Source organism: Phaenicophaeus curvirostris, chromosome 1, assembly GCF_032191515.1.
Source record: "Phaenicophaeus curvirostris isolate KB17595 chromosome 1, BPBGC_Pcur_1.0, whole genome shotgun sequence".
Classification (NCBI taxonomy): domain Eukaryota; kingdom Metazoa; phylum Chordata; class Aves; order Cuculiformes; family Cuculidae; genus Phaenicophaeus; species Phaenicophaeus curvirostris.
Genome location: NC_091392.1, coordinates 62,199,212 through 62,458,687, shown reverse-complemented (window position 1 = coordinate 62,458,687; position 259,476 = coordinate 62,199,212). Strand labels below are relative to the sequence as shown.

Genomic DNA, 259,476 nt, shown 5'->3' with positions numbered 1-259,476 from the left:
TTTACCAATCGTGAGCTGATTATTTTACATGTCTACTCAACGCATTTGCCCTTAAACTGGAGGATTAAAGCAGGGCTTCCCAAACTGTGACCTTTTACAGGCTCTAAGTCTTGTTCAGAGACCACAAAGAGCTCTGTTAATGGCAGCTGCTCCCCAGCGAGGCAGCTGTTTGCTCAAGCCCAGGCAGCTAAAAGAAATTAAGGAATGGTCCTGAATTCACCTTACAGTGTCTTGGAACACAGTGGGGCAGACCAGGCTACGCTGCCTGACTCCAAGATGTGTGTTGCCCTGCAAAATGGCTTTGGTTATGCTCGATGCTCCCTTTGCTACCCACAGGCCAAGCTGGATGGTGTAGCTATCTAACTTTGCTAAAACACTCAGTAAGCACCCAACACCACAGCTTCAGTAAGCACCTAAAACCACAGCTTTTTTAGCTTCAACACACACGCAGCACAGAGAAAAAGCCTCTCGTGAGCTCCAGCTTCTCAGGCAGAAGTCTAGCAACAGAAGCCAAGGCAGAGGATGGGTTTCCTCATCAGTAAGTGCTATAATAAGTAGTATTTAACGTCACAAATAAAAGCGAGGCCTGAATGTTTTAATTACCAAAAAATACACATATGCAAATACTCTGCATGAAGCGAGCCACCTTCTTAAATGCCAAGCCGTGCTTTGCTGAGCTGGCTGAGCAGACAAGAAGGATGCTGAAGCATCTGGCAGGGCAGCAGCTTGCTGCCATGAAGAAGGGAGAGAAGCTGGGTGTGGTATCCCAGGACATTCTTCCCTGGAGAGGCTGATAACTTGGACCAAACTCATTAAAATCCCCAACCACTTGGAAACCAAAGCCATGTGAACTGTAACTATTTCAGAAAACTGTAACTTTGTGTAATACCTAAACTACCTGCAAAGGATCACTTCTTTCCCTTCTCACCCCCGCAAAAAAAGGCTTATATTATAAAAGGACTAATTGGCCAGTTAGTCAAGACACAAGGGAGGCTACATTTATCCATTTACCCTCACCTGCCAGTGCACCTTCTACCACTTCTTTTCTGATTTTTTGCTTCTTTCTTTCATCTGGCTACTTCCCTTACACCAACCATTTAATTTTCCTTCTTCTCTCTCTAGCGTTTAGGTAAAAACCTTCCTTACTTCCACCCATTCACCAAGTTTCCCTAAAATCTCTGCTCTGGTGTGTGCAGCAGTCACGCTGCGGTCTGACTGCAACATTAATGATGTTGGCTGGGACAAGCCATTCCTCAGCGCAGTGCTCTGTTACTATCCACCACCAGGTAAAGATGACTTTGCCCAAAAGTATTCCTAGCTTGGATGGGGTAAAAGGTACTTGAGAAACACACACAACCCAAGTAATTAAAAACCTTGCAATGATCACACGGTCTGAAGTTCTAGAAATCCAAACAGACCTGAAAAAATTCCTCCCTCTCTGTAACTGCTGACTATAAATTGCTCTTTAAGCAATTATTTATGTGCTTACCAGCAACTCCGAGTCAGAATAATCACAGTTAACGATTGTCTTCTTGTGCTAGGTGTAATTAGCGGCGATAAGAAAATCAGAGAAAACGATAATTTACCTGGCATTAGGTGCACAAGGTTCCACTAACCACAAGTTCTCAGACGTGATCCAGCACACTGGCTGCACTTCAGCATTTTGCACCTTTCACAAGTTTCAGATTGTGAAATTTGCACTAAGACCTACTGCAAGCAAGCAAAGCAACACCATCCTGAAGAGTGATGGTCCTCCTTTTTTTGCACCTTTTCAGTTTCCTTTTCTGCATCTTCCATCTTTCTGTCCTGAAGATTTTGTAAAAACTATTTAAATCAACTCTATTTGCATTTTTCACTCTAGGATTGAATTAATTTTCTACGTGCAACACAATTCAAATTCAGGAGCTTAGATCCCTTGAAATCAACATTAAAATTATCTCTTTTTGTCTGCTAAGAATATCTCTGTACTTTTCGGATCAATGCAAATTTTCCCGCTATCCAGAAATTTTCATCACCTTTGAAATTTTGAATTTCATCATCTTTGCAATTTTGAATTTCAGGGGTGGGGGGTGGAATAGCACTCAAGTTCAAAGCGGAGGTAACGGTTAAAGCGTAAGAATTTTGTTTGCTTGGTCTTTTAAGGGAGGAAATTCTTGCTCAAATAACGCTTTTCTATTAAGAAAAAAAGGAGCAAAAGCAAGAGAGGAGGTTCTTTTTCTCTCCAGCTTCTTTGAATCTTTCCTGTGACATTAGGAAAAAGTTTGTCACAGAAAGGGTCATTGGGCACTGGAACAGGCTGCCCAGGGAGGTGGTTGAGTCACCTTCCCTGGAGGTGTTTAAGGGACGGGTGGACAAGGCACTGAGGGGCATGGTTTAGTGATTGATAGGAACGGTTGGACTCGATGATCCAGTGGGTCTTTTCTAACCTGGTTATTCTGTGATAACAAAGTAGAACAACCTGGCTGTGCTGGTGCACGATGGACTCAGGATGGGCAGAGAGAGACTTACCTGAGGCTGCTTAGCAGGTCCATGAGAGAGCCGAGACAAGAACCTAGATCTCAAGGGGCTCTAGATGACTGAGACAGCCTAGGAAACGTCACTTTTTAAACAATCTCATGTACTTTGCAGGAGGAAAACCCCGATTTAGAATCAAATAGCAGCCCATGGCGCCCCCTGCGGGTGCCTGCAGGACATTTTAGTTTGCTACAAATTTTAAAGTGTAATTTTAAAGTGCAATTTTGAAATAACAAAGCTCTCAGCTTAATAAGTAGGGAACAAGCCCTGCCAGACTGAAGCCAGGCTTCAAGGCTTCCCTTTCCTGACAAGATGGGGAGGCGGTAAACGCATGTATCCCAGCTCCCTGGCACTCCAGGCTCCTGCCCAGTACACAGGATTACTAAGTTACATGAAGGTTCATGTAAATGTCTCTTTTCTTCAACAGAAATCATGCAGCCATGGTGTTAAGGCTCACTTCTAACTGACAGGTCCTTCTCATTCTGCAGGTCCGCTATCAATTTAACTCCTTTCATTCCCCTCCTTTCAGAAATCCCTGTAAGCAGATAGCACCAGTGTGACAGACCACCCACATTTCCTACCGAAACACCGAGTTCCTGAAGGCTTACAGCCCCCTGAAAATTATTTTTTCATCACAGATATCAGCTACAGTTGTTCCTGCAAACTTTCAGAGTTCTTTTTTCCTGAGGTTTGGTTTCCAAAACTCATCAGTATGCAATACTCCCATCCCCATTTCCTACCAGCTTGCACAAAGGTCAGCTAAATCCCTCAGGAACAGAGCTTTCTTGAGGAATACTTTCAGCTCCCTTTCAGGAGAAGAGGCCTAAGAAGAATCAATATCCTGGCCTTTATCCACACAGGGTTTATAATCATGCCCAACTCCTCATTAAAAATCACAAGGGGAAGAGGAGACAGGACATCCCACATTACAATAGTTTTGGTCAATTTTTCTGCGCAGCCGAAGCCTCAGCCACTGGGAAGGCAACTTCTCCCCTCTCCCACACTAAACTACTTAAAGACTGGTTCTTGCACTGCAGTCCCAACACCAGAACACACTCACAGCAGCACATGAGTGAAATGACACCTTCACCACAGATCTTCCTTTGCAAATCTAAGGACTTGGCTGCACCAAGAGGAACAACCCTCTTTTTAGTATTTAAGGAGGAGGGAATTAACTTGCCAGAGTAGTTAACTTAGAATCATAGAATAGTTTGGGTTGGAAGGGACCTTAAATGTCATCCTGTTCCAACCTCCCTGCCATGGGCAGGGACACCTCAGTAGATGAGGGTGCCCAAGGCCCCATCCAACCTGGCCTCAAACATCTCCAGGGATGGGGCAGCCACAGCTTTCCTGGGTGACCTGTGCCAGTGCCTCACCACCCTCACGGTGAAGAAATTCTTCCTAATGTCTAGTCTACATCTGCCCCTCTCCAGGGCATCCCGTCCTTCTGGGGTGGCAACTACACCCCTCAGCTTGCTGTCATCTGCAAACTTGCTGAGGGTGCACTCAATCTCACTGTCAATATCATTGATAGATGTTAAACTGCACTGGTCCCAGTACAGACCCCTAAGGAACATCACTTGACACAGATCTCCATCTGGACTTTGAGCCACTGACCACTCTGACCAGTTTCTTATCCACCATGTCATCCAGCCATCAAATCCATCTCTCTCCAATCCAGAGAGGAGGACGTTGTGGGGGACCATGTCAAAGGCTTTACAGAAGTCCAGAGAGATCACATCCCTTGGTTTACCTGTGCCCACTGGTGCAGTTACCCCATCACAGAAAGCCCCTAAGTTAGTCATACAGAATTTGCCTCTGGTGAAACCATGCTGGCCGCCACTAATCACCTCCATGTCCTCTATATGCTTTAGGAGGATCTGCTCCACTGTCTTCCCAGGCACAGAGGTGAGGCTGACAGATGGGTAGTTCTCAGGGTTGTCTTTTCTACCCTTTTTAAACGTCTTAGGAAATTTCTTCTTTCACCTATTAAACTCTCAGACTGGTTGGGGGAGAGGTAACATTTAAGCATACATTCTTTCTTTGATGAAGTTTCACTGTGGGAGTTTCATAGCCCATTCATTCAGAATTCCTAGGTGAAATATTTCATTCATAAATTTTTAACGCGAGTCAGAAAAAAAAAAAATCCAACATAATATTATCTCAACAGAATAAAACATTCCAAAGACAGCTTAGGCCTACAGTATTTTTTTTTCTTTTTTCCAGACTAGTTAAATAGAACTGCTTATTCCACTGATTATGTATGTCTCTAAGAGACCTCACTATTCTACATGGACTGATCTGTGGAAAATATTTAGCATCTGCTTCTTCATCCTCACTGCTGAGATTTTTTTCTTCTTCAATATCAATCAAAGCTTCTCTACCTCAAGACAGTAAGCATGTCTTGTATTTTCTTAGTAGTACTTTTGATTTTGCTGTTGTATTCATGTCAGCTTGCAGAGATTTTTACATTCATGATTATCATCTAAAATCTAGGAACAGGCAGAACGAGGGCAGTTTATTCTGCAGCAAGTGCCCTGCTGCATATATTGTCAATTCATACAACTGGTCTCAATTTTAACCCAACACCCTGAAGCACCCCATGACATTAAGTCATTTATGTGATACCAAGAACAAGATAATTAACTTCTCCCACAGGAGAATTAATTAATGCACCCACTCAAGCTAGTTATTAACCTAGTTATATATAAATATGCAGTAATGCAGACTGCTTCTTCAGACAACTTAATGGTGTGAGAAAACATTTAAATACAACTTCTCTAAAGATTTGAGACAGCATTGACTGAGCAGTCAGCAAACCCAATGTGTTTTTAGAAATTAACACCCTCAAAAGCAGCAAATTAGCTACAGTGCAGGAAAGACTGCCAGGCTATCGAGCAAACTGCAGTTTCAGAAAAAAAAAAAAAAACACAACTTGAAGTGAAAGGTAATACAGTTCACTGTTCACGGCTTCCAGAGTAAGTCTAAAGACTACACTTCCCTTCTTTTTTCCTGAAACAGTTTTGTTTGAAACACATACTGGAGCAATAGTGTACACATACATCAGAAAAAAAAAAGTCAATATATCTATATTATCTATGTATACAATTTTCTTTTATTAACAAGATATGTCATTACTGAACAAGGCAACTGGGAAACACAAGGACTGGACATGAAAATTTTACAACTTGACAAAAATTTGCGTATGACATATATACAGATGCGATTAGTGAAGGTTACAGCTTTACTGTATTTGATTAAACACAGCCCTAAGCACTTCCATTATGAAAATATGAAGCTGATAATACACAGGTCAAGATCTGGAATCTAAAAATAACAATTTAAAACTTCAGAACCTTCTATGTCCATCCACTTTACATAACGTGACTACAGATTTCCCTACTACCATATACATGAAAATTTATCAAAAATATATTGATGGGTCTATCACTAATCATGAATGTCTGTATTTACATTAAGTTAGCAAATTCTTCACCAAATACTTTATATACAAAACTCAATTTGCCCTTTGTGAAAGTCATTAAAAAGTTAAAAACCATAGAAATGCCAGTTAGAAATAATGCATTCCAAAAATTGGACTTGTTTACAACAACTGAGAACAATTGAGAATAATTTATGAAAAAGTATGTCATTTCAGTACAAGTACTCTCACAACACACTAGTTCCAATACAGAGTAGCAGGAATTTTGTCCTGTGTGTTCTTTGAGTAGTATCTCCTCTTTCAATAATGCTGCAAGAAAACAGAAGAAAGTTATTCTTAAGCAGTTTATAGTGAGTCTTTGAAAAATAATTCAAGGGACCAATATTTCCCCCCTTCTCAGTGCAGGAAGTGCTGTCCCATTTGTACTGGCCCAAATACTCCAAATTCTTATTTCTTACTCCTCAGAGGCCAAAAGGGGAAGGAAAAAAAAAAAGGAACCCAACATCCTCTGTATTTTAACGCTATTCAGTAAGTGCACATCCTTTTGCCAGCAGTTTTTGAGTATGATCTTGGCTGAATCAGTCTTCTCTGCCAAACTAGAAACCCCTCCAACCTGTCTCTCAATTGAAAAAGAGCTTAGACAGGAACCAGATGTTCGCTCTGCAGGCACTTCTTCTACACAGACACGAGCACCTAAGGAATGCTGCAATACAAAACACGGATGCTGAATGAATCTACACATACTAAGGATTAGACAACTATTGAAACATGAACTCTCTTGGAATTACGTTCCACTCAGGCCCATCTGAATACCAGAACTTAGTTTGAGTACACAAAAGTATGTGAGAAAACAGCAGACAGATCAACAGCTAAGGTCTCAGCTCACTTCAAGTAACAGACATTATGGAAACAATGCTGTGATTCTTCCAACAAATCAGATCAGTACAACACAATTGTTCATAATGAACTGCAATAACTTTGTCAAAGTGCTGACACCACACAACAAGCAAAATTAGATCTTACTGTCAAATCCAAATGAAGTGAATTGGATTTCCCTTTTTTAAATCTAGACATGCTGAATGCATCTTCTGTACTTCCTATATGGAATCCCTAGTTTCCAATTCCATCAAATTTTCTCCGTGTGCTATTACTTTGCTTGTGTGCTATTATTTGTCAAATTCCATCACGACCAACTCCTAACTTTTTTCTTATTTAAAAGGTAAGGATGGAATGACACATCAACCACCTTCAATCTATGCAGCCACACTCCTAGTCTTGAAAATGTGTCCCCTCTTCTGCCAGACAGCCCTCCATTCTTTGGCTTTCCTCCTAAGTAATTACTCTTTAACTTGCCTTTCAGGTCATCTTCCTTATTCCCCTGAAATCAAGCTCCCTGGGAGAAGGGGTATAACATCTTCGGAGTTTTCTCTTTCCTGTTTCTAAGTAACTTTACCAAAACCACAAAATCCAATTATCTTCTCTATGCTGATAATTTCACAGAAATCAAACTTTCTCCAATTCACCATTTTCACATCTGTTCATGTACCTCTATATCTAGTAATGCCTCCTTCTCCAAATTCAATACTTCCCACCACAGCTTTTCTTGACAGACTTTGGCAACCTGAGCATCCTGCGTAGGATACAGATCAATGACAATTGCTGAAGTCTTCAAATCTTTCTTGTCCCCACATCTTGCACGCAATAACTACATAGGCATTTTGCAGGTTTCCTGCAGACTCTATAAAACACGCTCTGCATAGTCCGTTTGTATGTATAAAACTAATTCAGGCCCTGAGAGCCTTTTCTTTTAAGTTTTATTAGTCTTCTGATTCAGGTCACTATGCATTCACAAACTGCTGCTGGCACAACTTAAGGCAAGATGCAGGAGCAAAGAGTAACTGAAGCCACACAAACAGCTCTGCTAATATATATCAAACCACAGTTTATCCATCTCCTTTTCATCAACACCTCAGTCTGTGTCTGATAATCTTCGATCTAGTCCTACACTTTTAACTACTTCCTGTCTCACACCTTCAACTCTCTAGAGAGAGGATTTTTTATTGTTTGACTGTATGGTACCTGGAACCAAAATATTTACAACAATAATTCAGGATCTTTAACATTTATACCACTGCAATGCAATCACAGACACAATCTGTACAGGAATTTACTCATTAACAGGATAACTTCACCATGTCTTACCAGTTTAATTTGTGCTCTGTCGCTGGACTTTTGGTCCAACGCTCTGAGTTTCTTCTGGATTTGGGCGCTTCCCTGCACTAATGCCAGTACCAAGGGCCGTTCTTCCTGATAATTTAAAACCAGTATTTACATTAAGACTCTATTGCACTTTTATATATTCAGGAAAAGCGTTTCGGGTTTTTTTTGTTATTGTTGTTCTTTAAATTACCTGCTTGCAATACGTGTGATTGCTGATTGTCGCCATGAGCATAGTGCAAGATACTACTTGCTTGACAGTAACCTGTTCAGATACAGTAGGTATTTATTATCACAAATAAAACGCAGAACTGCAAGCAAGTGCACAATTACATTCTTTACAACAAAAAGGAGCCAACTGATTTATTTCCCACCATCAAGAAAAATCCTGCCAGAAACCATCCTGAATGCAGGAGAGTTCTGATGCCAAAAAAAAGCCTCATGGCAGTCTACAGCACTTACATATATATGCATACTTATGCAATATATTTGCAACAAGCTGAACATTTATATATCACTTTAATTCTAAGTTGTTAAAAAAATTTAACATTTGTCCTGCCAAACAAATTTGTTTTGCATCCTTTTTATTATTATGTTATAGCAATAGTAGAAAATCCTTAGCATAACTAGCCTGTGGGAAAAAATGCAAATAATAAAGAAAGACATAAATTTATTTGCTGGTTCACGTAAACTGTCCACTGGCAACCTTGACACTGAGCATTCTGCATAAGTAGTGCAAATTAGCAAAAGCAGTTGCAAGGTTTCATTTTCTGAACAGTTGTGGTGTTCCGGGTATGTTCTGCATACTTAAACAAAGCATAGATTAGTCTTTCGTGATCAGTAAACACACAACTTCTGTTAATACTGCAAAGAAAAACAGTTGCACCAAATTCGATTGCAATTTGGATCTATCACAAGCCATAGATTAAGTTTATGTATGAAGTAAGCAACAATAATTTGCCTCCACAATATGAGAATTTCCACACAAAATTGGAAACTCAGTAAACTAAGATGATGTTTATTAGTTTTTGTTTAGGCCCACTTGTGACCCCTCCCACTGAAAACATACAAATATCATTCTAGATGAGCATTTTAGAGATAAGAGTGACAAGACAAGAAATAATTTTTATGCTTCGAGAACAGAAACAAGGTCAGTTCAAGTCATAGATTGCAACTGTCACCAAAAAGCTACCCACATTATTTTAATGTTTTGTTTGTTTTTCCATAGTTATAGGGATCTGGAGACCCACTACAGACAGTCATTGCCATAATACCTTGCTGCTGAATTCCACTTCCTCCTGTATGAGAGTCTCCCAGGGCACAGGGCTGAACAACTGTGTGACCATCACCAGTTCCCATCTGAGCTCCTGGAGAGGCAGGAAAAAGACTTAAACACAACAGAAGATACAATTCCAGTTCTGGGATTTTAAATGCTGGGGTTTTTTTCCTACTTCAAGAGGTAGACTTTGATCGTGGCGTTTTTTTTTTTAAAAAAAAAACACCTCAGAATAGGTGAGCTTCAATGCTCTCATCTTTCCAAATTCACGCTTGCATATTCAGATGAATACACAGTAACCTCCTACAAAATGGGTAAATTTCTGATGTGACAAGCGTAAATACATGCATACATTTAAGTATAGATTTATACACTTCAACGTGAAAAGAGTGGACATAATGTCTATTTCTTAAACTATGCCCTTCTTTATTAAATCTCTGAACTTAAAAGAAATAAAAACTCAAGCAACCAGCTTCAACTAGTTTAGACTAATTCTTTGACAGGAATTGTACTAGCTGAGAACAATAAGATCTATGTTCCTCTGCAATCTGCTTCTACCCTTGACTAAAGCCTAAGGAGAATGTAAAGCCAGTAAGTTTCCAGCTATGCTGTATCCATTCGCAATGAGGAGTCCAAGGCATAAATAGTATTCAAGATGTTGGTGTATCATGGATTTATACAATTTCTTATTTTCTAATTATGTTTTATTTTCTGATTTATATTTACAATATTCCTATTTTGTTTTCTTAGTAACAAGTTAATGCTAGTCTTTGTACATTACAATGAGAACATTACTAGTCTAAAGTAATTTTCATCAAAACCATATGATAAATTCCATATTAAGCTCTTTCAGAGACTGCCCATTATGCAGTTGTTGACATTATGGTAGAATTAAATTCCAATAAGCAATCTAATGCTAGCATTAGAAAACTTCACAAATTAACAGTTCTGACTGGAAAATTCAAAAATTGCTCCTTATTACAAATACCAGGATGCTTGTAGACTTCTTCTAGAAGAAAATCACATTTAAATGGTTTTGAAATCAAACTATTTGATATACATTAATATATAATTTTCAGGCAGAAAAAACAGGTTTAAAAATTCTTACATATCTGCAATTAAAGAAAAATTCTAAAGATGTCATACAAATACTACCAAACAGTGAATAAATTTGATAATGTTTGATTTCCACTGAAAACTGTCTTGTGAAAACAGTTCCTTCTTATAATACATAATGCCAAAGGCATTATAAAATAAGTTTGTGTGGTTCACTTCAAATAATTCTATGTATTGAAAGCACTTGACTGACCTCCTGTGCTACCACAACCAGAAATGCTTTCTCCTGGTGAATAGCCCATTAGGCCACCATTTCCATTTCCATTTGGATTAGAAGGCACTGTTGCAAGAAGACCTAAGCAATGAAAAAAAATATATAGCCATTAAGACAGACAGCAAAAAAAGATTAAGCATAGCATGCTATTTTTTTCTTATGCCAGCCAATTCTCCACCCTCACCCCAAGCGTTTTGCCTTTATAACAGAAGAACATCTCTCTATCTCATCTGCTTCTGGGATCTTGCCAAGTGATTTTAGTTCACAATTACTTAATGGGCATATTCAGCATATTCCAGTATTCATTAATTAAACACAATACAGCAAATACATGTAAAAGCAATACATTCTGATTCAATATTTGAACATACTGATTGTTTACACCTTTCTGAGTGGTGTAAGCGCATGTGGTTTACCTCTCAAAACAAAAGGGACAGTGTTTCCTACCTAGGAAGGACACTACCAGTGGCTACACTGGTCTGCCTGAGGAACAGCATTTGCAAACACAAACACTGCATGGTTGAAGTTATATACCCCGTGAATTTTCTAATAGCTGCTATTGAAACCTATCTGTGCAGAAACATCAGAACACACAGAAGACTCAGCTTAAGCAAAAACAACTCAAAAAACCCACAGAAAAAAATTCCAGGTAAGATTAGGAAAGAGGAACTCTACACAAGCTCTTTCTCCCTGCTCTTGGTTACATCCAATATTTTCATTTATTTGGATACACAACCCTGGTCACTATACGGAACTCAAACTGGATTACCACTGCTATGGGAGAAAATTGTTAATTGCTAGAAGGTCAGAGAAGTTTTCAAAAAAATAAAGCAAATAGCCTATAATCATACCCAGTCCTCTGTATCGAGAAAGCTGCTGGTAGATTTGTTTCATCCTCTCAATATTCAGACGGCTTGCCTCTGCATGATTTACCATTGGTTTGGGATAATTAACTCCTATAATACATTTTGCAGCCTTCTGGACGCTCTCTGGGGCATTCCAAGGATCATAGATGTATTTTGCAGGGAAGCCTCTAAGTACTGGCAAATAACGTCTTAAAAGAAAATAAATAAAAAGGTGCTTTTAAGTATAAAGCCACTTGACAGTTTAAGCAACATCCATTCATCACTGCACTGTCGGGATTGTGTGTTACCTGATATAATCCCCATTTGGGTCAGTTCTTCTGCCAAAACCCACTGGACAGTAGCAGTGAAAAAACTGCTGGAAGAAGGAACTACAGGATAGCCACATCCAGCTTCCAGCATTCACACTCCAATCTGCATCAAGTAAGAGCTCTTCAAAGACCTTAAGAAATTAGAGCAACAAGTTAGCCTCAGCACATCTTCGAGACACCTGCTTTTTCAGGAATTGTTCCAAGTTTCTAATTTCAGTAGAGGAAACCCAGCTCTTCAATACAGCAACACTTTCTCACACAGCAACATTCTCAGAATGCTCAGTACGCACTTGCAAATACTTACCTAAATGTCTAACTCATGAACAAAGGTTTGATAGCCTATTTGGCTTTTACCCTGTAAAAGAAACTTGTAGACATCTCGGAAAGCTATGACCAAAAAGTTACACATTCTCACATAAACACATCTTTAAAAAATAAATCCTCAGAGGATAGCTGCAGCCTGACTGCTTGCAAGTGGCATTTCTTGATTTCAGAAGAGTTGCTTCACCACATTACAACTGAGTAAGCTTTGCAAGCTTCCAGAAAGCAAGGAACATACAAAGCACATTTCAAACTCCAACTGTCAGCCTCCTATGCAAGGAGTCCCAAGAGTAGAATTCAAAAGTTTCAGGGCAGGACATTCAGTTGTATTCCTGAAGGCCAACAGTCAATCTATTAAGTCACAGTCTTGAGTATACACACTTAAATTCCTGGAGGTATATGAGCCACCAGGCATGCTGAAGAACAATGGGACAGATAATGAACTCTGGTCTGAAGACAAAAATGAAGTCCCTGGTAATTCCCATCCTTACTGCATTCAAAATAACTCATGAAGAAGCTGAAAATTTGTGAGGGGTTTACTTCAAATCTAGAGCTCAACAGTTGTAAAACATCCAAGTATCCAGGACTGATTGGGTTTTTAATTATTGACACAAACAATACTCATCGTTTTAAAAAAATAAGTTTTTCTGCTCAGTCAGATCAATAGCAATACAGGCTAACAAAAAATAAACAGAAGCCCTATTCTTTGAAGGAGAAAAGGAGACCATTCAAGTACCTTTTAAAAAGAGTGCACTGGCAAGTAGTTTTCAAAACAGATACTTTTAATATCTATTTTTGCAAGTTCTGATTTTTTCCTGAACTTGCATCATTTCCAAGAGTTCCAAATAAACCATCACCTTTCTTCACACTGGGACACTAAAACTCAAGTTCTTACAACTACCACCCAACTTCAACTCCAATGTAAAGCCTAAATAAGGTAATACCATTAAACAAGGCTACCTCTCTCCGTGTATTCAATAAGACATTAATTCTACAGTATATACTGAATAAGTGTTACAAAAGTATCTTTGTCTCAATACCTGCAACTACCTGGGAAAAGATGTTTGAAAAAATAAGATTTGTCTTAAAACCTTTTAAAAACCATTTTGAATAGAAAGTGACTAATAACAAGATCTTTAGATAAATATTAGGTGTTAGCACACAACTGTTCCACTAGGTGCTGCCATGTAGTAAGATTTTGGAAATAACATCGCCACAGAAGTCCAGATGAACTTTCCTAGCTATAGAAGTATGAATTCAACATCATTCCACTGCACAAGTCCAGGCCTTCCATATACCCGTACTATTTCAAAAGTAAGAATAAGTCAGCGTTTATCTGTAATGCAGAGCTTTGTCATTTGGCTGAGTCACCTCTATACGTGCATCTTCTATGCCTACAAACTGCAAAAAGAAAAATTCTTAAACGAGTTCACGTTGTTGTGTAACCAAGACTTTTTTTTTTTTTTAAATGAAAGATGTTTGCTTACAACTGATTCAAGAAGGGTGGAATTTCATAAGATAAAAATTAGGTCACAACCCTGCAAGTAAACAATTTTTTCAATTTCAAAAACAAAAAACTATTTATCATTGCTCAGTAGAAGATGTGTTATCCTTCTGAAAATGTAAAATTGATTCAAAGGCTGAGACTAAATTATTTTCTTTTCTTCAAAAGACTGACATTTGTAATCTGAACTTCAATGTCTCTTTGGTGCGTAGAAATTAACTGCATTGAAACTCAGCCAAATTCTGTTGCCCATACTCACACTTCTAACACTGGGTGAAGGTACAGAAATTGCTAAAAGGATGTTCACAGCTTTTAGTTTTCTCCTTTTAATTCCCATGCTGCTTTCCTTTCGCAGGGAAGCAGATGCGAGATGTGAACAGAAATTGTTCACACAGTATGACTGAAAAGACATTTCAATTGCCTAAATAATCCAAGTTTATTTGCCAAGATTTAGGAAGAAACCTCAAATTTGAAAGAACTGCAGACCTATTCTGATTGCAAGAAACACTAATATTGCAATAAAGGGGTGTTCAACAGCAAAACTTCAATGCCACTGCTTTACCAGAACTGATATAATTCTGGGCATAGTTTATGGTTTAAAATTCAACTCGCACCACACCATAACAGCAGTTCTAGAATGACTACCTGAAACTTTAACAAGTAGTAAGAAATTCAAGAATAAGAAACAATACCTTCATTCCTTCTTCCCAGCTAATCCAGAGGTCACCTCGAGTCAAAAAACATGCGACAGCATGCCGGGCCAAATGGTGAATCCAACCTTCTTGACGAAGCTGTGTCATAATTGCATCAATCCAAGGAAAACCTGTCCTGCCTTCTGCCCACTTTGCCAAAGCCTCAGGATTCTTATCCCATGGAATTTGAACACAGATAGGATTCCCCTCCATTTTATCAAACCGTGGATTGTTAGTTGCCGCTGTGTAGAAAAATTCACGCCATAACAGCTGGCCATAGAGGGAGAGGGGAGGGGAGCTGTTCTTTTTTACCTGAAGATGATCATTAAAGAAAAACATTTTATTAGGAGAAGTACAGAAAAAAATCACAGCATCTAAGAATGTGTAGCTGACTATGCAGAAATCATATACCTTTTTGTACAGATCCGTTAACTTGAAATAAAAGAGACGACAGGACAAACAGCCAAAGCGGAGGTAAGGACTGAGTCCTGTAGGGCTTGCCAGAAGAGAATTTGCATTCATTCGTGGTCTTTCAAAGTTTGCTACCCAAGCCTTAAAAAACCAAACCAAAACAAGCAATATGAGACTACAGACTAGGCATCAACATGTAAACGTAAAGGGAGAAATCATGCACTGCATATAACTGAATCCAGACTCTGGACAGACAATCACGTTGCCTACAATATCTAGAGGTTCCTCTTGAACTAGTATAATCGCTATAATATAATTCACCTCAATACAGAAGGCATGTGCTGTATTTCAGAACAACCTATCCCTTCCTTTTAAATACAGACAAAACCTAGACAACTAGCAATACAGCAGCTTTCAGAAGAATCCCCTTCAAAAGTTATAAAAAGTATGTTCCAAGTAGAATTACCTCCAAAGAAAAAACAATTATTTTTTTAGTGGAAAATAATATAAGACTTCCTCTAAGATTCAGATTAGAAGACAACCTATCATCATCTTTTAAAACTAAGAAACAGCAATTTGATTTATGTCATTTTATCAAGGTGTTGAGTTCAAGTTTGTGGTTTTGATTTTTTTAAAACAACATACCTAATTCCTTTTATATTCCATTGCAAAGAGTATCTATGCTTACCAGATGTGTCATACGTACAATGATTTGAAACATACCTTTCGTTCTAGATGTCTTTCCAGTCGTGTGAGGGCTTCTGTTTCTCCCCCTGGCCATACTGCAGAAGGCAGACCATCTGTGTCAAAACCTGAAAAACAAATTGAAACAAGGAAATTCCTTGTTTGCTTATACTGTAGGGCAACAAAATTCTAACACACTGATACCTGAGTATATTTTATTGTATCTTGAGAATAACTCCAGATTTGACAGATGGCAAAGTACAAGTTCTAAACAAGTACGCAACCAAGTCTTATCAAAGCACAGTCAATACCTCCAGCTTGCAATAACATAAAATTTTTACTTTTACATTAATACACAAGTTTTACATGACCTTTCTATAATTTTTCATGTTATTTTCAAATTCTTATCTCCACAATGTGTGGGCTACCCTAAACCACATTTTCCCCCCCCAGTTGCCACTAAGAAAATACAATTCCTATTGTAATTTACAGGATGTCTAAAAACTTCTTCCATCAAGTTAAAAGCCTGAGTGCTATCTTCAGAGCATTCCTGGATTTCATCGACCTCGACTTAAATAACCAATGAGGATTATTGTCAATTTGACGATAAACCCATACATTAACTGCAAAAGAAAGATGAAAGGACGGTAACAAGATTTCTTCCACACCCTCACATCTCCCCCAAGACTGTTCACCAGGTGCATGAGATAACATCTGCCAATAGTTTAATCAATGTATAGTCAGATCTCTTCTTGAAAAGGCTTTAAAAGCAAGGTCTGTTCTACCCAAGTTCAAATGAACTACACAGAGCAGCCAGAACTTAGCTAAAGTCTGTCCACACCCTTTAGTCAACATTTTGGAGGTCATACCACACTTGCTTCTATTCTGAGATGGGGCAAGGAGGAGACAGGACAGGGCTGGATAGGACAGAATGATAGAAAAAAGAGGGGGAAGATTCACATGACGATAGCTTGACACTTCCTAAAATTAAATTTACAGAAACATAAGTTGTTTTTTTTTTTTAAAGAAGCTTCTAAAATAATTATTGGGTTTTTTTTTGGTCTTTTTTTTTTCCTTTTGGCATTGCAAGACTGGAAGGGGTTTTTTAAAACTAGCTTGTAAAAAGAAAGATTAATGAGCTGAAGCACAAAGATACCAAATGCATTTAATACAACATGAAGTATCAAAGACAATTAGCAGGTTAATGATTATTTGGTACCATGGGAAAATGGCTATGCCTTATTACAAGAAGCCAGACAGTAGTTCGCACAGTTTGATCTATCTGACATACCATTTAGAAGAAACAACTAAAATTTACAGAGTTGATTATCCTTTTTTGCTCCTTTTGTATGTTCTAATTGGCACTGGTTTAACAATTAACCATAAGTAGAACCTCTCATGGTTATTTTAAGTATTATGCTTTTAGCAGTAGATCTTATCATGCTTGTTTCACAAGCATCAAAGCAATCTCAGAACATACCCAGCTCTTCAAGTGAAGGGACACCGTATTTCTCATCATGGTCATCAGAAACCGGAGTAGCACACTTTTCCATTACTTCTGGCGTTATAGTCTCCACTGGCATCTCGAGTGGCTCCATTCTACTAATTAGGGTCTGGAATCGCTTGTAAGTAAGAGGAGGCTGGCCTCCATTTAATTCAATTATTCTGGATTGGAAAAAAAAAATAAAGAAAAGAAATATGTTGGACAATAGTATACAAAAATATTTTTTAAAGTAAATAGAGACATCAATGCACACAGAAGTATCTTCTTACCTGCTTCTAGCATGTTACAAAAAAAAAAAAATCACAGATATACCTGGTAATTCAGACAGTTTGAACTTTAATTTTACCATCCTTTTTCCCTACTAGGGAGACATACAAATTAACTGTTAATAACCAAGTCAATTATTCTTCACCCCTGGGTTCAGGAAAGTCCCTCAAGAACAAATAATGAATATGGAGAGCCCAAGGCAAAGGAAAAAAAAAAAAAAAGTACAGATCAGCAAAGCAGATGAGAGACCATAGCTACCTAAAGATACACTCAAGTCACCTACAAGATAACACTATTTGCATAAAACCCTTTTTGTATTCTTGTACAGAGGACAGTAGTCAATACTACAACTGTCTCAATATGGGGAAAATCTAAGCTCTAAGTTTATACACAATGGTTGCTTTAAAAACACAGTTTCCATGCTTTGCATTGTCATCCTATCCATATCTACAACCTCTGAAACAGGAAAACTTCAAAGAAATAATTTAAAAAGTGGTAGCTAGAACCAACTGTTCATTTGGCAGGGGACGGAATGAAAGGAATTTTCAATCTAGGATTAAAAAAATAATCAGGCATTGGTATAAAATAAAAAAAAATATTGATATAAAAAATATATTGGCATAAAAAAATATCAGGTATATACATACAGACACGAATAAAAGAGTCCTTTGCAAGGATACAGCAAATAAGTCCCCTTCCCTCCCCTCCACGTCCAGCTGTCCCCCATACACTGGTTGTAACAGAATGAAACAGGCATCTACCACAATAAATTACTCGCCCTTAAGAGAAACCAAGTCATACTTTTGACTAGTTTGCAGATTGTTTCTATAATAGGGAGCTAATACTAATCAATTTAAATAGATCTGTGTTAAAAAAAAAACAAAAAAAAAAAAAACAAAAAGGGGGCATTAAATAAGGCACCTCATGAATATCAAATAATCCCCCAATTACTTATTGGTTACATAAGTGATGTGAAACAGCTCTTGAAAAACAAAGGACTTTCTGCTAACTTGTATACAGTAAGTGAAATGAAGACAAAACATTCTAATGAAATAACTAAACAACAATAGGTCTTATTTGGAAGAAGTTACAGTCCTGTTTGAGTAGACAGATAATTAACATGACCATTATTTTCCAAAGAACCATAAATCAAAACTGTACCTCAGATACAGCTGTAAATAATTTTTAGAGTTGCAAAGTTCTACTCAGTATGTAATAAAATTCGGATGGTTGATAGATAAAAGAGAAACATAAGAAATTCGTAGTCTTCCTAACTATGAAATGCTCTGTGTAGAAAGCAGCACAAAATAGCTAAGCAAATACTATAAAATTCATACTTCTTTTTAAAAATAGAGGCAACGGTAACTTACTTGTCTAGGTCATATAACGTATGGGAAATACGAACAATGACCTCCACTCCAGCTTCACTAGCCAGCTTCTTAATCGCTGCGTCTCTTTCCTTCCCAAATGGTTCAGAATCATATTCGATAGAAAGTTTTGCAATATTCCACTCCTGCAACACGAAACAAAAGTGTGGTCCTTCAGCAAGTCAGCTACTTGATGGAGAGTGAGGGAAAGGAAAACAGGAAGGTCAGGGGCAAACTATCACCTGCTGACAGTTGTCAGACATACACAAAGGCCCAAAATACACTTAAGACACCTAACACACAAAAATCAAGTACAACATTTTGGTATCTAAGTGGGAATCAGGAATAAAAAGGCCTCTGTTATCTGGCCCAGTACTGTGGGTGCACATAGTAATGGGACAATTTCTGCACAGATTTTGAAAACTCAGCTCTAACTTTAGGATCCTTATACTTCAAGAGAAACAACAGAAGGGAGAGATGACAGAGGCTGTCTTCTGGACATTGATCATCATCAGCACCTTGTTCTGTAGAAAATATTTTCATACACGCCTGTCAGCTTTAACAGCAAAACTCAACTTTTGGGGCAGGGAGTACAATAACCCTCACTCCCTCAAACCCAACACCACACACCTTCCTTTCCCTTTCCAAATCTCTACCCGTCATCCACCAGAACAGATAATCTTCAAATTCTCAAATAAAGATGAATAAATAAATAAAATTTTTTTTAAAAAAATATTTCTCCTAAGAAGAGGACATCTTCAAGTCTAATATCCTTCATGTCACAAATTACTAGCAAACCATTAGAAATTGGTTCTATTTTTTGAAAGAAAGAACCCAAAACCTGTAGTCTAAGAGCAATTCAGTTCAGTTGGTGATACACGTGAGACGGGAAAAACCCAAATCTAAAAACACCTTAAACAGAAACTGCAGGAATATTTAAGTATTTGCATGAGTAACAACTTGCACTGAAGCATATTATAGGAAATATTCCCAGCTGAAATTAGTTTGTCAGTCATTTATGCAAAGAAACAACAAGTGCAAGGTGGTGTTACCTTAAAAAGTCTGGGGAAAACATCTGCTGGCTGTCCACGAATAACAAACAAACGTGAATTCAGTTTCCGTAGATTGGCATCAAGATCCTCAAGACACTGAAGCAGGAATCTGCAAGAAATTGTAAAGAAACATATACTTTGAGGAAAATTGCACAATTTTACAATAGTAAAAACGAACTATGAGGAACAATCCAGCTAAGATTGTCAGACCTTCAGTATTTGGTGCGTGTTTGGGTGAAGCACGCATGTTCACATCCTAATTACACTAGGTTACCACAGTTCAATACCATGTAATACATTCAATGATACATAATTCAGAACAAACAAACAGCACTGTCATTTAAGTTTGCACCTTAACACCACTCAGCTCTGGAATGGACTAGAATATACTTAAGTCTTAACCAAAACCAGAAGAATCTTGTCATTCTAAAGAAAAAAAGCACATAAAAACAACAACAACAAATAGTTGTTGGCACACTGCTACTAAACTTAATCCAAGTCCTTCTTACAACACAGCAGCCTGAACTGTTACTAAAAACAGCATGCCAGAGGACAACATGGTCATAACTATCCCTTTGGCCTTCATTTATAAAAATAGCCCTCTGTATAACAGAGTTTCTTGCATCTTGGCTGTAACCTCATCTGAATTATTTTAATGAGTAAATCAGCAAACAAGGACAAAAAAGGTGCGGGAAGGAATGGGATGTTGCAAACCTGCAAGTCTTCAAGAGGAACAGGTAGTCGTACAAAGGATGTTGAGACAGGTTCATGTAAGCAAATATTTATTAGTGGGCTCAGTAACTAAAAATAAGCCCAATGGCGAGAGTTGTTTAGGCGAAGAAAAAATAACAAAAGGACAGAAAGGAAAAAATGGAAAAACTCTCCCTCACAGCCAGTCAGATAGAGAGAGGTCGAGGGTCCCCAGATGAGCACCCTTGCCCAGGACTCCTCTCCAGATAGCAAGTGGCTCCCCCACAATATTCTTCCTTGTAGAAACAATATTTTCACCTGGAGCTGCTCAAACTCCATCAGCTGTTCTTACAATGCTGCCAGCACTTGAACAAGTGCATGTTGACCAGAGCAGCTGCTGAGTCAGAGCCTGCCGGTCATTGACCTCTGTGCGTGCACATTACTGGATCCCCTGTCATAAACCAAAAACTACATCCAAAGAGAGGGGAAAAACAGAGTTTCCTACACTAGGGACCATTTTTCCTGAGAGCCTGCAGTAACAGCACTATGTGCAGGTGCAAGACTATGAGAACAGGAGCAAGCACCCCACAGAAATGCAAGGAAAGCAGTACCACGGAGCCCTGAAGACACTGTGCCAGCAGCCCAGGTGACAGGGTGTGGAGCTAGCAGGGAAGGGCAAGCTGCCCAGATCATTACGGAAACAAAGGCACCTAGCAACCAGGTTTGCTGAAATTAGGAGTTCATAAAAGACCTTGGTTTTTAAGACTGAATCCTAAACAAATAACCAGTTAAAATGAAGATTCTACACCTTCTAGGAAGGACGTATGACTCTTGTAAACTTACCAACATTTTTACATTTTCTAGAGATTTAGTAATATAAAAGTGATGCCTACCTAAATATACATTGCCTCCAACTTTATATGCAAAAATATTCATAACATTTTATATAGAAGACCGGCAGGGAAACCCCCTGAGCTGCTATTATATGCCAAAATAGCATGGCTCACTATCTCAAAGGATGGAAGTCTGAGAAGAAGCCCGTGAACAAAGACACAACTCCTTCCTGGCTAGCAATTAGAATTATACGTTTAAAGACTGGAACGAGCAAAAAAAATCTAATTCTTTTACTTTGCTAAATTTTATTTTGAAAAAATATTCTGAGCTAGTAAGACCAAAGTAGGATAAACTCCATCTAAAAAGAAACTTCTGTATACTCACTTACTTAAAAACACATAGGCATAATTTTAAGAATCGGATGAGAATAAAAGAACATGAGCCCTACATTCCCAGACTAAAGTCACTTTCAGTTGGGCTCTGAAACGTAGAGCCTCGTTTTATCTTTTTTCCCTTTTAAAACCTGGAAAAACACACCTTATTATTAATCTTATCCACTTCAATCTTGCTTTCAAAGAGCATGTGCCTTCACTTCTACTTCACAAATTGCTGTGAAGACAAATTGCAATAGTGTCCTGGATGCCTTTGGAACAGTCCAGGAAAGGTTGGCTTGGGTTTTTTTTTGGTGGGGTTTTGTTGGGGTGGTGTTTTTTTGATCTGGTTTTTTTTTGTTTGTTTTGGTTGGTTTTTTAACTTTATACCACAGTACATAGGGAAAGGGTATGAAGAGAAACTGGTGACAAAATGCTTGTATCTATTCAAAGTAAAACATCTGTCTTACAGGAAATTGTTAGGGGTTTTTCCTATTTGCACCTCCCTTTACTTTCTCAATCTCTTTTCTTCCTACCTGACTGATAATAACGTAACTTCTAGTCTGGACTTGGCACAAAATCCTACTCAAGAAGATTACGTGCACTGACCCAGTCTCCTATTCACATCCAAGATCCCTAAACTTGCCCTTAATACTGTTTAATCTTTATTTTGCTTGTTCTCCAAATACCCTCTATCATTTCTTTCCACTACCTCTTAACATACTCCAGCTCTTCAATCTCCATAAAACTCTTCCCTGTATTATACAAAAATAACGGTGTAGACCCAAATTGTTAAATCTATGTAGGAACTGAGCAGGAGAGTGGCTGGGGAAAACACGCATTTCCCCTATCTGAACAAAAATGGAACAAATGCAAAGCAGCCAAACCACAGTCTGAGTTGCAAGGCTCGCTGAAAGCACATTGTTCAAAGTAATAGACTAAATTAAATCCTAGTGACGCTACAACAGGTATAGTAACATCAATGCAAAGCAATACCACTTTTGAATTTCAAAGCACAGATTCAGTTTACGAGTGGTTACTCGGAATAAGTAAGCAGTTTCTTCGGCCTATTTGAACCTTTCAGATGTACCAAATGTGTTAGCAAAATGTGATGCTAATAACTAATCAGCTATTTTGTTTTCACCAACTATATTTATGAAATACCACATTGAAAAGCTTTTGCTCGCTAGAGTGTTAATAAAATTTGTCTAACATAACAGCCTTTACACAGACTTATTGAATCATAGAATAATTTGGGTTGGAAGGAACCTTTAAAGGTCACCTAGTCCAACCCCCGATGCAATAAGCTTTGCCCAATTAAAAATGAACCTTCTTAAATCATTGCTTTTAGGTACAACCCCTTCCAAGAAACTCAATAGTTGAATCAACTACCTGTCATAACCAAAGTTCTCATATCCTCTTTTTCTCATGAGTACCCTTAAAACTTGCAGAAGCAGCACAGCATTTTTACTGTGGTTAAATGCATACTAATTAACATCCGGCTTTGGTATACCAAGATACAAATAACTCTGGATTTAAGGAACAAAAATTCTACCTTCCAGAACTTCTGCATTCATCTAACATATTAGCAGATGCCTATGTGAACTGACCAATGCGAAAGGAAATGTTTTAATTATACCAGCTCCATGGGACAACTTCCAATTCCTGCACTTTCTCCAATTTTAGCATGGCATTGTAAGGCATCACATTTATCTCCTGTCCTAGCAAATTAATATTTCAACTAAAACAAACATACATGTCAGGGAGGAATAATAACATTTCAATAACATGCACATCCACACATATGAAACATACTAACAGAAATATGATAAAACGGTCCTGAGCGGTCAACACACTGTTCACAGTGAATTATTACAGGATCTGGAAGATAAGAGTTTTCAGTTTTCTAAGGTTCACTTTGACTGGTAACACTTGTTTGCAAGTGCAAACAGTCCTGACATACTCTTAACACCACAGATGGGCACTTGCCACAGCACAGGAAGATGCAGGTGTTTTGCTCAGTGCAGACATTTAAACATAAAATTAAGAGCATCATCTCAGAACAGACAAGGCAAACTTACTTGAGCTTTCTCTCTGAAGAAATACACCCAAATGCTCACAAATATGTTCCTTTCCCAGTAAAATACATGAAAATGAATGGTATATTAGTCTGTGAACAGAAACCAAATATGAAACCTCCATCTCATAAAAAGTAATTTATTTCCAGTATATGAACTCTTGAGGCAAAGTTCCTTCAGAACAACTATGGAGTAAGAGCTACTAGGCTTATACTCTACACCAGTGTGACAATTAGGGGTATTTAAACCTCTCCCTACAGTAACAGGTCATGCTTCCGAGTCTGCAATCTAAAACAACTTTTCCCTCTTAACCTAACAGTTAATGGAAAAGCACTTTTTTGTCCATTGAATAAATATATACACTCCATCACATGACTTCATCAAAAACACACCAAAAAGGATGCACGGATATTTTTTATCAGATTAGAGCATCAGCCCATGTTTCTGCATCTGGTCTTCAACTTCCCTTGGACAAACCAGAGGAAGGAAAAATTTAACATCAATTTCACAACAGCAGCTGTGTGAGGTATATGCACAACTGAGGTGACAGAGCAATACAGGAAAGACTTACTTATTGTGCTAGGGGGAAGGTGCTGATGCAAAGCATACCAGTCTTCAAACAACATTCCTAGAGGGCATTATGCACATTTTCCTTAGGGTCCTCTAATTATGATACTCAGAATTTTCATTCCAAAACCCACATTATCTTAAAGACACGAACATAAAACCTTAGCTGTTCTACTCCAAGAAATCCCACAACCTATCCCACTGCCAATGATGCAAAGTCTGCTTGGGGTCTGACATCCAAACTAAATGTTCTGCCCCCCCCAGATCTCAAGAGTGACTACCAGAAACTAGTTCAGACCATACAGACCATAACTTTAGCCACAATGCAACTGAAATAAACCAGTACCATCAAGGCAGAAATTAAAAAAGTTGAATAACTAATTGTTAACACAGTTAACTATTAACAAAATGAACAAAACCAAGCAGTACATCACATAGCACTCCTGGTTCTGCAGTTAACGTGACCAAAGACTTTTTCCAGGAGGAAGTCAGAAGCAGTCTGTTAAAAAGATGTTTCTATTTAGAAGGAGACTTGCAAGAAGGCTACTTAGCAGACACACTGTTTAAGGCTACTGTTAAGTCTTGTTTGGGGTTATATTTAGGAGTAGTAAACACCCAGAAACCATAATCATAGAACCATCCTTGCCAGTATGAAAGGAGGACAGTTGCTGGGAATTTAGAAGACTTTAAATGTGAATGACACCTGAAAGAGAAGCCATTGCATCTGAAAAATGGTGGTGCTAAGACATTAAGAATCAAGAAATTTCAGTTACAGTTTTTTTCTGAACTGATCCAGATTCTGAAATTAACCGTTAGGCAAGGCAGGAGTGTCAGACGTCACAGCCAGCACCACGGAAAAGAAAGGAATCTTGTCAGGCTTCCTCATTCTGAGGAAGAAGTTTAAGGAGTGAAAAAAAAAAACAAACTTGTTCCATTCCTAAGTTTAGTTAACATTTTTACCTATGACTGGTCAGCTTCCAGTAATCCATCCAAGCTTCTGTTTAACCAATCTTTTCAAATACCTTCTCTCTACCTCTACTACTTGCCTCCAAATACTATTCTCCAGTCCTCATGCCAAGCCATTTATTGCCATCTCTTCAGTGTAAGAAAAGCATTGTCAAACAAGAGACTATGTTGTTATGGATATTTAATCACCACACAGACTTAGTTTATCAGAATTATCTTAAGCAGCCTAACATTTGCTAGTTTTATTTTTCTATTCCATTAGATACTCCTCCTTCATGTTTCAGAGTTTAGTATAGCTGGATTTAATAAAAAGAAAGAATATTACGTACCATATAACATCAACCAAATGTTTTTATTTGAATGAGCACAGTTTACAGCATTAGACCCTGATTGTATTGATAAATTATACAACATTTATTTCTCTTCGTGGGAAGACGGGGGGAGAGAGAGCGCGCCCTTCTTTCATACATAACATACCTGCTATTTTGCCACATGTTCAGTTAGGTCACTATGAAAGTCCAGTATCATTTAGGTAAACACAGATTCTTATATGAGATTCTACAGGAATCGTAAGGCAGATTTCATCCAATACTGAAACAGAGTTAGAGCCACTGAGAAGTATCTCAAATTTGATATAGCTATATTCAAATATTTAACATTTTATCAGTATATTTTCCTGTTCGATTGCCAACTGATATGTCTCAGTGTGAGCAGTAAACTCTTATGGAACTATAAGAAGATTAAGCTCAGACAGGATTTAAGTGTTATGTACACTCCACAGCATCTTTTGGCAGCAATCCACGGTAATATTTTCCTGTTACCAAATCAAGGTCACAGAGGCATGCCTTATTATATTACATTGTTTCAGCAAATGCCACCTACAGCTTCCACATCCTAAAAATGTATACAATAATAAATGTCACAGAGGTATTATCCTTTAAGCTTACGTAGAAGAGCAGGAAAAAGTTCACATTATTCAACTCCAGATACTTAAGTGAAGCAGCTGTGGGAGCTAACTAATCTCCTGCAGGGTTGCTCTACAGTCAGTGTAGAAAAAAACAACTCCAGAATGCAATTCAGGACTTCAGCATCTTTCATAACTTAATAAGAGCTGATCCACATGCAAACCCAAAACCAAACAGAGGCCATGAAATGCAGCACTTAGCTTTTTTTCATCTGGTATTTACTACTGTCATCATGTTCAAGCCAAAGCAGAGCTGTGATGGAGGAAGAAGGCAGGATAGACTCAAGCCAGTGTACAGCTGAAACATGTGTAACCACTGTAAAAGAGGTTCTTAAACAACTTCAACTCCTTGAAAAATCACCAAATAAAGGCCTTTGAACAATAATTGACAGAAAGCAACATTTAAAATTCAGTCTCTCCAGGCTGACTCCGCATTGACTGCATCTCCTTTGAAGCTAAGTAGTAAAGACCACCTCACATACAGAATGGGGCTAGAATATCAACTACAGCAACCACTACTGCTCTATGGAGAACAAAAAAACCACTTAAATCTAACCTAGCTTACGCTGGACACAAAGCCAGCATTTCCTTACACATCATTCACTAATTTCTTTCCAACTGAACTACATTTTCAAGGTTAGCATTCCCCCAAAGAAGGAAACAAAATTTTTGTCCTATTCAAAAGGCATTAATAGTCTCTCCAATAGCAATCTGTACTTGGCTCCTAACATATCAACCATATGTCACAGCAAATACTGTACTTAGCTTCTGTAAAGATATGGATCTTAACTTCACATTCAGTGGGCATATATTATTCATCTAAGCTATTCACATATAACTCACAACAAACAAATTGCTTGTAACATAGGTCAACCTTCTGATGATGAGAGACTAATAGGCTCACAGCTTCTTAAATCTCTATCCCAATATCTTCCATGCCTTAATGTATATACTGTAATTCCAATCTGATAAATCAGAGTCCTTACTATTTGAATTTAATTCCTTATGCCTACTCTACCCAGATAAACTAGTTCGATCTATAAAGGAAAACCGAAAACAAAGGTATTTGCACCAAGGACAGCTGGAGAAATAGTAATTTGCTTCTAGGTCCTAAGTTACTTGAAAGTACAGATATGCTCATATTTAAAACTCCTTATTTTCATACACCCAAGTTCTCTTATTTAAATGAGCTGCTAATGAGGTTTAATGTAATTAAACGAGCACTGGCCTGCTTTTTCTTCCTGCCACTGAACGAAATAGTTCAGCCATCTTATTTTCAGCAATCTAAGTTGTCCATGAGAAAGGAAGAGCTCTGGCCTGTTTCAAAAGAGCAAGACTGATAAGGGCACTATGATACAGTCTTGCAATCTGATTCTGAAGGACAAATTTTATACTGCCCCTCATTTACTTTAATAAACTCCTTTTACTTCCCTTACTATAAAGTGACCTTTTCAAGGTTATAATTACTGCTAATATGACTTTGCACTGTTTTAAGTTCCCCAGAAATGAAGCACTACGTAAAATTAATGTATTTCTCAACTACACCATATTAATCACAAGTCCTTAAGGTACGATTCCATGATCTTTGGCCTTCCATACTGAAAAATCTATCAAACTAATAGAGGACAATTAAGGATAGTGCTAAAATCTACTAGCAAGCACAGAAATTGGTAGAAAGTTTGGAAAATGAAAAATAAACCCCTGAAGCTATCCTTGAAACTCTTAATTAAAACTGACTGAGTTCATCTCCACGGTGCTTACCTTATGGTAGGCAGACATTCAGCATTATCCTAACTTCCCACTGCTAACTCTACAAACCAATGCAGCCCACATTTTCTGAACTGGTCTTTCAAAACTGGAATTAGTCATTTAAATCTGAATACAAGGTATAAATGAACAAACTTTATTCAGGTTTGAGTAATAATCAAGGATCAAATTGAAAAAACAACACACTACACCACCACTACCCCAAGAAAAACTCAAATAACTGAAATACAGCTTTGTTTATTAAGCTGCATAAGTCCAGAAAAAAAAAAAGAAGCCACTTTGTCCCAAGTTTTCTTAAGTCTACAAGGAGACTAATGGAGGCAATGGTCCACTTCATTTTGCATGTCTTCCATCTTGAAATCTGGAGCTGACAAGTAAGACACAAGGAGCTCAGTAGCTTAAGCCCTGGTAAGCAAAACTAAAATACAGGTGAAAAAAATCACGTAACCTCTAGATAAACATGCTATCTCCATACGCCACAACTGCAGCACCTCACTGCAATACTGGAGGTCAGGACCAACAGAAAGTACCTCATTTGAAGTAACCAAATTAATCTTGGAAAGTTACACAGTACAGTTAAGTGGAACATTCTGATAACTAAAAAGGGATCTTCAATCATCTCTGCAGAAGTGGTAATGGTTTAGATGAAGAATTACTCTATGAAATCTTTATGAGAATGACTGTATTTTCATATTTTTCTTGTGTTCTCCGTTGACCCATTCCTTTTGGAAGATGAGAATAAATTACCAAAATTCACCTCCTAAACGCAAATCACAGCTTTTTTTTATTACTTTGACTGCTGAAAGAATAGACAACTGGAAGATATCATCCTACATAGGGTCACTTTTTTTTTTCCCCCAGTCTGCATCTTCTGTGTTACTATGAATTCTATATTGGGGCATGCAGTCAGGACCACTGCCAAATTAAAGAAAAAAAAAAAAAGAGAGAAAAGGGAAAAAGGCTGGGAGGGGCGGCACCAAGTTCACCTTCTTGAAGGTGGATAAACTTCATTGGAGACAAAGTGGTTGAAATAAGAGCTGCCGACTATCAAGACAAACTGCTAGCATTCCAGAAAAAAAGATACTCCTAAGAAAGATGATTTTAAATTTTGTTTTAATTCCAGAATTACTTCTATAGACAAAAATGATAGGGAAGAATCTGTAGGCTCTGAACTCCAGAAACTTTATCACCATCGTAAGTACTATTGCTATGCAGAACCTTCAAGCAAGAAGAGATATTCCCCACTAGAGGTCAAACTAAAGAAAACCAAACCTTATCACTTTAATCCCCATATGTCCAACATAGAGGGGCAAGACCAAACAGGAAAAAAGGAAGGGGGAAGTCTACAAAGTCTGCAGCTTTCATTACTATGCGTCTTGTAACCCGATCATTTCCTTATATCATTTGAAGGAGGAACATTTCAGTATGAATCAACAGAAATAGTTTCCTAAAGTAGGTCGTTGCTGGAGCAACCGGGCGGCTGTTTGGACTACTCCCTGCCACAATGACCTACTTTTCCAATTATATGTAACCGCTGCAGCAGGAGCCCAATTTTTCCTCCTTTGGAGCCACATCCAGAGGATTCTTATATGGCAGCCCAACTTTATTCCTAAGCAGGACAGAGAAGGGCTTCAACCAGGTACAAGCAGTGGGACGGTTCTGCTCTTCTGTCATATTTAGAAGTGCTGGCTGCTAAAGGTTAAATGAAACCCAATATGTACCCAAGAGTTCAAAAAGTACAAAGCCAACGTTCAAAACCGGAGAAGCTGATTTAAAAAACAAAACAAAACAAAAAAAAACCCAAAAGCCAAAAAATCAAAATAGAAGGGGAAGGTGTGGAAATGAACAGCAGCTTGTGAACAAGGTGTCCCCTGTCAGAGTCAACAGCTGGCAGCCAGCGTCAGCACAAGCAGGCTGCAGTACCTCCCAGCACAATCTGACGGACACAATCCTTTGTTACAAGTCTAAACAACATTAAATCTGCACAAAAGAAATACCCTTGTGAAAGGCAGTCAAAGCCAACACGTCTTTAAACCCTGTTTAGCCCTGCATGTACAGTGGAGTGAGGATATACAGAGGTATCAGACAAACCCCGGAAGGAACGCTGCCAGTTACTTAAGTTCCTGTTTACTCCTGCTTTTAATGACCATTAACCTTATGGCAAAGGAAAAAAGATTACCAGTGCAACTTTTAATTGTACTATATCTTAACATCTTAGCTCTGTAGAAATAAGCCTACAGGGCTTCAAATATCAGTCACTGACTTGGGCACAGGCATTGTTTGACCAATTCATGCAAACCCTAAGTTCAAAAGTCTTCATTCACAGAATCATAGAATAGTTTAGGTTGGAAGGGACCTTAAAGATCATACAGTTCCACCCCCCTACTCCAGCAGGCAGGGACACCTTCCACTAGATTTGTTGTTCAAAGCCTCATCCAACCTGACCTTTAACACCTCCAAGGATGGTGGGCAACAACTTCTCTGGGCAACCTGTTCCAGTGCTTCACCACCCTCACAGAAAAAAAATTTCTTCTCAATACCTAATTTAAATCTACTCTCAGTTTTAAACTGTTACCTCTCATCCTATCAATTCAAGGTAAAATTTAGGAGGGCAGCACAAGAGACTAACACTTCCAAGCAAAAGACAACTCATTCCAACAAAAGGCAAGCTATGCATTAACATATAGTCCATCCTAATCAAAACTTCAGTCAAGAGAAACATTATGGCAGATAGAGCTTATACTACAAAAGCAGAAAAACAAAGCCCACACAGCAAGATCTCTCCAAAGCTTACTTCACCTTAAGTCTTCTTAAAACTTCCAAGTTCAGCAGGAAAAATATATAATCTATGACAATACAGTACTGCGAGTGGAAAAGTTTTTGAAATTTCCCCTGCGCTTTTATTTAGGAACAAACCACATATGAGACAATTACTCCTGCAAATCTCAAACTCTTCAAACATCACAGCAAAAAAATCCCCAAACCCTAAAAATTATTTTTACTTTACCATTGCACTTGACAAACCGCACAGCAGCAGCTGCAAAGGTAGAATTCTTGAAGAAAGATGGACCAGTAGAATTAAAAAAAAAAAAAAAAATTATGAAAAAATCTCAGAAAAGCTGCTGCTGCAAAAGCAACATCTGATCGCTAGTAACACTTTCCAGCTTCAAAGCACGAGGTCCAGTGCCAAAACCACAAGCTCTGTTGTACTGTCTCATATGGAAGTAGTAAAGAGCTGGGGGTAAAACTTTCAGTAAAGGCAGCATTGAAGAGCTCTTCTTTGGCAAACTAACACAATGTTTCAGAGTTGGCACTGAAAGAGAGGTTGGTGGAGCTACCTTACAAAGAAAGCAGAAAGGCAAAAATCTAAAAGGTAAAAACAGGAAGATCCATGTTATTTCCAGAAACCCATGATTTTCTTCACACTTTGGCAGAAAAGCTCACTAGTTCTGAAATAAAGTAAATTTATTGACAACTACCTTATAGGAAAGATATTTTAATCAAAAAAAACTAAAAAAAAAACCCCAAAAAACTTTGCTCACTAAAAACCACCAGGACCATGTGATCAATATTGATCTTTATGCAGTTCTCCTCTGATGATGAAAGCCTGGAAATAAATGGGGAAAAAAATACCACAACGCAAACTAAACTATTAATATCACAGCAATTTAAAACTTTTTCCTTTGTCATAAGCTGATGGAACTACACTTTAGGAGATTGTTCCAGGTCATATCAGTTAAAGAGTATGCTGGAGAAAAGAAAATGAAGAAGCCCCTCATAAAAACTAACTGAAAGAAGCATTTACAGGATTTGGGACATGCTACGAAATAGCAGTAAAAAGCAAACAGCTTTGTTGTCTAAAAGGAAACACTCTCAAAGCACAGTAAACTACGTCTTATTAATCATGCAAAGTCACAGGAATTAGCCCTAGGCAACCCAAATAAAACAAATAATTCAGATGACAACCTTTGCTTGATCACCCACACTTAGACTAGGTTAGTTTCAACCTCATGAGTTCACTGCCAGCAACACTCAAGAAAACAAAGAACAAAATCAAAATGCAACCTCCTCCCCAATCAAATACCCTGCCCAAACCTGGATGACAAAAATTACTCTGAAGAAAATGTTAGGTTAAATGCATATCTTAGTTTTATAGACATAGTCATGCCTCCCATGAGGGAGGGATAAGGAAAACAATAGTAGGCAATTTCTGCTAAAAGCTCTATTGTTCCCTTTTTCTGCTTTAAGACTCCTGGAAAAAAATGAATTTGCTTATTTCTCAAGAATGTGAAATATGAAGAATAGGAGGAAAAAATAAAAAACATTTGATACCATAGAATTTACAAGCAGAAAATTTCAACTCAGAGGGAGCTCACAAGAGAACACAGGAAAGAAAAATTGTACTCCACACTTCAAGTAGTACAATCTATTGCAAATCAAATCATTAACTATTTTTAATGCCCATTGCTCTATGAAATGAAGTTGCAATTCTCTGTACACTTCTCCAGCACTTCAGAAGGGCACAGATTTCAGAACTGAGATAAAGCTTGCCATTGTGTATTTTACCTTTAGTGCATAGCAAAATTGGAACCATGCAGACCACGATCACATTTTACGAACTATACAAGGCATGAAGTAACAAGTAACCAAAATGGAGTTATCTAGTTATTTACTCATCTTTCTGATGAAAGCTGTCCCCCGATTTCTATTCTTTCAATCATTATTTTGCCCCTCCCTCTAAACTGCAGCACAGTTTACCCTTTACCTACAACTTAAGCAGAATATTGGCACTGGCATTAAGAAAAAAAATATCTGAAAGCACTGAACTCCACAGGTTCCTTACTATAAAAAGTAATGCATTCCCTAGGTCATTGATTCCATACTTTGTATAGACAACATGGAAAAATCCAAGTCTCCTTATAGAAGTTATTCCCAAGTAGCCTGTGCGGTAGATACATCCATCACTGAAGAATCAATAATAACAGGTATTCACACTTAACCTCCCCATGTGAGCTTAAACAGATTTTTTTTTTCCCAACATTTCTGGTTTTCATTTCGAAAGGATAGGAGTTTGTGTTCTGAAAGGAATCAAACTCAGAGTGCAAGAATTTTGCGGCCTTTATTTTTGCAGCCTTTATTTTCACAGCTGTGCAAGGGTCACAAACAAAGATGTTAAAAAAGTAATGCATGTGACTGAAGAGGAAAGGAAACTCCTACAAGTCAAGAAACATTGAGCTAAAAAGTTTCAAAAGCAGGCCTAGAAAACTTATCAAGTTTAATTGCAGGAGGAAGCAGCACAACACAAAAGCTCAGGCCTGCACGACACCAGCATCTGTCACCTCAGAAATTAAGACTTGGAGTACACATCCTAACCAATGCTCAACTGGAAGAAATTCCTTCTGCTTCTGATATTCTGGACAGGTTCCATCCTGGAACTTGTTGCATTAGGACTTTTCAAAAAGATTATCATAGAATCATAGAATAACCAGGTTGGAAGAGACCCACTGGATCATCAAGTCCAACCGTTCCTATCAAACACTAAACCATGCCCCTCAGCACCTCATCCACCCATGCCTTAAACACCTCCAGGGAAGGTGACTCAACCACCTCCCTGGGCAGCCTGTTCCAGTGCCCAATGACCCTTTCTATGAAAAATTTTTTCCTAATGTCCAGCCTAAATCTCCCCTGGTGGAGCTTGAGGCCATTCCCTCTTGTCCTGTCCCCTGTCACTTGGGAGAAGAGGCCAGCACCCTCCTCTCTACAACCTCCTTTCAGGTAGTTGTAGAGAGCAATGAGGTCTCCCCTCAGCCTCCTCTTCTCCAGGCTAAACAACCCAAGCTCTCTCAGCCGCTCCTCACAAGACCTGTTCTCCAGCCCCTTCACCAGCTTTGTTGCTCTTCTCTGGACTCGCTCCAGAGCCTCAACATCCTTCTTGTGGTGAGGGGCCCAGAACTGAACACAGTATTCGACGAGCAGTCTCACCAATGCCGAGTACAGAGGGAGAATAACCTCCCTGGACCTGCTGGTCACACTGTTTCTGATACAAGCCAAGATGCCATTGGCCTTCTTGGCCACCTGGGCACACTGCTGGCTCATGTTCAGTCGGCTGTCAACCAACACCCCCAGGTCCTTCTCCTCCAGGCAGCTTTCTAGACAGACTTCTCCTAGTCTGTAGCTCTGCACAGGGTTGTTGTGCCCCAAGTGCAGCACCCAGCACTTGGCCTTGTTAAACCTCATGCCATTGGACTCAGCCCAGCGGTCCAGCCTGTTCAGATCCCTTTGCAGAGCCTCCCTGCCCTCCAGCAGATCGACATGTCCACCCAGCTTAGTGTCGTCGGCAAACTTGCTAAGGGTGCACTCGATGCCTTCATCCAGGTCATTGATAAAGACATTGAACAGGGCTGGACCCAGCACTGAGCCCTGGGGAACCCCACTTGTCACTGGCCTCCAGCTGGATTTCACACCATTTCCCACCACTCTCTGGGCCCGGCCAGCCAACCAGTTTTCCACCCAGGAGAGCGTGCGCCTGTCCAGGCCAGGGGCTGACAGTTTCCAAAGCAGAATGCTGTGAGAAACTGTGTCAAAGGCTTTACTGAAGTCCAGGAAGACCACATCCACAGCCTTTCCCTCATCCAGCAGCCGAGTCACTATGAGCAATAGTTTAACGTCTGAATTTACTCCTGCAACCCTAAGTATTATCAAGTTCTTATTTCATACCCAGGTTTACCAATATAGACTTTCAGACCTTTCAAATACTAACGCAATTAAAAAAATTAAAAAAAAAAATCAAAGTACAGAATTTAAGAAAAATGCATATTTTAGGAAGCTGTGTTCACTGCAGTTCAGCTACTATCTAAAGTAATGCTTACAAAGCTCATATGTTACATTTTTATGATGTCTCCATTAGTAACCGGTATGGTCTCAGATTCATAACTGTTCAAAAAATATAGATATACACATGGACTCTTGCTGCAGCTGTCTCCATTTACACACTTGAAACAGAACATCATCTACCCTTCACATCCACTAAGCCTTTATTTCTGCATAAAGAAACATCAACACACACAAAACAAAGCAGTGAAAGCAAATGCTTGATGGTGACCTGAAAAACACATGGAGGCTTCAGGGGTTATAAGAACATTGCAATTATAGTTCACCTGTTGACCTAGATTACACAGAACTTGAAAGCCAGAAGTACACAGAAGCACAAAAACTAACCTTGCTCCACATTTAAATTAGAGTTCTGAAAAATTTAGGCAAAATGTATTGCACCAAATTACTGTGAGGTTCTTACCCCATTAATCAAATCCAGTCCTTTCCTACAGGCAAACCAAAGGCACAGCTATTAAACCTGCTAAAATGTGGTATGAAAATTATTAAGCCCTTAAAACACAATGCCATGTACTCCCACACTGCTTACACAACGAATTCATGCTCAAAGCTGACTTTTGCCTTTTTAGGTCATTATGGGAAAGTCATAAAATTCCCTAAAGTAAATAGTTCCTTTCGATATATAAATTAATACATCACAGACTTTAGTGTAACTTTTACACTGAAAAAGTAGCTGACGTCACTGGCAGCTTGACCTTCCTCCTGTTGTGGGTTATATAACTAACCTGAAAACCAGCCAGACACAGAGAAGGCATGGAAGGCAATAATTTTCCATGTAAATAAAGGCTTCCATCCTGTAGATAAACTGTCAAACAAAAAAAAATCAGATGGTAGAATGATAAACAGTCTTTTTCTGCAATATTTGTATAACAAAATGTGTGTCAAGAATATCTGCCATTTGTAAGAAAAAAAGGTATTTCCACAAACTGGAGGGAAAAATATTTTATTACATGAAAATAGTCAAAAGTGAATGATAATACATAAAATTTGCTTTGAAGAACTGAAGCAGAAGTCATTGACACTGCCACATACTGTTCAGTTAAAAAAAAAAAATCTCTACCATTGGTTGCCTAAAAAAAGCTGATTTCTCATTCACCACATATAGTGTTTATTGGAGGATATCACCTTCTCTTATGAGCAGAGGAGACAATGCCACAACCTGCAGACAAATTACCTTCCCATGCTCAAATAAATAACATGATCTATTGATATTTAGTTAAGATAAAGCAAACAAATTTCTGATCCCAGGAGAAGGAAGAGTGAAAAAAAATCCTGTGGAGTTGTTTCAAGACCGCATTTGCCCCTTGACACACAAACTCAAAGTTCACACACTACTCTTGCATATTAAGAACACACTGCTCAGATCTTCTCCTGACATCCTCAAACCTGGAGATTAGTGATGTAAAACCAGGTCTCTAAAACCTCAAAACTTCTTAACCTGAGGAATTAGATTCCTCCAAGATCAATCTTGGAGTCAAAAAGCAAATTGTATAAACGCTCACTGGAATTCTTCTGGCTTATAATAGCTGCTACTTTGGAAAAAACAACTTAAACACTTCATATAAAATTGGATTTGCAGTACCACCTGCTCTTGCCAGACCAACCACTATAGATATCTTGTCCAATTTAGTAATAGTTACCTTACAGAATCTAGCAATACAAGATCATTCACCAAAATAAGCAAATTAGCATAGTGCAGTTTCTCAGCTGGCAGAGCTGTTCTGACAGTTTGACCAAAAATAAATTTGCCCTTTTTCCCTAAGGCAGTAAAAAGTCTGATACTCAGTTTCAACAATATAACTTCAAAGAGTGTCAGTAAATGGGAAGCCACAGAATAAACTAATAATCACCTTCCAAAAAAACACCCAGTGGTTATTACGCACGAGCAACGCAGGCTACAGTTATATGACCATTTTAATCTGGTACAAATCCATACTGCCACTGAATTAAATGGTCCTTGCCCTTCCCATTCTCACCTCTTCACTTTACTACTACTGCAATCTTTGTGCTGGTATAATCTCCCACAGAGTTAATCCCACCAAAACTGGTAATGAATCTCTTTCAGACAGAATGATGAGGGCTCTGTGCTATCGCAAAAGGGTGGAACCACCTCTTTCATCAACACTGTAGGATTAAAACCGTGAGGACACACGTCAGCGTTGTTAAGTGACATACTCTGTAAATCACAGGACTAGATCACGTAACATCATGAACTATAGAGGGAATCGCTCAACTGTGGGCACATTTGGGGTAGACAGGGCTTTGAAAGACAGCAGGTGGACAGCCTAGGTGAGTGGCGCTGGAAGGATTCTCCAACCTAACCACTGGTACCACGCACAGCTTCTGAAAATAAACAACTGCTCTTCAATAACAGTTTTTGAAATTTGCAGATTAATCGCTCTTGGTTTAGTGGCCTGGTTGTACAAAAGAGAAGAGAGCAAAAGAGAAAGAGAGAGAATTGGGCTTGTTTAGCCTAGAAAAGAGAAGGCTTCCAGGGGACATTATAGCAGCCTTCTAGTACTCAAAGGGGGCCTACAGGAAAGCTGAGGAAGGGCTCTTTACCAGAGTGCAGTGATGGAACAAGGGTTAATGGCTTTGAAGTGAAAGAGGGGAGATTTAGGTGAGATATTGGGAAGACATTATTTTACTATGAGGGTGGAGAGGCACTGGAACAGGTTGCCCAGAGAAGCTGTGGATGCCCCATTCCTAGAGATGGCCAAGGCTAGTTTGGATGAGGCTTTGAAGAACCTGATCTAGTGGAAGGTGTCCCTGTCCCTGGATCTTAATATGACGATCTTTAGGATTCACTTCCAATCCAAATATTTCTATGATTCTATGACAAGCACTGAACTAGATTTAAAGCCACTCATTAAAAGCTATGACGAGTATGTCTAGAACACAGTACAGGAATTCCTAAGTTCCCAGGCTACAGCAGCAGAGTTCAGCACAGGCTACCTACCCTTTAAAAGAAACCCTGAAGTACCTACAGAATACATACACAACTAACATTACTCCCAAACATGATGTATATCTAGCTTTGTATATGAAAAACCAAGAGCCTTGTCTCTATTTATATTTCAGATGATTGCCTTGATGTTAAATATTCCAGAAATCAAACAGATTTTCATCCTAAGTGCTACACCATGAAAACAAACTTAAAAGGATGATTTTAGCAGGGAAATAAATTATCTTGGCACACTCTGTTTTACACACCAAGCATGCCCCCAAAACTAACAAAGTATAATACAAAAATTTTGCCTGCATGAATTACAGATATGACATCATTTAATACTGAAATCACTCATAGAATAGTTCTATTGACTTTTTTCACCAATCACACATCCAACACACAGGTCTCTATAGGACAAATGATTTCCTCCATAATCTGAAACTGTATTTTCAAAACCAAACACACAGAAGAGCAAAATTTAACAGGTGCCACAGAAGGATGCCCAAGTATTATTTTTTTAAAACCAGCTGCCATTTCTATGAATTGCAGTGATTGTGCTGGAAATGAAATTCCTTCCCCTTCCCCCACCCCCCATTTTTAATTTTTGACACTTTGAGGTGTGAGTGTTAAAAAATAAATCACCTCTTTTCTTTCTCCTAAATCAATGGGATATCCTGACATAACAGCACGTTAACTTTCCAGGATGCTGAACACATCAATATTTTCACAAAATCTACTAGATATACAAAACAAATTTAATTACTCTTTTTTTTTTTTTAAAGCTAAGGTTGTTCTCCTCAGGAATGATAAAAAAATAAATGAAAGGATTGACAAGATTAGACTATCCATCTTTTTTAATCAATTCCTGCAAGCAAGCCTGAGCTAGTATATCAAGAACATACTCAAAAAGACAAACTAAAAAAGTAAATCATTAGCCAAAGTAAATTCTTCTGCAGCAAGTAACGGTATGTTTGCATTTCTTTTGAGGTATTGTGATCAACTGCCAGTGTGTACTAAAACCAGGGCTTAATGAAGCCCGACCCTAGGCAATATTGCTAAACAGGAGATCCCATTCTCCTCAGTATGGAAAAGTCTGCGAGCACATAGGAACACATTTTTTTGCAATTGGGTAATGGTTACTTGTTGGAGTACACAAGTTACATTCTTTGTCTATTCTGTTGACACAATTAGATGCACACCAGTTCTGGTGCCAAAAGTTTAAAGGCAATTGACAAAACTTTAAGAGACGGGTAGATTGATTTTCCATTTAGCACCTCCCTTCATCATTTCTCCATCAACTTTTACTGCACCAAATAATGCCTCTCTCACAAGCCTTGGTCTGCAAACGATGCTGGAAAACTCATTATATAGAAAAAGCACGTCTCAATGGAAGCACATCTTGATTTATTTGACAGCTTGAAAGAATGAACAATAATAAGAAACAGAACAGAACCAGAAAAAAAAAATGAAGTGCGTTGAAAAAGGCCCTGGCATTTGTTACGTAGCATTCATGATTTTACAACAGGTAGGCTGTATGCCAGGAAAAAGGAGGTCAGTAAGACCATGTGATTGCTTAGTAATTAGACTTGCTCAATATTGCAATTACACAAAAATATCAGTTCATGAGTGGTACCATGACTGTTTAAGGAGAAAATTTAATCAGAAAGCACCTATGTACTAAAGGCTGCTATCTGCCAGATTTAGCACGCTTTTTTAAAAATGAACTATAACTGGTGACCCTGCAGAGGGACAATATTACTTCTAAAAAGAAATTGAACCTCCTGGTGTCTTGTATTCTTGCATCATTTTTCCTCACATTTGTGGTGTTAGTCATAGTTTGAACTCTGATAGACAAGAGTTTTGCCTAAGGCATTAGGACCATAACTTCACCAGAACATAAACCGTCAGCCTCAATCATCTCAGACTAAGAAAGGGCCACTGTAAATTCACATCAGAAGGTTAACTTTGATTCACGTTCCAAATGCTGAAGGGGTTCTGCTCCTAATCTCATATAAAATATTTTTCACTAATTCAACACCCTACCCCACACACATGTTAATAAGGATCCTGCTTGCGGTTATCAAACAAGCAAGGAGATAAAACACTTGTTTATTAATTACAAGTGCTGAATGAGACTAACAAACGAAAACAGTGCATCATAAGTCTTGTGTATGCATCCTGTGAATGCGTATCTCACCACTGGTTAAAAATAGCTCATTAAAACCACTAGAACCTAAAATGGATTCATTCCAAACTAGTAACTGTTCATTTAAATAAAAAATTATTGTGACCACTCTAAAAAGCAGAAAGCACTAGCAGCTAGTTATTCTATGAAGTTACTGTACTCCTGAACTTGGAAAAAAACTGTAGATCTCACAAAATAAGGCTATGAAGGCAATAAGATATCCTGCTCAAATTCACATGCAGTAACGTGCCTTGCAGGTGTTTGACTCCCAGGAGACTGTTTAAATTGCTTTGGATAGGGGAGTTGTGATTCTTGAGGGAGATCTTCACTGGGGAGGAAGAAGCACACAAAAACAAAGGGCTAAAAGAAAAATGCTCCTCTTCATTAAATAAAAAATAAACAAACCCAAAACTAAGCCAACAAACCCACACCAGCAAAATCTTAGCCCCTCTAACCAGCAAGTAAAAAAAGACTTTTTTCCTCAAATGCAAAATGAAGTGTGGAAATTTGTTGTCTTTTAGAACACTGAGAACACTGTTAAAGTAAACAAACTACCAAATACATCACACACAAATGTACTCAAGGACTGTATGAGCTAACATTCATATTAGTCACTGAAGAACCAGGACAGTAGCACTGAAGACACAAACTCCCTTTTGCTAGGATCAAAGTTCACATTTGTATGTCATGCACCAGCTCAGTGACTATGACAGAAAAAAACGCTAGCACTTCAATTGCAAAACTCAGTACAAACCTATGAAGTATTCTTAAGACGTGCGATTTCCTTAACAGACTTGTGCCAGTTACCCACATTCTTTTAAAACTTAAGTAGTTGTTCATGCTTCATCCATAAAACTAAAACCTCTAAGCTTTCTTTATAAAGTCAGGATTTGTTATTCAAAAAAACTACCGCCTTCGAAACACACAAACGAAAATTATTAAGCCTCTATAAAAGAGATTTACATTGTGAACCCTGGATAAGGGAAGTACCTAACAATTATTATTCTTAAGTTGTACAAACATTACTTTTGTCAGCAAAAATGGAATACCCATCAAGTTAAAGTTCACATAAAGCATTTTAAATATTTTTATCTTCCGAAAAAAGAGGAATTGGACCATAAGGAAAACTTCTCAAAATCTGGGGGAAAAAAAGAAAAAAAAGAAAGAAAAAACCAAACCCTCAAAAGGTAGGTTACCTTGCTAGTAAAGTATTTAATGACCTGTGACAGGAGTTATTAAATCTGAAAGAAATGAAGAGACAAACTGGATTGAAACTCAAAATATCTCAACTTGGTCATTCTTTTCACACGTGGCATTAGGCCAAGTTTCATTGTGCTTGTTCCATAATTAGGCAACTTTTCTCAGCATCATAGTCCAGGCAGGCTAAGCTCCCAAGCATTTCAAGTTCCTGACACTGGATGGATGATATAAGAACTCTGCTGCATTATCAAGCCCTTTAAAAGGGTAACAGCTTTCAGATCCCTAAGGATGCTTTAAGTAATCTCACAAGATAAGCATGCACAGAAGTCCCATTAACCTCTGCCTTACTGTGGCACACACTGAGCATGGGAGCATCAGTCCAAACTCCACAGTAAAGTTCATTTGCCTGGTAGGTAGGTCCACACCTGGCTAGAAGGTGCAGGAATAGACCTGCATGCTCTGGAAAGGGACACCACCTACCCTTCCCTACAGGAAAGATACCCTGAGAAATTACTTTCGAATCAGTCTAAGCAGCTTAAACAGTTAGGGTTTTTCGATTTTGTTTGTTTGTTTGTTTTTCCACGGGGGAATCACCCTGTGCCGGCACCAGAGGTGCTGAGGTGAAGGAAGCCCAGCGGGCTGCTGCTCCGGGGATCCCGGGACCGAGGGGGACCCCTGGGGCTCCCAAGAACCGAGGTGGGGGGATACAGACCCCAGCACCAGGGGAATCCCCGAGAATGGGGAGGGGGGTACCCCAGGAACCAGGGGGTGGGGAAACGGACGGACCCCAGGAACCTGGGGGGGAACATAGTGAGGTGGAACAGAAGGACTCCAGGAACCTGGGGGGGGGGGGGGGGGGGGGGGGGCGGTTAAGAGGACGGACGCCAGGAGCCTGGGGGCGGAGGGGGGGAACGGACGGAGCCCCCAGGAACAAGACCGCCCCCCCTTCCCTGGGAAACCACGTTCCCTGCGCCCCGCCAGCGCCTTCCCCACTCCCTCCCGCCTCCCCGGGCCCCGCAGCGGCTGGATCGGTGCCGCCGGAGGCGCGGGCAGGGGAAGGAGGGAGGGAAGAGCAAGGGGAAGGGGCGGCGGAGCGGGCGGCGCGACCGCACACGTACCGCGGGGAGCGGGTCTCCCTCCCCCAGAACTCACCGCCACCTGTTGATGCCCACGTTGGAGGAGCCGGCGAACCAGGGGTCCAGGATGTAGACGCAGCGGACCGTGTCCGCGCCTTGGATGCATTCCCGCAGCGCCGGGTTGTCGTGGAGCCGCAGCCCCTTGCGGAACCAGTGCACGGCGTTCACCCCCATGCCGCCGGGGGACGCGCTCAGCGGGAACAGCCGCCGCCGCCGCCCCGCGCGGGGCCGCTCATGGCCCGGCGCCCCGGCCGAGCGACGCCCCGCGCGGAGACGGGGTCGGAGCCCTGCGGGCGGCTCTAGGACCCTGCGGAGACGTCGAGGGCGGCCGCGCGGCGCGGGGGGCGCATCACCCCGCGGAGCCCCCGGAGAGGGCGCCGAGCAGCGCGAGGCAGAGCAGGGAGGGAGAGGGAGGGAGATGGGGGGGGGGGCGCCCGGCCGCGCGCGCGCCTCGTGCCGCGCCGCTCGCCCTGTGACTCTGCGCCGCGCCCGGCCCCGCCCCCGCCGCGCGCCGATTGGCCGCGCGCCCCGCACCACGTGACCGCGGGCCCTCACGTTTCTGAAGTGTGTTCGCTACGGGACTTGTTGGGGCGGGGGGGAGCGGGGGGGGAAGTGGCGCGCGGCGCCGAGCGGGACCCGCTCCCCCTCGGTGAGGACGCACACCGGGGTGGGGGGGGTTGGGTGGCACCCCGGTAAAAAAACCCACCCGCTGAGGCGGCGGGACTGGGCGCCGAGAGGGCCGAGAACACGGGCTCCCCCTTCCTCTCCCTCCCCTCCCGTCCCCGCCTATGGGCTGCGGGACCCGGATGAGCACGGGGCGCCGAGGAGGCGCCGGTTCCTGCCCTGAAGGAAGGGGAAGGTGGGGGGGAAGCGCGCGAGTGGCGCGCGCCGACCTGTTACGTATGGAGGGAGCGCGCGCGCCCCCGGGGACGGAGCGGTCTGGGTTCGGTTCGGGTTGGTTCGAGTTCGGGTCCCGCCGCGCCCCCATCCCCGCGGGGCGGAGGCGGGTCGCTTATGTAACTGTCCGCGCAAGCAGCCCAGCCCCCACCCCGGGGCCACGGGGAGGGGGGAAAGGCGAGCGCCCTCCTGCCCGGTCAGTCCTCCCACCCCCACCCCCCGTTCAATCCTCGCACCGCCCACCCGGCCGGGCAAAGGACCGGAGGGGAGCAGGGATGGGGGGGGGCAGCTCCCTTCCCCTCCCCCGCCGGTGGTTACAAAACGGCCCGTGTTTGCGTCGCTGCCGTCCCGTGATTAAAAAAAAAAAAAAAAAAAAGCCGGGGAGGAACCGCTGAGCAAGAGGCAGGGCTGAAGCGGCCAGCGGGAGCCTGCCCGGCCAAAGCCGCTGGAGGAAAACGCGTTTTCGAGCGAGCGCTGAGCAGTAGAAGGAGTTAAAATGGCCTCTCTGGCACTGTTGGTAAAGCCACTGTTAGCAAACGCTGTCTAACGTCGTTTCTTTTAATCACAGAGCTCAACATCTGCGTGCTGCTGGCACAGTGGGTTTCCCGGTACCTTGTGTTCCACTAGGCTGCTGAATGAGGTGTGGTACTGACAGGACTCGGAGCGCAATTTCAAGTCCTCAGAGAGAAGATCTAGACGCAGATCTGAAAATAAACTTCCACCTGTGGATTGCAACTCAAATCTACAGCTTCCACAGCGTTCATAGGTGAGTGGGTTGCAACGGCAAGAGGGGCCTCATTAGAAATAATGCCGCTTAAGTGAAAGGCAGAGGACGCGCGTGACCAGGATTGATCTGTCTTGACTTCCAAAATTCCACAGCAGGACAGCACCTTAAGAAGTAAGAGCAAAGTTAACAGAGGCAGACACTTGTTGCCCTTCACTCTTTTCTTTCCTCACCTTGAATGACTTCATAAAATGCCACTAATGATCGAGGCATTCTAGCAGCAAATATCCCAGCTGTGATTAGTATCACTCTCTATTTGATTTTATTATAGAATCATATAATAGTTTGGATTGAAAGGGACCATAAAAGTCACCTAGTGCAACCCCCTTGCAGTAAGCAGGGACATCTTCAACCAGATTAGGTTGTTCAGAGCCCCATCCAACCTGACTTTGAATGTTTCCAGGAATGGGGCATCCATCACCTCTCTGCGCAACCTGTTCCAGTGCTTCACCATCCTCGGCAAAAGAATTTTCTTCCTTGTATCTATTCTAAACTTCTCTTCGTTTAGTTTAAAGCCATTATGTCTTGTTGCTTTTAGTTTAAAACCATTATGTCTTGTTGCTACAGGGCCTGCTAAAAACTTTTCCAACATCTTTCTTATAAGCCCCCTTTAAGTATCGGAAGGCTGCATAAGGTTTCCTCCAAGTCTTCTCCAAGCTGAACAACTCCAACTCTCTCAGCCTTTCTTCATGGGGAAGGTGTTCCAGGCCTTGGATCATTTTAGTGACCATCCTCTGGACCCGCTCCAACAGATCGATGTCATTCCTGTGCTGAGGGCTCCACAGGTGGATGCAGTATTCCAGGTGTCATCTCACCAAAAATGAAAATACAAAATTTCTTTCTAAAAAGCGTGTAGGCTGAACTGTTCTTAAGCTCTGACTTTAACGATAGCACAAATTATTATGAGTTTTTCAATTATTACTTTGTCATATGGAACCTCATCTTCCACAGGTCATCATTCTGGTTCAAGAAGAACATATAGGATCTGGTCATACACCCTTGTTGCAACTCAGACCTGAAGTAGTTGGCTCCTTGTTTTCTCAGTTAATACAAAGTACCTTGTTCCTTTCTTGGGGCTGTTTTTTGTGGGTTTTTTTCTCTTTCATTTTTATTCTTAAGAAATGCCAAATATTTGGTGAATAATTTTCAAGGAAACAAAATAGAAAAAGAAATCTCAGTCATTAATGAACACTTTCCATTAAACTGCTTTTAATTCTATCATTTTTGAGCACACTAAAGAAGATATGTCCCTTACTTTCAAGGAACGTCACCTCACAATACAGTTTTTATTCCAAACTTTTAAATAGCTTTTTCATATTCCTTATGTTCCCTGCTAGCTCCTTACAAGGCTGCGACACTGAAGATGTCCCAAATAAAGTCCAGCCTTCTTGGGAGTACTGAGTTGGAAGCAACCCTCCTTCAGTAGACCATATGGTTTCATTACCAAATTGCAACCATGGAACCCATTGGCCTATGAGCCATTTGTCGCTGCAGACTAAATAACAACTGTAGAATATGATTAGCATATCACTACGTCAAGAGAACATTCAGCTGTAGCCATACCTTCCATGCTAGACAGTTTGTTCTTGAATTGGAAGTGGAAGGAAGATGAATATATTAATTAAAATGTCAAATCTCAAGGGAAGAGTCTCTCCAAGTTAGTAGAAAAAGAATCACAGTTAATCAAGGAAATTGCATGAGTAAACCTCACTACTGTGTTCTCTTGTGGATAACTGTTTTAAAGAACATTGCTAATTTAGCTCATTTAGCCCAGGCTGTGATCACAAAAATCAAGAGAGTAGGAAGGGGTTAGAATGGGAAAAAGGGTATCATAGAGTCACTAAGGTTGGATAAAGACCTCTGAGATCACCAAGACCAACCGTCAGCCCAACACCACTGTGCCTACTAAACCATGTCCCTACATGCCACACCTACACATTGTTTTAACACCTACAGGGATGGCAACTCCATCACTTCCCTGGGCAGCCTGTTCCAAAAACCTCACCAGTCTTTCATAAAGAAATTTTTCCTAGTATCCAATCTAAACCACCCCTGGTGCAGCTTGAGTCTGTTTCTTCTCATCCTATCCCTGGTTACTTAGGAGAAGAGACCCACTCCAAAACCATTAAAAAGAGAGTATACAATCTATTACAAATTAGAAACATTTTTAGATACATGTTTTTAAGATCATTGTGTGCCATTTATACTTACAAACTTTGTTAACTTTTCTTGAAGCAGCAGTTATATAGGAGATTGCACCTGAACTGGGTTCATAGGGCATGATTTCTTTCTGCAGTGGTTCTCTTCTTCATTAGGTCTTTTTCACAGATCTAATACAGACTACTGAAAATATATCCAACAAAAGAGGTGTTCCCAGAGAGAACAGTACCAATTTCCACTCTCTGAAGGATGTGATTGTGCAGACCTGGAGTTAGTTTAAAAAATTCTAGCACGCCTAGGAAAATCTTTCTAGTCTAGAAATCATTTGTGTGTCCCTACTAGTTTGTTACTCTAAGTTTAAAAGAGAAATAAAGCACCTCATGGTTCATCAAACTTCTGAACCACCAGCAAAATATGACCTCGTGTGTGAATTTTATTCTTTTATTCTTGTGAGAAACACTTATTCACTGGTAAAATATTAAAAAGGACAAAGTCTTCGAAGCACAGATAATAATATTTTTATTTTACAATTCAGCACTGAATTGGATGCCCTTTAAAAAAGGCATCACCTCTTACAAAAGCAGTGGGTATATATATATAGTAGTTTTAGACAAAGAATCTATAAATCTTCAAAGAATACTCATTATTTTTTTGGATTATCCAACCATGTCTGGAGACTTCCTTCAGGTTATCTCTTAACCTAAATCAACTACATCTTGCTAGACAACTAAACATCACATCTGGAGATTGTCTGCATGTTATCTCTCGATACAAGGCAGATTTATATGACGAGATAATTAAACATACAAACCAGCTGCAGCAAAACTTATCAATTAATTCTCACATTCTGTAATAAATGCGGTGATCGTATGGAAGAAAATACACTGATGTAAGACAAGCCTCCCATCATCACACCAAGTGAGGCACACAACAGAGTGTTGCCTCTCACCCAAATTTGATAGTGAAGAGTTTTTTCAGGGTACAGCTTTTGAAAAGAGCAGAAGAGCTTTTGCAGAGGTTTACATGTGGTACGAGGAACCCCAGGGCTTTGGGTGGTGGTTACGGCCACTTCTGTGCCATGCATGGCATGAGGCCTCACTGGCACTGCTTCAGCTTTTGTCCTGGATAAGTACAAGAAACCATTTCTGTTACTGGATCAACAGGATCATCTGCTTCCCATCAGCTCACCAGCACTCAAGTAGCTTATTTTCAAAGGTTCGTTTCTTTGCTATCATAATACTTTGAAGTGATCGATTTTCAAATTATTTTGATTTTTATTTATTTACTGTTTATCCCTTGAAAGCTGTTTGAATCCAACCACCTGTAACTATTTTTAATCTTAGTAAAGTCTATTGTAAGGCTTGAGAAGTGGTCCTGTGTGAACCTCATGAAGCTCAGAAAGGCCAAGTGCGAGGTCCTGCACCTGGGTTGGAGCAATCCAAAGCACAGATACAGGCTGTGTGGAGCATGGGTTGAGAGCATCCCTGAAGAGAGGGGTTTAGAGGTGCTGGTGGATGAGAAGCTTAACATGAACCAGCAGTGTGTGCTTGTAGCCCAGAAAGACATCTTGGGGTGCATCCAAAGGAGTGTGAGCAGGTCAAGGGAGGTGATTCTGCCCCTCTGCTCCACTCTCACGAGACCTCACCTCGAGTCTTGTGTTCAGCTCTGGAGTCCTCAGCACAGGAAGGATGAGGATCTGTTAGGGCAAATCCAGAGAAGGGCTATGAAAATCATCCGAGGGCTGGAGCACGTCTGATATGTGGAGAGGCTGGGCACGGTCAGCCTAGAAAAGAGAAGGCTCCAGGGAGACCTTATAGCGGCCTTCCAGTACTTAAAGGGCCCTACAGGAGAGCTGGGGTGGGGGGAGTTCTTTAGCAGAGAGCGCGCGGATAGGACGAGGGGTAACGGTTTTAAGCTGAAAGAGGGGAGGTTTAGGTTAGATATTAGGAAGCAATTGTTCACTGTGCGGGTGGTGAGGCACTGGCACCGGTTTCCCGGGAAAGCTGTGGCTGCCCCATCCCTGCAGGAGTTCAGGGCCAGCCTGATCTTTGAGCAAGCTCAGCCTAAACCCCTCCCGACACGTGGTACGCTCCGCCCCGCCTCCCCCCTCCCCCCCCCCCGGGCCGCCCCGTTGGTATCGCCCAGCGCGGCGGCGGGCGGCGAGGTGAGCGCGGGGCTGGGGTGTGACGGGCTGCGGCCTCCTCGCCAGGGCCGGGGCGGCCATCTGCATCCTACAAGGAGAGGTCCTAGAGCTGCCGTGTCCAGGCTCTGCTCAGGAGGGACCGCCAGGGGCGCTTCTCTGGGCGCTCTCGAGGGTGTAAGGGCGAGCCGCGGCCCGGAGGGCACGGATGGGGTTTCCTTGGCCGGCTCCTCAGGCCACCCGAGCCTGGTTCTTAATGGGAAATAATAAGATATTGTGATTGCGTCGTTATTATGGGGGTGTTTACAGCTGTCGCAGCCTGGAGGGCAGGGACGGGACAGCCAGCTGTGATACGTGCAGCTACCAGAATCCTTTGGCTACGTCTAGATAATTAGTTATCCCCAGGTCAGATTTTAAGAACATTGAACTGAGACATGCATATTATTCTTTGCTAATAACAGGTATTATACTAAAACCAGGGCTTTTTGCACAGTCTTCAAAGGCTTCCACTTTCATTGCAGATTCTTTCGTGTTTGAGGTTTCTTTGAATCATCACCAGGTTGGAAAAGACCCATCGGATCATCGAGTCCAACCATTCCTATCAAACACTAAACCATGCCCGTCAGCACCTCGTCCGCCTGTCCCTTAAACACCTCCAGGGAAGGGGACTTAACCACCTCCCTGGGCAGCCTGTTCCAGTGCCCAATGACCCTTTCCGTGAAAAATTTTTTCCTCGTGTTCAGCTTAAACCTCCCCTGGCGGAGCTTGAGGCCATTGCCTTTCATCCTGTCCCCTGTCACTTGGGAGAAGAGGCCAGCACCCTCCTCTCCGCAACTTCCTTTCAGGTAGTTGTAGAGAGCAATGAGGTCTCCCCTCAGCCTCCTCTTCTCCAGGCTAAACAACCCCAGCTCTCTCAGCTGCTCCTCATAAGGCCTAGTTTTGAATTATTAATATAATCTGGTTAGAAAGCAACAAGGTCTGGGCTTTTACTTCCTTGCTCTTCATGAAATCACAAAGCTGTGTTCTGAGGAGAGATGGGTTGAGTGGGAATGGGAGCAGAAATGTTCCCAACGTGGAGAGGGAGAAAGACCATTGAAAGAGGTAACACTACCTAAACAGGCTGAAAGCCAATTAAAACTTACCCAAGCCATTTTTGGAAATGCTAGGCAGACCTTGGCCACAGAAGTGTTCAAGGCCAGGTTGGATGGGGACTTGGGCAACCTGATCTGGTGGGAGGTGACCCTGCCAATGCTAGGGAAGTTGGAACTGGATGAAAGGGTCATTGGGCACTGGAACGGGCTGCCCAGGGAGGTGGTTGAGTCACCTTCCCTGGAGGTGTTTAAGGCAGCAGTGGATGAGGTGATGAGGGGCATGGTTTAGTGTTTGATAGAGGAATGGTTGGACACGATGATCCGGTGTGTCTCTTCTAACCTGGTGATTCTATGATTCTATGATCTCTAAGGGCCCTTCCAAGCTAGCCTATTCTATGATTCTAAAAGCTCCACTTGATGACCTTTGGCTTAAATAGTGCTATGCTTCCTGAAGCTTTTTCTAAATGTCTTTTTTTTTCCTAGATAGAATGAAAGGCTTTTTTCCCCATGAGGACAGTGGAACAGGCAGCTCAGAGAGGCTGGGTGGGCTCCATCCATGGAAGTTTTCAAGACCTGACTGGACAAAGCAGCCTGATCTTATCTCATAGCAGACCCTGCTTAGAGCTCTTGAGGTCCCTTCCAACTTGGATTATCCTAGGATCCTCTATAGTTTTTTCTAGAAAGCTCTATGCTAGCGTGTTTTTGTGATCCTTCTTTACTTCACTTCCACTACTGATGCAAAGCAGGGATTTATTTTTTTTTTGCCTTTGAGTGCAGAAACGTGAATGCTTAGTCTGCTATGCATTCATCTACTAAACTGCTACCTGTTACCACTCCAGATTTCTTCACAAGCAATTCAAATTCTATCTACACAGCTTTCTTTTAGGTAGGCACCTACTCTTGCAGGTTAATCCAAAATTCAATTTGAGCATTTAGGAGTTTAATTTAATTCTCTACAGCCTGCTAAAAGCTGGCCACAGTTTGCTGTAATAAGAATGACAGTGACCAGCACGGAGTTGTGTTCATACTGTTGCTTTGTTTAGTGGAAGATTTTGTGAAAAAAATACAACATGAGCAAGAGGTTGGTTTGCTAATTTTTCAAAAGGTGATATTTGAGTCTCAAATTACACATTCAGAAATTCAAAAATTCAGAATGTAATGAGGGATGAATCAGCCAGTTCATCCTAGTATCTGTCTCATAGAAAATATACATAGGAGTCTCATTACATAATAAAACTTTTAACACGACTTTACTCTGAAATATGGGTCACTGCAAGTGTGCTAACAAGCAGGCTCACATATAACTTCCAGACAGACACGTGTTCACTTCCTCATTGCTGTTACGACACCTGGTGATGTGAGTGTGTGCTGGCAGTGAGAACAAATGCCTTATGCAAGGTGGCTGGTTTTTATGCTTCATCTCTCAGTTGATTTACAATCCCCACAACAACAGAAGTATGTAAAAAGTTGTAGTGGGATCCTGCATATTAGAACAATAGTCCAGCATGAGCTTTAAGGGACCTCTGAACTCTTGGAACAGGTTACATACCCTGGAGATGCAATACTATCATCTGTGGGTTCTGAAATACAGCAAATCGTAACACTTGTTTATCTTCTAGAACACCACAACATTAAAATCCATTAATCCTAATCTTGTTTTGCATGTTATATTTTTCTTGGTGCTTTACAGGGGCTTGGGCTTTACAGCTGAGTAAATAAAGTTTCCCTTCCTTTTATAGTATTCTGTTTCTGCATGCATGGTCCTCTCTAAAAAAAGGAAAAAAAAAATCACTGTGATGTTAAACATTTTCAAACAACCTAAAACTTCTTTAAGTGAGCATAACAATTGTTTCCTTGTCGGATCTTGGAAGAGCACGATTTACTATATCAGAATTTTTTAAAAGCTCTGTAATAGATAAAACGACTGTCTTCTAAGTGACTGCCTTACTCACATGGCATTTTTTTTTAAGAGCAGGATTACACATTGAAATAAAAGTCGTGGTTTTACTGGTTTATACTCTAGAAGTATCATCTGACATCCCAAACAATTTAAACAATACTTTATTTTGCTGGCAGTTTCCAGCTGAGCTGAAGGGTTAATGCAGAAGGCCTGATCTTTAGAGATTGGCTTACTCTGACTGGACCTGCTAGCTTCAATAGAACCACACACAGCACTCGGGCGTGGGCGGTTGAGTCACTCCTTGTAGAGGAGAGGCTTTAGTGTTCGGTCCCTGTGAAAAGGGTCACTTTTACAGAACATGGAAAGGTCAGCACGTGAAAAGTCTGTGACTTACAGTGCTTTCAAGGCTATTGGGAAAAATCTCCCGCTGGACGGCACTTCTCAAGTCACGAAGTTTGTGAAGATAAAATCATTAGCCTTGGGGTTATGACGTGAGCAGCTTCATTAGGCAATCAGATTTTGCCTCAGAGATCTGAAATAATACTAGAAAAACAAGATACTGATAAAGAGCTTCTGTTAATAACATAAACTTGCGTATAGGAAATTATTCTTATGTCTTTCTCTGTTAGTTTATGATGTAATAACATAACAAGAATCCAGCTTTTAAAAGCTGAAAAACATCTACCTAAAAGCAAAGGTACACTTTCTTGAGATGAAGTATTTCACCCCTGAAAAATATTTAACCTTATCTAAGAAATAGATAAGAGGTTCTATCACTTAAGTTCTCTAAACAAACCACATATTTTTTTAAAAGACAGGCTATAAAGAAGATTGTAGGGGTCTCGTATAGCTGTTCCTGGAGTAGGCTTCGTGGTCTGTTATGCAGGAAGTTTAACTGCATGATCCTATCAGTCTTTTCTCTCCTAAAAAAACCCCAAACAATTCAAAAATTAATTTCACTTAATGCTCATGTAGGTACTTTTTGAGGCATGCTGTTCTTTGGGATAGGTGAAAGCAACTGGGTAAGTAGAACTTTCAAATGCACAAATGGTGGATTTTTCCCCCCCTCATTTTCAATTTGAGCTGGTTTAAGCGTGTTACCAGCAACAGCGATTTGTGTAAGTATTATTTAACAGACCAGCAATTCTCCCTGGAAACAGAAATAAGGTGCCAGTGCAGAGGACAGCTGTAGCAGAGTAGGTACTGGCAGAGGCAAATGAAAGCCTGAAAATGTTACAGTATTGCTTGCTTCCTCCCCCAAAATACCAGCGCTTACTCAGAAGGCAATTAGCAGACTCAGCTAGTAAAATACACATACATAAGATGATTTTCCCCCTTAATTAAAATAAGAATGATTTCACAGTGCAGTTAGGCTATGAACTACTACTGAAGGAGCACCAGGGGGTCTCTGACACATGAAGGAACAAGTCACTCTCCAAACAATGCTTGAGAAGTTAAGCAAATACATTCAGAAGAGTCAAGAAAGATATTTAAACTGCTTTTTTAAAAAAGTAATTTAGTAGAATTACTGTCAAATTAAATTGCATGAAACATTCTTGTAATAAATTAAGAGTGAGCTGTAAGGCAATTAACAGTATTAACCGCAGAAAGCGGCTGACAGTTGGTTCTTGTATGACATTTATATGGACAGAACACTTCTCCCACATCAGGTCTATCGCATCCACGTGTTATTGTCCTAGTGAGGTATCCATCAAAGCAGTAACCTTTCAAATGTCTTTTTTTCTCCCCACTTTCACATGACTTTCATACAACTGAATTTTGTGCTAATAACAAAAAACACTGTTGGAAGTAATTTCTTATGCAAGCTCAATCTAAATATTAACCTCTTTGAGAACATTATGAGGTATAACTCATGCCTTAAGTGTGTTTTCTTACAGATCTTGTTCTTTCTCCATAGGGCTGAATTCCATGATGTTCAGAGGAGCTGCTCATGCTGTAAGAGATGCATTTCCTCTTCTGCTGACCAGATCTCAGTACTGTAACCCAGGATTGAATTTTTCATCAGTATGGACCGAAGTAGTAAACAGAAGCTTCGCAATGCATTCCACTTACACAACTGATGCAAAGTCAAGAGAGGAAAATAAAAAAACCATTGAGAGCCTCTACAGGTTGTCAGTTGACATTAAGAAAATCCGGAGGCTAAAGGAATGGGTCCTCCTCCAGGATGTGGCCTATGTTAAAGAAATTGCTGGTATCTTGCAAGAAATGGGAGCGGATGAGGCTGCTGTAGCTAACATTTTAGAACGCTGCCCAGAGGCAATTCTCCACACCCCTGCAGAGATAAATTCTCAAAAAGCTCTATGGCAATTAGTATGCCAGAATGAAAAGCAGTTGATTAAATTAATAGAGCAATTCCCAGAGTCTTTTTTCACTACTGAACATCATGAGAACCAGAAGGCAAATATATTGTTTTTTCAAGAGCTGGGACTTAAGAATAATATAATCACCAGGTTCTTGACAAGTGCACCCAATATATTCTACAATCCTGTTGAGAAAAACAAAAATGTGATAGAGACATTACAAAGAAACTATTTAAGTTTAGGTGGTTCTGATGCAAATATGAAGATCTGGATACTAAAGCTATTGAGCCAAAATCCATTTATTTTATTAAATAGTCCCAATGCAATCCAGGAAAACTTGGAATTTCTCCAGAAGAATGGTTTCACCGACCATGAAGTTCTACACCTGCTGTCTAAACTTAAAGGTTTTATTTTTCAGCTTACACCTGCTACTATGCAGAAGAGCATGTTTTTTTCCAAAAACGTCTTTAAGTGCAGTGACAAAGAACTTAAACAGCTCGTGCTGACATGCCCAGCCCTTCTCTACTATTCTGTTCCAGTTTTGGAAGAAAGACTTGAAGGACTCCTGAAGGAAGGAATTTCCGTAGCACAGATTAGAGAGACACCAATGGTGCTGGAGTTGACAACACAAATTGTTCAGTACCGAATTAAAAAGCTCTCTGCTTTGGGATATGACATAAAGAGCGGGACTCTAGAAAGCCTGAATGGTACTAAGAAAGATTTTGAAGTCAGTTATGGTAAGATACAATCAAAGAAGGAGAGACCAATTTTCAATCCTGTTGCTCCTATAAGCATTGAAGATTAATTTGAATGCTGTCCTTTAAAGTACACAAAAGAAAATTATCAAGGAGAAGAGACGTGTTGGTTCCTTGAGAAGAACTGAAAGAAAAATAACCTTAACCAGATTGTAGTTTTACATTGTACTTTGTCATGTAATGGGTCTTGGGCACAACTTCATTCCACAATTGTAGCCATCTCATCCTTTCAAATAATATCACAGAACTTAATGATAAAGGTTGCCTTTTTCCCAGGGAGTACCTTACATGGTTTTTGGTTCTGTTACATTTCCTTATCTAACAGGGCATGACCTGCTTTGGATTTTCAGCACTGTCACTGCACAGTCGCCCTGGTGGTAGTGATTAGTGCAATCTTTATCTGCGAAAGAGAAAAGGAGGGTTATTTTCCCAGCAACATTCATCAACCCAGTGGTCCTCTTACATTTGGAGACTCTTTTGAAAGAGTTCTGTACCTTATTGCTGACATAAGTAGCACTGGCTCCCAGATCCTGTCCCGCAGCAGACTTCACTGCTTGGGTAGGAGAGCCTAGCTAGAGTGCAGTCTGAACACATCTTTATTTAATGACTGCTACAGTGAGGCCCCAATATGTTTGTGTACGAATCATTATACAAAGAAGCTGCAAGAGAACCTCCTTTGCATTTCTGAGACTTCAAAATGTACTCCTTTGGAAATAGTTTGGGGCAAGAGGAATCTCTTGCTATTGTCTAGTCTTTCCTAGAAAAGGCCTGGGGAGAGAAAAAGGTTAGGGACAGACTTCACTCTCAAAATGATTGTGGAAGAAAGGAAAAAGTCATGCTTTTATGCTAGATGTAATAAAACTCTAGTCTGTAAAACCACTGGTAATTAAAAATGACTATTAGATTTATGAACAGCTGCCACAGTTGCTAAATATACGGGTGACGCTGCTTCTCGGATATCACCGTATGGTAATTGTTGACAAGTGCTGCCTTTCAAAATAGTAACTATGTGATAGAGCTTAAGTTGTCAGGGAATTTTACTTATTTTCATTTATGGGCTGTGAATGGTAATATAAAACAGCAGCATCATTGATATTATCTCGGTAGAATTAGGATCACCAGCAATTTTATTTCTCGGAAAGACTTTCCCAAGTAGCTATTCCATACGCATTCCCTCTTGATAGCAGGAGAAAATGGTTACACCCCCCTTCACTCTAGACCATTCTTCAAGGTCATTTTTAACAGACATTCTGGCAGCAGGTCCAGAGTTCCTTTTCTTAAAGGGATGCTTTAAATTGCTGAGGGAAGCTGGTATTGAATTACTTGTTCTGAGGGTGGGCTGCAAGATGATGATTTTATATAGCCTGACACATATCCACTGCGGTCTTGGAAAGGGCTAGAAACATCTGGTTAGAGCAGTGCCAAGATCTCAACAGCTGAAGATCTTAACCTCTCCGCCACGCAGGCAAATGCGGACGTGACAACAGCTTGTAGGTATAAACACCGCTCTCTTAAGAGCACAGTGCGACAGCAGGAATTCAAGAAGGGCTACGCATCACCAGCACAAAAAAAGTCAGGCTGTCTTACTAAGCCCTTTCTTTGATGATTCTTCAAAACGCATTATCGTTTTCTAAGAGGAAACTGGGAAGACAGCCCTATTAAAAATTCATAGGAACTTGCCTTTGTCCTTTTTTGACTGTTCTTCACTGCTCAACTATCAAGCACACCACAGTATTTAGAATTCAAAAGCAACCTTCCACTCAGACACAAGGGGGCATTTCAGCGCTCTGAAGGTATTCATAAAGCAATCTCGATACTGAACCGCTAAACTGATCAGTGGTTTAGGATGAAAAGGAAACGAAGACAAAACAATGTTTTCTCTGAAAATTCAGCATTTCTACGGGTATCTTTTTTACAGACCTTGAAATAGTTTATTCCCATCACTTACAGTACTTCCAGAAGCAACGATGAAACAGGAAAGTGAAATATTTCCTTAATAGAGTCACAGGCTGAGCTACCACCAACTCATTTCCCATTCTGAATCTTTTAATTCCTCCTCCTCTTTCAAAACAAAGACATAAGCAGAAAGACTCCTTTTCTTTACCAGAAGACCAAAATTCATTCAATCCTCTGTGCCTGGGACCTATTTCTCTCTACTTCACAGAACTCATTTATTATAAAACCTCAGGGAAGCTCCCAATTACGAAAATGCCGTATTGCTGAAATCCACCTCCTGGTCTCTTGCTGTCACTCACAGTGAACGTGAACCAGTCACTACTATTTAAGCCTGGCACATAAAAGCCCACAGACCGGCTTTTCATTGCATAGTCAGCGGTCAGGCATACAAGTCTTCTTCATAAACATTTCCCCTTTTGAAATGCAGGCTGGGAGAGTAAAATAAAACCATCCCAAAACACATGGACAACCCCACTCCCTATGAAAATTTTAGTCCCACATTCCATTCAGCTCCCTCCAATTGCAGAAGCAGGTTATTCCCAAGCCTCAGTTCCCAGGAAAAATTAGTGCAAGGGGTTTTGTGTTGTGTTTATGCACGGCGCACACACTGAAGTTACTGGTTCTGTTATGAGCTGGTTGGTGCTATTTAGATGGAAGGAAAAGACACTCTGGGGCATGATACTGTGGGAAAATTTATACCTACATAAGCCTTTCTTCACAAATGAACTGAGGAAGCTTTCAAATGTCTGAAACAGCAACAATTTAATGTTTCACAAGTGTCAGATAAGAATAAGAACAAGTTTTTAGGATAAAGCAAGTTTCATAAGTGAATGGAAAATACGCAGGATATAGCACAAAGCTCTTTTCAAAAACTAAAACCATATGCCATGTAAAGTGTTTTAGTTAACAACATTCAGAAGGAATAACTACAGGATATGTTAAGAACAAAACATAACAAAGTGTTGGCAGCTCTTTACAGATCGAACATTGCTTATCTCAGACCACATTTTTTTTTTCAGCAAGTTTCATAGTATAAAAATTAGAGAATGTCATAAAAAAAAAAAAAAGAGTATGACCAGTTCATGGTGTCCAGAGAATAATTAAGGAAGGGTTTGGTTGAGCGTCACAAATATCACTACACTTCAAACAGGTGACTCTCAATAGTTGAGTGGTAGCACTCTGCGGATATATCTATACTGGAAACCGCAGGGGAGCAGACCATACTAAATGATTTGCTGCAGCTAATTGCCTCCGATACCCAAGCTAGCTCATTTCTAGAGCTCACTGGCATCCTTGAACTACACTATACTCTACGCCATTAGCTTTTGACTATAAAAACCAGTTAGGAGTCTTCCATCTGTTGCATAAACTTAGCCCATCACACCCTCGCAGCAGACTGGTGCATCAAACCAAAGGAGTAGATAGCTGTGTTGGGTTTTTGGTCTCTCCCCCACCCCGAATCCCCATGGTGACAAATAGCATACTACTGACGTATACAACAATTACTCCTATCAAATAAAAGTTGTTCCAGACTGCATTTGAAGTACCCATGGCACAGAGAAACCAGGTGACTGATGTACCATAATTCACACACAGCATACTTTCAACAACCATGAGTGTAAGACTAAGTTACAGACAAGTGATATGTTTTGACTTTTAATTTCTAAAAAGCCTCCCTGTATTTCTTTCTTATACAGCCGCAGCCACTGAAAAAGTCAGCTTACGTGCTGAGTTCTTTGAAGGAACACAAGTTCTTAGAAAATACTGCACACACAACATTCACAGCGTTTTTAGGGGCTTCCAAAGAGGTTACTTGTTTGCAAAGTCAGTACACAAAAAAGAACCTCCAACAGCTTCTATTTTAAGGCAACCTCAAGCTGTGTCATTACAAGTGCATTTTGCTTCACACACTGCAGAGGACCAACAGTTGTTCCCATTCGAGGTGTGTTAACATCTAGAATCTGTCAGTATACAATTTACTCTTTTTTTTTCTTCTTCTTAAGGCCTCATCTACCTTTTTTGGTTTGTTTTAAATAGAAGTATTGCATTTCATTCAAAAATCAAAATGCAAAGTGTGAGAGAAAGATGTAGTGAAAAATTCCTTGCATTTGCTTAAACCTGGTGCATCACAGAGCCGAGACAACAGCTTTGCTAGTTCTTCAGTGGTTTCCAATTACACAAAGGAATTTCTTTCAAGTCAGTTGTGCTAGAAAACCACAAATATCAGCCATGCTTCCACGAAGCCATCATTTTTTCTAGTGTCTGTAAGAAGGTTATTAGAAGCAAGTTTTCACTTGCAGGAGACAGATGCATATCATTAAATACACCTGAGATGGAGCAATCTTGTTTTCAGTAAAAACTGACAAAACTTCAGGTTATCAGGACTCATAAAGAGAGGCTAAAGCTCATTCTGTGAGCTGCATTGAAATAACATGACAGCTCTTTACGCAGCTTCACCTAGTAAAAAAATGTATTTTTTTCTAAGAAGCCATTAACTTAATTTACTCTTTATGATCCCTTCTATGACATGAAGCTTTTTCACTTCTATCTCCCACTCTCATTTCCGATTTCTGCACACCTCCAAATCTATTTGCACCAATCCACACTGGCAGAAAGCAGTCACTGACAGTTTACAGTCATTGATAGTTTACAGGCTGCCTGCAAATAGCGTTTCATAACCGAAACTATTAAGGTACTTCCAGCAATGCCGTTAAACACAGCCGAAGGATCCTTAGCAGGAGGATGGGGAAACCACTGAGAACAGTAAATGGCATCTTGTCATACTGATGGTACGGCAGAGACTACCAAGGTTCTGTGTTCACATTTTAGTCCAAAACTGCAAAAGACTTTCAGTAAATGAATATTGAAATGTGTATTATCCCTTCAGATACACTTACTCACTTCTACAGTTACCAAGTGTAACATTTCACAAGATACAAAGTTTTAATCTAGGCTCTAATAAATCTTCCGACTGTGCTAACCAAGCTGCTTCTGTCCTTTTCAGATAAAACTGAGTTACTTGCACAGCTCTTTAGAAGATAAGGTGTCTAAGACACATGGCTTCTCATGGTCCAAATCTTAGCAGATTTTAATGCCACCGGTGTAATATTCTGGAGAATCAAATATTTCTCAGTTTTGGTTTTAGTCAGACTTATCCTTTTTCTTTCCTGTTAAAGGCACTTTACTTGCAACAGCAGATCCTACAGCTGTAACACCTCCAGCCACAGCAGAAACGCTTCCTTTGACTAGCCCCACTCCCATGGAAGGCACAGATGTGACCGCTGTTTTGGTAATTTCCAAGCTCTTCCCTCCAATCCAAGCAACACCCCCAATTGTGGCACCAACAGCTCCTTTTGTGACACTGAAGAGGCCACCAGTCACACGAGAAAGCATTCCAGGCTGCTGCTGTGGGTGGTCTTTTAATGAACCTAAGGGAGGAAAAAAACAATTAAGTCAATCACAGTGCTATGATTAAAGCATTTTCAAAAGAAAGTTGTTCGTAAGTATTTCCTTTTCCAGTCTAACAGCCACTGCACACAGGACACACTTATCTTGCAGGCTGTTTTTCTTGGATGCTCACACGATACCTTTGGTCCAAGTAAGAAAAGACACTTTGCCACGGTGAGCCATACCTCAATGCTGTTTTCTAAACCACGAGTTAATATCGAATCTACAAACATCAGGCATAAAGCTTCCACACGGTCTTACATGATAAACTTCTGTTTTCTGTGTGCATCAACACTTTCCCAGACTCTTGTGGCCAAGTCAGCCTCATTTCTGGACTTTATTAATGGCAGGGGTGAACCCTCCTGTTCCCCCATTAATAATATTCAGAGTTAATCCACAGGGAACACACATCCCAAAAGAGCAGCAGCACTACCTTGCTGTTCAGATCTCTAAAAAAGTTGAAAAAGTTTCCTGAAGAAGCAAAGACAAAGGTTTATTAAAAAGAGGGAGCTGTTCTTGGAAAAGCATTCACCTTGACAAAAAGTTGTTCCTCTCCTTAATAATTACTGTTCTGAAGACGTCTTTACACAGGTTGTGTGCAGGGGTCAGGAAAGAAGGAAAGGAGGTTACACATTACAGTAATCAGAGGAGTCAAAACAAGCAAGAGAAAGACAATACTGATGCCAACTCTTCACTGTATCACTTTCTTCGTTGCGTACACAAGTTTAATTTTCTTCCAAAAATGCTGTTCCTGTAATTTGGATTGAGAAGTGGTGGTGGCAGCAAAGCCCGATGGCCAAATAAGCCCATTAAATACCAAGAGTGGTCCTCAAAGGCATTAAAAATAGCAAGACTTATAGGCTCCCAACAGAAGTCCCAACATGACACACAAACCAAATCTCAAACGATAGGATTTCTGTTATTGACCATATAAATGTTTGGTTTTTTTTCCTTTTTAATGTTATGTTTATCCTGCACTTTGCAGTTCCTTGCTATATGCTGTATAAGTCAATTCCAATTCGATATTTATGGTACAATTACCTAGCCTCAAAATAATAGAGTATTTGAGTAATAGAAAGACTCCCAGAATTAGCAACTTAGCCTTCCAATAGTTTAGTATTACTTCATATTTCTAAATATAGGCTTCAAAATCCTAAAGAGAAACATGCACTTCGCCTTTAAATGCAATCAAGTCAACTCCATGACCCCCTACTGCACACGCATCATCTAATCTAATCAGGTTGAGAGCTGGTCTTTAGCCTAAAGAAGAGAAGGCCCCAGGAAGACCTTATAGCACCTTTCTAGTACTTTAAGGGGACACAGAGGAAAAAAACCTATACTCAGCACCTGACAGTGCATTCACCCTGCATTGCCACATGCCTTAAACAGGTCTCTGCCTCCAGTGCCCCTGACTGCTGACAACTCACAGAGGACAGTTTCCAAGAGTCACCTTCCCAGCACTCATCTGCTACAAGATGAAAAAAGGGTGAACAACTTCCCATGTGCCTCCTATGAGTTTGTGATACTGTCAGGCAAAATTCACTAAAAAAGTGCAAAGTTCAGAGTTTATATGTGGATGCTCAGAATAATTCAAACAAAAGTTGCCATCTAAATGACAGAATTTCTTGCATGAAGAGGAACAGTGCAGCTCAGGGGAGCAAATACTACTAAAAATGCTTCCGGCTTATACTAATCTCTCTCATTTAAGAAATTAACATGGACAACAGAAAGGGCTGTGGAATTTAGAAACATAATTGACAGCCTTTTACTTCAAGTGAAGTAATACCCTCAGCTGGTTCAATTCTAGGCCAGTGGCTTTCAACCTGGATATCTCCAGAAAAACACACTGCGAACACAAGTTCACAGAGATCAGAACTTCTAGTTACATATGGAAAGCCTCTAGAGAGCCACGCTCTGAAAGGAGTATATAGGGCCATCCACCATCTAGGTATTTTTTCACTAGAGGATTCTTGTGACAGACTTACACACCTTGTAAAAAACCTGGTCAGGAAGTATTTCACTTCCACATAACTGGATCACCATCATCAGGCTGAAAAGCAAAGTCTTATCACATTGAATTTTAAGAACCTATTTCAATAAATCAGACCTGATATTAGCAAGAAAGGAACCATCATAGCTAGCTTAAAAAAATAGTGGGAGAGAAACAAACAAAATTAATCATAAAACGCTTTTTCTCACATTACTTAAGGCAGCCAAGCCTTTGACAACACCTACTCTATTTCACAAGTGTAACTGCTGACTGTGACTTGGTGCATTAATAACTGCTGGCGATGGCTGCCACGCTCCCATCTCATTCCCATTTGCACTGTCCATTAGATCTAGTAAATGCTTGTGGCAGCAAAGAGTTTTTACTGTTAGTTGATTTCTATTCTAGGATACACATTCCTGGTCTCTTTGTTTCCAACCAGGATGAGAAAGAAGGTAAACCAAATCATTCCTAAATCTAGGGAGAAAATGACACAAGTTCCCTGTTCAGGGACTGGCTCCACCATGCTACGTTGCAGCCAGCTTCTTGCTGAAAAAGAATCCAAGAGCAAACAGGAGTCTGAGTGAGTGCAGGTTGCAAAGGTTGGCACCACTTGCAAAGCAGAAAGCGAAGCATTAGAAGAGCACTGCTCATGGAAAGCACGAGCACAAAAGCTTCTTCTACATATGTATTTCTTTAAAGCCTTTGGGCACCAAACTTGTTGAGAGTGGTTTGGACAAACTGGAACTATTTCTAACTTTATGAAAACCTGCAAATTGGTTTCAGAATTGATCCTTTCCTCCAGGGACTTTTTTTTGGCAGCATGTTCAGTGAGACTATGTTCTTGCCAGCAATGAACTGGTGGCTTTTCATCCACACTTGGCCACCTTTCCATGACGGTGTAAGCACATTGCATAGGAAGGCAATTAAAACATTAAAACAGGGACGTTCAAGGGTATTCCAACATTTTAACTAAAATCATAAGGGCTGAAGAGTGCAGGTGAAACAGAATCAAAAGGAAAAAGCTTCTTCAAGGATGGAGTTTCTACTGAGATGAGCTGGGTTTCATTCTTCCTCTGACTACACCAACTTTTCTCTATCCATTTAGACTTCATATTCAAACTCATTATTATCAGATTGAAAGAGGACATACTGCGCAAAAGAAAATAAGTTTCAATTGCTCACAAATTTTATTTAAAACCTTGCAATACCTAGTGATGATCAGACTCTGTTATGCTCCGAATCTAGACAATCTGTTGAATATTCCAGGAAGATAAAAAAATGCCTGCTTGTTTTTCACTGCCTCGCTCAAGAAATAATTGGTTTTAGTTTTCCGTCAGACCACTGTTCACATATAAAACACAATTCAACCTTCAAGGACAAAAAAAAAGGCACCTTAAAAATTAGACCTGAAGATAACACACATTAGGATATAGATTCCAATCTGGTATTCACTTTCAGAAATGCTTCTGGGATCCCGAAAACCCCATCAGGGCTTGAAAAGAAAGCTTTTTGTCCTCACACCATGACACTGTAACAAGTTCAAGTATAGCAGAGTTTAAGAACCACTGCACCACAAAGATCTACTTCTCCTTTTCCTCTCACCTTCTTGCATTATGTTTCCTGTCTAGTAGTCATTAAGAACAGAATGAGCTATTCCACTTTGACCCCTTCTGCTACAGTTAGTGGATAATACTGTTGTTCAAGTGAAGTAAATTGTTCAGTTATACACCATATAAAAGCTGAGGGGGGGAAAAACCCAATCCAGCCAACAAACAGAGCTGTAAAGAGCCACTATAAACTGAAGAGCAACAAAAGGAGAGGAATCAGGACTCACCGACCTCTATATCCAACACATTGAGTCTTAAAGCAAGAGAAGACAGAACACGGACAACTTCTGTGCCAAGAATGGCTTAGAATCATAGAATAACCAGGTTGGAAGAGATCCACCAGATCATTGAGTCCAACCATTCCAATCAAACACTAAACCATGCCCCTTAGCACCTCGACTACCCGTGCCTTAAACACCTCGAGGGAAGGTGAATCAACCACCTCCCTGGGCAGCCTCTGCCAGTGCCCAATGACCCCTTCTGTGAAAAAATTGATCTAATATGCCTCCAGTCACATTATGCAAACAAGACACTTCACAGTTCTGCTATTCCAGGGCCCAGAAGGTAACTCTGCTCATTTGCAACTGCATTTCCTCCGCAGTTCTAATAACCGATATAAGATTCATTTGATTCAGGAGACCAAGATGCCACTGCATTAATTAAGTCAAATGTTTGTTTGTTTTTATTAAACCACGAGATTAAGTCAACAGATAGAACCTTGATTAACTGCATGATGGAGAAGGGTCTCCAAAGGTAGTAATAAAGTTCCATACATCTTTTTAAACACATCTTGTTTAAAAGTCACAACCACTATGAACTCAGCAAGGTATCCAAAAGTGAAGCTGGGCTCTCTCCATCTCATAGAGCGAAAAGCAGAAATAAATACTTACGGGACTTATTCCCATCTCTGGAAACTAACCTGCAAATTATGTCCTGCAGTATTCGCCTATATTCTCTATAATTTACCAGTTGTTCACTGAGTTATATTCAGTGGCCTTATTGTTATCAGGACAATGCAGAAATGAACAATAATCCAGGCCCATCCCATCATCTCAGGGCTCACTTCCTTACTATTAATTAAATGAAAACGAGAAGTGTTTACCTTGCAGATCAATTTTTTTTTAAGCAAGAACTGAACTTTGGATTAGTTTCTATGAATTTACATCCTACTATGAAAACTGATACATACCTTCTGGTGGTTCATCATGAAGGTATGATGGGACTTCCTGTTGATTTTTGTCAGTTTGATTCATCATTGCCTAAAAAAATAAGATGAAGAAATTCACATATGCTATGAAATAAATGCCATGAAAACAAGATGGAAGAATTGCAATGAAAAAAACTCCATTTATTATGTAGCAGTAGTGCATACACAGTGTGGTGACAGCAGCAAAACTAGACTGTTTTAACTCAACACAAGCTTTCCAATCAAAACATTTCAGACAGATTTCTTTACATCAAAAGCTGTTTCCTACAGCAGTTCTAGAGCAGCAGTCCCTGACACTGAGGGGAGGCACAGCAGAAAGCTCAAATTAGCAGCTCTGCTTACTACATTTTCCCTTCAGAGAAGAAGAAAGCAATATTTAGTCCAGGCTTCCCTCCTGCTTTTCTCCCATACCAAAGACTGCTTTGGTGTTTAAGCTCTGCCTCCTCCCCTGAGTCCCCCTGCCAATCCTGCTTTCCCTCCTCAGCAGGCACTGAGGTGAAAGGAGAAAGAAAAACAAGCTGCACTATATCACATCCTTCTATCTTCTTGCCAGTGACCTCTTAGTTCCGTTCCCCCCTGCACAAATACACAAGCCTTTAAATAATTTAATTTCTTCCAAGAGTGACTAACCATCACAAAAATAATCCCAGCCTCTGTTGCTGTGCCCAGATGTCTCTGTGCCTCCTTTGGGTGAGAAAACAGCAGCTGGGATCTGAAGAAGGGATGATGAGGCAGAAGCAGAACTTGAAGGTGGGAAAACTCACCTAGAAAACAACAGTAAAACCCTCACGTTGCAATTATGAAGTCAAAACATCACAGTAAAAACTGGCACCCACACACTAGATGATAGATCTTTGGATGCAAAGCAAGGCTAAATTGAATATTAAAGAGCCCTCACATCCAGCACTAAGGGTATCAGTTCACAACTCTGAAACCTGGGTAGCTTTACACAAGAAGCTGAACGGGAAAGGAAGCAAAAAACAATGTACTACCAGGACAGATGATTTGATGGCAATGCTGAACAAGTACCTCTTAAAAGCCAGAAACACAACGTGGAAACTAAGAAATAAGAAAGTGAGTAGGAACACATCAAGATGGAAGACTAAACACATGAGGGCTAAGAGGCAATTTGAAAAAAGTTATGTAATTCCATATTATTTTATTTAATCACAGGTCAGCAAGTCAAGGGAAAAAAAAATAAAAAGAGCCTGATGATCACAGGCAGCAACTGAGGGCAATCAGGTTCTGAGAAAGGACTGGATTCAGATACCAGGTGATTACTTTGCATTCATGTAATGCAAGCTGGAAAAAATACAAAGATTTCATCCTCACTGTGTGAAGTTACACGCAAGTGTCCTTTTTTTTTTTCAACCTGAAACAAAAATATTAAGCACTAGAACAAAGAGAAGGCAGACACTAAGAAACCCACAGGCCTGACCTTATCTTACCAAAAATCTGTACAGAACTGAAATAACTGTTTCTACATAACATGTGACTACATTGTTCCTTAAGATGATTACTGTAACAGGAACCTGGGAGATTGTTGCATTAGGAAAGATCCTAAAAAAATAAATAAAAATCACAACCTAGCAAGCCTTACTTCAAACAAAGGAATTATAAAAGCGATCAAAAATAGTTTTAAAACAGACTCAAGGGAAACAGATTACTTAAGCAACAGATAAATTAGTTTTCATAAAGAACAATCTCTGCTAATACATTTATAGAATCACAGAATAGTTTGGGTTGGAAGGAACCTTAAAGATCCAGTTCCAACTCCTCTGCCATGGGCAGGGACACCTCCCACCAGACCAGGCTGCCAGCCTGCATGTAACTTGCAAAAGAAACACAGATGCAATAGCTTGTTTGAGCTTCCAAAAAGTTTCTGTCAACAATTCCTCATAAGAGGCTCAGTAAAGTTATTTAATCTTCCGAGGAAAGTCTAAATACTGCCCAGGATTATCAACAACTTCAGAGAGGAGTTGAAGTAAGTTACCAGTTTTGAACACAGCAGAACACTAGAAAGGGTCACAGGAGTCCACACAAATTTCAGTATTTTTCAGTGTTAAGAAGGTAGCGAACACCGCAGCACTGGCAGCGGATACAGCCCCAATGAGATACTGAGGCTCTCTTGCACTGGGCATCAAGCAAGTATTAAATTAAATTCCAACGGAAAGAATCTGAGTATGAATCACAAACAGATAGCTTGGGGAAAAGATGCCTTCGTAACTCTCCATAATCTAGGTTGGGCCGCTGTCAGATCTATTTGCGGTCCCTGCAACACCAAATGAGCAAAGCAAACGTATTGGCAGGGGAATTTCACAGCAGAATTTCTAGTTTGGTGATAAAATATTTTTTAAGAAGTGTAAATAATGTGTTGGGATTTAAAAAAAAAGCAACAACAAAACAGTGACAAAATGAGGTGTTCTCTCCACTGCTACATTCCCCAGAATCTCAAGGTTTTTGACCACAACTACTTTTTAACAGCTAGACAGGAATATTACACAATATATCGCTCACATGCAATGATTTAACAGACTCTCAGCTTCTCTTAAACCACAGAAATACTTGACTCTCTTACAACTACATAGATCGCAGCTGTCTATCTTCTACAGCTCAGGCACCAGTAAGTTGCTGCTACCAGACCCCAGAAGCCAACAGAGTATTACGTGTGCCCAAGAAGAGCAGCTAAGGGCAAAATAACTCTCTTGGTAAGACTGAATTCATTCTACGCAGAAGGGAGCCTTCATGGCTCTGCAGATCAGAAAGCTGAAGACTAATGTGTGATGTATAGTTCTACAGATGCCTGGAAAAACTCCAGGGATGCTCCAAAAGCCTAACCAGCTTGCACTAGTTTTTACTCCATACCGTTCTCCTACTGCATCATTGCAAGTGAAAACAGAATCATGTTGCTCTCAGAAAACGCTGAGAGCAGTTATTTGGTACGCAAGAGAGCTCACAAAGCACAATTCCAAGTCCTTTTGTTTTTCTGTAGAAGCTCTCTAGTGAATCACAGAACCAAGATTGAGATCCAACAAAGGACTTAAGCAGAAAATTTTAAGATATCTAGGTTACAGTCTGCATTATGCATCCTTGTAGCCAATTTAATGTATCAGGAGATGCAAGAGCCTCAGAAAAGTGGTCTAAAATTCTGTCTGCTAAACAGGGTGCAGCATCATTGCCAAACAGGAAATAGTATGCACAGGAGCACATCTTAAACCTGTCTTGCCTCCAGAGATTCAAGGTGAGTATTTCTATTGACTGGAGGTCAAAGGCCTGGAATAACTGCTTGGTGGCAGATTACTTCACGCAGTCTTCAAACAAAAAGTGCAGGAATATCTTTTTTTTCCCCTTCAAAATTTGTGAGTTAGAAAAGCAGAAGCCATTCACTATCCTTACATTATACCACCAAGGTGAAGGCACCCACTTAAGAGTTCAATACCTCCTTCACCCAATAAGATCCAAGCTTTTATGTTCCACGTTGCAGGGGTCCCCTGTCCACCAGACTGTAGTGTATCCTAAGGGAGGTTCTTCTTCACCCTCCTGCTGAAGGTGTGTCCCCCCAGAGAAGAAGAAAGCAAAGTTCATGAGACCTGATAGACTGCAGCTCAGCTAACACCCAAGACACCAATCTGGAGGTGCATGGATAAGACTCACATGGAGGGAATTCAGTCAAACAGGGTATTTATTAAGGAACCTTGAAAGCTTAAGTTGGAACCTGCAGACTCAAAGTCCCCTCTGCACTGAATCATTAGTCACAATTACTATCAGTACTGCAAGCGCATGCAACAAGCCAAACAGTTATCAGAAGCTCGAACTTTGGAACTTTTCTGATACACTTTTCAGAATCTTGTTCAAAGTATGACAAGACTGGCCCTCACCAAAAAAAAAAAAAAATCAAACAAAAAAATGGAAAAAAGCAAGCAAGCAAGTAGATCTTTCTTTGGCATTTTCATCCTGTGATGCCCCAATTCAGTGTCTCATGTCACTGGTTTTAAATGATCACATAGAATGAGGTGGGATCTCTGCGAGTCTTGGCAGAACTCATATGAACATTCACGAAGCAGACACCTAACGGATAAGCGGCACCCTCCAGCCTCCTCCTTCATCCGTGCAGCTGAATACATAAGCTTTTTATTTTCTTATGTTAAGAAGTGGAAGCAAACATGGAATGTAAAAGAGATTTCTAAAAGAGACACATATAAACTACTTCCTGTTATTTTGTTTTCCCCAGTGTGCTTATGAGGGTGCTTGTCAATCAAGAAATAAGGGATAATGTGTGGTTAAAAAAGATGAGAAGTTAAAATATGTCTTAACCTTCACACTAAAAAAACCCAATAATAAATGGAAGTCACACTTTCACTCTTCCACCTGTTTTGAAAGTAGTTTAGAAGAGAAATTTTAATTCAAGAGCTATTTATAACATGAACACTTTTACAGGACCCTGAATGAAAGCTCTAGGAAGCTTTGGAGGTAATGGTACAGCCACGTGTACGTTCACATCAAAGCTGATTAAAATAAAGCTTTCTCACCAAATAAATTCCTTCTTGAAGATGTCCAGATCGTTGTTTCCACCAAAGTATTCTGCAGACACCTGCAAGAAAAGTCGGTTAATGATGCCTTATGGAACAGCGCTACTGTCACATATATTTGCCACGGGAATATGGTGGGAATCATAAATACAAAGCCGTGTGGTAGGGCAGAAGCACACTTGGCATGGCCTTAAGATGCCAAAAATTTATGAGAGTTATCTCACCAAAACGCCGATTTCTCCTGTGTTCTTGGGCAATGGAGACAATTTTACTTGCTCCACATGCTGTCATGAGGATTGTGTTAAGCATGGTAACTGAATTTTAAGACACAACCTCTCCTTAACAAGTCTGCAATTCTTGGACAGCAAGAGGCATGGGCTGGAACCATTACAGACATGTGTGCAACGTCCTGAGCTTCAGATGATGCTCTTGATGGTCTTCCCAAACTTACAGACAAAAAGCCCTACTGTTTCAGCACAGCAAACCTAGCCCAAGCAGCAGCCAGTAAATACTGGCTTGTCTCGATGCCGCTACTAAGATATTTGCAGGCAGCAACAAATCTCCCTGAGGATGGGGCCAATTTCAGTTGGCAACACGCTGCTGCTCCAGAAGGCTGCAGCGCCAGCAGCAGGCAGTGCTGGAACTAATCACCTGACAGAACTGCAAACAAACCAATCACATCATCTTAGTCCACCACAAAAAATTTATCTTCCTTCTGCCCACCAGCCACACAGTCAGAAAGCTTGGGTACAGAGCTGATGGGAAACAAGACAACCCTCATCATGTGCACAGCCCTCCTTCCCCTCTTTCAGCAGCTGCAGCACATTACAAAGTGAACCCAATTGTCTTTCATGTACATGACAAAAAAGTGGCTTTAGGGAGGATATTTTAAGGAATACATATCGGGAAGAGTAACAGTGCTCTGCTCTCCAAATTAAACAAGGAAATAAGCATGAAGCCAAAAAGGTAATCCCACCCACAGCTGCTTTTCAGGGTATTGCTTCAAGCTGCGCAAATGACTCCTGACTATCAGCTTCCCTGCTTTACGCTTTGGATTAGGGCTCATGACATGTTAGAAGTAAGAGTGCTCACTGCTGCTCATTCTCTCAGCTATAACCCTCAGAGCACAGTCATTATGGAAATGAGGTTTTCAGGTAGGTGACTGAGCTTCTGTAAGAAAAAAAGGTTGACACAAACAGTGCTTAGGTAAAAAAAAAAAAAACAACAAATCCAGGCACGTAGAAAGCATGCAGCTAAAAATCAAGAGCATGGCTGACATTTCAACAAGCCCTCTGTTTAAAAGCCAAGCTTAAAAACTCAATTTATATACAAAGCAGGAGCAGCTTGGAAGCAAGAATGCCTGTTTCAGAGGATAGAAAGACAGTTTTCAGAGGAAGATTACAGCAGCTGGTCAGAAGTTTCCAAGTGTGAACTGTAGCTTACTTTTAAGCTCTAGCAGGATGGGCTGGGAATTTAATGCAACATATCTGTATCAAAAACCCAAACACGCAGATGCTACAAAAAAAGGCATACCTCCTGGAACCTCTCCCTCAAAACCTCCAGCTCTGTGCAGGACAGAGCATCTTATCTGCCCATTAGGGAATCCAGCATTTCTGCATCACTCTCAGCTGAAGAACAGATAAGGCTGCAGAAGAGGCCTTAAGGAACACCTGATGTAGGCAATGAATTTTTCTCCAAAGCAAGGAACCAAAACAAAAGCAGCAGGAACCCAAATTTCCTTTTTTCAGTCCTCCAAACCTAGTTTCTAGAAATCAAATGGTAAACTCCAGTAAGGCACAGGGCGCAGTTTCAGAAACACCAAGGCCTTGCTCCATTTTACCACGTCTGCTGGCTTCCTGCTGGTTCAGCTTTCCAAAGCAGAGCCTTCCTCACTTCTTCTAACACTTTCCCAATCGCCTGAGCTCCACTCTCACCTTAGCTCTCCTACTCCAGGAGGCCTGCAGAGACAAATCCTGACAGTGCCCAACAGCCAGAGCGATAAAGCAGCTGCTGAACTTCCTTGCCACCGTGCTAATGAAATAATTAACTTCTTCCCTGGTGTCCACTACCTGTTTGTTGGCTCCCATCTGACACCCGGACCTGCTCGCTTGCTGGACAAGGACCACCCTTCGGGTTGTTCTTCTGCAGCACAATCCATTTCTATACTGAGAAGGCCACACCAACCCTACAGAATGTTTAACCACAGCTTAACAGAAAGCTTTTTTAGGGGGAAAAAAAAAAAAAAAAAAGTCTGAATAGTATTTACTGGGCAATCTTAAAACTGGTGTGCGTGCAAACCAGTATTTGTGTGCTAAATTAAGCTGTCTTGTATGTGCCCTTCCAATTACAGAGAGACGTGCTGCCTAAAGCAATGCTCTGGGCACACCGAAGCACTCTACGTGCGCTTGGCATTTATCTTCCTTACGGAGTGACATCCTGATTCAGAGTTCTCATTTCCAGCCTGGTTAAACGAGCAGAAGGAAGCATTTAATTGCATCCGCAGAGGCTGCCTACAAGCTTCGCACAATGACCAGAACCAGCTGTATGGCTAAAATAACTTGGATTTATTTTCAGGCCACACCACACCAATGCCCAGGCCGGGTGAACACCAAAAGCTAAGCTGCTTCCTATCAGTTTGTAAAAAAACCTCTTCCAGATTCCACTCCATCAAGCTGGAATTGAGAGTAACGGATGAAATAAAGAGTAGGTTACTGCAGGAATCATCCGAGTAGAGAAAAGTTTAAGGAGAAAACCCCAAACAAAGCCTCTCCTGGCACAGAGAAGTTTACGGGGGAGAGCGGAAGGAGACCAGAGCCAGGAGCAGCGAGCGCGGCTGCTCCAGGGAGGCGACATCCCGCATCCAGGGGGCGACCCTGCCGGGCACCGCGGCCGCGGAGGGACCGCGCGGCCGGGGCTCCTGCATCCATCCATCCATCCATCCATCCATCCATCCATCCATCCATCCCTCCCTCCCTCCGCGGAGCCCAGCAGGGAGCACAAAGGCGGCTGGGATGCCAAGGGAAGACGGGGGGCCAGGGCAACGGGGGGTGGGGGGCGGGCAGGGCAATGGGGGGGGCAGGCAGGGCAATGGGGGGGGCAGGCAGGGCTATGGGGGGGGGCAGGCAGGGCTATGGGGGGGGGCAGGCAGGGCTATGGGGGGGGGCAGGCAGGGCTATGGGGGGGGGCAGGCAGGGCTACGGGGGGGGCAGGCAGGGCTACGGGGGGGGCAGGCAGGGCTACGGGGGGGGCAGGCAGGGCTACGGGGGGGGCAGGCAGGGCTACGGGGGGGGCAGGCAGGGTAAAGGGGGGGAAGGCAGGGTAAAGGGGGGGGCAGGCAGGGCAATGGGGGGGAAGGCAGGGCAATGGGGGGGAAGGCAGGGTAAAGGGGGGGAAGGCAGGGTAAAGAGGGGGGCAGGCAGGGTGGGGGGGGCAGGCAGGGCAGTGGGGGGGGGGGGCAGGCAGGGCAGTGGGGGGGGGGGGCAGGCAGGGCAGTGGGGGGGGGGGGCAGGCAGGGCAGTGGGGGGGAGGCTCGCACGCCCACCGGGTCCCGGGACACGCGTGGCCGCAGCCGAAGCCGCTCTCACCTCCCGCCGCCGCCCGCGCCTCCCCCGCTGCCGACGTGGCGCGCGCCCCGCCCCGCCCCGCCCCTCCCGGCCCGGGGGTCGCGCAGGCGCCGCTCGGCGGGCTCCGGGGGGCAGGGGGAGGCCGGAGGGGGCCGGGAGGAGGAGGGAGGGGAAGGGAGGGAGCGTCGCCGGGGGTGACGTTTGAGCTTGTGAGGGGGGCCGGTCCGGCTGTTCCCGAGTGCCACGGCGACAGGCGGCTGGAGCGCTGCCGGGGCGGCCCCTGCCAGCGCCTCTCCGCGCTTCCACTGAAGAACATTCTTCTCTAATATCCCGTCTGAACCTCCCCCGGCGCAGCTTCAGGCCGTTCTCTCTCATCACTCGTTACCTGGGCGGAGAGAGCAGCCCCCAGCTCCCCGCACTCTACTCTCAGGCAGTTGGAGGCGGTGACAAGGTCTCCCCTCAGCCTCCTCTTCTCCAGCCTGAACAACCCCAGCTCTCTCAGCCGCCCCTCGTAAGGCTGGTCCTCCAGCCGCTTCACCGGCTTTGTTGCTTTTCTCTGGACACGCTCCAGGACCTTGATATCTTTCTTGTGCTGAGAGGCCCAAAACTGAACATGGTATTCCAGGTGCAGCTTCACCAGCCTCACTGGCACGATGCTGCCAAGTGCTCACCAGATGCTGCTGGATGAGGGATTTTGGCTTCCCACAATTGGCTGGGCTGGAGAGCCCATCATCAAAGAGGTTGGGGTGCCTAGGCGTGCCCTTGGGGTGCCCTGGCTGTGCTGTTGGCAGAAAGGAGGGACTGCAGGAGCTGTGAGGAGACACTGCTCCATGAGGAATCATAGAATGACTAGGTTGGAAAGGACCTACTGGATCATCGAGTCCAGCCATTCTCATCAATCACTAAACCATGCTCCTCAGCATCTCATCCACCCATTTCCAGGGAACGTGACCCTGTGTGGTGCCAGAATGGTGGTTTGCAGCTGCTGCACTAATCTGAAGGATCTGGGTTTGGGTTAAGCAGTCTTTGTGTTGCACCCTTTATCCCAGCCATCATCTGAGTGAGTGGAGCTACTCACATGCAGCCTGTAGGGCATAGAATTATAGTCACAGTGGTTCAAGGGCATGGCTTTCTGGGTAACAACACTGTTGAGGATAGCTGGGGAAATTTCTGGCACTCATCCCTTTCTTTGGGACATCTCCATGTGCATCTCAAAGGATCTTTGGGGATGAACAGTGACTTGCACATTTATTAGACAAGAAAGTGCTGGATGGCCAGGGGAAAGAGGAAATTAAGTTGGAGTTGTTCAATCTGGAGAGGAGAAGGCTCTGGGGAGACCTTAATAGTGGCCTTCCAGTACTGGAAGGGGGCTAAAGAAAGTTGGGGAGGGACTTCTTAGAAGGGCATGTAGTGGTAGGTTGAGGGGAAATAGCTTTAAATTAGAAGAGGGAAGATTTAGACTAGACATTATGAAGAAATTCTTCATGATGAGGGTGGTGAGACACTGGAACAGGTTGACCAGGGAAGTTGTGGATGCCCCATCCCTGGAAGCATTCAAGGCCAGGTTAGAAGGGTCTTTGAGCAGCCTGATCCAGTGGAAGATGTCCCTGCTTATGGCAAGGGGGCTGGAACTGGATGACCTTTAAGGTCCTTTCCAACACAAACCATTCTCTGATTCAATGTGAGCATGGAAACAGAACTCCTCTGATCAGCACAGAAATACTGAATACCCCATGGAATGCTTCACAGGATTAAAGAATTTACTTAGGCAAAATACCACCCTATCTTCCTCTGCCTGGCTTCGTGCTTGTCTGTCCCTCTTCTGCTCCACCCTCCTCTCTATGAAGAGGTGTGTATGGACAATAATCTTTTCTGGATTCCTCCAAAATTATTAGTCCCTATCTGAAGTATGAACTCAACTCCTACATGGAAAGAATCACACTGTTTCCACAGAGATCTGTCAGAAGAGACCTTTTCCAGGCTTTTCAGCAGCCCGGGCTTTGGCAGTTTACGTCTGGATTAGTGGAGAGGGATGTAACATGGGTGTGAAATGAAGGTGAAAGTGATCTGTCCTCCTCAGAGTGTGCAGATCTAGTCAGATGTCACTGGACAGTTGCAGGAGCATCAATGTAACATTCAGGGCAATACTGTAGGGGTGTTGGAGGGTACTTCGTGTTTCTGACCTGCCGAATAAATAGCCGCCATATTCTTTAGTTTGGCATTGAATGAGTAAAAGGAAGAATGCGGGAGAATCCAAGTGAAAAACTCAGGGCAGTGTCTGGTTGGGAGCATGTCTTGGGATCTTTCAGGGCATGGGAGGCATACTGGGTCGATGAATTAGTTGTGTTCTTTGGAAATACGACACAGGCACATGGGACTCATACTTTGGGATCTTGATTTCCGCCTGGAAGGACAGATCAAGGACTCTAAACTTGTGGAATGTTTACCTCTCTGGTATTAACAGATGAAACCTGCCACTGCTACCATCATTTTGGTCTTCCAGTTAAGGAGGTTTTCGCAGCAGCTGCTATCCATCCCTTGCCCTGAGATCCAGGCATGCACAGTGCTTTCCTTACCCGCAGTGCTCTGCTTCAAGGCCTGTAGCTTCATCTTTTTGGTGGCAGCAGAAAGATCTGCTGCTTGAATATTTTCTCTGTAAAAGTTAATCACCCATAAAATATACAGCATGAAGCATCAAAGTATGTTTTTGCCTCCTAGTACCTGAAAATTAAAGGCATTGCAGAGATTAAAATCTCGTCTTTATCAGACTCTGAAAGACCTAGGATGGTGCAGAAGGGCTTGGGTTGGTGAAGTGTTTTGCTGAGCCAACGGAAGAAGCAAACTTCCTGATAAAACCACAGACATTGGTGGTGGAGTCTTAGTGGCAGGTGTCGTAACTGTAATAGCTTCAAGCCAACGTCTCTGCAGACAACAGAAGACAGGTGAGTGGTGTCCCTGTTACTTCGCTAAACTAGTTGAAGCAGAGGAAAAGGCGTTGCAGAGATGTTGTCACTGTTCCCATTTTTGGTCTCATTTCATTTTTCGTGCATATGAACATTTCCTTCATGAATACTGTCAAAGATGTTCCACTGTTGGCATATTCAGTTAAGATTCCGTAGTAACATTTAGTCTTTATAAGAAATAAATAATCTTCTTTCACTGGAAATAGCACATAAGCAGATTCTTAACAATCTTAAAATGGAAAAAATACAACATTCAGCATTCCCCTGTGGAGGAGTGGTTCCTTCATTTGGATTATAGGGTTTTGATCTGTCTGTGAATGCAGTGATTACAGATGCAGAAAATAATTGAGGGATGGTCAAAATGTATATATTTTGTTTCCATTATGATGATTGTGGTTACTTCTAGTGCTTCAGTAGCTGTGGGGAGCTGCATCCAGGGTTGGAATTTTGCTATATTGGACTCAATGCGGACCTAGGAAACAGCTCTGAAAGAGCTCCTTCTGTTTCAGTGCAGAGCTTGATTTAAAATGTGACGCATGTCTCCCAAACTCCTAGGCCTCACAGTGTCATCCTTCCTGTGGTAGGTATCCATTGTGAAAAGTCAAAGCTGCGGGGCGAGCATCAGCCTCTTAAGTCTGGCAAAGTCTATAGGCACGTGAGCGGGCTTCAAGCTCCATCTGGACTGTTTGCTCAATAGGAGACCTGAATGAGGAGCACAACAAGAAAGCACATGAGATACTACATGTGCTGTTTTATTTCAGTCATTTCTAGTGTAGTGTACCAGCCAAAGGTGAAGGCTGGAGCTGTTGCCATCTCCTGACTTGTATGCCATAGAGGTGAATACATCCCTATCACAGATCCATGCCTGTGGTGTAGGAATGAATGGCAAGAACTGTGCTTTCACAAATTAAAAATATAGTTCTTCCTTGGGGCTTCCTTGGATTCCCTGGGTAGATAACCTAGGTTTATAGGGTCTTGGAAGGAGGGATGGAGGGAGGGAGGAAGGGAAAGAGGAAAGCGGGGAGAGAGATTAATATCCAGCATTTGTTGGTAGTGAAGCCACTGGCTGATGTTATCTTACTGACAAAACCAGATCAGAATGAGAGAAGCAATGTACTCCATTCAAATGCATAAAATGTCTTCATTGCATATGAACAGACATGCTTAATCAAGTGTGATGTCTCACCTGCAGATGCATCTTGTCTCATAGAAAATGAAACTGTCTGCTAGGAGTACTGGGTGACTGTAGCATGCAAAGGAAGAAAGTCAGAGACCTACATAGGTCGTACAACATTTTCAGCTGGTGACTCAGAAAGTACCAGATAAAACATACTCTGAAGTACCACCACGGTGCCAGGTACCAACAGAAAGGCCAGAATATCCTCATTCCTTTTGATAACACAGCTGACTGCAGAGTTATAACCATACAAACTGGGAATAAGCAAGAACAGATTTTAAGTCTTAGACTGTTACCTGCTTGCAGGTATCTCTGTTTTTTTACAGGTGCACACATAAGTGCAAGCCATTATCACAATATATTATATATGTGAAAAAATATTATCAAGAACTGTGGTTTTGTGGATTGTACTGTCAGCTCATTATTGAGCCATTAAAAAATGGTTCCAGCAGCAGAACTGTTAATGAGCTTGTTCCAAGTAGTGTATGCTTTGTGATTACTTGGCACTCTGCCTCAGTTTAATTATGATTTTAAATTTACATACTGCTGTTCAACCATATGTTGCGCCAGAGTTTACACAGGTGAATAGATTCTATCATCCTCTTCTTATAGGTCAGGACACGGTGTCATTCTGGGGTCAGGTGGCAAGACTGAAGCCACCCAAGCCCTAAAGCAGTCTGAGTCTGTTGCTCAACCTGCAGGGTTGATCAGGTTGATCCAGGCAACTGAGAGAATGATTGGGTGGGTGTTGCCAAACCTGGAACAAAATAATCACAATAATGTAATTCAATAGAACTATAGTACGCAGTTTAATGTATTCATTAAGATTTGTTGCAAAGAGTACAGAAAAGCTTCCAGTCTGTGGAAGTGCACTGGCCAATTTAGAAATGTATCTTTGACAGGAAGATGATCAAAATAACTGAAGTGATTTCTCAGAGTGTTAAAGAAAAGAAGACAATCACAGTATTTGTCTTCCCATCACACTTTCCTTCTAGTATCAACTATAATTGATGTTCCAGTTCTGCAAGTCTTATGAATATGAGCAGTCAGGAGTACCATGAGCAAAGTTTGCTGAAACAAATAAGCCTCAAAAGTTCAGATCCTTGTTTGAATAAACAGGCATGGGTGATAATATTGCTGTTTATTCTCCTAGGTGTGGTGTGCTGCATGGAAGTGCAGCAACTGTTTTGTGATGGTTTGGTTTTGCATCCAGCTTTAAATAAGATGTCCTTGCTGTTTCCCAGCTGCACGCTCTACTTACTAGTGCATTTTTGTAAGGTTTTTACTCTGTTTTGTGCAGGTAGAAGGCTGACTGTTGAGTTGGGTGTGTGTTCGCCTACTTTCATAGAGTCTAACCTCTGAAGAACATTGTTGGCATGGGAACCTGCCCCAGGAGACTGACATGTAAAATAACAAGCTGTGCTAAGCATGAAGTCACTCCTCGTCTGTCTTTACCATGTCTCCATTTTCTTTATCAAATAAAATATTATCAGATTTACAGATCTACACAGCAAGAAGTCCTTCCACGTTTTTGAGGTTACAAACATAGCAAAGGTAAAACCCAGGCTTGTAAGGGCATTGAGCGCCTCTTTCCTTGCTTTTGTCCCCAAGGGGTCTCTGCAGAGCTGAGTACATACCTTCCATCAGCTTAATTAGAAGTTCAACTCCCTACTCTGCTTCCTTATTCTTCCCAGTGGACTGATGAGAAACCCAAGCAGTTGGAAAATCAGATAGGTACCTCCATACTTTGCTCCAGCTATTTAATCAGTGGGTTGTAGATAAGCAGGTGCTTTTCATTTAGTACCTTCCAGAGCTGGAGAGCATAACAATAAAACACTCCTCAATCTGTCTTAAGGTCTAGCAAATTGTCTGATCATTGCTAGCTGCGAGGCAGGAGAGAAAACAGATTGCCACTGGTCCTCAGGGTGTGCGTATCTCCATAGCGACATGCTAGACTCTTTTTGCTGTTATTGTATTTCTTCCTATAAATGAAAAGACAAATACGAAGCAGAGAGTTGTAAAACAAGTATGAGAATACTCTGAAAAAGTACCTTAATTTCAATTCTGAACTACAATTCGTTTACTTCAAATAAGGAGTAAGATAATATTGACATTGCTAAGGAGTGGACGCTTTATGACCCTATGGCTTTCTAGTGCTGTGCCTGATCTCTGACTGATCTCTCCATACCTATAGAAGGGATAAAAGGAACATTTAAAAGTAAAGGAAGCCATGTGGTTTCACAAACCATCAACCCAACCCTCTGAATGCTGTCAAATACAATCCCATGCACAATTAGACCTGAATTCTACACAATGGTTTTGGCCTCTTCTCTATGTGGAGTGCAGTTTCCTTCCTTCTCCCCATTTTTCTGTTTTCAAACCCTATACTTCTAATTCCTTTTTCTCGTCAAGAATAGAATAAAAATAACAACAATGGTGATAGTATAGTTCATTACGTGCATTTTGTAGCACTGACTCACTCCTGCAATGCTGTTAACAGTCTGTAGATGAGACCAAATTCCTCTTTTTTTTTTTTCTTGAAACAAGTGATGAGATTGCTGTCCTTGCTTAAGGGACGTCGCAGTCCAAGTCCTTGACATCCTGTGGAGCTGACAGAAGCTGGGTGTCAGAGGTGATGTATGTGGTCAGCTTGAACTCTTCTGGTGGGAGCTGCAGCTCTGCAAGGTCCTGCCACGGGTGATCTGGAAATTTTTGCTGTGCTACCAGGAAGGTGAGTGGGAGTGCAAAAGTGTAATTGTAGGCTTGGGATTACAAGGATTTACAGAATTTTTATGTGCTGAACAGTGCACTCAGTGACTTTTCAGTTCTGCAATCCTTTTCCCTTCATTAGTCATATCCCGTCATTGACCCATCATTAACCACTTCCCACCATTAACTACACTGTCAGTTCTGACCTTGCTTTAGAGTTCAGACACTAATAATGACAGCTTCCTCGGCTTGCTTGGCTGTTGGCTATTTCTGAACAACATGAAGTACCCAGAATAAATTTTTTTTTAAAAGAAGAAATTTTTCTGAATTGAACCATGGAATGCATAAAGCCTCAGAAGAATGGATAATGCTTAAAAAAATACACATTTTCACTGCGCTTTATGGAGAGTTATGAGGGAGACGGTGCCATTTGTTAATACCTAGATCCAAGAGAGTTAATGAAACATGTAGGACAGGAATGTTCTGACTACTCATTGATTATAAAATGACAATATGATAGTTTTGGTTATAAGCTGCAAAGGTACTATCTAAAACCACCTTTGTATTTCTAAGCAAAATCACCTAAATCAGTATCATCACTATACAGATGAAATCATGTACTCCAGTCAGTGCTGTTCTATTTGTGCTGATGTCTTACAGTCTCTGAAGCAATACTGTGGAGAGAGAATGAGTTGCCTCTAAATCTTAACAGATCAGGAGCCAGAAGGCAAGTAAGGACTAGTTAAACCCACTCTGTGTTTGGTGGTTTTTAAGTCCTGTGAATTTGGAGGTTTGTGTCAAATTTGGAAAGGTTGTGCCTTGCACTGCAGTAATAAAGAGCACTACCTCCAACTGTGGTCTGGTTGTTTCCTTAAAGAATGTCATGTGTGGGTTGGGAAGTTCCTAAGCAGTGTCTGCTTCTTTGGTTTAGTCTCACAAAAAAAAAAAAGAAATGAGAAGATAGGTTGAGTCTATCTCTTGCCAGCTTTTCTGCTAGATGCAAGCAGCTCAGGAAAGGCAGGACCCACACTCAGCTGGGCCTGCCTAATCCTGGAGGTGAGTCTAGCGAAGAACCATCTTCTGCTACACCTGGACTTCAAGTTCAGCCCAGGAGAGGAAGACAGGCCATGGGGAGGACCCATACTTAGCTTCTATTTCCTGATTATTTGGCCCATCACTATAAGGGTAGATAAGCTACTGGTCTCTGCCAGCCCTCATACAAGGCATGGGCTTGACTGCATTCAGGAAAAGATTGCCTTTTAGAGTCACGTTCCAGGCTGAATTACCAGTTTCTGTAGGAGTGTGCTGAGAACACAGACCCTGAAGTACTCATGAAATAATATTTTTAAAATTCATAATGGATTAACTTCTGCAAATGATTTTACTCTGCCCTATGGTTTAATTCAAAAATACATGGGTTTTGCTGTTGTTTGCACTTTGAACCCTAGAAAGGTGATCACAAAGGCTATAAGCTCCCACAGAGGTCTGGGTTCCTCTTTGCCTGGTTGCATTGCTCTGTGTTTCACCCCCAGGCAGCTCATTTTCTCCAGACTACTTTCTGGTGCAAGCTGCATTGTTGCCCTGAAAAGGAAAGCTGGTTACCAACCCAGAGAGATGAAATCACCTGAGCTAAAGCTGGCTTTGCTGTGCAGGAGCCTTTCTGTGCAGCATTGTGTTTAAAACAATAGAACTATAGTCTAATGGGTGTAAACTTACATGCGGATTAGTAGACCTAAGCATGATATTCAGTAAACTTGCAAGCACAGATGCCTTTCATACTTAATCTAACAAAGCGCTGATGACATAAAGCATTAGACAAATCTAAAACTCAAGTATACGTATCACGACAAGTTTGGTTTATATACTCTCAGTCGTCTTATATCGTTTAGATATGGAATAATGCAACTGTCTCTTGCCAATACGTGAAATGAGATCTGGGCTTCCACATCCATCCTCAAAGACAGCAGAAGTGGTTGCTGAAGGGTCATATGTCTTAATCAAACCAGCAGATGGCATTCGTACACTTCGGGCTTCCCTGCTCTGCACCTCCTTTTGCAGTAAAGCAGTACGGTTTCCCTGTTTTAGGGGAGCCCGAGTCCCTTGCACGAGAATATCTCCCAAAACGGTGAAGCACTTCGTTCTTATGAGGGTAGGAGTATTTTCTGGGCGTTGTCCAACCTTATAGATTACTGGACTGTGAGGATTAGATATGTTATCCTGGGATAAAAATTTAAACTAGATAACAGAAGTAAACTACCCTATACAATCTGTCGTTTCCAAAACCAGTTTGATGAAAGTTGGGAGGTTTCCAAGCAGCTGCTATCTCTTACTCTTTCATATGACTTTTTCAAAGCCGTTTCATTATTCTGAGTTCTTCAGACTGACCAGAGAATACATATTATTTAGAAACAAAAAAGTTTTACAAACTGAATAACTGCTTCATTTAGTGAGTATTTCTATGATCAGTTTGCTCAGAGGAAAACAGCACAAAGGTGCGTTAGAATAGTTTTTGAGGAGTCAATGTGAGACCAGAAAAGACGCTACTATATTCCCAGTATTTTAAGGTTCACAGAAAACAAGTAATAGGAAATTGCTGAGGTTTAACTGTCCAGCTGATTTCAGCTTGCATAGCAATGAATCACAACAGGAGGAATTAAGTATTAAAACAATTCTGACGTGACAAGGAATGCTGTTACATACTAAAAACCAAAATGACTGATGAGCTTCATGGAAACCTTCCAACCACATATCAAAGGCCAAACTGAGGATGTGAAATACTCATAAGTCAATATGAACATACATGTATTTCTGCCTTCTGTACATCTTCTAAAATACATGGTAATGGGAAACACTTAAGTTTTATAGTAATATCAGACTTAAATTATTCCTAATGTCTTTGGGAGTGAAGATTTTATGAACTTTAGTGAGTTTGAGATTAGACTTCATGTGAGCAGAGCTCAGAGAGTCACATGCCAGACTGGAGGAAAAGAAAAGCTCCTTCAGACTTCCAGAAGACGTATATTGGTAAACCCAGTATTATTGTAAAAGCTTTAAGTAGAAAACGTATGTTGGAAATGAAGCTGAGCAGTGCAGTACTTGTGTAAATAGCTAGATGGCTGCAATGACACACTATGAATGTTCAGATTTGATAATTCATTGTGGATTCTGCTTTTGGTTTATATTTTGCTTCAAATAAAACAATCTTTTCTGTCTTCATTTTCTTAACATTTTTACTTTGTACAAACTCTGGTTTTGTCATCTGATTCATCTAAATAAAGTTAATCAGCTTTAAGATTTGCATCAAATGATTTAGGGCAATGACACTTTTAAGCTGAGACTGTATTTAATTTTTAAGTAAATTGTTCAGTCTTTATTTCCTCTGCATTGATGCTTCTTCAATTACAGAAATACAGAGAAACATTAAAAAAAAGTAGACGTATTTAGAAAAATAACTTTTTAAGAAGAAATTTCCTGTCAGGCAGCTTGGTTTTACCAACATTTTCTAGTGAATAAACTACAGAATATTAACTCTTAGGAACTCTGGCATTACCATTAGGCAGTAAATTGGTACAAAAGAAAACATAACAAAAAGATGAGAGAAGTGTGGTGGATGTGGGAGAGAGAACACAGTAGCTTACACAGGAATTTCAGAACATTTTGGGTGGGGATTCTGTGAGTGTGTTAGTTTAAAAGATTAACGTTCGCAATCTGCGCCGAGAGGAGAGTTCTTGCTAAAGTCTGTATACTAAAGCTGACTGTGAATTGAAGAACTGCTGTAATTAGATTACTGTAAATACAATAAGAAACTCACTCCTGGTGGTCTGGGGAGGGGTGTCATAGGGCACTGGAGAATTGTGTTGGCAGGATTTGGGACAGTTTGGCTGAAAGCAGAGAACACAATCTCGAAATCCTTTTAATCTTTCCCCCCCTCCCAGTTCTTTGGGGATTTGTTTGTCATTAAGTAACAGTCAAAAGATTAAGGAAGTATAAAATGACATTAAAGCTCACAAGTACTTCTATAAAATTATCAGTGCTAGTGTAGTCTTCAGCGGAGATTGCTTCTGCCAAGAATTTCCAGTGTCAGGCAAAATTCAAAGAAGAGGCAAGCAGGCACAAAAGCAAACCCCGCGAACACGGGCTGGAATACCAGTTTTCTGCTAGCACTTTGAACGCACGGTCTTCCAAAGCGCGGTGGCTGTTGCTATGTGTCTGGGCTCAACAAGCTTAAACTTTGCATGGCCCATGCTAAACTAATTTGAGTCAATTTGTCTACATCGTTTCAACAATCGTCCTGTGCATTTTGAATCGTACATACAACACTGCATGATAAAGGCCCACCGAGCAGATGTCGACTGCTCATTCTGCCATGGTGTAGCCGTTGCTAGTTCTTCACCATGGTTTCTCCATATCCTAGTGACAATGTTAGTTTTTCGATGGTGAGGTTAAGTCTGTGCCTGGCTAGTTAAGACTTTTCTTTACAGAGGACAGCTCCTATAACAACTGCCAGCTCTAAGCATGACCTTTAAAAATGAAATGAGGGAGTGTTAACTGGAGTATTTTTTTTTTTTAAATCTCCCAAGGGAGTTCAAAGGAGCACAAGGAGATTTTGCAAGTAAAGTTTTAAGCCTGCACAAGAAAGAGACACTAATATCAGAAGCTCTTATCACAAGAAAGCTGATCTAACCTGCTTACAATTAAATAGTTTCAGTGTAATGGGGTTTGACTCCTTTGTAAACACGTACTTTGTAAGACAGTTTTATTCTGGAAACTGATATCAAACAAGAATAAAGAATTAAAGCAGCTCCACTCTGCACCTAGGTGATATAATGGGGCTGATCTGCAGCTGGTGCAAATCAGGATAACTGCAGAGGGAATTAGCTGCATTATCCCATTTTCTACCAGCTAAGGATTTAGTCCTTGAGACTGAAGCACCATGTTCAGAAAACTCTGGTATTTCATGAGTAAAAGAGCAAGAAGTAACAGTAAAAAATATATATACATACACACTTCATTTTCATGTGTGCTAAATCCCTGCAAGAGGCAAGTGTTCTGTAGGGAGAGAAAGCCTATAATTAACTTTTTTATTCCTGTTGGATTGGTTTGATAGTTTCTCTGCAAGCCTCTGCTGAAAAAGGATTACCTGGTAAGCCTTGCCAATTTGGAGCCCTGTGTAACTCCAGGGACAGACTGGCTCGTTTTCTCTCTCTGTGACAAACTACAGAGAATTTTTTGCTAGACCCTCTAAATGTAGCAGCTGTTTTCCCACAGCAAACTTTGAGATAACTTTCAGTTTTGACCACGTTTCCAAAACAACAAAACTCTCCCCAAGTTGCCAAAAATTGAGCTGTGGTTAAACCTTAATGTTTTAGTTAGTCCTCAGTTTTTCCTTTTTTCTCCCCTCCCACCTTTTTTATTTTCTAACTTAAGATAGTTAAATTAACCCCTCTGTGCTAACCAAAATTTTGTTTTGATGAAGAATGAACTGGGATGTATTGCCTAAGGAGTCACTTTTTCTCCTTTTACAGGAAAACATCATTGAAATGCTTTCACTGATGTCCAGGTTTTGGGAGATGTTTCAATGCAGAGGCTTTTTTTTCAGTGTTTGCTCTCCAGATGATAAAACCAGAGAGAGGAAACATACACAGCTCTGCTTACTGTTGCTTAGTGGCTCTTTTTTAAATTCACATCCACCAGGCGTGTGTTCATCAGGCTCTGATTTGAATTTTAAGGCTCAAAATAAAGTTCGGTACTTTATTCAAATTCAAATGAACTGTGCTACACTCTGGCAGCCTCTAAGAATGTGGCAGGCCTGCAGCGCCTTAGAAAGTGGACAGTGTGGCAGGAGCTTGCAGGCTAAATCCTGGCTGCCCCGGTGCAAAGTTATTCTAAAATCTCTTCTTTTAAGATGCACGTTGAACAGAGTGAAGCTGTGCATGAAGACCTGAGCTGGTCCTTCTTGCAGTGCTACAGCTGATAAAGGCGCACTCCGAGTTCACGTGGCAGAGGTCTGTGCATTAGAGAAAAGGTGGGTCTGAGTTTGAGTTTCCTGCTGAAGGCAGTGCTGTGGGGGTGGCTCAGCATTATGATTGTTTCTGATTTTTTCATAGAAACATAATAGAATGGTTTGGGTTGGAAGGGACCTTAAGGATCATCTAGTTCCAACCCCTTGCCATGGGGAGGGACACCTCCCACCAGACCAGGCTACCCAAGGTCCCATCCAACCTGGCCTTGAACATCTCCAGGGATGGGGCAACCACAGCTTCCCTGTGCAACCTCCTGGATGAACATGCTGGATATAGGTCAGAGAGCTGAACCCTCCTCTGAGATTCACGGGAAAAAAAAAATGTACTTTCCACCATGGACATCGTCATTCACTCAAATAAAAGCAAGCTGATTGCAGCAAGGTTTATCAAGTCTTTGAGAAGCAGTACCAGGAATAAATCTGAATTTGAACAACATGGGTTTGTAAGACAAATGTGGGAGATGGTTAGTGAGAAAAGGAGCTGTCTGCTGTGATTACAGTTGGACACCTCAACCCTAAGTGCCACCTGCAGCTCTGGCCTGAGCCTCAAGTCCCTCTGTAAAGCCTCCAAGGATACTGGTTGAAGAGCAGGAGTTACAAGGAAATGGGGATCTGCCTACATTTTTCCAGTGTGGTTACTGAAGAGAGGAAGCTGTGTTAAATCCTGCTTTCTCCTGGGCGCAGGTGCCACGATAAGTATAACTGATCTCACGGTAGAGTGGCATCACCTGGGGCCACTTCTAGGCCCATGAGTACAATGCAGTTCAGCAGTGCCAGAACAAGCCTCCTTCCAGCCAGGTATTCTCCTAAAACAGGTGCTTTTCTTTCAAAATACTACTTGATAAACAGAACACTTCTCTGTAAGCACTCTCTTTCAAACAACTGATACCCCTGGAGTGAGTGAAAACGTTCACATCAATGATTAGAGAAGTCATCTGGGCAGCCTTCCCCTCCAAAAACTACCTGGCCTTATTAATAATGGTCTTTCCCCCAGCTTGAATTCCCAGGAGGTAGATACGCAGACAGTAGAGCAAAAGTAGATTAATATGGCAAGAGTTTGTCACTAATTATCAACCCGCAAATGATGCAACATTCATAAAATGTAAAAAGGTGTCTGGTCTTCAGCACTCTGCTGGGAGCCTGCAGGACCCGACTTGTTCAGTCCCTGAGTTACCTCTTCTCACATGGGAACAGTCACAAATATCAGAATGGAAAAAGTAAAAATATGCCAGATTTTTCTCAGAAATGGAAGAGAACCCTGTAGGGAGCTATGGGCGCCAAAGCCACTCTCAAATGGTGCTTTGTTCAGGCGTCTCTGGCGGGAGCAGCCCTGTGAGAGTGCCAGGACAGGGCTGGCCTTGCTCTCTGCTCTGGGGATTGGCCTCATTGGCAGGCTGGGAATACAAAATATGACATAGCAAATCTATCTGTAGTAAAGAAGGTAAAAGTAAGCAGCTAATGCTGGACAAGGTTAAAGGTACAGAGTTTTGGTTCATAGCTTCCAAGTAGGGAAGCGTCTGATGAAGGCACCTAAAAGAGATTTTTCAAGCATTTTGTGTGGATGAGGTGAAGGGTTGGCTCATACATGAACATGAGGCTCCTCATGTTGGTAAGTGGCCTGAGGGGAGACACAAGATCCCCAGGCCCAAATGCTTTGGATTTAGAGGAGCCCACCATGGCCACTGGAGCAGGGAGATCAGACCTTGTGCAAGGCACTGAGATTTTTTGCCATGAGCAAAGATTACAGCAGTGCACCACCCCTGTAGCCCGATAAGGCTTGGCTTTATATTGTGAGCAAGTTCTTGAGGTGCTTTTCTGCCAGCATTGCAGAGAGCTTGCTGCAGGCCAGGCTGCCACTTAGGGGGCACAAGGAGATTGGGAGCTGGAATGAGGGGGAGGGCTGAGGACAGCCCTAAGTCTTCAAACCACCGCCACCTTGCCTCTGGGCTGATGTGTGAGTGCTGTTGTTGAGTTCCCTGGTGAGGTAGCTCTCTTTGCTGGGAGGTCACCTTTGCACTGGGCATCTTGGCTACCCATGGTGTGGAGCAGGGGCTGGAGCCTCCTGGCGTGGGTCCTCATGGGGTAGGTGGTCCAGCACCAAAAGAAAATGGGACATCAGTCCTTTGACCATGGTTCTTCAGAGGTGTTATGGTCACAGGGGTAAGTGGAGATGGTTTGGCTTTCTGCCAAAAAAAAAAAAAAGAAAGTGTAATGAGCACCTACGAAAAGTGAATTTGTTTTCACAGGCTAGTGGTCTTCTCAAGGAAAATGCTCACTCTAAAACTCTCAGAGAAAATTTTTTTTTCATCTTGTTTTTTCATCAAAGTTTTCTACCTTACCCAACCTCATACCTTCACTGTGACTCTCACCATGATGAATAGCAACTTGTTACGTGAGCAGTATTCCTGTCTCCACAGGCACAACCATGAGGAACAGATTGTGCTTTTTTGGATGAATCAAGTTACCGAAATCTGGTTTTATAAACCAACAATTTAACCAGTTGGTGCCATGCTCTTTATATCATACAATGAGCATAAACCCATACAGTTCTTGCTTAATAAGGTTAGAATGCTAAGATCTTTAGAATTTTTAGGATGTTTGGGCCTGGGTTAAATGTGATACTGCATCTTGTCTGGGGAGCAAAGCATATAACTCTTCTGAGGACTTGAAGAGCAAATCTTTTGCTTCAAAAATCCCCAAATAATCAAAGAATTGCTGTTGTAGTTAGTGACGACCAAAGCCAAGAAACCAAACAAGGCAAGAAACCAAACAAGGCAGGGTGCTCCAGCAAATGCTTCATGTGTACTGCTGAGGGGATGAGGGAGGATGGAGGAAGAATGATGATGCTTCAAGGGTGCTGGAAAGAAACAGTATTTTGCCCCCAAACAGTCAAAGCCAGGGGCTTCTGCTGGCCACTGCCTTGTCCTGTTCCCACAGTGTAAGTCACTTAGAAAAAATATATTTGTGCAATGGGAAATTCTGCTTGGCATTTCTTGCTCTCAGTGGTACATTTTGGCAGGGTGTGCTGCTATTCCCAAGTGCTGGCCAGAGCATGTCCAGCACACTACAGCAAATGTGGGGTTTGTGCTACATGCTGAGCACCAGTGCTAGTCTTGTTAATGCACAGAACCTCTCATATTTGAACTGTGTAAACTGCTTCTAACAGCTCCTTTCCTCTCTTTGTTCAAACAAACAATGGTCTTTGGAAATTTATTTTAACGCTGCCGAGACCAAATTGTTGTTTAATTTAACAAATGAATAATTTTCACTTCCAAATCCCCTTTAGCTCTGCGTGTATATTACCTAATAGCTTATCTGTATGCCTATCAAATTCTTGATCGTCTAAAAGAAAAAATGAGCAACTCTTTGCTTGTACAGCAGAATAGGAGAGGGAAAGAGGGATATGCCTTCTGTCTTCATTCCCATCTTGTCATACAGAGAAAGAATACATTCTGGTTTTCTAAGGACCTGTTTGCTCTTTTGGCCATAAGGTATCAAATTTGGAGCTGCCTCTGGGAAAGCGATTATAGTAAGGAATACAACACAGAAAACATTTGATTCAATAACCCCTGCAGACAGAATAAATACTATAAATATATTTTGTATGATTTGTCTTAAAAGTTACCCCATTCCTTTTTTTTAGCTTGTTCTGTGCATTTGGGATTCATGTTGATGGGCATTGACTAGCTATCTAAGGACCCCTGCATGGCAGCCTTTGTATTCCCGAGGAGCTACATAGGTGAGCTGTAGAAGACAGTTTGCTCAGGACCACTGGTTTTAGGAACTGGGAACTGACCTTATCTCCTTCCACCACAAGACACCTCACTGCCCTCAGCCAGAGCTTCAGGTTTGTCCAGGGACTCCTCCCTCTCTCGTGCAGGTAAAGAGCAGCCCTGGCAGCACATGGTGAGCGTGAAAGCTGAGTGCTTAGCTCCAACAGAGAGAAGAAAAGCCACGTGCTCACCCTGTAGCCCTCACAGGTTATTAGGGCCCCTTCCTCTGGGAGCCATCACGAAGAGCGTGCATAGACAGGCATCAAACGAGCAGAGGAGTGAAGGGGCGCAGAGCATCGCCACAGCCATTAGACCTCCGTGGCATGGATGGGAACACGTTGTCTCAGCCTCTTTGCAAACCTGGGCATCACAACATCCATTACCATGTGTCACTTTTCCAGAGCTTTTTTAAAGCCAACGATGGCACCCTCCCCTCAGATCACTGCATTTTGGAAGGCCCTTTACTTCCATGGTGTCTGCAAGAAATTTCTTGACAGCTTCCTTCGGGAGCAACCAGGGATAGCTTGTATATACACACATACATATAAATTTGAATATTGTATGTGTTATTATAGAGACCAGAATTGTCAAACCCAACATTTTCACTGCAAACCAGGAAGGTGCAGGCTCTCCATGGCAATGAGTGCTGGGAGCTGCTGGACCTCACTGTGTGCCTTCTTTTGCCATGGCACCATCACTGAATGCCACCAGTGCAAGGCACTTACTTTCCCAGCAGATCAATGCACTTCTTTGCCCTCTGCCATCACGGCTGAGGTGATTGCCCGGGCTACTCTGGGGTTAACCTACTCTCATCTAATGGGATCTGATCAGATGCCCAGCTTGGCCAGTGGGACTCCAGAGCCTTTCATTGGACTCCTGCAGATGAAGGTAGGCAGGAGGGGATGGCAGTGCTGATCCAGCTGAAAAACCTCTCTGTCTGCCTGGAGAGGGTGGGGAGTCGGGGGGAAGGGAGGTTATTAAGAAATTAATAAGGTAAATAGAAAGGATGGGCAACCAGCTCAATTTGGCGACACCTGGTTACCTTGAATATGGAAACTGCATGGCTTTCAGGTCTTCTCTTAGTTATGGGTCAGGAATCCTGCATCTTCCCTGGCTTTACAAATGTTATCTGTACGGCTAAGGGCAGTGGAAAGCAGCAGCTGCACTCTTGAATAGGTATTACAAGTGTTGTTAGCCTTGGGAGCTTGAAAAGGTGTGTTTGTGGGACTGGAGAGCGGGCAGCATTTGGGGAGCCTATTAGGTACAGACAGCACTTCAGTTGCTGAACTGCAGAGTTTTCCTTATCCTTTCTCTTTCACCTCTCCAACTTCTCTTCAGTCTCAGGCTGACTTCTGGATTCATTCAGCCTCATTCCCCAGGTTCTCAGATCTACAGAAAACATTTCCCAAGGCTTCTCCCCTTTTACTTTGTAATTTTAAAAAGGGACTTTCAAATAAATGAAACCATGAAATAATACTAGAGGGCGTACAGTAGGACCTACTATGTCAAATTACAAATAAATTGAAAACGTTTAACTTTGAGACATCCCCATCATACATCACCTCCCCTCCACCCTGCAAAAGGCAGCATTAGAAACATTCCTATATTTAGGTAAAAATGTGAGGCCCAAGCAGTTAAAAGGCAGTGTGCTCTAAAGCTTCCCTAATCTATTTTCCTCCAATTCTTTCCACCTCTAAGAAGCTTGTGGAGTTAGTTGCCGATTAACATTCAGGAAGATTGTACTCTGTCTCCAGTTCATTGCTCTCTTGTTGGGTTATTGTTATTCAGAGCCCATTTATTGTAGATGAGCCATTCATTTTCCTCTAATTGGATGGGATTGGATTTCACTTTCATTGTTGGATGCATTGAAAACCCAGGAGGGGCTGTGGGGATCAGCCCAGGGCTGGAGAGATTTAACTTGCCACAAAGTTTAGGTTGCAACTGAAAGAAGCTGCATTTTTGGGGGAGATTTTTTTTGTTTCTTCATGTAAATGCCTCACAGTGAGATTTGCAAGGTCTCCCTTGTGATCCCACACACCTTATAGTGTAACTTACACTTTGGCTATTTTTATATATTTCCTTACCAAAGCACTCATCACACGGGGATTGCTAGCAAAGTGTCTGAGCATCAGAAACCCAGTGAGGGCTTTGCACCAGGGTCCCTCCTGTCAGGATCTAACTGGCTTTCTGACTCTCTCAAATGTTTGGATTAAATCCTTTCACAGTGCCCAGATCCTACACTGTCATGTCCTCCCCGCTCAGATTCACTTGAGGTAATACAAGGGTCCACAAGCAGAAGGTAATTTGGAGGCTGCACTTTGCAGTTATTCGCACCGCAAATTGCTCCAGCAGCTGCTGCATCCCTACCTAAGGGCAAGGCAAAGGCTGAAGAGCCTGCCTGGAGCCGAAGGGCACCCTGGTTTTGTTGTAGAGACAAGCCTGGACCAAATCCACCTCTCCTGGCCATCTCATAACTCACTCTAAAGCATTGGCAGGAGAGTTAAACACATGGGCGCTCACTCATGGGTACGTGTGCTGCTCAGCAGATGAGTTGCTGTGTCATGTGGGAACCTCCTTCCCCATCAGAAATATGTGATGGCCACAGTCATGGTGTTGGCAAGGATGGCACAGTTACTCTGGGCTCCTTGGCTGTGGCATCTCACACCTCATCGTACAGGTCAGAGGCAGCAGAGAGGCAAAAGAGCCCTCCTTGTTCCCCAGAAAAACACATTTGCTGAGAGCAAGTATCAGGATTTAACTGTCTGAATTAAAGGCAGTATTAAAATTAAACTCAAGGATTTAATTGTTTGAAAAATAGGTGTCTGATCTGCTGCAAATTGCTCTGGAGTCAGTGGAGAGACGGGCACCCCTAGAGAGCAGGAAAAACCTTCCAAGATGGGTCTCATGGGTGGGATGAGCTGCTCTCTAGAGCAGAGAATCAAGGAGATGCCTACCTCATGCAGCCCTGCTCTCTGGAACACCCCCTAAACACCTGTTAAGCATCCTTAAAGTCACCTCTAAACATCAGCTGGCAAGATGAAGCCAGGAACCGTCTTTCTGAGAGACAGAGGGTGAAGAGAGAGGAAAAGGAGCAAGGAGGCAGTACCAGGCAGTACAGCAAAACTACTGCAGTGTGCTGGAAGGGTTAACATCTGGCCTTCTGCAGATGTGTATCTGAAGGGGATCTGGAGGCCTGGCTGAGCTGGGATATTTACATGGGAAGTTCTCCAGCAAACGGCAAACATGTACTGCAGCCTTTCCCTCTGTGGGGGCTCATTTTGCATCTCTCTTTTCTTCTAGGGCACGGATTTTCTTCGAGCGTGTAGGAAAGTCATATTTCTGACACCTTTACTGCACTGACAAATAGATCTGAAACTGTCCAGCAGGTTTAAAAGCTACCAGAGAGGGAAAGGAGGGAAACACAGTGGCAGTGTGATCAGAAAGCAGGTAATTAGAGGGATGAAACTGTTACCACAGCGATTATTGACAAAACCCTTCTGCTCACGCACACAAGAACCAGCAGACCCCATTTCCTACAGATCCACGGCCAGTTGCTGATTGCACTTAAGAAGGTGTCAGCTTAATCCAAACCCCTACCTGCAGTAAGGTATTTATTAATTTCTTTTTCTTGTGGATCATCTGCTATTTTATAAAGGTTAATCACACACTTGAACCCTTCCCTCTTCCCTCCCTGCCTCCTTTAGTTGAATTTTAGGTTGATACCTCTGAGAAATTCACCCATCGCCCACATTTCATAGAAGGACACCAGAGGAGACAACAAGAAGCTGGGCTGGAGGCAGAGGGACCCGTGCACCAGGTGGGTTGAAAATAAGAGAATTTACACAAGCCTCGAAGACCAGGCTCTGGCTAAGATACAAGATCTTAACAATTAAAACTGCTAGACCAAGCAATGAGAACAACATACAAAAGTGCCCGAAATTAAAAAAAAAAACACCAAACTTAAGACAAGAGGTAAATTTGACCTATTGCTTGCTGGGAATTTTTTGTTTAAAGGCCTAGGGGAGGCACTATAACTAAAAGGCTTTGACATGAAGTTCTGTGCTACAGGTAACTGGTACAAAACACAGATGTTTTGAAGGCATGAAATACCAATGGAAGCAGCAAGCCTGGCTGTCCAGCTTTGCAGATGACTTGACTAGCTGAAGAGTTTCAGGTGACAGCAAACCCACACTGTCACTTCAATGCCCAATTATGCGCATAAAATATGATTTTGGGTTTTATTTTAGCCCCATTAAATAAATCAAGGTTTTACATATCTTCTTCCTATGAAGATATTTGGTGGTTGTCAACCTCTGGTACCTAGTGGTTCCTGGGGTCTCTGTGCCGCTACTAAACAGTTGGTGAATGACAATTAAACAAAGCCTATGAGCTCAACAGCAGCTATCCTGGGTTTGCACCTCCCCTGGAAAGTTGTGGTGGCCTGCAAAGCAAAAATGACAAAATTATCTTCTCTGGCTCCCACACAGCCTCCCCTTGGCCTCCCCGTGAGTGTGCTAAGCAGCATGATCACGAATCATCTTGTTGGGTTTTTCCAGCCTCTGCAGATATGTGGGTTACGGGCACTGAGTCTGGCCACAGACTGGTCTCACCAGCACTGTATGGAGGGATAAACTCATTATGGCTAATGATGTTTTCCTGCATTCCCTGTGCAGGGGTTATGGGGCCTGTGTGTAACTCACTGGCATTGACCATTACACACCATCTCTGTGCTATCTGCAGCACTTGCAGTTTGTTTTCCAAATCATGGATACAGACATTGAATCCTCTAGGGCCACAGGTCATCCAGGAACCCATTGGACGTTTTACTTTGAATAATGTTCTCCAATAGCAGTTACACCTCAGAAACTGCTGAGCTACTTACAGTTATGCTCTATGCACTGTACCAACATTAGCATTTCTTGTTCTCTTAACGTTACCTCTTAAGCAGGCACCATGCATTTCCACCTTTAGCCCAGCTTCCCTCTTGGCACATCAGCTACACCAAAATCCACTCTTCTCTAAAGAAAAGAAGAGCTAAACTCCTCATCCCACAGACATGGAAACTGTAGGAGGTATTGACCTCTACTCGTGCAAGGACTTCACCAAGCAAATTCTAGCAGGAATAGTAAAAATTATGGCCTTTTCAAACTCTTCCAAACAATTACAGGAGGAAATGAGAACTTTCTGTGCCATTCTAATGTCCTGCTGTTTTAGTGAAAATTAGACATGACCATTTTAATTAATTTCAGGATTTTTTTCTGATTTCCTGATTTTGCCTTGTCTTTGTTTACTTATTTTTCCTTCCTCCCATTCTTAGAGACTTTGCAGAGCTTAAAAAGAACACGCACAAACAAAAATTTAAAAACTGGGAAAATAGATAACCCTTTTTTCCATCTGAATATCTCTTCCAGATGTTTTTGAATGGGAAAACCCATCAGACAAAGAAGACCTTGAATGCTAATTGAACAAAAAATCGGTGGAGGAGGGGGATGACAGTAGCAGGAGGGTGGAAAGAAGAGCAGGTGGTTCCTAAGAGCCGACATCCCAGTCATCCCGCCCTAGACTGCATTTCTTCACCTTCTGATTGTGGAAGCAGAGGTTATTCACAGGTTGACTGGCTCTCCTGGCCTCATCACCTACCAAATCTTTATTTCACAGAAAGCCTCTTTCCAGGCCCAAAACGGGTAGCAGGAGCATCCGGATCCAGGTTCTCACTGGATGGATGCAGCCTTACTCATACTCCTGGAGTGCCTCTGGGAAACACAAGAAAGGCATTTTGCTTTGGGCTGGGAAAATCTGTCCCCATCTTCTGTAGTTGTCCAAGAAATTATAACAGACCAGTGTCTCCCTGTCACTTGTTATTTTCTTACAGGTTTGCCTCCATGCGAACAAGCTGCATCATGACCTAGGGAATGGAACCCGCCTGATTCTTGCAGATTAGCACCCAACGTTGCAATTTCACTCACATTAAATCTCCTCATCCTTATGCCTTTTACAACCCTGTCACTGTTCTTGCCATGCCTCAGGAAGGGCCCCAAGCCTTTCCATGGTGTGCCCAGGTGCCCCATGACCACGTGGGCACGACTTGCCACAGCCGCTCATGGGGAAAACCCAGGGTGTTTCCATCTCCCAGCTGGCCATTTGAGGGATGATTTCTGCCTGAAGAACAGCGCAAAGTCCTAACATACATTGCTATGGATAAAAAGACAGGCCACTAGTTAACAAATAACAAAACCACCACAATCAAAACATCTGCTTGGGGTTTATCACCTCTGGAGAGGATGGGACTCACTGTGAACTCAGCAGCGGTGCTGCCAGGGTGGTGAGGACAGGCCAGCCATTTATAGAATCACAGAATCATTAAGGCTGGAAAGACTTCTAAGGACATCAAGTCCAACTATGGACATACCTCCACTGTGCCTACTAAACTGTGTCCCAAAATGCCACATCTACACATATTTTGAAGACCTCTAGTGATGGTGACTCCACCACTTCCCTTGGCAGCCTCTTGAGTGCTTGACCTTCCTATTTCAGTAAAGAATTGTTTTCTAATATCCAATCTAAACCTCCTCTGAGGCAACTTGAGGCCTCTTGTCCTATCACTTGTTACTTGGGAGAAGAGACCAACACCCGCCTCACTACAACCTCCTTTCAGGTAGCTGTAGAGAGTGATAAGGTCTCCCCTCTCTTCCCTTTCTCCAGGCTAAACAATGCCAGTTGCCTCAGCCGCTCCTCATAAGACTTGTGTTCCAGCCCCTTCACCAACTTCGCTGCCCTACTCTGGATGCACTTCAGCAGCTCAATATCTTTCTTCTACTGAGGAGACCAAAACTGAACATGCTGTTTGAGGTGCAGTCCCACCAGTGCCAAACACAGGGGCATTTTCCACCAGGCTTCCTGGCCGCAAGGACCTTTCTCCCTTTTCCATCCCCAGCCTGCTGGGCCATGTCTCCCACCACCTTTCCCTGCTGTTTCTTGCTTGTACAGGTGAGCCCATGAAGGGCTGTGCCTGTCACGTTGTGCTGGTTGCCAGCATCTGGCTCACTATGGTTGATGACGGGAAGTCTTTCAGGGCTGCCAGAACACAAAAATGGCCATGCCCACAGAGGAAAAAAACATCTTTTTTTTTTCCCCCAAACCCAGAGAGGCTCATACCAGTGTGACCCCAGGGACCAAACTCCTCAGAGTGGGGTGCGCCAAGAGCAAAGCCGAGGGCACTTCTCTCCCGGGGCAGGAGCCGCAGGGCCAGCCTGGCTCGGCTCCCCACAGAGCAACTTTCTCCGCCTGCTTTGTCCTGCTCTTATTTATTTGTTATGAATAATTACAGCTCCCCTTTCCCCTCCCCTCCTGCCTGGGCACAAAGCAGCCCGCTCCCCAAAAGGCAGCGGCATGTAAAAGTTTCTTGTCGCATCTCCATTAAACTGTACGCTCTCCGCCCGCTGGCGATAATGCACTTCAGATAATTCGTTGATGCAATATATTTTCCAGGATAGGCTTTTGTTTTCTTTTTTGGCCGCTCACCCTCTTTCTGTGGTCAGTTTTGCTCATTTCTCTTGTAAGCTGTCTAGAGGCAGAGAAAAGGCTTTCAGTTTTAAGCAGTTTCCTTTTCAGTCCCCCTTTATTGAATTCCAACCTCCATTTTTTTTTTTTTTAAGCATAGGGACATCATTTATCTTAGACTTTAAGTTGCAGGGGCCTTCAAGGGGCTTCTTTTTTTCTTTCCCAGCTGCATTTGTTGACACACAGTCAATCTGTTTTTTGCCTTCGTTCCCCCTTTCTCCCCCAGCAGGCCATAAAGTATCGACAGCTGTGCCCTTTATTAGCATAGCCATTTTAAGCACAACAAGGGGGGAGAGACTAAATATATTACAGCCATTACCTCTGTCAAAAAGTGACAATTTTAAAACATTTTAGCTTTTCACTGGGAAAGCCGGCAGCACAAAAGAAAGTGCTATAATTTTATTGTAAATGCTTTTTAAATATGGGTCACTTGGCCATAATCAATAGAAAGGATGGAAAAGTTCAAAGCTTGAGAACAGTTCAGGCAGATAGCAGAATTTTTTTTTTTTTTTTAAAAAAAGGCTTGTCTTTAAAATATGCTAATTGGGACAAAAATACAACAGTGAGGAGCATGCAAAATAAGATCTTGTTCCTGGCGGTTTTGTTTTCCGTACAGCTCTGTTCATGCTTTTCCCATCTACTTATAAGTGTGTTTTACAACTTGGATGGGAATTATTCCTCCCCAACAGGGTGTTATGAACATTTAGAGACTAAGAAAATGGGAGGGAATCCAGGCAGTCATTACTTTCTTCTCAAAAAGGAATAATAAAAAAAGAAATTACTGATTTTTCAAATGCCTTTGGAAGTGTGATGTGCTGCAGCACTGATTTTCCAGGCAAGATCACTTCTTGAGCATAAAATAATCCCAAAGCCTTAGAATCCTGGTAGTTTAGGTTCAGGATTGGATTCTTACACTTGCTGGGTTTTATATGGCTGAAACTTGTGTTTTAAGCTTCCAGAGCGAGGGACTGGCCTTTTTGATTAGGCGAGGACTAACGCCCACGGTCAGCATCTGTTACAAGCTCTAAAAGGTAAAAGAGGGTTTACAGATGCCCTGAAGCCTGTGGATCTTGGCTGCTTTTGTCTTAATTTGTAATGGGTTTATCAGGCAAAGAGGAAAGGACAATCACAGCAGGGCTTATTCTGAATGGCTTCACCTTCATTTAGAACATCTGGAGAGAACTTAAAACTCTTTTCTTTCTCCTGTCTGAACCTCCCTGACTACAATTTTTGCTTAGGGTTTCACTTCGCTTTTTGAATTTCAGAACATATGTAAAACTTGGCTTCTACAAGGCAACTTGTTAAACAGGCTCCCAAACGCGAGCTGCTCTAAAGAATCTGTTTAAGCAAAAGCCCATGAAATCCTACACACAACACACTGTATCTATGAACACTTGCGATGCAGCATTTGTCTTGTGGTGGTTCCTGGGGGCCGTATCTCACTGTGCTGAGCACCCTCTGAATTTGCAGGAGAGAGTGAGCGAACGTCCTGTTCTGGGAAGAGTGCCGTCCATGGCAAAGGGGAAATGGGAAGGAATTCTCACCACCCATCTTTTGGCAACCAATTTAGCAGTTAAATGTAACCAGCTGGTCTCCCCAGGCTCCCTCTGTAGTCAAGGGAGGGAAAGCAAAGCTCCTGCAGAGGTTCATTCAGTGCACCCAAATTAGCCTTACTCTGAATTGTCCTCTCTCTCATCCGTGACTGGAGAGGCAGTTTGAAGAGACTATCCGGGTAATTTAGCCAGCTAAGATGGGTGGTCTGAATAATTCTTTCCCCATCACCCCTAAAAGCCTGCCTAGGTACCCCACAGAGATTGGCACGCCAGCGGAGGGATCCATTTCCAAGCATGTCAACAGTTCAGTAATCTGCACTCACGCCTGCTCTAGAGAAAGCCGGGGTGCTTGAGGAGCTTACTTGATCCTGTTGGATGCCGTAGCTCCCAGCCAGGATGGAGCTGACTTGAGCCATGCACTCTCAGATGATGATGTTGGATTGACTGTGGCAAGGGTTAGATTTGGGGATTTTTTTTTCCCCCTGCCTGTCAGAGTGCATCTACTGTCTTAGGCCTCACTAGAGGCCACCGAGATGGGATTAGCTGTGGGATAGCCTGGCCCTTAGAGGTGTTGAGTGGTGGAACTCAATGACCTGGATGAAGGCAGTGAGTGCACCCTTAGCAAGTTTGCGGACGACACTAAGCTGGGTGGAAGTGTCGATCTGCTGGAGGGTAGGGAGGCTCTGCAAAGGGATCTGAACAGGCTGGACTGCTGGGCTGAGACCAATGGCATGAGGTTTAACAAGGCCAAATGCCGGGTCCTGCACTTGGGGCACAACAACCCTGTGCAGTGCTACAGACTAGGAGAAGTCTGTCTAGAAAGCTGCCTGGAGGAGAGGGACCTGGGGGTGTTGGTTGACAGCCGACTGAACATGAGCCAGCAGTGTGCCCAGGTGGCCAAGAAGGCCAATGGCATCTTGGCTTGTATCAGAAACGGCGTGACCAGCAGGTCCAAGGAGGTTATTCTCCCTCTGTACTCGGCACTGGTGAGACCGCTCCTCGAATACTGTGTTCAGTTCTGGGCCCCTCACCACAAGAAGGATGTTGAGGCTCTGGAGCGAGTCCAGAGAAGAGCAACAAAGCTGGTGAATGGGCTGGAGAACAGGCCTTACAAGGAGCAACTGAGAGAGCTGGGGTTGTTTAGCCTGGAGAAGAGGAGGCTGAGAGGAGACTTTATTGCTCTCTACAACTACCTGAAAGGAGGTTGTAGAGAGGAGGGTGCTGGCCTCTTCTCCCAAGTGACAGGGGACAGGACAAGAGGGAATGGCCTCAAGCTCTGCCAGGGGGGGTTCAGACTGGATATCAGGAAAAAAAATTTCACAGAAAGGGTCATTGGGCACTGGAACAGGCTTCCCAGGGAGGTGGTTGAATCACCATCCCTGAAGATATTTAAAAGATGGGTAGATGAGGTGCTCAGGGACACAGTTTAGTAGCAGATAGGAATGGTTGGACTTGATGATCCAAGAGGTCTTTTCCAACTTGGTAATTCTATGATTCTATGAACTCAAAGTGGCTCCCATGCTGAATAGACGGGAGAGATTGCTGCTCCTACCCGCTTCCCAACAAAGGAGTTTGATCCCTTCTTGTGGGACTCCCTCTTCCTCATACTTACTTGTACAAAATGATGAAAGGTGGCTTGATCTCAAGCAGGAAAGCAAGTCACAGAGGCACGCTGTGCCTCCAAAATGAGGGACAGCCACACAGCAACCAGAGACAGCACCCTAACTAAGGGCACAGCCCTCCACGGAGAAAGTAACAAGTAAAAGCAGAGGATTAACCAGACTCACCTGCAGATAATGGTGCTGGTAGTGAGAGCAGGAGCCCTGAAATATGCTCAGCTTTATGCAAGCAGGCAATTACCACCATTTGCAGTGCCAAGCAGCCACCTGCCCCCCTTGACCTGGCCACCCTGCAGCCTGTGCCTGCCCTGGTTACTCACAGGCAGTAGGAGATTGGCAGGGTTGCCTCCCAGGCCCTTCCTCTGCCAGGTAGGTCCTCCACCAGCCTTGGGTCACCCCCAGGCACCTTTCCAAGCTCTTCTGCCTGTCTTCAGCCAGCACTGAACTGCCTGTGCTTAGAGCAGCTTCTGCATTCCCAGGTGCGCCCAGCCGGAGGAGAGATGGCAAAGCTAAAAGAACATAACATTCCTCCAAAATTCCTCGTCTAAATATTGCATCACCGGAGTGAGAATGCAGATTTTGGAGAGAATCAACTTGAGGATGAGCAAAAGTTTCTGGACAAAGAAACTAGGAGATGTTCCCTATCACGTTCCATAAGAACTAGAGACATCAAGGGAACTAAGACGTTAACGCAACAAAGATTTTCATTTGCCACATTAAACTGTGCCCTCTCTTCCCCAACTGTGAAAGTAAGCGACATCTTTGTGCTTCCACTAAATCATCGTTTCTCCATGCTTGGCCAGAAAAGAATCTGACCTGGGCAGCTGTTTAACTTGCTGCTCATCAAAGACCAGCAAAGCCTGGCTCTCAACTGTTTGAACAGTGGAACAGCCTTTTTACAGCCAGCTTTATTAAAGCACAGGATTTTATTAGCTGTTTTGTGGTAATAAGATGAGGGACAATGTTGTGGAATGCTCCTTCAGGAGATTTGGGACTTTGTGTACTTCAGGGTTTACTTTCCTCTTTTGGACTGGGATGCTTGGCAACTAACCAATACGACAGCTTCATGGTAATATTCTCTTCCTTAAAGTCATCTTTGACAACCAACTTTTCACACAGATAGAGGAAAATTATTGCTTGAATAAGAAAAATATACTATCGACCGATTGTTATCTTTTTAAAATGGTTTTAATTATTTAATGATTTAATTTTTTTTTTAAGCCTTTGCAGATTTTCTGGTACTTGGAAAAGTCCAGATGCAGAGTGAAAAATCTATTTTGGCCACAGGAAATATACAGAGATGTTATATATTCAAAACATCGAAGCTAATCGGGTTTTTCTCTTTGGGATTTTCTTTCAAGCTTTGCTAATTTTCTCATAAAACCACTTTTAACAGATTGCAAGCATCCCATTTTCCTGAAAACCACTTTTAGGGCACATGAAGTTTCAATTAGAATTTGAGAATACCTGCCAGGAATTTTTCATGAACATTCAAACAAATACGTCCGAGGTATTTTGCAAAAGAACAAATTATTCTGACAAATTTCAGCAATTTTCCATCATCTTTTGTTTCATAACTAATGGGAAACAGAGAAAGGCAGAGCTTCCAAATCATTGATGAACTTTAATGAGAACTGTGTTACTTCAGACTGTGGATGACAAAATAAAGATTTTGCCTTTGGGACTGACCATAAAAGGTTTCTTTGGGAAATAAAAGGTAGACATCTCTGAAACCTGCTGGCTTTAGAGTCACCAGCAAAAAATCTATTGACATTTTACTTGGAAGCATTCCTTTTTCCAGTTACAGTATTTTCTATGTCAACTATACTGATCATAGAATCATAGAATCATTAGGATGGAAAAGACCCTAGAGATCATAAACTCCAACTGTACCTGTCCACTGCTAAATCATGTCTGCAAGCACCTAATCTACCCGCTTTTTGATACCTCCAGGAATGGTGACACAACCACCTCCCTGGGTAGCCCATTCCAATGCTTCACCACCCTTTCTACGAAGACTTTTTTCCCTAATTTCCAATCTAAACTTCCCTTGATGCAGCTTGAGGCCATTTCTCCTTCTCTTATTACCTGTCACTTGGGAGAAGAGGCCAGCACCCACCTTTCTACAACTTCCTTTCAGGTGGGTGTAGAGAGCAATAAGGTCTCCCCTCAGCCTCCTCTTCTCCAGGCTAAGCAACCCCAGTTTCCTCAGCCGCTCCTCACAAGGCCTGTTCTCCAGCCCCTTCACCAGCCTTGTCGCTCTTCTGTGGAAGAGCTCCAGGACCTCAATGTCTTTCTTATAGTGAGGGGTCCAATGTTTTGGAGGAAAAATGACAGCATTTATTTATGTAACCAAATAACCTTATTTCATGTAATGCAGAATAACTCATAACCTATGAAATCTAATGCATTAGTCAAATGTGTATATAAAGACTCTATTCAGAGCTGCTGCTAGCAGAGGCAGAAAATCTTCCACCCTCTCCAGGATTCAGGCCACCAGGTATTAAAATTTTGGCTGTTGCAGCAGATTCTCACTGTCACTTCTGAATAGGAACTTCGGATAAGTGTTCTAACGCAAGTGTGGCACCTCCATGCTCTGTTGGGGAGGAAAGAGATAGAATGCAACGGTTTGGGCTGGAGGGGATCTTGAAGATCACGCAGTTCCAACCTCCCTGCCATGGAAGGGACACCTTCCAATGGATCAAGTTGCTCAAAGTCGCGTCCAGCCTGGTTTTGAACACCTCCAGGGATGAGACATCCATGACAGCATTTCCCAAACTGGTCAGACTCACTGCCCAGTTTGCCAGCTTAAGTAAGCTTTAGCTACTCAAGCCTCCAATTTTAGAGGTTCAGCTTTGAAAATAGACACGGGAACAAATCTTAATTTCACAGTCAACAAAGAATTCCATGGAGCTTTTTCTTTAAAAAAAGAAAACTCCATAAACACCAGATACTCACTTTACTTTTCTCCAGACTCCAAATTCAAGAAATCTTAATACTTCCATGCTTCCTTTGAAAACAAACACCACGCAGCACACAAGGAAGCAGAAACACTGTTGTGTGGGAGGAACCTTGTCCCAAGACTTTCTCAAATCTCCAGCCAGTGCAGCTAAGGATGGACCTATGTTATGTTTCAAAGGTAAGCCAAAAATCTCACAGCACTCCTTGCATAAATGAGCATCTTGGAAGTTAGTTTACAGGCGACCCAGTTATGAAAAATCACTCTCCAGTAAGAGGATTAAGGAGAATTTTCTATGCTTGGTCATCATAATATATATATATTTTTTTATTATTATTCAAACAGCATCTAGTGTCTGTAAAACCTCCTATGAGCATTTTCTAAGACAAACTAAACAGTATTGCTTATGGCAAATGTTCCTGTTGCAGCTGGCAGGAACCAGGCCACAGAAGCCTTGTGCTGCACCATTTGTAACAAGGTCCCAGAGCCATTATTGGTTTATCACTCTCTTCAGCCAGCTAATTGTAGCAGCATATTCTACAACTTGTAAAGCAACGGAGATTTTACTCTTTTTCATAGAAACATGGAATGGTTTGGAAGGGACTTTAAATACCATCTAGTTCCATCCCCTGTGCCATGGGCAAGGACACCTCCTACTAGACCAAGCTGATCATAGCTTCATCCAATCTGGCCTTGAACACCTGCAGGGATGCAGCATTCACTGCTTCTCTGGGCAATCTGTTCCTGTACCTCACCACACTCGCAGGAAAACATTTCTTCCTAATGTATAATCTCAATCTCCCCTCTTTCAGCTTAAAACTCTTCCCCCTCATCCTAACACTGCACTCCCTGATAAAGAGCCGCTCCCCAGCTTTCCCGCAGCCCCCCTCAAGTACTGGAAGGTCACTGTAAAGTCTCCCCGAGCCTTCTCCTCTCCAGGCTGAACAACCCCAACTCTCTCAGCCTGTCCTCGTATGGGAGGTGCTCCAGCCCTCTGATCATCTTCATGGCTTCCTCTAGACTTATGCTCTGTACTCGTCCCTCTGTAGCAACCCACAGAGCCTTTTGTAGAAACAGCTGCTTCTCCAGCCCCAATAAACAGCCTCAGCTCATATCAACACAGGACGCAATTCCTCATTAACAGAGCTAGTTAAGCTTTGCTCCTCAGCAAGGGTTCATAAATTCTTTGCACTTCCAGTGCATTTAATGCTTGTGCTGGGCTCAGAGCAGTCAGTGGATGATGCTAAACATTGTATTACATTTTTGAGACTGAGCTTAGATGCACTGAGCATATTTTTTTTTGCTCCTGGACAACTCTTCCCACTCCCCTTTTGGATTAATACATAACAGGTGTGATTACAGTACTATCAATACATCGATGGGTGCTGCTGTAACTGTGGGAACAGCAGGTGGCTTCCTTTTCTCCCAGGCAAATCGTGATGCTCCATGTAGATGCAGCAGATGATGTAGCCCAAGTCAAGTCATAACCTAAAATAGCAATGATTTTAGCATTCAGAAAGCTCCCAGCATACAGAAACATTAATGACCTTAAGTTCCTTTGCTTTTTTAATTAATAAAAAAAAAGTATTGCTGTGGCTGGGCCATGTCCTTTGAGAAAACAAACTTAACTGCTTAGAGGACAGCAGTGCAGTATTTCTTTCCAGTCCTTTCAGAAGACTAAGGAGATCTGTGGAAGCTCCTTACATGAGAAATCGCAGCATCATTTCATAGCAAGACCCTTCCTTTACAATGTCTTTGAACATCAGCTTCCTTAGTTCCTGGAACCAGAGTCAAATCGTAGGAAACAAACTGGAGAACCTTCACCAACCTCTGAAAGGTTCAGCAGAATGGCACACGCACGCTCCTGAGCAGAGAAAAAAAGGAATTACAAACTACAACGTAGATAATTCTTCATGTAATTCATGCTGGGAGAAACTCACAGAGAAAGAAACCAAGCAGGCAAAGAGGCAACAACAGCAATGCAGCACGCCTAAAACTTTAATCTTCATTTTTAGAGTACAGAGTTGAAGGTGACACTTTCTTCTCCTTCACGCCTTCCCATTCTCTATCCCACTGCTTCCTAAGTTCTTCCTAAAATGGAAATATTTCTTTGTTGACTAGTTTGACTTCCCTTCAAGTGAGGCATGCCCATTAATCTCCAAACGTAGGCCCCAATTCAGCTGAACACTCGCACATGCACTTCACTCTGGTCACCCACATTCAGAGCAACATTTAAGAGTACATACGCGAACGCTGTTTTGAAAGGGATGTTTTTACTTAACCAAAGGTGGGAGCGGGGAGCTATATCTGTGTGGTCGAAATGGGGGAGGGAACGGAGGGAGGATGGACATACAACATACATCATCTTGTTTCAAATTTAAAGGTAATTTTAGCAGCAGTGACTGACATATTGGTAAAATCTTAAGCAGCAGCTTAACCACAGAATTGTGCAGCAGTAAGAAATCCAATGACATTTTAAAACGGGTAGCTCTGAAAGCACCGCCGAACGCCAGTTAAAGCAGCTTCATGAGGTCCGTCAGCCTTCAAAGTTTAAACACCCTCTGCTCCTAATGCCATTAAGCAAACATGCTTCTTCATTACATTTATATAAAGGCAGAGACTGGCAAGACAATACAAAAAATTAAAATATTAAGAATGGGAAAACCTACAGTTCAGAAAACAGGATTCTTGAAAATGAAATTGTATTTACTTTACATTCTAGGCTTTCACTTTTTATCCCTTTGCAATAAATTTAGTTTTAAATTAATAAAGATCATAAACTAATAAATTGATATGTTCTTTAAACAGACATAATAAAAAATCAGACATCACACCACAGGAGCCATCATTTAAATGTCCCAATAAGAGAAGAGTTAAAGTGAGGCTGGCTAACGTGAGGATAAAATGCCTGGATAAAAGATGTTGTGGCTCTACAGAAAAGCGTGGATTACAGGAGAATTGAGAGTAAAGCAGGTGATGCTTTAGTCTGAATCTGAACTGTCTTGCTTGTTGGTATGGTACTGGCTGACTGCTTCTTCCAAAGGAGCCATTGTACCATCCGGCCGCACTCCCATTGGTTTTATAAGCTCATCTCTGTAAGAGATTTTAAAAAAAGAACATATATTAGCATATGCACACATACCAATTCACACATGTATAATGCAGTCACATACAGTATATGCTTCAGTAAATAATGAGCCTTTAAAAGGAAGTTATTTTTGCTAAAGCCCCCTGTTTTGAAGAAAGGAACAAAACCCCTTCCAAAATAGGTGGGAGGGGAAGAGCAGGACAGATAAAGACTTCATTCATGTAGGCCAAACCTCCTTAGCCAATTAAAGACACCATGAAAAGTCACTGCCTAACAGGCTCAAGACAAGGAGCAGGTTTACTGTTTTAGATAAACAAACTAGATTTTCTTCTAGGAGTTCACTTGACAGCCATTTCTTCCTAAAATTTCACCTCCCATTCTGGTCAGTATACACTCAGGCAATTAAAACAATGCTTTGATACATATTCATCCTGTTGAGGGAAATAAATGAGTTACAAGAACAGATTCTGCCTGCCCACACCACTAGGATGTGTAAGTACTTGTTGATTCATCTGAAAAAAGCTGTCTGATTCTAATACTATTGCTTTTGTTTGTGGCAGTTTAATTACAGGATTGACAGCCATTTTAATCTCTTCAAAGCTCCAAAGGCCTCTCAGCAGCTAATCCAATTATATCTACTCCACAAGCTACAGCCTCATCTAAGAGATGATTAATTATTGATTAAGCCAATCAAAAAGTATTAGCAAAGATTTATTTAATCCTTACTTTTTATCACCTCATTTATATGTGGATTATGGCAAAAGCTGTAAGGGCCGAGATAACAGTTTTATTTTCTGCTGGAAAAAAAAAATGGAGAATACCTCTAAATATTCAGGAGTCACCTTAAATAAAGAAGCAGAGACTTGATGTCAATTTACCCCTCGTTTGAAAGGCAGCCCAGTAAAACTGCAGATTTAACACACATATACCACCCTCCTGAGCCACAGACAATACAGCTCCATCACTCAAAGGGGAAGCAAAGGCATTTCACCAGCTCTCTGCCTGATCTGAGCCACTGTCTCGGCTGAAAAACACCGCTTGTACGCAGGTGGCAACCTCACCTCAACACAACCACAGGAGCAGCAAAAAAGGCAACATCTGAATTACACGGCATGCATACGCTAGATATCGTACAGTGAAGCAGCAGTTAAATTAAGTCTCCAAGAGCCTTTTTTTTTTGCTCAGGAAGAGCAGAGACCAGCAAGAGAAATGCAGCTATTTTATGCAGATGTGGCAATGAGATATTACGGTGATATGCTCTTAAATCCCACAGCCTGTGGCATTTCAAAATATGAGAAAGTGGACCTGGATAGGGTGCTGTGCTCTGGTTAACGAGGTCTGGGTGGGAAGCTGTGGGCTGGAGAATGAGGTTTGTAATTACCGTACTTGAACAGCCCAGGCTGGACTCTGCCTCTATGTGCGTGTGTAAGAGTGGTATCTATCTTTAAATAGACCGAGATAACCTGCCACACTTGAGGACTCACAGCAATTCCTCTTTCTCCAGGCAACGTGATCTACAGTGTGGAGATTCTGCCCAAGTGAGAGCACTCTTGTGTCACTTAAACTTTCAGATATCTGATGGAAACGTGTGGGAGAAGAGATCAAAAGAATATTCAAAATCAGATTTGAAAGAGCTCAAAAAATGAAGACTGCAGATGTAGTGTCCAAACAGGACCAAAACCCTTCCTGCCTGCTGTAGGAGTCTCCCAGGGGCAAAGCTGGAGTGTTCTGGAGTTGCACCTAATAGCAAATACTTTTTTCCACAGGAAAAAAACATACACATCTAAGGTCTTCTCAGGTTTTTAACTTTAATCGCCATCATACGATAAAAAAGTGACCTTTGAAGTCTGTAATCAGTCTTGAAACATTTCTTCATTGCCACTTACTGAAGTTCAAGCCTCACTAGTGATCTAGTACAGTTATTTTTGGAGAACAACCTGAAAAGCAAGTCCCTGTCTGTACCTTTTAAGTCCTAAAAGTGAAAACACAGCCACAAAGAACAAAAACATCTGTGCTTGCCCTCTATGTTAACAAGATCTTAGATTTTTGTTTTAAAAAGCACGACACAGACTTCTAGGTCGCAACATTTAACACTGTATCCAGAATTCATAACATCACATAATTTACTAATAATTTACAATTTATTATTGGTAATAAATAAAGGATAATGGCTAGAAAAGGATAAAGAAACAGCTCAAGAAAAAGGAAAAAGAAATCCAGGAAAACAAGGTCCCATGGTCCCCTCTTCCTCACATAAGGATACTTGTAAGATATCTACATATATTGTCAAGAATTCCTATCTCATCATTTATCAATTATAGCGATAGCTCTTTCTCTGCAACTCCCCTTTAGTGCCTCACTTATATCCCGCTACACACACTCCAGAACTTGACAGAAACTTTTTCTCTCCCGGCAAGTCATCTGCATAGACACCGAACGCTAGATGCAACAGACACAACCATGTGCCCATCCTGGTCTGTGGTTTCTGTCGGGGTCTTTTGGGGATAAATGCACCGACTTTTGCATGACAATGTGATGCAGATGCCCAAGTCACTGATGTGCATTTGTTTCTTCTTTTGTGATGCTCAAAAGCCTATTCCTCAGCTCACTGTACTCATTTCGAAGCGCACCATCATTTACTGTGCTGTACCGCATGTGAGGTTCATCCCCAGTGTACTTCCTCCTCTCTGGGCTTGAACCATGAGTTAGGATGAGCTCACATTTCATAGAATAACAAGGACGTTTATCAATCACCTTTCTGTTCCTGCATGAGCTTTCTGCTCTGTGAGTCCTTGAGCAGGATGAATGACAGCTGTTATAAGTTTGCTATTCTTTCTCTGTATTGGAAACTGAACTCCGCACATGCTTCCTCAGACAAATGCCACCCAGTAAAACTCTGTTGCATGAAGACAGAAACATTCTAGGCCACCAAAAGAAGAGGTAGGAGAAGCAGAGATCAGCTTGGTCTTTTTCCTAACCATAATCTAGTCCTAAACTGGTATAAAACACGGCACTGTTTCACTGGTCGATACTTAACTGCAAGGTCTAATGCTATACAACCTTATTCCTGTTATTTTTAAAGAGGAAAAATACAGAGGTACACAAAGAGCTGAAAAGATCTGGGCTGTCTAAATAGCTCGCTTTAGATGTCTGGAACAATTATCTGCTAAGTAACAGAATTTTGGGCAGGACTGCAAGAAGCACCACTCAGCCAGCTTCAGTACCACACAAGAGCTCACAGAGTTGATGCTTACGTGGTATGAACAGTCCCACCCTCAGCAATTTGAGAGACCTCAACTGAGCTTCGGCAACTTGGGCTAGATGAGGATGTGCTTACTGTTTGAGACATGAGGTGGCAAGGGAAGCACCAGAAACTGTCCCATATAGCCACAGAAGACAGCTCACTATCCTAAAACCGGATGCTTATGGCTCCTCTATACAGCAGATGAGAGATCGCTTGAGCCCAGTAGGTGGCAGCGGGAATACTTCAGTATCCACAAAGATAGAGGTAACTACACAATGTGCATATTTATACAAATTTGGACTTCCTTCTGTGACCTCCCATATACTCAAATACACCTTCTTGCAACATTCACTTTTCTAATGCAAACAAAGCATTCTATTCAAGTGTACTTAATTAAACAGCTGGTAAAATGCATTCTCTTATTCCACTTCCAGATCTCCCAAGAGTCCCTTCAAATGTATCTATACAATTTCTAGCTTCCTGCTTGCCATTTAGCTTGATAACGACTCAAAAATCATTCTGTTGTTTTGAAGGGTAACTCTTTCTTGTCTGCACTATGTGCTGTAGGGCAGTATTGACACATGGAATTAACAATGGTGTCTGCAATGAAACAGCCATCATGTAAACACCAGTCTGCTCCTTTGATAAAATGGCATGTTAGGGACCTATTCACTTCCTTATAATTGAGTACTACATAATAGTTCTGATCCTTTCATGTAACAGTATTTTGTTCTATGATTAGAATGAGGAGGGAAAAAAAAAATGTATGTAACATTGCCTTTTTCTTTCATCCTATGATTAATTTTGTGTTTTTAATGAGTATGGTTGCTTATTTAGACAGGTTCTCTTACATACTTGCTTTGTTGACTTCTCTTCAATGTACAACAAAGCCCAAGCTGTGATAATTGGAGACCATTTCATCAGCAAAAGGATTCTTGCTATTAATACAAGGTTGGCTTGGAAAAAGCATCCTGACATTTTAAATTAGTCAATTAATATACAATTCTACCTACCATTTATAATAGAAAAAATGTCAACATTTTTTTTCCAGACATTTTAATTAACTCAGAGTATTTCCAATAATCTATGATATGACAGAACATCATACGACAATGACTTAAAGTGGCTAACCTGATATTTTGCAAAAAAAGAAAGGCTGTGGTAAATATTTTTACAGATTTGAGGAGTTTTTCAAAGCTCAAAGATGTGCATTGTATACACAGGGCAATGATTTAGAATCACCAAACAATTCTCAATGAACCAACAAAGTAGCATTGAACTTCACTGCAGACAAAGCCCACAGTGTTACCTCAGGGCCAAGTTCACGCAGCCTGCAGAATAACATAAGTAACACCTACATCTCCCAAGAGCTGCAGTAATCAAGGTTTTTCATCTTTATAAGTTTATACTTATAATTTATAGATACATAATAATTTTAAACAGTAATATCATCTAGCCAAATTTGAGCAAAATATTAATTTCTATAAAAGCTTTTGTAGAACCCAAGTCTATGTTAAAATACTGAGGCAGGGGAAATGGGTTCACAAACAATATCCAGCTTTCTTTCACATATTTTCATCAAATGAAACTAGGTGATTCGTTTTAATTTAGCTTTGATGATAGTCAATTACCCCATGAACAGGTGTGACCATGAACAACCTAACAGAATAGAAAAACTTCTGGAGTAAGACCTGAAACAACCAAAAGTATGGATCACTTCTACATCACCTCAAAGCAGTTTCAATTCTTCAGTACCAATGCTGAAAATAAAGAGAAACCTGGAGAGAAAATCCACCATCATCTTATGGAACCAGGGATAAAATGCCACTTTATTACTTGTTCAATAAAACTGTACAAAGGGTACTGTGTAAACAGTTAGCAGCCATTAATGAAGGCTATAACTTTTCATTAAAATAGCACTGTTCTGCAAATTTGTTTTCCGAGTTCAATCTGTCATCTTTATCAGGGAGAGTAGGGATAGGACGAGACATAATGGTTTTAAGGGGAAAGATGGGAGATTTAGGTTAGATATTAGGAAGGCATTTTTTACTGTGAGGGTGATGAGGCACTGGCACAGGTTGCCCAGAGAAGCTGTGGCTGCCCCATCCCTGGAGGTGTTCAAGGCCAGGTTAGATGGGGCCTTGGGCAGCCTGATCTAGTGGGAGATGTCCTTGCCCATGGCAGGAGGGGCTGGATCTGGACGATCTTTGAGGTCCCTTCCAACCCAAACTACTCAACGATTCTATCAGGTAATTTTGCAAAACCGATACAGAGCCAAAGCCAAATCCAGAACACCCAAGTGCCTGACTGGTGTGATCAGTCAGGAAGGGATGCCGTTTTGTCAGTCCTTTCACTCCTTTTTCCTCCCCTACCTTTCTCCAGTTAAAGAACGCTACCTTTTTACAGCTCAGCTTCCATTACCAGTACGGTACAAGTATACTAAGCAAACGGGTTTTGTACATCACAGAAGTTCACTCTAAGCGCTTGTTCAGGTTACATAAACTCATTCAATATTAAAAGGAACTGTTGGCTCCCTGTCCAACTTCCTTCCCTCTTATAAGCAAAGCACCGCACCAAACAAACTGCTCAGTTCATGGTACACGTCTCCTCCTACGGTGACAGCAACAAAGACCAGCACAAGTAGGAAACCTGCCACCAGCAATCTGCCTCAAAGCAAAATTCAAAAGCCAGTATCTACTGAAAACTCCTATCCACTTTAGATTCATAGGTTGCAAATCAAGGGGAAAAAAAAGTGCATTCCAATGGTAGCCTTAAGTATCTGAAAACTCCCAGCACTGAAGGGTTCAAGATTGAGGCAGAAGCATTCAATTCTGAAAACATGGAGGAACTCCGACTACTATCAACATGTTACTAACTCTTTCTTCTTGTATACACAGCTGGCAGCTTCCCATTTTATTTAACATCTGCAAAAGCCACAATTGCACTCAATTAGATTCATTAAAAACATCCTACAGCCTCCCAAAACCAAGTCTAACTTTCTTTATCATTCCTGCCAGCACTCCTCCCTCTCAACTTCCAGTAAAACAAAAACGGTGGGAAGAACAGTCAAATGATTTTACTCATGTTATCATAGCACCTAAAGGGGTCACAGCAATAATACTGTTCCAGAGAGAAAAACAAACAAAAAAACCTTACAACAAAAAGAGTCCCAGTCCCAAAGAGTTTGTGGCCTAAGAACTATGTAAGGAAGTGCAGGTGAATGTAACTAACACAGAAAGCCCAAGGTAGAAGTAACGCTCCTGGCCAAGAGGATAAGCAGTGATATAGACCACCAGCTGCTCAGTTATTGTCAGCGTGTGGCAGGCAACCCAGCAGGTGTCTCCGAGCCTCCACACTGAAAAGGCTCTTGTGCTACAGTAACGCCATTTGGATTCTTTGCGTAACTGCTATAGTGAGAGCAACTGACTTGTCTTCAGTCTCAGCTTATCTCCGGTCTCAATCTTCCTTTTAAAAAGGTTTTAGACCATTTAGTCATTTTATTGTGGTATCCCTAGCGCTCAGCATCTTAATTCTCTAGCTTGCATAGTAATTGTTCCATTTTACACAGTAGTTCAATTAAGATTACACGTGCATTGCATTTTCTTATCTTTATTAAGAAAACTGTAACATACGACACTTGTTTCCATGTAAATACTGTGAAAAGTATCCAATTACTTCACTGAGGGTCTCAGATCAGTTGTTCCAAGATCCTTCCCTGCTTTAGCTCCTGCTTATAATTCAGCTAATATAAAATCCAGATTCTCTCATATCTTTTGCTCTATTCCTATATTTGGTTTGCTGAATTTCTCTCAATAGTTCTTGTTATTTGAATATCTAGACTCTCACAAACCACAAATGCACTTCTATCTGCAGAGTCTTCCTATGTTTGAAGAATGATGCACTTTATATATTTACCTAAGTTCCTACAGCTCAGTTCAGTTGCAAATTAGTGCTACATTAAGTGTTCCTCAAGAATGTAAAACTTTTCTTATGCAGAAATCAAACTACAAGCAATCACTTCAACACGGCTACAAGTACGGGGAAGAAAAAACAGTAAATCCTAGGTATATTGAGTCAAAGAGAAAAAAAGCCATTGCTAACAGCGCAGGTCTGTTCCCTTTTTGTATGTAGAAAGTTATAAAATAAAAATAAACTTTCTGTCTCAATAACATACTCCTTTATGTCACTTTAAGTACCGTTTTCTTTTATGACATTACATCAGTCATTTAAAACAAATTAGGAAGGCTCATTTGTAATCCAATCCACGTTTCCTGTAATAAACGACGATAATTCTTAATTGTAAATTCCCCTTTAATTGCTCAATTATAGAATGTATTGCTTCTGGTGACAACTATTTTCACACTGTATTTGTTCTTCACAGAAGCAGCAGACATAAGCATGTCTTTTACCATGAAATGCTGCTCATTGACTTTGGGGAAAATGAGCACACTGGCCTTGGGCTTGGATTGTGTCCCATTCTTTAAAAGGGGAAATCCTTTCCATTATTATCAGCCTATCCATTTAGGAGGCAGGTCCCCTTGCCTACAGATCTTCCCGATTCTGTCCAATCCTCTCCAAAAGAGGTATCCTCTGAAGTCCTGTTACACATCCCTCTTTTCTTTGAAGTGCTAAACATCTTTCTCTGCAGTTAAAGTAGCCCTAATCCTGCAAAGAAGTTGATTATAGCACTATTTTGAAGCACCAGACCTTAGTAAAGAGCCGGGATACGAGCCGCCTCCCTCAAAAGCAGCTAATAATACAATACCTGGAAAGTTTATCAAACATGTTGACAAGCTTCATGGCTTCATATTCTTTTTGCTCTTCTGTCATTTCATCCATTGGATTGGGCATTGGTTCTTCTAAGTGACCAGTGATAAGGTTAATGCTGGAAGTGGGAAAACAATAGTTTACATTGTCATAGAAATAAGTATGTAAAATGTCTGTCTTCTTGGTAGGCGGAAAAACCAGAAACCACTAAGACTAAATCTGCCTGAACTGCATATGAAAGTTTTTACTATAAGTAGCCAGCTTTCATATTTATATCTTTTTTGTAACCTTTTCCCATGAATCATGATATTATCTTCTTGTTGATTCACTGCATTAATTTCTTGTTAGCTACACAGCCCACCAGTACTTGCTCTGTTATAATCCACGAGCACCTTGAAAGCATGGGAATAATGACAGTAATAATGACAACGTCACTAGCAATAATTAAATTGATGAGGAACAGAATGACAGATACTTGTTTGCAACTAATTCTGTACAAGCCTAATTTTAAAGATATAGACAGGTTCCAGTTACATTTTCCTACTAATGAAAAATCATTGAATTAGTTTACTATCCCCCTACCACAATGAGTTCTGCAGAAACCGAATTACTTTACTTTGAGAATTTACTATGCCAGTTTTATTTTCATTGTTAAAAGAAATGAACAGTGATACAGAAATGGTAAAAAAAGCAGAGAAGTAGTAATAGTTATAAGTAACACTTTCTGGGCAAATTATCTTTTCAAGCAGTTTAGTTACAAACATTTAACAGAAATACAGAAAATCAGATGTATAAAGCAAGTGACAACTGCCTTGAATGTTTAAGTGCCAGATTTTAACTATTATAAATACATGTTATAGTTATATGCATATAACTATATGTTAGGCTTTCGAAAGAGCAGCAGAGACAAAAGAGCAAGAAAAAAATGCTAAAGTGCAGAAACAAAAAGAAACCTTCTGTTTTGGAGTTCACTTTTTCACCTAGAAGCAATATCATTTCTGTATCTTCTCACACATTTAATCATATCTTTCATTCATATTCCTTAATAAGAATCTTTCAAATACGCCACATCCACCTCCATCATATAACTAATCATGTGAGGTTTATGGTTGATGATCTTAAAGGTCTTTTCCAACCTAAATGACTCTGCGATTCTGTGATTTTATGTCCATGTAATTCAGGGAAAAGAGTAAAGAGCAAAAATAACATGCTTCTGATGTCCACGATCAACAACTTCAGAACCTACTAAAACCAGCATCAAATCACAGATGTAACACGACAAACTGAAACCTATTAACGCCACTACAATTAATAAAAAACAACAGACAGAGCTTCTGTATACTGAATCCTTCAAACAAATATCTTGGATTACTGATGCATGACTTCTACAGAAAATAGTTTGCTCCTTCCATATTTATCTTTGTGATCTACTCAATTCCTTAGGAAAATTTTCGCTCCAGGCAATCTGACTGACTGAAACTAGATCTACTGGTTTGTTCCTTCTTTTACAGAGTCCAACTTAAAACCTTAAGCCACATTTGACACCTTTTTCTTCTGTTACAGAGTTATACCACACAACCAATAGCAGTACTTTGGCAACTTCATATAAGTTCCTGGAAAATCTGAGACAAAAGCCATGCCTGATAAGTTTTTTAACTACATTTTTTCTAAAATTTATCTAATTGATTAAAAAAAAAGCTCTTTTCACATTTGAATTTTAAATAGCTACTCAGACTCAGAGTTGGTAAGAAACAGTCCCACCTGAGAACTCCCTCAAACTTCTTCATATTTACAATGATGCAAAGAATTCTTTTAGCTTTTTTTGCTACAGACTTGCACCCTTTCTTTGCCTACATATAGCTCAACCATATAATGACCACATATGCACTCTGCAGAGTTTCCAGCCTTCCATGAACCTGTGAAGAACATTCTCTTTATTCTTAATGCCACGAGTAAGATGTTCTTCAAATCCTTTCTGGCCTACCTTCTTACTCTTTTACAGTATCAACTCTGATAGCCTCCTGCACTCTGATTTAACAGTTCCATCTTTTTAAGTATCCTTTTAAATGGACAATACACGCATACCCTGAACCTCTAATATGCAGCTTGAAACTGCTCCTGGGTGATCCACAAACATTTGGCATTTCTGTTCCTTATTTCTTTTTGACAAGCACTTCATTTTTACACAATCCCCTCTACTGAAGTTAAAGCATTCTCATAGTGGTTTGGATTTGGGGTTATTTTTGAGCCATCTGACTACACGATGGTCACTACTGGAGGCTGCTTTCTCAATAATTAGACCATGAAGTCAACAGGAGACGACAGTTAATATAAGCACATGTAATCCCAAAACTGTCCCCTCTGGAAGACGGGATTAAAAAAACTATATCAAAACATCTACAACAGGATACGCAGAACTGAAAACAATACTATACTTTGGCTTTGCAGATTTGTATTCTTCTGTATCTGTGTCTTCATCATCTGAGTACCAATGATCACCTCTTCCTCCTGCTAACAGGCCCCTTGCTGCCAGCAATCCTGCCGCATTACCATAGCCTGTATATTTTAACAAGCTGTCAACTGCAAAGAATAGATAGAGAAAATTATTCAGCTACAATAAGCTACAAACCAAAAATCTGCATAGTGTTAAAAGAATTGAAAGCTACAGCAAGAGGCAAATACACTAATTACAGCAAGACATATAATAAGGGAGGAGGGCCACGAACATGATCAGAGAGCTAGAGCACCTCTGCTATGAGGACAGGCAGAAAGAGCTGGGCTTGTTTAGCCTGGAAAAGGCTCAGGGAGAGGAGCCAACCAGTAGTTAAAGGGGGCCTACAGGAAAGCTGGGGAGGGGCTCTTGATCAGGGAGTGCAGTGATAGGACGAAGGGGAATGGTTTTAAGATGGAAGAGGAAAGATCTAGATTAGATATTAGGAAGAAATGTTTTACTGTGAGGGTACTGGCACAGGTTGCCCAGAGAAGTCATGGCTGCCCCATTCCTGGAGGTGTTCAAGGCTAGGTTGGATGGGCCTTTGAGCAACCTGATCCAGTGCGAGGTGTCCCTGCCCACGGCAGGGGGGTTAGAACTGGATGATCTTTAAGGTCCCTTCCAACCCAAACCATTCTATGATTCTAAAAGAAAAAGTAATTTTTACCTCTCTCTTTACAAAGAACAAAAAGAAATTCTGCTGCAATTTGCTTTACTCCAAGGTCAACATGTGTCATAAGGCGCACAAGCTTGTTTCTTACTGTTGTGCCAACTTCTGGACGATTGGATACATCCCTTAATGGAGGCAATACCTAGCAGCACAAAACCAAAGAAGAAACAGCACAGAATGCAGAACAATACCTATCCAATTCCCGCAGAAACACACAGAGTCAACAGAACAAGAAAATACTGTGAGCTCTTCTCCTTCAAAACCAGGAATAAAATAAACCCAACTATGCTTACATGCACTAGTAATGACTCTTGCTTCTTAATATACTCAGGCCTTCTGGTCCGCTATCCTAGGCAGAAAAGTACTCAGTCCCAAAGGCAGACTTTAAATAAAAAGACAACTATTAGAGTTTAACAGCACAAATAAATGTCCCAAAAGACTAAAGGCAGAAGTAACCTCATGCTCTTTGTTTCTTCTCTTTTGGTCAGATATGTGGTAAAAGCACTAAAAATAGCAGCTTGAGAAAACTTATAATATTAACATGATGTATAGTTTATACAGAACAATGAATTTACTCATAATGAAAAAGGAAAATAAATCACACTGCAAGTTCTACTACCATAAATCTCAAAAAATGGCTCTATGTATGCAGAGGAAATGTGTACTTCTTCTAGAAAATATTCTTTTAAAACCTTAAGCTAAATTTCAAAAAGATTTTGGAGAAAACACCACGTAACATCTCCTCAAACACACTATTTTCTCATTAAATGCCATTAATGTTGTGAACTTCAACCCTCAATAAGGCAGGAGGTGCCTCAAATAAGGCCAGTTTTGCAATCCAACTTTTGCCTCCTTGTGCATATGCCTTCAGACTCAAACCCTACATTAATTTTTTCACATTCACAGCATATGATATGATCAGCAAAGAAATCTCAGTTGCAATATGAAATAGTTAATGATCTGAAGGCTCCTATAAGAATTACGGATTTTCAGCATTTTATTAGGGAATGAAACCAAAGATGTCACTGTCATAAGAAACTGCAGGTGCTTTGTCTTCTACGTGTCTAATGTAAAATGTCACATTCTGTGCAAAATTACTGCACAATTACTACTGAAATCAGACTCACTGGGAACTGATACTTAAACAAATGAATGCTACAGTATTCGCTAGTGTGAAAAAAACCAGACTTCATCTTTTTCAAACGAAGTATCCAAACAATTAGCAAAAACGTTCCACTTTGTCCCTGCTTACTTTCCCCAGTGGGGATAGTACCATGACTGCCACTTCACAGAGTGTTGTAAGAATGAATTAATGTTTTTACAGTACTCTAACATAACACTGCGATGAGTGCCATAGGACAGTCCATGAGGAAATTAATCATTCTGTTTTCGGATCACAATTTGAATAGTGCATAATAAATAAAGCCTCCAGCCAACACTTAACAATGAGGGTAATTCAAAATATCAAACATCCGGTCATGCAGTTAGCAGTTTCCATCCATTCTGTGTGCAATATAAGACAGTAACCCAGTGGTAGGAGACAGCATGTAATTATACCCTGACATCTAGATGCTATGATGTCGTAAAAACATGCAGACAGCTTCATTTTCTTACTTCTGAACATTTGGCTCTGAACCTTTTTGGTTTTTTTTAACTTAACAGATCAGAAGAGTATCCTAGGAAAGAGCTGCTGCAAACAAGAACAGTAAGCAGCAAAAATGACTTTCTTAAATTCCTCAAACCCACTTCTCTGATACAGATGAAAGAGGCAGAAAATATATGCTCATTTCCATTATAAACTCCATTTATGAATTCAGGTGCAGCTTTGATCTTGGAGCAGCATCTACAATGCCACTCCAAAATCACTGCAGCTTAGGAAAAAGAACATTTCTCAGCTGGTTTCAGCTGTCTTTCCTCATCTTCTAACTTCTCCCTACTTGACCTTCAGCAAAAGCAGCAAAACACCCAACCACCAAGCCACAGAGATTCTTTAGATCTTTAACCACAGCATGGAAATCTTTTTCTCCTGTAAGAAGCCTGCCCACAGTCTGCACTGTATTAAACAGCTCTTTTAAGTGATGAAGTGTGCCTCTGTTCAGAGACAGAGTTTTACTCTTAACAGAAGAGCTGATACACACTGGTGAACTGCAAGATTAGGTTCCGACGACTCTGCTTGCTGAGGTCAAACTAAAGCTCATGCAGAACCCATCAAAATACCCAAAGCCTCACTAGCTAGCACATAGCATTGCAAAGTTCTAACAACTGCACCGAAATTTTTCTGATACGCTAAATAAAGGGACAGATCTCACTGAATTCTTTGCCACTGTATCACATCATCTGGTGACCCACATTAAACCCGCATTAACACAGCTTCATAATTCCATAATGTTATTATTTAAGAGCTCTACAAAATGTATTGTGGAACTGAGGCCATAGTATCTACTGATTTATGTGACTGAAAAAATAATTTCTATAGCTGGCGGTTGTCAAGAGAACTAACAGAGGAAAGTTTTGCAGGAAACTTTGTGGGTAATATAAGGCAAAACCATTCATATTTTTAAAGTATCAGCACTTAGCACTGATGTACAAACCACAGGAATTTTATAATTAGCTTCATAGTCAAACTTTGATGAATATTTTACTTACCTGAGCTTTGATAAACTTCCGGATATTCCTATGAGTTCGGCAGCATTCAGTTAATAAACTGAGAACTGGAGTAAGACCTTCTCTATAGCTGCTTCCCTAAAATAAAACCAAATACAAATAAAACAGTTTTAATAGCAAATCTTCCTTTTCAAATCTCTTGAACCCTTCAATAAATTCCTGCACGACAACCAAAACATGAACTTTAGATACGTATAAACAAAGAGCCAAATATTCATCCTCACACATACACAAGAACAAGTATATTTCAGATCTTCACAGGAATTTTTTCTCAATTTTGAGGTGTTTCACAATCTAGAAGCAAGGATATTCATGTGCTAAATACTGTCTGAAAGGTTTGTAAGAAGCTTTACATATGTGCTTTAATGAAAGCACATATGCTTTTTGCTTTAATGAAAGAGGCCCCTTTCATGAAAAATGCTTGCAGCCCATACCTTGTCTATTCTCTTCTCCATGAAATCCAGTAAAACTTGAATTGCTCCCATATTCATGCCATTGTATTTTATATCTGTTTCCTCTTGGGATAATGGACTAATAAGAACATCCAAGCAAGAAACGGGAACATTGCTTAAGAGGTTGATTGCATTGCTGAAACAGATTTTAAAAATCCATTATTCACATGGAAGAAAGAATTAAAAACAGAGTACAACTCACCATAAACTGTTTGTACAACTGCAATCAAAAAGAGGCCCGGCAACTCAAACAATCCTTTATTTTCGGCTCTCTGGGTTTTAAAGAAGGTGGCACGCATTATAGTCTAAGTGCAGGCTCTTGGAATAAACAAGTTAAAAAAAGGACAAAAGCTCAGAAAGCTATACAGCAGCAGTGCATTATTACTTCCAGCCCCCACAGTATCCTATCCCACAGACAAGGCACAGCTTCCAGCAGTGTGTTACAGCAGCTGGTCGTGCAGGACAGCAGGGGGAACTCTCACATTGATTTGCAGTGGTCAGAGTTTTTTTCCTCCTTGAAACTTAAAACATTTTACAACGTATCCGCATTACCATCATTGATGTGACAAAGCACACCACAGAAAACATTTCCTCCTCCTACAACAGTGGGGCATGGTGGCAATGTCTCAGGTCCCCTCAAAGACTTTCATTTTTACTTAGGTCGTTATGTATAGGAAATACAGAAGGCTTTTAACATATTAAAAAAAAAGAATCAGGTTTATTTACCAAGCACTACCTTTCAGTAACTGGCAGTCTCTGCATTCTACAAAGCACAAAGAGGAGTGCTCCCCAGATATCCACTAAGTGATTTAAATTGGACCACAGGGTCCTTCCCTCCTCGTTAATGCACTAAGATGGAACCTCTTTGCAAGGATCTCTTTTATGGTACACATCCCTTCAGTTTGGTATCTATCCTGTTCTCATTATACAGACTTGTGTTTGTACTCTTCCTGAATATGGGGCTGAATTACATAGATGCTGCAAAACTTAGAATTCTGTCATGATTTAGTTGCCGATGCCCAACTAAACTTACAAATGGGTATATTTAGAAACATACAGAATTATTTAGGCAGATCTCAAAGCTATGAACGAAACTGTGAGCACCAGTGTTTCAAGGATTGGCAAAGTGTTCCAAAAATACAGAAAACTTTTCAAACAACTTCATTTAACACTTTCAATAATTCCTACTTAGCAGATGCCCTCAGTTTTTGTATTATTAATAAAATTCTAATAAACAAGTAGTATAAGAGAAAGCAAATCACAGCAACCAAATATAACAGGATTTCTAACAAATGTGCTGCTTTTGGTCTGATCAGACTGGGTGGCTGTTCCACATTGTGCCATCTCCCTTTTGCTCTTTTAGCAATTGTAATTCAGACAACTTCTACTTTTTGGAAAGCTTGTTCTCTTTGTTTTCTTTCTAATTCCTGTTGAAGATATGTCTTTTATATCATGGAAATTATTCCTCTGCAATAAGTCAGGAATAGTTAGAAACAAGACAGACTGAAATTCAACAAGTATTTGGTGGCTTCAGGCCTTTCATCAGAAGTCCTCTTTTTACCAGTTTCTTATTAAACAACCAAGTTCCCAAACACCTACAAAATTAATTTTCTGGATCACTGTGTCTGAGCTATTCTTTTCAATAAATGAAGCCCAGCTTTCTGATCTTTGTCACTCCACTGACAGTTTTATTTGTGGTAGAGGAGTGTATGAAATTCTCCAGCTACCAGGAAGTCAGTGACTATGCACAGATCTGCACAATAGTGTTTGCATTCCTACTCCAGGGGGTAGAAATACTGCGTATATTACTCTCCCCTTTTCGGCTTCCTAGAGATCATTAATCACTGGGACATGACATCCACCCACTCATGCTCCCAGCCCCCTCCTGATATGCAAATTCAGAAGCAAAGGCCTATTTAGAGCTGCTGAATGCCTTGATTAAAACCTTGTTAGTGGGCAAAAATGGCACTCACTCTAATATGTGATGCTTTAAGCTGTTCATATTCAAACATTAAGTAACGACATGACAGAATCACAATAATGACAACAATACCAGGTACTAAATTAGTTAAGATATTTTTACAGGCAACTTCTGCTTCTTTATTAGAAGTAGAGTCACACTGACAATCAGTACATCACAGTCCAGGGCACGGATCCAACACCTGATGTTCACATAAAATAAACCCTCAGCTTACACATTAAAATCATAAGTGTTCATACAATGTGCTTTAACGGGCTGCCTGAACCCTTCATTTAAGCATTTATTTACGGTGGATTTACAAACTTGGATTTACAAACTTAGAGAAGTGCAAGTGATCAGCAATTCTAAGAAATACACTTATGCCTTCCCGATGCATCACAAAGGTTATTTTGCATTTAACACTGCTTGTATTTTAGTCAATTTGCAACATAATTTTCGTAATTGCCCTACTGATAAGCTCCAGGTGGAAAGCAGAGCGAGGAGTTGCACTCTGCTCTCTGACTCACACCTCATCTCTAGCAATAAAGACTGCGTGGTCAGAGTCCAGTATACAGAACAGCCCAAATGACGACACAGCCTCATTCTTTTAGCTATGCTATGTCCACTATAGGCTGCTAACACAAGTTTACTCATTCTTTATTGAAGCTCCTATCAGGAATGAAAGTTTTGCATGATCAAATACACCAGGGGACTGAAGTGGGACCCTCTGATGCCGGCCCCTGATCCCTCAGAGGATTTGTAGGGACATTACTGCTGACTATACCTCTTCTGCCTTGTGATGAATACTTCTGGTGGAAATGTGTATTAAATTATTCAGCTTTTATTGCATCCTCTAGCATTCAAAGACAAAATTCAGGTTCTGCAAATGGGCTGAAATATTTGAATCACTAAAGTAAAAATCCACACACTGCTCTTCTAGCATATTAAAAAAAACCCTTCTGAATATGACTTAAATCAAGATCAAATACTACATGCAACAATACTATACTTGCATTCTTTCTTCTATCAACTTGGGCTAAACCAACTACCAACAGCAAACAAAAGTAGTTTTCCCAGAATAACAGAAAGACTAATGCAGTGCTATACGGAGTCTAATGGAGAAGGCGAAACGACTGAACTGATGCAAGGCAGTGACAACAATCCTCATTTCTTTCCTGCTTCCACCTCTCAGAACTATGGAGAATCCTTGCCTTGCCTTGGTGTCTCCACAAGGTTCATGAGGGCAGCATCTCTACACAAAATAACCCTTCTGACTGAAAAAAGCAAGGATGGAAATTGTACCAATAACACATTTTCCACAGCTGCCCACTTCTGTATGTAAAGCCCTTTCTGGATTCATCTGCAAGGGTTTGTAAAAGCTAAAACCAAAATGGCCTGCATAACACGCATCCTTTTGCAACAGCATAAGATAATCAGATTTTACAGGTTGATATATTTTACAGACTACTCAGATTTCTGGACAAGAAAACAAGACATGGTTTCATGGGAACTACATCAGCTGTATAATAATTCACCAGACTATCAGGCAGTCTTGGTGACTATATGCAAGCTTAAATGCTAAAAGTTGAACTCAGTTTTCTTGTAGTTCCTGAATTTAACCAAATCTGTTGAATTTTTCCAGCAGTGAGGAACTTATTCCCATCAGCCCCTTGCTTAAAGGAGGATGAGAGTGCCAAACACCCACTGTAAGCAGCAGCAAAGAGAGCAAAGAGAAAACACTGGTTGCCTTTTAGGACACACTAAGCACTAACTTTAGCCACGTCAATTACTGCAGCAGTATTCTAAACTATTCCAAACTAGTCTGCACCAACTGAGAAGGGCTCTGATGTAGGATTTTATTGTTCACCTACTAAGACCGTTGATCTCCAAGAGCTTCCCAAGATTTTAATCAACTTCATTTAACACTTTCAAGACTGCTGGGTGTGAAAAGCTATATCCTTCTTCCTGGAGACTGCTGGTTCAGAGGATGATCTTCAAAAGATCCTGCACTTCTATATACGGACATCTCTGAAGAAGAAAATGGCAACACTAACTTTCACAGCTGAGAGATAAGACAGAACAGCGCTTGAAGCTACCGTCCTGTCAGACCCTGTGAACAGCTGACCTATTCTGACAAAAATAAGGGTGGCATGGAAAGACACAGTAACACTAGACAGAGAACAACCACCTCACTAAAAATGCTCTAAATTTTGATTGAATTATGGGCTGCAAATACATAACAAACAGTTGGGTGCAGGACTGAGGGTAAAAAAACAACACACCCAAAAGCCCAAGATGATTCAGTCACCTTTGAAAAAAACTAAAGATTATTACCAGGGAACTGACATTTGTACCTGTAATAAAGCAGCCATGAACTATTGGAGATAAAACATCAACTTGTAACTTCCATCACAATCCATCAGAATTGCAAGTCACACAGAAAAATCTCAGAACGCAGTTTTTCCATCAGCAAAACAACAGAAGTTGCATTTCACTTCAGTTTGCACTACCTCTAGAACTTCTAATGTATTTTCATCCTCAATTACACACACATATTTCAGAAAGGTCAGCTTCATTATTAGTGATCAAAAATGACCAACTTGCCAGCCACCTTCTCTCTGGAATAGTGGACATGCTTAAACAATATTTCAGGCAAACACCTTACATTAAAAAGACTAGTAGTTCTTTATTTAAAAGTAATAGTTTTCACTGTTTCTCAGATTTCTACTTTAGATTTTAAGCAAAGGTTTTTTTTCTATTTAAAAAACAAACAAACAAACAAAAAGTAAAATAGATTGGTTCTGCAATTCTACCAACCTGTGCAGCTCTTCAGTTTTGTCTTCAGTAGGGCCCGTGGTTAATAAGCAGTGTCGAAGGATGGCAGCCATGTAACGAAACTGATGAGATTCATTCTATATAAATACAAATGATGAAGATATTTTTTCATTTTGAAGATTGCAAGTGGGGGTTTCAGGTCACTAGAATAATAAAAATTAAAGATACCTATTAGATCATAACAACCATCCCTATCAATAACAGGTCTGTTCCTTAGAGTTCATTGAATACTTAATGCAACATAACTCTCAGAGGCTGGTCTTTTAATTACACCTTGTAAAAGCTGCCAGGGACATTTTTCCAGTTAAATGAGCCTTCGCTACCAGAAAACCCAGTTACAAGCATTTTCTCAATTCTATACTGCTATTCATAATCTACCACTGCTATGTTCCTTCCTGTATTTACACCCAGACGCTTCTTCACCCACTTAGATTACATATGTTCTCCATAAAATTGCCTCCTCCTCATTTAAACTTTTGGCTGCCAACCCTTTAATTCCCCGACCTAGTCTGTTCCTTTTTCTAATTCCCTTGATACCTTTTCTTCATTTTGTTAATAACTTTTCTACTCTCAGCAACCTTATTTGCCCTACTTTTGCTCTTTCCAACCTTCCCCTCCCTTCCCATCTCCCACCAGACAGCAGTCACACAAAAGTACACCAGTAACTGCAATCATCTAACTGCGTGTATCATTGTCCTCGTCCTTTTTCATTAGCTCTTCTTGGCATACCTCACATGTTCTGGTGTGTTTGACCTAGCACAAAGCGCCCCAAAGCATCTTTTGTAACGTCAGCATCCAAATCTGCCAACTGTACCACCTGCGGCTCTCGTCTGACTTCGCTACTTTGAAACCATCTCCAGTCATTAAATACTGGTGTTTCAAATGGTTCTTGCCCCCTCAAGATGGATCTCATTTAGTTTTCTACCCACACGCCTAACCTCTCTGCTCTCCTTTTATTTTCTCTCCTGTCTACTGTTTGTAATCTTTTCAAATTCTGCATCCTCAGCCTACTTAATTAACATGCTGTTTACTCTTCTTACAGATCGTTAGTATTCCCACAGGGACACTTGCTAAGCAGAATGTCACCTAACATAGCTGGCTAACGGTCTACAACTACTAAAATGCTCTTTAATTTAAAGGTTCCTTGCTTGTAGGAACCAGTAAGGAGTTATTATGTAAGCCTTACTTCAAAACACAAAACCAGCTTCTCCTGCCCTAGAATGTCTTAAACTCTCATACAAATAGAAAAAGATTAAAAATAAACAAGTAATTAAACAAATAAATAAAGGTTACTAACACTAGAATTTCCTCCTGATGAAAATTTTCCTGACAGCAGCATGCTTGAGCTCTTCAGGGAGGAAAATTTTTGTGGGATAAATGTTCCTCACTCCACAGACAGTGAACACGTGAAACCTCATCAAGTAATGCCACAACTGTGTACCACCTCCTGCCCGCCTTTCTGTGGTAAACTGGGCTTCTCAACTCTGAAGATATCCAGTATTTTCTGAGACTATGCCCACTTCAAGATCCAGATTTCGAGAGCTGACTTCTCAAGAGGCAACCAGGTAATACAGATTCTTTTTCCAACTTAACACCTGACATCATTTCCTCTGCAAAGAACAACTTAATCACAAAGACGATACTTCTCAAATTCTGAGCTAGTAAACGTTCATATAGGTGTGCCACATACTTGGATTTAGGTTGGTTTTCTCCACTCAAGTTTCTACTTTGAAAATAATCACTTGCCTATACAAAGAATCTTCTCTGAAAAAAATATTTTAATAAATGTCTAAGTCAGGAATACACAAACCAGAAAAGTCCCTCACTTTCCTTATGCTTCCTTGAAATCCAAAGTACTGGCTTCTCTGATTTTTTCCCTCCAGTCATTCTATTTCAAATTTCAGGATGTCTTATTCAGCATAACCATATTATTTACTTTAAAGTAAACAATGTGCTTCAGACTTTTCTGAAGTTTTTACATTCCTTAATGTTATGATTAATGTTTTATTTGCTGTTTAGTCCAATGGACTAAAGAGAACAATTATTTGTCCATCTTAACTACTGTAAACTTCTGCTTAGCTTTATATGCTGCATGTTTACAATGCCAGTGAAAAGTTAACAACAAAAGTTAAATGATTTAGAGAAAATGATGTGGACTAAAAAGAAAGATTCCTTATGTAATTCTACTACTTTAACATAGCCTTAGATTATTCAACAAAAAAAAGTTATCCATACAGTTCCTGTTTATAAATTTAGGGATGCAACACATGGGAAGCATATTCATCTAAGAAGAAAAAATTAGATCCAATGTTATAATGAAAAAAATAAGATAAAACTTCAAAGAAAGTGTGTTTGGTTCTTGTACTTGACCTCATCTTAGAAGATCACAATTAAATCCAAACCTTGTGTTGGAAGGATGGGAGAGACAAAGACATTAAAGCAGCATCACACTTTCTTAAGAGTTAGTTGTTAAAAATTAGAGTTGATGTGCTTATCATCATGCCCAGAAAAACAGACGGAAACTAGGGAGACTTCTCAGCTCTAATTATTACCCTATTGCTACCGTCCACGATCTCCAGAGATGCAGTCATCTGATACACTTACAATAAAATGTTTTTCCTAGCCGATTAATTATTAGTAAACAGCATTTGTCTTCTTCTGGAAACCTGAGACTTTCATTATATAGTCTTCTTTGCATTTTTTATTTGAAAATATACATGCCTAACTTGCATTATATAACCTAAGTTATTCTCCCATTACACAGAAAATGTATGGATTTGATTTTTTGCCTAAGTAGTAACAAGAACAAAAGTTATTTGGTATTCAAGGCAATGAGCACTGAAGACTCAAAACATCTTGAAAGCCCAAGATCATAAATACAAGACACAATCAGAATTCAGACAGAGAAATTTTCTCAGACTGATTTTGCATACAGGGAAATTATGATGCAAAATTTCAAGACTACCTTAGACGCTATTTTGAAAAATGCAGTCATATTCCATCAAAATTACAACAGCAAAAGTTAAGTATCAAAATCCTTGCTCTGGGGCATGGACAGTAACCACTTCTTGTGTCTCCACCTGCTGGTTCTGGCTCTTCCAGGCTAAAGAAGAACAATTTAAGATACCACTTCAGCTCAGCCTTACCTCGCTGTGGACATTCCAACTGTCAAGTGTTACATTAAAAAGAGCCTTTAGTGCCTCAATGGCACAATCTGTTTCTTGCAAAGATAAAGGAGGCCTGTCATGATCTTCTGCTGCTTTATATTGTTCTGTCCATCTTACGCTCAGGGAACTCTCCAAAGCCTGAGTCAAAACTTGCACCCCCTGTAGTTCCTGACGCAACTGTGATCTAATATCTGTGTGCAGAAGCGATAACAGGAAGAGAAGACGCAAATCAAAGCATTTAATGTCATCAACGAACTGCTGGTCCTTGCATTTTTCCAGAAGATTACAGAGCATAGCTGCAAGATTCAGTTCCGAACTCAGCTTCTGTGCAACAGCACTATTAAAAACTATGTTACAGAGGCATTTTAAAGCTTCTACTATAACGGGAAATTCAGACACTCTCTCCAAGGGATCTTCCACAGTATCCAGCTTTGCTAGCCTCATAAGGATCTGCATGTTCCTCTTTGTCATCACAGGCACTAAAACCTTCTTGTCCCTGGAGAGAATCCGCAGGGCTTCCAGGCAGGCAACTTGACATGAAGTTTGTGTGTCTTTTTCAAGGATGTTTAGAATTCCTTCACATAGCTTCTAAGCAAACACAAACAAACAAAAAAGGAACAGTTTTAGTATCAAAATACTGGTGGCAATAGGAAGTTACTTTTTCTAAGTCTCCCATACAACTTTTGAGTTTTCAGCTGACTTGACTTGAGAAACTGGGATTTTGTTTTAGCTCTTCAAAAAATGACCTATTGGAAAAGACCTCCAAATATCATCAAAAGTAGCTTTCCTCATGGATATAATCCAAGCACATAAACGCTGGCAAAAGCATTAAGTAAAAATGGCAGATGCTATCCAGCATCACCAGTTACCAAATTTTCTCAGTATCAGGAACAAAAAATTGAGTAGCCAGAGTAACAAGGTTAGAGGGAAGCGAGAGGTTTTAAAAACACATCAAAGTAGAACAGTCACACCCACAGTACCTGCAAAATTACAAGTTGAGGTTGTTTCAGTCAGGAGGGTGAGAGAAAAGAAACCAAACCAGAGCTAACTGCAGCTCAACATGCAAGTACCAGTACTCTATGTCTGGTAACAGCTGTAATTTGTGTTGCTGCTTCAGACTAATCTATGGATTTCTCCCATCTTAAGTAATATTTAGAAATGTTACCTCTGACATAGAAACATAGTGCAATTTTATTGGAAGACTCAGGCTGTGGCAGATTTACTAAACAAGCAAAACTGCCACTTTGTCAGCACAGATTGCTCTTGAAGTCACAAGGATTCACAAGGAAGCTGGGGAAGGGGCTGGAAAACAGGTCTTACAAGGAGCGGCTGAGAGAGCTGGGGTTGTTTAGCCTAGAGAAGAGAAGGCTGAGGGGAGACCTTATTGCTCTCTACAACTACCTGAAAGGAGGTTGTGGAGAGGAGGGTGCTGGCCTCTTCTCCCAAGTGACAGGGGACAGAACAAGAGGGAATGGCCTCAAGCTCTGCCAGGGGAGGTACAGGCTGGGCAACAGAAAAAAAAAAATTTCACAGAAAAGGTCATTGGGCACTGGAACAGGCTGCCCAGGGAGGTGGTTGAGTCACCTTCCCTGGAGGTGTTTAAAAGACAGGTGGATGAGGTGCTCAGGGGCATGGTTTAGTGGTTGATAGGAATGGTTGAACTTAATGATCCAGTGGGTCTTTTCCAACCTAGTGATTCTGTGATTCACTGCTGCTTTATACCAACACGACTGCAGGGGTAAATATTAATCATACAAATGCAGCATGAGAAAATACAATGCTCTAAGAATCTGCAAGTCAGAACAGTAACATCTGAATTGCAGAAGAATAACCTTTCATAACACATAAATGGACACTAAATTTATCAATCAAAAGGAAGAAAAGACAGGACTGCTTGACGGGGGAGGACTCCAGAGGGTTTTTACACCTTAACCTCAGGACAACACTACTACTCATGGGTACCGTAGCCAGAAATACGGTTACAAAGAAATTCCCAGATAAATGGCATACAAACTGTGCTGTGCCTCACAGGACACATTTCCTCCCCACTTCTCAACCCCAAGCTTTGTGTTTTGACCACTGACATGAATACATTACCAAAGATGACAGAGTAGCAACTGAATTGAATAGCCCTACTGCAGAATAGCCCTACTGCTTAGAACCTGAAATTCATAACACTGTGTCAGGCAATACATGTCAATAAGAAAGTGTTAATAAAAAGCGCACAGGGATACAACTAAAGTGAAAAACAGTTCTTGGGGAATGGTCTCTGGATTTGTGCTTTTCATCACCACCACCACAACGAAAAGGTGGGCAGCACAGCGGCCCATCACTCTGACTCAAAGCTCAGAACAGAAGTTCCACTTGGGACATCCAAGCAAGTTTTGTTACTGTGATCATTTATAATCAAAGCCAAATTTTTTTAGAAAAGAGCTTATGTATAAAGCAAATCTAGAACAGACGCTCCAGAAGAATAAGGGAGAAAACAACACAAGTCTTCAACAATGTTAGAAGACAATCTGTAAATAAAGTCAGACGTTAGGAATTTACAATATGATTTCCAGTATGCTTGTCCTGGGGTGAAGCCCACCCAAAAGCACCACCCAGACAACCAAGACCTTGACTGCATCTCCACAGTCCTGACTAGATTAATTCAGTAAGAGCTTGAAAACAAGGAATGAGCTCCACCTCTTCCTACCACACAGGCAATGTGAGAAATCTTCATCAGAATATTATAGGCACTTGTAACAGTATAAAAACCACATCTGAGTGCCTCTGCAGGAATATAGGTACTGATCATGGGAATTTCATAGACAAGTACCTGGAAAAAGATACTCAAGCACAGAGTCTTCAGATTTCTTCAATGTTATAAGGTTCTACACCTGGGTTGGAGCAATCTGCAGTTTCACTACAGGCTGTAGGATGATGTAATTGCGAGCAGCCCTGCAGAGAGGGACTTGGGGGGTGCTGTTTGATGAGAAGCTTGACATCAGCCAGCAATGTGTGCTCACCAACCAGAAGGCAAACCATATCCTGGTCTGGATCAAAAGCAGCGTGGCCAGCAGGGCGAGGGAAGTGATTCTCCTCCTCTACTCCGCTCTCGAGAGACCCCCACCTGCAGTACTGTGTCCAGTTTTGGAATCCCCAACATAAGAAGGATATGGAAGCGTTGGAAAGGGTGCAGAGCAGGGCCACAAAGATGGTCAGAGGGCTGGAGCACCTCTGCTATGAGGACAGGCTGAGAGAGTTGGGGTTGTTCAGCCTGGAAAAAAGGCTCCAGGAAGACCTTATAGCAACCTTCCAGCACCTGAAGGGGCTACAGGAAAGCTGGGGAAGGACTTTTTACAAGGGCATGTAGCAATAGGATGAGGGGAAATGGCTTTAAATTGGAAAGGGGAAGATTTAGATTAGACATTAGGAAGAAATTCTTCACAATGAGGGTGGTGAGACACTGCAACAAGTTGCTCAGGGAAGTCGTGGCTGCCCCATCCCTGGAGGTGTTGAAGGTTGGATGGAGCCTTGAGCAGCCTGGTCTGGTGGGAGGTGTCTGTGCCCATGGCAGGGGGGATGGAACTGGATGGTATTTAAGGTCACTTCCAATACAAACCATTCCATGATTCTATGATTAACCTAATGCCTCTCCCACAGAAGCGTTGAACACCAATTTGAGCATAGTATGCTAGACCTGCACTAAATGTTTCTGAAAGCGGTGGCACCTTTGAAGCATTTTTAGAAAAACGCCTAGGAACCACAAAATGACTAGTCTAGACCCAAATTACTTGTCACAGCTTAACTTCTTCAAGAATTTTGTATCTATTGGTAAGGGAGTTCTCCATACAATTAACTTCACTCTGAAAGCTGAAGCAACAGTTGTGAAGTCTGTTTGGTTCTGAGGAGTAACACAGAACTGAACAGACATTTCAGAGAACCCAGGAAAAGGGCAATTTATTCTGCTCTCTGATGAAGCACATTTCTGTTAGACTTAGCAGTCACAGCCTTCCTTATTGACATCAGCTGCTACAAGTTCTGTAACAATTTACTCAAATTCAACAGGTCTTCCACAACTGGACTCTCCCTCTCTTCAGAAACTGTGCAGCAGAAGAAGTTAACAGAAGAAGTTGTGTTACCAGCCTTCCCCAAAACAAGATGCTGAATGAACACTTTGAAGACATACTGGGTCAAACAAACTGCCTCATCAATAAATAAATACAGCACAAAAACATCTCTGATTTTTCATTAACAGTGCTGAAGGTTTCTTCCAGGACTTTAAATACCAAGTTATTTGATCCAATCAATACTCACTGAAATTAAGGGGAGTTTCCCCCCATTTTTGTTAGAAGCAGAACCCATACGTATCTTTTATCTGGTGTTCTGGTCTTTAATCTCAGTCAGATAAAACCTAAGCCCTCATTTGACTGCAAAGAGACCAATCCTCCCAAATTCAGACTGATTTTTCTCTCCATGAGTTGCACCCACCTGCTGCTATGGAAGTGTCACTGCAAAATGTCAAAAGCACTGGGGGGGAGATCCCAAAGGGCACCAAACTCCCACTGGCTTGCCACGGGAGGTGGAAGCCCAAGCCCTCCTCCATACATTGGGAGAGCAACCTTGCAAATTAATTAAAGATTACAAAAACCACCATCTTGTGGCTTCAAATCTTCGTGACATGCAGCAACAGAAGAACCTTTAAACACCTGTACTAAAGATGGATACTACTGAACACAAGCATTTAGCAACATACTTACAACTATAAAACCCAAACCACTGGTATGTTTGTAAAGCGCTTCATTTCCTACATGTTCCTGAAGCCTGAAGTTGTATAAAATACTTCACAATATAGGCAAGGATACAGTTTATTTTTAAAAGCATTAAATATACAGTCTTCTGCACACTGTGTTAAAAACTAAACGATCAGACACTTAAGAACAGGTTACTAAGTTTCCCAGCCATTCTAGCAAAATACATTTTTTTAAGATGTAAGACTTGTAAGTGAAAAACATGTAGGAACTGCTGACTAAGTTCTCCAGAGCCAAAGTTCTCCCTGTTGAGCCATCAAGAGTGATTTTTAAAGGAACCAGCATTCGGTTATAATGCCACCACTTGCAAAACTGCTGAAATCTGTGGCAATGAACCCTGCTGGCTGATCATAACTACCAACAGAAGCTTAGGGAAAAAAGAGAGCATCTGATTATGAAAACCTCATGAGGTTCAACAAGGCAAAGTGCAAGGTCGCAGCACTCCTCAGTATCGACACAGGCTGGGGAATGAAGAGATTGAGAGTAGCCCTGCAGAGAAGGACCTAGGGTCCTGGTGGACGAGAATCTGGATATGGGCTGGCAACATAAACTTGCAGCCCAGAAAGCCAACCATGTCCTGGGCTGCATCAAAAGAAGTGCAGCCAGCAGGCTGATGGAGGCGATTCTCTCCCTCTGCTCTCATGAGAGCCCTTGGCACAGGAAAGACATGGACCTGTTGGAGCAGTTCCAGAGCAGGGCCACTAAAACGACCTAAGGTCTGGAACATCTCTCGTAAGAGAAGCTGAGAGAGTTTGGGTTGTTCATCTTGAAGAAGACTCCAAGAAGACCTTATTGCAGCATTTCAGTACTTAATAAGGGCTTATAAGATACAGAAAAAATTTTAAGCAGGGCCTGTAGCCACAAGGGATGAAGGCCTTAAACTAAAACAGCAGAAGTTTAGAGTAGATACTAGGAAATTGGTTTTGCCAAGGGTGGTGAAGCACAGGAACAAGCTGCCCAGAGAGATGGTAGATGCCTCCTCCCTGGAAACATTCAAGGTCAGGTTGGAAGGGGCTCTGAGCAACCTGATCTAGTTGAAGACGCCCCTGCTTACTGAAGGGGGCTTGGACTAGATTTCCTTCATGTTCCCTTACAATCCAAACCATTCTACAATTATAATTGAAGAGTTATCCATGGAAAGTTTTGAAGGAAGGAAACAAAATCCTATTAGGAAATTGCCTTGGAGACAACTAAAATCAGTGCCATACAGTACATTCTCTGCTTTCTCCTTGATGGTGTGAGGGAAGTGATGCACAGAGAGAAAAGAAACAGGAAAAGACATGAACAGAAAAGCATTATTACCCTTTTCTTTAGGTGGTGCTTTTTCTACCTCCCTGTAGGCCATTACTACAGCATAAACTAAGGGGAACAGATGTTATTTACTTGGTTGGAAATGAATGCAAGCAAAAGAATTCAGACAGTAAGATACCTCCCCTATGACAAAATATACAATGACTATCCTAGTTTCAGGGTTTTATTGCTATCCCCTAAATTACTGTATGAATTTAACATTTCTCTCTGGAGTTCTAACCTTTTGACATTCAGAAGGTAGTTTAACTCTTATCAGTCATGCTACAGCAAGAAGTGTTTTTCAGATACCTTTCCACTGAACCAAGACAGTTTCCATTCTTTTTAAATTTATTTTTTAAATTGTAAAATACATTCACAACTCTAAAACTCAAGAATTCTCAGCTTTTGTGCTAATAATACAGTTAAGACAGAACAATACAGTGTTCCCTTGGTCTATGCTGTAGTGTGAGTAATGGTAAAACATTCAAGATTTTTATTGCATGTGAAAACAGGAAGTCCAGGAACACCCATTTATCACCTTGTCTTGAAGAGTAAAATACTAATCCATTTTGGTGGACGCCCCAGCCCTGGAAGTGTTGAAGGCCAGGCTGGATGGGGCTTTGAGCAGCCTGGTCTGGTGGGAGGTGTCCCTGCCCACTGCAGGGGGCTTGGAACTGGATCTTTAAGTTCCCTTCCAACCCAAACCATTCTGTAATGCTATGATACTGACAGCACAAATGCTTGATGCTAAGAAGCAACATGGTCCTGTAGAAAAAGCAATACTCTGAGAAACAAAAGACCTGCGTTTTCTTCCTTACTCAGTCACACTTATTGCAGGGCTTTGGGCAAAAAGGCATCATCCCTTTACCTCCATTTTATTTCATTGTCTTTGTTTACAGGCTAATTAGATGTAGAGGATGGAGAGGAGAGGGGAGCACTGTAAATGCTTTTTAGCAGGTGCTGACAATATGAGGCGCTTGTGAAAAATACAGTATTTCACGATCTTGTTCTTCGGTCCTGGTGTACCGGCATGTGAGGTCCTTTTCCAACTCCTCTCTTTGTGTTTGCAGATGTCTAGAAAGCACACTTGACCTATATTCAATTTTTTTCAATTCACAGACCAGTAAACTTTGGCTACATTATGTCAGCTGAATTTACTGTAGCTTCTCAACACCAGAGTAATAAATGTCTTGGTGAGAAAAGGAGACAACTTCCCTTTATTTGCTTCTTCCTCTTTCGCAAATCATTCTCTTTACTTCTACAGGCCTTCGGATTACATCAAGAACAAAAGAACATAGTCTCCATTCTGCAAGTATTCAAATCCAAGCAAACACCACTGCTTTACTGAATACAGCATTTAATTTAGACACAGGTTATTCAGTGCTAAAGAAGCTGCAATTCAAAGGTGAATAACAGAAGTTCTGCTAAACACTACGGAAAGAGTGCATACTTTAACTCTTCTTTTCTGCATCTTTATTTTTGAATTACGCCATAGATGGCTTTAAATGCCATTATGGCTATACATTGGAAAGGAGGAGATTTAGACTAGACATAAGGAGGAATTTCTTCACAATGATGGTGGTGAGGCACTGGCACAGGTTGCCCAGGGAAGCTGTGGCTGCCCCATCCCTGGAGGTGTTCAAGGCCAGGTTGGATGGGGCCTTGGGCAGCCTGATCTGGTGGGAAGTGTCCCTGCCCATGGCAGGGGGGTGGAACTAGATGATCTTTGAGGTTCCTTCCAACTCAAACCATTCTGTGAGTCTATAAGATGCTGTAAGTACCAGGTGAAGGACACTTCTTAGCAATCAAGTTAAATTAAAGCAAGGGGAAAAAAAAACAACCTATCGTAAAAATTACTAGGAAATTCATATTGCCTCCATTTTCCTCTTTTCTCAGTGACAGAGGTCATTAGTAAGAAAATTGCCAGAGAAGTCTACTAAGAACAGAAATTTTGTCACATCAGGAGACAGGTGATATGCTGGGGTTTGTGTCACCTTCACTTATTTCTTAAGGTTGATGTTCTTAAGACTTCTTTGTGTATTTCAAGGCATAAATACATCCACCTTGACAGAATAGCAAGTGATATTAGCATATGGGAAGCAATATGAGTATGTCAGACTTATGAAACTCCAGCTACATTTGTTAGGCTTAAACAAAATAACGAGCTTTTAAAGAACTGTCTACAAAAGTCAAATGAGTCCTCTCCACTCTCTCTTAACATCTAAGAAAGAAAATTCAGACCTAACAGTGAGCGCTTGCTTACTCTCTTAGCACAGGTGAACAAGAAGCTACTGTGTCTTTGGCATCATCAAGTATTATATGTGCCAGAGCACATCATTTATTTAGGAGAATGGGAACATCATTAAGTGGCACCAGGTCATGCTTTCCTTGCCCTGCACTGGCTTAAGCCCTTCTAATTCACTTTGTCATCCAACCCATGGTTTTCACCACTTCCAAATTTCAATTTTAACTAAATTGTCTCTAGTGGTTTGAGAGAAGTACATTCTTAATTTAATTCAGCCTAGTTCTGTAGCTGTTCAGCAATGAGGAGGGTTAATAAAATCAACCATAGCGTCAATCACAAAGTTCACAAGGAACTGCATTTCCCCAGCAGGTCTGACAGATCTGATATTGTTCACTCATACGTACTGCTTTCTATTTCTTGAGTTTACCTTGTACTTTACAACAAACAAAGATTCATAGCAGACTATACCAAATTTTCAGCTATATGAAAGTAATGTTAGTAGTAACCACCATTTTTACAACTCTTAAGTCTCTGCGGCTCTCAAAGTTATTCAGAAGCTTCTCTTAAAACTCAAGTCCCTCTCCATCCCATATAAGGCAAAATTAAGTATTTTACATGTTTCTTATATTTTCAGTACCCTATGCAAATACTGTTACAGAAAACAAAAGAGAATTTATGGTGTTGGCTAGTCAGAGATAAGAGATTTCAGAAGCAGAGGCATAGCTTGAAACAGCTAAATAAGAACATTGGCTGATCTTTTCTGCTCACAGAAGCAGGATTGAAAGAATAAAATAATTGTGTTATTCTGCTATTAGGTTTCAGAGTTATGCATCCAAGACAGCAAGAAAGGAAGCCCAAGAGTATTTGAAACATTAGATCAAGTTTTCATTTTCTTTGGATATCCAGACAACGTTTGTAAAACACTTATAATCAATGGCTCTGAATAATGGGACCAATTAGACAACCTCCACTGAAACAGCCATGCCCAGTTTTTGCCCAGTCTTTGTGGACAGATGTGAGTGGGGAGGGAAGATGAACACTTGTATTCCTTGAGGATTCAGTCTGCTTCACCTCAAAACTCCACTGTTATGCCTGTTATTGACACCAGGAGGTTGGCCGCTGATTTGTTTAGTTTACAGCCTAAAGCATCATGATTGGATAGCCATATTAGGACAGAACAAATTTTACTGTCTGATTTACCCAGATTCTACAGTCAAGCCATAGTTTTGTCTTTACTGTCTTTCATATTTTACAGCATCATGCTGTTGTATACAGGGAATCCTCTCCCTAGCAGTATCCAACCTAGAAAAGCATAGAACTCAGTTACACCTCTGACAAAATACAGTTACACTATAGACATGACCTTGCTGTAATTCTAACGTCATGTCTGAGGCTGTGTGGTGAGGCACTGCTATTGTTGATCTTTTATTCGCATGAATAAGCGACACCAAAGCCATTGAAGCTTGCTGAATCATAGGATCATTAAAATTGGAAAAAAGACCTCTAAGATCATCAAGTCCAATTGCCAGCCCAACACCACTGTGCCTACTAAATCATGCCCCCAAATGCCACATCTACACATCTTCTTGAATGCCTCCAGGGACAGTGACACCACCACTTCCCTGGGAAGCCTGTTCCAGTGCTTCACCACTCTTTCAGTAAGGAAATTTTTCCTAACATCCAATCTAAATCTCCCCTGGGGCAACTTGAGAGGCCATTTCCTAGAAGAAAACTTACTCCTAGGCTCACACAAACTCAATACACAGCAAGACACTGGTAAAAAGTATATATTGTGTTCACTAGGTTATATGGCAAACTTCCAACAGCACCAGAAACTGAAGACAAAATCCTCAAGTCCCTCTCTATTTGCCCCCATACCGGAACTTCAAGTCTACTACATGACTTCTTCATGGATTGTGACCCTATCTCCAAATGCTCTTTCACTGCAATCATTCTAAGCCAACAGAAACGTGCATACTGTCAACTCATTTTTTGGTAACAAGAAAGAAGAGTGTGGAACTTGTTTCTCCATTAGCACGTGGCTACATCATGGAGCCTTCAAGAAATCCCCATTAATTTTGGTGAAAACATCAATAGTTTGCTCTTAGTATGAGCATGGTGCTGTTTTACCTTTCAATTTAATGCATTTTTATCTTAACCGAAGGATAAAACAAGGAAGCTGAATGTTTTACAGACGCTAAGGATACTGAGCAAATATGTAGATTAAAAAGGACACACACAGTCCTGTCATCACATTACAGAACGTGAGCTTTGAGTAAAGCAACAGATAAAGCCAAACACTGAATAATCGTATGTAGGTCTTCTGAAGCTTTAGAACTGTAGAATCTTTCAGTGGCATCTGTTCAGAGGTATATTTTTCTTAACAATTTCCCAGAGGAGCATGAGGGCAGATTCAAGAACAAAAAAAACCAAAACAAACCCACAGCTTTTGATTATCAAGAGCATGCACACATAAGCTGCCTTGATAAAAGTGACTCTAATCATGTATTATTAATGTCTTTTCCAGTAAGTAATGCTATGAAAATGCAATTAAATAAAAACCAGGGTATTTTAGAATTTTATTGTTCAGTCTGCTTACTGTCCTAAACACTTCTTGATGAGCTTCGATTCAGCTTTAAGTTAATGTCACAGAAAGAACAATTTGTCCAGAAAATGTGTGAAAAACTTAACTAATTAAGTAATAATTCTATCAAGGATTTTCAGAACACACCTTAGCAAGACAGAAGCCACAACCAACTACAGCAACAGGCTTAAAACATTCAAAAAACCCCCATTATTCGACTCTATGTACACATTTAAAACCTGCAGCTTACAAAACTATGAAACACACTTGTGTTTGTCATACTGGCTATTGCTTAGCTATAGTTTTAAACACTGATTCAAATTTCCATATCCATATTAAAGCTATTTCCTATCAAAATCCCATTATAACTCTGCATTTCTAAATTCCAATCAAGAAAGCTACCTATGTCAGGGGGAGGCATCTCATGAAGTTTGTAACAGCTGTTCCATCAGATATAAAAAGCAAAGCAGGGAAAGACATTTTCAGAGAGCTCCCAGGACAAACCTATTCTACAGAATGACTGGGGAAGACTTCTAGGCCACGTTTTATTTCATTTTGATTGACAAGAGATAACAGCACACTTGCACTCCACAGTGAAGTTAAACTAAGAGGTCTTCAAGTGCAATAAACAACTGTTACTTAAGATTACTGTACAGATAACTGATGGGTTTGTAAATGCAAAGGGCAGAGAGACTTCTCTCCCCCCATCTCTAGCAGAAAAAGACTTAAGAACTGAAAATATTTAGATTTTCAACAAAATCATGGAATGAATTGAGGACTGTCCAATACAAGACAAGCTATCCCTGTAGGAACGCTGCAATTCTGATTACAAGCTTTCAGTGCATTTTAGAAACAGAGGAAACGGGCAGCCTCATTCACTAATGAACACTTGCTGAATAAATATGCAAATCAGCTCCAAAACTAATTAAAGAAAAGACAGGAAGGGTCTTGTCATTACATATTATGCCATAAAAATAACAGAAGAAAATATAAATGAAAGGTAGCCCAAGCTTTAAATGTGAGGCTGCGGACGGATCCTAAGGGACCAGTTAAGCCCTGACACAGCTGTACAGCTTCATACTATAACTCAGGCATTTGCTGTCTTGGGAACCCGATATGCACAGCACACATTCTGCAGGTTACAGCTACCTTTGCATTAACAGCCTTCTGTAGCTTTGTCCATACTTTTCTTCTGTAATTATCCCTTCATATTAATTTCTGATATTCTGTAAGTATCTAACATAGACAAGAAATTCATACCTGCTAAGCAGAGAGAAAATGAAAAAATGTATTGTGAAATGTTTATTTCAGATCCAGATGAAAAGACCATCTTTGCTCTTATTTCCCCAGAACTGTACCCAAAAAAATTACTTATAGACTCTTCTGTTACTACTTTTGTTCAAGACAGGGCTTTTTGTTAGGCAGATTATTTTTTCTTTTTTGTGAAAAGGGGGAACGGGCAATTGTCACGTCTCTTGCCCTATAGAAACAAAATTGAAAACTGAACTTTATAATCACTAATTGTACCCTTTCACAATCGCAGTGAAGTTGAGACTGATTTTCTTTCGTTATACTTTGAATCAGAACAGGTATGCAGCTCAATAGCCTATTTTACTTACTTTTCTTTTGTCTTCATCTGCTGGATCAAATCTGAAAATGCCCCGATTCTGTAAAAAAAAACCAAACAAACAAAAAAAAAACCAACAAAAAAAGAGTTTCTATTTGTTACATGAACATATGAACATCAGCTGCTAAGTATGTAATATCTGCAAAACTTTTATAAACTTCAGGATTCTGGTTAAAATCAGCCTCAGATACTGAGGCCATAACCACATGCATCATGTCCTTTCCCGTTCTACCCAACAGCAAGAGCAATTTCAGTAGGTGGCTCCAAATAACAATTTCACAATTACTACTGGCACAGAACAAGCCTTTATCTGTGGGCTGTTTCTAATGTGGGTTAACAACCTCACACATGACCCTTTATAGCATGAAAATCATTAGCTACAGCCTCATATTTTACAAACGCCTTATTCCTCAGACTCCTTCCCGAGCAGTTCTTACAAGCTTTTGACTGCACTTTTGAGCACCCCAAACCAGAACAACCAGTACAAACCAAATAAGCCTTACTAGAAAAACTACCAGCTTCCATATTGTGGTGATCTCCAAAACACATTATTGAGGTATTTGTTTCCTTGGTGCACTTAATGACAAGATAGATACGGTCTAACAATGACTACATATTTCCTGCAGTAATTCCACTTTAGGAATACTTCCAACAGTAATTTAGTCTAGTACAATGTTGATTTCCTGAAGTATGTTATTAGCAAAGTACTATTTGAATGACACAATGTTTATTCTGTCATTCAAAATTAAAATCTCTCCATTTCTATGAGTCCTAATACACAACTTGCTGCATTGCAGAAGTGACTGAAAAACAAAAGTGACCCTCTGTATCACATGAGCTGGGCCTCTTATCTTTCGTGTCACAATCTCAGAGTTATATAGAGAGGTCTTCAACACCTACCCTACCATCAAGGGTTACCAATATCAATTAGATCCTTGAGGAGTGTAGGAAAACAATTCTTTTCCTTTCCCTTGCAGGGCTCCCAATAACACTACTGAACCACATAAGTTCAGCAAAATGCCAGCCAAAAGCAGATAAACATTAAATGATGAAATAATAATGAAGAGATGGCCATCTTTTCTTTTGTAAGTGTCCAAAAATGCTCACATACAAATGCAATGTAGTGACAGTAAGGAGTCACTGGAGGAACAGGGACTTGGAATAATTGCAAATGAGACAGCACAGAGAAGCAAGAACAGACTTATTAAATTCTCTTATTATAGTTATCTATAGCCACTTGCACCTTAGAATGACACTTAATCCTTCCTTTTTCTTCAATTAAAGCATATTTAATTGGTTATTTGGAAAAAGCTAAGGAAATCTAAAGCCCAGATAAGACATGGGTAAAGATCTGGAACCTGGAGTATTCTGCCCAGCCTTTGCTGGCCCACAGGGAACAGATTTGAGTGAGCAATGCACTGCACAGAAAGACAGATGTAGGAAACATGGCAAACTCACCAAGAAACACAGTAAGAAAATGTCATACTGAGACAGTATTAAAAGATTCCCACTCCACTTCAATGTAAGTATTTTACTACACATACAGCTCCAAGATTTCATTCAAAGTTTTGAAATGCCAGAATAGAAGCCACATCAGCTCTCGCTCTGCCCTTGAGAATTCAGCTTAAGCCTAAATAATTAATCTGTGGAAGCTGCCAAGAAGGCATAAAATCCAGCATGGCAAAATTAATAAATGATGTTCGCATGCACTTCTTGACCGAATATATTTAACAAAGGGTCCTTTGCAAAAGCAAAGGCAGAAGACAAAAGGTTCTCTCAATCAGAATAATAATAATAAAAAAATTAGATGCATCTAATGGACTACGCAAGGACAGGAGTTGGACTCTATGATCCCTGTAAGTCCCTTCCAACTCAAGACATTCTACAGTTCCAAGGTCCTATGACTCTAGAGCTTTCAGTCCTTCAGAAAAACTGCCCTGCAGCTACACCAGTCTCTTCATTTGAGTTTCATGTGTAAAGGCAGCCAACATCAAGACTGTTGCTCAAGCTTCTTCTATAAGCTCAAGTTTGAACGAAGACATCAGTTACTGCCATTGTTAGACACAAAACATTGCATGTAAAACAGTAAACTTCAAGCCTTCTCCTAGAGGCTGAAGAATAACCATCCACCAAGCCACAATGATTTGGCTTTTCCCCCCGAGAACAGAGCTTAGAATCCTTAACTAAAAACCTGAACGTTTGCAAAAGATGCCAAACTTTCAGCAAATAGTTCAACACAACTGCATTTTAATTACATCCAAAGCCAAACTCTGGATCAGTACCAGCTTTAGAGACTTAGGTACAAGTCACAGAAGTGTCTAGGCAGAGAACAGACACCTACCTCATGGGTCCAGACACGATCTTTAGAAATGGTCTATACTACTCTACTAAGTAGAATCTAGGTGTCAAAATGTCCCTATCAGAGGAAGGGAGTTAAAAAAAAAGAAAAGCCACCTAACATCTAGCTTCAGCTCAATTTCTATTTCCCAATGTCACCAAGAAATCCTCTCACGACTCAGCATACATGAGACTGTAATAGCAGTAGACACTAGGTACTCTTTAAAACCCATCAGCATTAAAAGCTCAACCTGTGGTAGCTCTGCTTTTAGCAGTCTCCCATTCCAAGTTGAGAAGTGGGCCTGTGAGAACCTCATGAGGTTCAGCAAGGCCAAATGCAAGGTCCTACACCTGTGTCGGAGCACTCCTCATTTTCAGTACACTATGGGGGGTGATGTGATTGAAAGCTGCTCTGCAAAGAAGGACTTGGGGGTGCTAGTCAATGAGAAGCTCAACATGAGCCAGCAGTGTGCGCTCACAGCCCAGAAGGCCAACTGTGTCCTGGGCCACATCAAAAGAAGCGTGGCCAGCAGGTCAAGGGAAGTGATTCCGGCCCTCTATTCCTCTCTTGTGAGACCTCATCTGGAGTATTGTGTCCAGTTCTCGAATCCTCCATATAAGAAGGATACGGAGCTGTTGGAACGAGTCCAGAGGAGGGCTATAAGGATGATCCATGGGCTGGAAAACCTTCCCTATGAGGACAGGCTGAGAGAGTTGGGCTTATTCAGCCTGGAGAAGAAAAGGCTTCAAGGAGCCGTATAGCAACCTTCCAGTACCTGAAACGAGCCTACAAGAGAGCTGGAGAGGGACTATCATAAAGGCTTGTGGTGATAGGACAAGGGGGAATGGATATACCCTGGAGAGGGGCAGATTTAAACTAGACATTAGGAAGAATTTCTTCACCATGAGAGTGGTGAGGCACTGGAACAGGTTGCCTGGGGGAAGCTGTGGATGTCCCACCCCAGAGGTGTTTTAAGCCAGGTTGGATGGGGCCTTGGGTAATCTGATCTAGTGGATGTCCCTGCCCATGGCAGAGGGTTTGGAACTGGATGATCTTTAAGGTTCCTTCCAACCCTAACTATTCTATGATTTTATGATTTTTCCTTTGTTTGGCCAAAAACACTGAAAAAATCAGGTGAGGTTTGGCAGTCCATGTTAGCCACATCCACTCCCACTGCAGAGCTGCTTCTCCGCACATTGACACGGTTGCTGCTGGCAAATGCCTTTTCCCCACAGGGCAGCTGGACCAGGACACAAAGGACTGACCACCTGCAAAGGCCAGTGCCTCAGACAGGTGAGCAGGTACACCATGTTGTTATCCTGGAAACTTCAGCATTATCCTGTTCAGCTTCTTCCAAGAGCTACAGGTGGATTAAGAGACTTTTGAGGCGAATACACCCTGTGGAACAGCTATTTTCACAACTTGATCACCAGTCATAGAATGGTTTGGGTTGGAAGGGACATTCAAGATCATCCAGTTCCAACCCCCCTGCCATGGGCAGGGACACCTCTCACCAGACCAGGCTGCTCAAGGCCCCATCCAACCTGGCCTTGAACAATTCCAGGGAGGAGCCAGCCACAGCTTCCCTGGGCAACATGTTCCAGTGCCTCACCACCCTTATAATGAAGAATTTATCCATAGTGTCTAATCTAAACCTTCCCCTCTCCAATTTAAAGCTATTCCTTCTTGTGCTCTTGCTACGTGGCATTCTAAAAAGTCCTTCCCCAGCTTTTCTGTAGCCCCTTCAGGTACTAGAAGTTTGCTATAAGGTCTCTCAAGCCATCTCTTCTGCAGGCTGAACAACTCTCCTCATAACAGAGGTGCTCCAGCCCTCTGATCATCCTTGCAGCCCTCCTCTGGACCTGTTCCAACGGTTCCATATCCTTCTTACGCTGGGGATTCCAGAACTGGACACAGTACTCCAGGTGGGGTCTCACAAGAGTGGAGTAGAGGGGCAGAATCACCTCCCTTGCCCTGCTGGCCACACTTCTTTCGATTCAGCCCAGGATAAGGTAGCCTTTCTGACTGTAAGAGCACATCGCCAGTTCACGTCGATCTACTTCCCATCCACCACCGCTAACCTACTACGCTGCACACCAGGTGTGTAAAGCAGAGGCAAGACAGAAGGCATGGAGCGCCAAGCCTGGCAACGGGCTCGACCAGCTCACGATGCCGCTGGCTTTACGCTCCCTTCGGCGCTGCCCTCGCCAACTGCCCCCGCCAACTGCCCCGGCGTTGTGGTGGTCCCCACGGGCCGGGCTACACCGGGGCGGCAGCCACAGTGGTGTCCGGGGCTCCAGCAGTCGGAGGTGCGGGGCTGGGACTCCGCACCAGCCCCTAGGAAGCCGGGCCGGGGTTGAGGGACGGGAGCTGGGCCGGGGTTGAGGGACGGGGGTCGGGGGGGAGCCGGGACGGGGCTGAGGGACGGGGGTCGGGGGGGAGCCGGGACGGGGCTGAGGGACGGGGGCGGGGGGAGCCGGGATGGGGCCGAGGGACGGGGGCGGGGGGGGAGCCGGGACGGGGCTGAGGGACGGGGGGAGCCGGGACGGGGCTGAGGGACGGGGGGAGCCGGGATGGGGCTGAGGGACGGGGTGGTGGGGGGGAGCCGGGACGGGGCTGAGGGACGGGGGGAGCCGGGACGGGGCTGAGGGACGGGGTTGGGGGGGGGAGCCGGGATGGGGCTGAGGGACGGGGGGAGCCGGGACGGGGCTGAGGGACGGGGTTGGGGGGGGGGGGGGGAGGCGGGACGGGGGGTCGAGGGAGTTGGGGGAGCCGGGACGAAACTGGGAAAAAGCGAGAAAGCTGGAAAGATGAGGACGGAGAGGAGACCCGGGAAGGTTGCGGGGGACGCCGGGACGGGAGGGATTAGGGGGGAAAAAGCCGGAACAGGGGGAACCGGGACGAGAAGGGGCGGACAGGGAGACGGGGCGGACAGGGAGACGGGGCGGACAGGGAGACGGGGCGGACAGGCTGCCTTCCCTCCCGCCCCGCCGTCCCGTTACCTCCTCGTTGTACCGCGCCAGGACGCGCTCCACAGCCCCCTCGCCGCCGCTCCCCTCCACGGCCTCCAGCGCGGCGCCCACCTCCATGTCCGCGCCCGCCCCGGCCACCGCCCCGCCGCGCTCCCCACCACGTGACGCGGGCCGACGCTCCCGTTGGGCGGGCGGGAGGGCGGGCGCTGCCACAGGATTGGCTGGAGCGGGCGGCCGCGTGCACCCTCGAACTCTCCTATTGGCTGCGTTCCCGCCGCGGCAGAAAGACTACGACTCCCAGCGTGCCAAGCGAAGGGGCGCTCCGACGGGGTCCACGGGCCCCCGTGCCGCGGGGCACGATGGGTGATGTAGTCCGCGCTGGGCGACACCGATCCACGCGGGGCGGGATGAGAAGAGCGGGTTCGAGTCCCGCGCCGGCCGGTCGAGAGCCCTCGGCATGCTCGGTGTGCAAATGACACCGCGACACGTCCCCTCCTCGTCAGACATTGTCATAGCGTCTGCCAGCAGAACAAAACCCTTGTTCTCAAGTCTGGGCCACCAGAGTGGTGGTGGGACTCCGTTCCCATTTGGGCTGGTGGTTGGACTGGGTGATCCAGGAGGACTTACAGGCCTTATGAGAAGCGGCTGAGCGAGTTGGAATTGTTTGGCCTGGAGAAGTGGAGGCTGAGGGGAGACCTCTTTGCCGTCTACAAATACCTGAAAGGAGGTTGTGGAGAGGAGGGAGCTGGACTCTTCTCCCATGTGACAGGGGACAAGACAAGAGGAAATGGCCTCAAGCTCTGCCAGGGAAGGTTTAGGCTGGACATCAGGAAAAAATTTTTCACGGAAAGGGTCATTGGGCACTGGCAGAGGCTGCCCAGGGAGGTGGTTGAGTCACCTTCCCTGGAGGCGTTTAAAAGACAGGTGGATGAGGTGCTGAGGGGCATGGTTTAGTGTTTGATAGGAATGGTTGGACTCAATGATCCTGTGGGTCTTTTCCAACCTAGTGATTCTGTGACTTTTACAACCTTAATGATTCTGTGATTCTATGGAGACACCGTGGCTGCCTTCCCAAAACTGCCCTCTGGAGCCTTTCACAGGAGGGTTGATGTATTGTTTGGAGAGTGTTGACATGGGTGAGCAGCCAGGGTGGTGTGGAGGAGAGATGCCAGTTCCAAGCCCCTGCTGTGATTTGCTGGAGGGGTGGTGGGAGAGGAGGGTTGGGCTGCACCAACACAGCCAGGTGAGAGTCAGCGCTAGCAGAGCAAAGGTGAGCTGTGTTGCTGAAGTGCTCTGCAAGGCCTGATGTTTACACTACAGCTGAGAATATTCTGTGGTATTTCCATATTCAGAGTGCCCCATAATCAAAATTCGCTGTCAAGATAGAAAACAACATATTGAAGTTAACAGAAAAAGCACAATAATAAAACTTCAGAGGGGACTGCAGTCAGTATCTCCTTGAAGAATTTATTCCTTCAGCAGCAATTCAAGAGTTGCTTCGTGGTCATAAAGAGAAACTTTCAACAGAATCATAGAACCATTTGGTTGGAAAAGACCTTTGAGGTCATCAAGTCCAGCTGAAAATGTCCTCTGCTAAACCATATCCCTGAGCACCTCATCTACCTATCTTTCAAATACCTTCAGGGATGGTGATTGAACCACCTCCCTGTGCATCCTGTGCCAGTGCCTGATAACCCTTTCAGTGGGGAACATTTTGCTGATGTCTAATCTGAACCTCCCCTGGCACAAACTGAGGCCGTTTCCTCTCATCCTATCACCTATCACTTGGGAGAAGAGACCAACACCCACCTCTAATCTCCTTTTAGACAATGACGAGGTTTCCTCTCAGCCTACTTTTCTCTAGGCTAAACAACCCCTGTTCTGTCAGCCACTCCTCATAAGGTTTGTTCTCCAGCCCCTTCACCAGCTTTGTTGCTCTTCTCTGGACTTGCTCCAGGATCTCAGTGTCTTTCTTGTAGTGAGATACCCAAATCTGCACACGGTATTTGAGGTGTGGCCTCACCAGTGCTGAGTACAGGGGAAGGATGTCTTCCCCAGTCATGCTGGCCACACTGTTTCATCTCACAAAGGATCAGCTCCTTGGTGGAGAATATCAGAGACAGGAAGGTGCAGGTGGATCTGCAGGTGGACAGTGGTTCTAAAGAGTACTAAAGATACTAAGATGTGTTGGCGTATGCCTCCATGTGTCTAAGATGCAGATCCAAGCTAGGATCTGAATTTTCTGGCTAGGGGTTTCTTGCCACAATGGGAAACTGAGATATAAAACCAGAACAATACGGTTGTTGGACAGCAAGGAGTAACAAATCCAGCCTGAAGTGTGTAACTATTTTTTCTGAGTCAGATCCTTGCACAGACTAATGCAACTTTTGGGATAAACCCAGTAAAAATAAACCCTTTTTAATCTACAGTTGTTTGTTTCATATGCAATTCTATCATAAAGTATAAGCCTGCTTAGATGTAGCTCACAGCACAGCAAAACCACCCATTTTACTTGTACTTTGCCAATTACTTTTTTTTTTCCTAATTACAAAAACCTAAGAAATAAAGACTAGAAAACTGTTACTGCCCTTTAAAGGCACATTGTTATTCATCATCAGTGTGTGTTGGTTTCCACTTTCAGTAGCATATGAAGGATTAGGATTTCATTGAAAGACGGGGACAGAATAAATTGCATCCTCTACCAAAGAACTGCTGGACCTTTTCAGATGGGTGCATACCATGAGCCCTTCCCATGTTAGTCAGCTTTATCTAAACCTTCCAAAGCAATGTCTGCCCCTGAATTTCATGGGTTTCAGGGTCAGTCACAACAGAATTGTGAGCCTGGGGAGGTCAGAGGCCATTTTTGTCAAAGGGTAGTGACCTTAGCAGCAAGAGGTAGCCTGACAAAAACAGGATTCATGCTAGTGAATGGAGTTCTCACTGCTCTTCCCCCGCTGAGTCTTTTTTCTACCAGGTAATGAAAAATCTTGAAGAAGTGTAATGGATTTTTACATGCCTACATACATACATGTTTGTGTGTGGATAGACATCTATTTTAAAATATTATTTATGTTAAGTTAGTTATGCTATAATATATAATATTAACATATATCATATATATTACACTTATCTATCTTTTATGACATATTTTAGCCCATGAAAAAAAATCACACTTTTAATAAAATGTATATTTGTTGTGAGAAGGACAGAAAATGAGCAACAAAAAAAGGGAAAGGGAAAGGGAAAGGGAAAGGGGAAAAGAAAAATGAAAAATGAAAAAGAAAAGGAAAAAGAAGAGAAAGGGAAAGGAAAAGGGAAAGGATGGGAAGGGATGAGAGGGGAAGGGAAGAGGATGAGAGGGTGGGGAGGGAAGGGAAAAAGGAGATTGAATAGTTCGGCACATAGTATAAAAGTTCCTTTGGAAAGATTTGTGTGGTAATGTATTCACTATATATGCACGTAAATACCCGTCTGGGCAAGAAGCAGCAGTTTCAGTTACCATGGTCAAGGGAAGGACTTAATTACCAGCCTGCAAACTCTGCCAATTTGTACTAGCATGATTTAAGACATTCCTGTGCCTAACAGCCATTCTACCCAGAGGTTTCCATTCTCTTGTGACCCACTGCACTTCACAGTCTGGTATTTTCCCCTGTAACCTGAAAGCTATAGTGGATTGTATCAATATGGTAGGTTCTGGCTTGCAGTGGTTGAGGAGGTGGCCTGGTTTCCCTTGCAGTGCTTCCGATGGTGACCTCTATAGAACTGTATTCAGTAAGCTATACATTGCTGTCCATGACTGTTTAGTTTAAATTTCAAAGCCCTCGTCAGGAAGCTGTTCAAAGGTAGTTGGAAGTGCACATTCACAGTCCTGTGGCATCAACACATGTTTCTAAATGAATTTTACAAAGGAAAAGACAAACTGTGGGCATTCTTTTGGAGAAGGCTTTTGAAGCCCTGTCTGACTGGTGATGTTCTGTGGCTCTTTTTTTATGATGAGCTTTGTGATGCAGCTGTTGGTCAAAATTCCCTCTGCAAGGATTTTACACGTAGTGTTGTGGTTCTCCACTCTGGAAAGCCTTTGTTATTTCTGAGGCTGACGCTATGTCCAATATCCCTCCTCCCTCAGTCTCCCTGAGCTCTTGAAGTCAGAGTAACTGAGTTGTCCCCAGATATGTTGAAGGATACAGCACGTTTGTATACTAAACCAGTCTCATTTTTTCCCTCTCTTTCAGTCAACAGGGACTTAATTTGGTTTAACAAGTTATTGCAAAAGATGTAGGAACTGCTTCTGGCTTCCATCGAGTGCTGCTGGGATTCACCTCCATCCTGATCCTTCTGAAAGCCCAGCTTTGAGTTACGGGTTTGTTCTGACCACAAATGTCTCACCAATGCATCTGGTCCTTGGAGAGACTGTGGCACATCAGGGCTAATCATGTAACTGGAGATAATTCAGTATTCTTGTAAATGAGTGAACAAGGCCACAGTGGGCTCTTGGCAGATCCCACACAATGCAGAGATTTGGAATTTGTTGGGGAAGTGAAAGTGGGGGTTTGTGTTCTAGTGACACTACCTTTCCTATACTAATTTCTCACAGTTTTGGTGAGGCAGACACCTTTATGCTTGTTAATAATTAATAGGCCAGAATCGATGCTTTGATTTAAACATCTTCAATAACAAAATGCAAAGTAGAACTTCGGTCTCAAACACACCAAAACTCCAGCTGCTAAAGACTTGCCACTGCCGTGTTTTTGAAAATCCCACCAGGACCTTGGCTGAATGCTTAAGAGCCTGGACACTTGCCAGACCTGCCCTGGAACACCATTCCTCCCTCAATCCTTGCAGATTGCCAGCTCATTTCAGTAGTTTCTTCAGACTCTGAACTCCCACCAGTTTACCAAGTAGTTAAATATACAAGGTCTGAGAACGCTGCCACTTTATTTACTCACCTGAGGAAAATTGACTTTTCCATTTCCAGTGGCCACACATTTGTTACAAGAATTTGTAACAAATTTGTAAACAATTTGTAAAGAAGACAGCACATCTTACCTGCTTCAGTGAGTGCACTGGCTTGGGTGAGCAACACCAGCAGGACTGAAACCAGACAATGCGAAGTCATGAATCTGTTCATCGCCTTCAACCTTGAGCCCTTTCTGCTGAAAGCACAGGTGTAGGACTACTAATATGCTATCAGTTATCTATGTTCTCAAGCCTTTCATTGGATAAAAGCATACCTTTTTTAAGGTTTATTTCTGTATTTAAGTAAATTTAAATGGTTTCTATTTAATCTCAAGAACTTTATTTGAGCGTGAAAATCCCTCATATATCTTGCACAACAGCACAAATAACACTGTTGTCCACTTTAGGCATAGACATGGTTCTCATCACACTGGGTGCTATCAAAGATTTTATTTACAAAACAATTACTGAAATGTCTGATGTCATATTTCCATTTATTTATTTCTTACCCATAGGGTAATAGGTCCACCACAATTTCTTGGTGCATTTTATAATACAGAAGAAAAAGCTATGTTAATAAAATCTAACAAAACCTCACAAATAGCTACAAATCTGACAGAAAATGTCTAAGAAAAATTCTCCCCAAAATACAATACATTTTTCCACACATACACAGTACAGAATAAGTTCAAAGGCACAGCTTTGAATTTTGCTTTTGTAGAAGTATATAGAATTATCACCACGTGAAGGAATTGAGAGAACAGTTTCATACCTGTCAATAGGTAATTAAACGAATAATCATGTTTGCATTGTCATTCTCTTTACATAATTGCTTCATATCATCATATTTAACATATGTGGCTCTGAATCCAAAATCTTCCTAGTTCCCAAGTCCCTTCTTTAACCGCGTCATTACTGACCAGAGAAATTAGACTTTTCCAGATTGTGCAAACTTAACACAAATACATATATAATAAGAACAATAGTCAACTTAAGGCAGTGTATAATTAAATGCTACATGTCTTTTCTTCTCTTTTGTAAAAATCAAACTTAGTGGATCAACAGAAAGGTGCATCAATATACAAAGTTAGGTGTAAACTGAAACCTACAATACCACATGTCTTTTAAGGAGCCGGGTGGAGGAATTGACATGAACAAGTGATGACTTGGCAGAATGTTTTTTAAGGAATGCATTAAAAGCTTGAAAGGAGAACAGATGTCAGAGTTTTGCTGAGGGTGAACTTCCTGTCTTTAATTAAAATTATAAATAGGTCCCGTTCCACTACATTTTTTGTAAGACTCATTAGCATTTGTCAATAAGGGGGGGGGGGGCAAAAATGGCTCGCTCAAACTGACATCACACAGGGCTGGCCCACATGCCAGAATTCAAGAAAGGCACAGATTGGCCCCATAAGTGATTTAGAATAGCACAAGAATATTTTTCGGCTACAGGAATATTCAGTCATACTGGTCTGCAATCTGCCCACATTATAAACTACGTTTATCTGCTCAGGATCTTCTCCATCTTCACCTCCCTTGGAGAAGGTCCATGAAAAGTCCCACATAACATGAAGTTTTTAGAACTCTCTTAAGTATATGGGCTTAGCCGACACCAGTCATTTTCATTTAGCCCAGCCTGTGGTGGCTTCCCCATTGATGTAGGCAAAGCCAGGAAAGTGTTGCATGTGCTCATATTCAGAATTTCTGCGTGTAGTCAAGGGGGTGTACATGTCACTAGAATTTCCATATCTTGAGGAGTGCATGGATGGGCTTGTGTAGCAGGAGTTTGCAGCCGGGACCTCCGGCCAGCGAGGAGTCACTGGTGTGGGATGCAGCCTTGGAGTACTGCTCATCAAACAGGGCTCCATTCTTGATGTTGGGCTGTTGAATGGGTACTACAATAAAAACAAATTAAAGAATTAACTACCACATACTTAATTTTAAAATAAGGGCTGGTAGCATCAATTCCTTGTTTAAGAAAACCAAAATCATATGAATTAGCAGCCCTCCAACAACTGGGTAACGTACTGAAGGTAGAGTATCAGATAACCCATGCCTAATCAAACCAAAGTGTCAGGGTAGGTCTTGCAAAGCAGTCATTGCATTTAGATATTTAATTAGTTTATCAAAGAGCTAAGTACTGGCAGGTGTATCTGGGAGCAGAAAAATAATTGAATTAATCTAATCGTTTCCTCACAGCTTTTACTTGGAAACTTACTATTCAATAAAAAACCCACCAGAGTATAAAATGTGCCAACTCCTTCTCCCTCAACTAAGTTTTGAGGGAGGAGAGCAAAACGATCTTTATTACTGGAAAGGTGCCTTCTCTTTTAAATGTCCGCAGTCCATCCTGCCAGTTTCTGCCAAAAAATAATATGCTTTGGCCCCAGAGCTAGCAGCTGATTGGAGCACTTTTGAAAAGAAGCAGGTGAAGAGGAATCTCTCTATTTCCCAGCTGTTCACAGTGACAGCTGGACACTAGAAATCAAAGAAGTTCGACAAATACATCCTGCTAAAGAGAAGATGTGCTGAGGATAGGATTGGTAGGAAAAAACAACTTTTGCCCTTTATAGCCACATGCTCAGCAACAGAAAATAACCTGGACTTGTGAGTGTATTAACTTGTACTTAACTTGTATTTATCTTATTGCCTGTCTTATAGGAGCAGATCATAGAACCACAGAATCATATAATGATTTGGACTGGAAGAGATCATGAAGGAAATCTATTCCATGAAGGAAATCTATTCCAACTCCCCCTGCAGCGAGCAGGGACATGTCCCACCAGATCAGGTTGCTCAGAGGCCCATCCAACCTGACCTTGAGTGTTTCCAGGGATGGGACATCCACCACCTCTCTGAGCAATTTGTTCCAGTGCTTCATCACCCTCAGTGTGAAAAATTTCTTCCTAATATCTAGTATAAACTTGCCCATTTTTAGTTTAAAACCATTACCCCTCATCCTATTGCTACAGGCCCTGCTAAAATGTTTTTCCACTTCTTTCTTATAAGCCCCCCTTAAGTACTGGAAGGCCACAATAAGGACTACTTGGAGTCCTCTCTTCTCCATGCTGAACAACCCCAACTCTCTCAGCCTCTCTTCATAGGCGAGGTGTTCTGGGCCTTTGATCATTTTGATGACCCTCCTCTGGACCCACTCCAACAGGTCCATGTCTTTCCTGTGCTGAGGGCTCCAGAGCTGGATGCAGTATTCCAGGTGGGGTCTCACCAGAGCAGAGTGGAGGGGCAGAATCACCTCCTTGACCTGCTGGCAACAATTCTTTTGGGGCAACCCATGATACGGTTGGCCTTCTGGGCTGCAAGCACACATTGCTGGCTCATGTCGAGCTTCATCATCTCTGTGCTGCCCTCCTATTATCCTTTGCATTGCGGAGATGGTTAGGAACCCTGTTCCCTTTGACCAGCCATGTATCTTCAGGGCTTCCACATTTTATATACACAGGGATATACCTTTTCTACAAAAAATGTCATAAAGTTTATGATCTTGGATTGTTTGACACTGTGATTTTCCCTAACTAGAAAACTGTCACCAACGTAGGACTATCACTTCTTCTGATGCTTGCAAGCTATGTGCCAAAATTTCACATGGCCGAGGACTGTAAAACCCTTTCTCCATATTTTGGAGATTAAGGGAGAGAAGAACTGCTGTAGTTGCTCCTAGGATGGAGATGGCAGTGATTCCCAAAGGGTCTCATTACATTACTCCACTGCCAGACGGGGCTGAGCTCAATCAGTTGCATAAGTGGTCTCCAAGGCAATTACAGCAATGCCTCCATGAGGAGTTTCTGTCGACTTTTTCCTGATTGCAGCCAGGAAGACAGCCCTGCCTTGGCAAACGTATTCAAAGAGTTCACCAGCCTCAGGCAGCTCAAAAGCCTCATGCTGGCCACTCCTAATTACAGAGGAGAAAGAGAACACTATTTTTGACCAACATACTGTAGTTAGTGACTTAGCATATTCCACAGTGTCCTGGGGAGACAGGACCATTAGCAGATGACAAGGAAGACATCAAAGCTGTATGATGAATTATTTAGCACATGCTTCTCATCACTGCAGAGACTGGATTTACCTATGCAATCAGCTGCAGCATCATACTGGAATGTCAACACTTCCATCGGTACTGCTAATAGAGCTATCAGAATAAGCTGTATTGGCAACACTGGCAACAAGACTACATACAATCGTTTGAAATTCCATCTTCACCCCAAAGAATGGCTTTTCAGTAGGAAAATTCAGCAGAGCTCAGGCACTGACTGCAGAAAGCCTTATATTCCTTTGCAGAGGAATCAAATTTTCAGACTTGTGGCTTCCCAGAAGAAGCTTTTGCTGAAGATAAGAGCTGCCAGTGCCCAGCAACAATGAAACTCAAGCTCTGAGATTTTAAATGAGGGGATCTCAATTTAGGATTATGGTTCCCTCCTTTAGCTCCTCAACTACAGAGAGGGCACTCTGTCAAAAGACAACCAACTTGCAAGTGTTCTAAGTCAACATAAGAGGTTCCAGAAGAAGTTGAACAATTTCTATATTTTTAATGTTCGGGAAACTAGCTGATAGAATTAGGATGCAGCTTTCCATGTCTTTACTGGCAATACATGAAAGTCATTTTCATGCTAGCGCCTGCTGACTGCCTTCACCTGAACATCTTCATGAGCAAAGCTCATAATGAATACAGAGGAAACAAGTTGTCTTTTGATTCACTGTAGCTTCAGAGTTTAATTCATCTCATCTAACTTTATTTATCAAAAAGTCAGGCATCAAATAAAAGTGAGTTGTCTGTGCTCTGATGAAAGACAGAAGATGAGCAGTCCTCAGAAGATGTCTCTTTTCTTTCTTCTGCTACATGATGTAATCTATTGTTTATGTTGACTCAAGTTAAATGAAAGTCCCTTTTCTATAGTTGTCAAATCCATAGGTTGTTTCTCTCAAATGATTGTATACAAAATTCCTTGAGATGGTAGGAGTTTGGACCAGGATGGATCATTGGAGAAAAAACACACAAACAACACATTTTCAACTTATTTTTTTCCTGTATGTCACCTTTGGATCTGCAAGATGTAGGCTGAGGTAGAAACATTCTTTGTCTTCAGTAGTGTCTTATGTGATGCTAATTAGCGTGGTCTTTGCCTTTATTACCCATTGATCTATACCTGAAATCACTGTAGATTCCTATACTAAAGAATATACTTACATGAGATTATTCTAGGCTTTTGCACTAATTATGAACATATCTTCTTCCCAATGTGATAATCTGTCTGCTCTGTTTTGAACCATAACAGACCCCTTTGCCATTCTGACTCAGTGGTAATTTCCTTTGAGGCTGTGAAACTGAGGTTGTGACTTATAACAGGGGAATTACTTGCTTTCATATCCCTTACAAATAACAAGAGAGAGACCTGGCTTCATTCAGGGTAATTTACTGCTAATAATTTGTAGACTACGAAACTTCCTTCTAGGAGCAAGAGAAACAAAATGAACCTTGGGAATACCATGGTGGGTCTCCTATTTGTACGTGGCATTATGTGGAGAAGCCACATAATTTCTTTTAGGTACTTTGGACAAAAAAAAATGTGCTGTTTGGGGATTGAAACTTTGGCTTCAAGAATGAACTTCAAGATGCACTGAAAAAGAAAGCAATCCTCCTCCTATCTGCAGCCAAGAGGCCATGTTAAGGCTTACTAAGAAGGCAGGGCTGATGTCTGTGCATGAGGGGACAGGATACAGCGTGCTGCTTTTCCTTTTCATCAAACGCACCCAATGCAGCTGTGTTTATGACTGTGTCATGAATGCGAAAAGAATAATTGCTTGAAAATAACATGAGCCCTAAATATCTAGTATTTTACAATAAATTCAGTTATGACTGAATGCGAGATGGAAAGTTTTGTAATGGTAGGTCAGCTAATCGCAAATGAGTCAGTGACTTCTTTTTCCCTACAGTGAAGAGACTATTGAAAGACAATATTTTTAAAGTACTCGTTGGCCCCTGCCTGACTATTAACTCACCCAATGAAGCATCTATTCAGCCTTGTTGGAGTGTCCAAAGCATAGCCATCTGGGCGGATGCCTGCCCATGCTGCCTGAATCACCTTTCACACTCTACATCCGGTTTAATGAAGAGTGCTTAAGCATGCTGAACTCAAAACACTGGGGCCTAGTGATCTTTGCCAGATATAAAAGCGACATTTGTTGGAGGGCTCTTGACAGGAAATTACCATTTTCTGGGTTAACTCACACTTGCTGGTACTGCTGCTGTCAGACCTAGACAAGAAGCCCTTCAAGTCTGGGAGACTTTGAGCAGATTATTGTTAAGGCCTTGCCCAAAAATGTAAAATTAATTCGATTTCTTTTAGTATTATTTTAGAAAATACAGCATTAAATATGTCCTCTCATGAAGTGAAGACTGGGTTCCCGCAGTGTGAGGATGGAGAATAATCCCTTTATTCTTATCCTCAGACCACTGACTGATTATGCACAGAGGTGAAAGGTGTCTCTGTCCAAACAGCAAAATATTTTCCTTATGAATGTGACTCTGACTTTACATTACATTAGCTCACCCTTTTGCAGAATGCTGTAAGTTAATGTTGTGTGTTAGCCGCTTCTTTAGCACTTGCAAATAACTCATACCAGAAATAACAGCAATTGTGAAGAAATGGACATAAATTCACTTCATAAAAATATGCTTAAAATCTAAAAAAAGACAAAACCAAAACCATTGAATGATAACATCTCTATAACGATTAATGTGATCCTTTTCTCTGCAAACTGAAGCTAATTGAACTTGTCAAACAGGTTGGGTGAAATTTTCAAGTCCACCTAGGTGGTTTTTGTACTTTCGGGAGTGGCATATGGAGCCTCATGAAAATGTTATTTGTGATTATTTAAAAAGCAGATAAGGCATCTGTTTCCTGTTGCATTCAATACACTATTACTTCAATTATGTTCTAATGATCTCAAGTCCGTTATGAAGCCATACAGATAGGAATGATGATTCTTGTTGCATGGGTGGGATTTGGACAGAATTTTTTTCTTTCTGTCATTACTAGCAGCTCAATGGCAGAGTGGTTATCTGGAAGGGAATATTATGAGTTTTTACTGTGTATGTGTTGGGGGAAAAAGAATTTTTCTGCTTTGTTTTCTTTTTTTTTAAGCAGATATTCTAGAACAAGGTGAATGGACACTAAAGCATGTCTGGGAGAAGATTTCTTAGGCTCCCCCATTGTAACAAAAAACATAGAATCATAGTATTGTTAAGGTTGGAAATGACCTCTAAGATCATCAAGTCCAACCACCAGCCTAACACCACTGTGCCTACTAAAACATGTCCCAAAGTGTAACACCAACATGCTTTTTTAACACCTTTAGGTTTGGTGACTCCACCAGTTCCCTGGGCAACCTGTTCTAATACTTCACCACTCTTCCAGTAAAGAATTTTTTCCTAATATGCAGTCTAAACCAGTTACTACTTTATTCCGATATTTCATTTTGTAAATCCTGCTGTACAGGCAAATGAAGGGAAGTGAAAACATGGTTGGGTAGAACTGCTACATGCAACATTGCACACAGAAACCAAGTGGTTTTGCAACTCATAGGGTATTTCTGGGAAGTTATGTGACACCACTGCAGTTGTCAGAGCAGGTTGGGGGAGTCAGAGTACAAACATTGCTTAAACTATGGCCCAAATGCAGTGCTCTCTGTGTCTGAGAGGTTTAGACCCAGCCTAATGCATAACAGCAGATTCTAATAATAATTCATTATTCTGACTGGTTTGTTTTGTCCAGATCATGGAAGTAAAATGCTCTTAATAAACCCAAACTGATGACAACATAACAGCAGCACAAGCACTTGATGAAAGAAATGTGCTCCTTCCAGTCACGGAAGTTGATTAGTGCCTTTTGAGGACCCTGATTCTGCTCCTAAGAACAAGAAACAGCTTAAAAGAAGCAGCAAACAAAAAAATGCTTGTCTTTAAGGTGAGAACTACATCTCAAGGAACAAGAAGGAAAATGCTGCTTTGCCACTTCTATGGCTCTCTGTTAAGTACGTCCACCTGTGATTTGCCATTTGGAAGTGGTAGCTCCATCTTGGAAGTGCAAAGGAAGAGAAGGTAAAATAAGACTGTGCAGCGTGGGATGTAGAAGTGCTTCCCAGATCTAAGGGGTTGATCCGGCAGCTTGTTGACTGAATCCCTCCTACCTCCTCTGACATCAGGTTTGCACAGAAAGGCTGGAGGGGAGATGCAGCTTCCCCAGGTTCCCTGCTCAGCACAGCTGAGAGAACAGGGTGTTTGTGTACCCTCCTTGACTATGCCTGCCCTGCACTGCACCTGCAGTATGTAGATAACTCCTGTGTATAAAGCATCCATCACATTGTGAGAAACTAAACAGATTATAACTCTTAAGTCTGGAAAAGAGATAACAGGAAGGAAGTGAGAGAAATAATGCAGATGTAGAATTTCTTGAATGGCGAGAGTAGATAAATGGAGAATGAATGTTCCCTATTCCTCATCACCCAAAAAACCCATGGGGCATCCAAAGCAATTATGAGATAGAAAGCTTAAAGTTAACAGGAGCATATATGTTTCATGCAACCCATCCCTAAGTCTCCAAGTACAAAAGAGCTCAAAGCCGGGGTAATGGAGAGTGGTTTGCTACAAAATACAACAGCCTGCCTCCTGCTTCTACTCAGGGTATCCCTAGGTCAGCTCTTACCAAAAGCAATGCAATGATATTGATGAAAGGACCACTCTCTACCTACCCTGTTTCTAAGACTTTTCCTCCACATGTTCATTTCTGGATATCGCTGGAAACAGGGCCTGAGTAAATGGACCTACAAGATGATGCACTACAGCCATGCATTAGAGTAATTACACACATATCACATATGTTTTTCATACTGCATATAGAGTGATATACATTCATACATTGTGCATCTTCCTAAGCTACCAGACGCATTAAAATATAAAAATATATACTGCTGGAGATTTCTCTAGTTAGCCTTCGTACCAGAGGTGTTACACTTTAGAAAGAAAAAAATGTTGCAGCATGACTTACATTGCATTAATGGAAGAGGTGGGATGATATGAATTGAAATATTTATAGATAGCCTGAAAGAGGATGAAGACCTGTCTAGTTGGAGTGAAACTGGCAGACAAAAGCTGTGATCAAAAGCCAGTCAAATGTACATTGTGGAGGTGGATTATGTAGTTACACTGTGAAGGGGTCACCTTTGAAAGGGGTACCTCTCTGCTAAATTCGACACAGATTGATAGGAATGCTCAGAGGTTTTTAGGCAGTTGCTATCTATTACCTAAAACTGGACAGGCAGAGAACTTACAAAACACAAAGTCAGTATAGATGTGTCTATGTACACACATTTACACCGTCCCTTTCTATATGATGATGAAATAGCACCATGTAATTGTATGCACTTCTGCACTACGGCTTAGAGAACCAGGTAGCAACGAACCAATCTGTAGAACACTTTTTTTTGTGCTCAAGGCTCCTGGCCAGCAAGCCAAGTCAAGAAATGAGCAATCAGGCCCAGAGTTACAAGGAAGCAACTGTTCTGAGAACTATTCACAGATCCTGATGAAAAAAAAATTAAAAAAAAATCAAGAATTCTGATTAAGACCAAAGTTTGAACAGACTTTCCCTGTCAACAAAACCATGCCTAAGCTATCAGTGGGAATTAGTCAGCCTATACTGCCAGAAGGAGCCAGTTTTAGGCTCATGCTGTGTTAGTATCTGCAGATACTACTTCATCAGAACATTTACTCCTCTATAAAGTTTATTACAAGCCACCTCCTCCAATTTTATTGCCTTCTTGTCCATTTGAGGGTCACTGATCTTACTGAAACTATGAGCTACTTATCAAAATCTCTATTTAGCCCAAAATCACAAGATATTTATCACATTCCTCTGTGAACCAAGGTGAGGTCCAAGACTGTCTCAGAGGTGGGAGATAACAACAAACTCAAGGGTTCTCACCAGTCTGTTCTGGGATGGGATATGAATGAGCACGCAGCTGTGGCACATGGTGCCTCAGTGGTATCAGCCTTAAATACTACCGCTGTCTCATTTCCTCTAACACTGGGGAATTCAAATTATCCAGAGGCCTCTCATTAACATGGGTTTGCTGCTGGTCAGGTGAGACAGGCTTGGCACCCCGACTTGCACCTTTCAAGAGCTATACATAGTACATCTACAGCTGTGTGACTTCTTCCCCAGCACAGTCCCGTTGCAAGATTTCCAATGACAAATCCACAGAAGACATCCTAAAATGAACACAATGTAACTATCCCCAGGGCAACAGTCAGGGCACCAAGCCTGACAATATTCAAACACTTGGACACATGGTGTGAATGTTGGGGGTGTCCTGTGCAGGGGCAGGAGTTGGACTCAGTGATCCTTGTCAGTCCTTTCCAGCTCAGGACATTCTATAATTCTATGATTCATTGGACCACGTTCCTCTTAGAAAGTCTGCTAGAAAAAAAGTAGTTCCCCAACATATGATTAGGCTTTAGCAGGAAACAGTACATTATGACCTTTTGTTGGTTAAAAGCAGCTAAGAACGGACTTAAAATCAAGGCAGGCATTTTACAGAAGCTCACTTAGCTTTAAAAAGAATATCAAGAAATTCTGTATTGAAATCATTCATGACTTTTAGATTATTTTTGAAAGCAGAATTTCAGTTTGTAGCTCCTTTTAGTACAGAATGAGTGCATTCATAGTGTTTTGTTAGCTACGTCCTGTGAGATTCCATCTGTTTACAAGCAGCATGAGAAAGGACACACTAAATAAGATGAAATCGCCTCACTTTCGAATATGATCATTAAAGCATAGCTATTCTTCATGTGTGTGCAGGACAACTCAAGGGCTAGCAAGAGAGGAAGATGCAACATTTGCACTTGTAGAGACAGCCTACTATAGCATGAAAAATATTTGCATTACTTTATGTTACTATTTTCATGTAACACGCTAACTAGGGCAAGAGTAAACTACAAATGTATTGATCTTGCTTTATCATAGAATCATAGAATAACCAGGTTGGAAGAGACTTGCTTAACTTATCCTGTCTGTGTTTGTGTGATAAAGACAGTTGTTGGAAGTTAGTAAGAAACATCTTGTGCAGGTGATAACATGTCAAAACAGTAAAAGCCTAATTCTCCATTTTACACAGAGGTTTGTGACCTCACAGACCATTTCAGAACAAGCACTCAGGTAGGTTTTCTGAGGTAAAGGATAAGAGAGAGTAAAGAATATTGGTAAGCCAATCTTAGGTCAGAAAGTGATGCATTCTGGAAAAAATCTTGAGATAACAGGGTAAGGCCTGTACTGAGAGACCAATGTATGTGCACCTGTCACAGGACACTACTTAGACCTTCACTCACTGTTCCTGTTGAAGATACAGCAGCTGCAACAACCATCAAATAAATCCTCACACCTCATGTAGTCTGTCTGATGGACCAGGTGCTACATAAGAATGTGAGAAGTTACAGACTTGTTCTTTACATCAGCTGAGGAGCCATCGTTGAGCTGGTACAAACAAGCACATTGGGGTTGTATAGGACAACCTCAGCAGATTTCATAAAGCTTTAAGAAGATCAGTAAAATTATTCTTATCTTACAGCTAGGGAAAATGAGGCATAAAAAAAGAGAAATTATTACTCTGTGATCATTTGGCAAGACTGATGTCAAAGACCAGGATGAGATGCGGGTTTCATGTGTTCCACTCCAAAGTACTGCTAAATTCACATCTTTTCATCTGGTGTGAAACTGTTCCAGTCCAGTGATGATAGTTAAGCTTGGTGGTCCCTAATATAGTTGTATAACTTTCCAGTTGATAAAGCATAGGAGGTGCCATGCTCACAGAGCTCAGTGAGCAGCTTCCTACAGAGGGGAAGCACCAGTCTACACCATGTCCTAAAGCCCTCCTACAATGGGCCTGTTGTCAAATACCATCATCCTCCCTAATCTGTGCTGGTTTCTACTGACTCAGTTTTGTGAACTGATATAGTCCTGAAATAGTTACTGACATAATTTCTCAGCATTACAGTAGGAGGCTACAGCATACAGATTAAACAGAACCCCTTCGCCACGGTGTCCTGAAACTACTCAAACTGTATTCAGAACTCACTTTTTTGGCAAATTCCTGAATATAAGTATTCTCAAAAGCAGAGGCCCCAGAAGAATTCACCATGGTCTCTACATCTTCTTTCAACCACAAGAAAACACTTCTATTTCTTAGGAATCCCATCCTGTTCCCAACCCATAAGAAGCACACAACTAATTACATTCTTTTTTTGTTTTGGCTACTCCTTAACACAGCAACACTTTCTATGATCCAGACTGCTGGATTTCAGAGTTTAGTACAATCTAAAGCTACTTCTGATAAAAGAAACTCCACCGAAATGAAAAGATATCTAGGTAATATTAGAAAAGGAAAAAAATAGAGGCCATCAATGACTATACTGATGACACCTTATTGATTCAGACAGCTAATATGCTGGTAAGAAATTTACAAGCACAACTTTGCTTAAAATGTTGTAGCAGGTATTGCCAAGTAATAAATCCAACTTACCTGTGAAGAGCTTCTGTGGTAAGCTGAGTAGTGAAGTGGTCCAGAAATAGCAGTATCATGTGGTAAGGATGGATACTGACTCTGCATTGGATGGGGATGCTGGTTGCTGTAGCTACCATAGTTGTAACTTCCTGTGTATCTAAAACCCATTTAAAAAAACTGGTTGGTATGCATAATAATTGTATTGCCACCAATAGCTCTGTAACATTTGAGACATACAGTTTCACTTTTTTTTGCATAGGAGAATGATATTTTAAATAACCTTTTAGAAAAAGACACTTCACTTGGGAAGCAGGTGCCACTTAGCAAAATGATGTGTTCTGCACAGCAGCAAATAGAGAGACTCAGCATGTTTCTCTGACTAGTTTTACAATGCAGACTCATTTGCGTGGTTTCTAAGGAGAAAGTGTTTCTATTCTTCTTCTTGTTGTTGTTATTGTTATTATCATCACCATCATATCCATGTTCCAGGTTGAAGAAGTACAACAATATTTGACCTAAAGAAGTACACTGTGGAGTTCAGCTATTTCTTTGCACTGGGGTCAGATGCTCTTTATTTGTGAGGGAGAGCGATGTATTCATTTGCATCCGAAGCACATGATATACAGCTTTGGCACAGCTGACTCAAGAATAGAGTGAGATTTGAGGCTGGAGAATCTGCCTGCTTTCTTTTTCTTTAATTGCAACCTCTTGTCTAGGGACAGCTAGGGATAAAGGAGGGAGCAGTTTCCTTAGATATAAGAATATGCAGGGTCAGTGTTTGTCGGCCACCACTATTTGGACCGTTCACCAGCAGAAAATGCATGGACACTTTCTGCAGCCTCCCATCTTTGTGCTGCCATGCAAACATTTGATGCTGATTCAGCACAGAAGTTTAAAGACTCTTAAAATACACGCTATTGAAATGAAATACAAACCACGATAAATAAACAAACAGGGTAAGACCAAATCATTGTGAAAAAGGTAAGGCAGTTATTTGTACAGAATTTTTTTCTGGGAAGTTCGGTGTAATTTTGACACTGGGTAGAGTTCATACTTCTACTATTCTTTTGATTTTCTGATGGTATTCTAGAGACACCATGTCATGTCTTACACCAGCCAAACCAGCAGCTTCAAAATGAGACCAGAGAACCACCTCCAAAAATATTTTCAGGTCATAAGGCCCTATGTCCATCTTTGTTGTTCAACACTGAGCTCCCATTTTTATATTCACTTGCGCTCAGCTCTAAATATGAGTGGATTCTATAATCTACCTCAGACAGGCTGGTGTCCACGTGATACGACTTTGATAGTCTTTCTGTGGAGACTTGTGGAGAGAAGTATGGCTATGTCACGGAGCTGTTGGACTTTGTGGAAGGCAGGCATCTTGTGTTTTAATCCCTTCAATATAATAGACTGCTAAGTAACATCTGCAACAGAAGTTTTTGGCTGTCTGCATGAGCTTGACATTCATGGTGCAGTTTTCTCTGCTTGAAGAAGATGCTCACTTATCTAGTCACTCTTGTAGTCTGGAGTGCCCTTGGACTCTCAAACAAAGCCAAGTCCTATACAGCCATGTTTGCATTTTATGCTTTCTCTCATCATTAAAGACGCTATGTCCAAGTCCAGAAGATATTGGTCTTGTCTCCTTCATTCAAACACTTATCACTTTTGGCTAAAATATAGCGTTTTAACTCACTTGAGAATAGAGTTATAAAGTTTCTTATCCTAATCTCTGTTGTGTGCTTTTGGTCTAGGAAGCTTCCTCTTTGTCTCTTCGACTTCAGGAAAGAGAGCACTGAGGATATGAGAAAGAGATGACCATGCTCCTTCAAGACTAGTATTTTCCTGCTTGACTCGAAGTGTTTGGCTGAGGAACCCTGTGACTCTCTAAGAGGAAAGTGCATCTGAACAATCCAACAAAAATGTTTTCTACCAAGTAGTGGGGATAATGTACAGATGGTGAGTCTTTGGGGAAGTCCACCTGGGAACTAGCAGTTACTCTAGCAGTCTACAGTTCAGAAAGAATGGACAATTGATCATACAGAGAATAATGCAAAAAGTCCTGTACTCCTGCAGTGGTACAAGTTGGGGTCATTTGGAGAGAAATCAGCTCTGCTGCTTTATGTTGTGGTGTATAGCGCTCTGATCTTTTAGGTATTGTTTTCCAATATCTAAGTGCTTTGGAACCTTTCTGTTTCACGGAGGATCATCTTTTTTGTGCAGGATTGGTAGGAACCCCTGTAGAACTGCTATTAGGAAGCTTTCAGGTATGCTGAGTGGCCAAGGGTCTCTATTTGGTGGGAAATGCACCTACAGCAGGAGAATGGCTCATGGCTTCCATATAGCTTATGGGGACTCTTCTGCATGGGATTGAGGGCCAGTCTCTGGAACTACAGTAGGTGCTTGCCCATTTCAGTCTTCTACAGAAACCTGTAAATCTTAGTGCAGACTTTGATCTTCTCTCTCTTTCTTTCCCAGGTAGCCATCTGTTTGAATCTTGCACATAAGGCCTCTTATTTTTTCTTTTACTTTCTGAACATATGATTCTCTAATGCTTTTAAACAAGCTGTCTTGGATCTGTGACTGTACCTTCCCTAAGAACCACATAATGAGTCTTGTGCTTCAGAAAACCATGGGTGAGGTCACTGCATTTCCTTGCAGATATTTCTTCAGCAACAAGTCTCTATAGCCTGTCGTGTTATACTCAAATCATATAAAAACTGAAATACCAATATGCTGATTTTGCTGTAGATACAAACTAAGTGCCAATTGTAACGATTCAAAAGAATTCTAATAGGACTATAGAAGAGCAAATGAGATGAGGAAATCATTGTGATAGAAGCCATGTAAACATAGATTCACAGAGAGGCCCCATCCCTCTAAGCTTAAAAAGTCAATTTCAGTAAAGAAGGCAGATAACATTGAAATGTTTAGAAGCATCACCAAAATGTTTCTATCTATGCATCACGCATAAAACAAAATAGCAAAAGAAGACAGATTATAGAAGTCATTGTTGCCTTTCAGAAAAGTTCATTTACCCAGATAAAAAAGTTTCCTCAAAACACCTTCCAAAGGCAAGGGTTTCCTTTAGTAACAATGAAGTCTCATGTTTGTACACATATATTTATATATATATTCACTACCTTAGTGCAGTCTGTTCCAGTTCTTACATCCTCTTAGCTCCTGAACCTCCCTGCTGACTTATTTCTGCCTCTACCAAGTAGTCATATGGTTGGATAGGAGAGATAGTCCACCTCTTCATATCCAGCTTTTTGCAGGAAGGGCGTAGCAGTGACATTCCAACACAAATCCAAACTTGTCCACATTCAAGAGGGTAGGAGATGCAAGGTTCACATTAACCTACTGTCACCCTAACAAACAGTATACAACCTTCCGCATTTGGAAAGAACTTCTGAAGGCGTAATGAGTAAGCAATGAGACTGAGGAAGTCAATAAAGTCTCTTAAACATCTTGCTTCATGTCAGCATCTGGGTACTTGCTGATCTTGTTATGCTCCTGACCCTTCTCCATTGATTATTTTGTGATTGTTTCTTTTTAGATATGGACATCTATGAATTATACATTTACTCAGATGAGGAAGGCACAGAAGAAACAGATGATAGAAAGAGCACTGTAAGACTTACTCTGAGTTTCTGAAGTTTTTCAAGATCAAATAATGTTACATATCTTTCTACTGTAATAATTTTATTTGAGAGCCTTGAGCAAATTTTAGTGATGGAGATGGGACTAGATTATGATGAAAATGTGGCTATTTTCCCAAACTTTGAACATTTTTTATTTGCAGGATTAACAGTAGTCATAGAATCACTAAGGTTGAAAGAGACTTCTGGAGACTATTTAACCTAATTCCCCTGGTCAAAGTAGGGTCCACTACATCAGGCTGCTCAGGTTCATGGCTAGATGGGGTTTGAATATCAGCAAGGATGGAGACTCCATAGCATCTCCAGGCAACCTGTTCCAGTGTTTGATCACTCTTACAGTAAAACAAATTGTTTGTTTGTTTGTTTTTGTTTAAACATAATTTCTTGTATTTCAATTTGTGCCATGCTGTCTCTTGTTCTCTAACTTGATACCACTGAGAAAAATCTGTCTCCATTTTCTTTACATCCCCTACCAGGTATTTGTACACATTGATGAGACCCTTGCTGAGCCTTCTCCTCCTGAGGTTGAACAATCCCAGCTCTCTCAGCTTGTCTTTGTATGATAGATGCTCCAGTACCGTAATCATCTAAGTGGCCCTTTTCTGTATTCACTCCATTATGCCTCTGTCTTTCTTGTACCACAGAGCACAGAATTGTATCCGGTGCTCCACACGTGGTCTCAGCAGTACTGAACAGTGAAAAAGGATCACCTCACTTGAGATATGATATAGTAGATAGTTCTACAGTAGATAGTTCTACAGTAGATAGTTCTAGCCTTTGGGATAGAACATGCACAGGAAAATAGAAATTAGAGAAAAAATCTACTGAAGCTTTATCTTTTATAAAATATTCTTCTGCCCTACTATGTTTTTAAATAGAATTATATAAGATTATAAAACTGAGACAGAATATAACCACACAATAACAACAGCCAAAGAATAATGATGCCAGCACCTTTGCAATACAGACGTACCACATTAAATCATAGACTTCACTGCATTTCCAAAAAATACCTAAGGCATAGGTTCATTTAAAAACCACAAGGCACTGGGAAGCGACTTACCCATGCTCTTCTCTGTGGGGATAAACAGGTATCCGGTGTGTGACAGATGATGATGGTACATGTGGACTTCTCATGCAGGGAAGCTGTTGAGAATTTTCAGCAGGTGACCCAGCAGCTGTTGTCACAGTGTAGGTAAGTGACCACGTATAAGATTGCATAGCTCCTGCAGACAAACAAGAATTAGAAGAATACAACTAACATGGACTGCCATTAAAAGAGGTGTTATTCTTTGAAATTAGTATAGAATCATAGGATCCTGGAAACAGAATCTTTTAGGTTGGAAAAGACCTTTAAAATCATCAAGTCCAACCATAAACCCAGTACTGCCAAGTCCACCCCCTAAACCATGTCCCTAAGCATGACATCTACACATCTTTTAAATACCTCCAGGGGTGGTGACTCAATCACTTCTCTGAGAAGCCTGTTCCAGTGCCTCATGACCCTTTCAGTGGAGACAGTTTTCTTAATATCAAGTCTAAACTTCCCCTGACACAATTTGAGGCCGTTTCCTCTTGTCCTATAACTTGCTACTTGGGAAAAGAAATAGACAACCACCTTGCTACAAGCTCCTTTCAGGTAGTTTTAGAGAGCACTAAGGTCTCCCTTCAGCGTCTTTTTCTCCAGACTAAACAACCCCAGTTCCCTCAGCTGCTCCTTATAAGACTCTTCACCAGGTCTGCATGGTTCCTCTTTGGACACGTGTTAGCACCTCGACGTCTTTTTTGTAGTGAGGGGTCCAAGACTGAACACAGTATTTGGGGTGCAGCCTCACCAGCGCTGAGTACTGAGTACCAAGTACAACACCAAGATGGTTACAGGACACAAACCCAATAGGTTCTCATAATGGAAGCAGCATCAACCAAAGTGAACAAAGCAGTTATGACTGAGGCATAAACAAAAATACAAAGAGATCATCTGGAGTGTGCAAAGATCCAAAGGTAAGAGACATATCTGGAATAGCTTAAACTGTGAACTTTCACTATAGTATTGTAATTTGAGTCTATCATTTTCAGGAAGAAATGGGATAGGATGTAGAAAGGGAGGAACATCAGTGCTAATATTTCCCAGGCACGATGCACCAAACACTGAGGTCTCTGTCACATGGAGCAGGCTGCTGGCCTGTTTAGCTCTGAGGCTGACCAGTCCTGGAATGAGGCAGGAAGTGTGATCAGAACAATGAAGGATTAGAAATAGATGGCTGTTACGCAAATTAATTTCTCAAATTCTTTGCAGTTTGTACCTCTTCCACCCAACTAGGTACCAGCCTGTGTAGTGGCAAGACGGTGGTAGATCTCCAGATTATAACAGCTATATAGACAGAAATAGCCTAGCCGTTTTCTTCCCACAAATAATGTTTCTTTCTTTTTTCAAGGCAGCAGGGACTGGACTTAATTTATTTTTTCATGTAGAGCATTCATGGGAAGAGCAAAGCAAAGAAGTGGGTTTTCCATTTTGCTTGGAAGGTGCTGAGTTTTTAATCATCCTGATCCCTTCCAGGCAGGAACTCCAGATTCATGAGCCAGCTGCTGAGAAACCTTTGTCCTTTGCACACACCCCTTTCACTCAGGAGGCTGACAGATCCATTGTTCCAGTATAACATAGCTGTTGCTGGAGGTCATGACCATACTGGCTGAGATTACCCTGCAAATGAGGACCAGAACACTGAATTTAACCCAATGCGAACACTAGTTTGGGGGTCTCTGGGCACTCTTGACTCTTTTTCACCAGCTAAAAGGAATTGCAGGAGGTGACATGTTTTTTTCAGTGTGGATTCTAGGACTTCCTGTAGTATGAAAGGGCCTAATTCAGAGGGGGAAATGATTGTGTTACCAGGTCTGTGTCCACTCCGTGGCTTTAGGGAATGAAAAGCCTAACTCAGATGTGCATAATTTTCTTCAGGTGTGTGCGATTTTATTTGGCAAAACCAGGCAGATAATTTTTTTAAATGGGAAATGCTTAATTCTGGGTGTGAATGAAGGTATTCTCAGATTCACGAGTTATTCTTGCATTCACGAGGTCTCTTGCATTTTCTGCTACTGACCCTTGAATCTGCATTTTTTCAAGTCCTTCCATTGAAGAGGACCATTGAGATCCCTGAGATCGAAGAGGAGGCACACACATTTGAGCTGGCACAGCAGTGCTGCTGTGGCTGTGAGCAGTTGTGGTCCCTTGAGTTGAGGAAAAGTGTTTAAAGAAGTCTTCCTTGACCAGAAAATACAGTTTATGTGGAAGGAGCCAAATATATTTATGCAGTCACCAAACAGCTTCATTTCAAAAACAAGACAAAAACTGTTTAGAAAATATCAATAACTTGTCTGTGGAATACTTTAGTGAAACATTTCCATTTCAAGAGATCAACATATTTTCCTAGTGTTATTTGCCAAAAGAAACTTTCAAAAATTTCTTTCAAATCAAGCCTAAATTCAAAAGGCAAAAACAAAGAGAAAAGAAAGAAAAGAAGGACAATAAAGATGGTGAAAATCCCAAACCCTTATTTTTAGGTAACATTGAAGGGTTTTTCACTTTTTCACTTTTTAAACTCACCACGAAACAAAAGTTTATTTTGACCTGATTTTATTTTTTCCAAGAAAAAATTTGACCATTGTGCCAAAAAATCTCATGACCTTCCTAGCTCTAACAAGAAGCAGCAATAATAGGGCCAAAAGATCCTTTGCATTTTAGTAAATACGGTTGTGACAGCCTCCTTTTCTCTTAAATAGTAGGGGCCTTATCTCAGTCTGAGGAAAATGAGTCAGTTCAGGACAACAAATTGTTTAATGTGGTCCCTGTAGGAAGTCAGGTTCCTTGGGTGAGAGAACTTGGCCACTTCTGGCATTGAAGTCTAACTGGCAGCTACCTCAGTTCAATTTTTAAATAAATGTTTAGGGTGTAACATGCTTTGTGCCTGTCCAGACAACACAGAAACAAGTAGAAAATAGATCTTGCACTGGAAGAGTTGGGAATATCTTTGTTTAATCCTTGTAACCAAGGGTTGTCCCCACCACTACAGGATAGTACCTCATAGAGCTGCTCTAGGAAACAGTCACTTTCTTTAGGAGGTTATGGCTTAGAAACAAATGTATATTGGTTTTTACTCTGGATTTACAGAGTAAAAAAAAAAGCTGTTCAAATATATTTTTCAGGATGTTCTTGGGAATCTACAGTTGCCACACTTCTCTCGGCCTTTGTGGAAGGGATGCCCTTATTTTCAGTGACCTGGTCACAAAGACAGAGAGGAAGGATAAAAGAAGACAACAGACTTGCAGGTTTATGTATGTATATATCAGGTCAGCCAGGATACTGCCAAAATTGTAGAGGGTGGAAAGGGATAATTCTGAAAGTTTTTCGTAGTTAGCTTTTTAATACATGGCTACATCTCAGCCCTATATGATTAATTTCCTCAGCTGGCTGCAGAATTGAACTCCAGGAGATCAAGCCTCTTTTAGATATGACTGAAGCAAGCTGAACTTTTTTCAGAAATAAGCAAAAACAATAGTGATTGTGCAACATTCTGCTCTGCTTTGTGTTCTGAACATGCAGGATTTGATTAAAATAGGGAAGTTCATTTATTATCACTCCTTTTTTCTTTTCTCTTTTAACAGAAAATTTAACTTTGAGGACACTAAACAAGGGGCCATCTGACCTGCAGGAAAGCCAAATGTAAAAGGAACTACTATCATTTATACAAGAGCCCTCTCATCATTGGTGGCCTGATGTGAAGCAGTGCAGAAAGAAAGAAGTTGCTTCATGATGTCCCATTTTATATCTGTTTTATGCTGGAGTAAATGAGCACCCAGGTACAAGCAACACAATGACAACACTGTGTATTATGTCTGATAGTAAGCAGTACTGTCAGCCTCAAGCAGTCAGGAATCTGGAGCCAGATCCCCATTCTGCCTGCACACAACGAAGACATTACCTTAAATATCGGCATCAGAAAAAAACCACAAACCCTTCCATTTGGACAATTTGGAGAATTGCATTTTAAAATTGGAACCTTTGACTTTTACGATGTGCAGCTATGAGAATTAAACTCTGATTGTTAAAAAAGAGCTGATGTTCTCATGTATTAATGAGTCCTTAAAATGATTTTTTTCTACACGCAAATAAGAGAGGCAGTAGCTCTGTGCAAGTATCTCCTGTGCCAGATTCTCAGACCTTTAACACTTAGCCTTGACTTGGAAGAACAGTGACCTTAGGTGACCAGTGCTGTCCAGAAGACTGATTTCACACATAAATTTCTTGATATTAAACAGTAATTTGCATTGATTAGTTTACTAACATATTAGGAAGTCCTTACAATTCAGAGTTCATTTTACGTTGCCTAAGAAAAATTGCCTTAACAAATGAGTAATCACAGCTTTAAGAGGGACTTTGAGAGAGAACAGCATAGTCAGCCATAGAGCTATCACTTTTATGACAATATTGTTGCAGTTTGAACAATCATTAATCTGGCCTTTGTGATTTAGAAAAGGTGGAGACTAATTATCCTCTTAAATGTCTGGTAACAACAAAAAGTTTTAAATAAAATGTTAGCTGAGTCATGGCAGATGTTCTGACACAGAACGCTATATATGGGATTTACCTTTCTTTGGCTCAGTATCATGTAATTGCAACAATTTTCTGGGTTTGGGCTGACCACTGACTGAAGGCAAAAAAGGTTAAAATGCAAGTTTAATAGTTAACTTTTATTGCTAATGCCACAAGCAAGGAAGAGTTAATGATGCCTTAAACTGGGGAACTGAGAATTAGTGGTAACAAATGGAACTAGTTCTTGAGATTTGTAAAGCATTTGCAGAGTTTTACCTCATAAAAGACACATAAGAAAATCGATACAGTGTACTTTAAATACGTCTCTTTAGAACAAAGGTTCCTATTCCAAAATATTCTATATATTAATGCCACAAATCTGTGTATGGAATAGTTTGATTATGTGTAATACGTCTTCAGCACTCCTGTTTTGAAGTATAACGATTTCCTATACCTGAAACAAGGTTGTTATTTGGCATTATTTTATATGAATAAACCCTGCATTTCATTTTTAGTTTTAGCAAACTGAAGAAGTGACCAGTTCATCTACATGATGAACATGGGAAATTGAGGTATTGCTAATTACCCAAATTAAGACTAGGTAATAGCCACATACATGTATTTAATCATAACCAGACCACTATGTGCATTGGCAATTATGGCTTGTGCTAGGCAAAAAAGATTTTCACATGCAGAAAGACTGAGACTGCACCAGACTATAAGAATAAAATTGCATTCAACTAAACAAAAGTTTTAAAAACCATCTAAAAATTAAAAGTTGGAAAAAACTAGAGAGCTAAAATAATCAGAAGTAGCTTTCTTGCCTAAGACATTCTGCCATGGGAACAACTATGTCAAGTTCTACTGCCTGTACTGTGGGAGTAGGTCCTTCAACTACTGTTCCCAAATGATCCTGTTCCTGGCTTGAGACTTCACACTAACAGACTTTGGCCTTACCAGGACATAAAAAAGCAGAATGAGGGAATAAAACAGACTGTAATAAAACAATAAACAACAGGAAAACAAAAAGGAATTGCTTTTTCAATGTTTGTGTGTGTCCATTCCCTCAAATTACTGGTGGGATTCAGGAGGGATATGCAAGATCCATGCAGTTCCCAGGTCTTCCCGGATTCGTGCCTAAATCAAGTACTTAATTCAAGTAAGCTGAAGGTGGAAGCTCAAATAGCTGACAAATAGGCTATTGTAAAAATATAGAGTAACCTTTGGATTAACAGGTATGAATGTAAGAATGATGTAACAACCCGTCAAGCGATATGGTTAATAGGTATGATAGTCACGTAGAGTTACCATCTGCAGCCCAAACACAAGGCCTTCAAATCTCCACTCCTGTCAATGTCACTGGAGAGCATACAGTTCATTACTTTTTTCAGTCTTTTATTTCTGGGTACAGTTCTAAGTTCTGGTTATAACACCACAATGATCCTATTGGGCCACAATGTCTATACAGCAAGTTACACGCAAGATCAACGTTTCAAGGCTCAAACACACACACCACATCCAGCATTGCTTGATCCAAAGCAGTGTGCTCACCTGCCATGTCTAGGAATCGTATGTCTCGTCTAATTATTCTATATGCAATACTATCCTATTTACCTCCTAAATAAGGTATTGTCTCCAACAATGAGAAAATGTTAAGTTTCAATGTAGGGACAAATGTTCTTAAATCTCTTTCCACAGAAACTATGCACTGTGCTTCCCTGAAGTGTCTTTGAAAAACTGAAAAACAGTTGTCAGAAAGATTTATTAGTTCTTTAGCCACTGCCAAAATCTCCAGTGTGGTAAATCATCACTTTCTGATATTTTTTCAAGAAACTTTTCTAACTTTTCTAGTACACCAGAAAAGTGATAGTTTCCGCATTCGGATTATACGCTCATTTCACTGAGGGGAAGAAAAGCCAGAATTTCACAGCCTGGGACACCTTCTGAAAGTCATTCACATTTCTGCCTTTTTTTCTATAAGTTAAGAAAACACTGTCTTTTGATCATACAGACAGATTGTCCTGCCCACATCCAGAAGGCAATGAGTGAGTTTTACGTTACAGTACAGAGGATGGAAGCCAGTTTTGTGCTTCTTGTTTTCTGTCGATCCTGCCCACAAGATGAATAACTTTAGGCATAGACTTTTTAATCTGTGGACTCACCAGAATACAACCACCTCGTGAGCTGCCACAATAGAGAATGATTCTGAAAACAGGCTTCCGACATCTAATTCCTAGTTTCTAACACTGAAAGATCAAAGTTACCAATGATTTGTAAAACATTCCAAGAGAAACTTACATGGCTATTTAAACATATTTGTGGCCCAAAGATGCTGAAAGAAATCCAGTTCCCATTTTAGCCACTAGGAAATCCTGAACCACTAGTAGTTCACGTTTTGAAAACCTCCCTAAGCCTTAAAATATCTGGCCTATTTCCTTGAAGTATATAAAACATCCAGACATCCGATCTTTTTGCTGTTAGACATCATGTTTGGATAGAGTGAGAGGGCATAACTGATACTTTAAACAGATTTGTGTTTGGGAAGGCTTCTCATCTCTTGAAAGTCAGCACATTATGTTCTCAGGCTCAGTTTCAGGTGAGCATCTTCAAGCAAATCGAGCTGCCATAAACCTACCCACCTGTTGTAACTGTTATGCCACCGTACTCTGGGGACTGATTGCTGACAGGCGAGGGGGCAGAGGGCACTTCCACTGAGGTGGCAGATTTAGCTGGGGAGAACGGCACTGGGGAGGGAGTTGGAGGAGCTGGTTCACTCAGAATAATTTCTTCTCGTATTTCTGCTGCAGGATGAGAGAAAAACTATCAAACATAGCTCAGCGTAAAGTCAAAGAGCGTGCAGAAACTGGAAAAAATAATGCAAGCAGTTAAGGTCTGTAGGCTGTATTTCAAGCAATGTGTAGCTAGAATCACAAATATTTGAAAGAATTACTTCTGTAACACTCAGCATTACAACTTTCAGTGTGCCTTCACAGGATCTCTTGAAGTAAAGTCCTTTTTTTCATGTTGTATAGACTGGAAACTCATGTACAGACAGCTTAAGGTATACATTCTTGTAATATACTATTAGAAGCCTAAAATAAGGAGTCCAGTCTGAGTCTGGCACTGCTACTGTCTAGAGGTATTGGAAAGAAACAGGAATCTCCAGGGGTTTACAGTGGCTTTTGGTCATGACAATCTCTCCTTGTTGACTAGAGGATGACACTCTGGGTAGTTCTAGCTGCTAAGGCTGTGTGGAAAGTACACAAGGACAAGTAACATGTTTTCAAAAAACCAAGAGGCTATAGCAGGGCAACCAATTAAACCCAGGTCTTCCAATACATACAAGATATTACCCTAATCACTGAAATACTCTTCTTCCCACAAATCTACAGGATGACAAATTAAGCCACAGATGAAATGAAGAACTGAACTTTCGAAATGTGACAGAGAGGTGTAACTTGCCAAAATGAATAGGAGATGCAAGGAAGGCAGATCACTGAGGATCTCTCATTACAAGGGGCTGCCCTGAGCAGAGACTCAAGCCAAACTCTGTTTGCTTCTGGTTTGGCTCATCAGTGCAGTGTAGTTCTGTTTTGGAGAGTCTGAATCAGCTTCTGTACAGGCACTTAGAACACAAGCATACCAGAAATGAAAACTCTGGCTTTTGTCTTTGCTCAGTTCTCCTATCTCTCTCTCTTATTTAGGGAGTCTTGTTTAGGCTGGTAAAATCCATTAGACTAAAAAAATCAGTGAATTTATTTAGTGTTAAACGAGGGTGAGAGTATCAAGACTTTGTTCACTGTAATACAATGGGGGTTTAGACAGACTAGCTGAGGTACGAGGCTCAGTACAAAAATCTCTTACTGAAACACCAAGTGTGTGGTTAGAAATGGAGTTCAGGCACCCAGTTACATCATGAAGCAAGCAAGAGCCTTTCAGAATGTTTTAGCCAGGAATGCCCCCCTTCACAAATGACTTCCTTCAAATCACGGTGGAACTGAATAACATTTTGCTCCTAGATAAACCTCACTGTGTTAGATGAAGATAAAGAAGTGTCCTAATATAGAAACTGGTGAATGCAGTGGAATAAAACAACAAAAGATTAACAAAGAACAAACTCACCTGTGCTTCCTTCTCCTTTCATTGCTCTCATTAGCTCATTAGCTCTCTCCTGACAATGGAGTGATTCTAGCAGGTACAATACATAGTCATCAAACATCAAGTGAATAAGGTGAAAAGACCCTGGTAATAAAGTGAACAAACAAAAAAAGCCATTGACTGTCTCAATACACTCATTAAACCAATGATTACAGTATTCAACACAAACAGTACTGAGTAGGACAGCCTCCATATAGTACTGCCATTGAAGTTTCTCTCACTCAGGGTGAGAGAAGTCAAAGTAAAACTCTGGACTAACAAATTCTGTTCAATCCTGAATTTATACAGGCTGGTGTGATCAATTATTGAGGGTTAGAGTGGAGCCTGCCTAGCTGAGAGCTGGGACTTAATGGAGTTTTCTTCTCCAACAATACAACTGAACAATTTAGACAATTGCACTAAAGTAAAATTGTTTCCTTTTATCTAAAGGGATAGACTTAAATTTCTGTCAGAAGTAGAATCCTGAATTCTCTGCCTTGGGGGCACAACCTGTATGAATTTTCTAAACTATGTCTGTTGTTGGACAAACAAATGAGAGACAACTTATAGGAAAGCAGAAAGAAGCTTCCAAGTCTCCTGATAGTATATCTCTAGTGCATTGCCTGGATTAGATGAGACATCCATTAACTGCCAGACATTCAGGCATTAGCAACAATTGAGGATGTCTTAAAGGGAAAGCCTTATGCCACAGCTTTGCTGTGTCATACCTCCCCTACTACGTTACCTTTTCCTAATTATCTGTTTGAATCGCATCAGCAGCATAACATTTGGCCTGTTCCTGGGGTTACCTCTGAAGATGCCCCTGATATTCTTTCATAATTGTCATTACAGGAATGTGAAAAAATTAAGGGCTAAAGGCCTGAAAGACTTAAGGGAAGCATATGGACAAAAGAAAACGTGGAGGACAGAGTCAAAAAGCACTTTGAAAATTAGTAGTAAAAGGAAATCATATTGTTAGCAATCTGCAAAAAATCCCTCAAGCAGGATTGATACAGATGGAGAACTTGCTAGTGTTGTTAGGAGGAATGGCTGTGTGATGCTACAGACTAAAGTAATGGAAATTAAGTTTAATAGCACACTTGTAAGGTGTTCTGCCCTTAGCAATTTCTATCATCTCCTGATTTATATACTTCCTCTGTAGAAACAGAAGTATTAGCACTATTGTACAAGGCACTCATGAAACCTCATTTAGAATATTGCATACAACCTTAGTCATCCATGTGCCAGAAATATTAGTACAAGTTGAAACTGGCATGGAGAAGATTACCAGGAGATTACCATTAAATGACTTAAAATGCATGATTGAATTAATTTGCATAGAATCATAGAATCATTAGGTTAGAAAAGACCTTAGAGATCATCAGCTCCAAGAGTATCTGTCTACTACTAAATTATGTCCCCAAGCACCTCCAGGGATGGGGACTCCCTGAGCAGAAATGAAGTTAGTTGCTTTCCATAATATATAAAGAAGGATACACGTCAGGGATGGTGAAGAAAAGTTTGCCCTGGAGCACACATAGGCACAAAAATAGATATGTAAGAAGAGACCATAGGTGCATTTCAGAGGAAAATTAGAGGAGAGAAACATCAGAGCCAAGAAACTGTGTAGTGTCCTCCTGAAAGGAACAACAGTCATTTGCAGGGGAAGACTGACAAATATCAAGATGGAGTTTGGTCAGTATATACAATAGACTCCATGACACAGAGTACCTGTAATAACTGCAGACAGGATTTGATCATACAATGCTATTTTTAAAAGGTCTTCTGTTTATTTAGACTTTCATGCAATATTTAAAACGTGCTCCTATAAGCCACTGAATAACTTTGGCGAGTGTAAATGCAGTTACATTAAAATAACAGCCAGTCCAACAGTTGGCTTAAACCAGAGAAAGATGACCAGCTGAGAGGGAACCAGGTCAACTGCTGCCAAACATACAAAATTAAAAGCCTCGGCTAAATGTGTTCATTTCAAAATTCCAATACTACATTTTGAGGAAAAATGCCTCTGTGGGAAGGGGAAGCAGCAAGTTTCAAATTCAATGAAATTTCATAATGATTGGTTTCTTCACAGGAAAAATTAGGTTTATCTTGTGATATTAACTTCTACCACAACAAAGCATGTCTACACCTCCTCCAACTTCTCTACTCCAACCTACAGTTGAAGGGCAAAAGAAGTAGTTTGAAGGACCCTATATCATTACACAATTACAGCCTGCAATTCAGCTTTCAGAGTGACTCTGAGCACGTTCTTTTTCTGTGTGATCAGGACAGTCTTTGTGTTTCATTCTCTCACCCCATGCCTGCATGGCTTCTGTCATCACTGATATGAGCTGAGAACACACACTGGGAGGTGAACATGAACCTTTGTGCTCTTGGGCAAGGCAGCACAGAAAAAAGACACATGTGAGTGCAACACCTGTTCTATAGGGTGGACATCTTTGGCTCCTGGTGAACCTGAAGCATTCACATACCTAAGCTAAGCAAAAAGGAACAGGTTTCTTCAGCCTTGCAAGGGTAAATAGTGGGGATCTGCACTTAACTACTGCAGAGATTTTGTTTTAGAAATATTTTTGGGCTAAAAGTCCTGCTAAATAAAATCCTATTCAATCTAGCAGTACAATAAAGAGAGCAAACCTGGCTGATAATCTTGTTACCAATCCAGAATTTCCCCAGTGGAAACCTAGATTATCAAGAATCCCCACAAAATGTTCTCTCTCCTGACTACAGTTTTTCAGTGGAAAGTTTCTGTTGACTTTAGTGCATTACTACTGATAGCTATTTCCAAGGCAAGAAAACTGGACCTGAATGCTGGCATTTAGGGGCATTTAAGTGGGTATTTAACCTTCTCCATCAAAATCCTTGCTCAGTTCTAATTTAAAAAAAAAATTAAGGAACATTGCCTGTAGTTTCATAAAGACGTTTGGAAGTGCGAACTCAAAACACTAAAATGCTAGCAAGCAAACAAGAGCCCATGACTTGCTAATTTTTAAAAATGTCTTTGTTTTTGGGGGGTCTAATGCTTTATTTTGAAGACTTGGGGTTGGCAATACTGAATGCAGCATTTAAAAACACTCCAGTGCTCTTGTCACTCTTTTGAATTTCTCTCTTCCTCTCCTATTATTTCTCCCACTGTGTATTTTTAAACTCTGTACAGAGTTTTTGAGCCCAGAATTTGCGTGAAAGACACTAGACAAACAAGTTGTTGGTACTCAATGAATGCAATATTTTTACATTTTGAAATGAGTCAAATGTAAATGTAAGCTACAGTGTGAAACCAATATCAGGGCATGCATTTCAGCTACATAGTGAATAGCCATTCAGCATGACATACAATAATTTATTCTGTGTTTGCAAGCTACTGTTTTTCACATGAAACTGTTTGGTTCTTTCCAGTGTACCTTTAAGTACTGAAAAAGACCCAGCTGTGGCTGGTAAGCCACACACTTCTTCAGAAAGAGTTAAGAAATTGTTCAGGAGACTGTAGTTACAATAACAAACAGTATATGCCTCTAATTTTCAGGACTTAACAAAAATCATGGCAATGATTACCCAGCCAACATACAGTATGTATCAGCAACTATTAACAGATACAGCAATTACATGTAAGTAACGAAACAACAGTGAGATTTTCAGATCTGGAGAAAACCGTGGCGCTTCTATTACTAATTAGTTACTTTATACACTGGATGCATTACCCAAACACTGCCACCAACTGTGTCTTTGATATGCATAGACAGGAAGGAGGGAGGGAGGCAGAGAGAAAAAGGGAGAGGGATCAGAGAGAGGAACTTTTTTTTCTGCCAGGGACTGTTTCACGCCACTATGTTTAAAAGTTTTGCAGAATCTGTACCAGTCAGTACAGTGCCAAGTGTTCCACCTTCCTTCAATCAGATTTCGGTATCATCTATTTCAAAGATAAAAATATACTGTCCTGTCTATAGTAAACACCCCATCATTTAACAGATCATTTTACTTTCAAAAAACTACTGCAAGCATCTGAGTCTATACATTGCTTGAAGTGGAAAATAACCCATTAAAAATAAGCCCATTGAACCAGTTTTCAATGCAGTACAAATGCAAAACTTCTTATGTAAGTTAAAAACAAAGCTATATAGAAATATAAATCTTTCGAACAGTAAATCAGTCTTAGTTTCTCTCCATAGAACTCATTTAAATGCATGTATTATTCTAAAAAGCTAGAAGGAAGTGTGTTAAATTAAAGGCAGAAGAGTTTCTGCCATCTAGCTCTGAGCTGTTTACATTCAGGGTTTGTTCTTTCGGAACTTGCTCAACTCTAATTCATGAATAATGTGTCAACTGGCCTTGCAGTGAGAGAGTGTCATCGTTAATATAAATTATTATAAATTTGTGTCTGTGGCTAAACAACATTTGGGACACTTGGGGGGAAAGCAGGCAGGGATGGCTCAGGTTTCTGCCTGAAAGGATGAGTGTATGGTTCTCTTATCATGTTCCTGTTTGAAAATCTGAAGGCTCAGATATTCTCCTGCCGCCACTGGAGTTGCACTTGAGCAGGGAAAACTTCACCCTGTATAAATAAGGGTTAGAACAGGGACTGAACCAATGCTTGTCACCTAGCAGGCTGCAGAAATCTGCAGCTCAACAAATGTTTATGTGGCTTGTACAAAGTGAAGCAATTTCAGTGGAAAAGATGAGAAAGCCCTCCCACACTGCCCCTTTGGTTAAAGATCTCGTTCTGGCAGCAATTAACACTGTTTCAATACTCTGCTGAGGCAGGAAACTGTGGTCTAAGCACAAAACCAATCTCACTGATTTTACTTTTTTCAGCATAAAGATTTCTGAATTTGATGAAAATCCCAAGCTATATCACTATCTCAGCTTCACACTGAGCATGATTTTTCTTTAAAAAAAACAAACAAACCCTCATGCTTTGGCTACTAAACTGACAAAAAATTATTGATCCAATTCTAACTATAGCACCACACACCCATACAAAACACATCAGCTATAATCTACACATTCTTTCCCTGACTGTGGGGACATATAAACATATAAGAAGGATAATCATGCATTTGTACAAACAGATATTCTCAGTGAAGAGACAAAAATGAATCCAATCAAAACCCAAATCCTACAAAGTTAGCCAAGCGGTTGAAGTTCTAAAAAATGGGAAATTAAAGAGCCAGATTTATAACAGAGATAACAGGTAACTAATTTTGACAGATCTTATATACTATATGTTGCAGCGGGTCCCAAACTTGAGTCAATGAATAATTCTCTATCTTCAGTATTGGACCCAGTTCTGTTTAGTATATTTATCAATGATCTGGATGAGGGGATCGAGTGCACCCTCAGTAAGTTTGCAGGTGACACCAAGTTATCATAGAATCATAAAATCACCAGATTGGAAAAGACCTCTTGGATCATTGAGTCCAATCATTCCTATCAATCACTAAACCATGTCCCTGAGCACCTCATCCACCCATCTTTTAAATACCTCCAGGGATGGTGACTCAACCACCTCCCTGGGCAGCCTGTTCCAGTGCCTAATGACCCTTTCTGTGAAAATTTTTTTCCTGATATCCAGTCTGAACCTCCCCTGGCTCTGTTTGAGGCCATTCCCCCTTGTTCTATCATCTGTCACTTGGAAGGACAGGCCAGCACCCTCCTCTCTACAACCTCCTTTCAGGTAGTTATAGAGAGCAATGAGGTCTCCCCTCAGCCTCCTCTTCTCCAGGCTAAACAACCCCAGCTCTCTCAGCCGCTCCTCATAAGGCCTGTTCTCCAGCCCCTTCACCAGCTTTGTTGCTCTTCTCTGGACTCGCTCCAGAGCCTCAACATCCTTCTTGTGGTGAGGGGCCCAGAACTGAACACAGTATTCGAGGAGCGGTCTCACCAGTACCGAGTACAGAGGGAGAATAACCTCCTTGGACTTGCTGGTCATGCCGTTTCTGATACAAGCCAAGATGCCATTGGCCTTCTTGGCCACCTGGGCACACTGCTGGCTCATGTTCAGTCACTGTCAACCAACACCCCCAGGTCCTTCTCCTCCAGGCAGCTTTCTAGACAGACTTCTCCTAGTCTGTAGCTCTGCACAGGGTTGTTGTGCCCCAAGTGCAGGACCCGGCACTTGGCCTTGTTAAACCTCATCCCATTGGTCTCAGCCCAGCGGTCCAGCCTGTTCAGATCCCTTTGCAGAGCCTCCCTGCCCTCCAGCAGATTGACACTACCTCCCAGCTTAGTGTCATCTGCAAACTTGCTAAGGGTGCACTCGATGCCTTCATCCAGGTCATTGATAAAGACATCGAACAGGACTGGGCTGAGCACTGAGCCCTGGGGGACACCACTTGTGACCAGACTACAACTGGAGTCAGTTCCTTTTTCCACAAATCTTTTAGCCCGGCCATCCAACCAGTTTTCCACCCAGGAGAGTGTTTGCCTGTCCAGGCCAGTGGCAGCCAGTTGCCTAAGCAGAATGCTGTGAGAAACTGTATCAAAGGCTTTACTGAAGTCCCACATAACTGAAGTTAAGTGGGAGTGCCAATCTGCTTGAGGGTAGGAAGGCTCTACAGAGGGATCTGGATAAGCTTGGCCAGTTGTATGGGGTTTAACGAGGCCAAGTGCCAGTTCTTGCTCTTCAGTCACAACAACCCCGTGCAACGCTACAGGATTGGGGAAGAGCAGAAAAGGACCTGGGAGTGCTGGTTGGTAGCTGGCTGAATATGAGCCAGCAGAGTGTCCGGGTGGCTGAGAAGGCCAATGGCGTCCTGGCCTGTATCAGAAACAGTGTGGCCAGCAGGACTAGAGAAGTGATCCTTCCCCTGCACTTGGCAATAGCAATATTGTTCCTCAAATACTGTGATCAGTTTTGGGCCCTTCACTACAAGAAAGACTTTGGGGTGCTAGAGCTTGTCCAGAGGACAAAGAAGCTGGTGAAAGGTCTGGAGAACAAGTCCTATTAGGAATGGCTGAGGAAACTGGGATCGTTTAGTCTAGGGAAAGAAGGCTGAGAGCAGACCTTATCACTGTCTACAACTACCTAAAAGGAGATTGTAGTGAGGTGGGTGTTGGTCTCTTCTCCCAAGTAACAAGTGATAGAACAAGAGAAAAGGCCTCAAGCTGTGCCAGGGGAGGTTTAGAGTGGATATTAGGAGACATATCTTCACTGGAAGGGTTGTCAAGCACCAGCACAAGCTGCCCTGGGAAGTGGCTGAATCACCATCTCTGGAAGTATTTAAAATATGTGTAGATGTAGATGCAGGTTAGTGGTAGACTTGGCAGTGTTAGGTTAAGGGTTGGACTCAATGATTTTAAAGGCCCTTTCCAATCTGAACAATTCTATCATTCTGTGATTTACTTGCTACATGGCAAGTTCATATATGTTTCCATTAATAAGCAAGAAATCACAGCTGAAGCCTCACTGTCCAGATTTTTTAACACTCAGGGCAAGAACATTGTTAAGTAGTATCAGCCACTCTTATGCCCACAACAAAAGTAAAGATTCAGTGACTCAAGGAGAAAATGAGTCCTAGAGGAGGTGGAAAATAGGTGTGAGCAGGATACTGGTGCTGAAAACACAAGCTAGCAGGTGGAAGTTGTGGTCAGCCTCGGGATCCTCACTATCCTGATCTCTAATTATGACTCAGTCATACCTGTTGGGAAAACTCTTTACAATGGGAAGTAAATCAAAGTGGTTTCAGATTAAATATAAATACGGATCATGTTGTGCCTATATCTGATTGTATCTGAATTCATGCTATTAGATGTTTCTAAAAGCATAAAGGGCATCAAAGCTCAGCTGGCAGTTGTTTGACCCAGAGCCTTCATATACTCTGTATTAATCTTCTACTAGCATATTCTGATGAATGTGGATTTATAAAAAACATCCCTCAGACAAATCTGGTCCAATGTGACTGTGAATATTCACACTTATGGCACAGCAGCCCATTTTCAATCATTCCCGCTTTTAATTCATTTTAATCTGAACTATTTCTATCCCAGGATTCAAGACAAAACTCCTTTTCAATCTGTAGAAAAGCAACACGCTTTTTCATTGAAAAAGTAAAAGTCTATTTTTCCACCCTGAAATTCTGAATTCTAACAGAATGAGAGAAAATCTGCCCAGGGTATAGAAATACACTTATTTTGCAAAGACTAGTATTAAATGCTATGTCCTTTAAAAGCAGAAGAGGCAAAGGAGTTCACTGGATAGCTTTTCATCTACTTAGGCACAAAGTCATACAACCATAGAATTGTTTGGTTTGAAAAGACCTTTTAGATGATTGAGTCCAACCGTACCTGCCCACTACTAGACCATATCCCTGAGCACCTCATCTACCCATCATTTAAATACCTCTAGGGATAGTGACTCAACCATCTCCCTGGGCAGTCTGTGCCACTGCCTGATAACCTTTTCAGTGAAGAATTTTTTCTTGACATCTAATCTGAACCTCCCCTGGTGCAACTTAAGGCCATTCCCTCTTGTCCTATCACCTATCACTTTGGAGAAGAGACCAATACCCACCTTGCTGCAACTTCCTTTGAGGTAGTTCTCTCAGCTAAACAACCTCAGCTCCCTCAGCTGCTCCTCATAAGGTTTGTTCTCCAGCCCCTTCATCAGCTACATTGTCCTCCTCTGGACACAAACTAAGACCTCAATGTCTTTCTTGTGGTGAGGGGCCCAAAACTGAACACAGTATTTAAGCTGCAGCCTCACCAGTGCAGAGTACAGGGGTAGAATCACTTTGCTCGTCCTGCTGGCCAAACCATTTCTGATACAAGCCAAGATGCCATTGGCCTTCTTGACCACCTGGGCACACTGCTGGCTCATGTTCAGTCGACTGTTGACCAACACCACTAGGTCCTTCTCTGCTGGGCAGCATTTCAGCCACTCTTCCTCGAGTCTGTAGCGCTGCACGGGGTGGTTGTGTTCCAAGTGCAGGACTCTGCACTTGGCCTTGTTAAACCTCATCCTGTTGGTCTCAGCCCATCGATTCAGCCTGCTCAGGTTCCTCTGTAGAGCCTCCCTACCCTCCAGCAGATCAGCACTTCCGCACAGCCTAATGTCACCTGCAGACTTACTAAGGGTGCACTCAATCCATACATCCAGATCATTGATATATATACATTGAACAGAACTGGACCCAACATTGAGCCTTGGGAAAGTGTGGAGTAGTCATCTCTCTCAGCACAACATGTGGTCAGAATGGTTTGGGTAACCAGGCTCACTTTGCACTAAAGTACATTAGGGAATACTCCTGTCATCAACAACTCCAAATGACCTGCGACTGGGAACTCCAGCTAAGGGCTAACACCAAACACAAGGATATAGTAGTGTTTCCAGCTCCCCTGCCTAGATCTTGCACAAAGACATCTGTCTGAGCATTATTTCCAAATGCCAGTAGCCTCAACTGTTTCTCTAATAGAGCCCATGTCATATGACAACTAGTTATGCTTCCACTTAAACTATACACTACAAGCCAGGATACAGACTTTTTCTGACTGCAGCATGCAATTATTACAACAAAATGAAAGTACCAAAGCTGGGTGCACTGTGCAAAGTCATGTCCCGAATCACTCGAGTGCCAAAACAGGACCACATCAGGAGGAATTGCTGAGCTACTTTCTTCAAAGAGCCTTGTCTCTTAGCAGCTACCTGCAAGAAAACAAACATATCTGACATGGAGAAGCTTTTATTTCTACTGTTTGATAAATCTGAGTGATGCATATGCCAGTCTTTTTTTTATATACTGAAAAACTACTTACTGTTACTTTCACATTAAAATATACACTAAATTTTTTTTTTTAAAAAACAACAGCCTTACACAAAAAGCCGCCACGTGACTATATACAGCCCTCAGAAAAAGTAAATTGTAAAATATTATTCAACACCAAGACAGTATTTCCCTTATAAATACTGAAAGGATGGCAAAAAAAAATGCTCTCATATTCATCTTAACCTAATTACTTATATGTTCACTCTGGCTTCCTAGTCAAGGAAGAAATTGATAATCAAGAATGTTTGACCTACGCTGAAAATTTATATTAATATTTCAATTAAAGTTTACTATTTAACATATTTCTGTTGTTGTTTCTTCACATTTTTACTTTTGTGAATTCACATAGTCATTTTATTAGCAAAAATACCTTTCAGAAAGGACACCTTAGGCATGCACTCTTCCCAAGTTTATTTACTATTACCATGTGTGAGTTAAGGATTAGGTGCATTCAATCAGCTAACAAAATTCATGTCAAGTTCTTCATGAAAATTAGCAGTTATGGTCTGAATTTCAAATGATTCCACTGATTAAATGAAAAGTTCCTCAATTCAATCAATCCATTTCAAGTAACCTGAGGAAGTATCCATTGTTTTCTATGCGGATCTTCTGCATCAGAGAGAGGGGCATAATTTTTTTTTTTCTTAATTCTTAGCTCTAACAACTGGAATGAAGAGTTGAAATTCTAAAAGAACATCATAATACAAAGTTCTGTTAGTGACAGAAGTTAAAATAGTCATATCGTTTCATACTCCACGTAAAATTATGGTGATGTTTGATCACTTTTGAAAATATTTCTTAAAGATTTGTTAGTAGGTGCATGCACTTAAATTAAAATAGAAGTCCTTGGTATCCCAAGTCAGCTCAAAAGGCAACATAGACGTGTTCTGGACTGAATGGTCATGTAGAGTTTCATCCTTACATTTCACAGAATCATAGAATGGTTTGGATTGGAAGAGACCGTGATGGTCATCTAGTCCACCCCTGCCTGCAGCAAACAGGGACATCTCTAACCAGACCAGGTTGCTCAGAGCCCCATCCAACCTGACCTTGAACGTTTCCAGGGATGGGGCATCCACCACCTCTCTGGGCAACCTGTACCAGTGCTTCACCAGCCTCAGAGAAAAATATTTCTTCCTAATATCTCGTCTAAACTTCTCTTTTAGTTTGAAATCATTACCTCTTGTTCTGTTGCTATGGGCCCTGCTAAAATGTATTTCCCCTGTCTTTCTAATAAGCCCCCTTTAGGTATTGAAAGGCCACAATAAGGTCTCGTTGGAATTAGCTAGCTAAATATCCATTTTGGTAAAATCTTAAAAGGCCAGGCTAGATTATGCTTTTTATTTGCACTGTGTAGTTAGGATGGCTCTGAACTTGTGTCTCCATTCCCCTGAAATATTGGTTTGATTAGAAACCTCAACTCTATTCTATATTTGAATATCATCTTTTGGGATAGAATAGACAAAGGCAGAATAAAGCACAATTCTGACTGTGAGCAGTCGTCATACTGAGCATGAAAACTGGTGAGATTTGGCCCGCTGCTGCTTTACTCCTGCTTATTACCAACTGACTTTGATTTTTTCTTTCTCTTTTAGCTAAAAATCTATGACCTGAGTAGAATTCATAAGCAACTGAGATCCTTAGTCCTGCTTACCAACCTTTACAACACATCTGTCCACCATGGAATCCAGCCACTCGATGTACGACTCAATAGGGGACTGCTCCTCCAGAAGGTGATCAAACTCCTGATACACTGGCAAAGAAAAATAAAACATGCCTCATCTCAGTACTTCAATTCATTTTTAAACAAAAGAGAAACAAATGACAAAAAGCTGCCAATAACTTCACAAGTTTGCTGTGTTTTTAATAACAGATTGCCTAGCTATAACAAACATCTCTTTCTTTCTCCTGTAAGTGTACTTGGTCTCTTGTTTCTACAAAATGGAATAATTGGAAGTGATATTTCAATGTGATCAAACCAGGACCTATTGTTTAAAATTAACCTCTGAATTAAGCTTCAGCTGCCTAGTGTACCCAGAAGTGAAAAGTTTATGGTGTCCTCTACGAAGAATGCAAAGCTAGGTCTTGACCCTAGTGACAACAAAAGGTCATACAAGAGATTCAATGCATAATCTTCTAAGCACCAAGTGGATGAATGTTGTTGATAGGGCTCTCACCTGTATAACACTTTAGTTGCAAAACCATGATTTATCTGCTGCAAATCATCTATCTGCAATGTCAACACACAAAGAATTTCCATAAAGTTCTGCTTCTTCAAAACAAATCACTACCACAAATACTACACTGAATTTATCAAGAAGAGTTTCCAAAAGCAACTGAAAACTTTTTAACCTTTCCCAAGCAAACATATTCATATTTTAATATAGAAAGTAAAAAGAATCAAGTCATTCAGCTGAGGCTCTTAAAACTGGAGGTCTGTAGTTTATTTATGAGAATAAATGACTGGAAGACAAAGATTCATGTGCCTTGACATCATAAGAAACCGCTCTTCAACTCAGCTAAAATAAAAGGCCCAGTAAGTCAAGAAGATATTGTCTACCTGCTATGTTATGTGATGATCTCAAAGTGCTATCTATTTCCATTTATGCTTAGTTATAAATAACAGGAGGAAGGAATTTCCCACCACAGGAAAGACAGTGAGGTAGGTAGAGGAGGCAAAGCTTACATATGATAGCTAAAGAAGTGAGCCAGAGAGGCTATCTGAGAATAATGCAAACAACAAGCTCCCTGGTCTCTAAGTTGTATCAGCAAGATGAGCAGGAATGCATTTGCTTCACACCTAACTTTAACTTTGTTTAACTTAGATTTGCAAAGGCTGGATGATCAGAAACATTAATTGGGGAAGAAGGACAAAATAACGTTTGGGCCATCCTTCTTGTTGCATTGAATGTGCAAGATCTCTCCATCCAGAACAGGATCACAGAGAAATCTAAATGTTGTCTTACCTGAGTATGTGGCTGGACAAAAACTGTCTGATACAACAGATGAAGCAATTCATATGCTGTGCAAAGAAGGGAGCAAGAGTGGAAAACCAAATCAGTTGCCTGCTTTGCTACTGGAGCAATGCAAGTGTGTGCAAAAACCTATTTAAGAAAAGCAAGTATTTAGCCTTTAGTGACCGCTGAAAATCAGTCTTCAGATCCTTAACAGGATCTGAGAAGGAGGGAATAAAGAAGAAGCCTTATCAGAGGCAGCTACCATAGCAGAAAGGAAAGACTTTCTCTTGTACCCAATGATTTGTCTCTAAGCTTGCTTAAAGGCTTATAGACAATTTTTTCTAGTTACAGTAGCTGAAAGTTGTACTTTCTTGGCTATTAATATCAAGCATGTGAAAGCAGGCCTTAACTCCGTGTCATATGAGTCATACAGAGTATAGTCTTTGAAGATCTTTGGCCAAGTAGAATAAACATTAAAAATTGGGGGGAAAAAATATCTAGGGTAAACTCTATACAGATCAGCACATCTCAGTGGATGAGACATCATGACATCTCATGATGAACATTCATATTACATTACCATTTATGAGTTACTGCCTATTGGACTATATGGGCCTGAAATATGGAAAAATGTGTTCAAATCCATTAGCATTCAGGAAAATTCCATTTGATTTGATTACACTTAAATCTGCATTTAAATAGTTAGCACACATACAAAAAGCTTTCCTAAACAGAATAATGACCAGAACTGTTGCTGCTGCTAAGGATTATAACTTTGAGAACCCCTTCTTTGTTGGTCAGTGGGAAGATACTGAAAGCATAACGGATTATACAAGGTTGCAACTGGTTTCTGCACTCCGATATCACTATATGCTACCTCCCCAGCTGCCAAGTCAAGTTTCTATCTCCTCAAAAGGGAAGAAGGCCATTTCAGGAAACGAATGAAGGGGTAAGAAGGAGATGAAAGCGTACCAAACACTTCTTGCTCCAGAACACAGCTAACAGAGAATTCTCTCTCTGCTCCATAAGCTGGGGAGAAGTTTTCTAGACTTAACACACAGTGTGACAAGTGCCAAAGTCAGCCTTGCAGGGTCCAGTGTACATGTGAAAGTACTTTCCCCCTCCTTTTCCCAGCCACTCACTGAAAGAGTTACCCCACTAACAAATGTACCCTTGCAGGGCACCCACAAGTGGTTGCCTGGGTTGCTCCCCATTAAGGCTGATTCTGGATAAAAGATGACTCGTCCTCCTCAGGAGAAAGATGGCAATACAACAGGTGGGTTCACAGGGAAGTGAGGTTATGAACGGTGCTCTCTGGTGCCTCAGAGGGACAAACCCAGTGTGCTTAGGATTTCACCTAAGCTTACAACCAGACACACTTGCTGGACAAAGTAAGTTCAATTTTATATTTGCAAAAGAAATTTGACTCTAAACCCAATTTACCGACATCTCTAAAGTCAATTCTCACTCACCAGCTCATCACTGTAATAAGCAGAATCTAATTTAGCCGATGAGCTTGCTTGATATGGGATGACTACTTAGTCATAAAAGTTCAGGCTGAAAGCTTACCCCATCAAATGACCTTGTTTATGAAAACACTGTGTAAAATGGAGCTTTTTATAAATAAAAGTTTACAAGGGTGCAAATACACGGCCACTTAAGGGTCAAAGGCATTCAAAAGACAAGTCTACAGCAATTCTACAGGAGGAGAGATTAGACTTTATCAGGTTCAATGGTTAACTCATAGATGCAGTTTGCTCAAATTCATGGGAAAAAATCCTCATGAATTTGGGTGCAAGTTTTGCATCATTGGCTGTTCTGGATACTAGAAAGAAACTTGTTAATGGAAGAGTACCCAGGTCTATGTCACAAAACGTAAGACCTTGACAGGGCTTTGCCTTACGTTTTGATAAATGTCTATTTGTTTCAAGCAAAGCAATTGCTGCAAAAACAGTGTTACTTTCACTGAGCTTTGTTTCCAGCAGGAAACTGAGTTCACTTGGCTTTATCAAAGGGCTCTGCTCTTACATTGTATGATGAGCTTTCTGTGTTCCTCCCGTGAGTCCTCCATAGTATAGAGGGTTTGTTTGGTGATGCTGTTCAGGTCCACATTCCTCCAGTCCTCCAGCATTTGAAAAGTGATGTCTGCACTGTGGATCACCGTTCTTGAGGCCTGTAATTCAATCCAATATGTTCATTAGTTCATGGTTTATTAGGTTAAAAAATAGGCTTTATCCCCTTTTACGCTTCCTTAGCTAGGCTCACTAAGTTTATTCTCCTCATGGACCCCCACCCACCAGCCTGATGTCTTATAGATGTTACGAGGCCTTCTAACCACAGAGACCTTCCAAGTAATTTTGTCTACTTTAATAAGCTGCAAATATTTTGCTTGTACACACGACACACCCTGATGAGAATCCTAATCTGGTGGTGGTGCTGCTAAACTCCTCAAACAGCTCTGTTGGTTTTCTTGACCAGCTTCAGTTCAAAACAAAAAAGCAACAAGAAAATTCAAGCCTAAATCAAATAAAGCCCACTCAGGTTTTTACTGGGAAAAACAAAACATCTGTTCCAATACCTGAGTGAAGCATTAATTACATCAATGCATCCTCCCCTTTTTTATACTACATAGAATTTGGCCTTATGGATTTTTGACAGGTAATCTGGCAAAAATAAAACACCTCAGAGTAGATTTTATATCCACTTGCTATTGCTGCAAGAATGTTTCTATTTAAAATCCCAGTGGTTCAATAATTTTCTTTTTTACTAATTTGCATCCGATTTATAGTATACAATCAAATTTTTGTCAGGCACACAGAAATGGTTTTTTCTTTGCAATAGGCCTGATATGAACCAAATCATAGGAAATCAAAGGAATCAAAGGAATGCCTCTCATTTACTTAATGTAAATGAACCATCGCTTCAAATCAAATAATAATTATGTTTCATAAAAGTTCCCTGCTGAATTTAATCATCAGGGCTTTCCAATTGTCTAGAAAAGCATTGTTTTGCTGATTACTTTTTCATTTTGTAAAGACGGTCACAATAATATAGGGGACAAACTGCTAACATAATATATTCCATTTTGGGTAAAGTCCAGTCTGCAAGTTCATAAAATTATTTGAAGAGTCAGTAAAAATGACGTTCAGCAAGCTTGAGTAACTAAAGCATTTACTTGGCAGAGATGGTTTAGTGACGTCTGTCGCCGGAGTATTTGTGAGAATCTTCTGGACACTGCAGTAAAGAAGAGATAAATATTTACATACTGTGATAAAGAAAAATATTTCTAAAAATACTAACGTAAAACAAGAACAACAACAAAAAAATCCAGTTCCAATTATTCCCAAAACTACTAGATTAAAACAAGAACAAAAAATATATAACCTATTTCCTATATGAGTAACTGTGGCTATGTAAAGTTCATTCAAGTAACCCAGTTTTAACAGTTTAAACCTTGACCTAAAGCCTTAAATCTGGACACTCTATCAGTTTTACAGAGGCATATTACAAGCAGTGATTTATAGATGCTGTGAATAATGAGATGACAAGAGAAGTATAGAGGACAAAGGAAGAGCTTCGCTTGTTCAGCATAGCAAATTTTCTCTCGATACACAAAGGAACTGAAGACCAGAAAGAACTATTCAACAGAAAGAAAAATGTTGGTGCAAGAACAAGTGGGCATAAAATAATGATAGCTACATTATGTGTTGAAATCAGAATACGTTGCTAAGTCTTAGAGCAAACAAGTTTTGGAGGAGTCTTCTGACTGGTGTAGTAGAAGCTAATTTCAGCTTCAAGTAGAATTTGATCAAAGTTTCTGGAAGAGGTATATTAACATGCTATGAGGTAAGATGGCCCCGGAGGTACTTGCCTGTCCTCTGCTCCTATATTAGCTCTATTAAAGCAATATGGACCTCATAGCAAGGCATTTCCTGTACCTGGAGTTTAAAATGCTGTATTGTGCTTCTTCTTTCTGAAATCTGTGACTTGAGAACTGCAAATCAGACCAAGGCTGTCAGTACCTCCGTTTGCCATGCACACTCTCACAAACAGTGAGGAGGAGTAAACAATTGCAGAAGCAAAAATAGCTTATGTAAAGGCAGGATACACTCAAATTTTTCCGTATAATAAAATCACCAAAGCCTTGCAGATCTATCCAAACAGGCCTAAGAAGTGGCCACAGCATAAGTTTTCCCTCTGTACTGTACAGAGAGGTAGTTGAAGAGTGCAGATAGAGAATGTCTAGAAAGTGAATTGTCCATCTCTTTCTCTCTTGCTATGAGATCAGAAAAGATTTTGCTATTACAGATTGTTGATATTTTTGAATTGACAAAGATGTGATAAAGTATATTCTTAGGGCTAGCTTTGTGTAACTTTTAAAATAAATTAGTAAACAACACAAAAAAGCTAAAATGAGTTGTTCCAATTTACACCCTGACTGTTCTCAGTAAAATATACACCTAATTTTTCATGCTGATCAAAATAGTTAATCCTTCTCCTAAATTAGTTTTTTCTTTTTCCTTTAACTTTGTGGTGTGGAATTTAGTGCTCATGAAAGGGAAAGAATTGAGAGCCGTGAAATAAAGCAGGCTTTATCAATAGGTGATGTGCACTGCAGGCATCTACAAAGCACGCCTGAAAAGGACTAGTGCCCTTTCCTGTGGTGACAGGGTAATTTGATCTCCTTCATTTTTAACTCTGGCACTTTTTTGAGCAAGGGCCTCAAGCTGTATTCAAATGGTGCTAGCCTAAAGGTTTGTTTTATAATTTTCTTTGCCTAATATGATCCCTAATGTTTGCTTACTATCAACAAAATTAATTTCTTATCAGAATCCACAAGAAAGGAAAAGCAATTCCCATTTTGAGCAGTGCCTCATTTCACTAAATGATATCGGTTCTCATGAACCAGTGGAGATTTTAAGTGAATACAAGATTTACAATGCTGACAGTTCTTTAACTTCTAAAACAACACTAATCTCACTTCCAATTAATCTGTAGTCAATAAACACCATGCACATTCCAGGTTAATAGGAGAGAGATTGGGCAATACATACATTCAAATTTGATATTTCGTAGGTTTTCTGGTAAATCATGGAGAGCTACTTTCAGCCACTCATCCAGTTGCTTTGCAAACTTTCGAATCACCTGTGTCAAACTGTAAAGAGAAATAACTACATCAGAATGTTTACTCTTTGCTTTATAGTAAATCTGTGAACATGTAAAGATTATGAGTCAGTTATAAATAACTCACTATTATGCAGAGTTGCTGACATATTTTGATTTGTAGGAGCGAAGAAAAACTACTGAAAATGTTTGAAGGAAAAGGAAAACATGTCACCATGTTCCAAAGCTCACAAAGACTGAAAGTCTCTCCACTACACCGCTTTGATACTTAGAAACGGTATTCTTAGCTTGAAGTAAAATCATTCCCACTCTGGACACACATAAAAACATAAAATCAGAACTGTTTAAAGACAAGAATATCAAGCTTTGAATTTCAGCTCAGCTGTGCTCGCGTTTATACAGACGGATGTACACAGGGATTGTTGCAAGTGAAGCAACAGCAACTGTGCTGCAGGTTTTAGCCAGTGAGTGTGTGACGAGGGTGGGGAGGAATTTTTAGGCCAAGCCCACACAGGCAGGGGAAGTCAGGGCAGAGCAAGACCTGCCTGCTTAGCTATATACAGAACAGGGACTTTCCCAGACAAGTGATATTTCTCTTCTCCCTTCCTATCCTCTCCTGATGGCCCCATCACATCCTGCTCAACTTGGCAGGCGGCTCATTCTGCCCTTCTTCTTGGAATTGCTCAGTATAACATAACAGTTTCCAGGAGAAGTTGTGGAGTATTGCGCAGGGGACCCCAACATCTGGTTTTGCCAAAGAGAGCTGCACCGCCTGTAGTAATACTCAAGATACACAAATGAGAGAGAGATATAGGAAAGATGCAAGGAACTTTCCCTCTTTCAGCCAGGCAGCTTTTTGTGTTTGTACTCCTAACATGCGCCACTGAGAACAGAGCTGGTAAAATAAACATAACCATAGGCCTGTTCTGCTCCATGCAGACACCTAACAGGACAGGGGATGGATGTCCTTGCTGCACCTAATAAAATGTGACTTTTCTGGATGGCCAACATTTGTTCCCAGGAAGTCCCTCAGAGGATTCTGGCTGAGTCAGCAAGATTTCCTTCGTGAGCTTCCATTGCAATGAGACCCTTCTTCACCCCCTCCAGTGCAGGCTATGGCTTAATAGCCACAATCTGGCCCTTTATATGCATTACAAAAGTCTATATTCACACTCAAGTCTCTCCTTATTTGCTATGAAAGAACTAAGCAGCTTGAGAAAAGGACTGCTGTTCTGTTTAATCCTTCCAATGAAATAGATTTGGGGGGGTGAGGGGTAAAGCTCGTAAAAATGTACATGTCTTATCAAGGAAAGCCCATGCTTACAACAGGTTTCTTGTAGAAAAAAAATACTTTGGCTGTACTTTTGCAGTCATACAGCACTCATAGAAGAGCAGAACTACATCTTGAAAACATATGCCATAATTAGAGCTGCTTTAAAATCCTGAGGGCCAAATATACAGCAACAATAATAAACTCCTAGAGTAATATTCTTAACAAATTACTCAACTTCAGGAAACCATCAGTCAAATAATACTAAAGGTGCACACATATATTTAGAAAAAGAGTTGCCTGATGTTCATATTAGGAAAATCAAAGGGGGAAACAGGTTGACTGTACTCAGCGATTACACTTTTTGTTGTGAACTGCTGGTCTCCATTTTGCTTTAACTATATAAACAAGACTTCTTGGACTCAGATGAGCTCCAGGTAGGAAGAGACCAGCTGAGTTCTAACACATGAAAAGGAAAAGTGAATTTAGTTTTGAAACAGAGGAGGCAAATACTTGTTAGTATTAATAAAATGATCCTAAAATAAGCATGCATCTGTTCTTCTTAGGATAGTATTTAGATTAAATGAGCTTATCCAAGATATCACAAGTATGATCTTTGTGTTTTATACTCCTGTCAAGCATAATAACAATCAGGTCCCAAGACAAATGATTAGGCTGCAGTGTCTGAATATGCATGCGAGTATTTCTAAACAAAGCAGCCAGGCTAGATCCTTTTGTCAATATAATTCAGAATACAGTTACGCTGCTATCCCAGAGTAGCAGGAAAGTGTCTGAAATTTTCAGAAGGCACTGTGCCTTCAGATTTCTGACATTACCTGAAAGCTGGGACATGACTATCAGCCTGATGTTAATAAAACAAGAAGAGGGTGGTATCCTTTATCATACAAAAACATAACAAGCTTTTCACAACTCAAGTCTCATTAAAATCTGAACATTTCTTTAGAAACATGTCAATTCTTCAACTCCTTTGAATTGATAGTGTGGTTTAAATTCAGGCAATGAGTGGCAGCAAGTAGCTTTCTGTGAACTGGTGCCATGCTTGAATTAGAAATGTATAACAAAGAGAGCTGAGCTAAAAGTGGTCAGTGATGCTAGCTATACTGACCTGTCAGGTAATGCTTGTAGTACCGTTGGCATCAAAACTCCGGAAATTGCTTTGTACAGAATTGAATCACAAACTCCCACTATATTCACTACTGTTGAAGAACCCAATACGGGCAGCATGTGAGGAGGCATTCCTTGCCAAAAGTGCAGAAGAAAACTTTGAACCTGCAATCATAAGAAGAAGCAGGAATGTTTAAGTGAAAAAAAAATAAAATGCCACAAGTACCATTCTCCTTAAGTGACCCTGCTTACCCAGTATATATTTCAGTCCCTGAGCTGGACTGATGGTATATAACATAGGCATCTTCCTTACATTGTAATGCAGCACACAATAGGATAATCAACTAAATGGCAAGGAGACATAAGAGTATTTGCCATCTATATACCATTGCTGCTCAGCCACTTCCTCTCCATTAATCCTGACAGACTTCCTAAAAAAATATAACATCCTCATCTTAAGAAAGCATTCTGAGACTCATCCAATAAAACTTCCTGAATATGCATCACAAATTTCTCTCACATCTAGACTCAGTACAATGATTTAAAACAGCCTCAGCTTTAAACTAGAATACTATGAGAAATTAACAGAAAGAATTAATAAAGCAGGGAATTTCTTGGTGTTGTTCAGAAGACAGAGTCAAAAGACCTGTTTCCTTTGATTTTTTTCTAGGACCTGGATGTCATAGTTGAATCAGGCCTTCAGCATCTCTGTAGTCAGATTTGTTTTCCTGGACTAGAGGCCTTCTCCACAAGTAATGTAAAACTGCTTGCATTCCAGCAATGTTTTATTTTTCAGGTCTAGTTATTGATCTGCCTGCATGCACTGCCAGAAACCCCTCAGATGCAGATATGCAGCAGGTATAACCTCATCTCTCTCTAATGGATTGTATGAACTGCTGTGCAGTGTATGCGCTCCTGGGTGCACTGCAGCACAACTGAGCACTTGAGGTCTTCAGCTACAGCTTTCTGTGACATATGGAAGGCTGTAGGCCCCCAGCCCACCATTCTGGCTGTGGCACCTGCCCTGTGTTTGTATTGAACACTTAGAGAAATGCCTTCAAGCAGAGCTCAGTCCCAACTCAAAGCTTAGATAAGTGGTGGTGGACACACTTCTTGAGTTGTAAGAACTGGATTGTCCAACATCTTGTAAGGGGATATTGGTGCCTTAATCCTGTTGGAGGATGGAGAGACAAAAACATTCTCATTGCTTTCATTCCTCTAACATGCATGGTGTCATAAGTGAGGTTTAAAGCTACTAGTCACATACTATGTACTCAAGTACAGCTATTGTTCATTATTCATGAAAAGGATCAGCCATTACAAAACCATAAGTTTGTAATAATATCACATTCAAAATAAGCTTTCAGATCCATTAATACTTTATACATTATTAAACTACAACTGTAGTTTCCAGCCATACCTCATCAAAGTTTGCTCTTATTACAGTGTCTAGTATCCTCTGACAGTGAGTTCTATACATCATAATAAAGGTAGAAACCTGAAAAAGAATAAGGGAGACACACAAAAGATCACTCTACTTTAAGAAATCCACTTTTAAACCTATCACAAAAAGTGAGTGTTTCTTATCTTACCTACATACAATTGCAAAAATAATGAAATCAGTTAGACTCTAGTTAGATTAGCTAGATCAGATTTAAGATGAGTTTTGTTCTTAAAAGTAAATTCTCCCTTTGAATTCGTGAATTTTTCTCTGTCAATGGGGATTCTTCAAATGTAAGACGAGCAAAAAGCCTCAGTGAGATCAAAGACAAGAATGTGGCCCTAATTAGGATATAAAGAACTATAAAACCCTATTCTTTTGTCCACTTTACATTGATACTACACATGTGAATAGCATCAGAAAACTAGCAAGCTCAGCCAAGAGCAGCCAGAGCACTTTTGTCATACGTGTAGATAGGATTCTCCTAATTTCTAGTCTAGAAGGACAAGAAATGCCCCAAGTCCCTCTCTGCTCAAGAAAGCATCAGAACAATTTTTCAGTATGCTATCAAATGTGTTTGTAGATTAAAGATCTATAACGTATTGCAAAAAAAGTTACACTCAAACCTCACCTGCTTCATGTAATGTGACTTTCTGAAAAGGAGTGTGCACAGGCTTTAGAAATATTGTACAGCTGACTGCCAGCTGCCCATTTCAATAGAAGATATTTCTTCCTATGGCATGAAGTAATAAGGTTCCCCGTAAATAAAGTCTTAGTATTATTAAACTTACTCTAATTTAAAGTCTTTATATTTTAGATAAAGATTTCATGCAGAAAAAAAAAATTAAAAAAAGACAAGCCGAGAAAAGATTTCCAAAGTGTTACCTTCTCCTCTGGCAGACTGGCTGGCAGATTTAGATCTTTGACATTTGGAAACTCTGGCAGTAGTGTTCCCAGTTTGGATCGTGGTGAATACGCCACTGTCTGTTTGGTTACTTCTTTTTTTCCTGTTTCGTTGACCCAGGCTGCTCCTTTTTTAGAATACATCACATCATAATACTGGGAGTTTTCTTTCACTGCAATTCCATAATAGTGGTACCTGATACATAGAGATGTATATTTTATAAAGCAGGTTGTTGGAATATCAGAAAAATAAAAAGATGTGGGGGTTAAGAGAAACTGATAATGCTAATGAGTTCTACAGCAAAACAGACTGTGCAATACTTTATATGTTATTAACAAGCATTGATTCAGTAGCAGAACACTGCTGTAATATATAGGGCTTCCAGTTTTCATTCCTTCTTGTAAAAGTAGCTGTCTTCAGACTTAATAAAATGGACTCTGTTGCAGGGCAGGAAAATAATGGACTTATATTTTTTTTCTTATTATAAAAGAAAGGAAGTATCCTAAAGCTACTTGTTGGCAGAGCTCTGCTGTGCAGCTGCTCCTTTCGTTTAGCAATAAGCAGAGGTACAGACCCTCTGGACTGGCCCTTCTGTTGTTATTTCAGCTCCCTGATCCTCAGATTTTTGAGGGCTGGTTTGAGTCCTGAAAACTACAAGTCTTTATTGCAAATGAATTGATCAGAAATGTTTTAAAAATTGAAAACACTTCAATGAAAAGAAAGGAGGAGGAAAGTCTTGTGCTGGAAAGCAGTGATGTTAGGAAATGTGCAGTTCAAAATTATTTGCTCCATAACTTAGCATCAGCTGAGCTTAGATCAGTGAGGGATACTACATTACACTAACTTGGTTTGTACAGATCACGGTGGGAATTAAACTGTGTGACTGTGCTATAAAAATGGATTGTACATGTGGCACAAGTTTGTGCAATGACTTATCTTTGTTATAGATGTTAATGGAAGCACTGGTTATCCAGTCTAACTCTTGAAGCAAAGGCAATCTTATTCCTTCCATAATCTGCTAACTTTTATTTAAGTTTCTCTGCTGTAGGCACCACCAGCCCATCAGCTACGTATTTACTGACTGCGAAGGGCATCATAAAATTGTATAGCTCGTGTACTTTTGATTCATTCTAGTTATCTAGAGAGAATTTTCACTGATCTTCTAGTTCTTTCCTTACAGCCTATCAAAGGCCTATTGGACCATGATGAGACACCGTCTTTTAGATCCCACTATGGTGGCAGAAGAAGTTACTATTTCTGGATGTTTCTTGTACTCCCCAGATAGTTACTGATTTCAGAGCGCTGCCAGCAGATCTATTGCCTTCAATGGACCCAAGTTTGCTTTAGGTAAAATCAGCTGGTTTTACAAGGTCACCAATTAAATTAGTGAAAGAGTAACATCTAAGTGCTAGCAAATTTACTCAGGTGACTTTTTTCCTTTTTTCTCTCAAAGTCATTCAGCCACACATCAGTGCACGTCATAATCTCCAGCAGAAAGTGGTGGCGAAGAGCTGGAAGCCCTAATCTTGTCTACCAGCACAGATGGGCTGAAAGAAAGCCTGGGGAGTTGTAGCAGACTTCTACTATGTGGCTCCTTTGCCATGCCCACTGAGGACGTTCCATTAAAATAAAAGCTGTCTTGAACACAACATTGAATAATCGAGTGAGATTTATTAGAGCATTAAGCTGACGTGGTATGAATGGGATTTCCTAGCTTCCCTAGCTTAGAAAGCCACCACACTATCAGCTCCAAATCTGTCCATCAGGGCTTAGGCCAAAAGCATATTCCACATCAGAAACCATGCTCCAGATTGGTCCAAACCTATCACAGATAGTTTACAGCAAGTTTGTGCCAACACTGGGGTTATAAGAGCAGCTGTAGAAGTTTGGCTTTTTAGCTTGAATGGTAACAACTCCAGCTTGCAGCTCAAGTCCTCAGTTTGGTCTTTAGCAGCTGTCATGCATGCTCTGCATGTAAGGGCCACAAAGCTCATATGTGTCCCGTGCAGTTGGGGAAACCAAAAGAAAATTCTACAGGGAGCAAGCACCATAAATTGCTGATGGAGGGAGGGGGGAAAAGGTAAAAGGTCACAGCAAGCAGGACTGCAAAAGTTCTAGATGGATTGAGAGCTCTGTATAATTCAAACAGTAGTCAGTCTCATATCAAGTTTCCTCTTAAAAGAAAAAAATGAATGAAATCCTGGAAAATGTAGTAGAATTTCACTGCGCATTATTTAATTTCTGGTATATTGAAATTGCATAAAACAGTTTTCCAGGTAGCTTCAGAATCATATAGACATTAAAAGCCAAATTAATTCCAAAATTTTTCAGATAGCTTCCTGCTTCAGTAATTTTACCATCCCAAATGGCAAAAACTCACTGGTGCAGTTTACAAAGAATATTTTCCAAGCACTTTTTTCTATTTCTATCAGAAAAAAAACCCAACTTAGTTCAATGATCAAGGCTTGAAAGTTTGATCTGCAGAAGAATAACATGCAGATGAGACATTGCATTTTGTGGTAAACAGTGGAACACTTTCTAGTCTCAAAGATCCAGTATCTGCAGCGCTCTCTTAAAGAAAGAAGCACAATTCCCTTCACACCATGTAGTTTCCATCAGTTTAACTAACCTCTCGTGTATGTAATTGAAGAGTTTCAAACTACAGTATTGAAAGACATCAGCTTTTGTATTTGACTGCCTTCTCATGGCTCACCTGTGGTGGAACAGTTCTTAAGCTCACTGCAACAGCGAGCAGCTGCGTGCTTAAAGCAATAAACCCAGCTGCAAAAAAGAAAGCCTCACAACTGATGACCGAGAGTACAGCACCATTGTAGCTCTGAACTTTGTCATGCTACAAGGCAGCAGTGCTATAAAAAGCCTGAAAGCAGAACAAAGTGAAGTTAGATAGTCTTAACCACTTCTATGGCCAAATTTCCTTTGGCAGTAGCAGGGAAGTGGAATGAAAATCATGCTGACAGCAGCTGGTCAGCAGAGCTGGTGATAAAGGGACTAAAGTGTTAATGCCTAAAGTAATTTCTTTACGTAACACTCAATTGGAATGCAGTCAGATGTTTCTGAAAACAAAACCAGAGCTCAGTTATAGCTGTGCTGCATCTAGAAATAAGTGTATTTATGGTAAAGAAAAACAGTAGGCGTGCAGTGTGTAGTGTATGTGTTTATATCTTTCCTTTTCATTGGATCAAATGAGAATGACTTCTCTGTATGTTATAATCCTTGGATTGTTAACCACTGACAAAGATGCAGGCATCCTCTTTTGGAGCAGAACTCCATTTCATACCTACTGAGGCTGTGAAATTCAAGTGGCTGCGATCTCCCTCACAGGGTTGATGAGAGACTCTCAGGGGCCAAGGATATTTGCAGAGCACAGACAGCATGCATTACAGAAACCTATTCTTATTTGCTAGATAGGAACCAGAACCATCACGAAGGGTGGCGTGAGAGGAGTATGTGACCTGAAAGCCCCTCCAATAGGCATGCAGGTTAGGGGGAAAATATGGAAGAAATATTAAGTCTTATTCATTTACAGCCTCATTAGATACATAGCCTTTGGAGACTCAGGACACCTTTGGTCAGAACATCTTGCCCATCAGAGACCCCTGGAGCTGTGGGAGGAGCTCCAGCTTGGAAATACGGCAGTGTTCATTCCTTTCATTAAAGGAGAAGACAAGTAATGATGTTGTAGCCAATGTCAGAGTGATTTGATGGCTGACTGTGGGTACTGTCATATGAACACTTCCATAAAGAAACTCATTCATGCTTTCACTCCATCTTTATGAACCTCCACAGATCTTACATCCAGTGATGCAAACCACAATTCTCTGGGTCCAGACCTACCATGCTTTCCTAATACGCTGCCAGACTAGCACAGAGTTTGTGCCTGAGAGATTTCTGGTCGCTCTGTTATAAGCAATATTATGGTAGTTCCGAATTTACATTTGGGAAGAGATTCCAAATTTTCAATTAGGTGCTTAGATATGACTGCTCTAGAAAAAGAAATCTTAGTAATAAAAACTAGGAGAATCTCAAGCTGGAGAAAAGGACACTTGCTCCAATTAATGAGATAATGCTTGGCATGGACTACATGTCAGAAGAGCACAGTGAAGTTAATTTTAATGGCATTTTATTTCCCATCTTGATTTATTTTTTTCTTTAAAGAGTGGGTCATTCTAGCTTCAGTAGGTTGAGTTCAATTCTCATAGCATATTTGTTTCTCAACATTTAGTAATATCGTGTTTCTAGGCTTTGTTTGGAATGAGAATCTTTACCAGCAAAATTTTGCAAACACACTGTCCCATATTTTCATTTTCCCCTCCATAGTTTTCAACTTGTGATCTACAGAGACCACTCTGCAGGATTCTGTGAAATCTAATAAAGAAAAGTGCTTATTTTTTAGGAGGTTTATGTTCGCCATAAAAATATCTAAAACTCCACTGGAAAAATTTCATTGAGTCCACAAGTAGAAAAAAGTATAAAAACATCACTGTATTCTCTTTAGAGGTCTGTAAAATCTCATCTCCTCAACAGGTGGAAAAAGTCAAATACCTAGGAATTGCATTCTTCTTTGTGAATAAATTTCTCATTCTGGAAATAGGATGAACTGTTTGCAGGAAGAACCATCTTTTGACTAAGGCAATAAACTAACTCTCTGATCACTTTAAGAGATGTTGGATATCATTACTCTGGGAAAATGGTAGTTAAGTCTAGGTTTGGGGACAATCTCAGTTTAGGCCAATGTATGTTGCTACCTAAATTCCAGATAGCATTCTGTCACTCGTCCTCTAAACTGAAACACAATATTAACCAGCTAATATTTCCCAGTCTCCAACAGTAGTTCACTTACTCCTGGGTGTGAATGTCCTTTACATTGTGTAAAGTGAGTTGAGATGAAAAAAATTACAGAAACAATATGGAAAATATTACTAACTGAATAACTAAAAGGCCTCCATTTTACACTACCTTTGCAGGATCACTGCTGAATTGATACGACAGTGTAAAGACTACAATGGAACCTTCATTGAAGTTGGGCTTTAAGTCCTTAACTGGACAAATTGTTCCTTGATTTTAGACTATTCCATTCAGTAAATCTAGAGCCAGGTGGGGCCCTGTGTGAGGTGATAATAATACTATACACTGCTTACTTTGATTGGCCTCTGGTTCCAAGTCTTCTTGTTGTTAGCTGTGGAAACTGTTGCCTTATTATCTGCAAATAAATAGAACTGATATTAGAAAAAAAATTGAAAAGCACATTTACTAATACTTAATTTAGCAGAGACCGTTAAGACAGAGATGCAGAAAAACTGTACTGCAATGTCAGCTACATACATTGCAGGTGAAATAAAAAAAAAGCTTTTGATATTTTCCATTACTGAAAAAGGAAAAATGTATTTTAAATGTTAATACCATTCCATTAACAATCATTAATTTAAACAGACACTTTCTGAAGTTACTGCAGTAGAATTCGTATCCTTATCTAAGATCAGTTCTGCCTCTAAACTAAGGAGGATTGTTCTCAGAATTGGCCTACTATCTATTTCTTTCAGTCTGCAGGCTAAACAAACTTGGGTTTGCTGCAAATAGAGGAAAATTTCCTTTTTAGAGTCTTGAAGTCCACAGTTCTTCAAAGACCTTCACAATTCTGACATTAAACATTCCTTTTTCTAAAACTTGATTCCTTGAAAAGATTTTGATATTTTTCAGGGGAACCACTCCTACCTGGGAAAACTCACTGTTGCATTTCTAAAGATAGCTCATATTCAGTTTATCCTCTATGGAAAACGAATGCATCTCAGAAACAGCAGGGTATCACAGAGAATCTGGACTCGACTCTGTCAACTGAGATTAAAAGAACATCGCTACTGTGAAATAAAACTTCTTTAGTGCCAGATACATTAAGGAAATAGATTAATAGATGTAGACTGTGCCTTCACTTCATAGTCTCTTTCAACCCAGCTAGTCCTGCTGAATAAGCTTTGCTGTATTTGCTGGAAAGGTGGTGCTCAGCACCCCACAGGATTGAACCTGATTCTCAGTGTGGTCTTCAGAAGAAGGAAAATCTTCTGGCAGAACAGTCATGCAAGAAAGACTGCCCTAAGCCTCAAAGATTCACTTACAAAAGGAATTTCTTCCTTTTTAAATTTATAATCTATTTTACTTTTGGTTTTCTTACATAAATTGCTAAATTTTTCCTCTTTGGGGGACATATCAACTAATATTAAAGGAAAACAGGCATACAAGATGGAATATAACTGCTCAACTGGAAGAAAATGTCAATTAAAATTGATTAACTAATATAGATTTTTTTTTCTCCATTAGCCATTTTGCCACTGTGATAAATATTTAATCCTGATTGATGACTGAAAGCTCTGGAACACGTATTTGGATCAAAAGGTGCTATATAAATAAAGACATTACAATGTCATGTATTTAACCATTTTTTCATTTATATATATATATATAAGCAAATGTTCAATCATCTTCCCTTTGTATCATGTGAAAATTGACCTGCACTCGTTTCCAAGAGCTTTGCACAACGTGGCTGATGTCAAAAATGCAGCAGAGACTCAGAGTCGCTGGGTTGTTCAGCTTTAATTTCTGGAGCAAAACTTCAGCAAACAGTAAAACACTTTTGTGGAGCTGTGAAAGTTCAGCCTAGCTGTTTGATAAATGAGCAGACAGGCAAGCAGTCCTTCTTTCTTTTTTTGTATGGATTCAATGAAGCCTGCCTAAAGAACACCACATGCTGTTCCAGCTACTGATCTAACATTCCGCAACATCTCAGCCTTCCAAATTCCCTTTAATTACACATTAATCCCACCCCTCTCTCTTTCATTTTCTGCAGACAGGGTTGGGGGCTCCACAAGGCTGTGGGAAAAAAGGCAGTGTTGAAGACCTGCTTTCTGAGGATGGGTTTTTTTGGACTAGGGGAATTTTTATTCTTTTTTTTTTTAACTTGGTGGCAGTTGTCATTCAGAAAATACCATTCCCCTCCAAAAGCTGATTTTACAGCATTAGACTCAAAAGTAAATCTTAATATTAGAGATAGTTTTACACTATTTTCACTTTTGGAACAACATGAACCCATACTGCTTTCAAATCTTTCTACTAGCAATGAAGTGTTTAAACACACACTGTAAATGCTACTTTATGAACTATGTGCTGTGGGAGTTCCTGGGATTTAAATAAATCAGCCAGTTTCTCCATACCAGGGCAGAGGTGATCAGGAAAAGAGAAGAATAATGGAACAGTTGATCAGATGATTCCTTTTTCTTTTCCTAGTCTCTTTTTTAAATCCAGTACATTTTAAACAATGACATACACCTTTCAGAATACAGCTGAAAAATATGCATCACTTAAAATATTCTTTACCGATAACTTACAAAGAAAAAGAAAAAGAATAGTCTAACAAAACTTATAAAAAAAGTCAGGCCTTCTTGATCTAATGCTGCATGTATAAAATATATATAACATGGCACACTCATGCCTGGGGGCTTGTACACATGAGCATGGGTATTTATGTTTGTGTTTGGGAGAAAAAAAGTCAAATACTACATGAACCAGCTGTTTATATAAATGTCTATATTCAGCTACATTTATGCAAATCCCTGTACAAGGATATTACCAAAGGCAGTGAGATTTCCCCAAAAGGAGAGATGAAGCCAGATCAGGCAGGACAAAGTTAAGTTCACTGTGTGCTGAAATCAATGCAAAAAAAGCAGAGGGTCTAAAATGTTGATTTTTAAATCATACTCTCGGCCTGAAATTCACCCTATAAAATATTTCATCATTGTGTTTCATGTATATTTTGTTTTAAAGACCTGCAGAGAAAATGAGCTAATTCTACACCTGGATGAGTAGAGAAGGGGTCCCTAATTGTCAAACATGAAAATTCAGGTTTGCATCTGAAAACTAAGTTGGATCATTTTCCTTTCATCACTGCAGTGGGATTGTGCAAGCAAGCAAATCAAGACCAGACCACGCAGTTTGAAGTGCTTTCTGAATGAAGTGTAGTCCTTATTCTCGCAGCAGTGGTCAAAAGATCCCATGGGTGGTATCCAAAGGAATTTTGGAATGAACGGGCCTTTTAACATTGTCCTTCAACAGAACTGAAATTTCATCTCATACTTCTCCAAAGTGACCACAAATCCAGCTGCCCTATGAGATCTGCTGAGTAGAAGGGCACAGGTTTTACACTTGCCAAGTAAAATTCTACCTAAATTACACTACGGTTCTGACTGTTCGGCATTACTTTATGCTACTTGGCTTTTTGGTTCTGAGATAGATGTAGACCAGGAGTTGCACATGCAAATAACTTCTGTCCTTACTATATGAGCCTCAGAAAACAATGCTCCTTCAATTTCTTTCTCAGTTAATAACTTTGTGTTCTTCTTCTCTTTCCTCTGATTTGATCTTGCCTTCTGCTTATAGAACACCTTGCATGCCATTCTCGATTAAAAAAAAATATTAAGAACCGTTTTACATTTTTGCAACTTAACAGTTCTTTTGGTGATTGCCTTCTGTATACATAAGAGCCAGATAGATGTCATTACATCATAAACCAACAGATAAGTTGTTTACACCTTTTCAGGGGACTTGTATGTCCAGGTCAGCATTTTTTAACTCTTTTACAGACAATCCTGGTACATGGTTTTAGGAATGACTGTGTAGGTGGAAGAGAAGGGGACTTTTTTCTTTCCAATAGGCAGTAACTTTTCAACTCTGAATGTATGGGGCAAGCAAAACGAATGCAGGAAAGTCAAGTCTTCTCGCATCATTCTCTCACAATGAGATTACAATGCTGGTAGTAGAACATTCCACATATATTGTACAGATCTTGGAGTTAACAGGATTTTTATCCAGTTTCAGCTTTTTAAACCTAGCAGAGATATCTGAATAAACTTGAATTAAATATCTAGTTCCTTGTGGGTTTACTCATCAAATAAGGCAATAAAAATAAAGTTGCTTCAGCATCCATACAAAACAGAAAGCTTTATGACCAACAACTAGAAAAACTCAATTCCTCTGTAAAGGTCTGTATTTCAGTCTGCACAACCTATTAACCTTAGGCAGGGCTATCTATGGAGCTGTTCCGTGGCTGCAAAGGTGCATTCCTTCATCCTGATTACTGCCAGCTGTAATTTCTGCCATTGCATTTCTCCTCACTTCTCCAGCACTGTGACATTGCAACACAGGCAGAGCCAGCCCAGCTCTAAAATGAGGAATGTTTTGTCTATTCTGCCTTCATCCCTTCACTGTGACCCATCACTCCTTCTTGCATTCAGTATCAAACTGTGAACTTCATGCTTCCCAATTATTCCATATAAATTCTTCTAGAATGTGAGGTGCCAAAACAAATCAGGGAAAAAATACCCTAACTATCCTATAAAGCACTGTATGCACTTGTATTCATGCGAATAAAGATGGATGGAATAAACCAGAGATGTCTAGAAACTTGTCAAGCGATTTTTTCCTCCCTTCCCATGTCAAAATATTAAAATTTGCTATGAGAGCAACAGACAGAGGATGACTTCTGGAAGTTTTTTCCCTGCAAAAAATTTAAATTTCTACTTCTCAAAGAGCACGTTCATTTTATCAATGCATCTAATCTAGAAGGATGTTATTTTTTATTACTCTTGTTCTTTTCTATTTTAAATAATTCTAGCCATGTTTCTAGAACTTGCCCAAGTGAAAGAATAAAACCAAACTAAATTGCGAACCAGCATTTGCACTCAGTCAGAATAAGAAATGGATTTCAGGCTCCATGCTCTGTAGCTCTGGGAGGTTCTATAGAGATTCTAAATACAATAGAATAAATTCTCTTTCCTCTGATAACAGCTCTTCGTAACAGGGCCTGGCTCTATTTATCTCAACTCAAGTTTCGAATCCCAAATCTAGAGGGCATGCTTTACTTTTATGAAGTCAGGTATAGATGATCTGTATTAATCAAATTCTATCATAGTGTCTTAAACTTCTTTGCCATGGCAACAGGAGACAAAAGAGTGATGCCATATATAACTGTACTCCTGCACAGTTATGCTTTCCTTACTTGTACTTATGTGAAACACAAACAATTCTGATATCTTCACTCTTATATACGGGTGGGATTTTTAGGCTCATTCATCTTTGATCTGCTACTGCTCCAGCTGGATTGTTCTGGGCTTTTCCCCTCTGCTTTTGAACATCCTGCACTGAGGCGGTCTATTGTTATCAACACCTGTGTTAACAGATACCTTTTGACTCAAAGATGTCTTGGGGCTGGCTTAATGCCAGATTGACTTGAGGAAAAGGTCAAGAAGGCTTTGCCCCCCAAAAAATCCACTGATAGGAAAGTGCATAATCAAATTAGTCCATTACAAAATACTATTCCTGTCCCCCAAATCCACCAAACTGTGTCAAGAAAAGGAGACAAGGCATGAATGTGTCTATGCCCTCTCTACCCTTTGCTTACCTGCTTTCATGGCCCATGAGAGAAGACTGTAGTGTATGTATTCTTGACCCCAGATCTGTTGTCTGTTTAGATTCAATGGCTTTCCCATTTCTCTCCACTCACTTTCATCATTTTGTGGAGCAGGCCATGGTCTGTCTGTAGGATAAGATCTTGTTTCTAACACTGCTATATCTCAACTTCTGCTGTAAAGCAAATTACAGGAGCCTGCTGGCACTTTGTTTAATGCCTATGCCCAATTCAGCCTGCTACAGAGATTCAGACGCCGTAAGGAGTTCCAACTGAACTGAACCCTTCAGTGAAGCTTGTGAGACCTCTCCTCAAATTCATTTATGTACAATAATATCCTCCTTCAGCAGGTCCACTGGCCAGATGGAATTCAGCCTAGGGCATGATCAAACAGATTACTGCATCCCAACAAAGCTGTAAACATCAAATGCTCTGACTCAGATGCTTAGCTGAGCTGCAGCCACTTTCAGTGCTGACTTGCTGAAGCCAAGCAGATCTAAAACCCTGCACAACTCCCCCTGCTCTGTACTGGTGCCAGCATGCTTACTGCCATCACCCAGCATATCTGTGGGAAAAGGCTGAGCGCCAGGATCCCTGCACACTGGCAGACCCTGTGCTGTAAGAACAGCCTCTGGGATGTGTTGACAAGGCATGAGGTAAAGTAGCCCAGAGGCCTCTCTATTTCATGCAGAAGATGTATCTAGAAGCCAGATGCTTCAAGTGGCAAAGCCAGTGAAATCGCCTTTGCTAGAGAGCAAATCTTTGGGAAAGGAGAAGTCACTCCAAAGAAACTGAGGTGTCCTTGCTGGTTTGCTTACTTCCCAAACTCAAGGAGAAAAAGGCAATAGCCAGCAACCTGCAATAATGGAAGGGATTAGTGAAGCAGAGCCAAGGCAGGCAAAGAGCTTTCCAATTACAGTGTAGGACCTTTGTTCCCCACACCAGCATGACTGCTTGCATCTGTGGTACTTGTGCCATTATGTCCTCCTCATAGGAGTCTGGCCTAGGAGATTCTGAATCAAGAAGAAAAGTCATACTGGTGTTAACTGTCCTTCAGTCAGAAATTTTAGTTTTTAAAAAGGGATGAAGGAAACAGATGAACTGCTCAAATAGCACTGACAGACTGATATGTTCCTTAAATGCAGTAACAGAAACTGCATCCTCAGCTTTAGATGGATTTTTCTGCAGCTTTTTTTTCCTATCTTGACATAAAGAAGGTCTAATAAAAAGCCATTCTGTACATAGTAATTTTACACAATAAAGCATAATGCAGTTTTATTCTATCAGAAGAGAGCGCTCAGAGTAAATTTGGCTTTGCTGTACAAGTTACTATTGCAGCTACTTAGGAACAAAGGAAAATAAAGTAATACATCTTCAGAAGAAATATCTCCTTATGCACAGCAGGCAATTTCCAGATGTGTGCATCAATACAAAGACAAATCATAATGCAATCACATTGCAATACATTATCAAAGAAGTGTCAGTAAAGTTATGTGTCTATTCTTTCTAAACATTAAATATATATAGTATGATAATGTGAAAGTGTAAATCATCTTTATGCTAATTGTGTTTGGAGGAGTGGTGCTGCTGGCAAAAATTCTGACCATAGAGACAGTGCAAAGTGGTAAAAGAGGACTCTGGCTGGTACAGGCTGTACCTCCCTGGAGCAAAGCAAACCATAGGGAAAAAAATACTTTTCTGCTGGTTTAACTGTGCCTCAGTCCAATTTTTTTTAATGGGGTGAAAATATTGGTCAAAAATGTAAATAATCTCTTTCCTAACCTGTATTACAAATCTATTGTGGACTTAACCCTTCTTTATTTAGTGAAACAGATTTATTGGAATATAACATTCACTTACAGCAAAGCCAGCCAGGGAACAAGAAAGAGGCTCTAAAATTTATGCAAGCACACATTGATGTTAAGCTTCTTTACACTGCCAGAGCGATGTAAGGGGACCTTGGGCTGAGGGGGAGCCACCCTGTGAAGAGTCAGCATCCTTCATTTTCCCTTTCAAATATTAATTTATTATTGCTTCTCAAAAGGCACAGCAGGAGAGCACCAAAAGAAAAAAGGAAAAACAAAAGAGGAAAGTATTTAACCTCCAGGGGGCGCATGGGAGTTGTGGGAAGAACACTCCATGAGGATGCAAAAGAGGTTGCACCACGAGAAACTAAGTGTTCTGTATGAGAGGTATGGCAGGGTCCAGGAGGTGACAGAGCACTGCACAGTAAAATTAAAGCACTGGATTGAGGACATGGAGGATAAGGGAAACTGGTGCAGAGGAGGAAGATGGCATCTTCAAGGGGCTTGATTAAGAAAATAATGTTAATTTAGAGTCACAAAAGAAACAAGAGTTTCAGTGTTGGAAATAAAAGTGAAAGAGAACTTAAAGACCTGCCAACCCAGCTGTTCAGCTGGGTGATGTGCTCCAGCTAGAAGAGAACCAATAAGCCTTATGGCACCCATATGTATGCAATAGTTACCAACGGGCTTGGAAATGCTCAAACCTTTCTGCTTTTTATTTGATTCAGTGAAGGCCCCCATCGTTCAGCTTTTGACACCATACCCAGTGAAAATAATGAGTCAGAGCCTTCATCCACCATAATTCCTAGCTCACTGTATTACTTGTCACTGGCATTTTAAGTTAACACGTTGCTCAGAAAAAAAACCCCATGCACCTGCTCAACCCTCCCTGCTGCAGGCAGCAGCAAAACTTCCAGCTAGAAACACCTTAAACTGCTGAGAGTCCACAGGGTCCTAGGACAGACCCCAAGGCATTTGCAGCACAGGGCTGAGGGGCACAAGGCTGCTGTCTTTTTTAAGTGACCTCAGCAGCTGGGCTTTGACTCCTTCTGCCTGAAGAGTAATTCACATTCTAAACAAATTCACTGTAAGAAAGCTTTTTCTCACATGCAACGTTTTATTGTTAATAACTCAATGACATACCTGCCCTTCCTCACTGTACTACCCTGCCTTCTCACTGGAACATCTTTACTTATTCTGCTCCACTTTTGGGTGAATTAATAATCCCATTGAGTATAATATGCTTTGCTGCCTGCAAGAAGAGCAGGAGGTTAACACTGGAGTCTTCACTTGCTGATGCTCAGCTGTAGCCCTCCCTATTCACTGTTTACTTAAAGTTCCTGCCTTGCGCAGGCAGGAAAAAGCTTTTGTAATGATACTACACGCCCTTGTAAAAAGTCCTTCCCCATCTTTCCTGCATCCTCCTCAGGTACTGGAAGGTCACTATAAGGTCTCCTCGGAGCCTTCTCTTCTCCAGGCTGAACAAGTCCAACTCTCAGCCTGTCCTCATAGCAGAAGTGTTCCAGCCCTCCGATCATCTTCGTGGCCCTTACCACATTAGAGTCCTCCTTATTTTATATGTACTTTAAGTGGCTTAGGAGTTCAGGTCGCATTTTTAAAGGTGTTTCTTTATAAAGTAATTCTGTTCTTTCCTCTTTTTGTTTCTTTTGTTGCTATTAGACTGGTTTCCTCAGGAAACAATCTATGAGATATTACTGTCTTTGTCGATCTCTCCACCCCCCAGACCAGTTTTTGTTTCACTAATCCAGTATTACCAAATGCCTGAGTTCCAGTCCGTGTCCTAGAAGTTTAACAGAAAATGCTGGTGGGATAATGGGGAGAGCGTATTGGTGTTAATGCTGAGGAAAGGGAAGAAAGCTCAAGCTTTAGCTGAGCTATTTGGCACTGCCTGGCTGGACAGCCACGAGTATGAGGCAACCAGTCAACACTTTTATTTCTCTGAACCAGCCACCACATGTGCTGTTTCTTGCTCAGATGTCGGGGGGGGGGGGGGGTGGTGGTGGTGAAGAAATTAAAATAGACAGGGAAATATACAGACAGACATGAGGGAATCTAAAATGAACATAGAAAGAAAGTGCAGTAGATGTGTGAGAACCCTAAAAGAAGCAAGACCTTGATGTAGTGACTGGGACCTGAAAATATTTGAACATACTGCAGAGAAACATGGAGATATTACAGAAGATTTAGGTAAGGCTATGGATTTAGGTAACATAGGAGATATTACAGAAGATTTAGGTAAGGCTATGGATTTAGGTAACATAGGAGATGGTAAGAAACAAGATCCATTAGTTCAGCTGTTCATGAAAAATTTACTCTCCCTGTCATGCTCTGTTGTTGATATATTTGACTTACATCAACTATAAGAAGTACACATGGGTCAAAGTGTTGTCTACAAAACTTTAATCTGGAGAGACCCCATTCAGGCAAGTTTCCTTTGTCTCCAGTGGTATCTTTTAAAAAGTGAAATCAACACTGTTCTTTTAACTGAAATGTAACTGAGTGTGTAACATTACATTAGGATGCTACTCATTACAGATTTTTTTAATGTGCTGAACTCCATGCCGCTTTCTAAAAACTACCACTCTGTTAAAGAAAAAGTCTAAATATTTAACATTGCCCACAGAGCAAAAGTTCAAAGATGAATCATAAATTCAATGTGTTCTATTGAAAGGCGAACTGCCTACAACTTCACAGAACAAGTAACTCCTTTCTCTGAAGGAGATGACAGCTGCAGGGCTCTTGATGATTCCCAATGGGGACAAATATATCCAGGATCTCTGTTTCAGCAGCTGAATGCGGAAGCCCTCAAATAGCACCCATCTCACTTGTGATGGGTGAGCTCGACCCCTTGACCAGGCCGACCGTGGTTTCCTCCATAAAGGCCTGAGCCATAACTTAGCCATAAAATTCTCCAGTTTCCATTTGTTTTCTGAAAACCTGCAACAGAGCAGTGTGACTGAGCATCGATGCACATGAGCTTGGGGCATCTATCATGCTATTAACACACAAGTAGCTGGTGGCTTTTCCAAGACATTTATCAAGGAACAAAAAGTTGTGGGTACAAGGAGTCTCATGCACACCTTTCCCCACCACATGTAGTTCGACCTTAAGCCAACCACTTTATTCCGTAAATATGATGGCCTAAGTGAACCTTCTCTGAGATCTCCCTGCTAAGGCAGTGCGGCTGCATGTCAGTGATATTCCCTTGAGCTGGGACACCTCTCAAGGGTGCTCTTTGAGGAAGAGGCACCTTTTACCAACAGCAGATCCATGTCAAGTGACTGGTATTGCACATAACCTTGTACTACAGTAACTCTGATTTTGCCTTGGTAATTTTGATTGGATGCTGAATTGACACTAATGAAACAGTACTAATCCATGCAACTACTCAATATTATTATAAATTTGACATATATAATTCTTTAGACATAAACCATTAACCAAGTTTGGGACTAAGTCTGGATCCAACCACACCTGGGCACCTTTCTGAGAAGGAGTTTAGAAAGCAAGGGGGGCCATTCTGAAGCTCACAATTCAACGGGAGGGTCTCCCTTATGCTTTTGTGTCCCTAGTCTCTCTGTGAATCATTCTAACTTGGTTCTAATTCAATTTTCTATTATGTGTTTCTTCCATGTAGTAATTAATAGAGTGAACCTTGCCATTGAACTTTGTTAAGCCACACTTCTAAAACACCATAATAAAACCACTTTGCTAATACCTGTGACAGTAGGTCTTTAAGCGATTGAAATCACCCATTCACGATAAATTGGTGTAGTCAGCAGGAACCTAAATTAGTGTTCACAACACACTGCACTACCTCCAAGATGTTTATGCAACGCATATTGGCAATACGGTATTTAAGTCACATGATAACAACTCTGTTGGCTAAAACTTCATTTCTGTACCTGGTTCTAAGAAGATGACTGCAATCTATTGATTGAATGAAGTGGGCGTCTGCGTTGCAGGTCTTCATTACTGTGCAGTACATTTTCTTAGCAATATTAGATTGGAAAGAATCTCTGGGGTCTGCTCTACGTTCTGCAGATGCAGAAGCCTGTTTCACTCCAATATTTGTGCCTGTGTTGTCTGAGGTTTTGTATACACCTGTGCAGAAGCCTCAGTTCCCAGATTCAAAAGCAATAGTCTAGTTTTAGATGGCTTCCTCTCCACAAAAAGGGCAAAAAAGATTTCATGCATCACTGCTGCAGAACTTTATTGCAACCAAGTGGAGAACACGTGGAAACCAGCACATGAAAAACACATTGGAATGGCATGATTTTTGCATGGAAGACACTATACCTGTCCTGCTAAGTAAAGGTACTCCTGCTGAAGAACAGGGTATGTGAATGTGGGGCAGGGGAGGAGGAGGATGGAGTAGTATACAGTGTAACAAGACTGTCACATACTGAAAATTTATGAAGTCCCCAGTAAACATAAGTCCTGATGAAATAATTACAGAATAGCTATGCTCTACAATCGACAGACATTTTTAGCAGCAGCAAAAGTAGTATCATGTAAATTTTACCCACATTCCAAATATATTAGCCTGCATGAAGTCTGGTTTTTGTTCTAACTATTCCTAAATTACACATTGCCACTATATTAACAAGTTGGTAACAATAATATGTACAATGAACAATTTCATTCACACTTAAACAGTGTATTTAAACAGAAACTTAACACAGAATCAACTGAACTATGCAGATCTTTAAAACACAACAAATAAAGTAGTGTTACAACATGGTGCATTTTACTTGCCTCGCTAAAATGCCTACACAAAGATACAGCATAGTCAGTGACACCTCATTAAATACATTATTCCCCTTCACCTACTCTTTACACAGACACTTATCCTAGGAACACCTTTCCTTTTTTGAATACCCAGTACTTCTACAGAACAAACATTGCAAACACTGGAAGGGAATAGCTTGCAGGAAATCAGCTTCAGATTCATGCTTGCAAGCATTTGAAAAACAGTGGCAAACCCTACACTTTGGGGTTTTTAACAGCCTACAACTTTTAAAGGCTTGTGACACATTCTATTGTAAATTTTCAGTTTTAAATAAAAATTTTAATGAGTAAAGGTATCACCCTATTTTTCACAGAGAGGAAAACATCGCCTGACAAGCAAATCCATAATAAGAACTTCATATAACATCCTAGCCAACATTAACATCTGCTAGTGGTGTGGGTGTATAGCAGCTTCACTGCTCACGTCAGGATAAAGTACAGCTACCTCTGTTCTAAGAGTGTGTCTCCACTCTGGGTCTGGAGTGGCTCTTACTAGAGCTGGACTGGAAAGTGAAAGCACAAGGAATCACAGTGCAAAGATAACTTGGCAGCCTGTACCTGCATTGCCACTCAAATGTCATTAGATGCTTTCTGGACTTGTACTCCACTATGTGGATTTGCCAGTGTGAGCCGATAGTGTTAATTCAGGGATCTCTGTATCATGCTTACAAGAATGGCGTAGATAGGCTCCAGAATTAAATGATTTTAAAAAAATATTTGTCAAAGCAGTGCAGCTCACAATGCAAATGTGTTTACATTTGCTTGTATCTGACTTCCAAGCTGCCAAAATTGTATATCATATCACTGTCAGCTAGTCTGGGGCCTGAAGTAATGAAAAAAATTAGTGCATTCTGGACATGAGTCATGATTAGAAATTATTCCAACCCTCTAAACGCTTGAAAACTTAGCCTTTGTCCAATAACTTGAATACATAGAGATTCCATTCATACACCTCTATTTCTAATAGTAAATGGTTTAGTTCGTTTCAATAATCCAAACTCACCTGAACCAGGTGAGAGCTTAAGGTATCATACTGCTGCTTAGACTTACCTTCCCAAAGCTGGCAGCATTAACGGGTTGCGTGTCATTTTTCTCACAGAAGTCCAAGTAATGCATGTAGAGAGCGCTTCGAGGAATGCAAACACCTTCTGCAATCTCATAGTTCTCCTCCAGCCTTAAAAAGCAAATATCAAACAGAGAAAACTGCAAGTATGTTGGATGTCCTGTATGATAAACAAAAAAAGCTGCGTCTTCAAGACCAAACATTCTGGCTTCTGCTTGTCTACTACTTTTTTTTCTGTTTTGTTCCTAAATGCTCCTTCCAATTCACTTCTGTAATGCTTATTTGCTTCAATTGGTTCACGCCTGCTATCAAAACCAGAGGATGTGAGTTCCCAGGCAAGCAGAGATCAGTACAAAGGGATATTGGGTTTTGAACATGCCCCCAAGCCACTATTTTTAGGAAAAATACATACTAATAACTTTTTATACTCCAAAAGCTTCCTGCAGTAAACAAATACATGTACAACTATGAAACAATAAATATTCCATGAGGGAAAGCATTCTTTCATTCTTTACGGGATTCTTCACTTCCGCAAATTTCTGTACCTTGAGGCAGCAGCTGTGTGAGTTATTCGCCAATACTCAAGAGCGTGCACAAAATCACATCTGCATAAAGATTTTTTGCTGTTGCTTATGGACACAGTGAAAAAAGTCTCCATGGTTTGTATAAAATGCTGAACAAAATAGTGATACAACATCCTCCTCTGCCTTGCAGAAATTATTACTATTCATTTACACATGCAAATCTATGACTATACAATATCGAATTATGCATCAAATATATGAATAGGCATATGCTTCATCTTTAAAATCTGAAACTGGGCTCATTGTAAATCTATAGATTAGAAGAAACACTCCTTTAACACAACATTTTTATGAACGCTGATCCAGCAAGAGGTATTTACAGACCTACTTCACTTTGAAGCAGAATTAGTCTTGTCATCCATGGTGTCACTCATATGCATATAGTTACATGCACACTTGTCTGTCTTGCTGGCTAGAAGAAGGCAGGTGCAACTTCCTCTTAAACACATTATACAATTAATACGTATTCTCAAAAAGCTCAAATTTTACAGTAAATAACCCCCTGTTGTTTGATAGCTGTAGAAAACCTTCCAGCTATCTAGTTTCTCTCCTTCACCACCTTTTTCAGGACCTACCTACCTTCCATTTCAGTGATCGTGATCATTTGTGACTGCAAACTATTTTAATAAGATATCCGGCTGGGTGAATGGAATCAGTTTGTATGGGCAACATCTATTCTTCCTTGGTTTCTACAGAAATATCATCACGGCATCTTTCCTCAAATTCATAGTGCTTTAACAAAACCTCCTTTCAAAACCCGGAGAGTTCGTTTGTATACTATAGCTGCTAATTGGAATGTCAGCTTCCGTGACCAAGACAGGACAGAAAGAAAAGCAGTTAATTATTTCTGTTCATATCTGATGATTTTTTCTCTTTTTCTCCTCTCTTTCACAGAGAGTCATTAGTCTGACACTGAACAATGCTCCATTATACCTGAACTTTTTTTTTAATGATCAAAAAACCCATCTTGCTCCACTTCTTTTATTTTCCTATCTTTTATTTAACAACTTTATCATATTTTGAATTCAGCTTCATTCTACAGTATTATAGAAAGATAATGAACTCAATCTTCTACCTAACAAATCACTATCAGAAATAATATATATAAAACATTTTAAATGTCCTAATAAAGCCATGTGAAATCCAGTATTTCATAATGAGACCTTTTGTACCACTACAGTATAGCAATAAAACCCTTAATCCTTCCACAGCAATGACAATTTTATCTGTCCCTATTCCTATTTCCCTCTTCATACTTACGTACATGTGGATTAAATGAGATTATTCTATAGCACAGGCATGTCTGCAGCGTTGTTACAAACTTGCTTTTAGATAGAAAGACAACAGAACAACCATGATGTTTCTATTGCTAATTACATAAAGGATTCTAGAACAGACTATTTTTGATGCATTACAACAGTATTTGTGAAATTACTAATCTGGAGAGAATCCATTACCTTGCAGTATTTTACCTTCCTCTTCTTTAGTTCTTGTTATGGATGTTGCAAAAAAATAGAATAGTTTTGTTGACTTTAGCTTCACAATAAGGTTCTTATTTGGAGCACCTACACTGTAAGCCACCAAACTGCATGGAGTTAGACTGTTTACCTTTTGAGTAATTATGTGTTTGAAGAAGTAGACACACACATCAAATTAAGGTAAAATAAAATTTCATGCTTACAGTTTAGTAAACCAGTTCACTAATGAAATAATGATGAATGTTTTAGAGCTAAGTGTTTAGCAAGCTGTAGCTTTACAGATAATAATGACCACAGGAACATAGAATAAGCACATGATGCCATGTATTGGTATATTTATGGCTTAACAGTTAAATTTCAGCTGGGCAGTTTCCCCAACTATTATGTACTTGGCAACAATCGTACATTTAGCAGACCTTTCACTTCATTTTGTGACATCAACGAAACAAAGTAAAAACATAATTGCTGTTTCCAGGAAAAGAATATTTAGCCAGGATGACAGTCATCCAGACATGCATCTGGCACATTCAGCTGCTTCTTCCTCCTCCTCGTTTACATTGTTCAACATGCTTTGCCTTTGGAGAGGCATAAGCATTAAGGATAGATCCCCATGGGATTGCTCTTGTTTACCTTTCTCAGCAAGGTGCCAGACAAGAAATAACTAATAAAGGTGACAGCAGTATGAACCAAGTGACAAAACTGACATACTTCCCTTACATCGTGCTTCACTTTCCCTACTACTTTCCTCATCTTTTTTCCCTGCTACTGACATTTTTTCTATTTCTGTTCTCCAATGCTGCCTTGCCCTCATAAAAGATAGTAGTATCTTAGAGTAAAAAAGCAGCTTTAGCTTTGCAGGCAACAGAAGCTGCAGACAATTGTGGTGCAGAACAAGGCAAGCTCAGTACTTTATCCTGAAATCTGGTCAATAATTCATCGCTTCCATCACTTGAATCCAGCCCAGAGATTCCTGTAAGAGATTACTCAAGGCAGACTCAGGTAAATTTCTTCTTTGTCTTTCGTGACTGTGCAAAAACTTGGTCTGAGGCCAGAGCAGGCAAAACCTACAGGAAGCACTCAGTGCTGGCCACAACAGTTAACCAACCCATGGGTTGCTAGGTGCTACTACAGTACAAATAACCTGATGCTAACGTGCTTGGCTTTCCAGAACAGTAGAAACTCAGCTTCCTCACACAAAGCAAGCTTACAAGCTCGAAAGTTGTGGTCAAAGCACTTTCGAGCTTGTAATTTGATTTAGTGTATCAAACCCACTAGCATATTTTCCCTAGGATATACCAATGCCAGGTGGCAGCACATGTGCTGAAAAGCATATGGAACACCCCTGGAAACTTTTCTATGGTATGGGTGCTAAGCTAGGAAATCTGTTAATATGAGCCAGTTGTATTATTCAGCCTAACACCACCTAAAGACATGAAGATTGAAAACTTTGCTTTTCGTTCCCTCATGTATTTTTGGGAAGAAAGCTGAATGGAGGAAATTGCAGATGAGCTGGAATACTCAAAAGAGAGAATATATGACCCACCTAGAGATGTAAGAAACACAAAATAACAGACAGGTAGTAAGCCAGTACACTAGCAAGTGGGGAGGGAAGATGATGTAAGCATCCTTTTCAGAATCAAAATTCTAGGATTCTGTTGCAAACACAGCTGAATGAGCATTAGTGCGCACACTGCATTGCAGCAGGGCTCAATATCCCAGGAGTTTAGGGATTTACTAACCTTTATGACTGAGGAAGCTTGAAAGTATTTGGCAAAAGACTGTTTACAGTATTTGCATGTTTTCTGTTGGGAACGGTATCGTTGGCTTGTTCTAATTAACTCTGACTCCTTGGCTACTACATTATTCGGTCCTGTGGAAAAGACTCTTAACTGACTCTACAGCAAAATAAACATTGTTCTGAATTTGGAACTAGTAAGCCCTCCTGGTATCTTATTTCTGCTTGATAGTTCTTTGTTATCCTGCTTGAACTGTGTTGAAGTTGTTTGGGTGGAAAATGGGAAGTAGTAAAATACATCTATGACATTTCACTGTTATTCTAACGATTTTCTCTCTGCCTGTAGTCGCTTTCTTTATTCACTTTTCATGAACTTATGAAAAATAGAACTTTGATACAAATAGGTAGAAAGAGGTAATAATTCAGAACAAATGCCTTTATTTGTATTTGCCCGTCTCAGGATTTGTACTGGAAGTGTCTGCAAGTTTCTTCAACGCAGAAAATGGAATATTTGCAGTAACCTATTCTAGTCAACCTACAATTTTGGGTTTTAAAAAAAATCTAAAATTTAACCAATCAACTTCAAAGAGCAAATACAGATGATATAATCTATAAACCTCTTTATGCATATTTAACAGGATCACAGAATTTCACAGACAGAGAAAAAGAGTAAAATTTACTGAAGGAACTGCACTTTTCTGCTTGTTCAGTTAGATCTCCCTAAAGACTAAGAAGCAGAAAATAACTTTGTTAATAATTTTGCTAAAAAAACCCAACTAATTTTTTTCCAATAATCTATCTTTTCATCCAGAAAATTATGGGAAGTACCTACAGATGAAGTAAAAGCCTTTATTTAAAAGACTTAAAACAAGCTAATGCTTCAGATAAGCATGTTCCAAGGCTTCTCTGTAACAGCTCTGTTTGGTTAGATACATGGAACCTCCTGAAAGGTTGTTGATCACCTACAATATTAAGAAAGCTAAACCAGAATTGAAAACCTAAATTAAGTAAAAAGCCAACAAAAGCTCGAGAGAGAACCTACAGAAAGAGATGTGAGAAGTGCATGTAATAGTACAGAGCATGCAGCCAAATACACTATTGTAAAGTGGGCTTCATCACACATTGAAACGTATGCGAGTCTGGAAAAAAAATCTCAGTACTAGTTTTCTTTTTTTTAATAAATATAACAATGATGACAAACCACAAATCACACATTGGCAAGGTGGCAAACAAATATGCCAAGCAGCTCTTCTAAACTGTATCAGAGGTTTCCTATTTTCAAACAACTCCCATAAGAATGAGACATTCGCCAAGAAATGCTGCACAGCATGCTAAATGAGCAGATTAAACATATACAGAGAAAGTATCTTCAGAAAGGTATAAGATGTCCAAGCCCTCTATTCACTTCAGCTGGTAAAAGGATAAGAAAAAACACTAACAAGTTTTCTTGATTGTTTTAAAACAGGCACCTTACCATTGCAGTGTAGCTGGAGTTGAGTGTGGTTTCGATGCTCTATTGTTTTCTTTTTCCTCATCTGTCAAGAAACAAAAAAAAAAATACTGTGTAATTTCAGTGGGAACGGGCCAGGTATTTGTGAACCGGAATGGAATTATCTGATAAAAAAATATTCTTTTGCCAAAGCTTTCCCAAAATGTTTACTAAATTGTGGAAACATAAATAATGATGCTTCCTAAGCTTGCATCTGTCAATATTGCTTAAAGCAATAATGCTTGCGAACATCACTGATAGCAGGAGCAGTGCAGTGTATAGGAAAAGTGACATTGGAAATGATAAGTTTATACATACAGCAAAAAAAGCAACTCTTATAACTCTAGCAGGACATCAGAACACTTTCACCTGCTTTAAGGGAACAGTTGCCTTGCCTGTGGTTTTTTTAGATGATGTGTTTAACCTAACAAAGTTCACCTATTATTGTGATCCTAACATGGTATATACTAGATGTTTATAAATTTACAAAGACTAATTTTGGACAAGAAAAACTGCAACTAAAGGCATTCCATAATGTACTTTATTCCTTTTCAGATTGTTTTTCTGGTATTATTCCTCATTAACCATTTCCAAGGTAACTCTCTGATTTGCTGACTTTCCAAAAATTTGAATAAAAGATGAATAAAGAAAAAGAGAACAAAACCAAAACTGTTTTAAAATACTGGACTTTTCCCACTTCGTATTAGTTCTTTAAAAAGTTAAAGCTATGTCTAGAATAATTCCTGTTATTTTGTGATTTGCGGAACATATAAAACATTCCTAAGTGAAAGCTGGGAGTGAAACACAAACAGCATCCCTATAAGGATATGGTTTGAGAAACGCCATTATGTCAAACCCAGTCTGATATTTTAACTACTTTGTCCCTGATGAAAGCTTTAAAAGTAGAAGGCTTTGATATGTAAACAATGAGGTAAATCACTGTGCCTGTACATCGCACTGCAAGTTTCACCTCTTCATACAACTGATTTTTAAAACGTTATTTAAGGGAGCCTTTAGGATGCTGAATCCTCAGGGATCCAGGCTATCTCCTCCAAACATCAGACCCCATTGGGAGACCTTTTGTGCAGTCCCAAGAAGCGATGCACACAAACAAAACCTCCCTTTCAGAAATGATGTCTTCAGCCCTCACACCACAATATTTCTTCCCTTACGCGCAGGGCAAGTTGTGTTATCTGATCATCCTCTAGCCTGCGATGCCGGTCCCGTGAATGTCAGGAAAATCCGGATGTGCGGTTACCCCTAGACACTGCGCGCAGCCCCCCTTCTGCATCTGCATGACAATGGACCTCTAATTATTGGACTGCACACTCCTTCCCTGCCTTTCAGGGGCCCGCTTTTATTCAGCGCATAGGGCCAACATACACATTTCAAATCACTTTTAAATTCTGTTTTTCATTTGTTTTTCCCAAACAAACAGTCTGCATGCAACAAACCCTCAGCGCAGCAGGGCTTGAATGCTGAGCAGCAGTGGCTGCCGGTGCACGAGAGCAGCACCCAGCCTCCCCGGCAGCAGGACAAACATCTTCTGCGTAGTGGGAGGCAGAGCCGTGCAGCACAGATTTAAACCGTTCGGTGAATAAAATAGTTGGGGTCCGTCACAACACAGCCTGTTTTGCTCTTCTTGTCCTTAACTGACAGCAAAGACACCCTAAGAGCACTCCTGACTCCAGCCTTCCCTGAGGAATGGCTTGGGGAGGACAGGGTGGCCATGACAGCCCTGCCTTGAGGTGGAAAGACCCTTCTAGGTTGGGATTCATAGAATCATAGAATAATCAGGTTGGAAGAGACCCACCGGATCATCGAGTCCAACCATTCCTATCAAACACTAAACCATGCCCCTCAGCACCTCGTCCACCCGTGCCTTAAACACCTCCAGGGAAGGTGACTCAACCACCTCCCTGGGCAGCCTGTTCCAGTGCCCAATGACCCTTTCTGTGAAGAATTTTTTCCTGATGTTCAGCCTAAACCTCCCCTGGCAGAGCTTGAGGCCATTCCCTCTTGTCCTGTCCCCTGTCACTTGGGAGAAGAGGCCAGCACCGTCCTCTCTACAACCTCCTTTCAGGTAGTTGTAGAGAGCAATGAGGTCTCCCCTCAGCCTCCTCTTCTCCAGGCTAAACAACCCCAGCTCTCTCAGCTGCTCCTCATAAGACCTGCTCTCCAGCCCCTTCACCAGCTTTGTTGCTCTTCTCTGGACTCGCTCCAGAGCCTCAACATCCTTCTTGTGGTGAGGGGCCCAGAACTGAACACAGTATTCGAGGAGCAGATTCATGGTCTTCCAGGCAATCGTGGATGAGGGAGAGCAGCTGCTGGGAAGGGTCAGTGACCCTGGAAGAAAAAGCCCTGCAATCACTTGGAAGGGGCAGGAGGCAGCTGGCCTGGCCGGAGCGGGTCCAGTCCTGCATCCTGCCTTGGCTTCCCTGTTGCCCTGACCAGGTTAAAAATAGGCAGCCAGGCTGGGAGGGAGTTATGACAACTCCTCAGGTGTGCGGCATGGACGCTGCTGCAGCTGCCTGCAGCCACGAGCAGGCTGGCCTATCCTGCCGAGGGCCTGCAGGTGCTCAGCAGCCAGTGGCCAACACGGACCTGTGACACAGGTCACTGCCAGCACCTTTCCCAGCCACGGTGTTTCGAGGCTATTGGTGCTGTGGCGAGGGAGACACCACAGCCAGGTACTGCCACCAAAGCTGTCTCCCTTAGACATCAGCAGCACAGGGGTGCCCAGTCTTCCTCCTGCACCCCACTGTCTTGTTCAAATTAAGGTTATAGCTTTCCAGGTGCAAGTCGTGCATTTGCTTAATCAGTATTTTCTGTTAGTGTCAAAGTCTACCATCTGCTGGTTTAAGTTCAGTATACAGTTGATTTCTGCCGTTCTGGAAATTGCTCGGGGGATGCAAACTGGAAAGGCTAAAGGGAAAGCTGTATGGGGAGTGGTTAAAGTCACTTGGTCTGTTCAACCTGGAGAACAGGAGACCGAGGAGAGAATTCATCGTGGTCTACAGCTTCCCCACAAGGGGAGGAGGAGGAGCAGGAGCTGATCTTGTCTTTCTGATGACCAATGATAGGATCCAAGAGAATGGCAGGAAGATGCACTGGGGGCTGAGCTGGATATTAGGAAATGTTCTTCACCCAGAGGGTGGTGGAACACTGGAACAGCTCCCCAGGGAAGCAGTCACGGCACCAAGCCTGACAATATTCAAGAAGCATTTGGACAATGCCCTCAACGCATGGTGTGAATTTTGCAGTTGTCCTATGCAGGGCAAGGAGTTGGATTCAATGATCCTTGTGAGTCCGTTTCAACACAGGACGTTCTATGATTCTAACCACTTGTCTAACTAATGAGTAGAAATCCAAAACCTCTTCCCATGAAACCAAGAGACATCACTCCCCCTTCCCCAGAATAATTTTTTAATCTTTGTTGATTTAAGGGAGCTAGTATTCAAAGGTCTGTTATTAGATGACTTTCACCTGTCCTCGTTTGGCTTAATTTTTCCCCAGCACACTATCAGACAATATCTAAATTCTACAGTAGTGAAGTCTCTATATCCCTCTTCCTTCCCTCCCCACTTGTTTTTAATTTGCACTAAAACCAGTGGGCAGGTGCTTTACCAGGCCTGCTCTCAGACACGCTACCAGGCAGTCATACTCAGTTCTTCCCATGTAAGAATTTGTATTAACAACATAAACTAACTATAAAATCAAAGCTGCAATTTAAATCTCCCTCCTCAAGTATGTCTGCTCCCTGGGGATCCTTCTTGAAGACTCTCCAACATTCTCCACTAACTGTCCATTAAAACCAGGAAGGAGAACGATGAACTTTGAGCTTATTGAAAAAAATCTTTCAGCACCGTTTTTCATCAAAATATAACCCAATGAATTATTGGATTTTCAACACAAATTTTTTTCACAGAGCTAATGCTTGTCTCCCTCAAAATCAAGTCTCTGTACAAGAAAATGGAAGTCTTGTTTGTTTTCTGCCAATGGATCAGCTGTCAGCCAAAACATTTCTCATTTTCATCAGGCGTTGGCTAAAATATTTATTTTCACTTTTTTATTGAATAGATGGAAAGAATTGCAATTGGTATAGGAATGGAGGGGACCTAGAAATACAAACTTTCAGTATTATATATACAAGCATTTAATTCCACCTTGCATAGTTTAATAATATAATCTCATAAAATAATTGACTAACAGAAAATAATTATTATCCCTATTCCTTTTATTTTAGTTGGTAGTAGGGCACTTAATGACTTCCCTATTGAGCAGGGAACTCTTGACTCAAGCTGATCCCAGACATTTTTATACAGCATGGAAGTGGTAAGGAGTGCTGTTTTACCTTGCTTTTTGGCCTGTCATTTTATCAGTCCCTATCAGGATAACACAGTAGATTGAAACGAACCCATACCTTCTAAAATTCAATCAGTCTTATAAAGAAAGGAAGAAAAGATACTAGGAAAAATATAAGTCTTCAAGGCACTGACAAAGAACAGAGCTGACAATTCTTCTCTGACAAATCCAAAAGGACTTGAAGTCACAAGGAAAAATCCTGCTCCTGATGCACAGCTGCTGGTGTTCACATGTATGGCAGCAGCACAGCACCTCAGGAAGAAACCTGGTTGCTGTGAGCAGATCTAATGTGTTCACTCCACTTCCAGCAGGAGGACTACCAGCATTCCAAGGAAAGGTGTTTTCAAGATACTTGATTAGTTGGGAAACCTGGTACTCATCCCAAGCTGAAAGGGGGTAATAGCTTAGGTAGTTGCAAGTGAAACTCTCAGCACAGAAAGGATCATCAACGTACTAGGAAAATAACATTTCTTGGCTTCCAGAGATAATGCAAAATCTTTTTCTTCCCACACTACATGGAGGCTTTCTTTGCTAACAGCTCCATCTCTTCTTAAAAAATTCTGCTTCAAAGCCACCAGAACAGAGTTCTGTTCATACCTTGTGCACATGTTTCTGTCTTTCCCTGAACTCTTAGTAGTATCCTCTAATTTCTGCTGTCTGGTTTTAGGTCCAGCTCAAGGGATTTCTTGCTTCTTGGAGCAAAACATGAAGACCACAGGAGCTATGCTCAACACCTCTTTAAGCATGCTGCCCTAAACACAGTAAGTGGAACAATCCAAAATGAAAACCCTGCATTATTACGCCTTTTTCCAAAATGTTGATGTTAGTCTGTAATAAATAACACGAAAATAAAGCTCTTCTTTCCACTGTGGAGATAATAGTAGAGTCCTGTACTTTCCAGTGCTGCCTTTGTGTGTCTTGGAGAACCTCTGAGGAGATAACGTGTTGTCAGTAGCTTTATATGGATCAAATCCTTCCCTTATTTTAGGTAGCTCCACATCTTTAAGAGGAATAGTCTCTGTACCTCCTGCGCTCTTGGTCCTGACTGTTCTCAAAAATTATTTGCCCATAGCTAAAATTAAATCATAGTAGGAAGTTACCTTCTATATTACGTACATCTAAGAATAAGAAAGATTCAGACTCATTAGGCTGCATTCCATGCTTCTAAAATAGTGGGATTTTTTAAACCCTCTGAGAAACATGAGAGTATAGTTCTAATTGAGTAGGTATGATTGAAAAAGAAAGGATTTTTCCAAAGGAAATGTTCAATGAAATCAAGTAGCTCTTTTTTAAAGATTTTTTTTAAAGATTTTTTTCAATGGAAGAATAAAAGGTTTTGTTCAAACAAAAAAATATTGGATAAATCTTCCATTTCATCCAATTTGAACACTGATTTTGAACACTGGTTTTGAAATGCAAAAAGTAGTCTGAATTTTTTTCTTTTCTCTCATATAAACTTTCTACACATTCACTTTTCTGATTATGCAAAAAAACTGGACAAGCAACCTTTCCACTTCATCATGTAATATCATGACTCCTTCCTCAGGGAACTGAAGTTGAAACTTTCATAACCCTTGAATTGTATTCTTCCAGATCCCTACAGCAATTTGGAGAATCTGGCTCAATGCAAAGTACACAGAAAATATTGGGTTGGTGTTTTTTTAGTTACTAGATAGGAGGCTGCTCCATTCCCTTTTCCTGTTCATCTTTTGACTAACACGTGGAGTGTGGAAGTGGTGGAAGGAAAAATTTTTTAAAAACTGTAAAATTTACCTAGAATTTTTAAATTAGAGAGTAAAAGCTGTGTTTTGGGAGAGGTCAAAAGGTTCTAAGAGGTTAAGAAGTGCCTCGAGAAGCAGTGAGACCATGGGAATCAAACCAGCTATGAGTCATGGCTTCCCTCCACAATGTAATGCAGGTTCAAGAGGCCTGGAGGTGTCTGGATGAGACTAGAAGACTGCAAAGGACCCCTGTGGCCTGAAGTACAGTTCCATAGCATACTTCAACTACAGGAAAGGAGACCAAAAAAAATTATTACTCTTGTCCTAAAGCAGTATGAACTCTAAAAACGTCTAGGAAAAACAGTCACAAGAGTAAGCATGATACGAAGAACATTATCAATTCGTAGTGCAAATTCTCAGTCTTCACTGGATGCAAGGCCAAAAAAAACCCCCAACACCAAAAGGACATTTCCTCTGTTAGAGTCCAGTCAACAGATACTTAATGTATTTAGATATAAAAAAAATTAGCCAAGAGAAAAATGGATGATGGTTTCTTCTGGCTGCAGGTGAAAACTGGGACTCCACTGACTAACAGCGATTTTACCACTGTTCTGAAGAATTCAAATAAAGGTACATAGTTTTTCTCAAAACATTTTGCCTCCTGCTGCTTGTCAGCATATGACAGAAGCTGGACAATGAGTGACACAATGGTTTGGATATGCCTTGGTTAGTATGCAGCCACTGTTAAGAGAAATGTTAGGAAGAACTCAAGGGCTGGAAAGGAGCATGTAGTAGAATGATTTCTAAGGTGAAACTTCTAGTTTGCTCTGAATTTCCCAGATTATTGGTCTTCTTGATGCTAGGCAAGTGGTTAATCTTATTTTTGGACTCTTTCCTCTTTACCTTCTCACTTTCCACCTCACCTTCCATAACAAGGAAGACTTTTCAGGTGGATTAGTTCTCTTATCTGCACTGCAGAAACGCTGGTATCATTGCAAAGAAAGCGTATGGAAGAACTGGTTATCAAGAAGGAAGCTAGATGAAATCAACTCTAACTCTCATTTAGGTTTCCACTGCATACTCTTGACAATGTCTTCTGCACACAAATTGTAGGATAGGTTCATTCATATTTTTTTTTATCAGTTCTAAATTTGCTGCCTTTCATTATCATCACTTGTCCCTTAATTCCAGTATTGTCTGAAACACCTGCTCTTGCTAACCCACACAGGGCCACTGTCACTAGGTCTGTGGAAGTTTACTCATGCTTGCATTTAAACTGAAAGCATATATAACAAACTAACACTGGTTTTACTACACTTATTTAGGGTAACAGACCTAGAAAAGAACACAGAATCAGACTGATAATTATGACACTATATATATATTAAAAAATATAGCTAGTGGTGCTAAATAATTACCTTGACAATACTGTCTTACGCTGGGAGTATAAGGAAAAACTCACTAAACTCAAAAGGGTTGAATCCTGAATTCTGACCCTATTAGGAGTCTGAAGTCACATTTCATTCATTCCAGGTTCTTCCCATCACTTTATCAGTAGCATCAGAGTGAAATAATTTTGTAAGTCTCACAGGCTCTTTCAAAAATGCCAGTTAACAAGTCGATACTATTTGGTTTTCACCACAATTCACTACAGTTTCATTTCTAAAGAATAACTAATTTCCAGTTCCTCAATTTTCAAAAACCAAAAACCCCAAACCTGTCCAAGTGTTACTGTCTTTCTCTATGGATTCTTGTCCACGGTTCTTAGCTTTGGAGTCGTGAATAATTGTCACGTTTCTAACACCTCATTTCTCCTTCAGGGGAGATATTGCCTCAGAAGAGATCCCTGAACAAATAAGAGTAAGGCCCCAATATAGAAAATTCAGTGATCCACTAAATCACTGTGCTGCAAGGCCTGAAATTTTACTGTGACATCAAAATAAAGTAGTTCTCTTAAAACATAAAAATTGTAAAGCAGCATTCAGATGTTAAGTGATTAAAAATTTATTTTCTAAACTTAACAGCTTGAATATTACAAAAATGTGAGTTTTTCTGAATTAAAGAGGTCAGTTTACATTAATATCTTGTAACATGAACTAAAATACAAAGTACAGAGAGGAAATAACATGAGGGATATTTTGATTAAGACGAATTAACTAGAATAGAATCGAATGAACAAGGAAAGTTAAATGGTAAACTAAAAATTGTCTTGCAATTTTAAAAAGAAACAATTAGGCCATTTTAAGGTATTCTGGAGTCTTTTAAATTACCTACTTTTGTCAAAAATCAAGATCTAAAAGGATTCTAACAAGAAGAGATAAGAAAAAAATAGTTATTTTTATATCAGCTAAATTTGTAATTGTTTCTTCTCTATGACTAAAAAGGAAGGAATATAATGATTTAATACATGATTTTTAAAAAAATATGATGACAGTTTAATTCTTTAAAAAAATATTTTATGTGTATGACTTGATATAATATTATTGAAAAACAGCACAATTTTCCCTGCATTTCAGCCACATGGCGGCCAGTGAAAAGTGAATAGTTTTATTCATGAGCTAATACTAACAGCACATTTTAGAGGTCATCAAAGCTTTATGTAGTAGAACACAAATTCTTCTGGTTGTTATAACTAACATATAGTATTACTTCATTTTAGATAATGCAAAATAGCAAATATTCCAGAAATAAAAAATTAATAAAACTATTGGATGCATCAAGTGAGTAGGCTTTCCAAACTACAGAGTGCTAAAAATATCACTAAGATGTAGCAACATATCTAGCAGGAAATTACCACTTGGACACTTCACAGTCATTTTAAATGAACTAGTTACTTACTTTCATCGTTAGAAACATTCCCCAGAGAGGTGTGACTGGAATAACGTTTGTTTTCACTTTCATTGAGACACCGTTCAATCCAACTCTCTGCAAAAGAACAAAGATGCTCTTTTTTTAGTGTTTGTCTTTGCATAAAAACATAGACTTCCAACGTGTAAAACTAAACAAAGCACCGGTTTTCAACAGATGGTGTTCTGTAGTGTTTCTGTTAAAATATCCTCAGTCTGAAGTTATTTAGCAAGTAAACTGTTTCTTGCTTTCAAACTTAGCTGCTCTTTTTAGTTTCATTTTTTGTTTGTTTTTTAAATGGCAGAGGCTGAAACACTTTCCATGCACCTAACAAAGCTTCTCAGGTTATTCTTTCCCTTCCCCATCACATGATACTTTTTAAAAAGTAATGATCTCATGTGGGCAACTGAAACATACACTACATTACTTTCTAAATATGAATCTAGCAAAAACTTATGTACTAGAGCATTTCCACTGGTTTTGAAAGGACTCCTCATGTGAGTAAAATCAATCACTCATGATTTTTTTTTTACAGTGTGGCTCAAACTGTGCTTTCCATAGTCCAGTCACACAACCCAGTTCACCCTGGTGGAGTACCAGGCCCTACTGAGATGTTTCCTTGCTGGTACAAGTCCAGTGTAGAAAGTCAGCACCCACTGAGCTGCACAAACCCTTGTCACTTCACAGCAGGCACTCCACAACTCCTGCCCTCCCTCTTTCTTTCTGCTTATTCCCACCAGTCAGAAAAGGTACAGCTTTACATTGGTTTGGCTCTGCTTTTCCTCTTCCTGGAAGCTATAACATACACCCCCTCATGACTTTAGGGGACGCACCAGGCTCAGAGGAATTTACTATTACAGGTTTTCAGGGCAAAAGTTGCACCTTCCTATGCATTTCCTCAGCCAAAGTATGAAACTTGAGCCCTTGAGCTTGCCTGCAGTTTCAGGATGTTGCTACGATTAACTGATGCCCCTCATAAGATTATTTTTCAAGAACGCGCACATGGACAGAAGTGAATTTATGCTCATGGAGCTCCTCGTGATCAAAGCAAGAAAAGCAAGGGATACGTGGGAAGGCTGCAAGGTAACCCCACAAGTTACAACAAACCATCCTATGGAGCAAATTAATCCACAAGAAATGCGGGGAAACAGGTCTTGCTCTCAGCAAACTGCCAGAGCCAGAAACACCTCCAAAGACATAGAAATGGCTGCAGATTTCTTTCCATAAGCCACCCCCCAGACACATCAGGCAGCCAGTACAGAGCAGGCAGCAATCTGCCAGCTAGAGAAAGCCCATCGTGGCAGCAGGATGGAAGGGAAAGCAGAAGCCCAGTATCTTGGGAAGATTTATAGAAGGTAAAAGTTGGCATGATTTAATTCCAGCACCAGGTGCCAACAAATAAATATAGTAATTGTCACAGCCAAACGCATCCTGTAGAAAAAATTATTTCTACATCCAAGCAGTTGCACAAACTTGTATATGTTCCTCTGTACACGTGCTCTGCACTGCCGCAGAAGGTAAAAGATAATGGCATCTGAGCAGGACTTCAGAAGTCTACTGAGAGCCCTTCATGCCTGTTTGCCTGCACGTTCACAGCAGGAACACATTGCGATGCTGCCTTCGTAGGTACGAGCATGTCCTCATTCACCATCAAACAGCAGTGTGCCTACAGAGCCCCAGGACCACTCTGCCTCTTCCCTACAGCCTGCTCCTTTGCGATATTCCTCTAAAAATCAGCAGCAATAACCTTTGCTGTCAAGAGATTTTTTCAGGGTTATTTCTTCTTCCATCAAATTCAACACACCCTTGTATAGAAATCGCTTTAAGGCTGCTGACACCCCAAATTATGACTTGCCAGCAAGGCCACCACTGGCTAATCACGAGCCTGTGGCAACTCTGACTTTGAGACTTTCTCTTCTCGTGCTGCTCGGCTGCATTGGGTGGGGGCGCATCACCTCCTTGTCTAAAGGCCAACACAACGTAAGGCTGCTTCACGACAGATTTCTTTTACTGACCTAAAAGTCAGCTAAAAGTGTCTCTCCTCTCACACTGTGGTACTGTGAGCTGGAGCACAGGAGCGTGGATCCTCACAGAGCACTACGAGGTGAAGAGAAACTTGCTGCTGATGACAGCATCGGAGAGAGGTGCAAGAAGCCTTGAGAAAGATTACCCTACCTCCTCCTCCTCCTTTCAGCACACAGCCATGGCTGTATATAATTCCCTTGGCTCTGAGCCCAGCTGCAGGGAGTAAAAGCAAAGGCGGCTGCCATTAGCGCCAAGGAGAGACCGATGCCCAGCTCTGCCCTTTCTTTTCCTCCCAGCACCGAGAGCTGGGAAGCTGGGATGCATCCTCTTCCCTCGGCAGCAGGGAACTGGCAGCAGCCATCTTTAGTCACATTCCCTGCCCAAGAAGTAGGATAAAAAACTTTTTAAGTGTCGCTCACTAACAATTTCCACCATCCTTACTCACGTGCTGTCTCTGATAATTGTGTACATACCTCTTTTTCATTGATAAAGCCAGCAGTTTATAAATAAAGATATAAAGTCTCGGGAGTAGGGCGCATTTGCTGTTTAATTATGTGCTGCAACTCCTTTGGTCCTGAATCCCCCCGGTTCAGCTCACTGCAGCCCGAGTCTGGCTTTGTCTTTGTGGTCTTGCATTTAAATAGCTGATAGAAATTCTTCAAGCCTGAAAAGATACATGACCTGTCTGGCAGCAAAGAATGAAGAAAACTAACTCTTTTGAGCAAAAATGTCAGGGAGTTTATGGCAAATTTATCAAATTATTTGGCAGATGACAAAACCAACTATACTGAAAGGCTGTATTATCTCATAAACTGAGTGATGCAAGTATAAATAAATAAGTATTCTAATAAACACTTTCTTTAATAAGTAGATACTTTTTACTGTTTGTGTGAGGAGAAAAGTTTTTACAAAGCTTTTAACTCCCAATATTAACAAGAATGACTTCAGGTATTAACATAAAACAACTATGGTTTTGCTGAAATTTAAAATGTTCCCTTCAGGAAATATTCAGATCCCAGATATGACAGCACCTGTCTAAAATTTCAAAAATAAAACCTAAAAACCAGAAAATAAAACTTAAAAAAAAAAAAAGACAGAGAAAGAGAGAAAGGCAAAGCAAACAAGAAGTCAAAACTAAGTCTGACTGTTAAAAGTTTCTTTCAGAGTTGATACCATTAGATCGTGCCCCAGCATAATGAGCCCACTGGGTAGAGCCCTGTACACATCATGTGCTCTCATCCTCACAACATGTGGGTGTACAAAGCGGCTGCACTGGGGCCTGTCCTGGGCAGAGTGGCTGCGGAACTGGGGTAAGAGACACGTGGCTAACCCTCGGTGCCTCTGAGATGAGGTTTCATCACTTGCTCCCAAGGCTGACACCAATCACACTTCACCACTGTTCTAGACAAGCATTGAGTCACACAATATAGAAGGTATTATGTCATTAAAGACTAAGTTTTTGGACTTGGACCTTACAAACTTCTCATAAACAGGATTTCACATCAGGAACAGTCACAGAATAATGGAGAGTTCAGGTGGTGATAAAGCAGAAGCAAATACCAGATCTGACAGAAATTATGTATCATTACACAACATGTAGGAAATCCAGTTTTCTAGTGGGAGGTGCTTGTGAGAGCAAAAGAGAATACGTCCTGTCTCATATAGAACATATTTTCACTCATTGCATTTTCAGTGTTCCAAGCTTTAAGGCACTTCCCCTCCCTGCTCTCTAGGACTCCTTCCCACCCCGAGCCCCGGCACACTGTACCTCGGTTGTGCCAGCACAGTAGTTTAAGCAAGGAACAGCACTAACCAAAAAATATCCAGGCAAAGTAAACAGATTAATGAATATCAAGGAATAAAATGTAGTGTAGTCACATACTGATAAATCTATACAGTGGCACAACACAGAAACTGTAGTCTCATTAGCAAAGGATGCAAGTAAGTTATATTTAATGGTGGTTTGAAGATGTACATTTAAATACTGTATCAACTATTTAACTTTGCAAACATTAAAAGTGAATTACAGTGAAGCCCACAACTAGGTCCCTCAGCCTTACAATTTTTGTTATATTATTTTGCATACCACCAAATAGAAATATATTGTATCTTCTGCAGGCTTCCAACATAAGGGAAAGGAGATGGTTATTCAAATTCCAACAAATTTTCCAGTGTCAATCTTCTCACAGAATAACTTATCATAATTCAAGCAAAAAAAAAAAAAACCAACCATGTTTCCCAATGAAGTACTTAAAGATGGATTGAAAAGAACTGTGGAGTTAGTTCTGGGCCTCGTATTGCCTCTTCTCTTTTTGATCCTAATCTTTCTAAAGCTGACACATCCACTGAACCTCAACCATTAGAGTATTCCCCTTCCATTTAAACATCTCCACTGCACTTTAAACATCAGAAGTTTAAAACAAGGTTTTTTGGGTTTTTTTCCTGGCAGAATAGTGGTCTGCGTGGCTTTCCCTTGTTCCTATTAAGGCTCTTCACTTCCCACTGATGAGCATATTTTTATTTGCGTGGTCCTTCATGCACTGCCTGGGAAGGCAGGCTTGGGACTCCCCGAAATAGAAGCAAACACACGAGAGCTGCTCATGGGCTGGAGCTTTCATGAACTGTCAGAAAAGAGAATCATGAACTGATTTTTACATACATCTTCAACAAATTATTTTGAACATTACCTTCTCCAGAAGGAAAGGTTTGCTCCTGGAAGACTCCTTTGAAAGGCTTCTCCCTACAGAGCCTCAGTTGAGGTGAGAGAATACAGCAGAGGTGCCTGCATACTGCCAGTGCTTTTAACGACATAATTACTCCCTCTTGTTTGAGTAATGATTATTGGCTTAGCATATTTGCAGCCCAGAAAAGAAAGCATTCATTGCTCCCACATGTGCATGGCCATAGCGAGAGCAGAGAGAGAGCCACCTGGTCTCTGCTCTGCAGAGGGGAAGAGGAGGTGAGCCTGACTGCAGTTGGCAGTGGCTTGTGCAGCTGCTGTCCTGTCAGGAGGGTTAAGAGCTGCTACGGTAACACTGCACAACCTGTAATCACAGCCTCTTCTGGCCTTTGCAAGCCACCCTGCCCTGCTCGGCACCTGAGCGGGATGGCAAAAGCAGTTGGGAGGTGACCATACCCAGAGCCACTGTCTCAGCCCTGTAGGCACATATGTGCATTCTGAAGGGACATCAAGAGATTTTACAGCCAGAGTGAAACTGAGATAATCTGAGCTGCATTTTGTCTTACCTCATTACACTACAGCGATACAAACAGTACTGGTTTGTCCCAGTTATGCCATATCCTCTGATCTGGATATGGTTGTATCATTGACATAATTCTCAATCACTATTTTTTCTGAAATCATATGAGATGAGAATCTACATGTTCTACAAAGATAGTGGAGACTTTTGGTAATCAAAATCTCAGTTTGCATAAAATCACCATGTGCTTATTTCACCACAGCTCTAGCAGTTGCACAGAAATGCCTCTCATCTGCCTTCAGCTCTAGATTGGCTCCCACACGTCAAATTTCAAAGCAGTTTGCCAGCAAGCATGACAATTTACTTTGTGATCTGCACAAGGACCAGCATTTCTTCCACAGAAATCTGTCACTAAAATCTAGTAACCACTGGAGTAAGAACAAAGATTTGCCAGGATCCAAAGCACTGTCTGAGCCATGTACCAACTTGGATGGCACAGCTGCTACAGTCCAACTCCTTCTTTCACGGCTGCTCTTGTAATTTTCCCCCCAGTTTCTCAAGGCACGCATAGAAAAAAAGTAGCAAGGAACTGTGAATATATGTATATAAAATGTAGATAATGCAAATATAAAGGGACCACCAAATATTGCAAGAGGACATGTTGGAAAAATGAATACTCAGAAATTATAATCCTTAATTGTATAGCTCCTGCAGCAGAGGAGTAACTCCTGTCATGCATACAGAGCCTTAGCACCCCTCTAAGTTATTTGTCTGTTGTTCTCGGAGGGAAGAGTTACTCATCTCTTCCTGCAACATCTCTTTGCCAAGCATCTCAGTACCAAACTGGCCAGCAATACTGCCTAGCTGTTCATGTGATCTATTAGGCCAAGAGAAAGTGGTTACAAACAGCAGGTTTAACAGGTAAAAGCAGTACTTTGAAAGCTCAGGAGGCTGACCAAAGGTCATGGAACAACCTCACATTTCTACTGTTATAGCCCATGGCACTAACCAGATATCATATCTATTACAAAATTCTTCAGTGGAGTTCATAGAATGATATTCTGTATCTTTTCTTTTCTTGGAAAGCCATCTCCACCCTGGCAGCTTCTTCTGTTTTCTGTCCTAGAACAAATTCTGGGGTCTGCATGATCCATTGAGGCTTTTCTCTGCAAAGCTTGACTTACTAATCATGGTCTGAGACATGCTACCACCCAGCATATCCTCTGTTCATGCTGTCTGTGTGTCACCGTTGCTGAGGACAGAGAACTTCTAACCTCTGCAGCTGTTTAATTCATGAAGTCTGAACAGTCTGTCTGCTTTGACTATTTCTGAGTGTGCTGCATACCATAGTAAATTTCTAACTGATATATGAATGAAAGTAAAGAAAAAAAAAGAGTCAGTACATCTAATATTTCCTCTGATGCAAATGAAAACTACACCTTACAACACTTCCATGTCTTGGATCAACTGGTCGTATCAACTTGCAAGACAAATCACTAGTTTAAAAGTCTCTTAAAAGCAACTCACCCTTTCTGTCAGGAGTAATGATCAGGAGAAAAACCTGAAGTCTGACCCTCAAAAGCCTGCTCTAGTACCTGCTGCAGATCACACCTGCTCTGACTAGAAGAGCATTTGTGTTCTGAATCTCCCACATACCTTGCAGCACACAACACTGTCAGTTATAGGTACACCTGCCACCTGAAAAGCGTAATGCTGCTGGAGTGCTGTGAGGGCTGGTTACAGCAGCAAGCAGGACGTTCAAAGTTTTTCAAGAACCACGCTGTTTGAAAGAAAGCAACCAAAAACATCACCTTTCTTCTGAAACGTCAGACTATTGTAAAATCAAGACATGAGCAAGATCTCCTAGCCTGGGCTCTGTGCAATGCTACAAATAACTGTGTGTCTGTAAGGTAAGAGGGATTGGCAGCCACTGGCTCCCACAGAGGGCATCAGACATACCAAAATCAACTTAAAAAAAAGCAGAACAAGCTATTAGAGACACTTAATCACACATGTTTTTTTTCTAAAACTAGGGCTTACATATGGGACTTAACCTCCCTCCTCTCCACTAACAAATGAAAGATTTGCGAGATTATATCAAAGCCACTGTCCAACTGCTGTTCCCTCCGATTACTACATCACACAGGCACTCCTAGTTCACAGAACAGCTCCTCTTTAGTCATCGAGATGGACGTGCCACCCAGAGTCTGATTTCAGACTCATTCCTCCTGCCTCATTCATCGCCATTAGCTAGCAAGGCACATTTCCTTCAGTCAGTGTGCACGAGCTGTCAGGAACACGTTCAAGCTCCACAGGAAATCATGCCAATGTCCTCCTTGGTCCTGCATAGCCATCTTCTGTTCTTCCAAGAGACCTGCTCCTCAGGGATGACAGTGACACATGGCCTTGGTACAGATGGTAGAGCTGCTACCCTGACATGCTGCCAGATACCTTGGTGCTTTGTTTGCTAATCTAACTTTTTATTTTGTTTCCAGCAGGGGAAAATGTTGGGCACTCTTGTTGCAGTCCTTTCTTTTGTTCCCATTTCTTGGCATACAGTTCTCTTGGAACTATTTCAGGGTTAATGGCCATTGGTCCAGGGCACTTACTAGATGCTAGCAGGAATGCTTTTGTTCTTTTTCTTTGACTTGTGATTCTAGTGAAGCATCATGAGATTCACCATGATATCATAAGAATGCGAAGAATGGCTCTCTTGAAATCTGCTTTTTTGTTTTGTTTAGCCAGGTCTTCACTGCTAGTACTGCTTTGCTGCTAACCCATTTCATAAGGTACATTGAAAATTGGCATGCTGTGTTTAAACTGATATAACAAAAAGCACCATTGTTCATCGTCTTTTAGCTACTCTAGAATACCTGGGTAGGGAAACTGGAATTTACGAGATGTTGCATTCTTGATATCTTTCATACTATATAGATGTTGCTAAATGTGACACTTTTGTTGACGTACTTAGTCAACAATATTCCTCATTAAGAATCTGCATTCCAAATATATATTAAGCACCCTCAGGAACCCTAGGATACAAGATTCCTCTGCATCTCGATTCTGGATTAGGGCAGCCTCCTATCTGGATCAGACGGACTTCTGAAGTCCTCTCTGTTCCCTTCTCTGGGATCACGTACCATATTGCTATTGTATTTCCAACTCAGTATGCATGTTAATTGGGAGTAGCCTTTTCCTTCTCCCAGGCACACATAGAGGCTATCCATCATTTTATTTTGAAAAGTAAGTTTCACCAGACCAGTAAATAGCCCCTTGAGTTTTGCTGCAGTGAGGCCATTCCTCATTTAACAAGGAAGAGAACCTCACCCTGTCCAGCTTCAGTACAGTGACATTTCCTCAGTTTCACCTAGGATCTTTTGAGCTAGTGACACCAGTATCTGACCAATGCAGCTCTCCCAGGGCACTTAACTTACACGGCTGCACAACACGCAGCCAATCTTTCCATCAGCAGAATAATCCCACTTTATAATGTGCTTTCCAAGCACCAATCTTGCATGTAGCGTAGTGTATCCTCATGCTTCTACAATATGATATGTTGTAGATCCTCAGTCCTTCACGATCTGCTGCACGAACCCACATAAATATTATCATTGTCTCCGATTTAGCTGCAATGTTTCCTTCCAGGGAAACACAAACATGCCCCTTGATTATTGCCAGTCCCATTCTCTCCCAGAATAAAGGTCAGAGTCTCTTGATGCCCTTTTTGCCTCAGATTTTATTAACTTCTTATGCTATAGAATTAAAATGAGGCACACAAGGCTGCTCATAGGGCTTTCATTTCTGGGTACCTATCACAATGTCACTTATACTCCTATCCCACAGCAGTCTCTGCTCACTAGCTCTTGGGTTAAACATTCCTGGCCGCTGCCATGGTCCCTCAGATCACCAATGTGCAAGAGAAGACATGGAGCCCTCAAATCCTTAATTCAGCTCCACTTCACCACAAGGCTGGAGTCATTTGGCTGAACAGGAAGTCTGAGACTCGACAAGAAACAGAATTTGCATCAAGTGCCCATGAAATGCTTCCCTCTGACACTTGTCTGCTGATGAATCCAGCAGACAAGCCAATCTGGCACAGAAACAGTAGTGCATCAGTAGGACAGGCCCACAAAGATGACAGAACAAATTTCTGTGAGATACGGGTGGGAGATACACAAAACACTGGTTGTGGGGCTTAGGAAAGCAAGAGAAGAGGGAGAAGGTTGTTGGAAAGGAGGTGAAAAAAAGAAAAGAAAAGGAAACAAAAGAATGAATGACAAAGAAAAGGCTATGGTCAGAAATAAATGATAGGAGGAAAGAAAGTAACTATAGAGAGGGGATTTAAAAAAAAAAATCAGGAGAAAAGGGGTCAGCTCTGGAAGGAATGGAGCTACAGTAAATGTTTCTCATCAGAAAAAGCATCCAGTCAGGCAGACTGAAAGAATAAGAGACAGGCACATATGCATGTGCAAAGAAAACTCAGGTGTCAAGACATAATCATAGCAGAAAGAGATGATCACTTGGCTGAAGAATAGCGTGAATCAAAGGAAAGAGGTACTACGTTTTCTCCAATGGTGGCTACTTCTCACTTTGTGCACATCTATTCCAAGTCCAGCTGTTGCTCACGGCTATCAAAGGATGCAACCATTACATTATTCACAACCACGTAGTGAGCAAACACGGCAGTAACTAGACAGAAACAAATGAAGAACATTTCTTTCAGCTCTCAAAAAGTTCCCAGGGAATACCTGCATACCAAAACTAACAGAAAGGGTGTTAATACATCATCGTAACATACTCCCACAAAGACTGATACCTCTCAGAACTAATCTGGGTATACAGGAACAGTAACTCATGCTATTAATTTTACAGCCTAAATGTGCTTGTCGAAAAGTCTTCACTCAGTCTGGTTGTGCCTAGACTTACAGATTCATACACGTTGTATGAATTTAGCCCCTTCCAAACTGTCTCTTCCCTCCCTTTAGAAAGTACTATGAAAGTGGACAAGTGCTTTTAAAACTAGAAGCCTGGCTTTTCTGAGAAGACTCCAGTCTCCTCTGAACAATATGCAAAGCAAACTCAGGGAGGGAACATGAGAAAAAAAGAGAAGTCTTCTTTCCTCCTCCTTTTTTTGCCTAAGACTCACCAAAACAAGAGTCTAGTATTGAATATTCAGCGCTGAATCCTAACTGCTCAATAGACGGTCTGTTTGCAGAGCTCAAAGTGGAAATGACCCAGCAAGGAGGAGAGGTGAACACGCTGCTCCATCCATGTGATTAAACTGCTCTGTAAATGCAGTTCTCCCCACCTCGTTACAATGGAGGCCATTTGCTGCCCCTACCACAACTCATTTTAAAGAAATGTTTGCATAAGAGGGGCCCCCACATCAGTATTGTCCCCGTGACTTGGTGTTTAAGAGAGGAATGTGAGCTCCAACGTTTGGAAACCTGTGCTAGCCGGTCAGTCTGACCAGCGGGATCTGCTATCTCCACAGCGTGGGAGGAAGAACAGGGCACATTTTAGAGAGGAGCAGAGCGCTTTTGCTGGGTGTCCCTGCTCTCAGCCTGCACAAGGCACAGAACAAACCTCACCTGGTAGACCCCTTGTTCTTCTGTAGACCTTGGAGGTCTCTCAAGCTCTCATCTTCTGTGCCAGTGCATTAGTGTCACACAGTGAGCACCCAGGAGGCCCTGCTGGGTCGCAAGCCGGTGTGCAAACACACCACACCATTTAGCATACTTGCTGTTTGCACACAGCTTCTCATAAGGCCAAATTTTCCTTGATAATCTAAATATGGCTCATGTCCACCCTCAGTCCCAAGAGCCCCAGAAGAAGCAGCCTTATACAGGCATGAGGTGCATGTTGCAGACCTGTTGTGCTCAGCAGGAGAATTCCTGGTCTGGTTCTCCTGCCACATCTGACCCCAACGGGATCTCCACCTCACACACAGCACCAGGCACGGCTCCTCTCCTGCTGACCTTGGGGTACCAAGCGTGTTAGCCAGCAAATCTCTGACCTATTGCTCAGCCAGGTCTGATATGCAGAGACTAGAACTGAAGGGCTGTGCTGAGGGGTAGGTGAAATTCTGCAGAAAAAAAACCATTCCCTCTACCCAGCGAGTGAGCCAATGTCCCCGGGGAACAGGCATGTCAGAGGCAGGCACGTTTCAGTCATAGCACAGTATGCGACTGCTGTGCCCCGACAGTGTAGCGGGACTTCACTTCCATACTTTCTTGCACCACATTTTTTACCTTGTCAGATCACCGTCACCTCCAAGGCCAGGCAGGAATTTTTATTTCCTGGTATTGCTTAAGTTTCTCAGGGAGTAAGAGGTCTGGAAGTGTTTTACTTTTCTCTAAGCATTGAAGATGGCAAGAGGTAAGAGCTAGGTACCTACAAGCTGTACACAAAGGCTAAGAGCATTAAATACTCGTTTGTTTAATTAGGACATGCTGCCACATGTCCAGGGTTAAAATGGATGTAAGATGAGACAGGAATCACGCCAGTCAGGTTGTTGAGGATTCAGACACACATCTTTGATGGAGAGGATTGGGTCAACGTTCCATGACTATCTATAAATTTAACTCAGCAAAAAGCCTGTTTCTGCAAGTTCCTAGAATAACAGCAAAAATGTACAACCTTTCCTGGTTGTCCTCTGACACATAGTGGCTTTTGGTCTTTCACAGCAGGTTGCACCTTTGTTTCAGGGTGCTGGAAATCGCCATGGATCAGGGAAAGGATGTTCTGTGGGGCCTTTCAAATTAGGTGCGCGCAGCTGTCACCGTGGGGGTCTGGGACACAGGTTGTTCCTCCTAGCACTGGATGATCACTCACGACATCCCACTGATGGATCAGGCTCCTGCCCCCACACTGTCCTTCCTCAGCTGCAGCTCAGGTAGTTATAGCACTTCTGAAATAGTTAAGCAGGTAACAGGATTGGGGGGAGCTATGCTGACCCTTCTATCATTGCATTTAGTGGTATCTGTATTTGCCCCTGCATTCAGCTTTTTTAACTACTTTTAAATTCCCATTGCCACTGCCTCTCTGCAATTTGTTGCTTTATAATTTTAGCACAACCTAGATCTGAATTTACACATTTGTAGGAGAACAGAAAGCTTGTGCCTGTTTTGTTGACTTAGTGGTCTTATTTGCAATGCATGTAAGACATTTTTGATATAGTGAGCTCTACCTGACTTAATGTAAGTGTCTGCAAGTCTTACTGCAAGTAGCCAAATCAGTAAAAATGGCTGCATTGAAGAAAACATTATAGTCTGACAGCATTATTCTAAGTTGTGAAAAAAAGTTTAAAAAGAGAAGAAAGCACAGCTGAGCAACAACAAGCAATTCTATATCTGGTGACCATATTCTTCAAAGAAATTTCTAACTTTTGAAACCTGTAGTCCTTACTTCCAGGTAAATCCCCTTTTTTTTTTAGATACAATCACAGCAAGCAAACCAAAACCCCTAGAGAACAGAATTTTGTAGTTCTAAGTGTTCAAGCCTACGTTGTGGGTTTGATGAGCACCCAAAGCTCCAGGAGGGTGTTTGTCCAAGCGACTACTATGGCAAGCCTAGGAAACAGATGAAATCCCAGCATACGTCCCCAGCCTGCTAGTCTGAAATTAATGCCAGGGCTGTATGTTTCAGGGAATTGCTCATTCAGAGAATGTTGCAGCTACCTAAAACATCTTGTTTCCCATTACCATTATATTTGGGATCCTGTGCAAAAATGCTCTGGATAAGCTGCTAATTAATTGCAAACCGATAACTCATAGCTGCGAATTGGTTCCTGTAACAAATTCCATTTTAGAGAAATAAAGTTCACTTACCAATAAAAGTAAACAAAGTGCTTAATTGTAGCCGAAGTGAAGAAAATGAAACAGCGCTGAGCCCTGCGTTTCAGTCTTGAGGCAATTTAAACTGCAAATAAGCTTTTGCTTTCTTACTGGGAGCAGAGAGAGACAAAACTCTATTTAATCCTCTCCACTTCTCCTGATTTCAAATTTGTCAGAAGGGGAAGAAACGGCCAGAAGTATTTAAGCTGACATTTATGTAGAGAGACTGAAACTGCAGCTCTTACAGCAAGCCAGAAGGACCGACCTTACACGCTATTTCTAACGCTGACTAGTATTTTACAGCTAATAAATTGCTCTGCAGATCTCCTGAGAGAAAATAAATGGAAATGAAGACAGGACAAGACTGCTAGTTACGCATGTAAAATATCTGCAATTAAGTTGTTACACATTCCAACTGTTAGGAGAGAACATCATGAGCTAACCCTGGGCACCTGCCCTCTCTGAGGCACACGCATGGACTTCAACAGGTGTTTCCCTTATGCAGCCATCCCAGGATCAGGACCCATCACTAACAACAAATTGTACCGCAGCTTTAAATACTCACAGAAACTCTCCAACACGTATATACAATTCCACAGGACCTAAAAGATGTGTGTGAACATGTTTTTATTACAGGTGCATTAAAAAAAAAAAAGCCCTCCACAAGCCTCCACTGGCTTAATCATCGTTATGTACTCTTCCTTCCTACACTTGTTATCTATAGGATCGCTCAGCCATCAAATATCCTTTATGCTATACATCTTCCTAACTAGAGTGTTAGCAATCAAATCCCCTCGGCCGCCGGGGCACTGGGCTCCAGCAGGGTTGGATCGTACGGGGTATTCATTTTCGAGCACAATGAAACAAATAGAAAATCCAGCACTGATGCAGGGAAACAGACAAGTGGGTGAACTCAGAAAATTCACAAACCTCAGTGCTCACGGAATTGTGAGCTAATTATTTGGACTCGAATGTCACATCAAGTATCCCCAAAGGGCTGACCTTATATTTGTATTAGTTACATGACAGCCCACTGCTGCTCTAAAGGCTTTGTCATGAACCGTCAAGCCCCAGTTGCATTTAAGGCCACTTCTTCAAAAGTCTTCGTCTGAAGAGGAACTGTTTCATCACCGCATGATCCCACAATTTCATCTTTATTTTGTTGTGGTGAAATCCTAAATATAGAAATAGTATCCCGGGGGAGGCTCCTCCTTACAGCTGTCCTAACTTCCAAACTATTTGCAAATTAAGCTAGAAAAATGCAAAGGTGTTACAGTGAGAGATGCTGCGGATTTTACAGCTACACTGACCTTCTTCCTTGCCTGCACACTCAGTGCACCAGTGGCTAAAAAACAACTTTATTTTATAGAATCAACCAAGTCAACAACCCTGGTGGAAGCAAGGCACAGTACCAGTGACTTTCTGCGGGGCAGCTCTAACTCCCACTGCATGTATCTTAGCACAAAATGGTTTCTCTTAATTCCAAGGAGATCTTTTTCTTGATAGACGTTTACTACACGAAAGGTGCAGCTGTGACAGACCAGTTGAGGCTACAGGTTTCTTTACGGTGCTGCAGACAAAAGTTCAATCTGTCAGAATCCAGAGTCCCTTCTTTAAGGAGGGCTTTACCTAAATAAAACCTTGAGGCTGTGATTCAACTGTGACTTAAATAAACAAAATAGTTTCCTGCAGTTGTCTAGCTATTCTTATGCAAAAGCTTCCTTAAGAGTTTTTTCCCTTCCATTCTTTTACAGTTTTTTTCTTTATTGCAGGTAAATAACTGATTGCGGAGCAGTGAAAAGCACCAAATTTCCCCATCCCTAAGTGTTTTAGAATTAATGCATTAGCAGGCAAATAAATCATAAAGCTATTCTTATTCTCTGAGTCAAATTTAGAAGATTAATTTCTCCATTCAAGGTAATTTTGATCAACTTACAAACCTTTAAAAAAACCCCATGAATTTTACAAACTTCTAAAATAACCCAGTCAGTAATGAAGACCTGATTCGGAGCTGGGACGTGCATTTAGATTCTGGTTCTGGCAGAGAGAGCTGCCAAGGATTGGGCCCTACTGCACAAACATCGTCCACAGGAACTCTGCAGCCAGCAGGAAAGAAAATATTTCTGTTGATTTATTTTCGTTGTTCCATTTTTTCACTTGTGAAATCATGTAAGATATGAGATGACACAAGACAAATAGTCAGGTTCGATTATATAAAGGACCAGTGGTATTTCTTTTGAGTGTCCATAACATATCAAATGTAGGATTCAAAATACTCATTGGATATTCTCAACTACTCAGCAGGTAGAGGTTTTATAAGCACAAAATTCAGAATAGTTAATAACCTTTTTTTAATTGGAACAAAAATAGATCACATTATGGTTAAAGTATGAAAAGTACTCAAGGAAAGTGAGAAAAATAGCCAATAACAGGGTCCTGTTTATCTGTTAGTAAACTATGTCACAATAAGAAAAGCAAACAGTTTTCAGCAGCAGAATCAGCCACTTTTTTGGATCAAAAAAACATCGAGCCCTAAGATCACATGCTTTGGCATTGTACACATGCTTTGAAATTTAACAGCTGCTTTCCCAACTAGCCTTCAAGTATTTATGATCAATATTGGCGATTTCGTTAATCGAACCAGGATATGCAAGCCCTTAATTCTCTTCGATCAGTGCTTATGTGCTAGATCCTTTTTAAATGGCAAGCTCATAGCAAAGGTCACCCACTACCACTGCAGCTCCCAGATGCTGATAAGAATATAGACCAAAAATAAGAATATAGACCAAGATCTGCGCACCACCACAAGCATGTGCCTCTCAGGCGCTGGAACCCGCTTTTCACAGTTCACCCGAGCTGCTTTAAGGGCCTAAGCCCAGCGTCCTTGACAGCACTGAAAGGCTTTCTGAGGATTGGAATGGGGTTCGGATCGGCTCTGAAGTCTCAGCTTCGCATCCCAAGGATCTCACCCACCTACCGCCTCGAAGCCAGCGGAGTTTTCGCTTGGCTCCGACACCGAAATAACGGGGGATATTTATTGCCTCGTGAAGAAAAGTTGCACTCCAAGAAAGCGCCTCCTGCTCCTGGCGCAGTGCGGGAGGGGAGCTTTCCCAGGGATGCCGGGGGGACGGGGAGGGATGCAGAGGGGACAAGGAGGGATGCTGGGGGGACAGGGAGGGATCCCCGCCCGCCCAGGGAGGGTCTCGGTGTGGGTCCTGGGCAGAGCTCCACCGGGGCAGCGGGATGCGGGATTGGGCACCGGGGGCGAGGGGGCTCCCCTTCCCTCCGTGCCGCCCCCATCCCTCTCCGGGAACGCTCCCCGTGCCGATGTCACTAGGGGGGGCTGCGGCTGTGGAAACCCGCTAGGAAAGCTCGGGATCTCCCTCCCCGCGAAGTCTCTCCGCGAAGCCGCCCTCGGGCGCCCCGGGATGCTGTCCCCGGTGGGAAGGGAGGAGCTCCCGGGGCTGCGGCCCTCGGTCCCCCTCGACGGGATCTGGGATGCGGAGGCGTCGGGGGGATGCGAGGTGACAGCCGATCCCCCAAAAGCTAGACCCGACCCCCTCCCCGGGGGGCGAGACCTTTGTGCCCCACAGCCCCGCAAACTTCTCCTGGGGAGTTACGGGAGTGACTGCGACGGGGAAGAGATGCGGGGGAAAGATGCTGCAAACAGCCCGAGAAGGGCGTGCGTGTGTCCCCGACCCCGGGAGGGTCCCGGGAGAGCCCCGAGGGCGCTGAGCCGTCGGGTCCGGGCGCTGCCGCCTCCTCGGACCGGGAGCGGCTGGGAACGGGGGATCCCGGAGCCCCGCACGGCCGGGAATCCGCGTGATCGTCGGGAACAGCCCCGCGGGTCCCGGCCCGGGTTAGGGGAACGTGAGCTGAGCTCGGTGGGAGCCGCCAGGGGAAGGAACCGAACCGTTGCCTTAAAATTAGAGCCCCGGGGGATTATTTTTTTTTTTTTTCTCTTAATCCCGCTGGTTTAGGGGGAAAAACTGTTAAGGGTAAATTAAAACGTGACTGATTTTTTTCAATGAAGCCATATTTCTCCACAATGCAAAAGGATCTTTACATAACAACTGAAACTCGGGAGAAAAGCTAATTGGATTAAGTCCTCTGAAAGGGAGGTTAAGGTGTCTGAATGAGACAACCGCAAAGCTCCACTTTTCTTGCCATCTGTTTAGCAAGACTAAAGTGTTTTCTGATTAATATTGTCTTAATCAACCACGCTGCCGTTCGCTATAACCGGGCTGAATTTCAGGAACGAATAGCGCGGGGGCTCAGCCCGAGGACGGACCGTTTTGAAGGCAGAGGAAGAAAACGCGGGGCTGCTCTTCGGTTTGGGTTTTCGATTCCCCTGAAGACCCCGAGGAGCCGCCAGCGGAGCCGCCGGGCCAGGAGAAACCTCTCTCTTCTCCCCTCCAGGAGCTCCGCACACGCTGGGACACGGACACAACGATTCCTTCCCCCGCACCGACCCCGCGGCTTTTGTCCCGGGCCCCGGCGGGAGAAGCGGCGCAGAGCGGGGCGATGCGGGCGAGCGCGGGGCCGAGCCGCATCCTTTTTGTTGTTCGTTTGTTTGTTTCTCTGTTACTGTCTTTAGCCAGTATTTTAATTGTACCCAACGCCCTTCGGCTCGCGTCGAGGGACGAGAAACCCGCCGGGAAGCGCAGCGGCTCCCTCGTCCCGCTCCCGTTGCTCGGGGAGCCGCGGCCGTCGGGGAAGGAGCCGGGGCCGCCGAGGGCTCCGCCGGGGCCGGGACACCCCGTCCTCCCCCCACTCCCCCGGGCCCCTCGCCGCCCCCCGGGCCGGGGGAGCCGTCCCGGAGCTCGGTGGCCGCCGGGGAACCGCCTGGGCAGGGCGGGAGGGAGGGAGGGAGGGAGGCGCGGAGGGGGGTGTTTTCCGAGGCTGATAAAATAAAGTCGGAGCCGCGGAGGCGCTCAGGAAACCGGGACCCGCGCGGCGGGGGATGCGCGGCCAGCGGGGAGGGGGGAGAAGGGGAGAGAAGGGGAGAAGGGGCCACGGTTCCAGGCGGCTCGACAGCCGCGGAGGGCAGCCCCCAGGCCGGCCCCGCTCCCGGGGACACCCCGCGGCCCCCCTGCCCTCGGGCCGGGCCGCAGAGGCGGCCGTCGGGCGGCTTCTCCCCTCCGGGGGGAGGGGGGTCGCCGGTGGGACCGCAGCTGCCCTTGTCCCCTCCGGCCACCGCCTGGGGATGCGGGGAGAGAGACCCGCGCTGCCCTCCCCAAGCTCCCCTCCTCCCCAAACCCCGGCCCCGGCTCTGCCTGCGGGACGAGACGAGAGGACCCTAAACCCCCCACCACCTGCCCTAAGAAACCTCTTTTTTTTTTTTCCTCGTCCCTCTGAAAGGCTCCGCTCAAACCTGAGCAAGAGCCTCCGACCAGAAGCGGAGCAAAAATTAGTTAGCCTAGAGAGGAGAGAAGGAAAACAAAACAACAACGAAAGAAACCCCAAAACTAGAAAGCGGACGGGGGGAGGGAGAAAAAAAAAAAACCAACAAAAAAAAACCCCAAACCCACCCTTTGCTCCATCGTATCCACAAGTGCAACCGCAGGGCTCCCGCCTGGGAGCGAGAGGAGCTCCCCCCGCCGCCACGGTCAAGTTGAAAAGCTCCGTGTCTTGGGGAGCCCGCGGGGGGGACCCCCGGCTCGCACTTACCTGTGGAGTCCATATCGGGTTCCTCCAGCAACCCGCACTGCATGCTCTTCCCATGGACGGGACGGGAGCCCCAAGGTCCCGGGGGGTGCAGAGCCCCTATCGCAGAGATGCGGGGGGAGAGGGAGCTGGGAGTGGGGGGAGAGGAGGAGGGAGGGCAGAGCAGGAGAGTTTGGGGGGTTGGGGGAGCGCGGGAGAGAGAGAGAGAGGGACACTCCGTAATCCAGCAGGGCAAAGCCAGACCCGTCAAAATGTTTGCGGATGTTTCATGGGAAAAAGCATCATTTTATAGAAGCCCTGATGGGAGAAATGTCATTGATAGGCCAGCCAGCCTGATGAATGGCTGCTACTCAGATGGGGATGTGGCAAGGCTCAATGTGAAGCCCATTGTGATGCTGTTTTGAATAAGAAAAGCTTTCCTCCAAAAAGGGGGGCCTTAGATCTACGCAATCCCAACACTTCGACTTCCTTCTTCTATTAGAGCATTAGAAACGTTTTTCTTATTTAAAGTTCCAGCGGCCCTTCCACTCCCCCCTTCCCTCCCCCAGCCCCCACCCGGCGTCTTTGGCTCATTACGGCCCCGAGATCAAAATTGGCTTAAATCTTCAAACGGGCAGAGGGGCTGGGGTTGTGCTCTTTGGGGCTGCTCCCCACCTCCTCCTCCTCCTCCTTCTCCTCCAACTCCTCCCGGTGGGCTCTGGGTTGGGATCCTTCGCGGGCACATGGCGTTGGAAGCTGCTCAGCTTCCCAAATATCTTGTAAGCTTTAGTTTATTGGCCGGGGATGAGGTTTTGGGGGGGGGTGGGGGGGGGTGGGTGGAAGGGCGATGCGTGTGGGTAAAAAGGGGGTGGGTGAGGGGAGAGAGAAGGGGCTAGTGCCGGGGCGATGGGTTATGTGGGTGCGGGGACTCCCCGCATCTCCCCGCAGCCCCGGGAAAGGGGGGAAGGCGAGGTGGGGGCTGCCTCGAGAGCTTTAAGTGCCCCGGAGAGATTTCCGTGGCACCGGGGGTTTTGGAAAGCAGGGAGAGTGGTGGATCCCTGCTGCCAAGGGAAATGAAGAACCCAGACGGGCGCGTTTCTCAGCTCGTGCTCCCTTCCAGCTTTATCCCGAGGATGCCGGGGTCCCTTTTCGGGTTGCGGGGGGGAGAGGAGGGCAGGACGGAGGCTGGAAAAAAAAAAAAAAGTTGCTTATTCTGCACGCGGTTGTATGTGCTGGAAGTGGAAGTAAAAGTGCAAAGCTAGGGCTCTGATAAAAGTGGCTGGTTTAGGGAAGGAAAAGCTATGATTAGAATATGAATAGAGCTCCAGGAGAGGAAGAGAAAGGGGGATTATAGCTGAATTACTTTGACCATGGACAGAGCCAACGTTTTCCACTCTTCTCCCCCTCTCCCCTCCCTACACCCAGGCTACCCCCCCCCTTCCCTCTCCCCTTCGGCAAGTAAAGAAAAAAAAAAAAGCCACAATCACCAACCCCACACGGCAAAACAAGCGGCGAGGCTGCAGAAGAGGAAAACCAGCTCTTCCTAGCGCCTTCGGGGGGCTGCCCGGCCCCGGGGGGGGGCGACAAGGGGGACACCCCCATCCCCCTGGTGCCCCCCAGGCCGAGTTTTGGGGCGTGGAGCCTCGTGTGCCTGGCGAGGAGCTCGGTAAAAGGACGTGCCGGGGGCAGAAAGTGCGAACACCGACTCCCCCACCAAAAAAAACCCAAAAAACCAAGGGCTGCGCTTTTCCCCTGGCTGCGAAGCCCCCTCCCTCCCTCCCTTCCCTCCCCCCCCCCCCCGTGTTGGTGCCGGGCTGGCTCGGCTCCGGGCGGCTCCCGAGCCGCTCCCCGACGGGGCGGGCAGCGCTGTCCCCGGGGCCACCACCACCCCCCCCCGGGTCCCCGCGGCTTCTGCCGGCGACACCGCTTCTGCTCCCGCTCTGCCGGGGAGGGGACAGGCTCTGCCCCGCCGCCAGACCCCCGCGGGGGGCTCTGTGAGGCTATTTCTGATCGCCCGCCGCTAAACCACGGTCATTTCCAACCCCCGCTTCTCTCTTTTAGCGTTTTCCTCTTCCTCCTAAGATTTTCCCGTGGGGAGCCTATGGGATGGGGAACTGCCTGCCCTTTTTGGGGTGCACCTCGGCCCTGCTGGGAAGCAGAAGCCTCATGCGAACACAAGGGACGGTTTTGAGCAGGGCTCGTCTCTGAGGGGATTTGAAATCAGCGCTAATTGTGAAAAATAGGAAACGCCGCCTGTGCTGAGGGAAGCATCTGTAAGCGGGGAGGCTACCTGGTGTCCAAACAGCTTCCAGCCGCTTCCCCAGCTCTCAGCATCCCTGCAGGGAGGCTGAGGCACCAAGCCCTGGGTAGACACCAGCCTGCTGGGACTCATCCCTGCTCCCTGGGACATGAGATTCGTGCTCGCCCTACGATGCAGGCAGAAGAGCAGCGGGTCCCCTCCTCAAATGGGGCACATCGCCCTGGTGTACGTCCAGAGCTCAGTCACTGCTCCTCGTTTGGGCTTCGCTTACCTTCTGAAAAAGCATCTCACGCTTCAGGATCCCATGTGATACTTACTACAATATTGTATTCTTCTGACAGTATGGAGCATCTCTTCCCATGGAAATCAAGTTTACTTAATGTGCTGCAGGTTGGAAGTCTGCAGGTTGCAAGTGACTAGTCTTTTTTTTTTTTTTTTTTTACATGTAGGACGCAGGGTTTGATTTGATACAGAGTAAAGGGTAGGTCTCAGCTAGAGTGCAAAAAGTATACAATGAGGAATTTTCACTGCAGGTTCTTTCCTACAGAGAACATCTACAAGCCATGAAATAAACAGTATAACCCTACACTGCACCAGATGACGCATTTTTAGTGGAGAGGGACTCTGTTGCTGTTGTAAAAGAAACACCACCTTTATTTGAGAAAGATGAATACAAACTTGTGCTGGTACATGGGGGGAAGAGCAGGGTCATCAAGGGAACAGAAGACACATTCCAGACTACATCCAAGCTGCTGAACAACTGGATGTGAAGCTGTCATATCCTTCTAGGTGACTGACTGATCATGAGTTTCTTTTGACAGGTTAGCAAAGCAGAGGCAGAGTGGAGGTATGACAGTTGATACCAACTTACCACCCAGATAACTGGAGCTCTTTCAAAAACGTGTTTCCATGACTGTCTTCCACTCTGCAGTTGACCGCACCACTAGGTTGTGATCACACAAAAACTTCTTCCCATAAAAAGCTCCTTACTCTGCTTGGTACTAGGCTCTAAACATCAGTTCTAGACTCTAAAAATATTTTGGGGATAAACACCTTAAAGACCTTTTTCAACAGAACAAAAGTTTTGGCACAGGAACGAAAAAAAAAAGCATACACTGTTATCTGTTAATTCCCCTAGAATGCCCGAGGCACCTTTATGCTAGAGTTGTAGAGAAGTTTCCTTGCAGGCTGGCAGAGACAAGAACTTGCCTTAGTTTTGTGAATGAGTGTAAATGGCTTGTGAAAGCACCAATGTAAAATGTTTAGCTGAAATACAAAGGATCCAAGTGCAGTGACTCAGGGGATCCCTTTGGATCTGATGAATCCCTGTGCAGGCTGTAAGATTGCTGGCAGCAGCCAAAACCACAAGGACGCTTCATTATTTCAGCAGTACCTGCACTTCATGAGTGGTTCCATATTTGCTTAAGCCAGCAGCCTCCTCCACTCAGAATGAACCCACGCTTCTGTCCACCCTCCTTCCCAGCTCTATTCCTCTGTTTCTGCTCTCTTCATCTGCTGGGACAAACCCATGGAAGAAACAGAGAACAATCTTGTTTACGTATTGGCTCCCCTTTCCCTCGTACTTGTCTTTATCATCAGGACAGGAAATGTTAACTTTATTTTACACATATTAACACCCTTGAGGAAGCGATATGTAAAGATGAAGGACACTGAAAGGACAGGATATCATCCAGAGGGACCTGGACAAGCAGGTCTGTGTGAAACTCATGAGGTTCAACAAGGCCAGGAGCAAGGTCCTACTCCTGGGTTGGGGCGATCCCCGATTTCAGTACAGGATGGGGGATGATGTGATTGAGTCCAGCCCTGCGGAGAAGGGCTCAGGGGGGCTGGTCAATGAGAAGCTCGATATGAGCCGGCAGTGTGCGCTCACAGCCCAGAGGGCCAAACGTGCCCTGGGCTGCATCAAAAGCAGCGTGGCCAGCAGGGCGAGGGAGGGGATTCTGCCCCCTGTATTCCTCTCTTGTGAGACCTCGTCTGGAGTACTGTGTCCAGTTCTGGAATCCTTAAGGTAAGAAGGATATGTAGCTGTTGGAACAGGTCCAAAGGAGGGCTATGAGGATGATCCGAGGGCTGGAGCACCTCCCATATGAGGACAGGCTGAGAGAGCTGGGCTTGTTCAGCCTGGAGAAGAGAAGGCTCTGAGGAGACCTTATAGCGATGTTCGAGTGCCTGAAGGGGCTACAAGAAAGCTGGAGAGTTCACTGTTCACAAAGGCTTGTGGTGATAAGACTAAGGGCAATGGGTATAAACTCGAGAGGGGCAGATTTAGACTAGACATAAGGAAGAATTTCTTCACGATGAGGGTGGTGAGGCAGTGGCACAGGTTGCCCAGGGAAGCTGTAGCTGCCCCAACCCTGGAGGTGTTCAAGGGCTGGTTGGATGGGGCCTTGGGCAGCCTCATCTAGTGGGAGGTGTCCCTGCCCATGGCAGGGGGGTTGGAACTGGATGATCTTTAAGGTCCTTTCCAACCCAAACCATTTTATGATTCTATGATTTTATGACAGGATACGGCGTAAGCTGACAGATGACTTCTGGAATCAACTCTGTCTGTGAGCTTGGGGAGTGTGATGCTGACAGATGCAGGAACTGGGGGAAGAACATCAAAAGGCTGCCTAGGTAAACACGTGCAGAGATTCCATCAAAAGGCTTTAATTGACTCAAGCACCCAGAGAAAGTGCCGAGGTTAGGCACATATGCAGGTATCTGGGAGCAAACAAGCAGAAGAGCTCAGGCATGCAAATGGTAGACTGCACGTGCTCGGGGCAGGGGGCACCTCCTTTCTAGATTGAAAGAAAAGTAACATGAATTCCAGCTGTTTTGCTGTAATAGTAGATGTGTCTGAAGCCAAGTTTTGTTGAAGATGAGCATAGGTCAGCTTTACCTGATATTGTTTTATTAGTGCTTGTGAGAGGTTTTTTTTTTCTCAGCTCCAGTTCTCAGGTTCATGGAGAAATGCAGTAGCAGTATTTCCAAAAGGGGACAGTGAAAACGTCTTGTTCACGCTGGTCAGCTTCAGCCTGCGTGGTCAAAGGGAATTCACTCTTCTGGAGAGCATCAGTGTCCAAAGAAGTCCAGAACCTCTGTTCCCAGGGCTGCTGCCCAGAACACTCATGCTGGGAGACTCTTGGTGACTCAAGTATGAGAAAAGACCGAGCAGTCATTGATTTCTGAGCTTACAACAGATTTTGCTGCCTTTTGTTGTGTGCGACTGGTACGAGTTACCAGAGGATTTGTACTGTGTGTTGGAAGAAGAGCCAGCCCTAATAGCTATTACAGACAACAGACAGGGAAAAGATCCATTCCAGACTGCATCTAAGCTGCGGAGCAACTGGATGTGAAGCTGTCATATCCTTTTAGATAACTGACTGATAATGAGTCTCTTTTGATTGGCCTGGAGCACAGAGAACTACCTTCAGTGCCTGCCTGACTGGCAGGATGATGCCTGAATGCAGAGTTAAGTTTCCCATACATGAGGAGTCCAAGGGAAAACCATTTCCATTATTATAATAGAATGTTATTTTAGCAAGAAATTAGAACTTTACTGCTTAGCCCACTGATTTCCTTTCTTAGATTTTGAATTCTTTTTCTGTTTTATAACATGTTGCTGTTTGCCAAGCCTGAGAGGATGATAACTACCATGCACCGTCTGGAATGGGAAAGCACATGCATGGGTCAAGTAGCCTCCCAAAACTCATGCTAATGAAAGACAAAGGCTCCACTGCAGTTAGCAGCAGGGAATTGCTTTTGTTTTGGAACTAGCATGCTGTTTATATACTGACTGGGAGGAGGGGACAAAGACACGCACAATGAAGCTATTGGAAAAAATATGTGGTCTTTGGAACCACCATGGAGGTACCTGCCTCAGGAAATACACAAACAAAGGGGTAACTGTAATTAGGAGAAATATATAGGTGTTTGGGCTTTTTGTTTTCCCTAACAGCAAGATGTAAAGCACAAAGGGCTGCTCAGTAGCATTTTTCAGAACATAGAATAAAGACCCAAGTCCATTCGCAGGGTAGCCAACAGAATTCTTGCTGTTGACTTTGAGGGAAGAATAAAGCCATATAAACCTCTTTCTAAAAATTCTGACTACAAAAATTTCTGTACAGGCTCCGACCTGTGTTTGGAGAGTTTTAACTGAGAGTTCTGGTATTCTGGGAAGTATGTTCGTACATATGGAAGGCAGACAGGATACGTTTGCCTCCTGTGTCCATACAGCGAGTTCTTAAGTGACTGCTGAGAGGCAAAACTGATCTATTAGTCAATTGATGCACTTCGCTACCTGGAAGAAAAGAGTCTGACCTGGGCCACATACATAGGGCAGAGTAAGGTTGACAAAGCAGCCAGTCCTTACTCCTGTGCCTCTCTATCCCCTGCCAAAGAAATACATCACCACTGAAACTGTTGGGTCCAGGCTGAGACAGAAACATTTCATGAGAAGGATGGGACTGAAGTCAGAACTTGGGTTCAAACACTCTCACGTTTCTAGCAGCATTTAGGTGTAAAACATGGATCTGCTTTCTGGGCTTCTCAGACTTGGACACAGAAACTGGAATCCAGCTCTTCACTGTGCTTTGCACACGTTAAGCCTTCCAGCACTGGTCCAGATAATAGCAAAGAGTCACCATCTGGCTGGATTTTACGGTTTGATGAAGTGCTCAGTTTTAAGGCAAGCACGTGTCTGGCACCTGGGGACTGCGGAGTCCTGATCCCAGTTCTGGCACAAACTTTCTGTGGCCCTGGGCAAGTCGTGTCCTCTTCGGAGAAGGGAATTCATCAAGTGCCCCGTGGCCCCACTGAATTGGCAATGGGCTATAAACAAATCCTCAGCTCCGACTGGAGGAGAGGCTGGATGGAGGGGTCTCTCGGCAGCGCTGAGCCTGTGCCACGGCCCAGAGATGCTTGTGCTGGGACACGGCTGAGGAGGGCATTACATTGCTCTACTGGGAGGGCTGGGAGCCAGGTAGGTCATTTCAGGGCTTCTGTTCACTCGCACCAGTGTCATCTAAGGCCTCAAGAGCCTCGCGACAGATAAAGTACAGGCAGGTTTTCAACCCCTCTAGTTTGGCTTTGCAGCTGCATGACAACAGTCACACCTACCATCAGGCTTTACAGGTGTGTTCCAAGCAAGCTTACAAACCCATTTTCAGATGCACAGCTCAATTCATTAGTTTGCCATTTATTATCACTAACAGATGAATTATTCTTTGCTCTTTTCAGGCTTTTAATTGTGGCATACTCCCATTTTGCTATAAACCATGGATATTTTTCTATTTACTATCAGAAAACCCAAGAAATTACATACAGTAATTTCTCTTCATCATGAATCTACATTTTTAATCAGTTTTCCTCCCTGTTTATGCAACAAGTAGGGAGTCTAAAGAATTAAAAGCTCTCCTTTCTGCACACGGAAGGTTCTTTGTAAGCACAACTTTTAACGAGATAAGGACATTACCAACAAACCCAGTTGTGCTTAGTGGGAGCCCTTTACTTTTCACATCTTAAAATTATTAAATCACAGTATGCCTATATTTCATATTATCTCCTCCTTGAATGCCAGAATTGGCCAGTCTGGTTTCATTTTTCTTTATAGTTCATTGGTGGATTTGTGGTTTTTTTTAGTTTCTATGTTTGGAAACATTTACCTTAAAGAAAAAAAAAGTAAAAAAAACTAGTAAGGCTTATGTAAATGACAAAGTGAGGCTGTTTATCTAAACTCTGAACAAGTGACCTAACTTGCCTGCCCAGACCTGTGCTTTGCTCTGCCCTGTAGCATCCTGCAGCTCATTACCGGCTTGATTCCGTTTCTCACAACAGAATGGTACAGCTACATGTGTTTGAAGGGGTAGCTTTTCACAGAAATCATAGAATCGTTTGATTGGGAAAGACCTTTGAGATCATCAACTCCACCCTGTCCACGATGACATCATATCCCTAAGCACTTCATCTACCTGCCTTTTAAATACCTCCAGAGATGAGGAATCAACCACCTCCCTGGGCAGCCTGTGCCAATGCCTGATAACCCTTTCGGTGAAGAAATTTTTCCTCATGTCCAGTCTGAATCTTCCCTGGCACAACTTGAGGTCATTCCCTGTCATCCAATCGCCTGTTACCTGGGAGAGGAGACCAACACCCACCTCACTACAACCTCCTTTCAGGCAGTTGTAGACAGTGATAAGGTCTCCCCTCAGCTGTTTTAATTAATGTCTTTGTTTTGCAGTGAAATAATAGACTTGATTACTGAATACAAGGTCTGTAAATGCTTTTACTTTTTAATAGCATTTAATTCCTTACCTGCAAAGTAAATGACAACTTAAACATACTATATAGAATCATAGAATCATAGAATAACCAGGTTAGAAGAGACCCACC

General features: G+C 41.5%; 5 protein-coding genes and 1 long non-coding RNA gene across 11 annotated transcripts; 2 read left to right on the top strand and 4 right to left on the bottom strand.

The window, feature by feature from the left end:
• Nucleotides 1-5,602: 5,602 nt before the first annotated feature.
• Nucleotides 5,603-42,594, bottom strand: CRY1 (cryptochrome circadian regulator 1). Of its 2 annotated transcripts, XM_069859589.1 has the most exons (14): nt 42,371-42,593; nt 19,756-19,864; nt 18,707-18,849; nt 17,046-17,230; nt 15,605-15,693; nt 14,882-15,022; nt 14,471-14,782; nt 11,933-12,084; nt 11,631-11,833; nt 10,759-10,860; nt 9,448-9,540; nt 8,367-8,438; nt 8,159-8,263; nt 5,603-6,265 (listed from the first exon to the last, which is right to left on the bottom strand). In XM_069859589.1, exons 1-13 carry the CDS (start codon nt 42,526-42,528, stop codon nt 8,163-8,165), a joined length of 1,860 nt encoding a protein of 619 aa, XP_069715690.1. In that variant the 5' UTR covers nt 42,529-42,593; the 3' UTR covers nt 5,603-6,265; nt 8,159-8,162. The 2 variants fall into 2 exon arrangements, with proteins under 2 accessions (XP_069715690.1, XP_069715699.1); XM_069859598.1 differs by lacking the exon at nt 8,367-8,438 and having other exon boundaries at nt 42,371-42,594.
• A 340-nt stretch (nt 42,595-42,934) lies between these two features.
• LOC138716668 (uncharacterized) lies at nt 42,935-44,883 on the top strand. Of its 4 annotated transcripts, none has more exons than XR_011336706.1 (3): nt 42,935-43,003; nt 43,820-44,017; nt 44,603-44,883. It is a non-coding gene; the product is annotated as an uncharacterized lncRNA (long non-coding RNA). The 4 variants fall into 4 exon arrangements; XR_011336707.1 differs by lacking the exon at nt 42,935-43,003 and adding an exon at nt 43,218-43,254; XR_011336704.1 differs by lacking the exon at nt 42,935-43,003 and having other exon boundaries at nt 43,327-44,017.
• Nucleotides 44,884-48,305: 3,422 nt separating this feature from the next.
• On the top strand, nt 48,306-54,920 carry MTERF2 (mitochondrial transcription termination factor 2). The gene is made up of 2 exons (XM_069859779.1): nt 48,306-48,359; nt 53,245-54,920. Exon 2 carries the CDS (start codon nt 53,256-53,258, stop codon nt 54,450-54,452), a length of 1,197 nt encoding a protein of 398 aa, XP_069715880.1. The 5' UTR covers nt 48,306-48,359; nt 53,245-53,255; the 3' UTR covers nt 54,453-54,920.
• A 1,887-nt stretch (nt 54,921-56,807) lies between these two features.
• On the bottom strand, nt 56,808-70,255 carry TMEM263 (transmembrane protein 263). 2 transcript variants are annotated; one of them, XM_069859859.1, is made up of 5 exons: nt 70,115-70,176; nt 69,139-69,200; nt 65,240-65,373; nt 64,592-64,661; nt 56,808-59,786 (listed from the first exon to the last, which is right to left on the bottom strand). In XM_069859859.1, the coding sequence occupies exons 3-5, from the start codon at nt 65,240-65,242 to the stop codon at nt 59,500-59,502; spliced, it is 360 nt and encodes a 119-aa protein (XP_069715960.1). In that variant the 5' UTR covers nt 65,243-65,373; nt 69,139-69,200; nt 70,115-70,176; the 3' UTR covers nt 56,808-59,499. The 2 variants fall into 2 exon arrangements, with proteins under 2 accessions (XP_069715960.1, XP_069715952.1); XM_069859851.1 differs by lacking the exons at nt 65,240-65,373; nt 70,115-70,176 and adding an exon at nt 70,231-70,255.
• A 34,183-nt stretch (nt 70,256-104,438) lies between these two features.
• RIC8B (RIC8 guanine nucleotide exchange factor B) lies at nt 104,439-146,363 on the bottom strand. The gene is made up of 10 exons (XM_069859575.1): nt 146,257-146,363; nt 140,909-140,956; nt 128,354-128,962; nt 125,190-125,284; nt 120,395-120,548; nt 119,943-120,038; nt 117,294-117,438; nt 116,571-116,715; nt 114,134-114,253; nt 104,439-106,129 (listed from the first exon to the last, which is right to left on the bottom strand). Exons 1-10 carry the CDS (start codon nt 146,341-146,343, stop codon nt 106,018-106,020), a joined length of 1,611 nt encoding a protein of 536 aa, XP_069715676.1. The 5' UTR covers nt 146,344-146,363; the 3' UTR covers nt 104,439-106,017.
• Nucleotides 146,364-152,785: 6,422 nt separating this feature from the next.
• On the bottom strand, nt 152,786-250,958 carry RFX4 (regulatory factor X4). The gene is made up of 18 exons (XM_069859688.1): nt 250,848-250,958; nt 232,109-232,195; nt 223,170-223,230; nt 217,886-218,009; nt 204,907-204,968; nt 199,729-199,942; nt 198,823-198,900; nt 197,404-197,567; nt 194,938-195,038; nt 193,059-193,117; nt 191,912-192,056; nt 188,585-188,679; nt 186,688-186,805; nt 177,136-177,255; nt 175,653-175,814; nt 168,484-168,646; nt 163,777-163,915; nt 152,786-153,077 (listed from the first exon to the last, which is right to left on the bottom strand). The coding sequence occupies exons 1-18, from the start codon at nt 250,888-250,890 to the stop codon at nt 152,805-152,807; spliced, it is 2,208 nt and encodes a 735-aa protein (XP_069715789.1). The 5' UTR covers nt 250,891-250,958; the 3' UTR covers nt 152,786-152,804.
• Nucleotides 250,959-259,476: the final 8,518 nt, after the last annotated feature.

Excerpts from the sequence above, each read along its gene's own strand:
- CRY1 (XM_069859589.1), bottom strand. The coding sequence starts at position 42,528 with ATGGGGGTGAACGCCGTGCACTGGTTCCGCAAGGGGCTGCGGCTCCAC. Across the intron at positions 19,865-42,370 it reads GTGGGCATCAACAGGTGGCG|ATTCCTGCTTCAGTGTCTTG; the intron begins GTGAGTTCTGGG and ends AATTTCTTGCAG. Across the intron at positions 18,850-19,755 it reads TTTTCCCCAGACTTTTTAAG|GAGTGGAATATTGCAAAACT; the intron begins GTAACACCACCT and ends TTCGTGTTGCAG.
- MTERF2 (XM_069859779.1), top strand. The coding sequence starts at position 53,256 with ATGATGTTCAGAGGAGCTGCTCATGCTGTAAGAGATGCATTTCCTCTT.
- TMEM263 (XM_069859851.1), bottom strand. Across the intron at positions 64,662-69,138 it reads TTCAAGAAGGAATTTATTTG|GCAATGATGAATCAAACTGA; the intron begins GTGAGAAAGCTT and ends TTATTTTTTTAG. Across the intron at positions 59,787-64,591 it reads TCATGATGAACCACCAGAAG|GTTCATTAAAAGACCACCCA; the intron begins GTATGTATCAGT and ends TTCCTCCCTTAG.
- RIC8B (XM_069859575.1), bottom strand. The coding sequence starts at position 146,343 with ATGGAGGTGGGCGCCGCGCTGGAGGCCGTGGAGGGGAGCGGCGGCGAG. Across the intron at positions 120,549-125,189 it reads AAAACTGAAGAGCTGCACAG|CAATGCAATCAACCTCTTAA; the intron begins GTTGGTAGAATT and ends AATCTGTTTCAG. Across the intron at positions 106,130-114,133 it reads ATGTTTGATAAACTTTCCAG|AGATGAGCTTATAAAACCAA; the intron begins GTATTGTATTAT and ends AATCTCTTACAG.
- RFX4 (XM_069859688.1), bottom strand. The coding sequence starts at position 250,890 with ATGCAGTGCGGGTTGCTGGAGGAACCCGATATGGACTCCACAG. Across the intron at positions 218,010-223,169 it reads ACTCCAGCTACACTGCAATG|GCTGGAGGAGAACTATGAGA; the intron begins GTAAGGTGCCTG and ends TTGCTTTTTAAG. Across the intron at positions 195,039-197,403 it reads CTACAAGCATTACCTGACAG|TTTGACACAGGTGATTCGAA; the intron begins GTCAGTATAGCT and ends TTCTCTTTACAG.